Here is a 248,499-nt window from a genome sequence, read left to right as displayed (position 1 = left end):
AGAGGGGATTTTTTTTGCCATTTTTATACATTTTTTTTTGTTACTAGTAATGGCGGCGATCAGTGATTTTTTTTCGTGACTGCGACATTATGGCGGACACATGGGACACTTTTGACACATTTTTGGGAGCATTGTCATTTTCACAGCGATCAGTGCTATAAAAATGCACTGTTACTGTGAAAATGACACTGGCAGTGAAGGGGTTAAGGCTGCATTCACACCTGAGCGACAAAACGCCCGACGCCGGACGCTTCTGCCGCTAGAGGGGAGAATTCCCATTGCTGTCTATGGAGATGGTTCACATCTCATAGACGCCGAACGCCTGTCGCCTGAAAAAAAGTCCCGGACCCTTTTTTTCAGGCGACAGTGGCGTTTTCCCATTGACAGCAATGGGAAGACTTTTGAAAAAAAAAAAAATTGAAAGTTTCACACCCGCGGCAAAATACGCCGCTACCGCCGAACGCGGCTGTCGCTCAGGTGTGAATGGGGTCTAAGGCTGCATTCACACCTGAGCATTTTGTAGCCTGAAGTGCGACGCTCAAAAATGCTAGAGGGGAAATAATCCATTATTCCCTATGGAGATGGTTCACATCTCCACTCCAAAACGCCTGACGCCGAACACCTGAAGCTCAAACAAGTTCCGGACCCTGTTTTGTCGCGCGAATCGGGCGGTTTGGGCGTTTTTGAGCGTTTCTATTTCCCATAGAAAGTAATGGAAACGCTTGATTCAAGCGACTAGCGCGACAACGAGCGTTTGCTACGGGCGTTTTGTCGCTTTAATCAATAGAACATTTCACCCAGGCAGAAGATAAAAAAAATCTACCAACATAGCAACAAGTGATGAAAAGATGATCATTTATCCTATTGGCTAAAATAAAAAACGTTGAAGTACAAAAACGTCGGACGACGCTGTATGCAAACGCGCAAATAAGCATGAATACGCGCGCGACAAAAAGCCGGAAAAAAACCGCTGGAAAAAAGGACCGAACGACCTACGCTCAGGTGTGAATGCAGCCTAAGTGTTCTCTGCATAGTGTTTCTTACTGTAGGGGTGATGGGCTCTGTGTCACATGACACTGATCTCCGCTCCGAGTACACGAAGCTGAGATCAGTGTCATTGTCACTAGTCAGTTTACACAAGCATCTCCCTGCTCTTTACCTCCGTGAGACGATCGCGACCACACGGAAGGGCCACGTACAGGTACATGATTATACCTGTCCGTGGCATTCTGCCGACGTATATATACAGTGGGCGGTCCTTAAGCAGTTAAAGAGCAACTGTCCGCTCCATGCAGGTCTATGGGCAGAAGGAGGTAAAGGGACTTGTGTTTGTTTACATTCGTCTACCTATAAGTCCAGCCAGGTCCAGGAAAAAAAAAAAACAGAAAAGGATCCTTTTCCATTTTTCCAAACCTAAACATGACAGATCAGAGGTAGCCTAATGTAAACAGACTCATAGATCCATAGATCCAGACTCATAGATCCATAGATCCAGACTCAGAGATCCAGACTCATAGATCCATAGATCCAGACTCATAGATCCATAGATCCAGACTCAGAGATCCAGACTCATAGAGCCATAGATCCAGACTCAGAGATCCAGATTCCCCTGTCAACTTAGATTCCCGCCCAATGCATGCGCAGTGCGATCTCAAAAAACCGCACCCCCTAATACGCATTCATCGGATTCCCGCCCGATCGGCCCCTAGTACGTGTAGCGCCTGTGTACTTTCTGTACAGGTGCTATTTTAAATTTAAAGGGGAATGAGAGAGTTATTTAGCTCTCATCCATTTGATTTGGCTAAATTGGGCCTCTGCTTTAGCTGGGCTGTGCTGTGGGTCCATTCTGTTGTTTCCGGGGTGCAATACCACCCGGAGCGACAGGTGGCGCCAGTGGAGTGCAGGCTGGGGTGCCTTTTTCCAGCAGCCAATCAGGAGGGTTTTTCCTTTGCAGGGCATGCTGGGGGAGGGTACTTCTGGAGCAGATGCCATTGTGCGGGAGTCTTCTGGTTCTTGTTCCGGGTGTGGCACCCACCTTCAGGGTGACCACACATCCCGCCCCCCCCCGGCGAGATGGTCTACCAGGCCGGGGTGCCCGTGCCACGCGGTGTTCCTGGTTCCGGGACCATTTTGGCCCGGAACATCTGAAGCTGTGGCGGGGGCCCCAGTGATCCGACTGGGTCCCCAATTCTGAGAGGATCCCAAGCGAGATAGCTGTTCGGTGGGGAGTCCGCCTGAGGAGAGCCAAGAGAGGCTGGCGATCCAACAGGGCCTAGACAATCCATCGGGGATCGAGGTAACCAGACACTGTGAGGTTGTATGTGGGCAACCTGTCAGTCGGTACCTGAGGAAAATACTACCTGAGGGAGATTCAGGCACAAATACTACTGAAGAGGATTTTACTTCATTATCTACGTCCTAGGAAAGGGTCTGTGGCAGAGACTTGTTTTCCTCAAAGTTCCGAGTGATACTCTGGCTGCCAGGTCGGTGTGAGAGGCCTGTCCAGGTACACTATACCCACACCCGCTGGAGTGGCGACGAAAGTAAAGTGTCGTTAGAAGCAGGATTGCTTCTGTGTTGTTGGGCCTGAGCCTGCTATTTCTTCTCCTCATGCATCTCTACTATCTACCTCAAGTTTGTCGTTTACCGTGTTGGGTAAAATAAAGCATAAGAAAAGACACCTGCTGTTTGGACATTCCATCATTGCTGCTCTCATCATCTACCCCTAGACGCTCACAGAGGTAACACGCCATGCCAATCTATAACCAGCGGCTCCTTCGGGGGTGAGCGCTACATACGTATGCGTCAAAATCTCATCCAATCCCGAAAATCGGCCCCTAGTACGCATGCGTCGGATTTGGATAACAGAACCACTTCCTGGACGTCAATCTGTTAATAACCGGGCGCAAAGTGGTTAATATTGATTGGACCCTGGGCAAACATTTTCTTGGGCCCCGCCATGCAATTTCATTCTCTATCTGCTCTGAGAGAGACATACAATAAATACAGCTAGACTCAAAATCAGTTTACTGGATCAGATCAGGCAGTGACCACCAATGTAACTGAGACATTTATCCTGCGTTCGGGAATGTGTCGGGAATGCGTGCAAAATCGCTTTCCTGACACCACAGAAATGTGCTGCCCTTTAGCCATAGGCGTGCGCAAGGTGTGTGCCAGGGCACACCCTAATCTTGAGGTTGGCAACCTGTCAATCGTGATCTACCTGCTGATCTTGGGAAGGTGACAGGTAAACACTTGCTACTGTCCCCTGCCACCAGATTCAGTGTGTCACTTGCCACCCGTCCTCTACCACCAGATTCAGCGTGATACTTGCCACCTGTCCCCTACCACCAAATTCAGCGTGTCACTTGCCACCCATCCCTTGCCACCAGATTCAGTGTGTCACTTGCCACCCATCCCCTGCCACCAGATTCAGCGTGTTACTTGCCACCTGTCCCCTACCACCAGATTCAGCATATCACTTGCCACCCGTACCCAGCCACCAGATTCAGCGTGTCACTTGCCACCTGTCCCCTACCACCAGATTCAGCGTATCACTTGCCACCCGTACCCAGCCACTAGATTCAGCGTGTCACTTGCTACCTGTCCACAACCACCAGATTCAGCGTATCACTTGCCACCCGTACCCAGTCACCAGATTCAGCGTGTCACTTGCCACCTGTCCCCTACCACCAGATTCAGCATGTCACTTGCCACCCGTACACAGCCACCAGATTCAGCGTGTCACTTGCCACCCGTACCCAGCCACCAGATTCAGCGTGTCACTTGCCACCCGTACCCAGCCACCAGATTCAGCGTGTCACTTGCCACCTGTCCCCTACCACCATATTCAGCGTATCACTTGCCACCCGTACCCAGCTACCAGATTCAGTGTGTCACTTGCCACCCATACCCAGCCACCAGATTCAGCGTGTTACTTGCCACCTGTCCCCTACCACCAGATTCAGCATATCACTTGCCACCCGTACCCAGCCACCAGATTCAGCGTGTCACTTGCCACCTGTCCCCTACCACCAGATTCAGCGTATCACTTGCCACCCGTACCCAGCCACTAGATTCAGCGTGTCACTTGCTACCTGTCCACAACCACCAGATTCAGCGTATCACTTGCCACCCGTACCCAGTCACCAGATTCAGCGTGTCACTTGCCACCTGTCCCCTACCACCAGATTCAGCATGTCACTTGCCACCCGTACACAGCCACCAGATTCAGCGTGTCACTTGCCACCCGTACCCAGCCACCAGATTCAGCGTGTCACTTGCCACCCGTACCCAGCCACCAGATTCAGCGTGTCACTTGCCACCTGTCCCCTACCACCATATTCAGCGTATCACTTGCCACCCGTACCCAGCTACCAGATTCAGTGTGTCACTTGCCACCCATACCCAGCCACCAGATTCAGCGTGTTACTTGCCACCTGTCCCCTACCACCAGATTCAGCATATCACTTGCCACCCGTACCCAGCCACCAGATTCAGCGTGTCACTTGCCACCTGTCCCCTACCACCAGATTCAGCGTATCACTTGCCACCCGTACCCAGCCACTAGATTCAGCGTGTCACTTGCCACCTGTCCCCTACCACCAGATTCAGCGTATCACTTGCCACCCGTACCCAGTCACCAGATTCAGCGTGTCACTTGCCACCTGTCCCCTACCACCAGATTCAGCATGTCACTTGCCACCCGTACACAGCCACCAGATTCAGCGTGTCACTTGCCACCCGTACCCAGCCACCAGATTCAGCGTGTCACTTGCCACCCATACCCAGCCACCAGATTCAGCGTGTCACTTGCCACCTGTCCCCTACCACCATATTCAGCGTATCACTTGCCACCCGTACCCAGCCATCAGATTCAGTGTGTCACTTGCCACCCATACCCAGCCACCAGATTCAGCGTGTTACTTGCCACCTGTCCCCTACCACCAGATTCAGCATATCACTTGCCACCCGTACCCAGCCACCAGATTCAGCGTGTCACTTGCCACCCGTACCCAGCCACCAGATTCAGCGTGTCACTTGCCACCCGTACCCAGCCACCAGATTCAGCGTGTCACTTGCCACCTGTCCCCTACCACCATATTCAACGTATCACTTGCCACCCGTACCCAGCCACGAGATTCAGTGTGTCACTTGCCACCCATACCCAGCCACCAGATTCAGCGTGTCACTTGCCACCCGTACCCAGCCACCAGATTCAGCATGTTACTTGCCACCTGTCCCCTACCACCAGATTCAGCATATCACTTGCCACCCGTACCCAGCCACCAGATTCAGCGTGTCACTTGCCACCCGTACCCAGCCACCAGATTCAGCGTGTCACTTGCCACCGGACAGAGGGCTGGGTGACAGCAGGCAGATAACTGGTAGAAATTGGTTTGAAAACTTACAATGAGGACAGTGCTACAGGAAAAAACAGATACCATCTTGATCTTTGTCAGCTAACAGAACTTTTTTACTTCTATGTAAAAGTCTAAAGATAGAAGTAATAAAGCTGACAAAGCTCAAGATGGTATCTGGTTTCTCCTGTAGCACTGTCCATAGTGTAAGAAATCGAGCAGAGCAGCAGAAAACAGCATTTTTAGAGCCCTTTTTTTACCTCCATATTGCTTTGCCCAGAAGGACCGTGCGATCATCCCTGAGGCCGGCCGCTCTGCCCCCCAGTGACAGCTCGTACCCAGCCACCCCCCTTACGAGTCCCGACCAGGGACAATGAAGGAAGTGGGCCAGCTACTCGGCATCAATCAAAGCCCTGAACCGCTGAACAGCTCTGCAGCTAGGGGAGTCGAGGGAGGGATCTGTCAGTGTACTGCATGTGATATAAAAGAGGAAAAAGTGCGCTTACCAATGAAAATAATAAATGGTGAACAAGCTGCTAACTCAAAAATGTTATACTAACATAAAATCTTATACAAAAAAATGGAGTAGCGCTAAAATAATAATTGAAGGCCTTCAAATGACAAAAGGCTGTGTGAAAATACCAATCAAGATAGTGTGGTTCAAATAAATAAAAACAAATGGTCAATAGTCCAAGTGAAAAACAGATTAGGAGCATGACGCCCCAAGCAATAAGGTGAAGTCTGGCTCCAATGTGGAAAAATGCAACTTGCTGACCCTTACCACAAACGAAGGTCCCAACGGACCTAGTCAAGCTGAAATCGCTGGGTGTGTTGAAGAAGAACTTGTTTGTATAAACGGTCCCTCCCGGGGTCACCAATCCATTAATATAGCAACCAGAAAAAAAGGAAACTCATATAGTGTAAATCTGTGTTGAATCAAACACTTAAGTGTATCCCCCTGTGACTGGCAACAGACAGTGTGAACATAAAAAACCACCACCAGTACACACACTGACCCTTACCAGAGCATAGGATCCATCAGGATCAGTCAGAGCATAAGGGATATACACAGTGGGCAGCAATGGAGCGTCTCAGCCGATGGAACAGGAGATGCAGTAAATCCAATGTATAAGGGGAGGAAAGAGAACTCACATGGCGTGATATCGTATGGGTATTTATTAAAAAAATAGTATCACTTACAGTTAGGTACAGAAATGTCAGCAGAGAGAGAAAAAGCCGGCCGGCGTGTCAGAACAAATCCTCAAATCGCGGTGACGTCAGCACGTCGCCTCCCTACGTTTCGTCTACTCTAGACGTGGTCACGGGAATGAGGAGACGTTCTGCGTCACCGCATATATACGAAAAATGGGCGGGGAATCAACTAGACAGCAGTCTCTGAAGATCGCCCGTCCGCCATCTTGCTTGAGGGCAACAGTCAGGGAAAACAAATATTGTTGCACATAAAGTCCTGAGCTGTTGTGGGAACATATCTAACAACGGAAACCTTAGATATTATCTCTTCAAGGGACCGTGGAGGAAACACTAAATATGCAACGCTCAAAAAACATAACTAATGGACCAAAAAGGAATAATCTTAAAAAGTTAATATAAATCCTCTGAGACTGGTGTCTATTTGGCCAGCGCGATAGCAACATTACAATAAAGTACAATCAGGGGATGTATAAAGTCAAAGAAAATATAATAACAGTCAGAATATTACCAAAAAAAGAAAACTGATACATATCCTCTGAGACTGGTGCTTATTCAGCAACCCAAATAGCACCATCATTAATATCTATAACCAAAAGGTAATATTAATGATATTAATGTATTAAAGAGACAAATACAATAAAGGCAAGTGTGGAAAGACCATTGCCTGCCAATGATGACCCAGTTAAAAAAACTGCAAATACTAAAAATATGCAGTATTGATAAAAAAACATATATGAAACATATAAAACATATTTATGTTGTTAAAAATCATATAAAAAATGTTAAAAAAAACAAAAATATTCAGATAAAAATAACTGATAAGGTAGATATCCTGCGCCTAAGCATTATCAATAAAACAATTGACATCTACCTCTATGTTCATACCGTGAGGTTCATAACATTTTAATTGGTGAATCCACATCATCTCAGATCTTGAGATGCTCCTCACCAAATCACTCCCTCTCCAGTGTGCCTGAAATTTTTCAATTCCCAGAAAAATTGTGCCCACAGGGTCCTTATTGTGAGCCAACAAATAATGTTTGGACACAGAATGATTTGGGAAACCATTACAGATGTTCGTGAGGTGTTCATTCAAACGTATGTGGAGGGGACGTTTAGTCCTTCCCACATATTGGAGTCCGCAAGGACATTGAAGTAGATAAACCACTCCCACCGTAGAGCAGGTGATGAATGTTTCTATTGGAAACCTCTTGTTTGAATGTCTAGATCCAAAGCTGGTGGTTTTCTTAGAGATTTGGCGATTGACAGCACAAACATTACATTTGCCGCATTTAAAAAAACCCACCAGGCCAGATAAAAACATGGAAGGAATCCTGGGTGGATCCAAAACGTTGGGGGCCAACTTATCTTTCAAGGATGTTGAACCCCTGAAAATAACACGGGGTCTATCAGGTAGTATAGCACCCAAGATTTTGTCACTCTTAAGCACATGCCAGTGGCATGTTGGCAGCAATAATCAGTCACAAAAGGAGTTTTGTAACTTCCACTTTGGTCATCTCGGGATTTAATACAGAGTAAATCCTCACGATTGGTTTGGGTCACCAAATCCAAAGTGTCAATCAAGGAACTTCGGTCATAACCCTTTTCAACAAAACGTTCAGTAAGGACCTTAGCCTGATCAAGGAAAACGTTATGTTTACTGCAGTTCCTTTTCAAACGAAGGAATTGCCCCTTGGGCACAGCTCTAAGCCAAGTGACATGATGACAACTGTCACTTGGAATAAAGGCATTCCTATCAGTGCTCTTAAAATAGGTGGCAGTGGTAAAACCATCACTGTCTGCAGAAATGGTAAGATCCAAAAAGTTAATTTTGTCCCTACTGGCCTCATATTTGAGTATAATCCCCCTATTGTTGGTATTGAGGAATGTCATAAAGGTGGATAGCTCATCCTCAGACCCTGTCCAAAGGAGGAGGATGTCGTCTATGTACCGTGCCCATAACCGAATATGAGGCCTGGTACCAACACTGACGACATCCTCCTCCCATTTGGCCATAAATAAATTGGCCAAACTCGGGGCATATTTGGCCCCCATCGCCACTCCTTTATCCTGCCTGTAATATTGGCCATCATGCCAAAAAAAGTTGTGGGACGCGGCATATTGCAATAACTCCATAATGTAGGAGATTTGCGCAGTCGGAAGACCTGAGTCTCTTTCGAGAAAAAATGAGACAGCTTCCAATCCCAGATCGTGTGGGATCACAGTATACAAGGAAGTGACGTCTGCAGTCACCAGCCATAAATCTGGTGTAGGTTGAATATCAGACAACAGATTTATGACCTGTCTGGTGTCCTTTAAATAAGAAGGCATATTCTTCACCAGAGGCTGGAGAAAGAAGTCGATGTATTTGCCCACCCGGGACGTCACGGAATCGATGCCGCTGACTATAGGGCGTCCCGGGGGGCAAACAGGGTCTTTATGTATCTTCGGAAGGTAATACATTATAGGCACCCGAGGAGCCTTAGGGACCAAAAATGCTTTTTCCTTCCTATTCAAAATGTTAAGACGAAAGCCTTTATTAACAATCTTGACCAAAGCTTTCTTATACCTGTCTCCCGGATTGAGGGGGAGGCGAGTATAAGTATCGCCATCGTCAAGAATACGTCTCATTTCCAATAGGTAGTCATCTTTATTTAGGACTACAATACCACCCCCTTTGTCCGCGGGGCGGATAACGAGATTCTTATTGGCACACAGAGACTTAATACCCTCCTCTAAACTTAATTTACATCTTACTTTCTTGGTATTAAGATTGTCCAAATCCTTGAGTGTAAGGTCTCTAAATACTTTGAGAGACGCCGGAAGTTGACCCGGTGGATTATAAGTGGAGGCATTGGCCAGACCTGAATGAACATAGTTGGAAGTCATAGTGGTGGATGGGTTAAAAGGGTTTGAAGAAACATAACGCTAAAGACCCTGTTTGCCCCCCGGGACGCCCTATAGTCAGCGGCATCGATTCCGTGACGTCCCGGGTGGGCAAATACATCGACTTCTTTCTCCAGCCTCTGGTGAAGAATATGCCTTCTTATTTAAAGGACACCAGACAGGTCATAAATCTGTTGTCTGATATTCAACCTACACCAGATTTATGGCTGGTGACTGCAGACGTCACTTCCTTGTATACTGTGATCCCACACGATCTGGGATTGGAAGCTGTCTCATTTTTTCTCGAAAGAGACTCAGGTCTTCCGACTGCGCAAATCTCCTACATTATGGAGTTATTGCAATATGCCGCGTCCCACAACTTTTTTTGGCATGATGGCCAATATTACAGGCAGGATAAAGGAGTGGCGATGGGGGCCAAATATGCCCCGAGTTTGGCCAATTTATTTATGTCCAAAGGAGGAGGATGTCGTCAGTGTTGGTACCAGGCCTCATATTCGGTTATGGGCACGGTACATAGACGACATCCTCCTCCTTTGGACAGGGTCTGAGGATGAGCTATCCACCTTTATGACATTCCTCAATACCAACAATAGGGGGATTATACTCAAATATGAGGCCAGTAGGGACAAAATTAACTTTTTGGATCTTACCATTTCTGCAGACAGTGATGGTTTTACCACTGCCACCTATTTTAAGAGCACTGATAGGAATGCCTTTATTCCAAGTGACAGTTGTCATCATGTCACTTGGCTTAGAGCTGTGCCCAAGGGGCAATTCCTTCGTTTGAAAAGGAACTGCAGTAAACATAACGTTTTCCTTGATCAGGCTAAGGTCCTTACTGAACGTTTTGTTGAAAAGGGTTATGACCGAAGTTCCTTGATTGACACTTTGGATTTGGTGACCCAAACCAATCGTGAGGATTTACTCTGTATTAAATCCCGAGATGACCAAAGTGGAAGTTACAAAACTCCTTTTGTGACTGATTATTGCTGCCAACATGCCAGCGTTAAACATATCATCAGTAAACACTGGCATGTGCTTAAGAGTGACAAAATCTTGGGTGCTATACTACCTGATAGACCCCGTGTTATTTTCAGGGGTTCAACATCCTTGAAAGATAAGTTGGCCCCCAACGTTTTGGATCCACCCAGGATTCCTTCCATGTTTTTATCTGGCCTGGTGGGTTTTTTTAAATGCGGCAAATGTAATGTTTGTGCTGTCAATCGCCAAATCTCTAAGAAAACCACCAGCTTTGGATCTAGACATTCAAACAAGAGGTTTCCAATAGAAACATTCATCACCTGCTCTACGGTGGGAGTGGTTTATCTACTTCAATGTCCTTGCGGACTCCAATATGTGGGAAGGACTAAACGTCCCCTCCACATACGTTTGAATGAACACCTCACGAACATCTGTAATGGTTTCCCAAATCATTCTGTGTCCAAACATTATTTGTTGGCTCACAATAAGGACCCTGTGGGCACAATTTTTCTGGGAATTGAAAAATTTCAGGCACACTGGAGAGGGAGTGATTTGGTGAGGAGCATCTCAAGATCTGAGATGATGTGGATTCACCAATTAAAATGTTATGAACCTCACGGTATGAACATAGAGGTAGATGTCAATTGTTTTATTGATAATGCTTAGGCGCAGGATATCTACCTTATCAGTTATTTTTATCTGAATATTTTTGTTTTTTTTAACATTTTTTATATGATTTTTAACAACATAAATATGTTTTATATGTTTCATATATGTTTTTTTATCAATACTGCATATTTTTAGTATTTGCAGTTTTTTTAACTGGGTCATCATTGGCAGGCAATGGTCTTTCCACACTTGCCTTTATTGTATTTGTCTCTTTAATACATTAATATCATTAATATTACCTTTTGGTTATAGATATTAATGATGGTGCTATTTGGGTTGCTGAATAAGCACCAGTCTCAGAGGATATGTATCAGTTTTCTTTTTTTGGTAATATTCTGACTGTTATTATATTTTCTTTGACTTTATACATCCCCTGATTGTACTTTATTGTAATGTTGCTATCGCGCTGGCCAAATAGACACCAGTCTCAGAGGATTTATATTAACTTTTTAAGATTATTCCTTTTTGGTCCATTAGTTATGTTTTTTGAGCGTTGCATATTTAGTGTTTCCTCCACGGTCCCTTGAAGAGATAATATCTAAGGTTTCCGTTGTTGGATATGTTCCCACAACAGCTCAGGACTTTATGTGCAACAATATTTGTTTTCCCTGACTGTTGCCCTCAAGCAAGATGGCGGACGGGCGATCTTCAGAGACTGCTGTCTAGTTGATTCCCCGCCCATTTTTCGTATATATGCGGTGACGCAGAACGTCTCCTCATTCCCGTGACCACGTCTAGAGTAGACGAAACGTAGGGAGGCGACGTGCTGACGTCACCGCGATTTGAGGATTTGTTCTGACACGCCGGCCGGCTTTTTCTCTCTCTGCTGACATTTCTGTACATAACTGTAAGTGATACTATTTTTTTAATAAATACCCATACGATATCACGCCATGTGAGTTCTCTTTCCTCCCCTTATACATTGGATTTACTGCATCTCCTGTTCCATCGGCTGAGACGCTCCATTGCTGCCCACTGTGTATATCCCTTATGCTCTGACTGATCCTGATGGATCCTATGCTCTGGTAAGGGTCAGTGTGTGTACTGGTGGTGGTTTTTTATGTTCACACTGTCTGTTGCCAGTCACAGGGGGATACACTTAAGTGTTTGATTCAACACAGATTTACACTATATGAGTTTCCTTTTTTTCTGGTTGCTATATTAATGGATTGGTGACCCCGGGAGGGACCGTTTATACAAACAAGTTCTTCTTCAACACACCCAGCGATTTCAGCTTGACTAGGTCCGTTGGGACCTTCGTTTGTGGTAAGGGTCAGCAAGTTGCATTTTTCCACATTGGAGCCAGACTTCACCTTATTGCTTGGGGCGTCACGCTCCTAATCTGTTTTTCACTTGGACTATTGACCATTTGTTTTTATTTATTTGAACCACACTATCTTGATTGGTATTTTCACACAGCCTTTTGTCATTTGAAGGCCTTCAATTATTATTTTAGCGCTACTCCATTTTTTTGTACTGCATGTGATAGTTCCCTCCCCGCGCCCCTACGCGATCCCCGGCAGCATACATTCCCTCTCCACCTCCGGTGCACACACTCCTGCAGGTTGCGGCGCCGGCCCCTGGATAGGAGACAGGGCCCTAGGTGAACGTGGGGCCCCTGGGCTGTGCCCAGGGGTGCCCGCTCAGAAAGACGGCCCTGCACAGTGCTCTGGATGGTGCTCTGAGGAGGCCTGTAATGCACAGTGCTCTGGACGGTGTTCTGAGGAGGCCTTTAATGATCAGTGCTCTGAGGAGGCCTGTAATGCTGCACAGTGCTCTGGACGGTGTTCTGAGGAGGCCTGTATTGCACAGTGCTCTGGACGGTGTTCTGAGGAGGCCTGTAATGATCAGTGCTCTGAGGAGGCCTGTAATGCTGCACAGTGCTCTGGACGGTGGTCTCAGGAGGCCTTGCTGGTGGTCTCAGGTCTGAGGGATGGCCTGTAATCATGCATAGTGCCCTGGACGGAGGGTGGTCTAAGAAGAAACCTCAGGCCTATAATTGTAATGTACACACACACACAGTGGGCGCTCCCTGCTCTGAACGGTCGTCATTGTGAGTCGGGAGTGGGACTCTCTCCGGGACTCGGGAGGCCTGTAATGAACAGTGCTGCTCTGGATGATCGTCTGAGGCCTCGGAAACCTGTAATGCCAGCACACAGTCACTTGCTTGCTGGGAGCAGAAGCAGGCAGAGCTCAGTGGATACCAGAAGTTAGTTCACGAGGGTAAACGTCCCTGCCTCACATTTCCGTTTGTTAACGAAAACAGAATTGATTTCCGTCAAAGTTTTTCGTCAGTGGGCGAATAGACTGTGCACTTTGCAAAGGGCAGTTGCACACTGCAAGTGCAGTTGCTCCAGAGCTTATTAAATGAACAGAAGCTCTACTGACCGATCATGTGCAAGCAAAAATTATTTAAATTTTTTTTCCTTGCATGATTGGGTAATCTTTGCAAAGTGATGCTTTAACTCATTTATTAAGCTCTGGGGCAACTGTACTTTGCAAAGTGCACAGTGTAGTTGCCTTTAGTAAATCACCCCCTAAGTGTCACTCTGATTTACATATTAAAGTATAATTACGGACAAAAATGTATTCCTTTTGAATAGGGTGGGGAAGGGTTAAAACTAGGGTTGTCCCGATACCACTTTTTTGAGACCGAGTACAAGTACCGGTACTTTTTTTCAAGTACTCGCTGATACCGAGTACCGATACTTTTTTTTAATGTCATGTGACAGTGGCAGTATTTTTTTTTTATTATTACAATTTTTTTACAGTGATTTTTAGTTTTTTAGGGGGGGGGGTGGATTGTCAGTGTGTTTTTTTTATTATTTACATTTTATTTATTGCAATTTTATTTATTTTTTTATCAGCCCTGTTGGGGGTCTTTGGAGAGATATCAGGGGTCTTAACAGACCCCTGACATCTCCCCTTTAAGACAGAGAAAGGGACTACAAACACAGATTCCCCAGTCCCTTTCTCAGCAGCCTCAGCTAAGAATGGAGAGAAGCTCCTCTCCATTCATAAACTGAAGCATGAGTGATCACTGACTCGGATTTAGCGGCTCCTACCTCCACTCCTACCTCCTGCACGGACGGGGAGAGAAGACTCTTACGGATGGGGGAGAGGACTGTACGGACGGGGGAGAGGACTGCACGGACAGGGGGAGAGGACTGCAAGGACGGGGGAGAGAGAGGACTGCACGGACGGGGGGAGAAGATGGCACAGACGAGGGGAGAAGACGGCACGGACGGGGGGAGAAGACGTCACGGACGGGGGGGAGAAGACGTCACGGACGGGGGGAGAAGACTGTACGGACGGGGAAGAGGACTGCACAGATGGGGGGGGAGAGAGGACTGCACGGACGGGGGGAGAGAGGACGGCACGAACGGGGGGAGAAGACGGCACGGACGGGGGGAGAAGACGGCACGGACGGGGGGAGAAGACTGCACGGACGATAAGATAGCAGGGGTAAAAGACAACACGGGGAAAACACAACATGGGGAAAAGACAGCACGGAGCATGGGGGAAAAACAGCACGGGGGGAGAAGACTTGCAACTCCCCTGCCTGCCCAGGTATCGGGTGAGGCATCGGAGTACAAGTACTCGGGGAAATGCTCGGTATCGGTACCGATACTAGTATCGGTATCGGGACATCCCTAGTTAAAACATCTCTCAAGTACGTAAGTACGTCTGTGTCTCTTTTGGGGCAATTTCCCCTTTTTTCCCCAGCCAGTCACATGGGTGTCAGAAGACAGCAAGCAAAGGGGGAAAAAATCCAAAAAGTATCCAGAAAGTTCTGATTGGCATTCTACTTAAGTTTTTTTTTTTTTTTTTCACAGCAGCTTGCACAATAAAAAGCATTTATGTTTCATAAAGCCATTTCTTTGAATTGTTTTACTTTTTTTTGGGAGACACATAAAGTGCAATGTGTATAATCCAGCGTTCCTGGATTTGTACACAACACACCAGTACCCAACTCAGTGCAGCATTTTGGTGGGAAGATGGCATATAGAAAATAATAGTTTTATACTGTATGTGCCCTGGTGCTGGACTGCATAGATCTGGTCATATTATTATTTGTTCTGAAAGATGGATTTTTATTCAAAACAAAAATTACTGATCATTTTAAAGAAATTCTTATGTCAGTTTATTTTCAGAATTTTTATAGAAGAACAAACGACCCAAACATTGGTAACAAGACACATCTATAGGAGGGAAACAGATCAATGGAAATAATGAAATATAAAGATAATTTGTGCTTGTCAGTTAGATTGTGTGCATGGGAGGTGCTTCTTTGCCTGCGATCTCATAGAATAAGTATCATTGCCTACCTACCAACTTCCTGATTTCAAAGGTATTTTTGTGTGTAGTTTGTGAACAAATGAAAAACCTGGCTAAAGGAATCCAATTCCACTGAAGAGGTATTAAAGCACTGACCCCAGGCTGGTATTATGCCTAAAAAGATATAAAAAGAAGAGGGCGCAGCAGCCTTGTGCATAATCCCAAGATAATTTAATAATAAAAAACATGGTAAAATACTACTGTGGTAGCTTGGATTGCGAGCATAATGCATTCCAGGAGAATTCTCCTAATCAAAAGCACTCGCATATCAAAGCGGGTTTCCCCACAGAAGTCAATGGAAGCGAAAATATTTTTTTCCGCATTGACTTTAATGGCATGCAATACCACATATGGCCAGAGGTGATGGGCGCCGGAGAGCCTTTGGAAATGATCGGGGACAGCTCGGCTGACCTCGGAAACGGAGTATTTTCGAGCGGCTTTGACACCCCTGCACCTCAGGCCAAATGCGGTACTGCACACCCCATTAGCTTGAATTCTGCTTGTTTTGGGAGACATCACTCGCAAACCGAGTCAGAATTAATTTTTTAAAAGTTGCTCGTCTTTCAAAATGCTCGTTAACTGCGTTACTTGTAAACCAAGGTTCTACTGTACTTACAAACATGTGGTAAATAAAACGTTATAGAAACCACTAAAATGTGGCAATCAGTCCTAAAACAGAGGGGCCCAGATTCACAAACTAATATGCGCCTAAAAACAGGCTACAACCCGCCGACGTATCTTGCTTACGCCGGCGTAGGGTGGGAGCATGGTGCTGCTCCCATTGATTAGCCATTCAAACATGCAAATGAGGGAAATACGGCGATTCACGAACGTGCGTGTGCCCGGCGCATTGTACGCGAGATGCGCGTAAGTTGTACGTCTGGCGTAAAGTTATTCCCCATAAAGGAGGTGCAACCCAGCAACAGACATGCTCAGGTCTGCGCCAGGGAACACAAGCCGACGTATTGTGCGTTGGACGTGTCTGGCTGAGCGTACGTTATGTTCACGGCGTACGCAGTGATCCGGCGTAGCTTAGGCAGTTGTGCCGGCATGGTTATGAGCAGGTGTGGGGGGGTGCATCTTGTCACGGCGCATGCGCAGTTCGTGATACGTACCTGTCTGGCACTCGGCCCATCATTTGCATGGGGTCACGTCCACCTACGTTGGCGTATGCCTTCGAAACCCACGCCACACTGGCGCAGCGTTGGGAGCACTGGCTTGCTGAATGCAATGCCTGCCTCTCTGCGCTGCGTTGGCGTAGCGTAGTGTTTGCTCTACGGCGGCGTAATGTGCGCCTTGCTTTCTGTGAATCTGGGCCATAGTCTCCAGGAAACAGAGGGGAGGACCTCTGCTGGTTGACGTGTTTTGAAGGAGTACCTTCTTCCTAATAGCGGCTGTGTTTTTTATTATTAAATTATTGATGCACAAGGCTGGCGCGCCCTCTACTTTTTTTTTTTTTTGTGCCTACTAGGATAATCCCTATCCAGGAGGGCAGCAAGGCCAAAGACGCTACCCCTTGAGTCAGTCATTGCCCGGCCATCACACTAATGCGCAGGAGTGTTTGTTTGCCATTACTTACCTACTTAAGCTGGCAATAGACAGAATAACATTTATTTCCTGCAACCATGGGTTGACAGTCAGTGTTGACAGGGGAATCCCTCGCACTGAGCCATCGTGTTCTCCCGGCAGGGAGGTGGGGGAAGCCAGGAGAACACAGTGATTATTGCTATAAGCCAGTGATGACGAACCTTGGCACCCCAGATGTTTTAGATTTCCCATGATGTTCATGCACTCTGCAGTGTAGTTGAACATCATGGGAAATATAGTTCCCAAACATCTAGGGTGCCAAGGTTCGCCATCACTGCTATAGGCTATAACAGCCGCTTGCAATAATCGCATGTAAAATCCAGCAGGCTGGTTGTACCCAAGCTGATTGATCGATCAACTTGGGTACATTCAGCCTGCCCACACATGGTTAGAATCTCAGCCGGTTCTTGCTGAACCAGCTGAGTTTTGAACGGTCTATGGCTGTCCTTGGTGCAAGAAGCCAGTATAATGAACAGGACACTGGGTAGAAAATAATTGGTTGAGCCACCTTCTGGCACTGAATGTTAACTTCCACTACCAACAGCATGAGCTCTGAGTTCCCAGCTCTGTCTTTCTGTAATGCCCATTACTTTGTTGGAATTTACATGCATTTTAAAAGAAGGAGAACGTAGTAGTGAAAGTCCAGGTTAAGCTGGCAACTCCTTCATGGCTGTTTTTTCTTTATTCCCCTAGAACGGTGGTGGTCAACTGTCGTGAGTTAGGAGGCCTTAAGTGTGGCCGCTGTTCTAACCAAAGGGCAGCATGTAAGATTCAGTGAGTGTAATGCCACAGAAAACTACCAGACTGTACACATGCAACACGAGATGGCCAAAGACTATGGGCATTCTACAAGAGATTGGTAGAGACTGCAAACTTGTGTTATGCCGCGTACACACGATCATTTTTCGGGTTGTAAAAAAACGAAGTTTTTCAGGCTCATTAAAACGGTCTTGCCTACATACGATCGTGAAAAAAAATGCTCTAGCAAAGCGCAGTGCCGCACAACACGTACGACGGCACTATAAAGGGGAAGTTCCATGCGGATGACGCCACCCTTTGGGCTGCTTTCTAAAGACAATTTTCCTCCACTGGCCTGAGTAAGCACCAAGGTTTGGAAAGCACAGACTACTGTCTACAGGGGACCCATGACCCCACAATACCCTGTTTCCTCAAAAATAAGACCTACCCTGAAAATAAGACCTAGCGTTATTTTCCAGGAGGGCTACAATATAAGCCCTACCCTGAAAATAAGCCCTAGTTAAAAATGCTTGTAAAATCCTATAATCCACTCTATTACAGTAGTATATAATGTACAATGTGTGTTTTTCTGTAATATAATTGCGGGGGAAGAGAGCTCTGGCGGGTAACAGAAGCACAGAGCGGCTCTATAACAAAGGTATTTGGCACAATTATATTACAGAAACACACACATTGTACATTATATAATACTGTAATAGGGTGGATTATAGGATTTTACAAGCATTTTAACTCAGTTCACACTGCGGATTCCTGACAGGCAGGGAGGGAGAGGGGAAAGAAGACAGCACATTACATGGTAAGACCTACCCCCGAAAATAAGCCCTACTGTGTCTAATGTTGGCATAATTAATATAAGACCCGGGCTTATTTTCGGGGAAACACGGTAAGTGCCAAAGAGGTTGGGCACCGGGGCTCTAGTAATACAAGAAAATAGTCAGCGATTTAACACCTTCCCTCATATTAGTTCTGGGTGAACTGAGCCATCATATGATCCATTTAATTTCTTTCTTCTCTACATCTTTGTGCTGCAGTATGACAGTGAAGATTGGAAGGAACGCAGACATTGAGCGCACAGATCATGGTCAGTACAATCAGGTTTGGATAGGAATCTCCTTTACTGAAATGCATGCCTTCCCTCTTTATATCCAATATCTGTGCATTGAAGCTGTTATAAGCTCTTTATTGCTCCCTCTCTCCTGTAACAGCCCTCTAGAAAACCCTAGATAGCAGCTATGAAACTCTGTATAAAAATCTACTCTACTTATACCGGGTACACACGAACAGATTTTCCGTTGGAAAAAAATCGGATGGTTTTTCGGACAGAATTCCGTTCAAGCTTAGCTTGCATACACACGGTCACACCAAATTCTGACCGTCAAGAACGCGATGACGTACAACACTGCGACGGGCCGAGAAAAATTAAGTTCAATGCTTCCAAGCATGCGTCAAATTGTTTCTGAGCATGCGTGTTTTTTTTCCCGTTGAAATTCCATGTAGACGAATGGATTTTCCGATAGGAATTTTTTCCGGCGGAAAAATTGAGAGCATGCTCTCTATCTGAGTCTGTCGGAAATTCCGATGAAAAAAGTCCGATGGGGTATACACACGGTGGGAATATCCGATGGAAAGCTCTCATCTGACTTTTTCCATCGGAAATTACGACCGTGTGTACGTGGCATTACTTTCACTTTAGCTTCCTTCATTCCTGCCTTTCCCACTGTCTAGAATTTTTTTGGAACCCCAACCAGTATAAAATGAAAACAAATGTTCATTAAGAATTGTGCATTTGGTGCAAAAACGGGGATGCTTCACTTATATATTCCGGACAAAAGGAAAATCTAAAAATAACTACTTAACCACTTAACATCCGCCCGCCGTCAAATGACGGCGGGCGGAATGCTCTATTGTTCCGACAGGACGTCATATGACGTCCTGTCATTTAAAGCCTCTAGGGCGCGCGTCACTAGGAACACAGTGCGCGTGCCCGGCGGCCGCCGGGCACCCGCGATTGCCCAGTAACTGTGCAGGGACGTGGAGCTCTCACACAGGCGATCAAATACCACCAAAAGAAAGCTCTATTTGTGGGGGAAAAAAGGACGTCAATTTTGTTTGGGAGCCACGTCGCATGACCGTGCAATTGTCAGTTAAAGCGACGCAGTGCCGGAAGCTAAAATCTCGTCTGGGCAGGAAGGGAGTGTATGTGCACAGTAGGCAAGTGGTTAAAGGGTAATTTCACCTTTGGGAACATATTAGATGTTCCACACGTTTCTAGGGTGGAACGTGTAACACAGGGGTAGGCAACATCGACCCTCCAGCTGTTTTGAAACCAAAAGTCCCATGAGGCATTGCAAGACCCTGACAATCACAGGCATCACTCCTAGAGGCAGAGGCATGATGGGATTTGTGTTTTCAGCACAGCTGGAGGGCCAAGGTTGCCTACATATTCCAACTGCTGCAGCCTCTCCCCGACCAGCCGCCTCTAGTGATAGCAAGCCGGGGATCTTTTCCCTGTCACAATTAAAAAAAATGCAGCCGTGTGGTGCTCCGCCCACCCAGACGCATTATTCACTCACAGAGTTCTGTGAATGGGAGAACAACAAGTACTGACAGCCTTTTAGTTCTCAATGAACTACGAGGGCACTGTTGAGCACTCTAGGTAGTTCATTGTTTCTTTCTGTAACTGCCTGTCTGTACAAGGTACAAACAGACAGCTTGTAGACAGACAGTTGCTCTTTCCTCCATTTATCCCTTTGAGGAGTAGTCTTTGGCTAAGCAGTGGAGAACCAGGGACACTCTGGAGTCTGCGGTATTTTTTTTGGTGGTTTCCACCACATCCAAAAGGTGCTCTATTGGATGAGATCTGGTGACTGTGGAGGCCATTGGAGTACAGTGACCTCATTATCATGTTAATGATCCAGTGGTGAGATGATTTGAGCTTTGTGACATGGTGCATTATCCTGCTGGAAGGAGCAATCAGAAGATACTTGTAAAGGGATGGACAGTAAAGTTAGCCCAATTTTTATAATGTAAAGATGATGTTACGCCGAGTAAATAGATACCCAACATGTCATGCTTTAAAATAGCGCACACTCGTGGAATGGTGATAAAAAAACAGTACTTATAAAACTCCATAGGCGACGGTTACCAGTTTAGAGTTACAGAGAAGGTCAAGTGCTAGAATTATTGCTCTCGCTCTAATGATCACGGCAATACCTTACATGTTTACATTTGCGGTCGCAACTTACATTTAAGTTCGCTTCTGCGCATGAGCATGGAGGGATGGGGCTCTTTAAATGGCTTTTTTTTTTTACACCGTCCCTTTAATTTTTTTTATTACATTTATTGCTGTCACAAAGAATGTAAACATCCCTTGTGACAGCAATAGTCACATGTGTCAGGTATTTGTTTGGAGGGATCTGGGGTCTATAAGACCATAAATCCCTCCTTTGCCAAATTTGGCTGTTTTGATAAGTTTTTTTTTTAATCTGTGCCTTTAAAGCTCCAGTAAACTGCAAGTGACTTTGTGAAATCGTTTCCAGGCTTACTAGATCCGAGTCTGATCAAAGCCGATTTTGGCTTTGTTCAGGTCTCCAGCCAGTCGGCGGAGACCAGTACCGGGGTGATGCATGCAGCTGGTACAACAACTTGAAGCAGAATGACGTACAGGTACGTGATTTTGTGGCAAGTGGGTAAACAATCCTCAATTGGTACCAAGGGTCCCAAACTGTGCCAAGGAAATATCCCCCACACCATTACATCACCAGCCTGAACTGTTAATAGAAGGCAGGATGGATCCATGCTTTCATGTTCTTTACGCTAAATTCTGACCTGACCATCTGAATGTCGCAGCTGAAATCGAGACTCATCAGACCAGGCTACGTTTTTCCAATCTTCTATTGTGCAATTTTGGTGAGCTTGTGTGAATTGTAGCCTCAGTTTCCTGTTCTTAGCTGACAGGAGTGGTACACGGTGTGGTCCTCTGCTGCTGTAACCCATCTGCTTCAAGGTTCGATGTGTTGTGCATTCAGAGATGGTATTCTGCATACCTTGGCTGTAATGTGTGGTTATTTGATTTACTGCTCCCTTTCTATCGCCTCACACCAGTCTGACATTAACAAAGCATTTTCATGCACACTACTGCCGCTCACTAAATATTTTCTCTTTTTTGGATAATTCCCTGTAAACCCGAAAGATGGTTGTGCGTGAAAATCCCAGTAGATCAGCAGTTTTTCAAATGCTCAGACCAGACCATCTGGCACCAACAACCATGTCACCTTCAAAGTCACCCAAATGCCCTTTCTTCCCCATTCTGATGCTCGATTTGAACTTTAGCAATTTGTCTTCACCACATCTAGATACCCAAATGCATTGAGTTGCTGCCATGTGATTGGCTGATTATCAATTTGGGTTACCTAGCAATTGAACAGGTGTACCCAATAAAGTTTTTTTTTTTTTTTTAAGCTTGCTCTTTTATCATGCATACGTTTTATCTATGTTCTGTGATGGACACTTCACCATGTATTTTGATGTATATTGTGTATGAAGTCTTTTATTATGAGTTATCATTATACAGTGGAACCTCGGGCTTAAGAGTAACTTGGTTTGAGAGCGTTTTGTTTTGCGAGCAACTTTAATTCTGACTCGGTTTGCGAGTGTTGACTCGCAAGACGAGCAGAATTCAAGCTAAATAGGTCTGCAGCACCTAAATTGGCCTGAGGTACGGGGGCGCAGGAGCCAAGAAAAGCTGAACATTGGCCTGCAGTACCTCATTTGGCATGAGGTACGGGGGCGCAGGAAACAAGCCAAAGTGTCCTAAGGCCTTTTTGGCCATTTTCGGCGCTCTCTGGTGCCTCCCCCCCACCTCTGGCCGCATTCGGTATTGCATCCCATTGAAGTCAATGCGGAACAAATTATTTTCGTTTCCATTGACTTCAATGGGAAAACTCGCTTTGGATTACGTGCATACTCCTGGAACGGATTATGCTCGTAATCTGAGGTTCAACTGTATGTGACTTATTTCAAAGTCTTTGATATATATTGGTTTTGTGCACAGCCCATCGAGAAAGGGGGGAAGGATTTCTTCGTATCCAGACTGTGTAAAAATAAACATTACCTTCAAAAATTTGATTTCCAGTCTATATTTTGCACAGCTAGTACCTAGGGATTGCTAAAGAGCTGTTGAGCAAAGAGGCTGTTGTAAGCTTTTTATTGCCTTCTCTTGTGCAAGTACTGTTGGATGGGATAGCAATACGGATGATAGCACAGCTCACCTGAACTGGCTTTCTACTGGAATTAGAGCTGGATATTCCTTTCCTACGGTTTGTAGAATTATTTACAATCCTCACAATATGAGGTTACATAGATGATGCAAACAGACAAGGACTGCCCAACGCACACAGGTAGTTATGAATGAGATACATTCTAAAATAAGTAAACTAACTAAAGAGCCCAGCTCGACCTATAAATCTACGAAAAGATGCGTATTCAGGCAGGGTCACAAGTCTTTGAACTAAAACGCAGTCTCTTGTAATGTCAGATAATATATAACAGGCTTTTCACTGCTGGCAGGAATGTGTCAGATCCATTCTACATCTCCTTGTGATGCATCTACATCTCTGACTTCAGCTTCATTCTACCTGTGAAAATAGAATAAGACTCCCATAAGAACAATATGAACATGTTTGGTCAGATAGGAAACAGTTTCTATAGCGAGGTAAATATAAAATATTATATATGAATATCTGTAAATTAATATTAGTACTGCAAATGGAGCGCTATGTTCCTTTTCACGTTAGCAGGTGAAACTTCCACTAAACAGAGTTGAGATTCAATTTTTTCCTTAACCGATTGCCGACCGGCTCACGCCGATATACATCGGCAGAATGGCACGTATAGGCAGATTAACATACCTGTATGTCGCCTTTAAGACGTGGCATTGTGGGCATGTGCCCGCTGCAAGCTCCGTGGGTCCCACGGAGAGGAAGAACGGGCAAATGCTAATGTAGTGAGTGAAAAACTTATATAGTGCTGCACATGCAAACTGAATCGCCTCTGGGCGCTTGTTTAACCCGTTCTCCTTTGACCTCAAAAGACATGGGTTTTGATCTTTCTCCTAAAAGCCAAGTGGTTCTCCTCCAACCGAATGGAGGTTGGTAATGTAAACAAACATTTCCCCATTCTTCCTAGTGACAGGACACTGATCACCGCTCCCTATAATCAGGAGCGGTGATCACTGTCGTGTCACACGTAGCCCATCCCCTCCTACAGTTAGATCACATCCCTAGGACACACTTAACCCCTTCATCGCCCCCTCCTGGTTAACCCCTTCACTGCCAGTTACATTTACACAGAAATAAGTGCATATTTATAGCACTGATCTCTGTGTAAATGACAATGGTCCCAAAATAGCGCCAAAAGTGTCCGATGTGTCCGCCATAATGTCGCAGTCACGATAAAAATCGCTGATCGCCGCCATTACTAGTAAAAAAAATATATATATATATTTATAAAAATGCATAAAACTATACCCTATTTGCGCAAACCATTCAATAAACGCTTATTGCGATTTTTATTACCAAAAATATATGTTTTATATATTTTTGGGGGATATTTATTATAGCAAAAAGTAAAAAATATAGATTTTTTTTCAAAATTTACGATATTTTTGTTTATAGGGCAAAAAATAAATACCGCAGAGGTGATCAAATACCACCAAAAGAAAGCTCTATTTGTGGGAAAAAAAGAGCGTCAATTTTGTTTGGGAGCCATGTCGCACAACCGCGCAATTGTCAGTTAAAGTGACGCAGTGCCGAATCGCAAAAACTGGCCAGGTCCTTTACCTGCATAAAGGTCCGGGTCTTAAGTGGTTAAAGCGCACCAATTTTTCTATTCTTTTCTGTTTTAAATATTTTATTGAATTTTATAATTATCAACAAAATTCCATTAATAGAGCATATACTATAATAGAAATAGATATTCCATTAACAGAGCATGTACGATAGTATAGTAGAAAAAGGCATAATCAGTCGTGGAACCGACAGTCTCCAAATAGCAGAAGAGAAGACATTAGGACAACTGTTGGTTGATGCATTTCGAAGGAGTACCTTCACCCTCAGAGCCTTTATTTGTTTTTATTATTAAATTATCATGGGCTGGTGCGCCCTCTCCATTATAAGATTTTAACCATATATGGGCGTGCTGATTTGACCCAAGTCGATTCATCGATTGGCTTGGGTACAGACAGCATGTCGGGTTTTCGGCATGCAATTACTGCCAGCAGCTATAGCCGGTAACAATAATCACTGTGTTCTGCAGGATAATCACCCGTGGCTGCAGGAAAGAAAATCGCACCATCTATGGCTTGCTTTTTTATGGTGACAACCTGAACTTTAAGTTACCAAACACATTGAGCAATATGAGACAAACGTGTCAACACCTATACTTTAATTCTACTCCAGTGCAAAGCATACAGGTAAAATGCAGTGCGTCCATAAGGGGTGCATGGGTGCCGCCCCCTCTCTCCTGCCACCTCTCTATCACCAAAGATAGATTCATGCATTGCATGAATCCATCTATGGTGGCCCCTATTCAGGTACCCGGTCCCTTTTCGGGAGCCTAAATTACAGCGGCGGGGTATTTTTTGGAAGCACCTGATTAGAGCCGCAGTCTCGAATAGGCGTCCAAAAAGGTGAACAGCGGGCACCATGCTGGGCGCTCGCAGTTCACTTAGCGTTGTGTTAAGAAAGCAAATAACTATTCAGCTATCTCAGCTAATCAGGTGCTTGGGTCTGTTACATGTCACTTGATTGGCTGAAACAACAGGCCCTGCGATTGGATGCCTATCAAGCATCCAATCATAGTAAAGGGCGGGAAGAGAGGATGGGAGAAGACATTGAGGAGCGTGGAGGACACAGCCATGACCCGCTGCCCCACCGAGACAAGGTAAGTACCGGCGGGCGGGGGATGCAAACAGGCAGCGTTTGATGGGCACAGTAGCGGCAATTGACGGGCACAGTAGCGGCAATTGACGGGCACAGTAGCGGCAATTGACAGGCACAGTAGCGGCAATTTATGGGCACACTGGTGGCAATTGATAGGCACAGTGGCAGCAATTGATGGGCACAGTAGTGGCAATTGATGGGCACAGTAGCTGCGTTTGATGGGTACAGTAGCTGCGTTTGATGGCACGGTGGCAGCAATTGATGGGTACAATGGCTGCGTTTGATGGGCACAGGAGCTGCATTCGATGGCACAGTGGTTGCGTTTGATGGGCACAGTGGCTGCGTTTGATGGGTACAGTAGCTGCGTTTGATGGCACGGTGGCAGCAATTTATGGGTACAATGGCTGCGTTTGATGGACACAGGAGCTGCATTCGATGGCACAGTGGCTGCGTTTGATGGGCACAGTGGCTGCGTTTGATGGGCACAGTGGCTGCGTTTGATGGGCACAGTGGCTGCGTTTGATGGGCACAGTGGCTGCGTTTGATGGGCACAGTGGCTGCGTTTGATTTTTTTTTTCAGTTTGCGTCTGAAAAATTGAGCACCAGCCGCCACTGGTACAATGTTTTTTTTTTTCTAAGCAGAAACCTAAAAATACTTCTTTACAGTGGGGCTGTGCTTACACTCCAAAGTCAATCTGCTGGTTTATTATTGCTATCTGATGAAGCCATCCCTGGGACAGTAAGTTAGGGAAAATCTTTCTATATCTAGGCTTCACATAGCTGCATAACCCTCCCTCTATCCCAAAAAAGGGGGCTTTGGATATTGATCAATATTTACCGTTGACAGCAGCACAGAAGAGATACAGTCATGTCATTGTCTTCCCTGTACCGGCCTGATGTCGGCAAGTCTTTACATTCTGAGATAAAGTTGTGAAGTTCTGTCTCTGGAAATCCCTCTTTCTGGTAATTCTGCAAGCATGGAGTGTAAAATCACATTCTTTTATTTCTTCATGTAAAAATAAACATTGGTCATTGGTCAGGCAAAAGAGCCCAACAAAGATATTTCTGTAAACTGAAAGTGGGTTACAGAACAAAAAACAGAATTTAACAATAATGTCCTATTTACTAAATGCGGCTAAAAGCTTGATCCCTAAATACTGGAAAGGCACAAAACCACCCCTGGTAGCCAAACAGTGGAAACAGTTCCAGACCTTATTCTCTAAAGCCGCGTACACACGACCATTTTTCATGTCATGGGAGAAACAACGTTTTTCTCAACGTGATTCCTCTCAAGCCTGCCTTGCATACACGTGATCGTGATAAAAAATGCTCGAGCAAAGTGCGGTGACGTACAACACGTACAACGGCACTATAAAGGGGAAGTTCCATTTGGATGGCGCCACCCTTTGGGCTGCTTTTGCTGATTTTGTGTTAGTAAAAGTTTGGTTTCAGTCTTCGTGCTTTTCAGTCTGTTACAGCGTGACAAATGTGCGATCTCCATTACAAATGCTAGTTTCACCAGAACGAGCGCTCCCATCTCATAACTTGCTTCTGTGCATGCACGTTTTTTACCCGTCGTTGAAGCGTACACACGACCGTTTTTCACAACGTGAAAAACGACGAGAAAATTAGAGCATGTTCTAAATTTTTAATGCCCATTTTTCACGTCGAGAAAAATGCTCTGGAGCCCACACACCATCGTTTTTAATGACCAATTTAAAAAATTGCATTTTTCTCGTCATGAAAAACGGTCGTGTGTACGCAGCATTATTCTCTAATAATTAACAACCTGATCGTTAGCTATATGAAAAAAACACTTTAATGGAACAAAGACACTGTTCCTCTTAGTAGGGATAGACTTATGTCGCGTACACACGACCGTTTTTCATGTCATGGAAAAAAACAAAGTTTTTCTCGACATGATTCCTGTCAAGCCTGCCTTGCATACACACGATCTTGATAAAAAATGCTTGAGCAAAGCGCGGTGATGTACAACGGCACTATAAAGGGGAAGTTCCATTTGAATGGCGCCACCCTTTGGGCTGATTATGCAAATTTCCCTTCTCATAACTTGCTTCTGAGCATGTGCGTTCACCCCCCCCCCCCGTCGTTAAAGCCCACACACGACCATTTTTTACAACGGGAAAAAATTGGGCAGGTTCTAAATTTTTAATGGCCATTGTTCTCGTCGAGAAAAATGCTCTGGAGCCCACACAAGACCGTTTTTAATGACCAATTTAATGTAGGCCATTAGGTCTCGTTCATTTGGGCACACTTAAAGTGTAAGGCCCCTTTCACACTTGATCAAAAGTGATCAAAAAAAAATAAAATGTAAAAAAAAAGTGCACAAATAAAAAAAAATTGGGAAAATAAAAAAAAATTATTTAAAACGCCTCTGTCCCCGGTAGTTCGCGTTCAGAAGCGAACACACATGCAAGTCCCCGCCCACATATGTAAACGCCGTTCATACCACGTACATTATAGCGCAAGCAACAATTCTAGCACTAGACCTCCTCTGTAACTCTAAACTGTTAACCTAGATAAAACAATCAAAGCTTCGCCTATGGAGATTTTTAAGTACCGAAGTTTGTGCTCAATTCTAAAGCGTGACATGTTAGGTGTCTTTTTACTCGGCGTAACATCATCTTTCACATTGTACAAAAAAATTGGGCTAACTTTACGGTTTTGTTATTTTTTAATTCATGAAAAAATGATTGCGTAAATACCGTGCGAGACCGCCATTTTATTCCCTAGGGTGTCTGGTAAAAAAAAAAAAAACATATATAATGTTTGGGGGTTGTTTAGTAATTTTCAAGCAAAAAAATTATGATTTTTACATGTAGGAGAGGAGTGCCAGAATAGGCCTGGTATGGAAGTGGTTAAGGAATGAATGCTAAAAGTCAACCCACCTTAATTGTATCATAAGTGTCAGTAATCAGAGCGATGAAAAGGCTGAGAACCATATAGATGAATAGGCTGATGAAGGAGTAGAGGTAGACACGGCTGAACAGCCACACTAGATAGCTCTTCTGTTGCATGATGGAAAATGTAGTGAACATATCATCGCCATTTATAAGTGAGAACAGACACTCGGACACCATGTCCAGAGACCGGAACTAGGCAAGAAACAAGCATAACAGTCAGTACAGCTACACCTGCTCTCAGGGACCATTTATAATATGGTTCCATACTGGTACATTACCTTGGTGTGATAGGGTCCCAGAACAATCCAGCCACAGAAGCAGTAGCCCAAGTAGATCATGGCTGCACAGCAGCAAAAGCGCATCACGTTTGGAAGTGCGGCTCTGAGAGTAAGGATCAAGAGCTGCGAAAAGCAAACGCATATAAAAATAACTTTACATAACCTGGCATTCTTTCAATACAATCAACATCACTTCCACAGTTTTGCATAAAAATATACTAGTGTATGTGACGTTCTGGAGATAACAGCTTGCCACCACCCTATCCATCCTGCCATAACGCTAAAGCAGGCAGTACAGTGGCTTTATTGCTATCAATTCTGCCTTGGAGTTCTCAGATCGAATCCCAGCCAAGACACTAAAGCTGGCCATAGACGCAGGGCCGATCCTAGACAGGGTGCATTGCACCCAGGCGCCTGCAGAGGTGGGGGCGCCAAACATCTAACAGACTCTCTAACAGAAGCCCTCTCTGTGTCCATCATAGAGGCCCCCCTCCAGGTCCCAATAAAGTACTCTGCTTCTCTTCCTATATTTTGTTTATTGTTAATAGATCATGTAAGGATCCCAGATTAATGAAGACTTCGTGGGGAAGCATCTCTGTGGTTGAGTCATTGCCATAGAAACATTTCTAAGTGGGAGGAGTTGGTAAAATTACGACGCCCATGTGGGGGCGCCAGAAATATTTCTGCACCCAGGCGCCTGTGACCCTAGGATCGGCCCTGCATAGACGATTTGAATCTCAGCCGGTTCAACAAGGACCTGTCGAGATTTGAACCATGTACAGGCAGATCAACTTGGGGACAACCAGCATGTTGGATCATTCATGCGATTATTGCCAGCAGCTATAGCCACTAGCAATAATCACTGTGTGTTCTCCCGGCAGGGACAACTGTGTTACTGGGGGAATTGAGTGATTTTCTTTCCTGCAATCCGTGGTTGCAGGAAAGAAAATTGCACCATCTTGGCTGGCTTAACTGCATGAAGTTTGCATAATCTCTCTGTGCTTGCAAGGGGTTTTCTCCCACACCCCAAATACATTGTTCAAAGTTACCTGGCTTCTGTCTAAACAGGTCCTAATATGTGTGTGCATAGATGTATCATAATGACCTTTAGACTGTAATATCATTGTGGCCATATACAGATATGAATAAATAGGCCCGGATTCTTAAAGCACTTACGCCGATGTATCTTCTGATCCGGAGGATATATATAATAATAATAATTATATATATATATTTTTTTATTTATTTATTTATATATATATATATATATATATATATATATATATATATATATATATATATATATATATATATATAATTATTATTATATATGCCCCATGTGGCAAACCCCCTTTTTATTTATTTTTTAAAAAATGTTTATTTTTTTATTTTTGTTTATATATTTATTTTTTATTTATTAAAGGGCCCAGAGGTCCCCAAGGCTCTGGATGGCAACCCCCCTTTTTTGGGGGGGTCCGGAGGTTCCCAGGGGCCCGGAGGCCCACAGGGCCCCAGATGGCAACCCCCCTTTTTTTTATTTGTTTGTTATAAAAAAATACATATATATTTTTAATATATTTTTATTTTATTTTTTATTAAAGGGACATTTTTTTAATTAATTTTTTTAGAGGTCCAGAGGTCCCGGAGGACCCCAGGGCCCCGGATGGCAACCCCCCTTTTTTTATTTATTTTTTTATAAAAAAAAATATATTTTTTTTAATATATTTTTATTTTATTTTTTATTAAAGGGCCAATTTATTTTTTATGGGTCCGGAGGTCCCCAGGGGCCCGAAGATCCCCAAGGGCCCCGGATGGCTACCCCCCTTCTATTATATATTTTTTTGTAAAGAGCCCCCCCACTTCTCAATTCGATTCGCGACAGGCCCCTCCCCCCCGCTTCTCAATCTCTGGTGGCAGCACCCCCCCCCCCCCGGTTCTCTGCTCCACGTGGGCCCATGCCTGAAGCTGTGTAAGGGGCCCCATAATTACTGATGGTGGCCCTGCACGTAAGTGCACGGATGCGCCGTCGTATCTCTGCGCCTTATTCTTGAAATAAGATACGCCTGAATTCTGGCTCCATCTGACCGACGTAAGTCTCCTACGCCGTCGTATCTTGGGCGCATATTTACACTGGCCGCAAGGGACGCTTCCATTGTATTACCCGTCGAATATGTAAATGAGCGAGATACGCCGATTCACGAACGTACTTACGTCCGTCGCAGTAATCTATGCCGTTTACGTAAGGCGCACGTCCGGCGTAAAGTTATTCCACATAAAGCAGGTGTAAGTCATGTTAGGGTATGGACCAGGGAACAGCCGTCGTATTTTACGTTGTTTACATAAGTCGTACGTGAATGGGTTGAACGTAGGTTACGTTCACGTCATAGGCATTGAGCCGTCGTATGTTAGGGAGTATATGCGACGTGATTCTGAGCATGCGCGCGCATGCACGTTCGTTCGGACCTTCATTTACATGGGGTCACGCTTCATTTTAATAGATCACGCCCACTACCTTCCTACTTTGAATTAGGCGTGCTTACGCCGGCCAATTTACGTTACGCCGGCGCAACGTTCGAGGGCGAGTGCTTTGTGAATACTGTTCTTGCCTCTCTATGTTACGTCGGCGTAGCGCATATCAGATGCGCTACGCCCGCACAAATATACGCCGCTCTACCTGAATCCGGGCCATAGTATGCAAAGCACTGCGTAAATGGTAGGCACTGCAGAGTTCCCCATATACTGGTCAGAGGATGATGTCAGTGATCTCCTTTCTTTCTGAGTGCACAATTTTTCACGTACATTTTTCTCTAGAAGTACTGAGGGCAGCATGAAAAAAAATAAAATAAATGTTTCTATGGTAATATGGCACTGTGTATATATAATGCAGGTCATAGTGGTACTAGCAAAATCCACAGTTTGTGTGTGTATGTGTGTGTATATATATATATTTATTTATTTTGAAAAAAATGAAAATATCACTTCTAGATCAATTCTGTACATCGTTAGGATTTTTAGCAATCTTTATCCCAGAGATACTAAAAAAAAAAAAAATGTTGCAATAAAGAAACATGCATCCTTATCATCTCTTTAAACATCTATGGATTACAAGGATCACACCAAAGAGGAACCTGTATTGTAGTGCTCCCTCTACTGGCTAATCTACACATTTCCATATTCAATACATAAATAGAAATATAGAAAAGCATTCATGTCAAAAACACAACAGAGATTAAAAATAGCTTTCAGGTAAAACACAATAATATCTCACTAAAAACATACAATTATATTCTCTTTTAAAGAGGAGGTTAACTCATATAAAAAAATAATAATAATTTAAAATCAGCAGGTACAAATCCTGTAGCTGCTGACTTTTAATTAAAAAATAAACTTACCTGTCCAGGGATCCAGGGCTGTCCTTACTGGGGATAGTTCTTCACTAGCCTTCTGGGTTCCCAGTGCTGGCATCTTAACTGTGTACATCTGGCTAGGCTGCTCTCGGCTTCATAGCCGGCTGCCCCCATGCATGAGCCACGCTGCACTTTGTAAATGATCCCGCAGTCTTCTGGGACCTGTGATGTGTCCCAGAAGTCTGCAGGGAGGGAGGGGGAGAGGAGAACTTCTGCTTGAATAGCCTAAGTGGAAACTGATACCTGTCAAAACTAGGTACCTGCCCCCCCCCCCTCCCCAAAATTACATACCAAATGTGGCAGGGGAGGAGGACTTAAAGGGGTTGTAAAGGTACAATTTTTTTTCCTAAATAGCTTCCTTTACCTTAGTGCAGTCCTCCTTCACTTACCTCATCCTTCCATTTTGCTTTTATGTCCTTATTTCTTCTGAGAAATCCTCACTTCCTGTTCTTCTGTCTGTAACTACACACAGTAAAGCAAGGCTTTCTCCCTGGTGTGGAGTGTCATGCTCGCCCCCTCCCTTGGACTACGGGAGAGTCAGGGCGCCCACTAACACTCCTTTCTCTATCTGTAACATAGAGAGCGTCCTGACTCTCCTGTAGTCCAAGGGAGGAGGCGAGCACGACACTCCACACCAGGGAGAAAGCCTCGCATTACTGTGTGGAGTTACAGACAGAAGAACAGGAAGTGAGGATTTCTCAGAAGAAATAAGGACATTTAAAAGCAAAATGGGAGGATGAGGTAAGTGAAGGAGGACTGTACTAAGGTAAAGGAAGCTATTTAGGAAAAAAAAAATGTACCTTTACAACCTCTTTAAAAGGAGAAGTTCACCTTTTAGAAAAAAAAAAAAAGAAAAAGTGCACATATTTTTGCAGGGAAAAAAAAGTGCATTTATTATTTATTCCTTAAGGAGCCCGGAAAGCATTGCACCTGTGATCAGGGGTGCAATGCCAGACTCCTCCAGACGGGCCCTGAAACTTTATGTTGTATGTGTAAATTGTTTAACCACTTGAGACCTGCGCTATAGACGAAAGACGTCCACAGTGCGGCTCTCAGTGGGTCTCAGCTCTGCTCACTGGTCCCTTCTCAATAGCTTTGATTGACAGTAGCAGGAGCCAACAGCTCCCGCTTCTGTGTCTCAGCCAATGAGGAGGCAGAGAGCTGGAACAGCAGCAGCCCTTGTGTACGTCGCTGGATCGTATTTAGGGGTGGCTGCTGGGTAAGCTGCATACTGAAAGTTTTTCACCTTCATGCATAAAACGCATAAAGGTATAAAGCCTTCAGCCTTTAGGTCCCTTGCACACTGGGGCGTTTTTCATGTGGTACAGCGCTAAAAATAGCGCTGCTATACCGCATGAAAAATCATGCCCTGTAGTGTTCAATGTGAAAGCCCGAAGGCTTTCACATTGAAGCGGTGCGCTAGCAGGAGCGCACCAAAAGTCCTGCTAGCCGCATCTTTACCGCGGTATAGGAGTGGTGTGTTCACCGCTCCTATACCGCGCCTTCCCATTGAAATCAATGGGAAAGCGCGGTATTAACCCTTTTTCGGCCGCTAGCGGGGGTTAAAACCTCACCGCTAGCGCCCGAATATCGCGGTAAATACGACGGTATAGCCGCGCTACAAATAGCGCGGCTATACCGTCACCGCAGCTGCACGCCTCAGTGTGAAAGCAGCCTTAGAACCACTTTAAGGAGCACAATTGAGAGTTAGTAAAAATTTGCAAGCAGCTAAATCTATTTAGCCATAATTACTCCGATCTTCCTGATTTATGAGATATCTGTAGCTGCAAATAAAAGCAGAAATATCCGTACGGTAAATTTACATAAGGAAAACCAAATGAAAACAGCTACATGGGGAGTACTTACATTGTATTTCTGAAAGAACCCTAAATAACGGATAACTCCAAGCCATACTAGCATGGTAGATGTCCCCAGGAGAATGCTACACACATCATAGCTTGCCAGGCTCTGCTTGAGAAGAAAAACATGTAATTAGTGTACATTTTTCAGAAGCATTACAATTTCAAATGGTAAAAAGAAAGACACATGTTAGGACCATGATACAAAATAACAGAACAAGTTTCCCTCTGAATTACAATGCTATGTAAGGCCTCGTACACACGACAGAGATTCTCGGCAGAATTCACCGAGAAACTCGGTCAAAACCCGGATTCTGCCGAGAATCTCTGTCGTCTGTACAGTTTTGGCTCGATGGAGCCGCCGAGGAACTCGACGAGAAAATAGAGAACATGTTCTCTATTTTCTCGTTGTCCTCGTTGTTCTATAGGAGAAGGCGGCCCGCCGAGCTCCTCGGCGGCTTCATCCCAAAACTCGACGAGGCTTGGCACGTCGAGTTCCTCTGTCGTGTGTACGGGGCCTAAGGCTTTTGGACAATCCACATGTTAAAGTGATGTTAAACCTTTTTTTTTTTTTTTTTGTACATTTCAGTACACGTTCTCCATACCTACAGAAGATGCCTGGTCTTACTTCTGTCTTAGTTGGTCCCCAAACTGCTCCCCCGGCTGCCTTGTTTGTGGGTTTCTCCTTTACCTAACCAGCTGCTAACAAGATGCCTACATACACAGTCCTGGCCTAGCCCAAAGCCCTGAAAGACATACCCTGCTCTCTCCTACTCCCAGAATGACAGCTGCAGTAGCTTGCCCTCAATGCCTCAGTACTCTCCTCTATAACCCGGAAGTATGGGGAAAGCAGCAGGAACTGTGCCAGAACCAGCGATTGTGGCATGGTACTCGGCCTTTTTAGGGTTAAAACAGGTATGGAGGCAACATATAATGATTAGATTAGTAATTATCTTGAAGAGGAGATACAGATATTGAAGGAGTTGTAAAGGCAGAAGTTTTTTTTATCTTAATGCATTCTATGCATTAAGATAAAAAACCTTCTGGGACAGATCCACGAAGAAGTTACGTTGGTGTATCTATTGATACGCCGCGTAACTTCTAGGATGCTCCGGCGTATCTTTGTTTTGTATCCACAAAACAAGATACGCCTGAATGTGGGCTAGATCCGACTGACGTACGTCTTAGTACGCCGTCGGATCTTAGGTGCATATTTACGCTGGCCGCTAGGTGGCGCTTCCGTTGATTTCCGCGTAGAGTATGCAAATTGGCTAGCTACGCCGATTCTCAGAACGTACGTCCGGCCGGCGCATTTTTTTACGTCGTTTACGTAAGGCTTTTTTCGGCGTAACGTTACCTCTGGGTCTATGAGGCGTACACAATGTTAGGTATGGACGTCGGGACAGCGTAGAATTTTCCGTCGTGTACGTCGTTTGCGTAAAACGTTCGCGAATAGGGCTTTGCGTAAATTACGTTCACGTCGAAAGCATTGACTATTTGCAACGTGATTTCGAGCATGCGCACTGGCATACCCCCAGGGATGGCGCATGCGCCGTTAAAAAAAAACTTAATTTATGTGGGGTCAAGTTGAATTAACATAAAACACGCCCACATCTTTGTCATTTGAATTCCGCGCCCTTACGCCGACACATTTACGCTACGCCGCCGTAACTTTAGACGCAAGTGCTTTGTGAATACAGCACTTGCCTCTCAAAATAGCGGCGGCGTAGCGTAACTACGATACGCTACGCCTGCTTAAAATTACGCCGATCTATGTGGATCTGGCCCTCTGTGTGTAGCAGCCCCCCCCCTAATTACTTACCTGAGCCCCATCTCTCTCCAGCGATGTCCACAAATGTCTTAGCCGTCTGGGAAACTCCCACAGCTGTCAATTCAAGTCAGTCAGCCAATCAGGGGAGAAAGATGGCGGAGCCAGGTCAGGGCTCGGTGTCTGAATGGACACACAAAGCTGTGACTCGGCTTGGGTGCCCCTATAGGAAGCTGCTGACTGTGGGGGCACTCGATAGGAGGGGCCACTAGCACAGAAGAGGAACCCGAAAATAGGAGGATCCGGGCTGCTCTGTGCAAAACCAACTGCACAGAGGAGGGAAGTATAACATGTTTGTTATATATAAAAAAAAAGAGACTTTACAATAACTTTAAAGCTGGGACCAGTTAGTTAGTATACCATTGGTACAGGTATACAGGCACAGAAAAACGTGGGGAGGTGCAGCACGGTACAAGTCCAGTTGCAAGAAACAGAACTTGTGTTAAAGTTAGGTAAGCCTGGCAGGATGACACCCAACCAAGGACACTCACAGGATGTAACAGCAGTGTGTAGCAGAACAAGGCTTGGATGTGCCGATAGAGTCTGTCTTGAGGGGCGGAATGCGGCCTGGCCAGTCCATACCCAAGCAGGGAGGCTTCCAGGAAGAATGGCGTGCTCCTATCCTTTTCCTACTCGTTTAGAACCTCTCTGTCAGGAAAGGTTTCATCCGCTGGTAATATCTATCATCTATGCAGTACTGAGGTCCACCAGCAAGTGTCTCCTGGCAGTTTTGAACTGTCAGGGGAACTTCTCCCTGATGGTGTTATGTCATCCTTGGGCCGCAGTACTGGCGTCCACCAGCGGATGGATCCTGGCAGTGTGGAGCAGACAGCACCTTTTGCACTCAGGTGTGACTTGAGGCCAATTACAGGCATTCCTATAAATACCCGGCAAGTGCAAACATACCTTGCCCTGGTATCGTCCTCGTGCCCTGATCTGTACCCGCTGACTGATTATCTGAACCTGTTCCTGAAACCTGCTACCTGAGTTCCTGATCCTGTCTCCCTGTCCTGACCATCCATCCTCTCCCTGTCCTGTGTTCCTTACCCCATCTGCTGATCTCCCTTTGTATGACCTTGGCCTGGCTAACGTTTATGTTTCTGGAATATCCCTTTGTCCATCTGCCGATCTGCTGTGTATGACCCTGGCCTGGCTATTGTTTATGATTCTGGCATTTCCCATTTATTGTACATATCTGTCTGTTGTTATTTATGGGTCTCTGTCTGTTGGTTGGTTTGCTGCACTGTGTCATATTGGAGGTGGTTGTATTTATATTATTCACTTACCTAAATAAATCATTATATTTTCACTTATATGTGTTTGGTGTTTCTCTGTTGCTAGCCACACAGTTTTGGTCACACCTGGTACATGACACTCTCACTACCACTGTTCACTGTCCCTGACAGGTGGGTAACCTGTCCCTACAAAAACCACATGTGAAAAGCGCACCAAGCCCAGGAGCCAGGGTTTCAAATAGACTCTGCCTGACCCAAGGTGGCCTCTAGAGTCACATGGGACAGCAGCATCCAATTGGATAGCTTCCCCAGTGATCCAGGAAACCATAGAGAAACCATGTTCCTCTCGACTTCCCTTCAACTGCAATGCTGCTGTGGTCAAGCACCTCCAACAGTGGGGAAAACCGACTGGACCTGCCTACAAGCAGATCACACAAAAAAAGCGGAGTACAGTGATATAAAATGATGTTCGGTTTATAGATCCTATGGTATATAAAATACAGGTTTGGATTTGTGAACAGTATATATTTTGAATGAATTGTGAAGAACAGGGCAGTTTAAAGACCAGGGGGTGCACAGATAGACAGCCCCAATTGCTCAAGGGCTTGGATTGTGACGGTGAATATGTACCACCCAGAATCCTGCCCTTTATTAGGTAGATGGGATTAATAATAAGATGCACACCACCGCAACCATTAGATAAAAGACCTTGGCCCGGATTCAGATAGAATGCTCTATATATCTGCGGGCGTAACGTATCTTAGATACGTTACGCCGCTGTAACTTTGGGCGCAAGTTCCGTATGCAGAAAGAACTTGCGCCCTTAGTTACGGCGGCGTAACGTATGTGTGGCAGCGTAAGCCCGCCTAATTCAATTGGGGATGTTGTGGGCGTGTTTTATTTAAATTTAAGATGATCCCGCGCATGCGCCGTCCGTGAAATATCCCAGTGTGCATTGCTCCAAAGTACGCCGCAAGGACGTATTGGATTCGACGTGAACGTAAATGACGTCCAGCCCTATTCGCGAACGACTTACGCAAACGACGAAAATTTTTCAAAACTTGGCGCGGGAACGACGTCCATACTTAACATTAGCTACGCCTCATATAGCAGGGGTAACTATACGCCGAAAAAAGCCTAACGTAAACGACGTAAAAAAATGCGTCGGTGGGACGTACGTTTCTGAATCGGCGTAAATACCTAATTAGCATATTCCTTGCGTAACTATACGGAAGCGGCACCTAGCGGCCAGCGTAAATATGCAGCCTAAGATACGACGGTGTCAGACACTTACGCCGGTCGGATCTTAGGGAAATCTATGCGTAACTGATTCTCTGAATCAGGCGCATAGATACGACGGCCCGCACTCAGAGATACGACGGCGTATCAGGAGATACGCCGTCGTATCTCCTATCTGAATCTGGGCCCTTGATAAATGTTGGATGCCCTGGATCAACCTGAAATGTGCTTATGTCGTTACAGAAATAAAATACAATGCATGCCTGCTCCTGATGAGCGACCAACAGTCGCAAAACGCATAGAGCTACCAACTTCATGCTTCAATATGTATTTACTGCAGTATATTTTATTGTACCTTCTGTTTATACACTCGGGTCACTGCTTAAATAACCTTTTTCCCCAATCAAGTCTGTGAATTGTATATGTTTACCAATTTCTTCAATAATGTAATATAGTCATGTACGATGCATAATGTGAAAGTATTAAAATATTTAACTTATAACTTATTCCAAATACATTATTTTCCCCCAACCTATTGTTATTTTTTACCCGCACATGCCTCATTTAAAGTCCCGCTCTCTCCTTTTTTTTTATATCATTAGAGTGTTGTAGTGAGGAGCTAGACGGAAAGCTCAGACTTTCCTTGCAAATCTTCTTTTTCCTCACTGAGAGCTCTATGCTTAAGGCCCCTTACACACGTCCGCTCCACTCGTCCGCTTATTACAAGTCCGTTTACGGACTTGTAATGGTTCCCTATGGGATCGCGTCCGTTAGCGGATGGAGCATCCGCTAACGTCCGCGACCATCCGTGTCCGTCGGGATCCGGTTTTGCGGACGGAAGAAAACCCTATTTTTCTTCCGTCCGGCGGAACGCATCGGATGCAGACGAACAGACGGTCCGTCTGCATCCGATTCCCCATAGGGGAGAGCGGAGGAGAGACAGGGCGGTCTCTGCACTGTGTGCGGGGACCGCCCTATCCGCCGACAGCTCAGCGGGGATGACGGATGATCCCCGCTGAGCTTTTGCGGACACACGGAGCGGACACAAAAACGGTCCGCTCCGTGTGAAAGGACCCTAAAGCTGAACCTCACAACAGGTACCATCAGTTTATATCAGGTGAATGATGTAGAGCTGCAATAAATAATAAATGATGGCACTGGAAATTACATACGTCAATCAATTTACTGATCAGCTGGTGCAGGGAATCAGGTGCAGCGATAGAAATCTGAATATTCTTCATCGATGAATAATTTATAGAAAAAGTGGCATACAGAATCAGGTAATGAGGAATTGTAGAGGAGCCGATAAGGTGATAAGAACTACAAAGTTTACTGATTGCATCAGGTAGTACAAGGAGCTAGTATCTTTGGACCTACTCCTAGGAACATTTAACAGATCAGCTTGAAGAAGGAAACAGGTGTTGCATAAATGATTAGGGGATAACAGAATTTGGTGAACCCACGGTTTCCCCATGGGTGACGGCGCACTAAGGCCCTGTACACACGAGCGGATATCCGATGAAAACGGTCCACCGGACCGTTTCCAGCGGACATTTCTGCTCCGGATTTTGATCTGATGGGCTGTACACACCATCAGATCAAAATCCCCGTGGAAAACATACGCGGTGACGTGGCCGCGCCGTCGCCGCGACGATGACGCGGCGACGTGCGCGACCCTGGAAGGTAAATACTTCCACGCATGCGTCTAATCACTTCGACGCATGCGAGGGATGGGGATCAGTCGGACTTATCTGGTGAGTCTGTACAGACGACCGGATCAGTCCAACGGACAGGTTTCCAGCGGATAGATTTCTTAGCATGCTAAGAAATTTTTATCCGCTTGAAAAACGGTCGGCTGGACAAATGTCCGCCGAAAAATGTCCGCTAGGCCGTACACACGACCGGATTTGTCTGCTGGAACTGATCCGCGGATAAATCCCAACCGACAGATCCGGTCGTGTGTACGGGGCCTAAGACAGGCCATAGATGATGCGATTTTTTTTCTCCTGCAACCACATGTTGCAGTAAAGAAAATTGCTTGATTCCTGCATCAAAACAGTTAGGCTCCATGCACACTGGCTTAAAAATAGCTGCTTCGACAGGAGTTTTGTGTTCGTCCTGTAGAAGCTACTCAATGTTATCCTATGTGTTCATGCACATTAGGACAATTACAGGCATATTTTGAGTTTAACGTTTAGAGGCAGGAACAAAAACCCATCTGGTTTGCGTTCCGGATCGATGCTTACTGGCAGAAAAAATGTAAAACTATCCTAAACTTTGTATAAATAATGCTCTATATGAGCGTATTTTACTGCCAAGAGAACAGACGTTTTTTTTTTTCTAAGCCCAGTGTGCATGGAGCCTCAGTGTTGATGGGGAACTCTCTTTTGCGGAGCTATTGTGTTCTCCCAGCAGGGTGGGTGGGTAGGGGAAGATACACAGTGATTATTGCTAGCTGCTATAGCAAAGGCTCCTTGAGGCGATTTAGTTTGCGTTTGTAGCGCTATACAAGTTATTCATTCATTCATTCTATAGCCACTGGAAATAATTGCATGCTAGAAATCCGACATGCTGGTGGTACCCAAGTCGGTCAATGAATCAATTTGGGTACAATCAGCCTGCCCATTCTTGGATCGAATCTCAGCTAGCCCCTGCTGAAACGGCTGCAATTCGAGACATCTATGTTCGGCCTAACGGGCAGGACACCTGCTGAAATGGCACAAAGGACAGGATTCATTCTCAGGAAAGGTGGTCTGAGATGACAGACAAAAGCAGAAACAAGGCAAACAGTCAGAGCAGCTACAAAAGTCCAAATCACAGGAGTTATCCTGAACAGTGCAGACAGAAGTCAAGAAGAACCTGTTGATGAACAGGCAATGTCCAGCAGTCTATTTAAGCATTCCTGAAGGGGGCAGGTGTGCACTGCAGAGTGACCTAAGCTGCATCGCTGAGTAATGACGAGCAGTTGGTGAAAGCTCAAGGCCAATCGTTACATACGAACAAAGAAGATGAAGCCAGGTGACTGAAAACTAACAGTAATAGGAAGCAGAATCCCTGCAGGAGTGGAATAGGGTTGTAGATAAGCTAACATGTGTAATGAAAAATGTAAACATGAAAGGAGTAAGCATATGGCAATGGACCTTATGAACACCCTAGACAGCAGGTCATATGTGGTAATGTTAGCTAAGAATAATTATCAAACCAGTAAGTACCAGGAGGCATGTGCTGGAAGTTATGAAAAAGTAATAGCACAGGTGGTGCAGGGAATTGGCTACCATAATGGAAGCGCTAAACTGCTATTAGAACAAGCCATGTAGGGATCGGTAGTGATAATGCAAGTCATTAGCAAGTTATTAGCTTGCTTCATCACACTGCAATATGGCACCACCATGGTACTCGAGTGATACAGATTTGAAATATTAGCTTTTGGTTGATTGACCCTTTACTGAATTAATGGATGGCTTGTTTACGTAACTCTTTTACCCTGGGATAAATATCCAAAGTCAAATGAAACTGTGCCTTGCTGTCAGTGTGCTATTGACTACAAATGAGTTACAGACAAAAATGAGAAAATAACACTAAATTCCCAATCACAGGCATCCCTAGAATTCCCTTTCTCCCCTTCATCTTTTCCGTTCCCCTCCACCTTGTATGTTTGCAGGGTTTCATAAGTGCATCATGTACGGAGTGCAGGGTTTAGGAGTGTGCTAGGCACAGAATGCATCGCTCAAGTGTGCGCTACTCACAAATATGCAAAGTTCAGGAGTGCGCAAAGCACACAGTGCTGGATTCAGAAGTGCGCTAGGCAAAAATGGCTTCTCCCAAATTCTCCCCAACCCACTCTTAGTACAGAGCTCTCCTCCCACTACCAAATTCCCCCCCGCTTCCCTACCTAGACAGTACCAAAGAAAGGGACTGCTGCAAAAAAGCAGCTACAATTTGCATCAGGTGAGTGCAGGCTGAAATTTTTTTTAACTGAAACTTTTTACAAGGGCATAATTAATTTTAGAAAGAGTTCAATATCGAGGCCCTGATGTGTCTTGCCTACTAACCTTTGCCTGGATCTCCATCTTCAGAATGGAACCTACGATGGATAAAATATCACTCACAATAATGAGAATGTACCAGCCATTGACAAACTCCATTTGGTCAGACCAGGGCACAGCCTTTGACAATCGTTGTTGAACATACATTACATATTCCTGAAAAATGAACAAATATATGGTTTATTAACCAGGCAAGTATGGGTATTCATAAGTTGGCAGAACTCATGTACTTGAGCAAACAATTTACTAACTGATGAACTGCGAGCTTCCAAGCATACACCTAATGAGCATCCACAAAACTTTAGACCACATTTAAGCCTCCCTATGACTAAGCCCATAAGTATGAAACGCGTCTGAGAGGGGTGGTCTACTGGCAGGGATGAACATGTTGCTTTTATTGCAGAATAAAAATTGTCTGAGCCGAGTGATGTCATTTCCTTTTTCACATTTAAACCTAGTTGTCGCTGCCAAATCTGTTTCAGGTCAGTGAAGTATTTTCTTCTCTTGGTTTTACTTCTTTTACATACAACTTAAAGCATGTACTGGGCAGAGGACATTCAATGACCACAGAGAATGGTATCTGCACAATAGCGCGTGTTGTGCTAGAGACAGCCATTATTCTCTATGAATATTTCAAAGGGAGAAGTAGTAACGGGAGTTTTAAGGTGCATATTAAATTAGATTGAAAACAAATTGAAATTTATAAATTTTATTTAACCACTTGACCACCAGGCCTATTCTGGCACTTCTCTCCTTCATGTGAAAATCACAATTTTTTTGCTAGAAAATTAATCAGAACCCCCAAACATTATATATTTTTTTTTTAGCAGACATCCTAGGGAATAAAATGGCAGTCATTGCAATACTTTTTGTTACACCGTATTTGCGCAGCGGTCTTACAAGCGCACTTTTTTTGGATAAAAATCACTTTTTTGAATTAAAAAATAAGACAACAATACATTTTGCCCAATTTTTTTATATATTGTGAAAGATAATGTTACGCCGAGTAAAATGATACCCAACATGTCACGCTTAAAAATTGCGCCCGCTCGTGGCATGGCGTCAAACTTTTACCCTTAAAAATCTCGATAGGCGACGTTTAAAAAATTCTACAGGTTGCATTTTTTGAGTTGCAGAGTAGGTCTAGGGCTAGAATTATTGCTCTCACTCTAACGATCGCGGCGATACCTCACTTGTGTGGTTTGAATACCGTTTTCATATGCGGGCGCTACTCGCGTATGCGTTTGCTTCTGCGCGCGAGCTCGTCGGGATGGGGCGCTTTAAAAAAAAATTTTTTGGTTTTGTTTATTTTTATTTAGTTTTATAATTTTTTACACTGAAATAAAACAAAAAAAAAAATGTATCACTTTTATTCCTATTACAAGGAATGTAAACATCCCTTGTAATAGAAAAAAGCATGACAGGTCCTCTTAAATATGAGATCTGGGGTCAAAAAGACCTCAGATCTCATAATTAGACTTAAATGCAAAAAAAAAAAAAAAAGTCATTTTTTCAAATGACAAAAAAAAAAAATGTTTCTTTAAGAGGCTGGGCGGGACTGACGTTTTGACGTCACTTCCGCCCAGCAGAGCTATGAGGACGGGTGAAGGAGATTTCTCCTTCAGTCCCGTCCCCGCTCAGCTGCCGGACACATCCGATCGCCTCCGCCGCTACCGACGGCTCCGGTAAGCGGCGGAGGGCGCGGGAGAGCGGCGGGAGGCCACCGATAACGGCGATCTCGCGGCGAATCCGCCGCGGAGACCGCCGTTATCGTGTACACCACCGCCCCCTGAAAAGATGAATATCTCGGTTGTGGCAGCAGCTGCTGCCGTTATCGAGATATTCAACTTTAAAAACGTCTTTTTGACATGGGGCGGTGGTCAAGTGGTTAATAGACATCAATGTAAAATTTTATATAAAAACCAACACAAATAAATTCATACGGTCGTTGTACAAAGGTTTTTCAACGCTACATGTTTGCCATAATCATGGCTTCTTCAGGAGCTTTTGCAAGTCTTTATGTACAGTATCACTATAAATAAAACAAAAAAATAATTTTAACAATAAATATATATACACATCAAAAGTTCATAATATAATATATGAACCTTTGATGTGTATATATATTTATTGTTTACCTAAAATAATTTTTTTGATTTATTGTGATACTGTACATAAAGTCTTGCAAAAGCTCCTGAAGAAGCCATGATTATGGTGAAACATGTAGAGTTGAAAAACTTTTGTACAACAACTGTATGAATTTATTTGGGTTGGTTTTTATATAATATTTTAAATTTATGTCTATTAAATATATGTTGTTTTCAATCAAATTAATATGCACCTTAAAACTCCTGTTTTTACTTCACCCTTTGAAATGTTTACTACTATGGGGAGGTGGTGCATGTGAATAAGACCTCTCATCCTTGGTTAAATCTATTTATTACCTAAGAATGTTTTGCCACCCTGAGCCTTTAAGTTCACCACCAGAAAGATCTTATTCACCTGTAAGAGGCCTTGTGGGATCATAACAGTGCCCCCCTTCCCAGTGATTGTCAGCCACTTAAATCACTGCCCTGGAAATTCTATTTACTTTAGGAAATAGGACATCCTCCCTACCTCTTTACAAGTTTGTTCTTGGCACCTGAGCAGCCAGTCATTGAAAGTACTAATTAAAATTTGAAGCATACGGAATCATGCATAGCCCAATGTATATTTCTGACCATTTAGCAAGTCATAACTTACTAGATAATTTTAGTCAGTCTGTGGGCAGGAGAGCATGGGTAAGGTAAGTACATACTACAGTAACAAATGGAAAAAAGAAAATATGGACAGCCGCACTCCAAAAAACCTTGATGGTTATCTTTATTTAAAAAAAGGAAAAATGCACTACAAGTCACAGCACACTACACGGGAGTAAAACAGCTGACGCATTTCGCACTATAAATTAGTGCTTAACCACTTAAGCCCCGTACTATATTGCTGGTCAAAGACCAGAGCACTTTTTGCGATTCGGCACTGCGTCGCTTTAACTGACAATTGCGTGGTCGTGCGACATGGCTCCCAAACAAAATTGGCGTCCTTCTTTTCCCACAAATAGAGCTTTCTTTTGGTGGTATTTGATCACCTCTGCGGTTTTTAGTTTTTGCGCTATAAACAAAAATAGAGCGACAATTTTGAAAAAAAATAATATTTTTTACTTTTTATCATAATAAATATCCCCCAAAAATATATAAAAACATTTTTTTTCCTCAGTTTAGGCCAATATGTATTCGTCTACATATTTTTCGTAACAAAAAAATCGCAATAAGCGTTTATTGATTGGTTTGCGCAAAAGTTATAGCGTTTACAAAATAGGGGATAGTTTTATGGCATTTTTATTAATATTTTTTTTTTTACTAGTAATCAGCGATTTTTTTTCGGTACTGCCACATTATGGCGGACACTTTTGACACATTTTTGGGACCATTTTTATAGCGATCATTGCGATAAAAATGCATTGATTACTATAAAAATGCCACTGGCAGGGAAGGGGTTAACACTAGGGGGTGGGGAAGGGGTTAAGTATGTTCCCTGGGCATGTTCTAACTGTAGGGGGGGTGGCCTCACTAGGGGAAATGACTGATCGCTGTTCATATATTGTATGAACAGACGGTCAGGCATTTCTCCCCTAACAGGACCAGGAGCTGTGTGTTTACACACACAGCTCCCGGTTCTCGCTCTGTAACGAGCAATCACGGGTGCCCGGCGGCGATCGCGACCGCCGGGCACGCGCACAGGAGTCAGGGACGAGCGGGGGGCGCACGCGTGCCCCTATTGGCTGCTGGGCGAGGTGACGTATAGCTACGTGCTCTCGCCCAGCAGAGCAGACCTGCCGCCGTAAAACTGCGGCGGCTGGTCAGCAACCAGTTAATCATAGCCTGTGATTATAGCTATGATTAAGCACTAATTTATTTAGTGCGAAACGTGTCAGCTGTTTTACTCCCGTGTAGTGTGCTGTGACTTGTAGTGCGTTTTTTTCTTTTTTTAAATAAAGACAACAACCATCAAGGTTTTTTGGAGTGCGGCTGTCCATATTTTCTTTTTCCATTTGTTGCCTTGTGCATTGCCAGCACCCTTGATCTCCTGAGACTACACTAATCATCCTAACACAATCCACCTGGAGAGGTAACTTTCTTTCTTACATACACATAGGTAGATTCAGGTAGATAGGATTAACTTTAGGGCGGCGTAGCGTAGCCTATTAGGCTACGCCGCCGTAAATTAGCTAGGCTAGTAATGATTCTAAATCAACTTACCTGCTAATCTAATTCCCAGTGCGCATTGTGGCTAAGTACGCCGTATGGGCCTATTGATTTCGACTTGGACGTAAACGACGCAACTCCCGATTCGCGGATGACTTACGCAAACAACGTAAAAAATTCGAACCTCGCGGCGGGAACGGCGGCCATACTTTAACATTGTTATTCCACCTCATAGGTGGAATAACTTTAGGCCGCCTAAGGCCTTACGGAAACGAGGTAATTCGACTGCGGCGGGCTGGCGTACGTTCGGGAATCGGCGTACAGGCTCATTTACATAATCTACACCGGCCGCAATGGAAGCGCCACCTAGCGGCCATCCGAAAAATTGCAAGCTAAGATAGAACGGTGCAAGCCGTCCTATCTTAGCTTTGTTTAAGCGTATCTCTGTTTGAGCATACGCTTAAACATACGGCGGCGTAGATTCAGAGTTAGGTCGGCTTATCTACTGATAAGCCGGCCTAACTCTTTGTGAATCTACCTAATAGTACCTATAATCATTCCTATAAAGTGAACCTGTCACTTTGCTCAATATACACAACATACAGTTTCACCAAAATATGCTGTTTTTAAATCTCTTCTAGTATACTATTGCAAAGAAGAGATACTTACACATCTTAGCTGATCTACAAAGACTCCTCTGACTACTCTAAGCAGTGCTCTCCATTATCCCACTGCCCATAATAAATATAGCCTTGCTTATACTAAATTAAACGTTTTTAAAAATGCATAAAACATGGTTGATTCAAAGAAATTGACAGCTTTAAAACCAGCATCCTTCTGGTAAATATTCATGTTGAACAGAAAACTGTACTTTTATTAAAAGCTGTAAAGAGGGACTTACTCTTTGAAGGTGAATTCCCTTAACCACAGAACGTATGCAGAGGGTTAAGGAGGAAATACAGGTGACGATAATAATAGCATCAAATATCATCATGTAATGTGTATTCTTCTGTACTGTAAAGAATAATAAGGTCAGTGCTTATTGGGAATGAATGAGGATTCATGAAGGCATATTACAAAATAATAACATGCAAAGTGCTAAATAGGAAAATAAGTATGGAGGCTCATGCCTCGTACACACGACCAGTTGGTCGTGTGTACATTTTTCAGCGAGGAAACTGTCGAGGAACTCGACGAGCCAAAAAAGAGAGCATGTTCTCTTTTTCCTAGACGGGAATGGAGAAAATTGGTTTCTTGTGAGGAGGACCAGAGAGCTGCCGAGAGACCCCAGAAGACGTGGATCGGGGCAACTCTGTGCAAAACGAGCTGCACAGTGGAGGCAAGTATAACATGTTTGTTCTTTAAAAAAAAAAAAAAACATTTCTTTACAACCCCTTTAAGTATATGATTAATTCATAGGTTGTCAAAAATTTTAAATGCCGCCTCTCATTCTAAAAATCTATAGATGTTCTGCTTATCAAAGTCCACACAGATAAATCCCATATGAGCATTTACAGATAATAAATCATCAAAGCAATACTTACTGGATCCAGACACGTGCCAGTCTCTGCATTCCTGGATGCTAATATCGTTATCCAATGTTATTCTAATCCGTCCACTGTGTGCTTTATTATCAAACGTTATCTGGAAATAAATTGATGCAATACACAGGTCATTATACAGGAGGTATCTAAGGGTTACAGGGTTACCCCAATCTGTCTGACTATCTTCTATTCTATCCACTTTTAGGTAATCCCCAAAAACCCATCCCTTCAGAGAAGCCCATCTTGCCTCCACCTAACAATTTTACTTATATTTTCTCCATCAGCTCATCCCCCACAGCTATTACCTTTTGTATCACTTGATCCTCCCTTTTAGATTGTAAGCTCTATAGAGCAGGGCTCACCGATTCATCCTGTATTGAATTGTATTTTAACTGTACCGTTTGCCCCAACGTTGTAAAGCGCTGCGTGAACTGTTGACACTATAAATCCTGTATAATAATAATTCACTCTATCTATACTGCTGTTGCTCATACCTACTATATATTACAGCAGCATTAAACCCAAAAACTATATTTCTCCATTGTCCATAGAGGGACACAGCTCTGATGATAATAAGCAACATAGGGCCAGATTCTCGTAGTTCTGCGTATCTCTGCGGCGGCGTAACGTATCCGATTTACGTTACGCCGCCGCAACTTAGACGGGCAAGTTCTGTATTCTCAAAGCACTTGCTCCGTAAGTTGCGGCGGCGTAGCATAAATCGGTCAGCGTAAGCCCGCCTAATTCAAATTTGGATCAGGGGGGCGTGTTTTATGTAAATGTACTGTGACCCAATGTGATTGACGTTTTTCACGAACGGCGCATGCGTCGTCCGTGGAAATCTCCCAGTGTGCATTGCTCCAAATATGCCGCAAGGACGTATTGGTTTTGACGTGGACGTAAATTACGTTCAGCCCCATTCACGGACGAGATACGCAAACGACGCAAAATTTTCAAATTTCGACGCGGGAATGACGGCCATACTTAACATTGTTACGCCGCACTTATGCCACCATATAGTAGGGGCAACTATACGCCGGGAAAAGTCTAACGTAAACAGCGTAACTTTACTGCGTCGGCTGGGCGTACGTTCGGGAATTCGCATATCTAGCTAATTTGCATACTCGACGCGGAGTTCGACGGAAGCGCCACCTAACGGGCAGCGTAAAAATGCAGTTACGATCCGACGGCGTAAGAGACTTACGCCTGTCGGATCTAACAGCTATCTATGCGTAACTGATTCTAAGAATCAGGCGCATAGATACGACGGCGCAACGCAGAGATACGACGGCGTATCTGGAGATACGCCGTCGTATCTGGAGATACGCCGTCGTATGTCGGTTGTGAATCTGGGCCATAGGGTTTTACTGCCGACTACAGGAAAAATGGACACTAGGCAATAAAAACTGAAGGCCTGTGCCTTAAAGGGTATAAACCCTTCCAGCTCACCAGTTACACTAATGCTGCGTACACACGAACGGACATTCCAACAACAAAACCTTGGATTTTTTTCGGGTCGGATGTTGGCTCAAACTTGTCTTGCATACACACGGTCACACAAATGTTGTCGGGAAATTCCGAACGTCAAGAACGTGGTGACGTACAAGGAGCCGAGAAAAATGAAGTTCAATAGGCAGTGCGGCTCTTCTGCTTGATTCCGAGCATTCGTTGAATCAAGTGCGTTGGAATTGTGTACACACGATCGGAATTTCCGACAACAAGACTTGTTGTTGGAAAATTTGAGAATCAGCTCTAAAATTTTTGTTGTCGAAAATTTCGACAGCAAACGTCCAATGGAGCCTACACACAGTCGGAATATCCGACAACAAGCTCCCATCGAACATTTGTTGTCGGAAATTCCGATCGTGTGTACGCAGCATTAGGGTCCTCAACAGAATGCATGTCTTCTTCCTCTCTGCTAGATTATAATTTTTTTGCTTGAATAAGAAGCATTTCTACGATCAACCGTGCTGGTAGATTCATACCAGATACAGTATATGAAATCCTGGAAGTCTCTCCAGTCTGCAAACAGTGCAGGTAGATTAATACTGAATAGTCCTGGGAGCCTCTCCAGCCACCCTACATAGATTTGTACATTTATAAAGGAGATCCTTGGGAGTCTCTTCGGTACATTAGATGCAGAATTTTGCAGTTTCCATCCTGGTGCTTTCTCTGCGGTAGTCCTGTGATCCTGGTGATGTTGTCCCCATCCGCCCGGCGGATCGAATTGGATGACAGTCGGATGGAAACGGACTGGCGGTCCATTTCCATCCCACAGACCAAAGTCCACCAGCTCCCCTAAAGATGTGCTCTCACCTGGGGGAGGACTGACCACACTTATCCACACCTTCATTTTGCTTTTTCAACACTAGTTCACATTTGGACTTTGTTATTTGTGGACTGAGCACATCTCTCTAAATTCAGCTCTTCGTTTTCTCATCATTGTTATTAGTGATTATTGTTGTTTATTTTGCAACATAGATACTGGTTTATTTTATTTGGCAATATTGATACACTGTTATTTGTGAACTTTGAACACATCCCCACATTCATCACTATTATTATTGGCAGTAACACTCTCTAAGCCATTCATATTTTCCCTTGAGACACAATATAAGTGAAAGTAAGCCCATTCCTCACTATCAATAATAAACAAGGGGGTTAACACACTGAGAAAGAGGAACTGGAGGATACAGTGGTAGCGGCTGCTAGTACCGCTAACCCCAAATGACTATCGCCCCAAAAAAATATTGTATATGGACTTTCTCGGTACTGATGACACAGGAAAGTAACTAAGTTAACACACTGGGTGAAAGGTAGGGAGGAAATGTATCAGATTTTGTATTGCCTACGAATATTCATCACATGTATGCTAAAGAGGATTAAGATGTATATAAAATGAGCTGATTACTATCTAAGTCACACTGGATACAAAATAATTACTCATGTTAATCCTTGCATAAACAGACTGGATATTAAAGGAGAAGTATGACCAAAGATTTTTTGGCTGTACTTCTCCTGTGCATCACAGGAGTGCAGTTCATTCTGCACTCCTTTAATCCATTCTCAGCTGACAGAGGGATGAAGCCCGCTGTCGGCAGATGTCACAGAAAAATCCTAACCATATGGCCAGGATCCCCCCAGAAGCCTGCATCGACTCCAGGCTCAGCCCCTCAGCGATCCGCCGAGAGCCTGAGCCAGCCCCCCCCCCTGCCCTCTCCACAGCCCTGCACTCTAGTGAGCGCTGGAGGGCATAGTAGAGAGCCGCTGACTGAAAGTCACGGCTCTCTGCTCAGAGTGGAGGGGGAAAACTGAGCGATCAGTGGTGTTTGGTCGCTCAATTCTCACTACAGAGCCAGCGGGGAACAAATGCAGTATCAGATTGATGCTGCATTCACCTAGGTGAGTATAATTTTTTTTTTTTAAAGCCATACTTCTCATGTAAGTAATTACAATCCAGATGTTAACACTTATTGGAACAATATATATATATATATATATATATATATATATATTGTGACAGGAAGTCAGGTAAATCTGTGGGTGTTGTCACAGTCAGGACATACATTTCTGCCTTGTTAGACAATACACCAATCATTATTAGGAGTCGGCTGCCAGAAATAGCCAGGAAGGCTAACGTTGGAAGACTCCAGCTGTTCAGAGTGAGGCAATTAAAGGCCTCTATAAAGTAGCCCAGTAGGATTAACACTAATTGGCTGCTTCACTCCTAAGGCTGTGTGAACAGGAGAGCAGTGCCTGATGAGGTGAGGAGACCATTGACTTTTCTGTGTGATAAAAAGTCCAAAGACTATTGTTTGTGCTGTATGAGCAGCACTGTCTATCCAGCGGTAGGCTGTGTTAGACTTCATAGGTTCCTGTGTGGAAGGTAGACGCCCAGAGTGGCTAGAGTTTATTTTATGTTTTGATTTTGTTTATGCTGTTTGGATACTTGCAATTGTTTTCCAGCAAGATGGAAAAATAAACCAGAAACTTTGTTTTCAACCGTCTTTGACTGCCAGTCTGTATGGATTCAGTGTGTGGTGAACCCATCCAGGGGGTCACACACCCCGCTACCGAGCTAACCCCTCACAATATATATATATATTGTGACGGTATGCGAGGTGAGATACATGACAATCGCTACATTTCACCGGTCCACTGTAAGGGACCAGATAGCAATAATGATGAATTTATAAATGGAGGTAATCAGATGGTGCATCACACGTACTCACTGTCACTGTAAAGTCGTAGCAGTCAGGCAGCTCATGGTGACGGATGGTCTGCAAGTTGATAGCTTTTAGCTTAAACATGATCTCCACTGTTAAAAGTCTAGAGAAGTAAATAATTCACATGTTAAAAACTTTCTGGGAAAAAAGAAACGGGGCTAGCTCTGAGAGATCACTCACCGATAAAAGTCCAGAGTTAGGTTCCATAAGTTCCCATGAAGAACGAGATCATTTATCGGGGTCATTGGTTCCACAACAAAGCACTCTACAAGCAAGAAGGAAGGGAATGCCTATTAACATTCAAAAATAAGTCACTTAAAGCTGATCTCCTGGCAAACTGCTGAATACACTGATGAAATACACATATGGGAGCTGACTTACCTGCTAAAGAATACATATTTCTTTCTATCCTGTCTTGTGATTTACTAGGCACTACTACGCAGTACATCCAGGTGGGGGGCCTGACTTCTCACTGCTACAGTTAAGCCACAAATTTAAGTCATCTACGTGACCCCCCAACTTGTGACTGGATAGTAAAGGAGCAGCAACAGCCTAATAAGGTCATATTTCTGCTCGCTTCACTTCTCAGTATGTTTCCAGTCAGTAGATGTAAATGTATGACACCTACTAGGCCCCTAGTACTGCCTCTCCATCTCGCAGTCTGAATGCTTCTGTAGCAGGAATTACTAAAGACTGATACTAAGGCCGGCCATACGCGGTGAAAATGTCTTTCTTGCAATCACGAACTGCGGGAAGGAAATTTGCATGATTCCCCCCATCAGCACAGACAGTGCTGAGAGGGGAATCAGCAAATTGTCTGCTCCCGGCGAGGGGCATGAGAAGCCATCCCCGCCGGAAGAAGAGGGGCAGGTGAACCCATCCCCGCTGGGAGAAGACAGTGATTATTGCTACCAGCTATAGCAGCCACTTGCGATAATCGGAAGCAAAATCAGCAGGCTGGTTGTACCCAAGTTGATCGTTCGATCAGCTTGATACATTCAGCCTGCCCATTAACAGTTTGAATCTCAGGCCGCTTCCTGCTGAACCAGCCGAGCGGCCGAGATTCGAATCTTGTATGGCCGGCCTTAGTCACACTCTGTTATTTACACTAGTTGCATTAAAAACACATTTGAGGTTTCTTTTTTATATAAAAATAGTTACATAACTGCATTTAATGGTGTTTTTTTTTACAAACCTGCCTAGAGTTCAACTTACATTGACAAGAGCAGTATTTTTAAGTCAGTAATCCATATAAAATGTGTAAAATAACGGCGGTAACATGGAGTATTTCATGGTATTTCCAGCAATACTGCTCTCCTTGAACGGGGAAACTCACAATCACTTTAAAGAAAAAAAGGGAGAGCGCAAACGCCTAGTGCATTACCTTCGACACCAATGAATATTTATTACCAAAATACCAAATATGAGAAGATGTCAAACATAACTTCAGTGAAGGGGATGACCAATTTGGAGTCATCCATGACACTGGAGTTATGTATGTGTTTTACCTTCTCATGTTTGTCTTTGGCGTTTTTTCAATAAATATTCATTGGTGTCGAAGGTAATGCACTAGGCCAGTGGTCATCAACCCCGTCCTAATGGCACACTAACATGCCAGATTTTATGTATTACCTTGGGGAGATGCAGAATAAAAAAATACTGCAATCACTGAGCAGCAAATTATATCACCTGTGATGTATTTAGTTATCTTGCAAACCTGGCCTGTTAGTGGACCCTGAGGACAAGGTTGATGACCACTGTATTAGGCGTTTGTGTCCTCTTTTTTTCCTTATAGGGACTGTAGCTAACGCCTGTGGTTTCGCTAAGGCCCCATTCAGACCTTGCATAGCGGTAATGAGTGTTCCCGCTTGTGATTTTTACTGGACGATTTACACACAGAAACGTGTGTTGTGCATAGGGCTGCTGATTCACTTCAATGGGTTGCCCTATGCACATTTGTCGCCCAATAGAAGTTCCTGCTCCTGACAAGCTTAGCATGCTTTTTAATCTTGCATTTTGCCACGTGATCTTGTTGTGTGACAATCATGGCATAAACACACTGCGTTTGGTGTGATATTAAAAATAGCACACTAATGCGTGTCATGCAGTTTAATGCAATTTGGAATCACATGCAGAATCACGGAAATTTATTTCAAATCACCTTATGTGAACAGAGCCTTAGGGCCGTGGTCGACGTACATGGAGTACAGGCCTGGGCTTTATCATACTGAGGAAAGAAGGAGCAGGACGTGCTCCTGAAGGGACCAGCACTTGGAGTGGAGGGGGGAGCCAAAGTGATAACAGGGAGAGAGCTTTAGGCGGTGCTACTTTCTATACATTATAATACTATAAACTAGGGTTGTCCCGATACCACTTTTTTAAGACCGAGTACAAGTACCGATACTTCAAGTACTCGCCGATACCGATACTTTTTTTTAATCTCATGTGATAGCGGCACATGTGTCAGTAGTTTTTTTTTTTTATCTTTAACAATTTGTTTTACATTTTTTTCCCTTTCTCAGCAGCATGAGCTGTGCTGAAAATGAAAGGAGAGAAGACAGCGTCTTCTCTTCATTCATAAACTGAAACATTGTAAACACAGGTTACAATGTTTCAGTTATGTGAATAGACAGAGTCAGTGATCACCGACTCTGTCCATTCGGAGCAGTAAGGAGCCGGATTTACCCTGCTTTACCCCGCTCTCCTTCCTGACATTTCCAGGGGGTGGAGGAGGAGCACGGAGGGAGAGAGAAACACAGTGGCATACACAGGATACACAGCGGGATACACGGAGGGAGGGAGGGAGACAGACTGCAGCAAAACGGAGGGGGGCTGGAGAAGGACACGGGACAGTCAGCGGTGATCGTGTGTGGGGGAGTTACAAGCACCGATCACCGCTTATTTTAAAGCAGCTGAAAGACGCGCGGGGGGGGGTGTAGAGAGAAGCGGAGAAATTAATTTTAAATCTATACAGCGGTGATCGGTGCCTGTAACTTCCCCACGCACTGATCACCGCCGACAGTACAAGTATCGGGTGAAGCATCGAGAGCATTTGCCCGAGTATCCCGATACTAGTATCGGTATCGGGACAACCCTACTATAAACGTAGGTATTATTTTGCTGTAAAAGTGGAAATACACTTCAGACTCCAGCATAGGGAGAGTGCCTGATGCTTAATGACTACAAATTCTTACAGGTTTTAAGCTGCATATGAGAAGTTATAAAATGCCATGACAGTGGGGAAAATAAAATGGACTTTAATCACAAAAATTGCTAATAATGAATTTCAGGAAGGGTATGTGAATCCTCTCAGATAGGACCAAGTTTGCGGCTTGTGATTACCTTCCTCAATCTTGGGGTCAATATCAAAGGTTTCATTTCCGGGGAAGATGCTGCCCTGCTTATAGAAATACTGGCAGACAGTCATTCCATGTCTTCCTTCATCTCCAGTATCATAGGCATGATTGCCAACAGAGATATTTCTGAGCTCCAGGTACTAGGAAGAAAGAGTTTAGAAATAATTACAATGATAGAAGACAACATGTTATATAACATTTCTGCCTTGGGCATCTAGGCATTTGGTTAAAGGGTTAGAGCACACCTGTCATGAGCTCATAAAAATAAAATTAGCTACATAGCAGGCACCTTTGGGTTCCACGTCTTACCTTTAGAACCCAAGCCCATGTCTCCAAGCTAGTATGCAGAGTGATCGTCGCTTCACCAGTGACTCCTGCGGCATCTTATCCAGTGGGCCCTGCTGTCACTTCTGGTTGCCGTGCAGTTTGACCCTGTTGTTTGGAAAAGTCGGTAGACGCAACGCGTTATGCTGGACAGGGCGGCAACCTGGAAGTGATGTCAGGGGCCACCGAAAGTACTGTAGTAAGACACCGATTACTCGGCATACTGGCAAAGCTTCATCTGACTGTTTGCACTGTATTGAATACTTTGATGGGCATTCTGATTTTTATTCTTCTGAGTAGGATTTTAACTGAAAGGTGAATAAAGTGAGTGTGTTAACAGTACTACATTATTAGTATCTCCTTCTTTTAATGTGAGCTGCTTGAGTGACCCCTAAAGAGGAAAGGGACTCAACATCTGGAGCCCTGCAAGTGTGAAGTGCTTATATGCTGAATGTGCTATTGCCTATCAGCAATATGACAGGCATTGTGAGTGAATGAGTTTAATGGAGTGTTGGGAAGTGGTGGGCACTTAACACAAGATGAAGTGGATTGCATCAAGTGGAGGAGAAAATGTATTAATTGAGTTTACATGAAGTTTAAAGTGGTTGTAAAGGCAGGAGGTTTTTCATCTAAGGCCTCGTACACACCAGCTGATCTGTCCGATGAAAACGGTCCGCGGACCGTTTTCATCGGACATGTCCACTGCCGGATTTTGGTCTGATGGCTGTACACACCATCAGACCAAAATCCCTGTGGAAAACAAACGCGGTGACGTGTCGCGAGGTGGCCGCGACGATGACGCGACGACGTGCGCGACCCTGGAAGGTCAATGCTTCCACGCATGCGTCGAATCACTTTGACGCATGCGAGGGCTTTCGGCCGAGCGGACATGTCCGGTAAGTCGTACAGACGACCGAACATGTCCGACGAACAGGCTTCCAGCAGACATGTTTCTTAGCATGCTAAGAAACATTTGTCCGCTGGAAACCTGTCCGATCCGCCGGACATTTGTCCGGTCGGCCGTACACACGACCGAACATGTCTGCTGAAACTGGTCCGCGGACCAGTTTCAGCAGACATGTTCGGTCGTGTGTACGAGGCCTTAATGCTTTCTATGCATTAAAATAAAAAAAACTTCTGTGTGTAGCAGCCTCCCTCAGCCCTCCTAGTACTTACCTGAGCCCCCTCTTTATCCAGCAATGTGCATGAGTGCCTCGGCCGTCCGATACTCTCCCTCCTGATTGGCTGAGACACAGCAGTGGTGCCATTGGCTCCCACTACTGTTAAAGTCAGTTAGCCAATAAAGAGAGAGAGGAGATGGGGCCAAACCACAGCTCTGTATCTCAATGGACATACAGAGCTTGGATGCCCCCATAGCAAGCTGCTTGCTGTGGGGGCACTCGACTAGAGGGAGGGGCCAGGAGAGCCAAAGAGAGACCAGAGAAGAGGAGGATCTGGGCTGCTATCACAGAGCAGGTCAGTATAACATGTTTGTTATTTTCAAATAAAAAAAACAAGACTTTAGTATCACTTTAACAGGACTTTAACACTGCATCACCAGCACCTAGTGGCGATTCAGTTCGCATGTGTAGCGCTATACAAGTCATTCATTCATCCACCTGTGGAGTGCATTTCACTTATAGTTTTATAGTATATGAACATATTTGTATGTAAATTATCACTGTGCTACTATCTTGATGCTTACAGTATCACGTGTGTGGTTTGGGATATGCAATTTTGATAAGGTAGCAGCAGTGAATATATAGACACATGTTTGTTTTTTTTATATCTTTTTGCTTTTATTTCTCTTTTTTAACACCATTATTTCACAATTAAAGTTTCTCTAAAGGCAGAAGGTTTTTTATCTTAATACATTCTATGCATTAAGAAAAAAAACTTCTGTGTGCAGCAGCCCCCATAAAACTTACCTGAGCCCCATCTCGATCCAGCGATGTTGCACCAGAGACTCGGCCATCCAGGACTCTCCCTCCTGATTAGCTGAGACACACAGCAGGCGCCATTGGCTCCCGCTGCTGTCAATCAAAGTCTGAATGGACACACAAGAGCAGCGGCCTGGAGTGGCCAGGAGTGCCGGCGAGGGAACCGAGAAGAGGGGGATCAGAGATGCTCTTTGCAAAACAAACTGCACAGAGCAGGTAAGTATAACAAGATTTTTTATTTATTTTTTGTTTAAAAAAAAACAAGGCTTTAGTATGACTTCAAGTTTTGGTGATTGATGGTTTTTATCACTATAGAAGGGATGGATATGAATTATGTTGAGGCTTTAAATAAGCCAGTTTTCATTGCACATGTTGACATTGTAGCAAATTAAAAGGGCAGCATGCAAGCTCAGCCCACAAAATAGTTGCCCCTATATGGGCAACTGACACACTTTGAGGAAAATTATAGGCAAACTCTACAATTATTTTTGGACATCCCTCTATACTTACACCTCCCCTTTTGTACCATGACTTGACCAAAGCTGAATTCATTAAATACAATATTTCATAGCCTTACTCTTTTAATAGTGAAAGTGATGTGATCATAAACATCTTCCTGTTGATAGACTGCATAAGTGTCAACTCTGGCATCCTTGTAATCTTTCAGAAACAAGTGCTTGAACGCGATTGTGTTCTCCTCCTTGAAGGTAACGACCAACTGATTGCTGAGTCCAAACAGCACCAACTAAAGGAAAGACAATGAATGTCATTCGGGCTGCCAATCTGTATAATGGTCAATGTGTTCAGCAGGCATAGAGTACAATGTAATCAAAACCTAGCACAGAACGTCTAAATAGAACATGCACTTTGTTTAATGTCATCAGCCTTTCATAACAACTATAAATCACAAGAACCAAAGTTATCAAACTAGCAATTAAAGGGGTTGTAAAGGAATTTTTTTTTTTGCCCTAAATAGCTTCCTTTACCTTAGTGCAGTCCTCCTTCACTTACCTCATGCTTCCATTTTGCTTTTAAATGTCCTTATTTCTTCTGAGAAATCCTCACTTCCTGTTCTTCTGTCTGTAACTCCACACAGTAATGCAAGGCTTTGTCCCTTGCGTAGAGAAAGCCTCTTGAGGGGGGAGGGGGCGAGCAGGAGGGTCAGGACACTCTCTACTTTGCAGATAGAGAAAGGAGCTGTGTGTCAGTGGGCGTCCTGACACTCCTGCTCGCCCCCTCCCCCCACAAGAGGCTTTCTCCACACCAGGGAGAAAGCCTTGCATTACTGTGTTGAGTTACAGACAGAAGAACAGGAAGTGAGGATTTCTTAGAAGAATCAAAGACATTTAAGGCCCCTTTCAGACTGGGGCGGGATTGCCGCGGGAATCGGCCGCTAGCGGTGTGGTATTGACCCCCGCTAGCGGCCGATAAAGGGTTAATACCGCCCGCAATGCGCCTCTATAGAGGCGCACTGCGGGCGGTATTGCCGCGGTTTCCCATTGTTTTCAATGGGAAGGAGCGGTATACACGCAGCTCCTCTCACCGCTCCAAAGATGCTGCTAACAGGAGATTTTTTTGTCTCCCGCCAGCGCATTGCTTCAGTGTGAAAGCCCTCCGGCTTTCACATTGAGGTAGCTGGGCAGGAGTTTTTCAGGCGGTATAGCAGCGCTATTTTTAGCGCTGTACCGCCTGAAAAACTCCTCAATGTGAAAGGGGTCTAAAAGCAAAATGGAAGGATGAGGTAAGTGAAGGAGGACTGCACTAAGGTAAAGGAAGCTATTTAGGGGAGAAAAAGACATTTCCTTTACAACCCCTTTAAGAGTTTTTATAAAGATACAATTAAAAAAATTTCCTATTTTTTAACAGAAACAAGATGCTATTGTTAATTTCCAGGAATATTAGAATGCATGTTGCAGCTAAAAGGTGATTTTGCTTGTTATCAATAGAAGCTTGTCCTTATTCAGCAGACGTACATTACAATGTGGTCAATTCCTTGTAAGTCTAATCTAAATATAATACATACTTTGTTTAATGCCACCTAAGACCCTTTCAAAACCAATTCACGTAAAGCTGAACCAAACTCTCTCAATCAACATTAACTGTTTTTAATTGTTATGATGCTCACTTAAGTAAATACATAGTAATGTATATTATATTTACTATTTTTAAACTTTGTTTTTTTTTTACATTTCTTCAGTTGCTTCCTGGTTTCTGTCTTAAAGTGATTGTAAGGCCCCTTTCACACGGGCAGACTGTTCAGGTCCACCTGTCAGTTTTTTTGGTGGACCTGAGCGGGCGCTCCATGCAAGCCTATGGAGCATCAGATGTCAGCGATGACCATGTCTGCTGACATCCGATACGTCGCCCTCCTTCCTGGTGGATCGGATCTGGTGAGATCTGATGAAAACGGACATGCTGTCCGTTTTTGTCCGATCTCTCCATAGCAAGCAGCGGCACTGGACGAGCCCCTCCCGGATCAGTGAGCAGAGAGGGACCTGTCATCTGCCGGCTCAGCGGAGATCAACGGAGATCTCCCGCTGAGCTGACGGACTCCGCTGAGTGGATTCGCCTCATGTGAATGAGGCCTAAAGGTTCCCGTATTTTATTTTTAAAATAACAAACATGTCCTACTTACCTCCACTGTGATGTTCGTTTTGCACAGAGTGGCCCGATCCACCTGTTCTGGGGTCCCACGGTGGTTCTCGCGGCTCCTCCCCGCATTAGATAACCCCCTCTAGGAAGCTCTCTCCCGAGGGGGTTACCTTGCGGGCGCGCTCCCGTGTCATACACTCGGTGTCCATAGACTTGGCCCCGCCCCCACGTCATTGGATTTGATTGACAGCAGCGGAAGCCAATGGCTGCGCTGCTATCAATCTATCCAATGAAGAGCCGAGAACCCGTGGAGAGAGCGACGCGGGATCGCGCCCATGGAAATTCGGGGCTCAGGTAAGTAAAACAGGGGGGCTGGGGGTCCGGACAATGCAAGGTGTTTTTTCACCTTAATGCATCAAGGTGAAAAAACACGAAGGTTTACAGTCCCTTTAAGCCAAACTGATGTCACATTCCAGGAGTCTTCATGAGCATTTTTTTCCCTTTCATCTGGAGGTGGGGAGGAGGGGCTTTCTCAGCTAAGCACACCTCCTGTCTGCATGCCTGAGCTAAGGACATATAGGGGTTGATTTACTAAGGGCTAATAGACTGTGCACTTTGCAAAGTGCAGTTGCCCTCTGCAAGTGCAGTTGCACCAGAGCTTAGTAAATGAGGTACGCTTCATTTGCAAAGAGTACCCAATCACGTGCAAGGAAGATTTAAAAAAAAATGAATTTTTGCTTGCACATGATTTGATGATGAAAGTCGCCAGAGCTTCTGCTCATTTACTAAGCTCAGGAGCAACTGCAAAGTGCACAGTCTTTTTGCCCTTAGTAAATCAACCCCTATGAGTTTGCTTTACTTTGCTTTGTGAAAGAGGCCTACAAGTAACTGATTATATATGGCAAGCTTGGATTCCTAATGTTGACACACCGGATATTTGTGCAGACACTCTTCCTTTACGCCATATTTTTCCTCTGTATCCTTTACATCCCATCTCAGTGTCTGTTACTAGAATAACCCGGGCATTGAGATTTCAACTGTTAGGGTTTTATACATATATAGGTAAATTCAGGTACGTTGGTGTAACTTTGCGGCGGCGCAGCTTAAGGAATTTAAGCTACGCCGCCGTAAGTTAGCGAGGCAAGTACATGATTCACAATGTACTTGCCTGCTAAGTTACGTCGGCGTAGCCTAAATCGGCGGGCGTAAGGGCGCCTAATTCAAATGTGTTGAGGGGGGCGTGTTTTATGTCAATGGCGCTTGACCTCACGTTTTTTACGTACTTCGCGAACTGCGCATGCGCCTACATTTCCCAGTGTGCATTGCGGCTAAGTACGCCGCACGGGCCTATTGATTTCGACGTGGACGTGAACGACGTAAATCCTGATTCACGGACGACTTACGCAAACGACATAAAAAATTCGAATTTCGACGCGGTTACGGCGGCCATACTTGACATTACTATTCCAATAGGGCCTAGCTCTAACTTTACGCGGCCTATCTCTTACGTAAACGGCGTAAAAGTACTGCGTCGGCCGGGCATGCGTTCGTGAATTGGCGTATCTCCTCATTTACATATTCTACGCCGACAGCAATGGAAGCGCCATTTAGCGGCCATCCAAAATATTGCAATCTAAGATAGGACGGTGCAAGCCGTCGTATCTTAGATATGTTTAAGCGTATCTCTGTCTGAGTTAGGTCGACTTATCTACTGATAAGCCGGCCTAACTCTTACTGAATCTACCCATTTGTCTTAAAGATGAATAAAAACATTTCTAACTACCAAAAAAGGTCTCTACCTTTGGATATAGTCAATGTTGTAAATAATAAGACACCCACACAAAACACATTTCTGTCTATAGAACGTACCTGAATGGTTATCAGTGCTATTTTTAATATCTGAATACATAGCTTCCATGGCTTGCGGCCCCGGGCACGAAATTTTTCACAGGGGTTCATGAAAAAGAATTTGAGCTTTCTCCTCAGTTGGTCTTCCATTAGGAGCTCCTCAGACATGGAGCAGGTCTTGCTCATGTATGGACTCTCATGTTCTTCCACTGAAGCAGAAGCTTTCACTGTTCGTTCCGGGCTCTCCATTGCTGCAAGATGGATCATGAATTTAGAAATGCAAAAAACAATAGAACAATGTCCACATTGAAATAAGGGTGGTTATAACCAGATTTGGATTTACAAATAATGTTGTGAATTCTGGTAAACCAGGGCAGGAGGAAACAAGGGAACGCATCTAAGGCTGGATTCACACCTATGCATTTTTGGTGCTTTTTGCATTTTGCTGTACAGCCCATTTACAATGGTTTCCTATGGAACACAACGCTGTATCTTGGCCTAGGCCAGTGTTTCTCAATTCCAGTCCTCAGGCCCCCCCAACAGGTCAGGTTTTCAGGATTTCCATTATTTTGCACAGGTGATTTGATCAGTTTCACTGCCTTAGTAATCACCACAGCCTTTTCATCTGAGGGAAATCCTGAAAACATGACCTGTTGGGGGGGCCTGAGGACTGGAATTGAGAAACACTGGCCTAGGCCAACAAGGCCCAGGTGGCCTAGGGCAGCAGCACGAAAAAGAGTCCCACCGGTTTGCGCTACACTGTAGGCAAATTGGCACTAGGCAAATTGGTCTAGCGCCCCAATAAAGCGGCCGCACTGCTTTCGTTATGCGGGTGGCCGGCATTCCGCAACTGTGGTGTGGGGGGGGGGGGGTGCTTCTAATTTTGACTGTCCTATCATCCTGGACCACAGACCTTCCTCACTGTGCTCTGTTTCTGCTGCACCATTGGCATATCTTCTTAGTCCTCTCCATAAAATTATCAGAAATTTGTGCTTAAAGTGGAGTTCCACCCATAAATATAACATTACATCAGTAGTTTTAAAAAAATATCATTAGTCCTTTACGAAAAAAAATTTTTTTTAGATGCCTTCAAAGTGTTGTTGCTAGGCAGAATAGTTAATCTTCCCACTTCCTGCACCTAGGTGCTTAATGCTTCCTAACCTACACCGCACAGACTCCTGGGAATGTAGTGGGTGTAACTTTCCAGGAGTCTGTGCACTCCCCAGTCTCAAAGAATCATGTGACTTGGACAGCACAGGTGCTGAAACCTGATCTGACACTGCTTGTGCAGCACTGAGCATGTGCGAGATCTGCAAGGCTGAAATCCAGGAAGTCATACAGTCTGGCTTCATGATGCCCACACTTAAGATGGCCCCAGTCCATTTCTATTTTATAAAGTGTCTAAATGATGTAACAACCTAACAAAACAGACCTTAGTTTACAGACTAACTTTACTAGAATACATTAGGCTTGTGTATTACAGGGGTATTTATATTTAAAAAGTGAAATTGTGGCCGGAACTCCGCTTTAAAGTAGAACTATAGGCAACACTTTTTTTTTCATTTTGAAAAGAGTAAGGGAGGGATTATTTTTTACCAGCCGTGTCCCATTGAAGAGATTTCCCTTCACTTCCTGCCCCATAGCCAAACAGGAAGTGAGAGGAAATCTATGCAAATTAAGGGAATCCATTGCCTCCCCCCCCCCCCCACCCGCAGGCTCTCAGAACTAGTGTGCCAACTCAAAAATTCAAAGTATCTTTATTTATTATAAGAAAAAGGTGGTATACACTGCGCTGCCTGCGGAGAGACAGCTGCTAACACTGCTAAAAAAAGAATGAATTAGCAAATAAAATATTGGAAAATGTGTAGCGTAGGGCCGAAACAACTAATCGATTAATCGACAACTAATCGATTATGAAATTAATCGATTACAATTTTCATAATCGATTAATCGGCCAGTAACATAATGGGGTTAAAAAAACTAAAATGAGCCCTTTATAGTACAAAAAAGCAAATCGCTACTGTAAATATTACTTTCACTGTCCCACGTTAAAAAAATGAACCCCTTACAGTAGCGATTATTTGCTCTTTTTGTACTTAATTTTGTTTTTTAACCCCATTATGTTACTAAACATCTCAGGCCTGGGTCACACCTCTGTTTGTTGGTGCTTTTTGCAGAAACACACTACAGTTCATTTACATGTTTTCCAATGGGACACGTTCACATCCATGATTTTTTTTTCAGCTGCTGCGTATTTGGAAAGGGCAAGGAGTTTTAAACGCAAAACGGTGCTATTTTGTTTTTTTGGTTCAATATACTTCAATGGAGAAGCTGCAGAAAAGCATTTAATGTGTTTTTGCAGCAATTTGTGTTTTGTTATCTGCCCAACAACAAATTGGCCCAAAAAAATGTAAAAACGCGATTTCTTTTAAGGCCATTATCCGATTAATCGATTAATCGAAACAATAATCGGCCAACTAATCGATTATGAAAATAATCGTTAGTTGCAGCCCTAGTGTAGCGCTTAAATAATATGTGTCATAAAAAACATATTGGTGTGCAATATAAATGTGAATGAAAATCACAAATAAATAGAAGTGTATCACAATAGATAAATACAATAGTCAATGTGAAAATAAAGTCCATGTAGTTAGCATTCCACCAAAGGAATAATTAGATGCTCAATATAATGTGCTGAAGTCTATTTAAATAAATTCCACCACGTGAATGCTGGTAAACAATATATATAAAGTTGATTTCTTCCTTTCAGTGATAGAAATGGAGGCTTACCAGAAGGGGTGGACTTGTGGTGACATACGCCACTACAGGTCAGAACAGGCTTGTATGTGTGGTTCTACAGTAAATCAGGCACACAGGGGGTATATTGATGTCCACATCTGGTTAGCTGTTTAGATGGTAGTTCAAACCATGGGAAGACATGCAAAGGTATAAAGGTTCCTTAACAGTGTCGCTCCAATGGTATCAATAGCCAGAGAAGAAAAAGGAGAAAAGTAGCCACATAGCGTAATCCAGTTAAATAAAACCAAATATTTTATAAAATAAACAGGTACACTCACATGTAGGCTGTACAAATCACGCATGTATACATATGTGAGGCGGCAGTGGAGACTACCCGACGCGTTTCGTGTGCTAACACATCATCTGGGGTGACATACTCTGGCTCACATCATCTGGCTAACATACTGTCCACTGGCTAATGTACATTTTATTTGCCAGTCTTCTGTATGGGTCAGAATATTTTTTTTCTTGGTTTCCCAGTCTTTCAATATTCAATATTGTTCAGTCTCCCTTCTAATTCATCCGAAAGTTTTTTTATATCAGGTAGAGGGCAGGCCAGTCAAGTTCCTCCACCTCAAACTCTTTCATCTATGTATTTATGGACCTCAAGCCTCGCTCTCATGCACATCGCTGGCTCGAGATTGGTGGAAGCTGCATGCAGAAGGTTTTTTACTTTTAATGCAGAGAATGGTGTAGGTAAAAAAAAAAAACCTTCTTGCCCTTACAACCATTTTAAAGGGGTTGTAAAGGATATTTTTTTTTAAATAACAAACATGTCATACCTACCTCCACTGTGCAGTTCATTTTGCACAGAGTGGCCCCGATCCTGCTGTTCTGGGGTCCCACGTCAGCTCTCGTGGCTCCTCCCCGCAATAGCTAACCCCCTCTGGGAAGCTCTCTCCCGAGGGGTTACATTGCTCGTGTGTCATACAGTCGGCGTCCATAGCCGCTACTTGTATGACTCTGCCCCGCCCCCCGGTGGCCCCGTCATTGAATTTGATTGACAGCAGCGAGAGCCAATGGCTGCGCTGCTATCAATATATCCAATCAACACCGGGACTCCGTGGAGAAGAAGATGCTGGGGGACATGCAGAGCAGGTGAACGGGTTCAGGGCTGGGGGGCCCATGACAGCCAGGTGTTTTTTCTCCTTAATGCATAGGATGCATTAAGGTGAAAAAACACAAACCTTTACAACCCCTTTAAAGGGGTTGTAAAGGTAAATGTTTTTTCACCCTAATGCATCCTATGCATTAAGGTGAAAAAACACCCAACGGTACCGCCCCCCCGAACCCCCGTTTTACTTGCCTGACCCCCTCGTCCACGTGATCCTCATCGGTTCCCAGCCTGGCCGTTGATTGGCTAGGCTGGACGGATTGATAGCAGCGCAGCCATTGGCTGGCTCTGCTGTCAATCACAGCGAATGACGCAGCTCGCCAGGGGGCGTGGCCGAGTGATACAGTCGGCGGCTATGCCCGCCGCTGTATCACGGGAGCGCGCTCGCAAAAGCTTTCCACCATGCTCGCTCGCTCGCATGAAGGTGGAAAACTTTTGCGAGGAGGAGACGAGACAGCCACCGAGGGACCTCAGAAGACAGGGTTAGGGGACACTCTGTGCAAAACGAGCTGCACAGTGGAGGTAAGTATAACATGTTTGTTATTTAAAAAAAAAAGTTTGCCTTTAGTGTTCCTTTAAGTCAGGAATCTTAGTTTTAAAAGTGTAAAATAGACTGCAGGTTTGTGTTTAAGGCATGTTTATGAGTGGAAGAAGCATGGGAACTATGATGTAATACCTGGTCAACCTTCGCAAGAGCTCCACATAGATTCATGCCAACACAGCAAGTTTAAAGATCTTCATTACACCACCCTGACCCGTATTTCTGCCCACCTTCCAATATTTGCACAACTATGTACATAAAATTTCAGGATTGTATGCTGCTTTCTAAAATTTTCCAACAGCTACCCTGTATTTTAGGTTTACTACATAGCATGGCTGTGATCAAACCTAATAAAAAAGACTGGGCAGTCAGCTCAGTCATCAGACTGAAAATACTATAATCATGTTCTAATTAAAGGTGGGGGCAGGAACAATCAAGCCATTGTTTAAAAATGAAATGACCTAGCTATTCAACGGACAGGACAGAAATAATGAAAGGAAAAAATAAGACTTGCTTACAATTAAATGTCCCACAAAGTTAAAACATAATTAAGAATACCAGCAGACCCTGAATCCGGAGTAAACAAGGTATTATTGCTGTCGATCAGGTTTTCTCAATCAGAGGTTATTGGGGTCCCCTTAGCAGTGGCAGATTCCCCTCCTGTCTACAATGACCTTAAATGTCATTTTCTAAAGACAGGAACATTAGATGACACTTCTCCACTGACTGCCAGTGTAAAGCCTCGTACACACGACCGAGAAACTCGACGGGCGAAACACATCGTTTTCCTCGTCGAGTTCCTTGTTAGGCTGTCGAGGAACTCGACAAGGCAAGTTTCTCCATTCCCGTCGAGGAAAAAGAAGACATGCTCTCTTTTTGGCTTGACTGGATCCTCGATAGTTTCCTCATCGAAAAATGTACACACGACCGGTTTCCTCTGCAAAAAAAAAATCCCAGCAAGTTTCTTGCTGGTTTTTGCCGAGAAACTCGGTCGTGTGTACGAGGCTTAAGGGGTCACTATTATTTTTTAGTCTGTGTTTATTTAAAAGCCACTAAAATGATTACTTTTATATTAAGATTATTATTGTCTTATACAGCAGGGGACTATTGTGAATTGATCTGCTCAGGGTGACAAATACTCTGGGTATGCCACATTCTTCTTTTATTTATAATATTCTACAACTTCCTGATCACGCCAATGTACAGGGTGACCAATGGGAGTTGGACTGTTTTGGAAAAAAAACAGTACTCCGTAGATTTTCAACTTAAAATGGCCATTTTAGTTACTTATTCAGTCATGAAAAATAATGACATTTAGATGACGACCATCATCTTAAATTCAACTTTTAATCATTTGCTTGACATTGTCTATAACTCAGGCCAACAGCCGTTGATCAATCATGAGCACTTCTTGTCGAATGGCATCCTTCAATTCATTCAAATTACAGGCTTTGCGAGTGTACACTCCGTTCTTCAGGTACCTTCGTTACTGAGCTCCCGAAAATCCTAGAAACACTCAAGACCTCTCAAAATGTTAGTGTGGTGTGCGGTTGCCCCTTTTGGGGTTATCAGCCTCCTGAATGCAGCTTTCAATCCTTCACTTGAAATTGTCCATCACTCAGTGTCACGAGGGCCACATACCTGAAGCCTTGTACACACGACCGAGTTTCTCGGCAAAAACCAGCATGAAACTTGCTGTTTTTTTTTTTTTTTGCCGAGGAAACCGGTCGTGTGTACACTTTTCGACGAGGAAACTGTTGAGGATCTCGTCGAGCCAAAAAGAGAGCATGTCTTCTTTTTCCTCGACGGCAATGGAGAAATTTGGCTCACCGAGACCCTCGACAGCCTAACAAGGAACTCGACGAGCAAAACAATGTGTTTCGCCCGCCGAGTTTCTCGGTCGTGTGTACGAGGCCTGAGGTGAGACCGAAGTAGTGGGGAGGCCTCCCTTGCACCTCGGGTCCTTAAAGCCTCTGGAGATGGAGACAGACTTGGTGGACACCGAGTGGCATGGGTGCCAGGGGTGCGGAGCACCGTGCAAGCCTTAATCCGAGATCCAAGCCAAGGTCAAGTCCACTCTGGCAACGAAGTACAAAAGGGTTAATCAGAAGAAGAAGGGCCGAGATCCAAGACGGGGTTGGTTCCAATCTGGCAGCACAAAGGGAGCAAAGAAGTAGAATGGTCAAGGAACAAATCCAAGGTCAAAGGCAAGCAGCAATCAAGGGTAGTGAAATAGGTTTCCAGGTCACAACAAGTTCAGACAGATAACACACTAGCACAGTAACAAGAGGGAACTGAAGATAATCCAGCAATTTGGCAGTGTCTGGGCTGGGCTTATATAGGGAAGTTTGAGGTCACTTCCTGTGCACCTCCTGGGCATTTTCCCGCCTTTTTTCCCCATCAGGTTGAGGCCACTTCCTGTGCGCCCGCTTAGTTTAACCTTAAACTGCGTAGAGGGTTCTTTACTGTAAGAGCGTGAAGGATGTGGAATTCCCTTCCACAGACAGTGGTTAAATCGGGGAGCATTGATAGTTTCAAAAAACTATTAAGCCTCGTACACACGATCGTGAAATGAGCAAGTTTTCCAAAAAATCCAACCGTGTACGGACAAAATTTTTCGGTTTTCATCGGTCCAAAGTTCGCTCTACAAATGGACAAACTTTTCGGCAACAAAAGTCTGATGGTGCAAAGTCCGACCGTGTGTACAGAAATCCATCGGACTTTTGTCCAACGTACAAATACGCATGCCCAGAAACAATGTTAAAATCAACCAAAAATAGCAAAAGTTGACCAAAGGGTGGCGGTAAAGAGCAGAAAAGAGCAGAAAAACCATGTGATGTTGGGAAAGTTTTGGGAAGGTTTGCAGAAAAGTCCTGCTGTGTGTATGCTATGGGTGTGCCCGGCCAACTTCCTTCAGACAAAAATCCACGGAAAAGTTTGTTTGAAGTCCGACCGTGTGTACGAGGCTTTAGAAAAGCACCTGAACGATTACATAATACAGGTATATACAATGTAATAGGCCACATACACACGATCGGTTAAAACCGATGAAAGCGGACTGAAGGACCTTTTCATCGGTCCAAACCGATCATGTGTATGCCCCATCGGTCAGTTATCCTTCGGTCAAAAAATGTAGAACTTGCTTTAAAATGTAACCGATGGACGCCTAACCGATAGGTCAAAACCGATCGTTAGTACGTACGACCATCAGTTAAAAATCCACGCATGCTCAGAATCAAGTCGAGCATGCTTGGAAGCATTGAACTTCGTTTTTTTTCAGCACGTCGTTGACCACGTTCTGACACGATCGTTTTTTTAACTGATGTTGTGTACGCACGACGGACCATCAGTCAGGTTCATCGGTTAACCGATGACAATGGTCCTTCGGACCGTTCTCATCGGATGGACTGATCGTGTGTACGCGGCCTTACTGACATATAATCACAGACACAGGTTGGACTTTTTTCGGCCTCACGTACTATGTAACATCCTGAGTTACCCCGATAATACCAAAAGGGGCAACCGCACACCACACTGTAACACATGCAGAGTGGAGAGGTCTTTCTTGAGTGTTCCTAGGACTTTTTGTAGTCCAGTAATGAAGGTATCTGAAGAACGGCCTGTACACTCACAAACCCCGTAATTCGAATGAATTGAAGGATGCCATCCGACAAGAAGTGTTCACGATTGATCAACAGCTGTTAGCCCGAGTGATGGACAATTTCAAGCGAAGGATTGAAAGTGGCATTCAAGAGGATGGTCGTCATCTAAATCAGTGGTCATCAACCCTGTCCTCAGGGCCCACTAACAGGCCAGGTTTGCAAGATAACTGAAATACATCACAGGTGATATCATTTGCTGCTCAGTGATTGCAGTATTCTAGTCTGCATCTCCCCAAGGTAATACATAAAACCTGGCCTGTTAGTGGGCCCTGTAGGGCAGGGTTGATGACCACTGATCTAAATGATATTATTATTATTATGATATTATTTTTCATAACTGAACAAGTAATTCAAATGGCATGTCTTGACCTCCTGTTTTTTTCAAAACTTTCCGACTCCCATCGGTCACCCTGTATTATGAGCTGTAAATTTAATCATTTTTAGTACTTTTCCGACACCTGAAAATTATTGCATGGGTTACTCTGGGGTAAAAAAAGGTTGGGAAAGGGTCCTCTGGCTCAATGTCACTCAACTCCTGTCCTCGAATACCCCCAACATGTCATGTTTTCAGGATTTCCATCAAATGAAACTGTGGTAATTACTAAGGCAGTGAAACTGATCAAATCACCGGTGCAAAATAATAATAGAAAGCCTGAAAACATGACCTGTTGGGAGTACATGAGAAACATTGCTTACCCTCCTACCTCCAAATAGGTAAAATCCAAGGATATCCTATATAACTTATTTTAACTACTTGAGTTCTGGAAGATTTTACCCCCTTCATGAACATGGCATTTTTTGCTATACTGCACTGCATTACTTTAACTGGTGATTGCACAGTCATGCAAACTAAATGTATATCTCTTCTTTTTTTTTGCACAAATAGAGCTTTCTTTTGGTGGGATTTGATCATCACTGTTTTTTATTATTATTATTATTATTATTATATAAATGTAAAAAGGCTGACATTTAAAAAAAAAAAAAAAAAGTTTACTTTCTGCTATAAAACATATTCAATAATAAATAAAAATAGAATTTCTTCATACATTGTGGCCACAATGTATTCTGCCCACCAGTGCCACCTCATCAGTGCCCACCAGTGCAGCCTATCATTGCCCACCAGCGCATCTCACCAGTGCCCACCAGGGTATCACATGAGTGCCAACCAGGGTATCACATCAGTGCATTACATCAGTGCCAACCAGTGCATCACATCAGTGCCACCTCATCAATGCCCGCCAGTGCATCCTGTCATTGCCCACCAGTGCCTCTCACCAGTGCCTCTCACCAGTGCCAACCAGGGTATCACATCAGTGCCAACCAGGGTATCACATCAGTGCCAACCAGGGTATCACATCAGTGCCAACCAGGGTATCACATCAGTGCCAACCAGTGCATCACATCAGTCCAAGCTCATCAGTGCCCACCAGTACAGCCTACATTCACTGCCACCTCATCAATGCCCACCAGCGGAGCGCTCCATCTCCTAGCCTAGCCAAAGAAAGCTCCATTCGTCCCTGGCCCTGACGTGCTGCTGCTGCTGCCCACTTCCTTCACTGAAAAAAAAAGTCAGCAGACAGCGGCCGTGATAGCAGCGAGTGGGCGGAAGACCGACCTCTAATATATGTATATATAAAAAAAAAGCAATATTTTTTACTTTTTGCTATAATAAATATCCCCCCCTATTTTTTTCCTCAGTTTAGGCCGATACGTTATATATATTTTTTTTTATTAGTAATGGCGGCGATCTGTGATTTTTATTGTGACTGCGACATTATGGCGGACACTTTTGACGGTGTTTTGGGGCCATTGTCATTTATACAGCAATCAGTTCCATAAAAATGCACTGATTACTGTGTAAATGACACTGACAGGGAAGGAGTTAAACACTAGGGGGCGATGAAAGGGTTAAGTGTGTCCTAGGCAGTGATTCTAACTGTGTGGGGGCTGGGCTACAAGTGACACGACAGTGATCACTGCTCCCGATGACAGGAAGCAGTAGATCAGTGTCCTGTCACTTGGCAGAACAGGGAGATGCCTTGTTTACATCTCCCCGACACGTTTGTGGGCACCCGACGGACATCGAGTCCGCGGGAACCGCGGTCACACTCACGGAGCTTGCGGCGGGCGGGCACGTGAACCAGCGGTACGCCCGCAATGCTGCGATTTAAAGGGGACGTACCTCTGCACAGCTGTGCCATTCTGCTGACGTACATAGTCGTGCGGCGGTCGGCAAGCTGTTAAGCAGTTAGATCAGCTTTTATTTAATCATTTAAAACATTTATCCTAAAAGGGTGAAAAAAAAAAACTGTTGCTGAAACTGCTTGTGTAACTGCAGTGTGAGCTGGAGTTTGGATTCAATTTGTTAGTGTATTTAAATCTGATTGTACATCTAACACCACCCCCTTCCATCCCGACTGACTAGTCAGCTGTCCAAAGGTGCCTCCTGTTCGCCTTTATCCAGAGTGGGGGCACTCTAATACAGAAGGTGTGTTACTGGGCAGATCACCAGGTGAAAAAAAGAGGGGGGAAAAAAGCCCAGGAGCCTAAAAAAGAAAACAAATGCAGCCACCACATCTGATTGTTAAGCTGCAATATACAACGTATTACATTTTTCGTTTAATTCTACTTTAAACACAACACTACGCACCGACTAGGAGCCGTGTATAGCTGACTGTGCAGGCGCCGTATAGCGCCGACTCGCAGTTCGGCTTCTTTCGGAAACTTGTGACGTGCCTTATGCGCCGGGAGGAAGTTTTTCTCAAGACGTCAATCATCTGGGCGAAGTCCCACATGACACTGCGCCTCTGTATAGGAACGCCTACTCCCGCGGGAGGGAGTACCCGGAAGCCGGGTGGAAAATAGCAATAATACGGTATGTACAGCAATAAAAACAAAAACAAACAGCATACTGAAAGGCTGCATTCACACCTGAGTGTAGCTTGTTTGGGCGTTTTTTTGGGCGTTTTTACACGCGTATTCATGCGTATTTGCTCGTTTGCATACAGCGTCGTCCGACGTTTTGGTACTTCGACGTTTTTTATTTTAGCCAATAGGATAAATTATCATCTTTTCATCACTTGTTGCTATGTTGGTAGATTTTATTTATCTTCTGCCTGGGTGAAATGTTCTATTGATTAAAGCGACAAAACGCCCGTAGCAAACGCTCGTTGTCGCGCTATTCGCTTGAATCGATGGGAAATACAAACGCTCAAAAACGCCCAAACCGCCCGATTCGTGCAACAAAAAAGGGTCCGGAACTTGTTTGAGCTTCAGGCGTTCGGCGTCAGGCGTTTTGGAGTGGAGATGTGAACCATCTCCATAGGGAATAATGTATTTTTTCCCCTCTAGCGTTTTGGAGCGTCGCGCTTTAGGCGACAAAACGCTCAGGTGTGAATGCAGCTTAAGGCTGCATTCACACCTAGGCGTAGGCAATAGCGGCGTTTTCCGGCGTTTTGTCGCGCATATTCATGCTAATATGCGCGTTTGCATACAGCGTTGTCCGACGTTTTTGTACTTTGACGTTTTTTTTTTTAGCCAATAGGAAAAAATATCATCTTTTCATCACTTGTTGCTATGTTGGTAGATTTTTTTAATCTTCTGCATGGGCGACAAGTTCTATTGACGAAACGCCCGTAGCAAACGCCCGTTGTCGCGCAAGTCGCTTGAATCAAGCGTTTCCATTACTTTCTATGGGAAATGGAAACGCTCAAATACGCGCATATCGCGCGATATGCGCGACAAAAAAGTGTCCGGAACTTTTATTGACTACATGCGATGCGCGTCAGGCGCATCGGCCTTCAGATGTGAACCATGCCCATAGCCTTACATGTATTTTGGTCCCTCTGGCGTTTGTGCGCGTCGCGCTACAGGCGACAAAACGCCAAGGTGTGAATGGGCTCTAAATGTTGGAAGTATACAGAATGTAATGTTATATACTTGTTTTTAGGGTGAACCTCCGCTTTAAATAGCACTGTGCTTTAAAGGGTTTTTTTTGTTTGTTAAGGTGCTTTGGCACCATGTGACAGCAGCTCTCACGGTATTAATATTTATTTTAGGTAGCAAGGATGTTTTTCCTGTTTTCAGAATCCGGCACAGAATGTTTACTAAACGTAGACAGACGCACACATAATATCATATGTCTGTATGTATGTGTATATATATAGAGATATAGAGATATATATATATATATATATATATATATATATAGAGAGATATATAGAGAGATATAGAGATATATAGATATTTTTTTTTTTTTTTCTGTTTATAATGGCTTGAACACATGATCAGAAAATCGTAATAATACCGATTTAGAATCGATCGTGCGATAATCTGATCGTTAGTACACGGCATTCAAGAGCCGATCATGACAAATATTGAAAATAAAAGTATTCATTGGGGCAAGCACAACATTTTTTCTCATACGATACCAGATCATTTTCCGAAAATACATTACAAATACAATGCAATAGGTGACATCACTTCCGAATTTTTATTCTGTAGTATGAACATTTTAGCATCTTTAGTAAATCTCTTTGTTTTCGATCTGGAGACTAGCATGCCAAAAAAAAAACATCCGATAATCACAGTGGGGGTTATTTACTAAAGGCAAATCCACTTTGCACTACACTTGAAATTGCACTTGGAAGTGCAGTTGCTGTAGATCTGAGGGGGACATGCAAGGACAGGGTTTGACAAATTTGCTTGGAATCTAGGAGCCAGCTAAAAAAGTTAGGAGCAAGAAAACGCGCCCTGTCAAGCTCGCGCACAGAAGCGAACGCATACGTGAGTGGCGCCCGCATATGTAAACGGTATTCAAACCACACATGTGAGGTATCGCCGCGATCGTTAGAGCGAGAGCAATAATTCTAGCCCTAGACCTCCTCTGTAACTCAAAACATGCAAACTGTAGATTTTTTTAAACGTCGCCTATGGAGATTTTAAAGGGTTTCATTCCACGAGCGGACGCAATTTTGAAGCGTGACATGTTGGGTATCAATTTACTCGGCGTAACATTATCTTTTACAATATAAAAAAAAAAATTGGGATAGCTTTATTGTTGCCTTATTTTTTAATAAAAAAAAAGTGTATTTTTTCCCCAAAAAAGTGCGCTTGTAAGACCGCTGCGCAAATACGGCGTGACAGAAAGTATTGCAACGATCGTCATTTTATTCTCTAGGGTGTTAGGATAAAAAATATATATAATGTTTGGGGGCTCTAATTAGAGGGAAGAAGATGTCAGTGAAAAATTACACATTAGAACTGCTGTTTTACTTGTAATGCCAACGGCCACCACCAGATGGTGCCAGGTCACAGAAGGAAGCTTGGGACTTCACAAGGCAATTACTGGCCGTCGCAGGCCCGCCGCGATCGCGCGGCGGGGGAGCACGGAGACACAGGATCCTGTGCCTCCTTGCGCCCCCACCTCCCCCGCCATGCGATTGCGGCGGGCCTGCGACGGCCGGTAATTGAGGCCGCGGCTTCAATTACCGGCGGGCACCAGGTCACAATTTCTTGTCGCAATTGCGACCTGGGGCCCGGATTTTGTCGAGCCCTGTGCAACGAAAATAAAAAACAGCATTTTAGCTTGCACGTGATTGGATAATAAAATCAGCAGAGCTTCCCCTCATTTCAGATCTACCCCTCAGGTTTACAGCAACTGCACTTCCAAGTGCACTTGTAGCGCAAAGAGGATTTGCCTTTAGTAAATAACCCCCATTGCGTGTACCAGGCTGAAGCTTCTTTAAATAGTCAATTGAAAAGCCAAGATGACGTTAGCGTCGTTTTAGCAGCGCTTTTAAACTCGGCTAGTGGCTGAATAAAGGGTTAAAAGCACCCGTGTTGCGGAGCTGCCGAAGCACTTTGCAGGCGCTTCAGCAGCACTGCCCATTCATTTCAAAGGGAAGGTGCATATTATAAGCGCTGTATAGATCGCTCCCAAACCGCCCCAAAGATGCAGCCTGCAGGACTTTTCAGAACGTCCCGCAAGTGCACCGCCCCAGTGTGAAAGCACTTGGACTTTCACACTGGGGGGTTGTTTTTTTTAAGTGCTTTACAGGCGCTATTTTTAGCACTAAAACACCTTCAGTGTGAAAGGGGTCCAAGTAGTAAAAACTAAATGTAACACTCTTCTACAAAGGGTTTATAAGGGGTTAAGTAAATGTAAATATAAAATCAATAGATAAAAGAGAAAAAGGTATCCAAAACTCAAGCAAACAATGTAATGAATTGAGAGCTGGAGATGTAGGTAAGAACTGTGCATACAATATATAGATCACAGCGAATACAGCATGAAGAGAGGACACTGGTAGAGAATAGATTGAGGAGTATATAATGTATAGACACTGCAAAGTCTCACTATATACTGTACCTTGGTGATGGGTATACATTGGCAGGATACACATATACCATTATATATATACACACACTTATAGAAGGTCCTCTGCAGTCCGGTGTCCTGTGTCCCCGGGGGCTCAGGTACACAGTAGGATGATGGGTGTTGTACTCACCGACCGGCACTTCTCCCCAGATGCTCCTCTCCTCAGTTACCCCAGACGGAGATCATCGCACTCGGATTGGTTGTCCCAGGAGCTCATGAATTATTATTTCTACATCCTGGGCTCTGCGGGGGACTGGGAGGGCCCCTCTAATGTCCTACACTCCTAGACAAAGACAAAGGATCGTGTTAGGTCAAATGACAGTCCGATCTCACGCCCTCCCTCCCCCCCACCCCTCATACATTATACCAGACACCTTAGTAGTCTCTCCTCTTGGTAGCAGTCTCTTTTTCTGAGTGGCAGTTATCTATCTCTCCCCCCCTCCTCCGTCTTTCTCTGACAAACTTTATTCCAGTGTCAGTTTCTCCTGTCACTGGCAGTCTATATCTGTCACTGGCAGTCTATATCTGTCACTGGCAGTCTATATCTGTCACTGGCAGTCTATATCTGTCACTGGCAGTCTATATCTGTCACTGGCAGTCTATATCTGTCACTGGCAGTCTATATCTGTCACTGGCAGTCTATATCTGTCACTGGCAGTCTATATCTGTCACTGGCAGTCTATATCTGTCACTGGAAATCTCTTTGTTCTTGTTATGAACTGTCATCCACGTCTTCTACATCCTCACCATCCTCACCTACTTGTCTGTGTGTCATCCGGGATCTCCATCTCTCACTGTCACTCTCTGTCCCTCCCCCCCGGTGCCCCTCCCCCTCAGCCTATTACAGATTGATGTCAGACCCCGCCCCTCTCTGTACATCCACCTGTTCTCTCCCTGACCCTCCTCCCAATTATCCTCCCACATGATCAGTGCCTGGCCCGTCTCCAACACCCCCCCCCTCTTCTCTACCCGACACAATGTCAGTCCGTAGCACTGCCTGCTTCTATAGATCTCCCCATGTATTATACCCCCCATGTGTTATACCCCCCCATGTGCTATACCCCCCCATGTGCTATACCCCCCATGTGCTATACCCCCCCATGTGCTATACCCCCCCATGTGCTATACCCCCCCATGTGTTATACCCTCCCATGTGTTATACCCTACCATGTGTTATACCCCCCATGTGCTATACCCCCCATGTGTTATACCACCCCCATGTGTTATACCCCCCCACGTGCTATACCCCCCGATGTGCTATACCCCCCCATGTGCTATACCCCCCATGTGCTATACCCCCCCATGTGCTATACCCCCCCATGTGCTATACCCCCCCATGTGTTATACCCTCCCATGTGTTATACCCTACCATGTGTTATACCCCCCATGTGCTATACCCCCCATGTGTTATACCACCCCCATGTGTTATACCCCCCCACGTGCTATACCCCCCGATGTGCTATACCCCCCCATGTGTTATACCCCCCCCATGTGTTATACCCCCCCATGTGTTATACCCCCCCATGTGTTATACCCCCCCATGTGTTATACCCCCCATGTGTTATACCACCCCCATATGTTATATCCCCCATGTGTTATACCCCCCCATGTGTTATACCCTCCATGTATTATACCCCCCACGTATTATACCCCTCCATGTGTTATACCCCCCCATGTGTTATACCCTCCATGTATTATACCCCCCCACTTATTATACCCTCCATGTATTATACCCCTCCATGTATTATACCCCTCCATGTATTATACCTTCCATGTATTATACCCCCCACGTGTTATACCCCCCACGTGTTATACCCCCCACGTGTTATACCCTCCATGCATTATACCCTCCATGTATTATACCCCTCCATGTGTTATACCCTCCATGTATTATACCCCCCATGTGTTATACCCCCCCATGTATTATACCCCCCACTTATTATACCCTCCATGCATTATACCCTCCATGTATTATACCCTCCATGTATTATACCCCTCCGTGTATTATACCCCTCCGTGTATTATACCCCCCCCCATGTGTTATACCCCCCACGTGTTATACCCTCCATGTATTATACCCCCCACTTATTATACCCCCCCCATGTATTATACCCCCCCATGTATTATACCCCCCATGTATTATACCCCCCCATGTATTATACCCTCCATGTATTATACCCTCCATGTATTATACCCCCCCCATGTATTATACCCCCCCATGTATTATACCCTCCATGTATTATACCCTCCATGTATTATACCCTCCATGTATTATACCCCCCCCCATGTATTATACCCTCCATGTATTATACCCCCCCATGTATTATACCCTCCATGTATTATACCCTCCATGTATTATACCCTCCATGTATTATACCCCCCACTTATTATACCCTTCATGTATTATACCCTTCATGTGTTATACCCCCAACTTATTATACCCCCCTCAGCCTATAGCACTGCCTGCTTCTATAGATCCCTCCATGTGTCATACCACCCCCCCCCCACACTTATTATACCCCTCCATGTATTATACCCTTCATGTATTATACCCCTCCATGCATTATACCCCTCCATGCATTATACCCTGTGGCAAACCTAGCCACTTCTGGAACGCTGGACGTTACATATCAAAGGGTTGTCTGTATTATATGCTATGTATTCTGCTGGGTCTTATGTGGGCATAGTAATACGTATGCTGGCAGCCGTAAGCCACTAGCATTCAAGTACTTTGTTTTATGTTGCCCATCGGTGTTCGGTAGTTTTAAACCGAACTCGATGGTTAAGGGTATTTCGATTATGTCACAACACATAACCCCAGACCCCAGCTATCAACCGACTGTTCCCTCGTGCAGCAATGCCTGATGGGAGAAATATCCAAAATGTTAAGTTCCCCATGTGGTCCTCACTGTATTACCCCTGCTAAATCTGTTTGGCTGTTTGGAAACCCCCTGCATGGGGAATTATATAAATATGGAAGCCTGTGAATAAAGTCAGTTGACTCCCAGAGCTGTGTTTCGTCCGGTTACTGGGGGGGGGGGGGGGGGATTTGGGACATTGCCTTACTTTTCAGCGCTGACTGTGGATTTACCCTGGTTACCAGCGGAGATCGTGGATTTTAATATTGTACTCCGCTACATACCCCCCCATGTATTATACCCTCTATGTATTATACCCCTCCATGTATTATACCCCTCCATGTATTATACCCTGTGGCAAACCTAGCCACTTCTGGAACGCTGGACGTTACATGTCAAAGGGTTGTCTGTATTATATGCTATGTATTCTGCTGGGTCTTATGTGGGCATAGTAATACGTATGCTGGCAGCCGTAAGCCACTAGCATTCAAGTACTTTGTTTTATGTTGCCCATCGGTGTTCGGTAGTTTTAAACCGAACTCGATGGTTAAGGGTATTTCGGGCACCGTTCGGTAGTTTTAGCTGGGATCTGAGCGGTATTCTCACAACACATAACCCCAGACCCCAGCTATCAACCGACTGTTCCCTCGTGCAGCAATGCCTGATGGGAGAATTATACAAAATGTGAAGTTCCCCATGTGGTCCTCACTGTATTACCCCTGCTAAATCTGTTTGGCTGTTTGGAAACCCCCTGCATGGGGAATTATATAAATATGGAAGCCTGTGAATAAAGTCAGTTGACTCCCAGAGCTGTGTTTCGTCCGGTTACTGGGGGGGGGGGGGGGGGGTCTGGGGGATTGCCTTACTTTTCAGCTCTGACTGTGGAGTTACCCTGGTTACCAGCGGAGATCGTGGATTTTAATATTGTACTCCGCTACATACCCCCCCATGTATTATACCCCTCCATGTATTATACCCCTCCATGTATTATACCCCTCCATGTATTATACCCCTCCATGTATTATACCCCTCCATGTACTATACCCCTCCATGCATTATATCCCTCCATGCATTAAACCCTCCATGTATTATACCCTTCATGTACTATACCCTCCATGTATTATATCCCTCCATGTATTATACCCTCATGTATTATACCCCCCATGTATTATACCCTCCATGTATTATACCCTCCATGCATTATACCCCTCCATGTATTATACCCTCCATGCATTATACCCCTCCATGTATTATACCCTTCATGCATTATACCCCTCCATGTATTATACCCCTCCATGCATTATACCCCTCCATGTATTATACCCCTCCATGCATTATACCCCTCCATGTATTATACCCTTCATGCATTATACCCTCCATGTATTATACCCCCATGCATTATACCCTCCATGTGTTATACCCTCCATGTATTATACCCTCCATGTATTATACCCTTCATGCATTATACCCTCCATGTATTATACCCCCATGCATTATACCCCCCTCAGTCTATAGCACTGCCTGCTTCTATAGATCCCTCCATGTGTCAACCCCCCCCCCCCCACACTTATTATACCCCTCCATGTATTATACCCCTTCATGTATTATACCCTCCATGTGTTATACCCCTCCATGTATTATACCCCTTCATGTATTATACCCCTCCATGTATTATACCCCTCCATGTATTATACCCCTTCATGTATTATACCCTCCATGTATTATACCCCTTCATGTATTATACCCCTCCATACATTATACTCCTCCATGTATTATACCCCCATGTATTATACCCCCCATGTATTATACCCCTCTATGTACACCGCTCATTATTCCCCCCCATTATTGTATTATATGTAATATATTGTATTACATGTATTATACCCCCCATGTATTATATGTATTATACCCCTCCATGTATTATATGTATTATACCCCTCCATGCATTATACCCCTCCATGTATTATATGTATTATACCCCTCCATGCATTATACCCCTCCATGTATTATACCTTCCATGTATTATATGTATTATACCCCCAATGTATTATACCCCCCATGTATTATATGTATTATACCCCCCATGTATTATACCCTCCATGCATTATACCCCTCCATGCATTATACCCTCCATGCATTATACCCCTCCATGTATTATACCCTCCATGTATTATACCCTCCATGTATTATACCCTCCATGCATTATACCCCTCCATGTATTATACCCCCATGTATTATACCCCCCATGTATTATACCCTCCATGTATTATACCCTCCATGCATTATACCCCTCCATGTATTATACCCCCCATGTATTATACCCTCCATGCATTATACCCCTCCATGTATTATACCCTTCATGCATTATACCCTCCATGTATTATACCCCCATGCATTATACCCCCATGCATTATACCCTCCATGTGTTATACCCTCCATGTATTATACCCTTCATGCATTATACCCTCCATGCATTATACCCCCATGCATTATACCCTCCATGTGTTATACCCTCCATGTGTTATACCCCCATGTATTATACCCCCCTCAGTCTATAGCACTGCCTGCTTCTATAGATCCCTCCATGTGTCATACCCCCCCCCCACACTTATTATACCCCTCCATGTATTATACCCCTTCATGTATTATACCCTCCATGTATTATACCCCTTCATGTATTATACCCTCCATGTATTATACCCCTCCATGTATTATACCCCTTCATGTATTATACCCTCCATGTGTTATACCCCTCCATGTATTATACCCCTCCATGTATTATACCCCTCCATGTATTATACCCCTTCATGTATTATACCCTCCATGTATTATACCCCTTCATGTATTATACCCCTCCATACATTATACTCCTCCATGTATTATACCCCCATGTATTATACCTTCCATGTATTATACCCCTCTATGTACACCGCTCATTATTCCCCCCCATTATTGTATTATATGTAATATATTGTATTACATGTATTATACCCCCCATGTATTATATGTATTATACCCCTCCATGTATTATATGTATTATACCCCCCATGTATTATATCCCTCCATGTATTATATGTATTATACCCCCCATGTATTATATGTATTATACCCCTCCATGTATTATACCTTCCATGTATTATATGTATTATACCCCCAATGTATTATACCCCCCATGTATTATATGTATTATACCCCCCATGTATTATACCCCTCCATGTATTATATGTATTATACCCCCCATGTATTATACCTTCCATGTATTATATGTATTATACCCCCCATGTATTATACCCCCCACGTATTATACCCTCCATGTACCCCTGCTCCAGTGAGGCTCCTCTCTCTGTCTTCTGCTCTCTCAGGTTGGCGCATCTCTGTCAGATTCTCCGTCACGTGACCGTCTGCTAGCTCTGCTGCATCCATGGAGACGCATGAGGGCGGAGCTGCTCCTCACGTGGCTTCTTCTGCGGCCAATCAGGGTCTGTCACCGCCCATTTTTCTGTGCCACCGGAGGAAGTTGTTTATTGGCTGCCGGGCTGTCAGGTGCTCCATGCACAGCCTTAGCAACCAGCGGCTGCTAGGGACGCTGTGCGAGGAGAGCGGTACGGATCCGGTGTACACTAATCCCCATCAGAGAGAGGTAAGTGCGCGCGCTCAGCACAGGAGGGTCACTGCCCGGGGATACAGTGCGGCCACGTGTACCATTAAAGCAATGTGTTCTTATAGTTATCCGGTATGATTTACATCTGGAGTCTGGGGGGTGAGAGAAGGGCCAGGCAGGTCTCTGAGAAAATGGCAGCTGGAGCCCACCATTGCAGACATTTAAAGCGGGGGTTCACCCCCAAAACATTTTTTTAACATGACATTCAGCCGAGTTGTCAGAATGACAATCTTTTTTTAATTTTTTTATTTAAGTGCCGTACATACCGTATTTTCACCGCCGCTTCCGGGTATGTAATCTGCGGGACTGGGCGTTCCTAATTGATTGGCATCCTTCCCGACTGGCGCATACAGCACGTCACGAGTTGCCAAAAGAAGCCGGACTGCGAAGCGGCTCTATACGGCGCCTGCGCACCGTCGTTCGGCCTCTTTCGGCAACTGGTGACGCGCAGTATGCGCTGGTCGGAAGGATGTCAATCAATTGGGAACGCCCAGTCCCGCAGATTATACCCGGAAGCGGCGGTGAAAATACGGTATGTACGGCAGTGAAAAAAAAAAACTGCCGATTGTCATTCTGACAACTCGGCTGAATGTCATGTTAAATTTTTTTTGGGTGAACCCCCGCTTTAAAGTGGAAGTCCATGCTAAAATTAAAATCCCTGCATCTATAGACACCAGCATTCTAAAGCGATCCAACCTGATCCCACGCTGAGCTGTCAGCGACAGCTTCGCTGTGGAGGCGGGTGCAGAGGACACGTCCGACAACCGAAGCCCCAAAGTAAGTCCATGGGTGACGTCACTTCCCATTCATTTGACAGTCGTTGTCGGTCGTGTCCTCTACAGAGCTTGCGCCGCTGGAGATCGGGTCAGATCGCCTGCAGAAAAGGTATGTATACACATTTTTAGAGGTTAGTGTTAAAATGCTGGTGGCTATAGATGCAGGGATTTTAATTTTAGCATGGACTTCCACTTTAAGGACCGTTTTCAAATGGGAATGGCAAATACAGTGCCTTGAAAAAGTATTCATACCCCTTGAAATTTTCCACATTTTGTCATTTTACAACCAAAAGCGTAAATGTATTTTATTGGGATTTTATGTGATAGACCAACACAAAGTGGCACATAATTGTGAAGTGTTAGGAAAATGATAAATGAGTTTCAACATTTTTTACAAATAAATATGTGAAAAGAGTGGTGTGCATTTGTATTCAGCCCCCCGGAGTCAATACTTTGTAGAACCTCCTTTCACTGCAATTACAGCTGCAAGTCTTTTTGGGGATGTCTCTACCAGCTTTGCACATCTAGAGAGGGACATTTATGCCCATTCTTCTTTGCAAAATAACTCAAGCTCTGTCAGATTGGATCGTCTGTGAACAGCAATTTTCAAGTCTTGCCAATTAGATTTAGGTCTGGACTGTGACTGGGCCATTCTAATACATGAATATGCTTTGATCTAAACCAGGGGTCTCCAAACTTTTCAAACAAAGGGCCAGTTTATTGTCCTTTAGACTTTAGGAGGGCCGGATTGTGGCCAGTAAGGGCAGAAAATGTCACGGGCCCAGCATTGGTGACAATAAATATGGCCTCATGGTTGGTGGTCAATAGGAGGAGGAGTAGTGCCCCTATTAGTAGGAGGAATAGTATCCCATCATTGGTATCGGTGGAAGATATAGTGCCCTAATGTTGATGTCAGTGGGAGGAATAGTGCCCCAAGGGTAGCAAAGGGCCACATCTGGCCCTCGGGCCACAGTTTGGAGACCCCTGATCTAAACCATTCCATTGTAGCTCTGGCTGTATGTTTGGGTCGTTGTCCTGCTGGAAGGTGAACCTCCTCCCCAGTCTCAAGTCTTTTGCAGACTAACAAGTCTTCTTCTTAGATTGTCCTGTATTTGGCTCCATCCATCTTCCCATCAACTCTGACCAGCTTCCCTGTCCCTGCTGAAGAAAAGCATCCACACAACATGATGCTGCCACCACCATGTTTCACAGTGGGGATGGTGTGTTCAGGGTGATGTGCAGTGTTAGTTTTCCGCCACACATAGCATTTTGCTTTTAGGCCAAAAGGTTCAATTTTAGTCTCCTCTGACCAGAGCACCTTCTTCTACTGCTGTGTCCCCCACATGGCTTCTCACAAACTGCAAACTGGACTTCTTATGGTTTTCATTCAACAATGTCTTTCTTCTTTCCACTCTTCCAAAACTTCCCTGCTCTATCCAAAACCAATAAAAAGGTTTTGGCTGGAGTTGGGCTTTTACCACTTGCCGACCACTGCACGCCGATATATGTCGGAAGAATGGCAGCGGTGGGCAAGTGGACGTACCTGTAAGTCCCCTCTAGGAATCCGCACTCTCCGTGACCGTGCCCGCGGCCCCCGCAAACTCGATGTTCGCCGGTGTCTCGCGATTGTGTCACGGAGCTGCAGAACAGGGGGATGCCTGTGTAAACAAGACATTTCCCTGTTCTGCCTTGTGACAGTCATCGGGAGCAGCGATCCGTGTCGTGTCACATGTAGCCCAGCCCCCACACAGTTAGAATCACTCCCTAGGAAACACTTAACCTCTTCCTAGCCCCCTAGTGGTTAACCCCTTCCCTGCCAGTGTAATTTACACAGTAATCGGTGCATTTTTATAGCACTGACAATGGTCCCAAAATAGCGTCAAAAGTATCCGATGTGTCCGCCATAATGTCGCAGTCACCCGCCATAACTAGTAAAAAAAAAATTATAATAAAAATGCCATAAAACTACCCCCTATTTTGTAGACGCCACAACTTTTGCGCAAACCAATCAATATATGCTTCTCGCCATTTTTCTTTTTTAACAAAAATTAGTAGAAGAATACATATCGGCCTAAACTGAGGAAAACATTATTTATATATATATATATATATATATATATATATATATATATATATATATATATATATATATATATTTTTTTTTTTTTTTGGGTTCAGTTATTAAAGCAAAAAGTATATATTGCTTTTTTTTTCCAAATTGTCACTTTCTTTGTTTATAGCGCAAAAAAAAAAAAAATACCACCAAAAGAAAGCTCTATTTGTGGGAAAAAAAGAATGTCGATTTTGTTTGGGTGCAACGTCGCACGATTGCGCAATTGTCAGTCAAAGCGACGAAGTGCCGAATCGCAAAAAGTGGCCTGGTCATTGGGCAGCCAAATGGTCCGGGGCTGAAGTGGTTAAAGTCTCAGTGCAGTGTTCCAAAATAAATGTATTTCTAATAAATTATGCCATTAGAATAGATAATAGGTTCACTTTAAGTGGAATAGTCAGATGAATATTCCGACCGTGTGTATGCCCAATCTGACTTTTTCTGTCCGAAATTCCGACGGACTTAGATAGAGAACATGTTCTCTATTTTTCCGCCGGAAAAAAATCCTATTTGAAAATCCGTTTCTCTATATGGAATTCCGACGCACTAAAAACCACGCATTCTCAGAATCACGTTGACGCATGCTCGGAAGCATTGAACTTCAGACAGACAGCTTGAGCGGAATTCCGTCTAAAAAAACGGTTGTGTGTATAGGGCATAACCGAGCTAAAAGGTTGTATCCATGGTGTCCTAAGAGCGGCTGTAATCCTCGGATTAGGGCAAGCGATAATCAAAATTGTGATAATCAAAATCATTTTTTTTATGAGTTTTCTCTTGTGCATTACCAAAGCTGGGATGTAACTTGTTCAGTCATTCAGTGAGCACAATGCAGAGACCGCTGCCAATAAATAGGTTAATTATAAGCATCAAGATCTGCAGCGTGACTTTGAACGGATCATGTGCTCTGCAGAAAACATTGTGCAATAGTACTGAATGGAGAGGGATTTCCATGACTAACTACAAACTGCTTTGATGTGTATGAACCCGAGTCATCAGAAACCACTCAACCACAGGGACTTATTATTGTCAGAATAGATGGGATTGTGTGTTCTTCACTGTTCATTATAAATTCATACTGCAGTAGGATGTCTCAAAAAAAAAAAAAATGTGTATGTGTGTATATATATTTTTTCCATCGGAAATTCCGACCGTGTGTACAGGGCATTAGTAGTTTTAGGGTCTATTTAGATTGGTGCTTTATGGTGGCGTGCTGTAATGTGCGGCCGGGACCGGCCAAAATTTGATCAATGTATGGGCAAGGGGCAGGCTGGTTGTACAGAATTCAAACCACCTGTTGGGTTCTTCCTGAACAATCAATGTCGCCATCAGGGGGGTACAGGCAGTACACCTGTAAGGGGCCCGGATGGCAACCCTCTTTTTTTTTTTTTAGGGATCCGGAGATCACCAGGTCCCCGGATTTTAATATATATATTTTATTTTATTAAAGGGACAATTTTTTTTTAGGGGTCCGGAGGTCCCCAGGGGCCCGGAGATCCCCAGGTCCCTGGATGACAACCCCCCTTTTTTTTATAAATTTTTTTTTTTTTTTTTATATATATTTTTTTATTTATTTTATATTTTATTTTTATATTTATTATTTATTATTATTATTATTATTATTATTATTAAAGGGCCCAGAGGTCGCAGGTCCCCGGATGGCAACCCCCCTTTTTTTTATAAAAATGTTTATATTATTTTATTTCTTTTATTTATATATATATATATATATAATTTTTTTTTTTATTTAAGGGCTCAGAGATCCCCAGGGCCCCATGTTGCAAACCCCTTTTTTTATATTTTTTTTATAAATGTTTATTTTTTTATTTTTGTTTTGTATATATATTTTTTTTTATTAAAGGGCCTTTTCTTTTTTCTTTTTTTTTTTTAAATGTTTATTTCTTTTTGTGTGTGTGTGTGTGTGTGTGTGTGTGTGTGTGTATGTATATGTGTGTGTGTATATATATATATATATATATATATTTTTTTTTTTTATTATTAAAGGGCCCAGAGGTTTATTTTATTTTTTATTAAAGGGCCCAGAGGTCCCGGGTGGCAACCCCCCTTTTTTTGTAATTTATTTTTATATGTATATGTATATATACCTACATATACCTCCGTTCTGCTGCTGCCCCCCTCCGCTCTGCTGCTGTCCCCCTCCGTTCTGCTGCTGTCCCCCTCTGTTCTGCTGCTGTCCCCCTCTGTTCTGCTGCTGTCCCCCTCTGTTCTGCTGCTGTCCCCCTCTGTTCTGCTGCTGTCCCCCTCTGTTCTGCTGCTGTCCCCCTCTGTTCTGCTGCTGTCCCCCTCTGTTCTGCTGCTGTCCCCCTCTGTTCTGCTGCTGTCCCCCTCTGTTCTGCTGCTGTCCCCCTCTGTTCTGCTGCTGTCCCCCTCCGCTCTTCTGCTGTCTCACTCCGCTCTCCTGCTGTCCCACTCCGCTCTCCTGCTGTCCCACTCCGCTCTCCTGCTGTCCCCCTCCAGTTTTCCTCTGTGTCCCCCTCCATGTCATCCTCCTTCCTTTTCTGTATGAACAGTCGGTGATCACTCACATAACTGAAACACTGTAACCTCCTGTGATTAGATGTCTCAGTTTATGAATGGAGAGGATCTGCTGTCTCCTCTCCATTCATTTTCAGTGCAGTTGAGGTTGCAGAGAAAGGGACTGGGGAATCTCTATCCTCCTGTCTCTTTCTCTGTCTCAAGTGGAAGATATCAGAGGTCTGTTAAGACCCCTGATATCTCACAAAAGGCCCCCAACAGGGCTGATTTTTAAAAAAAATTATTGCAATAAATAATAAAAAAAAATAATTGTAAAAAATAATAAAAATTCTAATAAAAAACACACAGAAACCATTCACCCCCATTACCGCATAAGAAAATAAATAAAGCATTGTAAAAAAAAAAAAACCCCATTCAATTGTAAATAATATTAAAAAGAAATTGTAAAAAAAAAACACTGTCACGTGACATTAAAAAAAAAGTATCGGTAATCGGTATCGGTGAGTACTTGGGGGAAAAAAAGCAAAAGTGGTATCGGGACAACCCTAGCCCCCTAAGACCTGAAAATAATTTTAGGGGTTCCTCGGGGGTAAAAGATCCTTGTACACAGTCATGGCCTATGTTTTATTAAAAGATGATGAGATTCCCCTGCTTGGGTCCATGGCTCCAGCATGTTTCACCCCGAAGAGGGAATAATAATAGTGTCACCCAAAGCCGCGTGGGAAAGTTGGAGGCACTTTGAGCCGTGTCAGTCGGCTATTATATTCATTTTAGAGTTGAAGTCTTCTTTCCTGTGCCAATATTAGCATGTCAATAAATAGATTCGCTGTAGTTCTAGCAGAAATTTTCCATCTCCTAATGGCCGATGTAATCTCATGACTCACCTCTAAGTCACAGTCCCGTGAGTGTTTAGCCTCATCATTTCTGTGATCACCAGATGATCTACTTCTCCTTAGAGACAAATACTTTGCAAGTAACATCTTATTAAGAAGAAATCCAGGCAACAAGCAAAACCAGTGACATGCTAATGCTATTGAAGGTATATTACCCCTATGCTAAATCAGAACATCTCTTCAGTTACCTTTAACCACTTAAGACCCGGACCATTACTTTTGACACATTTTTTGGACCATTGGCATTTTTATAGCGATCAGTGCTATAAAAATGCATTGATTACTAAAAAAAATGCCACTGGCAGGGAAGGGGTTAACACTAGGGGGCGAGGAAGGGGTTATTTATGTTCCCTAGGTGCGCAAATACGTTGTGACATAAAATATTGCAACAACTACCATTTTATTCTCTAGGGTCTCTTCCAAAAAAAAAAAAATATATATATATATATAATCATGTTTGGGTGTTCCAAGTAATTTTCTAGCAGAAAATAATGATTTTTTAATTGTAAGCAACAAATGTCAGAAAAGGTTTGGCCTTTAAATGGTTAAAATTCCTTCATCTACACAGAGCTAGATTCAGCATTCTTTTACGTCGGCGTATCTATAGATACGCCGTGTAAATGGAAAAATGCGCCGTTGTATCTATGCGTGCTATTCTGGGAGCTAGATACGCCTGAATTTCAGCTTCCTCCGACCGACGTTAGTGTTAGTACGCCGTCGTATCTAGGGTGCATATTTACGCTGGCCGCTAGGGGCGCTTCCGTAGATTTACGCGTAGAATATGTTAATGACCTAGATACGCCGATTCACGAACGTACTTGCGCCTGTTACGCCGTTTACGTCCGGCGTAACGTTACCCCTGCTATATGAGGTGCAGCCAATGTTAAAGTATGGACGTCGTGAACAGCCGTCGAATTTTACGTTGTTTACATAAGTGGTACGTGAATGGGGCTGTGCGTCGGTTACGTTCACGTCGAAAGCATTGAGCCGACGTATCTTAGGGAGTATATGCGACGTGACTCTGAGCATGCGCGGATCGTTGGTGAAAAAATTTACATGGGGTCAAGGCTACTTTGAATACAACACGCCCACTACCTTCCCCATTTGAATTAGGCGGGCTTACGCCTGCCTATTTACCCTACGCCGGCGCAACGTACGGCGCCAGATCTTACAGAATACCGTTCTGAGCTCACTGATTTACGCCGGCGTAGCGCATATGAGATGCGCTACGCCGGCCAAAAGGTACGCCGAGCTACGTGAATCTAGCTCACAGATCTTTCCTTTGATAAAAGAACAAAGAGATACTTTGTTTCCACTTATTCCCTGTTATTAAAACTTGTCAGGCTGCCTGGATTTTGTTTTTCCAGCTGTGAGAACTCTCTGCACTTGTTAGAAAGATCCTGACATGCTGTTTTGAAGATCGGGAAGGGAAAAAGATCGGAATTTCGATTTTTCGCGATTAATCGTGCAGCTCTAGCGCTTCTCCTTAATAGTATACCAGTATTAGAACTCCGCATGCTACAGTGCCTTGAAAAAGTATTCATACCCTTTGAAATTTTCCACATTTTGTCATGTTGCAACCAAAATCGTAAATGTATTTTATTGGGATTTTATGTGATAGACCAACACAAAGTGGCACATAATTGTGAAGTGGAAGGAAAATGATAAATGGTTTTCAAAGTTTTTTACAAAGACATGGCCGTCCACCTAAACTGACCGGCCGGGCAAGGAGAGCATTCATCAGAGAAGCAACTAAGAGGCCCAAACAAAACACTATGGGGGTTATTTACGAAAGGCAAATCCATTTTGCACTACAAGTGCAAAGTGCACTTGAAATTGCACCGAAAGTGCACTTGGAAGTTCAGTCGATGTAAATCTGAGGGGTAGATCTGAAATGAGGGGAAGCTCTGCTGATTTTATTATCCAATCTTGTGCAAGCTAAAAAGCTGTTTGTTTATTTTCCTTGCATGTCCCCCTCGGATCTACAGCGACTGCACTTTCAGTGCAATTTCAAGTGCCCTTTGCACTTGTAGTGCACAATGGCTTTGCCTTTCGTAAATAACCCCCAATGTGTGTCAGAAAACTAACACTGCACATCACCCTGAACACACCACTCTACAATGGAATGGTTTGGATCAAAGCATATTCATGTGTTAGAATGGCCCAGTCACAGTCCAGACCTAAATCCAATTGAGAATCTGTGGCAAGACTTGAAAATTGCTGTTCACAGACGCTCTCCATCCAATATGACAGAGATTGAGATATTTTGCAAAGAAGAAGACTGGGCAAAAATGTCCCTCTCTAGATGTGTAAAGCTGGTAGAGACATCCCCAAAAAGACTTGCAGCTGTAATTGCAGTGAAAGGAGGTTCTACAAAGTATTGACTCCGGGGGGCGCCATACAAATGTACCCCCCACTTTTCACATATCAATTTGTAAAAAGAAAAATTGAAAACCATTTATCATTTTCCTTCCACTTCACAATTATGTGTCATACGTAATACTATCCAAAAAGTGAGTGAAGCACTGTGAAGATCTTCCAGATGCACTGTATAATCGCTGTACAGTGTCCCTTAACTGCTTGCCGACCAGCGCACAACGATATACATCGACAGCATGGCATGGACAGGCAGAAGGACGTATATATACGTCCCCTTTAACCACTTAAGGACCCCTTTGCGCCGATATACTTCGGCAGAATGGCACGGCTGGGCACATCCACGTACCTGTACGTGGCCCTTTAAGCCCAGCCGTGGGGTCGCGCGCGCCGCCGGCGCATGCACGCGATCCCGTCCCATAAAGTCGCAGTCACGATAAAGATCATCGCCGCAGATCGCCACCATTGCTAGTAAAAAAATAATAATACAAATGCCATAAAATTATCCCCTATTTTGTAGGCGCTATAACTTTTGCGTAAACCAGGGATCGACAAATCCCGGGCGCCAGGTCGCCATGGCGACTAGAAAAAGTGTCCTGGCGGTCTTACAAGCGCACTTTTTTGGGAAAAAATTACACTTTTTTTAATTAAAAAATAAGACAACAGTAAAGTTATCCCCATTTTTTTTAATATTATGAAAGATAATGTTACGCCGAGTAAATTGATACCCAACATGTCACACTTCAAAATTGCGTCCGCTCATGGAATGCCGACAAACTTTTACCCTTTAAAAAACCCATAGGCGACGTTTAAAAAAATCTACAGGTTGCATGTTTTGAGTTACAGAGGAGGACTAGGGCTAGAATTATTGCTCTCGCTCTACCAATCGCGGCGATACCTCACATGTGTGGTTTGAACACCGTTTACATATGCGGGCGCTGCTCACGTATGTGTTCGCTTCTGCGCGCAAGCTCGTCGGGACGGGGCGCGTTTTCTGGCTCCTAACTTTTTTAGCTGGCTCCTAGATTCCAAGCAAATTTGTCAACCCCTGGCGTAAACCAATCAATAAATGCGTATTGCATTTTTTTATACCAAAAATAGGTAGAAGAATACGTATCGGCCTAAACTGAGGGAAAAAAATTGTTTTATATATATTTTGTGGGGATATTTATTATAGCAAAAAGTAAAAAAATTTTTTTTTTTCAAAATTTTCGCTCTATTTTTGTTTATAGCGCAAAAAATAAAAACCGCAGAGGTGATCAAATACCACCAAAAGAAAGCTCTATTTGTGGGGAAAAAAGGACGTCAATTTTGTTTGGGAGCCACGCCGCACGAGCGCGCAATTGTCAGTTAAAGCGACGCAGTGCCGAATCAGAGGACTGGTCTTTGGCCAGCAAAATGGTCCGGGGCTTAAGTGGTTAAATTATCATTCGGTTATGTACTGTGGGGGTTGATATAAACAATTTGTATCATTTTAGATCTATTCAAAGTATAATTGGCAAATTGAAAGGAGATTGTACATTTCATTTGCCTGGAGTTCCCTTCTTTGGGAATAGAGCTATTCATACTACACTTGTGCATGCTGAAGTTTAGCTGACTCCTCTGTAGGGTGCAGTGATAGGTCCTCCAAGGTCACTCTATTACTTATTACAAAAAACACACTTTTTAAAAAAAAGTTTATAATAGATTTGAATGAGGCTCTTAGTTTACATCTCACTTTTTTCTTGTAGCAGAATTTGCATGTCTACATGCGCTACCCATAGTGTCCACATGGTGGTGGTATAAAACAGGTAAAGCGCCTATGTTTAGCGATGTTTCCGAATTCTTTGGTCCTTCAGATTCATTGATGTAATGTGACTTTCCAAACAAGAACCTAGTTTGATTTGGAAGGAGAAAATAGCCACAATCAAAGACAAAGGGGCTTATTTAACCACTTCCTTACCAGGCACTTAAACCCCCCTCCTGCCCAGACCAATTTTCAGCTTTTAGCGCTGACGCAATTTGAATGACAATTGCTCGGTCATACAACACTGTACCCAAATGATATTTTTATCATTTTTTCCCCACAAATAGAGCTTTCTTTTGGTGGTATGTGATCACCTCTGTGGTTTTTATTTTGTGTGATATAAACAAAGAAAACACAATATTTTTTTTACTTTTTGCTATAATAATATCCCATTTAAAAAAAAAAAAAACTTTTTTTCCTCTCAGTTTAGGACGATACGTATTCTTCTACATATTTTTGGTAAATAACAATCGCAATCAGCGTATATTGATTGGTTTGCGCAAAAGTTATAGCGCCTACAAAATAGGGGATAGATTTATGACTTTTTATTTTATTTTATGTTTTTACTAGTAATGGTGGTGATCTGCGATTTTTGTCAGGCCTGCGATATTGCGGCGGACACAAATATGCACTGATTACTGTATAAATGTGACTGGCAGGGAAGGGGTTAACACTAGGGGGCGTGGAAGGGGTTAAATGTGTTCCCTAGGGAGTGATTCTTACTGTGTGGGGAGGGGACTGACTGGGGGAGGTTACCGATCTGTGTTCCTATGTACAAGGGACACATCATCGGTCTCCTCTCCTCTGACAGGATTTGGATCTGTGTGTTTACACACAGAGCTTCACGTCCTGCCTCTGTAACTGCCGATCGCGAGAACCTGGAAGACATTGCGGCCGCCAGGCACGTGCAACGGCACCACGTGACACGACGGGCACAGCTTTTCCCCGCCGCGCCCCGCCAAGGGCGTGCGGGGGGAGTGTAAGCAGGCAGTTGAGAGCCGCGCTGTAGACGTCTTTCATTGCTCTCAAGTGGTTAATGTCAACGTGCATACAGTATTGGTGTACAGAGAACCACAGGAACAAATATTAAAAAAGTGGGGTTATTTTTAAGCTTTTGTTGACCTTGACCTTATTAGTGAGGTCCACCAATTGGCGTTTATATAGACACATTTTTTTAATATGCACTATTGGTGTATTCCAGGCATGTCCAAAGTCCAGCCCGCGGGCCGATTGCGGCCCTTGTTCCGGTTTAACCACTTCCCGACCTCCTCATGTACATTTATGTCGGCAGAATGGCACGGACAGGCACATCAACGTACCTGTACGTGCCTGCCTAGACGTGGGTGGGGGGTCCGATCGGGACCCCCCCCCGGTACATGCGGAGGTCGGGTCCGCTCGGGGAGCGATCCAGGACGACGGCGCGGCTATTTGTTTATAGCCGCTCCGTCGCGATCGCTACCCGGAGCTGAAGAACGGGGAGAGCCGTGTGTAAACACGGCTTCCCCGTGCTTCACTGTGGCGGCGCATCGATCGAGTGATCCCTTTTATAGGGGAGACTCGATCGATGATGTCAGTCTTACAGCCACACCCCCCTACACTAGTAAACACATACACAGTGATCCCTAAATGTTACAGCGCCCCCTGTGTTTAACTCCCAAACTGCAACTGTCATTTTCACAGTAAACAATGCAATATAAATGCATTTTTTGCTGTGAAAATGACAATGGTCCCAAAAATGTGTCAAAATTGTCCGAAGTGTCCGCCATAATGTCGCAGTCACGAAAAAAATCGCTGATCGCCACCATTACTAGTAAAAAAAATAAAAAAAATAAAAATGCAAAAAAACTATCCCCTATTTTGTAAACGCTATAAATTTTGCGCAAACCAACCGATAAACGATTATTGCGATTTTTTTTTTACCAAAAATAGGTAGAAGAATACGTATCGGCCTAAACTGAGGAAATTTTTTTTTTATATATATATATGTTTTTGGGGGATATTTATTGCAGCAAAAAGTAAAAAATATTGCATTTTTTTCAAAATTGTCGCTCTATTTTTGTTTATAGCACAAAAAATAAAAACCGCAGAGGTGATCAAATACCACCAAAAGAAAGCTCTATTTGTGGGGAAAAAAGGACGCCAATTTTGTTTGGGAGCCACGTCGCACGACCGCGCAATTGTCAGTTAAAGCGGCGAGGTCCCGAACTGTAAAAACCCCTTGGGTCTTTAGCCAGCATATTGGTGCGGGGCTTAAGTGGTTAATGTGGCCCCCTTGGTAATTTGGGTATATACCTATATCTCTCTAAATATACACAAATAACACACCCAAAGCTCATCTCTTCACCAAACACAGCCACAAAGGCGAGATAATTCTTGTTGGGCAGTGTATTGGTGCTCGGACAAACACACTTAGACTGAATTTTAATGGTTCAAAGAATGTCAGGCAAAATGGTCGGCCCTCACGCATGTTCACTTCATCAAATATGGCCCTCTTTGAAAAAAAGTTTGGACACCCCTGGTGTATTCATTATTCACAATGACACCTTACTTGTTATGAAATGTACTGTATATTTGTTCTGGGTTGTTACATATGTTTAAAGGAGCACTGCACTGATGGTTTTAGGTGGATTTCACTTGTAGCTACCTTTTAGCCTAAATCAGGGGTGTCCAAACTTTTTTCAAAGAGGGCCAGATTTGATGACGTGAACATGCTTGAGGGCCGACCATTTTGCCTGACATTCTTTAATCCATTACAATTCGGTCTAAGTGTGTTCGTCCGAGCAACTAATACACTGCCCAACAAGAAGAGATGGTGAAGAGATGAGCTTGGACGTGTTTTTTGGATATACCATATTTATTGGCGTATAATACGCACCTTCACTTTAAAAAAGGAAGTTTCAGGATTTTATTTTTTAATTTTAAATAAAGAACTGTAAAAGCAAAATTTAGGTCAGTGTCCATCAATGCAGCCTAATGAGTGCCCATCTGCAGCCTCACCATTGCCATGAATGCAGCACCCTCCGTAATGCCATGAATGCAGCACCCTCCGTAATGCCATGAATGCAGCACCCTCCGTAATGCCATGAATGCAGCACCCTCCGTATTGCCATGAATGCAGCACCCTCCGTAATGCCATGAATGCAGCACCCTCCGTATTGCCATGAATGCAGCACCCTCCGTATTGCCATGAATGCAGCACCCTCCGTATTGCCATGAATGCAGCACCCTCCGTATTGCCATGAATGCAGCACCCTCCATATTGCCATGAATGCAGCACCCTCCGTAATGCCATGAATGCAGCACCCTCCGTAATGCCATGAATGCAGCACCCTCCGTATTGCCATGAATGCAGCACCCTCCGTATTGCCATGAATGCAGCACCCTCCATATTGCCATGAATGCAGCACCCTCCGTAATGCCATGAATGCAGCACCCTCCGTAATGCCATGAATGCAGCACCCTCCGTATTGCCATGAATGCAGCACCCTCCGTATTGCCATGAATGCAGCACCCTCCGTATTGCCATGAATGCAGCACCCTCCGTATTGCCATGAATGCAGCACCCTCCGTATTGCCATGAATGCAGCACCCTCCGTATTGCCATGAATGCAGCACCCTCCGTATTGCCATGAATGCAGCACCCACCGTATTGCCATGAATGCAGCACCCACCGTATTGCCATGAATGCAGCACCCACCGTATTTCCATGAATGCAGCACCCGCCGTATTGCCATGAATGCAGCACCCTCTACATTGCCATGAATGCAGCACCCTCTATTTTGCCATTAATGTAACACCCACTAAATTGCCATGAATACAGCACCCATTATATTGCCTTGAATGCAGAGTGACTCACCATTATCGTCAGTGCAGCCTGCAGAGGAGACAGGGAGGGGGGCGGGACGAGCGCCAACAGACAAACAGGAGAAACTCCTGTTTTCTCGACGTGCCTCTTTAATTGAAAGTCCCGCCTGCTGTGATGGACAGAACAGTTGTCCAATGGCAGTGCAGGAGACAGGACTTCCTTTTACACAGGACGCCGTGTAAACAGGAAATACTCTCCTGTATGCACGGCACTCGTCCTGTCCCCTTCAAGGCAGCCAGTATACTATCTATTGTGGCCCCTGGCGCTTGGAGATTCGTTGGGGGGTCACAAAAGATTTATATATATATATATATATATATATATATATATATATATATATATATATATATATATTATATATATGTCAAGATCACCAGGCGTGCCGTCCGAAACCGCAACGCGGCTGCGATTGGCTCGCAGGCTGGACTTTGGCCATGCCTGGCGTAAATGGTCACTAACAGAAGGTAGTTTCTAAACAGCAAAGTAGTCTAAAGACTAGAGCTGCACGATTAATCGTCAAGAATCGTTATCACAATCTTTTTCCCGTTGCGATTCTTGACACAGGGTTTCACAATCTTTGACATGAAAATAATTTTCTCTATGCACTTTGGTATGCAAAGAATTTCCTGTCTGCTCTCAGCCAAAAGTCAAAGTCTGGGCAATCTGCCAAGTCTGGGCAATATGCCAAGTTTTGAAAACATTCTTTATCAGTGAAAAGTTAAGTCTAAACATTGTATCACATTGACTTGTACATCAAAGGAATAAACTTCTGTATGTAAATTAGGAAAGTTTAACCACTTAAACACACAGGGCCAGATCCACGTAGATCGGCGTAATTTTAAGCAGACGGAGCGTATCGTAGTTACGCTACGCCGCCGCTACTTTGAGAGGCAAGTGCTGTATTCACAAAGCACTTGCGTCTAAAGTTAGGGCGGCGTAGCGTAAATATGTCAGTGTAGGGGCGCGGAATTCAAATGACAAAGATGTGGGCGTGTTTTATGTTAATTCAACTTGACCCCATGTAAATGACTTTTTTTTTTAACGGCGCATGAGCCGTCCGTGGGGGTATCTTAGTGCGCATTCTCGAAATCAAATAGTCAATGCTTTCGACATGAACGTAATTTACGCAAAGCCCTATTCGCGAACGTTTTACGCAAACGACGTACACAACGGAAAATTCGACGCTGGCCCGACGTCCATACTTAACATTGCGTACACCTCATAGACCCAGGGGTAACGTTACGCCGGAAAAAGCCTTACGTAAACTACGTAAAAAATTCGCCAGCCAGACGTACGTTCTGAGAATCGGCGTATCTAGCTAATTTGCATACTCTACGTGGAAATCAACGGAAGCGCCACCTAGCGGCCAGCGTAAATATGCACCTAAGATCCGACGGCGTACTAAGACGTACGTCAGTCGGATATAGCCCCCATTCAGTCGTATCTTCTTTTGTGGATACAAAACAAAGATACGACGGGGCATCCTAGAAGTTACGCGGCGTATCAATAGATACGCCGACGTAACTTCTTTGTGGATCTGGCGCCAAACCTTTTTCTGACAGCTATTTTCAAGTTAAAATCATTTTTTTTTTTGCTAGAAAATTACTTAGAACCCCCAAACATTATATAATTTTTTAGTAGAGACCCTAGAGAATAAAATGGCGGTTGCTGCAATATTTTATGTTGCACTGTATTTGCGCAGCAGTCTTTTTAAATGCAATTTTTTTGAAAAAAAATAGTCAGTAAAGTTAGCCCATTTTTTTTTTTTTTGTATAAATCTAAAAGATTGTAAGACTCTTCCTGGGTATTTCACACTGGTATTTGTGAGCGTTCTCACCACTCTCTCACAGTCCTGTAGTAATGCTATTAATTGGTTTCTTCTACTTTCTTTCAGCAATGTCCACCCAAGGTTCATCTAGATCTCCATCCCGCGCCTCCCGTGGATCCGCACGAAGACCTAAGAGTAAAGAGAAGAAGCCAGGGAGTGCAGGCAGGAAGCGCAAAGGCTCCGGTACTTTTTATTCCAAGATTCTTTAGAGCTCAATGTGACGTAGTTAGTTTGGTTAAAAAAAGCACAAAAGTCCATCTAGTTCAACCAATAAAAGGGGGGGGGGGGTGAATATTTTTTACAATCCTATGTACACAATACTATACCCATAGTTGATCCAGAAGAAGGCAAAACAAAAAAAACAGCAAAGCATGATTCAATTTGCTACAGCAGGGGTAAAATTCCTTCCAGATCCTTGAGAGGCAATCGGATATTCCCTGGATCAACTTTACCTATAAATGTCAGCATTTAGTTATATTGGGCCAGATTCACGTAGAATCGCGGCGGCGTAACGTATCCTAGATACGTTACACCGCCGCAATTTTTCATCGCAAGTGCCTGATTCACCAAGCACTTGCGATGAAAACTACGCCCGCGGCCTCCGGCGCAAGGCGGGCCAATTTAAATGGGCGTGTGCCATTTAAATTAGGCGCGCTCCCGTGCCGGACCTACTGCGCATGCTCCGTTTCTTAACTCCCGCCATGCTTTGCGCGCCGTGACGTAATTTTTTTGAACGGCGACACGCGTAGCGTCCTCCCGTATTCCCGGACGGCTTACGCAAACGACGTTAAATTTTGAATTTCGACACGGGAACGACGGCCATACTTTAGACAGCAATACGCTTGCTGACTAAAGTTAGGGCACCAAAAAAAGACTAACTTTGCGACGGGAAACTAGACTTGCGGCAACGTAGCGATCCGCCGTAACTCCTAATTTGCATACCCGACGCTGGTTTACGACGCAAACTCCCCCCAGCGGCGGCCGCGGTATTGCATCCTAAGATCCGACAGTGTAAAACAATTACACCTGTCGGATCTAAGGCCCCATACACACGATAGAATCCATCCGCTGAAAAATCCCAGCGAATGGGTTTCAGCGGATAGATCCTATGGTGTGTACAATCCAGCGGATCTGTTTCCGCGGATATATCTCCCCTGGGATGGATTCCAGCAGATCAAATATTCGCTGACATGCTGAACAAATCTATCTGCTGGAATCCATCCCAACGAATGGATCCGCTCGTCTGTACAGACTCACCGGATCCATCCGTCCGAAGGGATCCCCCACATGCGTCGTAATGATTCGACGCATGCGTGGAATTCATTATATGACAGCGTCGCGCACGTCGCCGCGTCATAATCGCGGCGACGGCGCAACACGTCATCGCCAGAGGATTTCGGCGCGGATTTCAATGCGATGGTGAGTACACTCCATCGCAGAGAAATTCGCTGAAATCCTCGAGAGGATTTATCCGCGGAAACAGTCCGCTGGACCGTATTCGCGGATAAATCCTCTCGTGTGTATGGGGCCTTAGGGATATCTATGCGTAACTGATTCTATGAATCAGTCGTATAGATAGAAACAGAGATATGACGGCGTATCAGGAGAAACGCCGTCGTATCTCATTTGTGAATCTGGCCCATTATGTACATTTAGGTAAGTATCCAGTAGACATGTGCAATTCATTTAGTTTCTATTTTTTTTAACGCAAATTCGTTAATTCCGAATTTTCTTATTAACAAATTTTTTTAATTTTCGGACTTCCGAACATTTAGAATTTTCGTATTTCCGAATTTTCGTATTTCCGAATTTTTCAATTTTCGGACTTCCGAAATTTCGAATTTCCAAATTTTTTAATTTCCGAATTTTTGCATTTACGAATTTCGGAAATTCGGATTTTCGGAAATACTAAATTTTTTCGAATTTTTCATTTTTTATTTTCGAATTTTTCAATTTTCGAAATTTCGAATTTTTTATTTTTCGAATATTAATTTTCGAATTTTCAAATGTTTTATTTTTCGAATATTCAAATTTTTTATTTTCGAAATTTTCAAATTTTCAAATTTCAAAATTTTCATTTTCGAATTTTTAACTTTCGAATTTCAAAATTTTAAATTTTCGAATTTTTCATTTTCGAATTTTCGAAATTTGGAATATTCGATTTTTTTATTTTTTGAATTTACGAATTTTTCATTTTCCAAATTTTGTATTTTCGAATTTTTCATTTTCGAATTTTTCAATTTTCGAATTTCTTAAATTCCGAATTTCGAGAATTGAAATTAATTGAAAGTCCCTCCTGTGATGGACAGAACAGTTGTCCAATGGCAGTGCAGGAGACAGGACTTCCTTTTACACAGGACGCCGTGTAAACAGGAAATACTCTCCTGTATGCACGGCACTCGTCCCGTCCCCTCCAAGGCAGCCAGTATACTATCTATTCGTTGGGGGTCACAAAATCCAGTAGACATTCATTTAGTTTCTAGTTTTTTTAACGGAAATTCGTTAATTCCGAATTTTCTTATTAACAAATTTTTTTGATTTCCGAATTTTCGGACTTCCGAACATTTTGAATGTCCACCCAAGGTTCATCTAGATCTCCATCCCGCGCCTCCCGTGGATCCGCACGAAGACCTAAGAGTAAAGAGAAGAAGCCAGGGAGTGCAGGCAGGAAGCGCAAAGGCTCCGGTACTTCTTATTTCAAGATTATTTAGAGCTCAATGTGACATAGTTAGTTTGGTTAAAAAAAGCACAAAAGTCCATCTAGTTCAACCAATAAAAGGGGGGGGGGTGAATATTTTTTACAATCCTATGTACACAATACTATACCCATATTTGATCCAGAAGAAGGCAAAAAACAGCAAAGCATGATTCAATTTGCTACAGCAGGGGTAAAATTCCTTCCAGATCCTTGAGAGGCAATCGGATATTCCCTGGATCAACTTTACCTATAAATGTCAGCATTTAGTTATATTATGTACATTTGGGTAAGTATCCAGTAGACATGTGCAATTCATTTTAGTTTCTAGTTTTTTTAACGAAAATTCGGAAATTCGTTAATTCCGAATTTTCTTATTAACAATTTTTTTTTTTTTCGGACTTCCGAACATTTTGAATTTTAGTTTTTCCGAATTTTCGTATTTCTGAATTTTTCAATTTTCGGACTTGCGAAATTTCGAATTTCAGAATTTTTTTATTTCAGAATTTTTGTATTTACGAATTTCGGAAATTCGGATTTTCGGAAATACAAAATTTTTTCGAATTTTTAATTTTTTATTTTCAAATTTTTACATTTTTGAAATTTCGAATTTTTTATTTTTTATTTTTCGAATCTTCGAGTTTTCCAATTTTGAGTTTATATTTTCGAATATTCAAATTTTTTATTTTTCGAATTTTAATTTTCGAATTTTCAAATGTTTTATTTTTCGAATATTCAAATTTTTTATTTTCGAAATTTTTGAATTTTCAAATTTCAAAATTTTCATTTTCGAATTTTCGAAATTTGGAAAATTTTTTTTTTTTTTTTTTTTTGAATTTACAAATTTTTAATTATCCGAATTGTATTTTCGAATTTTTCAATTTTTGAATTTCTTAAATTCCGAATTTCAAAAATTCAGGTTTTTATCATTTTCAAATTTTTACATTTTTTAAAATTTATTTTTTTTAATTTTCGAATTGTAGAAATTCTGAAATCCCGAATTTTCTAAATGAAATATTTTTCGTATTTCCGAATTTTTTCATTTCCAAATTTTCCGAAATTTCGGAGATTCCGATTCATGGGAATTTGTATTTCGAAATTTTCAAAATTCCGAATTTTAAAATTTCCTGAATTTCCAAAAAAAGCAAAAAAAAAAGAATAAAACGGGAAAAAAATTTTTTTTCGATTTTCCCCAATTTCCAAAAAAATAAAAAACGAAAATAACAGTGCACATGTCTAGTATCCAGGCGTTTCTCAAAGCAATCTACTGACCTTGACAGAACCACCTCTGCAGGGAGTCTATTCCACATTTTTACAACTCCGACAAGAAAAGTCTGATGTCAGCTTTTGGACGGAAATTCCGACCGTGTGTATGCTCCATTGGACTTTTGCTGTTCGAATTTCCGCCAACAAAAGATTGAGAGCTGGTTCTCTATTTTTTTCCGACGGAAACAATTCCTATCGGAAAATCTGCTCGCCTGTATGCGGTTCCGATGCACAAAAAAAACATGCACGCTCAGAATCAAGCAGAAGAGCCGAACTGCCTATTGAACTGCATTGATCTCGGCTCGTCGTACGTCGCCGCGTTCCTGACGGTCGGAATTTCACACAAGATTTTTGATATTGGCGTGAAGGGGTCCTTAAGTGGTTAAATCGTTCAGAAGAGGTTGTAAAAACGTCCCGTGTACATGAAGCCTAAAGGCCAGTTCACACCATAGAAATGCAATCCGGATGCGTTCCAGGTGCTTGTTTTTGATGCGTTCCAGTGTGTTTTTGGTACGTTTTAAATGCAGTTCAATGCTTTTTTTTTCACCCCTTTTTTTTATTAACCTTAGATAAGGACAAGTGCGTTCCAGTGCGTTTTTGATGCGTTTTACAGCGGTCCAGTGCAGGTAAAATGCAACATGTTCTACTTTTTTTTCTGGAACGCACTGGAACTGCAAGCACTGGTGTGAACTATGCCATTGAAAACCATATAACCTACTTTCCATGCGTTTTTAATGCAGAAAAATAAACACATTGGACTGCATGTGGTGTAAACTGGCCCTACAAGTAGCACCTGCCATACTTTTTTAACATTCTTGCGTATTAAATTTAATAGGCTGTTAAAACCGTGACGTGCGGGAATATGCAACAAAATATTTTTTACTTTTTGCTAAAATAAATATACCATTTTTAAAAAAAAAAATTAAAAAAATTCTCAGTTTAGGCCGATACGTATTCTTCTACTTATTTTTTGGTAAAAAATCGCAATAAGCGTATAGTGACTGGTTTGCGCAAAAGTTATAGCGCCTACAAAATAGGAGACATAATTATGATTTTTTTTCTATTATTTTTTTTTTTACTAGGAATGGCGGCCATCTGCGATTTTTATTGGGACTGCGACATTATAGCGGACACTTTTGACACATTTTTGGGACCATTCACATTTATACAGTGAACAGTGCTATAAATATGCACTGATAACTGTATAAATGTGGCAGGGAAGGGGCTAACACTAGGGGGCGAGGAAGGGGGGGAGGGGACTGACTGGGGAGGTGACCGATCTGTGTCCCTATGTACAAGGTACATGCGGCAGGTCGGATACCCGCGGGGAGCGATCCGGGACGACGGCGCGGCTATTCGTTTATAGCCGCTCCGTCGCGATGGCTCCCCGGAGCTGAAGAACGGGGAGAGCCGTATGTAAACACGGCTTCCCCGTGCTTCACTATGGCGCTGCATCGATCGAGTCATCCCTTTTATAGGGAGACTTGATCAATGACGTCAGACCTACAGCCACACCCCCCTACAGTTGTAAACACACACAAAGTGAAACATAACTCCTTCAGCGCCCCCTGTGGTTAACTCCCAAACTGCAACTGTCATTTTCACAATAAACAATGCAATTTAAATGCATTTTTTGCTGTGAAAATGACAATGGTCCCAAAAATGTGTCAAAATTGTCTGAAGTGTCCGCCATAATGTCGCAGTCATGAAAAAATCGCTGATCGCCGCCATTAGTAGTAAAAAAAAAAAAAATTAATAAAAATGCAATAAAACTATCCCCTATTTTGTAAATGCTATAAATTTTGCGCAAACCAACCGATAAACGCTTATTGTGATTTTTTTTTACCAAAAATAGGTAGAAGAATACGTATCGCCCTAAACTGAGGAAAAAAAAATGTTATATATGTTTTGGGGGATATTTATTATAGCAAAAAGTAAAAAATATTGAATTTTTTTCAAAATTGTCGCTATATTTTTGTTTATAGCGCAAAAAATAAAAACCGCAGAGGTGATCAAATACCACCAAAAGAAAGCTCTATTTGTGGGGAAAAAAGGACGCCAATTTTGTTTGGGAGCCAAGTCGCACGACCGCGCAATTGTCTGTTAAAGCGATGCAGTGCCGAATCGCAAAACCTGGCCTGGGCATTTAGCTGCCTAAAGGTCCGGGGCTTAAGTGGTTAATCATAGCCCCGGTGAAAGAAACACATCAGCGAGAGGTGCTGGGTGGAATGTTCTCATTCCTGCTAGAACAATAAAATAGGTGTTAAGGTTTTTGCAAGTAGTGGTGTGCATCTTCATTGTGTTCTGCTTTTGATGATTGCCAAAATCTAGACCTGTATAACTAGAATTGTCAGAGTTCTTTCTTGTAAGTCCACCAGTGTCTGTGTGTCTCCGAGTAATTTTATTTTATGCTTGCAGCTAAAAAGCGTGAAGATTCTGCAGCATCTGTCAGATCGGGTAAGTGACAGTTCTGAACTTTGTAAGACAACATCACACTACTGCCATTTCCACACCTGACATGTGCAGGTTCACACGTGTCTTAGGGCGTCCGTTCCGTTCGTCCGTTTTTTGGACGTCCGTTAACGGACCGCAATGCTTCCCTATGGGCTAGCGTCCGTTAGCGGATGAGCATCCGCTAACGTCCGTTAGCATCCGTCTGCGTTCAGTTCCGTTTTTTTGGACGGAAGAAAACCCTATTTTTCTTCCGTCTAAAAAACGGAACGGACGAAAAACGGACGTTAACGGATGATCCGTTTATCATCCGTTCCGCTAACATCCGTTTTTCTATGTAAAAAGCCCCCAAAAAAAAAAAAAACGGATGAAAAAAATGGATGGAAAAACTGATGCAAAAACGGATGGAAAAACTGATGCAAAAACTGATGAAAAACTGATGCAAAAACGGATCTGATGAAAAAAAAAACTGATCTGAAAAACTGAACGGACGTGTGAAAGAGCCCTAAGGCTGGGTTCACACTACGGTTTTCCCGTCCGTCAGCCGCATACGATTTCAGTATTGAAAACGTACGGGCCCGGACGGGAAAACGTAGAGATAGAGAATGCATTGCAAATCGTATGCACTCGGATGCATCCGGGTGCGTACGATTTGCTGGCAAAACGTTTTTTAAACGTACGCAAAACCGTGTTCAACCACGGTTTTGCGGTCGTTTTTAAAACAGTATGGCAACCGCATACGTTTTCCTTTAACATTAATGTTAATGGAAAACGCAGATATGTGCGGTGCCATACGTTCCCGTCCGTTTCAGCCGCATACGTTTTTTCATATAAATCGTATGCGGCTGACGGACGGGAAAACCGTAGTGTGAACCCAGCCTAATATGTGTTTTTATTCATTCCTATGGAAGGTGCATTCGAATATAAAATCCACTAATGCAGCATTCAGGATTTTTTAACCACTTAAAGCGGGGTTCCAACCACAATTAGCATTTTTTAAATGTATGTCCTTTAATCATGTGTTTTTATAATATAAATCCGGTCACTTACTATTTTACAATCCGCCGCCGCTCCGCATAGTTATTCAAAAAAGATAGTTTATAAAACTATGTCCACACCGTTGTCATTTTGCTTGTGGGCATTGTGAAGCCCACAAGCACTTGGGGCCAGATTCACAAAAGAGATACGCCGTCGTATCTCTGTGATCCGCCCGTCCTAACTATGTGGCTGATTCATAGAATCAGTTACGCATAGATAGCCCTAAGATCCGACAGGTGTAATTGAATTACACCGTCGGATTTAAAGGCTGCAATTCTAGGCCGGCCACTAGGTGGCGAGGCCATTGCGGTCGGCGTAGAATATGCAAATGACTAGTTGCAGCGATTCACGAACGTCCGCGTTACCCGTCGCTCTAACTTTACATTGTTTCCGTCGAGATACGCCACGTAAAATTAGGGCTGAGCCCTAGGTGTTCTAAGCAATGTTAAGTATGGCTGTCGTTCCCGCGTCGAAATTTTAAAAATCACGTCGTTTGCATAAGTCGTCCGTGAATGGCGCTGGACGCCATTTGCGTTAACGTCTAAACAAATGACGTCCGTGCGACGTCATTTAGTGCAATGCACGTCGGGTAATTTTCCCGACGGAGCATGCGCAGTACGTTCGGCGCGGGAACGCGCCTAATTTAAATGGTGCCCGCCCCATTTGAATTAGGCGGGCTTGCGCCGAGCGGATTTACGTTACACCGCCGCAAGTTTACAGGTAAGATCTTTGTGAATCAGGCACTTACGCTGTAAACCTGAGGTGGTGTAACGTAAATCAGATACGTTACGCTGCCGCGGAGCAACGTAAATGTACCTGAATCTGGCCCTTACTTCCTGGGGAGTGATAATTGGACAGCGCACTGCATCCTGGGAAATGATGACACACATTTCCCAGGAGCATTAGAGGGAGATGATGTCAGAATCCTAGGTGATTCCAAAGGCAGATTTTGTCGGAGGCATTTCCAGATGAGTAAAACATTTTTTTTTTCTTTTTTAGGTCTAATGAGTACAATAATTAAAAAAAAAGATTTTTTTTTGTCACAATGTAGAGTATATACGATTTCCTATCATCTGTGCCCAGTCTTGCCACACAGAGTTAATCCAGCTCTGAGCAATCCTCTTTTATTGTTCAGTGAAATACAACAGACTTCCAGATAAAAACCAAAGTCCTTGCTTCTAAAATAAATGCACAATTCACATCCCCTCCCCTGTGTTTTGATTAAATGTTTTCAAAATATGGGGTGAGTGACAGTTCAGTGCCATGAGAAAATGCAACGGCCATCGGAATATACATAGAGATGGAGGGAAGAGGGGAGGGGGATGTGAATTGAGCACTTTTTACAGAAGCTGTGTATGTCTGCAAGCTAGTGCACGAGATATGTAAATAACCTGTCACTCAAGCAAGGACTTTGGTTTTTATCTGGAAGTCTGTTTTATTTCCCTGAACAGTAAAAAGAGGATTGCTCAGAGCTGGATTAACTCTGTGTGGCAAGACTGGGCACAGATGATAGGAAATCTTATTCTCTACATTGTGACATAAAAATAAAAAAAATATATTTTTTGGGTTTACATCCACTAAGGCCTATTTTTCAAACTTGGGGCCAGATTCTCGTAGATCGCCGCATCTCTGTGGCGGCGTAACGTATCTCATTTACGTTACGCCGCTGCAAGTTTTACGGGCAAGTGCTTGATTCACAAAGCACTTGCCTGTAAAGTTGCGGCGGCGTAGCGTAAATCCCCCGACGCAAGCCCGCCTAATTCAAATGATCCGGTTAGGGGGCGTGAATCATTTAAATTAGGCGCGTTCCCGCGCCGAACGTACTGCGCATGCGCCGTCCCTAAAATTTCCCGACGTGTATTGCGCTAAATGACGTCGCAAGGACGTCATTGGTTTCGACGTGAACGTAAATGGCGTCCAGCCCTATTCACGGACGAATTACGCAAAAGACGTAAAATTTTCAAATTGCGACGCGGGAACGACGGCCATACTTTGGATGTTGTGTGCGCTCATCTCTTCCGATCATGCAGCTCTGTCTTCTAAAAATGGACCATTTTATCAAAGAACCATCCAGAATAGATTTTTCGTAGACTGCATGATGGGAAGGGATGAGCGCACACAACACATCATCTCTGCTCACTGCAGTGCTCACTGCCATTGTGTTATTCTGAGACTTGGCAGGGCTAGCTGGACTATAGACAGAACAAAGACAATTATCCTTGAGAGGAAAATCTGTAAAAGTCATTGGGGAAGTCGGTTTTCAGGAGTTTGTCAGATTTCATCAGAACGGAATTCAATTGTTTAGGTCAGGGTTCTGTTTATGGACGGGTATCATCGCTCTGTGATGGGCGTTTGTCCCGCGCCGCAACATCCTTTAGCTTCAGAAGTACCTCTGTACCTTTCTAATAATAAACAGCTTGGCTTTGTTGTATCTAATGTGAAAAAAAAAAAAAAAAAAGAACAATACAAGAATAAGGCCTCTTTCACACGGGGCGGATCAGTAATGATCCGCCCCGTGCACCTCCGCTTGCTCAGTGGGGATCGCTCCATTGATCCCCGCTGAGCCGGCGGATGACAGGGCGGTCCCCGCACACTGTGCAGGGACCGCCCTGTCTTTTCTCCGCTTCCCCCTATGGGGGGATCGGATGAACACGGACCGTATGTCCGTGTTCACCCGATCCGCCAGACGGATGGAAAAGTAGGTTTTTCCTCCGTCACACTTTGGCGGGTCGGATGTCAGCGGGCATGTCACCGATGACATCTGCGGCTCTATAGAGGAGCAGGGAGTGCCCGCTCAGGTCCGCCAAAAAAACTGGCAGGCGGACCTGAACGGGCCGCCAGTGTGAAAGAGCCCTAAGAGTAGAAAAAAAAAGAAACGGTTATCTTTAACCCCTTGCCGCCCGCCTTATGCAAAAAGACGTCAGCAAAGTGGTTTCAATATCCTGAGTGGACGTCATATGACATCCTTAGGATATTGAGCCGGGGGCGCGCATCGCGGTGATCGTTGTTGCAGGGTATCAGTCTGACACCCCGCAACACCGATCTAGGTAAAGAGTCTCTGACGGAGACTCTTCACCACGTGATCAGCCGTGTCCAATCATGGCTGATCACGATGTAAACAGGAAGAGCCAGTAATCGGCTTTCCTCACTCGCGTCTGTCAGACGCGAGTAGAGGAGAGCTGATCGGCCGCTCCTCTGACAGGGGGGGTTTGTGCTGATCGATTATCAGCACAGCCCCCCCGAGGATGCCCACACTGGACCATCAGGGATGCCACTAGACCACCAGGGATGCAAAACACAGGTATGCCACCCTAGACCACCAGGGATGACAATGGCAGAAATAATGGATGCCAATCAGTGCCCGCAATGGATGCCAATCAGTGCCCACAATGGGCATCACTGATTGGCAGGCACTAATTGGCATCCATTAGTACAACACATACGTTAGTGCCACCTATCATTGCCCATCTATGCCCATGCGTGCCACCTATCAGTGCCCATCCATGCCGCCTATCAGTGCCCATCCGTACCGCCTATCAGTGCCCATCCGCGCGGCCTATCAGTGCCCACCCGCGCCGCCTATCCGTGCCCATCCACGCCGCCTATCCGTGCCCATCCGTGCTGCCTATCCATGCCCATCCGTGCCGCCTATCCGTGCCAATCCATGATGTCTATCAGTGGCCATCCGTGCCGCATATTAGTGCCCATCATCAGTGCCTATCAATGCCACCACATCAGTGCCACCTCATCTGTGCCCATCAGTGCTGCCTTATCAGTGCCTGTCAGTGCAGTACCATCAGTGCCCATCAGTGAAGGAGAAAACATACTTATTTACAATGTTTTATAACAGAAACAAAAAAAAAACTATTTTTTTTCAAAATTTTCGGTAATTTTTTTATTTTTTGCAGAAAATAAAAATCCCAGAGGTGATCAAATACCACCAAAAGAAAGCTCTATTTTTTTTTTTTTATTAGGTCTAATGAGCACAATAATGAAAAGAAAATTTTGGGATGGAAACTCCACTTTAAGTGTATTCCCTAATTGTGTTTTCTCACTGGGGGGGGGGGGACAGGCTCACTGCATGGACACTGTGATCCGTGCTCCTGATTGGCACAAATACTAGATCACAGTGTCCATGCCTGACAGCACAGGGGTCTGCTTGTTTAACTCAGCAGACTGCCGTTTTGTCTTTGTGCAGCCGCATTCGTCCGCTGATTGGCCACAGTGGGAGCTGATTGGCTCTCCCTGTGGCCAATCGGCATACGATCGCGGCTCAGGCGGGCTGCGCACCCCCCAATGGCTATTGACGAATCACATACAGGTACATGATTGCCAGGTTAGAGAGTTTGCCAGGGAAGCGCCCACACATCATCAGCATGTGAAGTCGCCCCCCTGAGCCAAGTCCGGAATTACCAGCTACTTCACCGCACTGGTGAGCGGCATGGTTCACCCTACTGCCGTCTGTCAGCTAGCCGCTTCCTGGCGTAACTCTGCAGATACCAGTCGCTTCCCTGGCAAACTCTGCTGTTACTGGCCGCTTCCTTGACAAACTCTGCTGAACGGAGGGGTGATGTCTATTATACATACTGACTCCCCACATACTGCAGTGAGGGCATACACAGGCCCAGATTTCCCACAAGGCCACTGAGGCCAGGCCTTGGGGCGGCAGGGCGCCAAGGGGCGGCAGTGGCATGGATTCATACAGTTAAGGGGGTTCGTTATGGGGGAATCCGCTCGCGAAAACACTTGTAAAATGTGTGCTCCCATCCGTCGTCCCCTCCCCCCACCCCACATACCTCTCTCTGCTCTGTCTTCGGGACTCCATCCTCCCCCCGGTCACCGAGTCTGTCTCCTGTCCCTGCTGCCGATGTACACAGTGAGCGGGGAGAGCTGTGCTTATCCCATCTCAACTGTGACAGGAGTTCTAGCACAGTGCTAGGATTCCTGTTTTGGAGGTGACAGGGTCAATAAAGAGAACCTGTCACCTCCAATTGCTATCACACAGGGAATTGTTTTCTCCTGTATGATAGCAAAAAAGTTAAAGGATCACTAAAGGAATTTTTTTTTTAGCTAAATAGCTTCCTTTACCTTACTGCAGTACTGGTTTCATGTCCTTATTGTTCGTTTTTGCTTTGAAGTTGCTGTAATTCTGCTGTGATCTCCACACTTCCTGGTTGTCTGTTTCCTTATAACCATCATACTGGGAGATTTTCACGATGGTCTAAGCTGTCATTACTGTGTGTCTAAAACTCCTCAGAACCAATCAGATTCATTTTAAAAACAAAACACTGCCCTGGATTTGTTTGTTTTTGTTCTGTGGGTCTCTTTACTTCACATAAACATGAAACCAGTTTAAAACCGAAAGTGAAACTAGAGGCACATTATATGATTGAATCTAATCTATTTTTAATCATTTTTAAAAGGAATCAGTTAACTTTTATGTCTCTATACCCTGTAAACAGTCATTTCAGCAAAAACATTTTTTTTCCTTTAGTGACCCTTTAAGTGAAAAAAAATTGATAAAAATAATAAGAAATAATAATTAAATTAATAAAATTAAAAAGTAATTAAAAAGTAAAGAATAAGAAAATTTTACAACAAAAAAATAAGCGACAAGCTACAAATAAATAAAAATAAAAAAAAAGTGATAAAAAAAGGTAAAAAAATATTTGAGCTAACCGTGCCGCCCCTGCCATCCGGTTGCTATTCTCCGTTGATTTGGGGGGGGGGGTGGGGGATGTAGTTTGGTTGGCGGGGAGGGGGTGCATTGCGGAACCTGGACTTGGGGCGGGAGACCAAATCCAGCCCTGGGCATACAGTACATTATTTTACAGCATTGTTTTTACTAATAAAAAGCTGCACTTAGATGGTGGTGCCCTCTCTTTTCTGTCTGTTGTATGTGCACTAGAGTTTTTCAAGACCCGGTTAAGAGGAGCTGCAACCATCATCCAGTGGCTGAACTGTTTACATCCACTTTTAATAGGACTTTACACCCTCCCCCCCCCATGGTTTTTACTTCATCTCTTCTTATTTATCTACACTCATAGTGGTTTAATAGTGTGCTTTACTGTAAATCCATTAAAGACACCAGTGTGTAAATGCATGAACCATTTATAGTATTTTATTACATAGCCATACATTTGTGCCCACTCACCCCACTGTCACCCCGCAGTGTTACACATCAGACAGAATTCCCATGTAGGAAATGACACAGATTTCATTGTGCTGTGTACTAGATGAACCTTCTCACTCTTCCACATTGCCTGGAGCGACTGCGATCAAAAGAGATGCATTGTATCACACGTCACGTGTAGGGGAGACAAGATGACTTCTTTTATCCCTGACCCCATCCCGGCTTCTGATACTGATGATGGCTTGTTTTGTATACATGAGGGCCAGATATAAGAACAAGTAGATCGCTTTACAAAGCGCCGCTTCCAGCAAAGAGTTGGAAAACTTTATTAAACGTATCTAAGTATATCCGATGCACGGTGCTTGAAAGGATCACTTTGCAGCAATAAATGCTGAGGACTTAAAGTGTACCTGTCACAAATCTGGTATAGGATGAGGAAGAATGCAACATCAGATATTAATAACGTATATTAGGAAAACTAATGCAGCCACCACATCTAAGAATTAATAAGCTGCAGTATGATCAATTATATATAATAATTTTGCTTTTGGGTTTAATACTGTTTTTAAATGACTCCCAGCATCTGTCAAGGACTCACCCCCTGTGACTGCGTCATCAAGTGGCCATTATTGCAGGAGTATGCGGCAGAGAACTGGATCATATAATGAGGTGGCACTATTCTATATGTAATCATTTAAAGTGGTTGTAAACCCGTTACAACCACTTTTACCTGCAGGTAAGCCTAGATCAGTGATGGTGAACCTTGGCACCCCAGATGTTTTGGAACTACATTTCCCATGATGCTCATGCACTCTGCGGTGTAGTGGAGCATCATGGGAAATATAGTTCCAAAACATCTGGGGTGCCGAGGTTATCCATCACTGGCCTAGATTAAGGCTTATGCCGCGCATGGGCGTACGCTCCATAGGGCAAGGGGGGTCTTTTGCCCCCCCCTGGAATCGCCAGGGAGAGCCAGGAGCAAGGCCGAACTGGCCCGGGGGGCGATTTAAGCGGTGATTTCAGCGCTCCCCTCCCCTCTAGTTGTCCCTTATTAAGAGTGCCTGTCCCTCTTCTGGAATCAAATCCATTTGTCCCTCATTCCAAAAGGTTCCTCTTTTAGACCTGCAATAAATATACTGTCAATATAGTGTAGTGTTTCAGTCAAGGGAAAGGGGTGCAGTGTAATGTGTAATGTAAAGGGGTCAAGTGATGCAGGGTTCTGTGTAATGTAAAGGGGTCCAGTGGTGCAGGGTGCTGTGTAATGTAAAGGGGGCCAGTGATGCAGGGTGCTGTGTAATGTAAAGGGGGCCAGAGATGCAGGGTGCTGTGTAATGTAAAAGGGTCCAGTGATGCAGGGTGCTGCGTAATGTAAAGGGGTCCAGAGCTGTGAGGTGCTGTGTAATGTGAAGGGGTCCAGGGCTGTGAGGTGCTGTGTAATGTAAAGGGGTCCAGGGCTGTGGGGTGCTGTGTAATGTAAAGGGGTCCAGAGGTGCAGTTGTGGAGAGGGGTACACAGTAGTGACAAAAAGATATTGAAAGATGCAGGGGACACAGTGGGGTGTTTTTACATTTTAATGTGGGGGGGCGCTTTTAACCCCCGCTAGCAGTCGAAGAAAGGGTAAAATGCAACTGTGTATCGCCGCTGCCGAAGCGCCCCCCTCTGAAAAAATTTCAGCGGACGCCCATGATGCCGCGTACACACGATCGGTCAAACCGATGGGAACGGTCTGATGGACCATTTTCATCGGACCAAACCGTGTGTAGGCCCCATCGGTTATTTATCCATAGGTTAAAAAAAAGCCAACTTGTTTTAAATTTAACTGATGGATTCCTAACCGATAGAAACAAAACAATCGTTAGTAGGCACGACCATCGGTTAAAAATCCACGCATGCTCAGAATCAAATCGACGCATGCTTGGAAGCATTGAACTTCGTTTTTTTCAGCACGTCGTTGTGTTTTACGTCACCGCGTTCTGACATGATCGTTTTTTTAACCGATGGTGTGTAGGCGCGACGGACCATCAGTCAGCTTCATGGGTTAACCTCGGACAACGGTCCATCAGACCGTTCTCATCGGATGGACCGATCGTGTTTACTCGGCATTACCTTTAGGTGCTCGAAATATCTCCCAAACCTCCACGGTTTGGGAGATATTTACAAATGAGACGGGCGCCGATGTCTACGGCGCATGCGCCGTAGACAATGGCGCAGGTGCACTTTAGAAACGGCGAGCGTGCCATTTCTAAAGGAGATTGTGCTGTGGCTGGCGGCTCCCGCGCGCATGTGGAGTGACGTCGTTGCGGCTCCAGCCAATTACAACGCCAGAGCTTCGATACCCGGAAGGAAGATGGATGCTTCGTGGAAGAGGGGACAGCGGTGACATCGCAGGCTTCGGTTTCAGGTAAGTGACACATAATGGGCTACTATGCGATGCCCATTATGATTTACCTTTGCAGGGAAACAAAGAGGAAATAAAACCCATCAGGGAAAAGGTGTATGCTGCAGAAAACTGGATCATGTAATGAGATAGGATTATTCTCTGCAGACTGTCACATGACCGGACCAATATACCAGCCCCGGACGGGGCTTCTCAATCACAGAGCATTAAAGTGGATGTAAACCCAAACTTTATTTTTAATTTTTTATGTCACAATGTAGAGTATAAGATTTCCTATCATCTGTGCTCAGTCTTGCCACACAGTTAATCCAGCTCTGAGCAATCCTCTTTTATTGTTCAGTGAAAATGAACAGACTTGCAGATAAAAACCTGTCTAAATAAAAAGTCCTTTCCTCTCTCCTTGCTTTAAGTGACAGGTTATTTACCGTATTTATCGGGGTATAGCGCGCTCCCGCGTATAGCGTGCACCCCTAAAGTTGCCCCGAATCCTGTGGAATTTTTTTTTTGTACTTACAGTTTTGGTGTCTTGCGCGGCGTCCATCGGCGGCCTCGCCGGGTCCGGCGTTCGTCTGCGGCTTCGGGTGTCCTTTTCGTCGGGTCCGGCGTCCTTCTGCGGTGTCCTCGCGTCCTCCCCGCTCGTTTCCCGCGCCGAGTTTGAATACTGCGTCGACATATACAGAGCGCAGTACACTCGTGTATTGTCGGCAATGCTTGCCTACTCTCGCGCTGACATCCTGTACGTCCAGGATGTCAGCGCGGGAGGAGCCGAGACTGCCCGACAATACACAAGTGTACTGCGCTCGGTATATGTCGGCGCAATATTCAAACTCGGCGCGGGAAAGCGGGTATCGGCGTATACCGCGCACCCACGATTTTGCGAAAATCAGGGCAAAAAAGTGCGCGGTATACGCCGATAAATACGGTACATATCTAGCTTGGACATGTTTATCATATGTTATGTTTATCATAATATGAGGTGATCCACAGGTCATTGTATATTACCAGGATGTGTTATGTGGGGGAGGGGTGGATTTCTCACTTTTTATACTGTAGATCACCTCATATTGTGATAAACATAACATATTATTTGATAAACATGTCCAAGCTAGATATGTAAATAACCTGTCACTCAAAGCAAGGAGGGAGGAAAGGACTTTTTATTTAGACAGGTTTTTATCTGGAAGTCTGTTAATTTTCACTGAACAATAAGGCCCCGTACACACGAGGAGACATGTCCGATGAAAACGGTCCGTGGACCGTTTTCATCGGACATATCTCCTGGGAGCTTTTGGTCTGATGTGTGTACACACCATCAGACCAAAATCCCCGCGGACAGAGAACGCGGTGACGTAGAAGACACAGACGTTCTCAAACACGGAAGTGCAATGCTTCCACGCATGCGTCGAATCAATTTGACGCATGCGCGGGATTTCGGGACGCTGGTTACACGTCATAACCAGCAAACATGTCCGATTAGGTGTACTAACCATCGGACATGTCCGACGGACATGTTTCCAGCGGACAAGTTTCTTAGCTTGCTAAGAAACTTTTGTCCGCTGGAAACCTGTCCGCTAGGCCGTACACACGGTCGGACATGTCCGCGGAAACTGGTCGTGTACGCGGCCAAAAAGAGGATTGCTCAGAGCTGGATTAACTCTGTGTGGCAAGACTGGGCACAGATGATAGGAAATCTTATACTCTACATTGTGACATCATTTTTTTGGGGGGGGGGTTTACATCCACTTTAAGCTCACCCTTTGGTTTAATGGGCCAAGGCTTTCCAGATGGAGATCAGCTGTACACTTGAATAAACCTCCTAGAACCTGACAAAGTCCTGTATGGATTATAATCTTCTGCCAGGCTTTGATCCAGTGCCGGTATCAGGGCAGAAGGCGATCGGTCACCGGTCACAGAGCGGCGGCAGAGCTTTGATATCAAATAAATAAGTTGATTGTTTGCACAACGCTGCACTTTGTATTGCATGGCTGAATAAACACACAAGTCCGACACGTGAAATCTTGTAGGATATAAAAGCCCAAAGCAAATGGACTCCTTGTTTTTCCTTTCCATCGGTCACTGACCTCCAGAATAAGATTTGCTGGGGTCGGTACATCCTTCATCTTATTTTCAGCCCGCATTTCCTTCCTCCAATATACTATGTTTACCGGCGATAACCACATTCCGGAGCTGGAAGGCCAGCCTATAATCACATGCCTGTCACCGTTCCTGAATGTTTTTTTTCTATTTATTCACAAAATCTGAAGTGGTTTACCATAAAAGACACAAAAGGATTGCTTGGATTAGAAAGGCTTATTCTAAATAGTCAGACCAAAAAAAAAAAAAGTGATATTTTAGAGATGGGTGGAGGATGGTGGAGAAAATAGCTCACCAGCTTTAGTTTAGAGTCTCCAAATTATCCAGTTTTTAACTCTTGTCATCTTTGTCGTGAAGTCTCAGGCCTCGTACACACGATAGGTTAACCACTTAAGCCCCGTACATTTAGACAGCTAAATGCCCAGGCCAGGTTTTGCAATTCGGCACTGCGTCACTTTAACAGACAATTGCGCAGTCGTGCGACGTGGCTCCCAAACAAAATTGGCATCCTTTTTTCCTCCCCACACATAGAGCTTTCTTTTGGTGGTATTTGATCACCTCTGCGGTTTTTATTTTTTGCGCTATAAACAAAAATAGAGCGACAATTTTTAAAAAAATGCAATATTTTTTACTTTTTGCTATAATAAATATTCCCCAAAAACATATATACCTTTTTGTTCCCTCAGTTTAGGCCGATACGTATTCTTCTACCTATTTTTGGTAAAAAAAATCGCAATAAGCGTTTATCGATTGGTTTGCGCAAAATTTATAGCGTTTACAAAATAGGGGATAGTTTTATTGCATTTTTATTTATTTTTTTACTACTAATGGCAGCGATCAGCGATTTTTTTCGTGACTGCGACATTATGGCGGACACTTCGGACAATTTTGACACATTTTTGGGACCATTGACATTTTCACAGCAAAACATGCATTTAAATTGCATTGTTTATTGTGAAAATGACAGTTGCAGTTTGGGAGTTAACCAGAGGGGGCGCTGTAGGAGTTAGGGTTCACCTAGTGTGTGTTTACAACTGTAGGGGGGTGTGGCTGTAGGACTGACGTCATCGATCGAGTCTCCCTATAAAAGGGATCACTCGATCGATGCGCCGCCACAGTGAAGCACGGGGAAACCATGTTTACATACGGCTCTCCCCGTTCTTCAGCTCCGGGGAGCGATCGCGAGGGGGCGGCTATAAACGAATAGCCGCGCCGTCATCCCGAATCTCTCCCCGCGGGAATCCGACCGCCGCATGTAGCGGGGGGGGGGGTCCCGATCAGACCCCTGACCCACGTCTAGGCAGGGACGTACAGGTACGCCAATGTGCCTGTACGTGCCATTCTGCCAACGTATATCTACATGCGGCGGTCTGGAAGTGGTTAAACAGAGGTCAACGGTCTGATGGACCATAGGTTATTTAACCATCGGTAAAAAAAAAGCCAACTTGCTTTAAATTTAACCGATAAATTCCTAACCGATGGGAAAAAAACGGTCGTTAGTAGGCACAACCATCGGTTAAAAAGCATTGAACTTCGTTTTTTTCAGCACGTCGTTGTGTTTTACGTCACCGCGTTCTGACACAATCGTTTTTTTAACCAATGGTGTGTGGGCGCGACGGACCATCAGTCAGCTCCATCGGTTAACCGATGAAAACGGTCCATCGGTCCATTCTCATCGGATGGACTGATCGTGTGTACGCGGCTTCACTGTTTGCATTTAACCACTTCAGTACAGGGCATTTTCACCCCCTTCCTGCCCAGGCCAATTTTTAGTTTTCAGCGCTGTCGCACTTTGAATGACAATTGCGCAGTCATGCAACACTGTACCCAAATTAAATTATTTGAATTACGTTTTTTTTTCACGAATAGAGCTTTCTTTTGGTGGTATTTGATCACCTCTGCGGTTTTTATTCTTTGCGCTATAAACAAAAGAAGAGGGACAAGTTTGAAAAAAACACAATATTTTTGACTTTTTGCTGTAATTAATATCCCAATTTATAAAATATATAAAAATCTTTCCTCAATTCAGGCCGATACGTATTCGTCTACATATTTTTGGTAAAAAAAATCGCAATAAGCGTTTATTGATTGGTTTACGCAAAAGTTGTAGCGTCTACAAAATAGGGGATAGATTTATGGTATTTTTTTTTTTACTAGTAATGGAGGCGATCTGCGATTTTTATCGTGACTGTGACATTGCGGGAGACATATCGGACACTTTTGACACCATAATTTGGGACCATTCATATTTATACAGCGATCAGTGCTGTGAAAATGCACTGATTACTGTGTAAATGTTACTGGCAGGGAAGGGGTTAACACTAGGGGGCGATCAAGGGGTTAAATGTGTTACCTAGGGAGTGATTCTAACTGTGGGGGGAGGGGTCTCACAAGGGGAGGAGTCCGATCGGTATTCCTCTGTACTGGCAACACAGCTTCGGTCTCCTCTCCCCTGACAGGACGTGGATCTGTGTGTTTACAAACACACAGATCCACGTCCCTGCGCTGTTACCAGCAATCGCGGATGCCCGGTGTAGTGTTACAGTCTGCTCCCTATCGCAGAATGCTGCGGAAGTCACGTGGCGGCCAACTGCACATGCGCAATGCGTTCCAACGGCAAATGAGATGCGTTCCAGGGGATTTACGACACTACCCTTCAGTGAATCCATCACAATTTGTGACGGAAGTGACGAGGAACCATACACAGGGCGGGAGAGAAAGAGACATACAGATGTAATGAGAACCATACACGGAGCGGGGGGAGAGATAAAGAGACATGCAGATACAGTATGGTTTTCATTACATCTGTATGTCTCTTTCTCTCCCCCCCCCCCCCCCCCCCGCTCTGTGTATGGTTCCTCATCACTTCAGTGACAAATTGTGATGGATTCACTGAAGGGTAGTGTCGTAAATCCCCTGGAACGCATCTCATTTGCCGTTGGAGCGCATTGCGCATGCGCAGTTGGCCGCCACGTGACTTCCGCAGCATTCTGCGATAGGGAGCAGAATATGACACTGCATCGGCAGAGGTCGCGGCCGCCGGGCGCGTGAACAGGCTCCGAGTGACGCGGCACGTGCACGCCCCCTAGACGGGCGGGAAGCTGAGGACGTCATATGACGCCCACCCAGAATGGGAGATCCCTTCTGCGGACGTCATATGTCTATAGGCAGGGAACGAAGTGGTTAAAGTTGTATCTGTCGCTGCGTCTCCCCGCAGGGGAGGGGGCAAGCACGCTGACTAACTCCCAGACAGATCGGCTCGGATGATGGGGGCAAGCTTGCTGAGGAGGAACAGGAAGTGAGAAATTCAGACAAAGAAAAAAACATTTAGAAGGGAAATGGAAGGAAAAGGTAAGTGAACTAACAATGCACTAGCTTAAAGGAACCTATTTAGAAAAAAAAAAAATAACCTTTACAATCCCTTTAAAGTCCGATCTTTGAGATATCTTATACTCCATTTTTTCTTCTATATCAAATTCTTGCGAAGACAGTCAGTCACCAGCTCTCTGCTGTCCCCCTCCAGCACTCACTGGAGTGCCAGGCAAGAGAGGGGGTGGGAGCAGGGCCGCCATCAGGGGGGTACAGGCAGTACACCTGTAAGGGGCCCGAAGGGCCCCAGACGGCAACCCCCCCCCCTTTTTTTATTTATTTTTTATAAAAAAAAATGTATTCTTATATATATATATATATATATATATATATACACAGTGCCCCCAGATGTGTATTAAAGGGCTCAAAGGTCTCCATGGCCCCATGTGGCAACCCCCCCCCCTTTTTTTTTTTTATAAATGTTTTGTTTTGTTTTTTTGTTTATATTTGTTTATTTTTTATTAAGAGGTCCCCAGGGCCCCGAATGGCAAGCTCCCATTTTTTTATGTATTTTTTTTATAAATGTTTATTTTTTTTTATATATATATTTTTTATTATTAGTAAAGGGCCCAGAGGTTTCTTTTTTCTTTTTATTATTTTTTTATATATACTAGCTGAATACCCGGCGTTGCCCGGTCTTCCTATCTTCCTATCTTTAACCCTTCCTATCCTAAGGGTTAAACCACCTATCCTATGTTTGTTGCTGACATATAAGTAACATGTGTGCCAAGTTTCATGTTAATATCTTAAGCCGTTTGGACGTGATGCTGGAACATACATACATACATACATACATACATACACACACACGTTGAGTTTTATATATATATTTTTTTTTTTTTTCTTCTTTTTTTTGTAAAGGCCCCCCCCCCCCCTGCTCCGCCGCTTCTGAATTTCAGGCGGCAGCACCCCCCCCCCCCCCTTCGGTTCTCTGCTCCAGGGGGCCCTTGCCTGAAGCTGTGTAAGGGGCCCCAAAATTCCTGATGGTGGCCCTGGGTGGGAGCAACTGACTAAATCTCTTAGGTGCCTGCTGAGCAGCAGAGCCAACTACTGATCAGACATCTGGGTGGATCCCGACATTATTGTCAGGATCCTTCCAGAGTCTGGAGTGGCTCTGTGATGCACCGCTGTCAGCTGATTCTGGGTCACAGAAGTGTAAAAGTAAATGTGCTCCTGAGACCCAGAAGTTAGAAGAATGACCAAACACGCTTTGACCAGACTTCTCGTCTAAGTACTTTGTAGGCTGTTAATTGATAAATAAAAGCTATTAATTTATTTTATATTTGAAAGTATCCTCACCTTACATAAATGTTCACATCCTTTGCACAGTAGTGTAGAGGGGGTACATTTAGGCAGCACTCCAATATGCAGGAGCCATGGCTCAGACCTTGTAATAGACAATACTGATAATTAAGTGACCCATCACCAAAAGGTCACATCATTTGTGTTGAATATCTCTTTGGTATGACTCTTAGAGCCAGATTCACAGATGAAATACGCCGGCGTATCTACTGATACGCCGGCGTATTTTCAAATTTCCTGCGTCGTATCTTTAGTTTGAATCCTCAAACCAAGATACGACGGCATTTGGGTAAGATCCGACAGGCGTACGGCTTCGTACGCCTTCGGATCTTAGGATGCAATACTTCGGCGCCCGCTGGGTGGAGTTTGCGCCGTTTTCCGCGTCGGGTATGCTAATTAGCTGTTTACGGCGATCCACAAAGGTACGCGCGGTCGTCGCATTCTCTTACGACGTCGCTAGTTGGCTTTTCCCGGCGTAAAGTTACGGATGCTATTTCAATGGCTTATATTTAGACTAGCCATGTTAAAGTATGGCCGTCGTTCCCGCGTCGAATTTAAATTTTTTTTTTGGCGTCCGTGAATAGGAAAGGACGTAACTCACGTCGCCGTTCAAAAAATTACGTTGGTGCGACGTCATTTCGCGCAAGGCACGGCGGGAAATTTCAAAACGGAGCATGCGCAGTACGTTCGGCGCGGGAACGCGCCTAATTTAAATGATACACGCCCCATTTGAATTAGGCGGGCTTGCGCCGGACGGATTTACGTTACACCGCCACAAGTTTACAGGCAAGTGCTTTGTGAATCAAGCACTTGCCCGTAAAACTTGCGGCGGTGTAACGTAAATGTGATACGTTACGCCGCCGCGGATTTACGCGATTCTACCTGAATCTGGCCCTTAATTTTTAAGTCTTAAAAATGTCAGGTTGACTTTACGGCATATTTGTAAACTGCGATTCAGATTATAGGAATTTTGAAACAGAACAGCAGGGAAGCAAGTAATTAGGTATGAGGTTCATGTCCCCAATGGGATTCCATTGTGTTTCTTTCACAATAAGTGACAAATATTTATTTCTTGCACAATAAATGGCAAATATTTTAAAAGCATTGGCATGTTATGTGTCATAGCGTGACCAACTTGATATCCTGTTTTATCTTTCATTCCGCAGGTCACCCGGATTATGTCATTCCTCTAGTATTAACCTCTAAAACGCAGGAAATCTTCCAATGTCGTGTGGATGAGGACGTCACACAAGAAAACCCATGCAAACTACTAAAGAAAGAAGAAATTCTTAGTGATCTGAAGACCAGGGCTGCCGTTTCGGACTTCAGCCCAATTAAATCCGTTATAACAGTACGTGATGTGTGTTGTTAACCCCTTCAGCCCCGGAGGATTTGGCTGCCAAATAAACCGGGCCACTTTTTGCAAATCGACACTGCGTCACTTTAACTGACAATTGCGCGGTCGTGCGATGTGGCTCTCAAACAAAGTTGACGTCCTTTTTTTCCCACAAATAGAGCTTTCTTTTGGTGGTATTTGATCACCTCTGTGCTTTTTATTTTTTGCGCTATAAACAAAAATAGAGCGACAATTTTGAAAAAAAGCAATATTTTTTTACTTTTTACTTTTTGCTATAATAAATATCCCCAAAAAATATATAAAAAAAAATGCAAATAAAAACAGTTGACACGTTTCAGCCTATAAGGCCTTAACCTTATAACCTTATCATTAGGGTTATGACTAAGGCCTTATAGGCTGAAACGTGTCAACTGTTTTTTTTTTGCGTTTGTTCACTGTGGCTTGTCAATAAAAACAAAGATTTTTTTTAAACAGCAACGACCGGAGTGCGGATAATTTTTTCCACATGTATTTAAACCATGGGCCGGATTCAGAAAGGACTTACGACGACGTATCTCCAGATACGCCGTCGTAAGTCCAAATGTGCGCCGTCGTATCTATACGCGTATTCTGGAAATCAGAAATCAGCCCGTCGCAGTAAGCTACGCCATTTACGTAAGGTGTACGTCGGGCGTAAAGTTACCCCTGCTATATGAGGCGCAAGTAATGCAAAGGTATGGACGTCGGAAACGTCGGAACAGCCGTCGTATTTTACGTAATTTACGTAAGTCGTACGTGAATGGGGCTGGGCGTAGGTTACGTTCACGTCGCATGAATGGACCCGGCGTATCTTAGGGAGTAAATTCGATGCGATTCTGAGCATGCGCAGTTCGTTTGGCGCTTCATTTACATGGGGTCACAAAACATTTCAATACAACACGCCCACTACCAGCCTACTTTGAATTAGGCGGGCTTACGCCGGCCCATTTACGCTACACCGCCGTAACTTAGGGAGCAAGTGCTTTGTGAATACTGTACTTGCCTCTCTATGTTACGTCGGCATAGCGCATATGAGATGCGCTACGCCCGCACAGAGATACGCCGATCTCTCTGAATCTGGCCCCATGTATTTAGCTGCCTGTCAGGAGTTTTTAGATTTAAGGTCGAATCATATTTATTAGTTATGTTCGATCTATGACCCCGAGTGGAAATGCACTAGTTAGAGACTAAATCTGGCTACACACTATACAATTTTCTTTAGATTTTTTTTCCCTTTAGATTTACCAAAACCATATATGAGGTCAAACCTAAACACTCAATTTGATTGTAATCAAAAATTGTATAATGTGTATAATGTGTATCCACCTTTAGGGATGTCAGTATAATCCAAATTGATATACAGTATTTTTATTGATTTTTGGTCATTATTTTCATTTGTTTCTTCTGTTGTAGGAGTATCCAGGAGAAGAGTTGTTGCTCGTCCTTGACACAGAGTTTAGATATGGACAGAATTTTTATCTGGTCATAACAGAAGAAGCTAAGGAATCCATTCTGCATGTAATACATTGAGATTTCTTCTTTCTTCCATGTTCTTTCATTTGTTTTCAAGAAATATATTATAAAAGAAAAATTTAAAAAACATATCAAAAACTTCAGAACAATATTTCCATTTTGATCACAAAAGGGTCTCCATAGGTTACCACTATTATTGTGTGTTTTGACTGTTTTCTAGAATCATACGGATTATAAAATAGAAAAGGAAGGAGAATGGAAAGAATATATTTTTTTTGTAGAGAGAGCAAATTATATTACAGATGGCTTTGTACTGTAACTTTAAATCATTCAATGTTAGAAGTCACAAAGAATGTCTATGAATATTAGACATGTGCAATTCGTTTAGTTCTGAATTTGTTTTTTAACGAATTTTGACAAATTGATTTAATTCCGAAATTTCCAATTTCTGAATTTACGAATTTCTGAAATTTACGAATTTCAGAAATTTGGAAATTCAAAATTAGGAAATTCAAAATTTTGAAAATTAGAAAATCGGAGATTGGAAAATCAGAAATTCGAAAATTCCGAAACCTGAAAATTCCGAAATTAGAAAATCTCAACATGCAAAAATTCGGAAATTCGAAATTCAAAAATTTCAAAATCGTAAATTAGAAAATTCAGAAATTAGAAAATCTGAACATTTGGATTTTTGAATTTCCAAATTTTTGAAATTCCGAATTCCCGAATTTTCGAGAAATGCAAAAAAAGAATGTAACGAAAACGTACACATTTTTCGGCAGTGCACATATCTAATGAATATATATCAGCGTAAAGTAAAGGGTATATTTCCAATGCATGTGTTTTTTAATTATAGTAACTAAACCATTCGTAAATGTTTGGTAAAAGTTACATTCCGTACTTTATAATAATGCTCTTAAGTGTTAGTAATTGAAAGCCCAACTCCACCAAGGAAGGAGCACTTTCCACGAACAAGCAATGGCAAGAGGAATGCATAGGCTGACAGGTTCCCTCCCCACTCTCTGCATTCCTCTTGCCATTGTTTGTCCATAGAAAGTGCTCAGAGCCAAGTAAAGCTGCCGTAATAAATCAACCATTTGCTTTCTATAGGTTGTTGGTTCGGTCTCAGCAGGAGCAGATGGGGGGTGGTGGGCAAAACGGAACTCATAACTAGATTTAGACAGAACCTGTCAATATGGGGCAAAGTTCTATATGTATTTTGTCCAATCGGAGACAAAACAGTTAGAAAAAATTTAATAGATCTTCTTTTTAAGACACAAACCAAGTTAAAAATGTATTTTTTTTTTTTATAAAATGGGGGGGGGGGGGGGGGACAGAAGAACCTCTGTTTCTTTTTTTTCTTTCTCAAAAATCTTAGCAAGGAAACTGTGTTTAAAACTGGACAGGTGGTTCTAACCCATCCCCACTTTAGCCCTGGTTCACACTGGGCTGCCGGAATTCAGCTGAACTCGCACAATGTCACTCCGGCACGTTGGTCCTGATTTTTGGTAGCGATTTCACAGACATCAGTGCGTGTTTCTACACAGAAGTCAATGGAAATTACATACCAAAATCGCAAAAAATAGTACAGAAACTACTTTTTGAAATCAGTGCGGCACACCGATTAGGATGGTGCCATTGCCAGGACTTGCCGCCGATTTGACATGCGATTTGATGTCAAGTCGCATCTGAAAATGCACCAATGTGAACCAGGGCTAACCCAATGTTAACAAATTAAAGACTCTTCCTAGATCGACAATACTGCTGTCCAAAGTTGTCTTAGGCTGCGTACACACGGTCGGTCAAAACCGATGGAAACGGACTGGAGGTCCGTTTCATCGGTCCAAACCGACCGTGTGTGGGCCCCATCGGTCCGTTATCCTTCGGTCCAAAAATTTAGAACTTGCTTTAAAATTCAACCGATGGACGTCGAACCGATAGGTCAAAACCGATGGTTAGTACGCAAAAGCATCGGTTAAAAACATGCGCATGCACAGAATCAAGTCGACGCATGCTTGGAAGCATTGATCTTCATTTTTCTCTGCACGTCGTTGTGTTTTACGTCACCCGCGTTGGACTCGATCGTTTTTTTAACTGATGGTGTGTAGGCACATCAGACCATCAGTCAGCTTCATCGGTTAACCGATGAGAACGGTCCGAAGGACCGTTCTCATCGGATGGACTGATCATGTGTACAGGTCTTAAGTCACTCCTCCATCCAAAGTAGAGGCACCCAAAGACAGGAAGTGTATTATGGGCTGGATCACCAGGTGAAAATAAATAATAAAAAAGAAAATGAATACAGCTACCACATTTAGGGATTGGCAAGCTGCAATATATATTATATATACTATATGAAATTTTTGCTTCTGGGTTTAATACCAGTTTAAGTGAATTGATGGGTAATTGCATATTACTTCTCAATATCTAATGTGATATTGCTGTTACTAAAATATATGTTGTGATTATAGCCTCATACACACAATCAGATTTTCCAACGGGAATTGTGTGTTGACAGCCTTTTGGCGGAAAATCCGATCGTTTGTACGCTCCATCAGATAAGATAATTGTTGTCAGATTTTCCGCAGACAAATGTTGGACGTGCTTTAAAATTTTCCGCGGACAACGGTCTGTTGTTGGATTTTCTGAGCGTGTGTACACTAGTTGGACAAAAGTACAAAGTACAAACGCGCATGCTCGAAAGCAATGCTCACCAAACATAACATTAGGAGAAGGTGCCCAGAGTAGTACGTAACTACATTTATGTTTGTTGGCCGACAATTGTGTGCCGTTTGTAGGCAAGACAAATTCCTGGAAAGTCAGAGGCTTTGTCTGTGGAAAATCCGATCGTGTGTACGAGGCTTGAGCCTTACAGAGAATATGAAAACCAATCCTATATGCCGCAAAATAACTCAACAAACCAACAGTGATGGGAATTTTTTTCTTTTTTCTTGTAGCCGCCCGAGTCTGTAGTTGATGAAGAAGCAAAGGAAGAAGAAGAAGATTACACCTATCACCCTCCTATTTCCAAACCATGGGTTTCTCTTGGTAGTGAAAAGGAAATTGAAGAGGAAATGGTCAGAGAATCTAGAGCAAAGGTGACAGTAACCGCGGGGTACTTGGTTAAAGGGCAAGTCCTCTTATAAGTGATATTTAAAGGGCAGTTTAACCCAAAAGGGGAAGTTCTTTAAGCACTCTCCCCCCCCCCCGCCACATTTGGCATGTTATTTTTTTGGGGGGGGGGTACCTAGTTTTGACAGGTACTCACTCTCAGTTCCACTTGGATCACCTAGATCAGTGATGGCGAACCTTGGCACCCCAGATGTTTTCGAACTACATTTCCCATGATGCTCATGCACTCTGCAGTGTAGCGGAGCATCATGGGAAATGTAGTTTCAAAACATCTGGGGTGCCAAGGTTCTCCATCACTGACCTAGATGAAAGTTCTCTTCTTCCCCTTCCTCCCTGCCTGCAGTCTTCTGTGACATGCGCAGTGCACACCCAGGGGTGAAGCCACAAGCTGTCACAGCTGGGTGCCCACAGTTGAAATGGCAGTGTCAGGGAGAGGCGAGGGAGAGAAGCGACAGCTTGGGTGAGCACATCACTGGATCCTGGGACAGGTGAGTGTGTGTTTATCAAAAGGCAGCAGCTACAGTTTTTGTGGCTGCTGACTTTTAATGAACACAAGCGACTGGAGCTCCTCTTTAAGTACTCGTTGGAACCTAATGTGTTGAATTGAATACCAGTAACTAGGCAGCCAAGTGCCTAAAAAAATGTTTAGACGACTTCCTGTTCTGGCTTTGATCCGACAGGCGTACGGCTTCGTACGCCTTCAGAACGTAGGTGCAATACTTCGGCGCCCGCTGGGTGGAGTTTGCGTCGTTTTCCGCGTCGGGTATGCAAATTAGCGATTTACGATGATCCACGAACGTACGCGCGGCCGTCGCATTTTCTAACGTCGTCTGTAGTCGGCTTTTTCCGGCGTATAGTTAAAGCTGTTTTTTTTCGGCCTATAGATAGACTTGCCATGTTAAGTATGGCCGTCGTTCCCGCGTCGAAATTTGACATTTTTTTATTTTTTATGCGTAAATCGTCCGTGAATAGGGATGGACGTAACTCACGTCTAAGTTCATAAAAAGACGTCGTTGCGACATCATTTCGCGCAAAGCACGGCGGGAAATTTCTGGACGACGCATGCGCAGTTCAATCGGCGCGGGGACGCGCTTCATTTAAATGAATCATGCCCCCTACTCGCCTATTTGAATTCCGCCGCCAGAAATACACTACGCCGCCGTAACTTAAGGCGCGAACAAGCTGAGGATTCGAATATACGCCAGGTAAGGTACGGCGGCGTAGTGTATCTCTGATACGCTGCGCCGAGCGCAATGTATGTCGATCTGGCCCCTTGTCTATAGGTTTAGGCCAGCAAAATGTTTAGCTAAGGTAACATGAAGGTTAGTATGGTTTTATTTCGCTCCTCTGCACTCAATGTATTCTGTGTTTTTAGTTGACTTGGGGTCCTGTTTTCTGCAGATTAAATTCATGATTTCACGAGTACGTCGTGAATTCGGAGCGCAGGTCACTTTCAGTGATTGCAATGCATCAGATGTGAAAGATGGGTATATGGAATGCACATCTTATCAAGACAAGCGTTTCAACATTATACCAAAGGAGCGAGATACAGGAATACAGGTCGTCCCACTTCTGCAGGAGGAGAGCACCCAGACCCAGTGGTAAGACCAGAATACAGGATTTAAGGCGGCTTGAACATGGATTGAACATGGATTGAAATGGATTGAAATTCAGCTGGTTCAGCGGGGACTGGATGAATTTCGGTCTATATATGTGCACTTTGGGGCAGATCCTCAAAGAAATTACGACGGCGTATCACTTGATACGCCGCGTTATTTCAATTTTCGCGCGTCATATCTTTGTTTTGGTATCCACAAAACAAGATACAACGGCATCTGTGTTAGATCCGACAGGCGTACGCCGTCGGATCTTAGATGCAATTTTCCGGCGGCCGCTAGGTGGCGTTTCCGTTGTATTCCGCGTCGAGTATGCAATTAGCTATTTCCGACGATCCACGAACGTACGAGCGGCCGTCGCATTTTTTTACATCGTTTCCTTTCGGCTTTTTCCGGCGTATAGTTAAAGATGCTATATGGTGGTGTACTCAATGTTAAGTATGGCCGTCGTTCCCGCGTATAATTTTGAAAATTTTACGTTGTTTGCGTAAGTCGTCCGTGAATGGGGCTGGATGCCATTTACGTTCACGTCAAAACCAATGACGTCCTTGCGACATCATTTAGCGCAATGCACGGCGGGAAATTTTAGGGACGGCGCATGCGCAGTTCGTTCGGCGCGGGGACGCGCTTCATTTAAATGAAACACGCCCCCTACCCGCCGCATTTGAATTCCGCGCCCTTACGCCGCGAGAGATACACTACGCCGCTGTAACTTACGCCGCAAATTCGTTGAGGATTCAAACTAAGCCAAAGTAAGTTACAGCGGCGTAGCGTATCTGACATCTGCGCCGGGCGCAGCGTAGGTACGTGGATCTACCCCTTTGGTTGTACAGAAGTCTATCTACCGACCTTTTGATTTTTTTCCCTGCTTGATCAGTGCTGCGGGCTATAGCCAGCAGTGCTGATCAGTGGACATATGCACACTGAAATATTTTGTTTTTCGGAATTTCGTTCGAAAAATACATTTATTTAGTTACTCCTGAAATTAGTTTTTTATTTATTTTGTTTCGTTAAACTATGCATTCGTCCAAAAATCCAAATTCAGGTTGAATCTGTCAATTGAAGGCTTATGGTGTCTGTCGAATGTTCTAAGAAGATTCAACGAAGCAGCTAAACTGTATGACGCTGCAATCGTACATTTCTGGTCGAATGTTCCGCCTACAAGCTATAGAAGAATTCTAATGTTGTATGACACTAGTGATAATTATATTATTACTAGTCAACCAACATTAGAATTCTTCTATAGCCTATGAGCTGAGCATTTGACCGGAAATGTACAATCGCAGCGTCGTACAGTTTAGCTGCTTGTCGAATCTTCTTAGAACTTTCGACAGACACCATAAGCCTTCAATTGACAGATTCAATGGTTGTTTGTTTTTCGCTGCTTCGTCGAATGTTCGACGTTCATGTCGAATGGTCTACCCCAACGCTGTCTCTATAATGTTGGATCTTTCCTCTCTATGTAGAATAATCTTGGACTAATAGAGTTAAGGTTATTCGACCGCAGGTTCGATAGACACAGATTGCTATTGTCAGCGTCATGTCGAATCTCCTATCTGTATCGAACTGTTGTAGCAACGAAAATAAAAATAAAGCATTTTTTTATGTCGGATATTTCGGATTTAGCATTCTGTGCGTTCGTTTTAGTTTGTTAAAATGATAACGAAAATCCCCGAAATTTGGACAAAAATGCATTCGGACGAAAATGCACATGTCTACTGATCAGTGTATTCTGCTGGTGGGGAAGTTTCCCTGTTGGAATACAAAGGTTAAGTGGGGAAGAATCCCATGTGTATAGGGGAATTGGGTCTTTTTTTTTTCTTCCAACCTGCAAAAAAAAAAATGCTCATCTGTGGGCTGCTTTAGTGTTTCAGTCTTAAAGATTTGCTTTGGTGGGGAAGAAGGGAAAAGGTGAGGGATAGACATGTGCACTGCCGAAAAGTTTGTTAGTTTCTGTATTATTATTTGTTTTTTGTTTTTTGTTTTTCGGGTCATTCGTGATGATCGAAACTTGTAAATTCAAAAATTCGTAAATCCGAAAATTCGTAAATCTGAAAATTCAGAAATCCGAAAATAAGAAAGGAAAATTTGAAAATAAGAAAGAAAATCCAAAATAACTAGCTAACTAATAATAACTAACTATTAAACTATAGGTATTGAAATTTGCCTGTTAGACAACGTAACGAATACTAATTTAACTGCTTGTCTACCGACCGCCGTCATATGACGGCGGGACGAAGAGTCTCTCGTTCTGGGCGGACGTCATATGACGTTGCGCCTTCCTGAGCCACTAGAGGGCACGCACGCGCCCGCCACGTCACTGTGAACCCAGTGCGTCCTGTCAGGGAGAGGAGAACGATGGTGTGTCCTTTGTACATAGGGACACCGATCGGTCACCTCCCCCACTCAGTCTCCTCCCCCCACAGTAAAAATCACTCCCAGGGAACACATTAACCCCTTCCTCGCCCCCTAGTGTTAACCCCTTCCCTGCCAGTCACATGTATACAGCAATAAATGCATTTTTATAGCACGGATCACTGTATAAATGTGAATGGTCCCAAAAGTGTCCGATGTGTCCGCCGCAATATCGCAGTCACGATAAAAATCGCCGCCATTACTAGTAAAAAATAAATGAATAATAAAAATGCTATAAATCTATCCCCTATTTTGTAGATGCTATAACTTGTGCGCAAACCAATCAATATACGCTTATTGCGTTTTTTGTTTTTTTTTAACCGAAAATATGTAGAAGAATACATATCGGCCTAAACTGAGGGAAAAAAATAGTTTTTGCTATAATAAATATAAATTTTTTTTTATTTTAAAAGTACAAAATATTGTGTTTTTTTTTTGTTTTTTTTTCAAACTTGTCCCTCTTCTTTTGTTTATAGCGAAACAAATAAAAACCACAGAGGTGATCAAATACCACCAAAAGAAAGCTCTATTTGTGGGGAAAAAATGATAAACATTTAATTTGGGTACAGTGTTGCATGACCGCGCAATTGTCATTCAAAGTGTGACAGCGCTGAAAAATGGCTTGGGCAGGAAGGGGGTGAAAGTGCCCTGTAGGCAAGTGGTTAAGGGTTAGAGATAAGGGTCTGGACGTCTTTTTTCCGGCGTGGGGGGTTCCCCTTAAAATCCATACTAGATCGAAGGGCTTGGTATGCTCTTGGAGGGGGAACCCATGCCGTTTTTTTTTTGTTTTTTTTTTTAAACATTTTCCGTGGAGTTCCCCCTAAAGATTCATACCAGTACCGGTGCCGCTGGTATTGACTGGGATCAAAGTCGGATCCCTGTTTATTGAAGTCTGACGCATGTCGGACGTCAAGTCGCAGGGCAAAGTCTGATCCAAAGTGATACGACTGTCGTGTCATGCCGGTGTGAACCCAGCCTAAGGCCCCTTTCACACTGAGGAGTTTTTCAGGCATTACAGCGCTAAAAATAGCGCTGCTATACCACCTGAAAAACTCATGCTCAGCCCGAGAGCTTTGAGACTGAGGCGATGCGCTGGCAGAAGAGAAAAAAATCTCCTACAAGCAGAATCTTTGGAGCGGTGAGAGGAGCGGTGTGTTGGATACCGCTCCTTTACCGATCCTTCCCATTTCAAACAATGTGATACCGCGGTAATACTGAATTAGCAGAGAGCTGATCTATTCACAGCACATGCTCTGCAAGTTTCTTTCTTCTTCTGCCTATGTAGAATGGGGGGGGTGTCTTTTCTTCCAATCAGCTGTCACACAGTGTATGCCAAGACTCCCCTCCCACTGCAGAAAGAGGAAGTAAAAATTCTAATGCTGCGTACACGCGACTGTTTTTCATGTCATGGAAAAAACTACGCTTTTCTCTACGTGATTCCTCTCAAGCCTGCCTTGCATACACACGATCATGATAAAAAATGCTCGAGCAAAGCGCGGTGACGTACAACGCATACGACGACACTATAAAGGGGAAGTTCCATTCGAATGGCGCCAGCCTTTGGGCTGATTATGCTAATTTCCCTTCACATAACTTGCTTCTGAGCATGCATGTTTTTTTCCCCGTCGTTAAAACGGACACACGACCGTTTTTCACGACGAGAAAAAATAGAGCAGGTTCTACATTTTTAATGGCCATTTTTCTCATTGAGGAGAAATGCTGTGGAGCCTACACACGACCGTTTTTCACGACCAATTTAAAAAAATTGCATTTTTTTCTCGTTATGAACAACGGTCGTGTGTACACTTACTAAAGAATAAAGCAAGCTGAAGGCAGCAGATATACATGTAGGCCGGGATTCAGAAAGGACTTACGACGACGTATCTCCAGATACGCCATCGTAAGTCCAAATGTGCGCCGTCGTATCTATGCGCCGTCGTATCTATGCGCCGTATTCAGGAAAGCAGATACGCCTGAATTTTGGCAAGATACGACCGACGTAAGTCTCCTACGCTGTCGTATCTTGGGTGCATACTTACGCTGGCCGCTAGGGGTGCTTCCGTAGATTTACGCGTCGAATATGTAAATGAGCTAGATGCGCCGATTCACGAACGTACTTGCGCCCGTCACATTAAGCTACGCCACTTACGTAAGGCGTACGTCCGGCGTAACTTTACCCCTCATAAGACAGGGGTAAGTCATGTTAAGGTATGGGCGCAGGAACAGCGTCGTATTTTACGTCGTTTGCGTAAGTCGTACGTGAATGGGGCTGGGCGTAGGTTACGTTCACGTCGAAAGCATTGAGTCGACGTATCTTAGGGAGTATTTGCGACGTGATTCTGAGCATGCGCCGTTCGATCGGCCATTCATTTACATGGGGTCAAGCTTCATTATAATACAACACGCCCACTGCCTTGCTACTTTGAATTACGCGGGCTTACGCCAGCCCATATGGGAGCATGTGCTTTGTGAATACTGTACTTGCCTCTCAATGTTACGACGGCGTAGCGCATATGAGATGCGTTACGCCTATCTAAAGATACGCCAATCTCTCTGAATCCCGGCCGTACAACTTATGTAGGGAGATTTCTTTCATCTCTGTGTATCATCTGAGGCTGTTCACTTCACTGGGTATATGTGAGGGTTTACATATACACTATTCATTATGATTGTACAATCTTATTTAGACCTACCATCAACAATACAGTGCAAGCGCCTAACCTGATTTAATGCAAATAAAATGGATGGCTTAGGTTTGTCCTCATATTACATAGTTTTGGTAATTCAAAAGGAGATTGTACAGAGATTGTACAATCAGATTGTATAGTGTATAGCCAGCATTGGTTTCATAAGTAACCTCTTCTGACCATTTGCTGTCTCTCTCCTATGTCTCTGTAAGGACTTACCCACAGAATGCCTGCACTCAGTACGAGCCACGAGAGTTTTCAGAAGAAGAAAAACAGGAGTTGCTGACGTCTAAAGATCTAAAGGATTTTATCAATTCCGTGTCCATAAGGTTAGTGTGTCAATAAACAGTCAGAAATCTGAATTTTATTTTTTCTATACATTTCTTCTAAATACATTTTTTATAGTTTTTAAATGTATTTTTTTTTCTATGTGACGATTTTGATGTAAAATGAATTGAGCAAACCGAGTGCAACTGCTATTATTTGGGGATAATATGGTGTAAAGAAGACTGTTTTAACCACTTAAGGACCCCTTCACGCCGATATACGTCGGCAGAATGGCACGGCTGGGCACATCCACGTACCTATACGCGGCCCTTTAAGCCCAGCCGTGGGGTGGCGCGTGCACGCGACCTGGTCCGAAGCTGCGGGACCCGCAGACCCGATCGCCGCTGGAGTCCCGCGATCGGTCCCCGGAGCTGAAGAACGGGGGGAGCTGTGTGTAAACACGGCTTCCCCGTTCTTCACTGTGGCGGCTTTTATAGGGATACACAATCGATGACGTCACACCTACAGCCACACCCCCCTACAGTTAGAAACACATATTAGGTCATACATAACCCCTTCAGCGCCCCCTTGTGGTTAACTCCCACACTGCAACTGTCATTTCCACAATAAACAATGCATTTTAAATGCATTTTTTGCTGTGAAAATGACAATGGTCCCAAAAATGTGTCAAAATTGTCCGAAGTGTCCGCCATAATGTCGCAGTCACGAAAAAAATCGCCGCCATTAGTAGTAAAAAAAAAAAAATATATTAATAAAAATGCAATAAAACTATGCCCTATTTTGTAAACGCTATAAATTTTGCGCAAACCAACCGATAAACGCTTATTGCGATTTTTTTTTACCAAAAATAGGTAGAAGAATACGTATAAACTGAGGAAAAAAAATGTTTTTTTCATATATTTTTGGGGGATATTTATTACAGCAAAAAGTAAAAAATATTGAATTTTTTTCAAAATTGTCGCTCTATTTTTGTTTATAGCGCAAAAAATAAAAACCGCAGAGGTGATCAAATACCACCAAAAGAAAGCTCTATTTGTGGGGAAAAAAGGACGCCAATTTTGTTTGGGAGCCACGTCGTGGACCGCGCAATTGTCTGTTAAAGCGACGCAGTGCCGAATCGCAAAACCTGGCCGGGTCCTTTAGCTGCCTGAAGGTCCGGGTCTTAAGTGGTTAAATACATTTTTTATAGTTTTTAAATGTTTTTTTTTTTCTATGTGATGATTTTGATGTAAAATGAATTGAGCAGACCGAGTGCAACTGCTATTATTAGAAGATAATATGGTGTGAAAATGTATGCCACCTTATTTTTTTATTCTGTGTTGCATTACAGTACTGCTGATCCCCTGCAGCATCTTTTCTGCCATTTCCTGCCTACATGCACTCCAGTGATGGCTGCATGACATTCCTCAGGGTTTTCTGATGGTGACAACAGTGGACCATGCCAGTGTGCATGGTGAAACGGCTGCAGTACTTGTAATCTTACTGTGATTGGAGGAGAGGCAGGTCCTATACCACTGGAAGTTTATTTTTTCTTCCCGCAAAGTAAAGTCATAATGTGCTAGTATGCATTGCATACTAGCACATTGTGTGAAACTTATCTTAAAACTAAGCTGTTCCAGCACCGCAATGTCAGCACTGCAGCCGCTTCCATTTTCACCCATCTTGCTTCCGGGTTCGCGGGCTCCGACTCTGTGATTGGCTGGAGCAGCCGTTCACAACACAGGGCTCGGAAGGAACGGCACCCGTGGCCGTACCTTCAGATGTCACTGGCTGCATGTAATGTAAACCTCTAAACAGCGCACGTTTGGGAGATATTTCCACTACCTATAGGTAAGCCTTATTATAGGCCTACCTACAGGTAAATGTCAGTTTTCTTCCTCTTTAATGTACTTTTTATAGGAAATGTTTCTAATAATTTAGCTGTTGTATTAAGAAATTGAACCCCTCTTTTAAATAGGCTGGAATTGGCGCTACAGCAAAACGAAATTCTCAACGCCTTTGTAGATGACTGGAAAGCCTTGTCTGAACAGGAGAGTATGTTCGGTACAAGATCCGACTCTCACCTCAAGGAGTATCAGTCTTTTACAGATCACCAATTTGGCAACGACAAAACCATCAGCTGCATCGACTGGCACCCCACACTTCATGGTAATGAATGAAACCACTGCCAGGGGGCAGATCTAACGATTGTATGCATGTTGAAGCAATAAGGGATATTTATCAAAGCAGTTTTATGTTACTTAACCGCTTGCCGACCGCCGCACGCACTTTTACGTCGACAGAATGGCACGGCTGGGCAAATGGGCGTATACATACGTCCCCTTTAATTTGACGGCCGTGTGGTCGCTCTCGCGACCCTGTCGCGAGCTCCGTGGCCGTGCTAACATGTTTGCATGCATATTACATGTTTAATTTAGAAAAAAATAGGTTTAACCTTAAACTGCGTAGAGGGTTCTTTACTGCAAGAGCGTTAAGAATGTGGAATTCCCTTCCACAGGCGGTGGTCTCAACGGGGAGCATCAATAGTTTAAAAAAACTAAGCACCTGAACGACCACAACATACAGGGATATACAATTTAATACTAACATAAAATCACACACATAGGTTGGACTTGATGGATTTGTGTCTTTTTTCAATCTCACCTACTATGTAACTATGTAATAATACACAACTGCTTTAATAAATATTAATCACTGAGTTAGAGTTGTGTGTTTTATCTGCCAGGCTTGGTGGCGGTTTCGCTAACTGAAGGACTTTCTCTGGAGGATCGAATGAACTTATCTTCCAAACTTATCCTGAAGCCGTCCCTGATTCTTATTTGGAGCCTGAGTGACCCCATCCATCCCCAGGTAAGACGGGAAAGTCAGTTATTTTTTCAGATACAGCCATGGCTGTTCAGCACAGAACACCGATGATGTGTAAAGTCCAGTACTTTATGGGAGCCAATCAGATTTCAGACACCAGTCAAAAATAAATCCAGATTTTTTTTATTTTTTATTTTTTTATTGTGCATAGAGCTCCTATTCCTCCACTATGGTTTATTATACACAGATCTTTACCAAAGTCATATTGCCTCAGATAAACAGATTTGTTGGTATCCAGCTTTTGAGCTGCCCACGCATGCTACCAGGCTACGGCATCGAAGGTGACGAGCGCATGCTCGTCGTACGAGATGACGTCATCGCGTCTTGCCTTCCAAAAGAACAGCTGTTCTTTTGAAAGGACTGTGGGCCAAATCCACAGCCCCGCAGCGCAACGTAACTTAAGTGATTTAAGTTACACTGCCGCAAATTTCCTAAGTTAGGTATCGATCCACAACACACTTACCTGGAAATTAGCGGCGGTGTAACTCAAATCCGTCCGGCGCAAGGCGTGCCGAATCTAATGGGGCGAGTCACATTTAAATTAGGCGCGCTCCCGCGCCGGACGTACTGCGCATGCTCCGTCGGGTAACTTACCCGACGTGCATTGCGCTAACTGACGTCGCTCCGACGTCATTTGCTTAGACGGTAACGTAAATGGCGTCCAGCGCCATTCACGGACGTCTTACGCAAACGACATAGAGTTTGAATTTTCGACGCGGGAACGACGGCCATACTTAATAGGGCTTAGTCAAATAGGACTCAGCCCTATTTTAACACGGCGTAACTCGACGTAAACGACGTAGCATTAGAGCGACGGGCCCGTCGGAGCGTTCGTGGATCGCCGTAAGTGTTCATTTGCATATTCTACGCCGGCCGCAATGGCCTCGCCACCTAGCGGCCGGCCTAGAATTGCATCCTTAAGATCCGACAGTGTAATTCAATTACACATGTCGGATCTTCTGTCTATCTCTTGGAAACTGATTCTGTGGATCAGTTCCAAAGATAGAAACAGGGATACGACGGCGTATCAGTAGATACGCCGTCGTATCTCTTTTGAGGATATGGCCCTGTGTGTACACTCGGGCGGCAAGAGATTCTTGCCAAGAATTTCGTCAGGAAAAAAACGTTTCTGGCCCGTGTGTGCAAGGCTCGAATCTATAAAGAAAACTAGGATTGGGACTTTAAATGAGGCATATGAAAAACATACGCCTCCATCCCTGTTGGTTAAAAGAGAGGGCTCGAATCTAATATACCGAAAACTGATTGGTTGCTATGGGTTTGTAAGCTTGTAAGTTATGGGTTTGTAAGCTCTCATCTCCTAAACATCTGGTATTGAATATTAATAATAATAAAAAAAAAAAAATTTCTAATGTCATTTTAATAGAGCTGGTAATTCCAGCACTTTTTATTTAATATCCTGACAAATGTGTAAAAGTTTGTAACCTAATAGTGTCTTCTGGTCTGTCCTTTTAGCTAATGCTGGAATGTCCAGATGACATATATTGTTTCCGCTTTTGTCCGAGTGACCCCGGTATCATCGCTGGAGGGTGCATTAATGGCCAGGTACTGTGTGCAGATCCTATTACTATATTGTTCTCCTGGAACAAATTTCATACTGGTCTGTGTGTTAGACATGTGCATTCGTTTTTGTTAGAATGCATTTTCGTCCGAAAACCGGGTTTTTTCGTAATCGTTTTAACAAACGATAACGAAAGTGCAAGAAACGAAAACCGAAAGATCCGACATAAAAAATGCTTTATTTTAGTTTTCGTTGCGGTAAAAATTCGATATAGAGAGATACGACATTATAGGGAAACGATTCGACATCATAGAGAAAAGATTTGACATTATAGAGAAAAAATTCGACACTATGGAAATAATAGATTCGACATTACAGAGAATAGATTTCGATTTATGAGAAAATAGATTCGACATTATTACTAGTCATACAACATTAGAATTCTTGTAGGCGGAATATTCGAACGAAAATGTACGATTCGACGTAAAGATTCGACGTTCCGTCGAATATTTTTTGACCATTAGACAGAAACAAACAAAGATTCGACGTTCCGGCGAATATTCTTTTGACCATTCGACAGAAACCAAGTATTATTGGATTTTCGGACGAAAGCTATTCCCCAACGAAAAACAAAATAAATCAAAACGATTTTCAGGAGTAACTAAATAAATGTATTTTCCAAACGAAAATGAAAAAACGAAACGAAATATTCCAGTCTGCACATGTCTACTGTGTGTTGGTAAACTGGCACTGGACCAAGCATACTCCCACCACCCATGGGTGGATTTATTTTGTGTAGATCAAATGGAAAGCAATTTGTTCACTCTGGTATCTATGGTGATGTTCTGAAACTTGGTGTCCATTCACATAGCGAACGCCAACACATTATATTCTAAAAGCAAACAGCAAAATCCATTAAAGGAAGCCTGCACAGCTGTGACCAAGGCAGTTTGCCGAAACGCGTTAGCCCCTTGTTCTGCTTTGGAGTCTGTTTAGTGGATGGAGATATGCTCTACAGCCGGCCGTCCTGTCCACAGATAATCTGGTCATTGTCTAAGGTGGGGGTCTCCAAACTATGGCCCACAGGCCACATTCAGCCTACGTCACGATTTTATCTGGCCCCCAGTAGGATCAGTGGCCCAGATTCAAAGAGCAATTGCGCCTGCGTAACCATAGTTACTCAGCGCAATTGCTTACTGGCCCTGGCGTAACGACTTCTCCTGATTCAGAGAGCTCGTTGCGCTCTTATGCCCTCATATCTTAGGCTGCATTCTTACGCAGGCCGCTAGGTGGCGTTCCCGTTGTGGTCAGCGTATAGTATGCAAATTGCATACTAACGCCGATTCACTACCCTACGCGAGCCCTGCGTACGCAGTTTACGTCGTTTGCGTACGTCGGTTTTTTTGCGTAAGGCTGCCCCTTCTATAGCAGGGGCAGCCAATGCTAAAGTATACCCGTCGTTCCCGCGTTGCGAAATTTGAAATTTACGTTGTTTGCGTAAGTGAATCGTGAATGGCGCTGGACGCCATTCACGTTCACTTTGAAGCAAATGACGTCCTTGCGACGTCATTTACCGCAATGCACGTCGGGAAAGTTTCCCGACGGAGCATGCGCACTACGCTCGGCGTGGGAACGCGCCTAATTTAAATGATTCCCGCCCCCTACGGGATCATTTAAATTGCGCGCGCTTACGCCGTGCATTTTGCCGGAGCGCCCACGGAATTTACGGAGCTACTGCTCCGTGAATCGAGGGTAGCGCAGAAGATTTGCGGGGGCGCAGGGCAAAAACGGTGCCCTGCACCTACGTAAAAACTGCGCAAATGTTACTGAATCTACCCCAGTGACATATACTCAATGTGCACAGATAGAGGACTAAGGTCCTCAAAGGCTGTTTAAGGTCTGTGCTTCAACCTCTTCCAAACTGCATCCAGACCCTGTAAGGGGGAATTTTGATAGGGACCCTGATGTAAGGGGGACTATGATGGGGGACCCTGACCTAGGGGGAGTACTCGAATGGGGACCCTGATGTAATGGAGACCTTGATGTGAAAGGGAATGTAATGGGGACTTTGATGTAAGGGGATGACTCTGATGGGGATATTTATAAAATATACAATGGCTCATACAGTGGCCCTCAACCCTTGGTCTGGACCAGTGATGGCGAACCTTGGCACCCCAGATGTTTTAGAACGACATTTCCCATGATGCTCATCTACACTGCAGAGTGCGTGAGCATCATGGGAAATGTAGTTCCAATATATCTGGGGTGCCAAGGTTTGCCATCACTGGTCTAGAGTCTATGGGCTAATTCAAAACGTATTTCATGTTATTTTGCATAGAGAACCCTGGGTGGTGCTTCTAAATCTCCCTGTGAATAACGTAACCAAGCCATAAAGCAACCAACAGAAATAAAAGCTTTTCATTCTTCTAGGAAACAAACTATAACAAATGCCAGGAGGAAACATTCTGTCCCCTTTTTTTTAACCACTTGCCGCCCGCCAATGACAAATTGACGTCGGCAAAGTGGTTGTAGAATCCTGACTGGACGTCATATGACGTCCTCAGGATTCTGAGCCGCTGCGCGCCCCCCGGGGGCGTGCATGGCGGCGATCGTTGTTGCGGGGTGTCAGTCTGACACCCCACAACACCGATCTCGGTAAAGAGTCTCTCACGGAGACTCTTTACCACGTGATCAGCCGTGTCCAACCACGGCTGATCACGATGTAAACAGGAAGAGCCGTTGATGGCTCTTCCTCACTCGCGTCTGACAGATCGGCGGCTCTCCTGACAGGGGGGGTTCGCGCTGATTGTTTATCAGCGCAGCCCCCCCTCGGATCGCCACTTGGACCACCAGGGAAGCCCACCAGGGAAGGGCAAAACAAAAAAAATGGGGCAGAAAAAAGTCTAAAAAAAAAGTCTGAAAAAAAAAAGATGCCAATCAGTGCCCACAAATGGGCACTGACTGGCAACATAAGTAAATCAGTGCCGCCCCACAGTGTCCATCAGTGCCCATCAGTGCCACCCCACAGTGCCCATCTGTGCCACCCATAAGTGCCACCCCACAGTGCCCATCTGTGCCACCCATAAATGCCGCCCATGAGTGCCCAGTGCCGCCCATCAGTGCCGCCCATGAGTGCCCATCAGTGCCGCCCCTGAGTCCCTATCAGTGCCGCCCATGAGTGCCCATCAGTGCCCCCCATGAGTGCCCATCAGTGCCGCCCATGAGTGCCCATCAGTGCCGCCTATGTGTGCCCATCAGTGCCGCCTATGAGTGCCCATCAGTGCCGCATACCAGCGCCACCAATCAGTGCCACCTCATCTGTGCCCGTCAGTACTACCTCGTCGATGTCCATCAGTGCTATCTCATCTGTGCCCATCAGTGCCACCATATCAGTGCCCGTAATTGAAAGAGAAAACTTACTTATTTACAAAAAAAATTACAGAAAAAAATAAAAACGTAATTTTTTTTCAAAATTTTCGGTCTTTTTTTAGTTGTTGCGCAAAAAAAAAAAATCGCAGAGGTAATCAAATACCACCAAAAGAAAGCTCTATTTGTGGGGAAAAAAGGACGCCAATTTTGTTTGGGTACAGTGTAGCACGACCGCGCAATTGCCATTCAAATGCGACAGTGCTGAAAGCTGAAAATTGGCTTGGGCGGGAAGGTGCGTAAGTGCCCGGTATGGAAGTGGTTAAAATTGAAAACTAGACTAAATGGCTTCACTGAGGAAAACATGAAGCACGATTCCTCCAAACTTGGGTTGATTGATTACGCCTTTCCAACTACGGATTCAGGCCACTGTGCTTCTTTAGTAACAGCTTCTGGATTTTTTTCATGAGAAGAAAATGTTTCCCTTTTATCCCATACATCTTCTCACCCTTTCCACTTACCGGTAATTAACTTTTTTTTCTTCCCGTTTTTTAAATTTTCAACTTTCATTTTAACACTTTGGATTAACGCTTAGCTTAAAATAGAACTCTGAGAAAAATAACAATATAAAATGAAAAGCCCACAAAGAGATAAAATAGAAAAAATTAGTTTTTGCTGCATATTCAGATTCAGTCCAGAGAATTCCTCCACAGTATTTTTGCTCGGTCAGTAGATGTCCTCTGATGACCTGATGGTCTGATGACCAAAATCATAAAACCAACTTCCTCTGAGCCCAGGTCACCCTGTGACAGGAGAAACAACACAGTGATGAGCTCTCTGTCACGCTACTTTCTCCTCCTATCAGCATGCCTCTTGTCATCGCATGAACTGATAGGCTTCTTGTACTTATTCTTTCTCTCACACTCCAGGGCCCGGATTCACGTACATCCGCGTATCTATGCGCGGGCGTAACGTATCCGATTTAGGTTACGCCTCCGCAACTTAGACGGGCAAGTGCTGTATTCTCAAAGCACTTGCTCCTTAAGTTGCGGCGGCGTAGCGTAAATCGGCCGGCGTAAGCCCGTCTAATTCAAATGTGGGACAGGGGGGCGTGTTTTATGTTAATGTTCTGTGACCCGACGTGATTGACTTTTTTCACGAAAGGCGCATGCGCCGTCCGTGGAAATCTCCCAGTGTGCATTGCTCCTAATACGCCGCAAGGACGTATTGGTTTTGACGTGAACGTAAATGACGTCCAGCCCCATTCACGGACGAGTTACGCAAACGACGTAAAATTTTCAAATTTCGTTGTGGGAACGACGGCCATACTTAACATTGGTACGCCACACTTACGCCACCATATAGCAGGGGTAAATATACGCCGGGAAAAGCAACGTAAACGGCGTAAATGTACTGCGTCGGCCGGGCGTACGTTCGTGAGTTCGCGTATTTCTAGCTGATTTACATATTTCGACGCGTAGATCAGCGTACACGTCCCTAGCGGTCAGCGTAAATATGCAGTTACGATCCGACGGCGTAAGAGACTTACGCCTGTCGGATCTAAGGCCCCATACACACGATAGAATCCATCCGCTGAAAAATCCCAGCAAATGGGTTTCAGCGGATAGATCCTATGGTGTGTACACTCCAGCGGATCTGTTTCCGCGGATATTTCTCCCCTGGGATGGATTCCAGCAGATCGAATATTTGCTGACATGCCAAACAAATCTATCTGCTGGAATCCATCCCAACGGATGGATCCGCTGGTCTGTATAGACTCACCGGATCCATCCGTCCGAAGGGATCCCCCGTATGCGTCGTAATGATTCGACGCATGCGTGGAATTCCTTATATGACAGCGTGGCGCACGTCGCCGCGTCATAATTGCGGCGACGGCGCGACACATCATCGCCAGAGGATTTCGGCGCAGATTTCAATGCGATGGTGAGTACACTCCATCGCATAGAAATCCGCTGAAATCCTCGAGAGGATTTATCCGCGGAAACGGTCCGCTGGACCGTATTCGCGGATAAATCCTCTCGTGTGTATGGGGCCTAAGGGAAATCTATGCGTAACTGATTCTAAGAATCAGGCGCATAGATACGATGGCGCGACTCAGAGATACGACGGCGTATCTGGAGATACGCCGTCGTATCTCTTTTGAGAATCTGGCCCCAGATCTGCTTTATAGGCACTGCAGGCGGATACCAAGTCAAATTCAGGTGCTTTGTTTGCATCTAAAAAATAATTTTAACGATGCACTAATGAATACAGAGCTGCAGTACTTTGTCTTTTTTTTTTTTTTTTTTTTATCTGCCTAAAATGTATCTTTATTCTGCAAACCGTGCTTTCATTTACATTTTAGCAACACCCTAGAGGTGATCAGGACTTTCCTCGCTCCTGGTTCTGTTGTAGCCCCTTTTTATCTCCTTTATTGTAATTTGCTTTGCGGGCATCTCATGCAAACTACCTTCTGTCTAATCACATTGCTTTCCCATAACATACAGATGTCTGTTCACTTTATAAGACACGTCGATGTCTCTTCCTATGCTAACCAGTATTCAGGATTAACGTTCCTCCTAGAAAGGTCCACATTGTAAATCTGTCTGTTCTTTATCAAAAATATTTGGGGTTATTTACGAAAGGCAAATCCACTTTGCACTACAAGTGCAAAGTGCACTGGAAATTGCACTGAAAGAGCACTTGGAAGTGCAGTCGCTGTAGATCAGAGGGGGACATGCAAGTAAAAAAAACAGCATTTAAGCTTGCATGCGATTGGATGATAAAATCAGCAGAGCTTCCCCTCATTTCAGATTTACAGTGAATGCACGTCCAAGTACACTTTCAGTGCAATTTCAAGTGCACGTTGTACTTGTAGTTTGCACTTGTAGCTCAAAGTGGATTTTGCCTTTCGTAAATAACCCCTGTTGTGTCCTTGCACATATAAAAATTTAAACCAATAAACTGCCATTCCTAAAAATGCTAATTCCCTGGATGTCTTTAATACCGGAGTCCCTGGTCTAAAACAAGTGGGCAAGTAAGTGACTTAGAAAGAATAGAAGCCAATAGATTACCCCAACTGATCAGCAATGATCCAAGTTTCTCCAATGAATGCATTGCATTCAGTGGCGTATCTAGGGTATGGCACAGGGCTCAAGTCCTGCGGGAACGCGTGGGAACGGAGTTCCTGCACTTTTTTCACAGCAGGAACTCAGTTCCCTTTGCAGGACTAGAGCAGCTGAGAGCAGTCGAGCCGCCCGAGCCAATCCTTCACTAATCGGCAATGCCCAGCTCGTGTCACTGTCAGAACTTGCTTCTTTCTAAATCCCGCGATAACTCGCGGCAGACCTCCGCAATGTCTCCTGGGAACAATGACAAAAGCTCCCAGGAGACATTGCGGCATTGAGGAAGTGACGGAATACCCGCACACTACCCTAGGAATCCATATACAGGAAGTGGACAGTAACATAAAGGATTACTAAGGTACAGTGGATCGGAAAAAAAAAACATGCGGTTTAGTAATTATGCATATGAGCGTATCTTTTTTTTTTTTTTTTGGTGGGGGAGTGGATCTTGCATGGGAGTTCCCACACTTTTTTCCCCAGGACTTGACCCCTGGTATGGCAGCCATGGAAAGTGCCATGGGCGCCATATGAAGGGGGCGCTGTTGAGTGGCTGGGCAGCAAGGCACTTACCAGGGTCTGAGGGTCTCTTCTTCCCTCCTCCCGAGCATAGGCAGGATCTCCTTTGCTAATGGACAATGGCAGCGCTATCCCTGCTGCGTTCAGCCACAGCCCTCCCCTGTTCTCCCAGGCTCTCCCATTCCATCTGGTCGGATTGGCAGCGCACAAAGAAGAAGGAGGAACATCAGTTTCTCCCTCTCCTCGGTGAAAACTGAGGCCTTAAGTGATGAAGATGTCATCACTTCCAGTATTGGTTCTGCATTTACCTGGCCTTGGAGGGCAGAGGAGGGATCGGGGGTCTAATAAACCCCAGATTTCAACATAGAGGATATGTCACTACCCAAGGTATCACAAGGGATGATAAATATCACTAGTTTTGTTAGCTGTTTTTTTTGTTAAGGTTATCTGAAAGACGGGTTTCAAATGTTTCGACAGGGGCGCAGTTTCAGTGCTTGCCATAGGCGCTATTTTCACTAGATACGCCTCTGATTGCATTGTATGGCAAAGTTTGTATTTCTTCTGTCTTTTTTTTTCTCAGGTTGTGTTATGGGATATCTCTGCTTATAATGAGCGTCTAACGGCTAAAACTGGAGTAACTAAGAGCACCAGCACAAAGGTATGTCTTGTATTATGTTTTAAAATTCTTACTACCAGCCAACTTAGCCTTTACATAGCAGTCTTAGGCTGGCCATACATTATACAATTTTCTTGTACAATTTTCCTTTAGATTTACAAAACCATATAATATGAGGTCAAACCTAAGGCCTAGAACACACGAGAGGATCGATCCGTTTCCGCGGATAAACCCTCTGGCGGATTTTGATCTCATGGTTGTACTAACCATGAGATCAAAATCCCCGCGGAATTCCCTCCGCGGTGACGTGTCGCGCCGTCGCCGCGATGATGACGCGGCGACGTGCGCGACGCTGTAATATAAGGACTTCCACGCATGCGTCGAATCATTACGACGCATGCGAGGGATGGATTCGGACGGATTGATCCGGTGAGTCTGTACAGACCATCGGATCAATCCGCTGGACTGGATTCCAGCGGATCGATTTCTTAGCATGCTAAGAAATTTTGATCCGCTGGAAATCCATCACCCGGAAAAATATCCGCGGATAAATATCCGCTGGGTTGTACACACCAGGGGATCTATCCGCTGAAACCGGTCCGCGGATAAATTTCAGCGGATCGATCCTCTCGTGTGTACGGGGCCTTAACCCTTTTAATTTGTATGCAATCAGGCAGGTCCTTTCACTACACATTCAAAGGCAAATCTAAAGTAAATTGCACAAGAAAATTGTTCAAACAACGGGGAGACTTCCCTGCCGTCAGAATACACTGATCAGCACTGCTGGCTATAGCCAGCGGCGCTGATTGAGAGATTGTTTTCAATCAGGCTTGTTATACATAAGTCGATCAATAGATGGACTTGTGTAAAACCAGCATGCCCATTCATGAATCAAAATTTGGCTGGTCCCTGCTGAATCTGATGTAATTTCGATCCATTCTCATTTTTAGCCTGTGACCATCCATTTCCCTCTTCTGCAGGGTTTCACCAGGACCAGGAGCTGATACTGTATATGTTGCTTACAGCAATACCTGCTGGTGAAATCTGGTATTGCAGACTAACCTTAGCGATCTGTCATTGCCTCTCATACTGAGTGGTTTTTATATCTTAGAAGGATCCCATTAGGTTTTAATGATTTTGATTATGAATATGGATATGCAAGGGAGATTGGCAGGCAGTCAAGCAGGACAGTCAATGTTTTCTGTGTACATGGATCTAACCCAAAATTTAGGGGAAAATGTGTCGGGCCAGAAACACGGCAGATCCTATTTTAGCTAGCTTTGACAGTTAACAAAATGAATGCAATCTTTTCCCTAGTTTGTGTTCAAACAGAGCATAGAGTGACAGCCTTGGACACTAAAGCCTTGGATTGCGAGCATAATGTGTTCCGGAAGCATGCTTGTAATCCAAAGCACTTGTATATCAAAGCAAATTTCTCCATAAGAAATAATGGAAACTCAAATGGTTCATTCAACAACCATTTATTTATAGGTCCTTCAGTTTATGGTCCTTATAAAAAGATTATAGCAATGTGATAAGTTGTGTAACTATAAAATGTCTGTGACGGTATTGGTATGATATCCCCGTCAAAGTCTTCCCTTCTCCCCATAAAGAAAATCACCCCAATATTCCACGAGGAGGGATATTCCTGGAGTCACCCAATAAGCCACACATGGGTCACGCTTACTGCTGGAACAAGACAGACTTTAATGGTTTCTTCTCAGCTTTATATACAGTACCAGGCATTAAAGCAACAATGAGATCTCCACCCCCCTAATCACGCACTAAGGCTAATTACTACAACATTCTAGACAGGTCGGCACCGGCCTATAATTATCATGTCTAATCACTGCACATTCCTTAATTAATGGCATCAAACAAACCACCTTCACACACTGAGTTTCCTAGGCAGACATTTAGTCTCCGCATGGCGCTTGACACCTATTCACACCTCTGAGCCTCAATAGGTTTTAGACAGTGTTATCACACAATTAAAGGCCTTTCAAAAGCTAGCCTTATTTAACATTTTAACAGAGAGATGAGTCACACATGAAATCACCTTCTAACACAGCATTAACCAAGCAGGGAGAATTACACTGAAGCATCCTTCACAATGTCCATCCACATATGGAAGCCTCCGCAAGGGGCTTAGAAGCAAAATCCAGCAGAGCTACAGAGTATAAAAGAGAAGAGAGGCGCCTCTAAGTGTAGCAATATGTTGCTAAATGTTGTGTCTTCATTAAATGTAACCAAATTGCTACACTTAGAGGTGCCTCTCTTCTCTTTTATACTCAGTTTTTACATGACGCTACTTGTATATCAAGACATTGCTTGTATATCAAGTTAAGATTTATAAAAAAAATAGCTTGTCTTGCAAAACGCTCTCAAACCAAGGTTTTACTGTGTGTGTATGTGTGTATATACTGTGTGTGTGTGTGTGTGTATATATATATATATAATTTGTAATCCAGAATGTGCCAACATGTCCTCATTCTCTCTACAGACAACACTGGAACCCAAGCAATCCAATGAGCCACATTTTGTGAGATACTGTGCGGTATCCTCTATAGAACACGGGCACAAGGCTGTGATAACGGACATACACTGGCTCCCAGATTTCTTTGAGGTAAATGCTTGGATAGGTAACAGCTCCATATTGGTTCCAGGATTTTAGATTTCTTGTTAAAGAGGAGCTACAGTCTCCTATCCAAAATTGTAATAAAAGCATTCTTGTGACTTGCAGCATCTAATTAGGATATTCTCATACCCATCCACCTAATATGTACCTGTAAAATCTGTCTTTATTTATATCTTCTGGGTGTTCTGTCAGTGGCCATTGCAGGTATGGGCATCTGAAGCCTGCTCCTTTGCATTTCCGGGATTCTGGTGCAGCTGGCTACCCAGTACCAGTAATAACACTGCTTGGCAAGTATGGTTGATAACAGAATGCCCAAAGACTTCTGGGATCGATTACACTGATATCCCAGGAGTCCACTGGATAGCCTAATGACGTACCGTGTATACTCGAGTATAAGCCGAGTGCTCAAGCTTCTGCCTACGCATTTCATCCTAGCCCATGAGGACATCCTTTTGAACGAAACATGTAGGGTAGAGCTTGATTCTCACTCTGAATATAATAAACTATGTTGCATATTTAGGAATGATAATTACCCTTTTATATTGGTTTACTTTGTTTAGGGCACAGTGTAAGTATATCTAGATACCGCTACTTATAGAATTACCTTCTCCTACAGTTCAGTCATGTTCTGGGACATCCGAGTTTTTCAGCACATTATTTTGTGCTGAAAATGCCCCCCTCCCGGCTTATACTCGAGTCACCTTTTTCCGCCTGAGCTCCTGGACTTTGGGGACCCGGTACCGGCCGGCCATAAGTTTGTTGTACGGGGGACCTACGGCCGGGGAGCACCGATTTTTGCCGGGCACCCCTTCCACAGACTCCCATGTTAAATGGTAATTTCTCTGGTGACTTTGGGGACCCGGTACCGGACAGTCGTAGGTCCCCTGGACCCGGAACTTGGCACACATGTAGCCCCATTTCTCCTCTACAAGTGTGCAAAGTTTGTTGTCTGGGGGACCTATGGCTGGGGAGCACAGATTTTTCAATGCCGGGCACCCCTTCCATAGACACCCATGTTAAACGTCATTCTAGTCATGGGCACAGTGAGGCATGGGCACAGTGAGGCATGGGCACAGTGAGCATGGACACAGTGAGGCATGCACTTGAACACAGTGAGACACAGTGAGGCATGCAGGACACCCTAGGGCGGGGATATGCAATTAGTGGACCTCCAGCTGTTGCAGAACTACAAATCCCATGAGGCATAGCAAGACTCTGACAGCCATGAGCATGATACCCAGAGGCAGAGGCATGATGGGACTTGTAGTTTTGCAACAGCTGGAGGTCCGCTAATTGCATATCCCTGCCCTAGGGCCTAGGCTTATACTCGAGTCAATAATTTTTCCCATTTTTTTGTGGTAAAATTAGGTGCCTTGGCTTATATTCGGGTCGGCTTATACTCGAGTATATATGGTAATAGCCTAGTAGGCTGGCACCGGAAGTACCGCAAAAAAAGGTACCTTCAAATAATAATAAAAAAAGATTATAATATCCATTTATTCATGTACTAAAGGTAGGCATTGTAGCAAAGTGAAATTTCTTCAGTGTTGTCACATAAAAAGATATAATAAAATATTTACAAAAATGTGAGGAGTGTACTCACTTTTGTGTGATACTGTGTGTGTATATATTTTTATATATATATATATATATATATATATATATATATATATATATATATACACAGTGTATATATATATATATATATATATATATATATATATATATATATATATATATATATATATATATATATATATTTTATATATATATATGTGTGTATGTATGTATGTGTGTGTGTGTGTGTGTGTGTGTGTGTGTGTGTGTGTGTGTGTTTTACATGTATATAGCATAAAAGTGCAGGGAGGTTCAACGCTGGGGTTTTCAGTCATCGGGGTAAAGGTCTGCCTTTCTCATGTAAAGTGATATTATTATAGGTAATTGTGTTCTCTTCTTTTATAGCTCACCCGGACAGGAAATCCATATGAAAATAAAAGTGGATGCTGTGTACAGCTTGTCACCTCTTCTCCAGACTGGTAAGGGAAATAATAAAGAAATTCACAGATGGCTCATAGGGATAAAGTTTGGACAGTGGAGATTGTGTTGAAAGGGATGCACATCATCATCGTCATCATCTTCACTTCTAAAATTTCAGAAGCCTCAGTTGTAGTGCGTTCTCACAATGAAAGAAGAGCATTATTTGTAACTGACCACATGACATAGTCTCTGTGTTGCCCAAAAATTGGAAACCTTTCTTTAAAAAAAACCCCTTGCCTCCTAACAGACAGGTAGGAGAATTAGATTTTCTGCAGATTTTTGTCTTCAAAGTTACCAAAACCTTATAATATGAGGTCAAGCCTTAAAGGGGTGTTCCGCCTAAAAAGAAAATATTAAAAGTCAGCAGCTACAAATACTGCAGCTGCTGACTTTTAATAATCAAACACTTACCTGTCTCAGGGTCCAGCGATGCGGGGGAATGAAGCCTCGCTCATCTCCCCTTCCTCTCCGCGGCGCCAGAATTGTCACTGTGAGCACCCGGCTGTGACTTCACAGCCAGGCACACACTGCGCATGCGCGAGCCACGCTGCGCACCGTGATTGGCGGAGCAATCATCTGGGACAAATGACGTGTCCCAGATGATTGCAGAGAGGGAGGGGGGGAGAGGTGACTTGCTTCCGGTCACCGAGGCGACCTAGGGAGGAAGCGGGAGCTGGAACCCTCTAAAAATAGGGTTTCCGCTCCCCCCCCCCCAAAAAATTACATGCCAAATGTGGCATGTCAGGGGGTCACCGGTCTTTAAAGTGGAAGTTACATTTTTGGGTGGAACTCCACTTTAAGAGTTTCAATTTGTATGCAATCAGGCAGGCCCTGGCACTACATGGTTTTGGTAAATCGGAAGACAAAAATCTGCAGAACATCTAATAGTGTGTATGGGGCTTTATGATGCTTTTGTGCAAGGCATTTTTACATAAATATCTTTCTGTTACCTTTTAAATCCAATTTTTAAGGTTTTGTAACATGATAAAGTATGGAAGGATTAGAACCCCTGTAAACCTTTTATTGCTGTCTGTGTTTCTGCTGGGGAGAATCACCCTCTCTGTTTGTCCGGGTGACCATTGTGACTGGGATGGAGTGAGGGAAAAATCGAATGTTTCTTAGTTGTCACTGGAACAGAAATAGAAGGGACATCTTCCAATGGTTATTTACGAAAGACAAATCCACCCTGTATGGAAATGAGCAGTAGCTATATGGAAATGAGCAGTAGCTGCGTGGGAATGAGCAGTAGCTGCGTGGAAATGAGCAGTAGCTGCGTGGGAATGAACAGTAGCTGCGTGGAAATGAGCAGTAGCTGCGTGGAAATGAGCGGTAGCTATGTAGGAATGAGCAGTAGCTGCGTGGGAATGAGCAATAGCTGCGTGGAAATGAGCAGTAGCTATGTGGGAATGAACAGTAGCTGCATGGGAATGAGCAGTAGCTGCATGGGAATGAGCGGTAGCTGCGTGGGAATGAGCGGTAGCTGCGTGGGAATGAGCGGTAGCTATGTGGGAATGAGCGGTAGCTGCGTGGGAATGAGCGGTAGCTGCGTGGGAATGAGCAGTAGCTGCGTGGGAATGAGCAGTAGCTGCGTGGGAATGAGCGGTAGCTGCGTGGGAATGAGCGGTAGCTGCGTGGGAATGAGCGGTAGCTGCGTGGAAATGAGCGGTCGCTGCGTGGAAATGAGCGGTAGCTGCGTGGAAATGAGCGGTAGCTATGTGGGAATGAGCGGTAGCTATGTGGGAATGAGCAGTAGCTGCGTGGGAATGAGCAGTAGCTGCGTGGGAATGAGCAGTAGCTGCGTGGGAATGAGCAGTAGCTGCGTGGGAATGAGCAGTAGCTGCGTGGGAATGAGCAGTAGCTGTAGAAGAATTAGTACTGGCTGTTTGAGAATAAGGCTCCATTCACACCTAGGCAGACAAATTCGCGGTACAAATAGCGGCGTTTTGTACCGCGATTTGCGGCGACAAAATGCTGGTATTGTCCGCCTAGATGTGCCCCAGATTGACCCTCTCTATGGAGATGCTTCCCATCTCCTAGCCGAACGCCGAAAGCCGCCTGAAAAAAAGGTCCGGGACCTTTTTTCAGGCGGCAGGCGTCCGGCGTTCAGCGTGGAGATGTAAACCATCTCCATAGAGGGACATGTGTTTTCGTCCCTCTGGCGGCAGCGGCGTAGCACTACAGGCGTGAAAACGCCTAGATGTGAATGGGGGCTTAGTATTAACTGAGCTAGCTTTCTGACACGTGCATTCCTGTGCAATTCAGATGCAGTGATAATTTAGCCCATTCATTTGAAACATGCGCTTATTTATAAAATTCACTCCAACTGCATTTGCGACCTGCATTTGGGGTGTCATTCATTTAATATCGACACCCACTGCAGATTGCAACTGTAGTGCATTTTGAATGCGGTGCAGGAAATGCGCACAGAATGCTGGTTTTCTGCACCGTGTTCTGGTGTGAACTGATCCTCTAAGAACATACTCCTTTCCTTTTATGTCTCAGGAAATGAAGGGAAATCTCCCCAGTGGTACACAAATCACAAATACAAAACTTGCAAACAAATAATAAACTAAAGGGAGCAAATCGTGATTGGCACCATGGAAAAAAAGTAGTAACTCACCGAAAGGTTGGACCCCAAATTGACAGAGGTCAGTATGCGTGTCCTCAGTCTACATGCCAAAACTCCTGGTATTATAAACTTCTAGAAAATGGTCCTCCCTATGACAGCATTTTCAAGAGTTTTCCCAGAACATAAAAGAGAAGAAACTCCAATGGGCAAAATCATTCACAACTTTTATTGCAGCAACATAAAAAACATTAAAAGCTGGCACACCTTGGTTAGTCCAAGCCAACAGCATGTGGCATCAGTGCTCAAGCTTCTGCCTACGCATTTCATCCTAGCCCATGAGGACATCCTATTGAACGAAACATGTAGGGTGGAGCTTGATTCTCACTCTGAATATAATAAACTATGTTGACTATTTAGGAATGATAATTACCCTTTTATATTGGTTTACTTTGTTTAGGGCACAGTGTAAGTATATCTAGATACCGCTACTTATAGAATTACCTTCTCCTACAGTTCAGTCATGTTCTGGGACATCCGATCACACAAGCCGCAGGCGCAGACCATGACCGAGAAAAAAACAGACATGAAGCAGCTGGAGCTTCCACTCGGTGTCCCGGATACTTTCAAACACATTGATCTGATCTGGAAGCCACTCGTTAAGGTACTGCCAACGTGTAGGATCCATATTTATATTTCAGTTGTCCCAGTTATCAGTTGGTATGACTACAGCTCTGAATCCGAAGAGCTTCTCCAGAAAAGGGTAAAAACATGGGTGCTCAGCCTGTGGCCCTCCAGCTGTTGTGGAACTACAAGTCCCATGAGGCATTGCATGGCTGACAGTTACAAGTATGATTCCCAAAGCCAGAGGCATGATGGGATTTGTAGTTCCGCAAATAACCAAATAGGGTTGCCACATCATCCCTTTAAAACCGAACACATATTAATTGTGGCTGATTAGTGAATGTGGTAATTAACCGCTTAACGACCGCCGCATGTACATATACGTCGGCAGAATGGCACGGACAGGCAAAACGACGTGCCCGCACGTCGCTACCTAGACGTGGGTCGGGGGTCCGATCGGGACCCCCCCCCCCCCCCCGGTACATGCGGCGGTCGGAAATCGTCGGGGAGCGATCCGGGACGAGGGCGCCCCCTCGCGATCGGTCCCCGGAGCTGTAGAACGGGGAGAGCCGTATGTAAACACAGCTTCCCCGTGCTTCACTGTGGCGGCTGCATCGATCGAGTCATCCCTTTTATAGGGAGACACAATCGATGACGTCAGACCTAGAGCCACACCCCCCTACAGTTGTAAACACACACTAGGTGAAACATAACTCCTTCAGCGCCCCCTGTGGTTAACTCCCAAACTGCAACTGTCATTTTCACAATAAACAATGCAATTTAAATGCATTTTTTGCTGTGAAAATTACAATGGTCCCAAAAATGTGTCAAAATTGTCCGAAGTGTCCGCCATAATGTCGCAGTCACGAAAAAAATCGCTGATCGCCGCCATTAGTAGTAAAAAAAAAAAAAATTAATAAAAATGCAATAAAACTATCCCCTATTTTGTAAACGCTATAAATTTTGCACAAACCAACCGATAAACGCTTATTGCGATTTTTTTTTTACCAAAAATATGTAGAAGAATACGTATCGGCCTAAACTGAGGGAAAAAAAATGTTGTTTTGTATATTTTTGGGGGATATTTATTATAGAAAAAAGTAAAAAATATTGATTTTTTTTCAAAATTGTCGCTCTATTTTTGTTTATAGCACAAAAAATAAAAACCGCAGAGGTGATCAAATACCACCAAAAGAAAGCTCTATTTGTGGGAAAAAAGGACGCTAATTTAATTTCGGTACAACATTGCATGACGCAATTACCAGTTAAAGCAGCGCAGTGCCAAATTGTAAAAACACCTCTGGGCATTTAGCTGCATATTGGTCCGGGGCTTAAGTGGTTAAACTCACTTGGTGCCTTATTTGCAATAAACTAGCCTGAGAACCTGTGTCATTCATATGTGTTCTTGTTTAAAGGGATGAGGTGGCAACCCTATACCCAAATCCAGCCAAATACTTTGTTGCTATGAATAGAGAAAGATAATTGTCTAACCACTTCAATACAGGGCATTTTCACCCCCCTTCCTGCCCAGGCCAATTTTCATTTTTCAGAGCTGTAACAATTTGAATGACAATTGCACGGTTATGCAACGCTGTACCCATATGAAATTTTTAGAATTTTTTCCCCACAAATAGAGCTTTCTTTTGGTGGTATTTGATCACCTCTGTGGTTTTTATTTTTTGCTCTATAAACAAAAGAAAAGCGACAAGTTTGAAAAAAACAAAATATTTTTTACTTTTTGCTATAATAAATATTCAAATAAAAAAAACATTTTTTTTATTCAGTTTAGGCCAATGTGTATTCTTCTAAATATTTTTGGTAAAAAAAGCGCAAAAAGCGTATAGTAATTGGTTTGCGCAAAAGTTAAAGCGCCTACAAAATAGGGGATAGATTTATGGCATTTTCATTATTATTATTTTAATATTTTTTTTTTTACTAGTAATGTCAGCGATCTGCGATTTTTTTTTAATTTTATTGTGACTGTGACATTGTGGCGCACATATCGGACACTTTTGACACTATAAAATGCACGGATTACTGTATAAATGTCACTGGCAGGGAATGGGTTAACACTAGGGGGCGATCAAGAGGTTAAATGTGTTACCTAGGGAGTGATTCTAACTGTGGGGGGAGGGAACTGACTGGGGAAGGTGGCCGATCGGTGTTTCTATATACAAGGAACACACGATTTGTCTCCTCTCCCCTGACAGGACATGGATCTGTGTGTTTACATACACAGATCCACGTCCCTGCTCTGTGACAGGCAATTGCGGGTGCCTGGCAGACATCGCAGGCTAGCTAAGAGGGGGGGCCGCCATATAAGTGGCGGTGCAAGCTATCACATGGCAGCTCTTCCCATTTCTAGAGCCTACTCCTAGATTATGTCAGCAGAGTAACTGAGTAATCAAAAGTGCCTAGTCCCTTCTGGACCACCCCACAAACATTTATTGCAGCAGGGCAGCCCTTTAGTGCGAAATCACGTACCTGTACGCGAGTTTGATTCCAGGGTCTGGGGCGCACACATGCGCCGCCGGCAACCCGCTCCCTCTGTGATTGGACACAGCGGAAGCCAATCAGTGAGTCTGGTGGACCCGATGTTTGCGGTGTTCTGTCAAAAGAGCCAACTCTTCAAAATCTCCAATTACGTCACTTCCCGGTGCGGCCGAGTCACAATCAGCTGGTGTAACGTCCACACTGTGCATGCGCAGATCATCGGAGGTCAAGGAAAATTATAGAACAATGCCATGTTGGCACACCTAACACATTTCTGATTCCCCGTCCTATTGTTAAACTTGGACCACCTGATCTTCCTCTATAGTTCTATGAAAGGATCTTTGCCGACAAGCCTCTATGCTATAAAAAAATTCCAGTGAGCTGCCGCTGTTTACCCGACTTTACCAATAGGACGGTGTGACGGAATTAGAATATCCCCGTCAAGCATTACCTTCTTCCCATAAAAGCAAATCACCCCAATATTCCACGAGGAGGAATATTCCTCGAATCGCCCAATAAGCCACACATGAGCCCAAGCTTACTGCTGGAACAAGAGACTTTAATGGTACAACACCTAGCTTATATGTAGTTACAAAACTGTTACAATGACACAATCTCCGCCCCCCCTCACACAGTGGGGGCTCCCATACAGATTATAGGCAGACACTTCGGAGCCGACTCTGAAGACACATTTCTTTAGATAATGACATCAGTGAAGTTAATTACTAATTGTAACAGAATACGTTATCTAGACAGCTTGGCCCCGCATATAGAAGAGGTAATTACCACAATGAAGCAATCAGAATAATTAACATGAGCCCCTTCTAATCACAGTAAACACAGGGCTTCTTCACACAACACACTAGATCAATTGCCTTTTAACATACACAGCATTACTAGCAGGGAGAATTAACTGAAGCATATCCTTCACAGACAGGGAATCAGAAACATCGCTATTTGGTACACCTAAAACATTTCAAATTCCCTGTCCATTTTGGTAAACTCTGGACCAGCTAATCTTCCTCTATAGTTCTAAAAAGGATCTTTGCCGACAGGCCGCCATGCTATAATAAAATTCCAGTGAGCTGCCGCTGTTTATCCGACTTTACCAAGAGGTCGGGGAATCAGAAACACCGCCATGTTGGTACACCAAAACATTTCCAATTTCCCGTCCTAAGAAAGCACAAAAGAGAATCATATGATAAGCGACTGCAGTTCTACCCCAAAGCTTTCTAAAAAGCTAAATCTGACTGCATTAGATTTTCATAAAATAACTATAAAGTTAACAGATTGATTGGATTTTTTACGTGAAGTTTTTCTTTACACATACAAATCACAGTTTCAATAAATACTTTTCTTCTTCCTCTGTTTTTTTTTTTTAATCTGCTATATAATTAACTTTAAAGTGCAGCATCAAGTAAGCTGTTGCTTACATTTTCTGACAGATTATACTGTGTACTGAATGGGTGCGATAGACGTAGCCAGCAAGATATGGAGAGCATTCCGTACATTCAGCAAAAATACAAACATTAGTCTTTAGTTTGGAAGGGGTGAGCCGCTTCTTCTCAGAATCTGCAGAACAAAGTTTATCAGATGGTCAGCCATCCAGCTTGAGTTGATTGTCCTGATCGCTATTTCACCGACTGCACTACATCTAAAATATAACACCCAAAAAGAATGTAACTTATCACCGTTTTCTTCAGTCTGGGATCTCTGCCATCAAACAATGTCAAATATCTCCTTAAGTTATTAAGCGGTATTTAATGTAGAGGGTGTGGAGATCATTAAGAAGGGACAATGCTGGCACCATTCCTCAATTTCCATGCAAGCAATGCAGACGTTTGGGGAAGTGGTGGAGTATTTCTAATTAGTTCACACTAACCGATCCCAAAAGCCCATTTTACACTTAAGTATTGCAGTAATTCATGAAAATTCCGATCGTCTGTGTGGAACACTATCAGAGAAAAATCCACGCATGCTCAGAATCAAGTCGACGCATGCTCGGAAGCATTGAACTTTATTTTTTTTCAGCTCGTTGTAGTGTTGTACGCCACCGCGTCATGTCCAATACAGAACCATAAGAACCAAGGGCCAGATTCATAAAGAATTGCCCTGGCGCAGCGTATCAGAGATACGCTACGCCGCTGTATCTTACCTGGCGGAATTTCGAACCCAGGAAGATTTCGCGCCGTAAGTTACGGCGGCGTAGTGTATTTCTCGGCGCGTATTTCAAATTGGGCGGGTAGGGGGCGTGATTCATTTAAATGAAGCGCGTCCCCGCGCCGATTGAAATGCGCATGCTCCGTTTTGAAATTTCCCGCCGTGCTTTGCGCGAAATTTTTTGAACTTCGACGTGCGTTACGTCCTTTACTATTCACGGACGACTTATGCAAAAAAATAAAAATAAATTTGACACGGGAACGACGGCCATACTTTAACATGGCAAGTCTATCTATACGCCACAAAACAGCAGCTTTAACTATACGCAGAGAAAAGCCGACTAGCGACGAAGTAAGAGAATGCGACGGCCGCGCGTATCTTCGTGGATCGCCGGAAAAAGCTAATTAGCATACCCGACGCGGAAAACGACGCAAACTCCACCCAGCGGGCACCGAAGTATTGCACCTACGATCCGAAGGCGTACGAAGCCGTACGCCAGAAGCCGTCGTATCTTGGTTGGAGGATTCAAACTAAAGATACGACACGGCAAATTTGAAAGTACGCCGGTGTATCAGTAGATACGCCGGCGTACTTCTTCTGTGAATCTGGCCCCAAAAGTTCACAGAGTCCACAGAGTATATAATTCAGAATCCCATCTTTTCCTAGACCTGTGCCATATTTCTCAGTGACAAGACTGGTCACGGCACCAATGTAGTGATCTCAATGTATAGTGGAGTCCGATTAGATAATTTGATATTTAGAAGTTGGTATGATGATTATAAATTTGTTGTTCAGCAGCAACACACCAGGCTCTCCAGAGAATGCATTTTATTTAACTTCCAATAACGAACAAAGTCCAAAGTCCACAGACGATACAAAATCCAACAGAGCATATAATTCAAATCTCTTCCTAGACCTGTGCCTTCATATCAGAGAATACATAGAGAATATATTCTGAGTGACAAGACTCCCCTCCAGGATTATATTCCCTATCCACTGAATAGCTGAGCAATTTGATTGGCCGTCTTTCATCTACATCCTGTCTTTCAGAGTGACAGGTAATGACCCCAGCCGGAGACTGCTTCAATCATCACCTATTCCTAATTTTGCATCCTTGCATACTAATATGCTCCCTCTAATATGTAATTAGATTACATGTGGCCTGAGTAATGGTTTGATTGGTTTGATGTGTAAAATAGATTCATCCTGTCTTTGTCTATTGACAATCGACAAGCGTCTTTTGATGTGTAACATGTAATTACAGGTTTGATGTGTAAAATAGATTCATCCTGGACTGAAATCTGGCCTGGTCAATTTTGGACTTATAATATAATAATACAATATATATATATATATATATATATATATATATATATATATATAACATCCCACATAAATTGGCCAACATTATACAACAGGCATTAGGCCTGTCCGCGGACCAGTTTCCGCGGACATGTCCGACCATGTGTACGGCCTAGCGGACAGGTTTCCAGCAGACAAAAGTTTCTTAGCAAGTCCGCTGGAAACATGTCTGTCGGACATGTCCAATGGTTAGTACACCTAATCGGACATGTCCGCTGGTTATGACGTGTAACCAGCGTCCCGAAATCCCGAATTGATTCGACGCATGCGTAGAAGCATTGCACTTCCGTGTTTGAGAACATTGGTGTCTTCTAAGTCACCGCGTTCTCTGTCCGCGGGGATTTTGGTCTGATGGTGTGTAAACACATCAGACCAAAAGCTCTCAGGAGACATGTCCGATGAAAACGGTCCGCGGACCGTTTTCATCGGACATGTCTCCTCGTGCGTACGGGGCCTCACTCTATAATGTACAGCAAAACCTTGGTTTGAGAGCGTTTTCCTATTAAAAATGTACCACACTAGGCATGAGAGCGCAGCGTGGTCAGTTTTATAGCAATGCTGGGAACTCAGAACTGACACGCCCCCCCTCCTCCCATGCACAGTCATTTACTCTGAAGACCAGTGCACTGCTGCTTCTCCTCCCATAGCTCTCTAAGCTCCTTTATGCGGCTGAGAACAGAATATATGTGATTACTTATGAAAAAGGGGAAATAAAGTTATTTATAATGTTTTTTTTATATCTATACACAAATGTTTTACCTTTTTTCCATTTCTATTTTAAACGAAATGGGTTGTTTTACAAGGTGAGGGTTCACATATACTTTAAAGCGCTCGGAGCTATGCGAAGGTTGTAGAGAGGAGCCAGATGGAAGCAGACGTCTGTCATCCAACATTTCTCTTTTAGAGCGGACTTAGGATAAGGATAAACAGCGCCGTATAAATATCGGAAGTCTCTGTTTATACAGTCTGAGCACTGTGACTCATTCAATTATAACTGCAAATCCTCTATAAATACAAATACATTATGCTTCTGGTGTTATGATGGAATGTACAGTAAGGTAATCTGGTGTCATGATGGAATGTACAGTAAGGTAAGCAGGGATAAAACAGATCACTAGGGAAAGATATGAGTGGGAGGAGGCCAGCTTTCCTCTGGACGGGAGGAATGTCAGTGCTCTTATATTCCTGTTTCCTGTGCATCTTTACAGACCCTGAACCATACCATCTGCACATACGTACGGTATGCCAGAACCATTGAATAGAGTCCTCCTGTCACATATGCCCAGGGACAGCCATTTCCAGGAGATGTGCACAATTATTGAGTGTATACAAAGAGCTAGTGATTTATATATCTGTATCTTTCTAGACATCAATTCCTAAGATCGAATCGGGAGGAGAATTCAGCCCTCTAAAGGTCAGCCTGAGAGATGAGCATCACCACTTGAGGACATCAGGTAACATATGACAAGTTCACAGGTGCCTTCTTTTTTTTTGTCAAACTATATACCGTATATATTCGAGTATAAGCCGACCCGAGTATAAGCCGAGGACTTAATTTTACCACAAAAAAATGGGAAAACGTATTGACTCGAGTATAAGCCTAGGGTGAGAATGCAGCAGCTACTGTAAGAGGAAAAGAGGGTCAACAATGCCCATTTGGACGCCTCACTGTGCCCATTTGCAACCTCACTGTGCCCATTGCAGTCTCACTGTGCCATACCTCACTGTGCCCATTGCAGTCTCACTGTGCCCGAGTACCTGAATTCTTGACAGGCGTCCATTTTTTAAAAGTCGCGGCTTCCTCCTGGCGTTCCGTTCCATGATAGGCTGAACACAGTGTCAAATGCCTATCACGGAGGTCCTCTCATCCTCGGACTCAGTTTCCCAGCAGACACTTTGTTCAGTGTTCCGCCAATCATGGACATTCTTTCATCCTTGGACAAGAGGACGTCCGTGATTGGCGGAACACTGAACATATTGTCTGCTGGGAAACTGTCCGAGTATAAGAGGACCTCCGTGATAGGCGGAACACAGTGTCAAATGCCTATCACGGAACGGAACGCCAGGAGGAATCCGCGACTTTTAAAAAAATGGACGCCTGTCAAGAATTCAGGTACCGACTTAAGTATATACAGAGGGGGGTATTTTCAGCCCTAAAAAAAGACTGAAAAACTTGGCTTATACTCGAGTATATATGGTACATAAAACCATGGGCAATTGCAGATGGAGTATGCCAACTTAAAGTTTATTTATTTTCCCCCAAAAAAACAGACATAAAAAAACAAGGGGTACAGATACTCACAGAAAGACAGAAATTCAATATCAATGAAGCAAACATTGCAGGTACAAAGTATAGACAGTAAATGTAACAGTCAATTAGCCTAGTGCTCGTAACGGGTGTAGCAAGTTCCGAAAAAACAATGTTATACAGAGAGTGGGGGACGGGTGAACCTCTTATCCGATATTAAACCCGTATCCCACATATTAGAGCATGGTATAAATAAGACTCGGGAAGGGCAGGTGGCATGAGGTGGGGGAGAGCCTCAGGGTTCTACTTAAGGGTCAGATGAGGGTTCTAGTCAAGGGTCAGATGTTTCGCCTCCGCCCAAGCTGCCCAAATTTTATCAAATTTCTTTGGACAGTTCCTACCTAAGTATGTGAATTTATAAAGTGGAAGGGCTGTATTCATTAAGGATTGCCAGGCCTGTCTAGTGGGCGGTTGAACATGATTCCATTGTAAGAGCACTGCCTTCCTAGTGTAAAACGATGTGTAGAAAACAAATAGTTTTTTCCTCTGGGGGGCCTCTAGGGAATCACAAATACCCAGGAGGAGAAGGGATGGGGCTATACGGGACATTCACTTTCCCTATAGAGTTAATATCGGCCAGAACAGCCTTCCAAAATTCCACCACACCGGGACAGGACCAAACCATATGAAAGAAATCGGCATTGTCCGAGTCACATCTAGGGCAACTTGCCGTTCGGTCAGGGTAGATTCTCGCCAAGCGTGCCGGAGAATAGTAGGCACGGTGTAACAATTTCAGCTGGATGAATCTGTCCCGTGCCAAGATTGTCAGGGGTAGTTATTGTTGGATACCCTTTTCCCAGTCATCTTCTGCTAACTCCGGGATGTCCCGCTGCCAGAGCAAGAGATGGAGTATACTACATCAGAATCCCATCACGTACAACTGCGTGCCCAACTTTTATCCTAACTTCAGTTTAAGGCCTACAAAAAATACATTTATCATACAGCATCTCCTCCCCCCCCCCTTTACCACTCATGGATCCACTTACCCCTCCAGCGTCCACCCACCGAAACCACATCTTTCTAAATTTCTTGGTAGAGCCCTACACCTTATATGTCATACGATACAAAAGAATTTATTATCTTCATCCACATCCCTAACGTCAGTTTTTGGAATATTTCCACCTCCTTATGATGAGATTCCGTACCCCGAAATAGAGAATCCTAAGGGATAATTTGGTATAGATTGGCATCCAATTCGTCTTGTTCAAAAATAGCCAAGAGGCAACGCAAGTGGAAGCATATATTAGGAAAATCAAATTTGTCAGCTATAAAGTCGGTCACCATAGACCATAGAGGCCTGATCTTGGTACATTCCCATACCATATGGAGAAAAGTTCCTTTCAGCCCCCAGGCATTTGTGACAAGTCGTAGAGTCTTTCTTGCACATACAGAACAGTCTATCCGGCGTATAGTACATCTGATGGAGGTACCGAAGCTGAATTATCCTATCCGTTGAAAATATGACCATAGTAAGATGAGTATCAAGGACCTCCTGCCACAGCTCATCCGACAACTCCGGTGTAAAGGCTATCCATCTAGATCTCGCCAGACCTATCAACCCATGATCCCCAGGTCCCACCACCTGGTAATACCCAGAAATCCTCTTAGCTGGATCAGGGTTCAATAGGATAGTTTCCAAAGAGATATTTTTAAACCTTGACCTCCCCATCCGAAAAACTGCGCTACCACCGCATGATGCATTTGAGCATATCTGAAGCGCCAGGTCCTGGGTATCCCAAACTGGTCCCTCAGTTGATCAAAAGTGCGTATCTTGCCTTACTGATATATATGATGTAGGTACTTTATCCCAAATTGGGCACACACATAGCCATCCTCCAATTTGTGGAACTCTGTCAGAGACTTTTCTTTATCGTTACATCACGGGACACAGAGCGGCATTCATTACTATATGGGTTATATGGAGTACCTTCAGGTGTAGACACTGGCAATCTTCAAACAGGAAATGCCCCTCCCTATATAACCCCCTCCCATAGGAGGAGTACCTCAGTTTTTACGCCAGTGTCTTAGGTGTTAGTCATGGTTTAGCTTGCCTCCGCATCCTTGGGATTAGGTGAGCTACCGGTTCTGTCCAAGAAAGCCTGCGCGCTAAAGTGGTCAGTAACCGGACCCCAAACCCTTGGGGTATAGCCCATAATGCTTTCTTTTTAAGAGAGCTGGACCCTGGGCCCAGAACTTAGAAAACCTTTGGGGCGCCTAATGTTTTCTGTTTGCCAGGGTGCTGTATGGGCCCAGGACAGTGGATCCTTCATGGAAGAAGAAGGTTCCCAGGGCCTGAAGGTCTAGACATCCCCACGGAGATGGGGGAAGATTGGACCTCTTGCTTGGCAAAGTCCTGCGGCATGGAGCAGGTAAGTAAGGGGAAAAAACCTGCGGGGCTTGGCTCTTAGCAAGTTTTTTCTGGGAGGTCACAGGGGACATGCCTAAGGTTATGCATTGCATCTGGCAAACCAGTCACATATCATGAAGATAGGATGGCTCTATATGTTATATTTCCCCATAAAAAGTGACCTCCCTGGTAGTGTTGCAAAAGCTGTGAGTGGGGCCTTTTATGTACAAGTGTATGTGTGTGTCAGAGAGCTATGCTTACCTGCAAGCCTCCAGGCAATGCTCTATCCAGTCCTCTCCCTCATGCCTGCAAGGCAGGCAAAACGCTGACCTCCTCGTGTGTTCCAGGCCTGCGGCTGCAGGAACAGAGAGGCCCTTCCTCCCAACCCCCCCCCCCCCGTCGGCGGGCGCGCGCGCGGTGCGCGTGCACGTGTTATAGACGCATTTGGCGCCGTTTTAGCTGGGGGGGAAGGGCGGGTCAGTGGTTTAAAGGAAGGGGCGGCCCTTCCTTAGATGCCACAGCTCATTCATTTCTCTGGCTTAAGGGAGGAAGGACTGGAGTGAAGCACGGGGCGCTGAGGACACACAGTGGCCAGAAAGAATACTACAGTCTTCAGAAGATTGTGGTTTAGCCTAGGAATAGGCTGGTTTTCTTTTCCATCTCATAGTCTTTTCTGTGGCAATACTACTCAGGGGGATAGAATGTTTTTTCTTGCCTAGATTGAAAAAAAAAAAAAAAAGAAAAAAAAGGAAGAAAAGTTTTTCTTTGAAAAAAAAAAAAAAAAAAGTGTCATCTAGGGTAGAGGAAACATTTTTTATTCCCCAAACAGGTGTTTGGGCATTTAACTATTATAAGTCCCAGGTACCAATAAGTAGCAGGTGTACCTCGGTATTGTACCATGGCATCAAGAGCAGAGGGTACAAAAGGTGGGGATTCCCCCGCAGAATCTGAGGTCTCGGATAGAGCTATGCCGCTGCTTCCCCACAGGGAGCCTTTGGGCCATCGGGGTCTGGGGCTAGAGCTGACGCGAGTCAACCCAACCCTAAGGTGGTCACGGAGGAGGTGTTACTCGCCTCTTTAAATGAGATGCGGAGAAGCATGGGAGAAATGATAGCCACAGCCATGCGGGGTAGTAAGCGGAATAGATCTCCGTCACCCGTGCGCGGACCCTCGGAAGAGGAGGTCCTTTCCTCTGGGGAATTGGACCTCTTGGACAGAGACCAAGTAGGTTCAGGGATCGAAGATCCGGATACAGAGGAGTCTGGGGCAGTCTCCCTGAGGGAGAGCTGGTGGATTCAGGGCTTGACGGACTTGGTCCATAAGGCATTCAACCTGCCTGTACCAGATCTCCAGGTATCCACGGTTTCAGCTTTGGGCTCACTGAGGGCGCCTCAAAGCAGTGCTGTGTTTCCGATCCATCCTCTATTGGAGGAAGTCTTGTTCCAAGAGTGGAACAAACCAGACAAGGTTTTCTTTCCACCTAAGAAATTTTCTGTCTTATATCCTATGGAAGAAAAGTTTTCCAAGAGATGGGCTTCTCCTGCAGTAGACGCAGCCATCTCATGTGTTAACAAATCGTTAACATGTCCTGTAGAAAACGTACAGGTTTTCAAAGATCCAGTTGATAGACGCTTGGAAGCCCTACTTAAGAACTCCTTCACTTCTGCAGGGGCAGTAGTACAGCCAGCCGTGGCTGCGATTGGAGTCGCTCAAGCTTTATCGGATCAATTTAAGCAAATGCTTGAACTTATTCCTGCCGAGCAGGCAGAAGAATTTTCGGATGTCCCTAAGGCCATATGTTTTACGGTAGACGCAATCAAGGATTCTATCCAACAAGCGTCACGTTTATCATTATCCCTTATCCATATGAGAAGACTCTTATGGTTAAAAAGCTGGGAGGCTGAGCCCCCATGCAAGAAGCTCCTGGCAGGGTTTCCCTTCCATGGAGGACGGCTCTTCGGAGAGGACTTAGATAAATACATTCAGACCATTTCAAGCGGCAAGAGTACTCTCTTGCCAACTAAGAAGAGGGTTCAGGGACCTGCGTTTAAACGACAGTCCTCCCCTGGGCAGGGGCCCTCTAATGCCAAGCAGTATCGACGGCCTCCTGCAAGAACAAACTTCGGCTTAAACAGCAGATCACGAGGACAGGCTGTTAGGGGCAAGAGGCAGTGGTTTCGCAAGCCAGCAAAACCAGCCCCCAAGTCTACCTCATGAAGGGGCGCCCCCACCCACGAAGGTGGGGGGAAGGCTGCGACTCTTTTCGGAGATTTGGGAAGCCAGCATTCCCGACGAGTGGGTACGGTCTTCCGTGGCCACAGGCTACAAGCTAGAATTCCTAAGGTTTCCTCCTCCTCATTTCCAGGAGTCGAGGATTCCAAACGATCTGGAGAAAGGAGCCGCATTAAGGTCGGCTCTAGATCATCTACTTTCCCAGGAAGTAATAGTAGAGGTACCAGTCCTGGAACAGGGGCTGGGTTTCTACTCCAACCTATTCATCATCCTAAAGCCCAATGGAGATGTCAGGCCAATTTTGGACCTAAAGATGGTAAATGCATACTTAAAAGTCCGCTCATTTCGGATGGAATCCGTGCGGTCAGCAGCTGCCACACTCCAAAAAGACGACTTCATGGCGTCCATAGACATAAAGGATGCCTACCTTCATGTTCCAATTTATCAGCCACATCAAAGATATCTACGCTTTATGGTGGCTTCGCGTCATTTCCAATTCGTGGCGCTTCCCTTCGGGTTGGCTACGGCCCCCCGAGTGTTCACGAAGGTTCTAGCTCCAATCCTAGCCAAGCTAAGGATCCAAGGGGTCACGATCCTAGCATACCTGGACGACCTCCTAGTCATAGACCACTCATCTCCCGGCTTGGAACGAGCAGTGGCCCTCACGGTCCAATACCTCGAGAGGTTCGGCTGGGTCCTAAATCAAGAAAAGTCAACATTCCAGCCCACAAGGCAGTTGGAATATCTCGGCATGAGATTAGACACGGAACAACAAGGGGTGTTCCTACCTCTGAGGAAGGTCAAAGCCATCAAGGAATTAATCCTACTGGTTCTAAGCAAGAAAGAACCGACTATTCGCCTATGTATGAGATTACTAGGCAAGATGGTGGCTACTTTCGAGGCGGTGCCATACGCCCAGGGCCACACTCGCATCCTGCAGGCAGCCATCCTGTCAGCATGGAGCAGAAGGCCACAGGCCTTGGATATCCCGTTGCCTCTCTCATCAAGAGTCCGGCAAAGTCTGTGTTGGTGGTTAGACCCTCAGAATCTACTGAAGGGAAAATCTTTCAGCCCAGTGGCTTGGAAGATAGTGACCACAGACGCCAGCCTGACGGGCTGGGGAGCGATTGTGGATGGTTCCACTCGCCAAGGTATTTGGGCAAAGCCAGAGAAGCTTTTACCCATCAACATCTTGGAGCTCAGAGCTGTTCGACTAGCCCTCAGGGCTTGGACGTCGAAATTGCAGGGGCTCCCGGTGAGAATTCAATCAGACAATGCCACGGCAGTGGCATACATAAATCACCAAGGGGGGACCAGGAGTCAGGCCGCTCAGAGAGAAGTGAGCTTGATTCTCTTATGGGCAGAGGCTCATGTACCCTGCATATCGGCAGTATTCATTCCCGGAGTGGACAACTTTCAGGCGGACTTCTTAAGCCGCCAGACTCTATGGCCGGGGGAATGGTCTCTGCATCCACAAGTCTTTCAAGCACTCTGCCAAAGATGGGGAGTGCCGGACGTGGATATCATGGCATCGAGACTCAACAAGAAGCTAGACAGGTTCATGTCCCGCTCAAGGGATCCGATGGCCTGCGGAACCGATGCTCTGGTTTGCCCTTGGCATCAGTTCAAGCTTCTTTATGCGTTTCCCCCGCTCCAGTTACTACCCCGCCTGCTGCGCAGGATCCGGGTGGAGCACATACCAGTTATCCTGGTAGCTCCAGCATGGCCCAGAAGGGCTTGGTACTCACTAATCCTAAGGATGGTAGTGGGAAACCCTTGGACTCTGCCTCTAAGGCCAGACCTGCTATCGCAAGGTCCGATCCTCCACCCTGCCTTACGGCATCTAAATTTGACGGCCTGGAAGCTGAATCCTTGATTCTCAGGGGTAGAGGTCTGTCTCAGAAAGTAATCTCTACCCTAATCAGAGCCAGGAAACCGGTCTCTAGGGTGATTTATCACAGGGTCTGGAAGGCCTATATAGGCTGGTGCGAGTCCAAGCTATGGCTTCCTCGCAAGTTCACCATAGATAGAGTTTTAAGTTTTCTCCAGCTAGGAGTGGATAAAGGATTGGCATTAAGCACAATCAAAGGACAGATTTCTGCCCTGTCAGTGTGGTTTCAGCGGCCGCTGGCCACCCACTCGCTGGTTAAGACCTTCCTTCAAGGGGTCTTACGTATTAAACCTCCAGTTAAATCCCCGCTTTGTCCGTGGGATTTAAATCTTGTTCTGTCGAGTTTACAGAAACAACCGTTTGAGCCGTTGGCTGAAGTTCCTTTGGTTCTACTGACAAGGAAGTTGGTGTTTTTGGTTGCCATAGTTTCCGCAAGAAGAGTTTCGGAACTGGCAGCCTTATCCTGTAAGGAACCATATCTTATATTTCATACGGACAAGGTCGTTCTCCGCCCTCATCCTTCCTTCTTACCGAAGGTCATATCCAGTTTTCATTTGAACCAGGATTTGGTATTACCATCCTTCTTCCCTAAACCTACTTCCAGAAAGGAAGGGTTGCTGCATACCTTGGATATTGTCAGGGCCATGAAGGCCTATCTTAAAGCTACAGAGAAGATCCGGAAAACAGATGTGCTGTTTATTCTACCGGATGGGCCCAAGAAGGGGCAGGCAGCTGCAAAGTCCACCATTTCTAGGTGGATTAAGCAATTGATCACTCAGGCCTACGGCTTGAAAGGGTTGCCTCCTCCAGTATCATTAAGGGCTCATTCTACTAGAGCCATGGGCGCCTCCTGGGCAGCGCACCACCAGATCTCTATGGCTCAAGTTTGCAAGGCGGCAACCTGGTCTTCTGTCCACACATTTACAAAATTCTACAAGTTGGACGTAAGAAGGAATACTGATACTGCCTTCGGGCAGGCAGTGCTGCAGGCTGCAGTTTGAGACCCTCGGATTCCGGGGGCTCCTCTTTTTTTGAGTTAAATTTAAAATTTAAGATTATTTTTCTCAAATAAGTTGGATTTATTATGATTTGAGTATATCTCTAAATTAAATCCTTTTGTCTTGGAGATGTTCTCCCTCCCCTCATTGTAAGCATTGCTTTGGGACATCCCATATAGTAATGAATGCCGCTCTGTGTCCCGTGATGTAACGATAAAGAAAAAGAGATTTTTAATACAGCTTACCTGTAAAATCTTTTTCTTGGAGTACATCACGGGACACAGAGCTCCCACCCCTCTTTTGAGGACCATTTTGGGAGGCATACTGCTTGCTACAAAACTGAGGTACTCCTCCTATGGGAGGGGGTTATATAGGGAGGGGCATTTCCTGTTTGAAGATTGCCAGTGTCTACACCTGAAGGTACTCCATATAACCCATATAGTAATGAATGCCGCTCTGTGTCCCGTGATGTACTCCAAGAAAAAGATTTTACAGGTAAGCTGTATTAAAAATCTCTTTATTGCACCATAGCGGACTATTAGGGGAGAGCTTTAAAGGTGCATCTCCTCACAGTTGCCTTCTTAAAATGTTAATCTCAAATGTCTCCTTATAGAAATGCTGGTTTGATTGCCATGCTGACCCAATGGCTTTGATATTTTGAGACCCTTACCTGGGCAATCGTTCAGTTAGAGTTCTGACTGCGCAATCCCCTCCCACCTTCTGCATATTGCTGTTGGCTGCCAAATGTGAAGGACAGCCTCACTAACCATGAGAGCATTGGGGGCCCCCCTTACAACAGGGTCTCCATGAGATTTCCTTTTACATCAGGGTCTCAATCCAAGTACCCCCTTACATCAGGGTCCCCATTAGATTCCATCAGGGTCCCCATCAGAGTCCCCCCCCCCCCTACATCAGGGCCCTGTAACGAAACATCCCACACCCTGCTTGAGTGCTTTCGTCATATACCACTTCCTCCCAGTCTGAATATAGATATTAGATAGTCCAACCGCTCACAACCACAAAACAAGACAATACCCGTTTGGTTGCTGAACATGGACTGTTTATTGAAAACACAGGTAATACTCTGGACAATCCCCCCCCCCCTTGCATTCGGGGCAGGTTAGACTGTCCAATCAGCAGTGAGAGCTGTTGGAGGAAATTGTCTCCACCAATCTCACAGCTAATCTACATACACATCCCATAGTATCCAAGGCAGACAGACACAATAGAACATGGGTCTTCAAACTATGGCCCTCCAGTTGTTCAGGAACTATAATTCCCATCATGCCTAGTCATGTCTGTGAATGTCAGTTTTACAATGCCTCATGGTATGTGTAGTTCCGCAACAGCTGGAGGGCCGTAGTTTGAGGATCCCTGCAATAGAACATTGGAATACAGCCACACCCCAAACGATCCAGCAAAGAGTACACAACAAAATGAGACAATATACAATATGTGTGTGCGTGTGTGTGTGTATATATATATATATATATATATACACACACACACAACATTCCAGTGTGGTTGTACAGTGAGTCCAATTAGTACAGATCAGACTGGATTTATCGGTCACCCTGTGCCCCTATTAGACACAGGGTAACTTGGACATAAGAGGTGCATGGGGAGCTGAAACAAGGTTTTCCCAACCACCCCAAGGGATTCTGGGTTCCACAGGACCCCCCCCCCCCCCCGCCCAAAGTGACTCCATCACAGGCCCCCATTAGATTCACTTATACATCAGGGTCCCCATCAGAGTCCCCCCTTACATCAGGGTCCCCATTATTTCCCTTTTTACGTCAGGGGCCCCCCTTACATCAGGGTCCCCATTAGTTCCCCTTTTACATCAGGATCCCTAACGGATCCCACCATTTTATTAGGTTCCCCATCAAAGTCTCTCCTTACATCATGGTCCCCATCAGAGCCCCCTCATGCAGGGTCTGTGTGTGGGTAGGAGAGGGTTTAAGGATAGATTATAGGCAGCCTCTGCTGACCTTAATCCTCATTCTGTGCACATTAAGGAAATGGCACTGACCTTATCTGGGGCCAGAAAAAATCTTGTAGTGGGCTGGATGTGGGCCATAGTTTGGAGGCTCCTGCATTAGGGTAGTGAGGTTGCAAGACTTTGGAGACAGAGCTTAACCATGCAAGCTCTGGTTCAATGGAGGTGCCAGCTATACATTCCTGAGGCCCATTAAATGTATTGGACAAATCCACAGGTCCGTTGTAGGGATTGAGAGGGGGGCGAATAATTATACCATTAAAACATAGGCTTATAAATGGAAACCATTCATGGCATCTCTACAGAGATCACATTTATGGAGAGACATGCCTCGGTACAGGCAGCCTTTCACAGCCAAGCTCCATTATTCTAGAGCCGCTGCCAAGGCTTCCTCTGGCACACATCATCCCTTCCTGAATCTATTTCCGTCATGCTGCCATTAGGTCTTCTGTCCTCAAGATATCAGAATACAGGAACTCACAGCTTCTGTCCATGCCTATAATCAACCCGCTTTCATGACCTATTGCTGGCTGTCTTCACAGGAAACACTATAAAGCTGGATAATGTGTCCACAACGTAATACAGACAAATACGTGACCTGTAATGTCCCTCAGCCACAGCACTGATGCAATTCTCTGTTAAATAGGAAATCATTAAAAGTGGATAAGTTATACAGTAAACATTCTTGAATCTTTGATACTCGAGGAACACGCCATTCATAGAATTCAGAAATGGGGAAACTGTGACTTTTATTGGAAAACTACTAGTCTCGGCATGACCTGCCCTTGGTAGTTGCTATAGTTGTATATCATGCCGGGGTGACACTCATTCGTTCAATAATAGACTCGAGTTCTACAGCTGATTAAAGGCAAATAATGCATGGACCTATTTAGAAGTAGGTCTGGCCAAAGGTGATAATATTAACTATAGGTAGATCATGATGGGATGAGTTGGCCCCTGTCTTATAGGCTCCAAGATCTCCCTGCAGTGGCGGCTGGTGCTCAAATTTGGGGGGGCGCAAACAAACAAACAAAAAAAAAACATCAATTGCAGCCTCACTGCCCTATCAAACGTGCCATGCCATTAAACGCAGCCACTGTGCCCAATTGTCACCACTGTGCCCATCAATTGTCACCACTGTGCCCATCAATTGTCACCACTGTGCCCAGCAATTGTTATCACTGTGCCCAGCAATTGTCACCACTGTGCCCAGCAATTGTCACCACTGTGCCCATCAATTGTCACCACTGTGCCCAGCAATTGCCGCCAGATTGCTTCCCAGTCCCCCAGCACTTGCCTTTCTCGGGTCAGCCACGCTCCCTCGAGTCCCGCCATCGATGTCGCTTCAGCCAATCAGGCTACCGGTAACCAGACCCGGTGAACCTGATTGGCTGAGACAAGTGTCAGTGTTAACTAGGGAACGCACATCCCCTGGTTAACTATTTAGAAGCCGATTAAAGCCAACAGTCTGTAATCTGAATGCCTATCAGAGCCGCTGGCTCTGATAGGCACTTCCAAACACCAACAAACTGCTGTTATTCAGATGGCAGGCGCTCGCCAGGGGGCTGGCCATATGAATAGTGGGCGGCAGCAGTGACAATACATAGAGATTCATGCATTGCATGAATCCGTATGTATTGTACACCTGACGGCGCAGGGGAGAGAGGGGGCGGCGCTCCTGTGCCCACTATGGACGCACCGCCGCTGATTCCCAACTCTTTTTATGTCTACCTGAGAGTTTTGGGTGTTTGCAGACACTTCTGTGTGTTCCTCTTGTTATATATTCCATAAGATAAAATCCATTTAAAAAAAAAGTTAAAATAAAAAAGAGAGAAGGGAGCCACCATGAAGGCCACAACAGGTGTGCAGTTTTTTATACTACACCCCGCATATGGCCAATATGTACCCCCAACTCGATCCGTCCTGTCCTAGATGTAAGAGTGACGTGGGGACGTTTTGGCACATGGTCTGGTCCTGTCCCAAGCTCCGGTTATACTGGGAGGAGGTGGCTAAGACTTTAAGTGAATTGAGTGATGTTCAGATACCACTGGATAGCCTCTGGTGCTCTTGCTGAGTTACCTGGAGGAGGTCGAGGGAGACAGATATGTTAAGCTGTGTATAACTTTTTCCAGTTCTTTGCCAGACGTGAGATACTTCCAAAATGGAAATCTGTTGATCCACCCATGGTTGACTCCTGGCGAAAATCGGTTCATTCAGTACTACCTCTATACAGACACACCTATGAGAGCAGGCAATGTCCAGGCAAATTTGACAAGGTGTGGTCTGCATGGAGAGATGCCTGTGGTTAAAGATTAAGTAAAGCCTGCAAATAAAAAGCATAATGGGCTAGTATGCATTGAACACGGGCGGGAATCTCGTCAGGAAAAAAACGTTAGTTTTCCTGACGAGATTCCTGGCAAGCTTTCTTGCTCGCCGAGTGTACACACACACCATTCAAAAGAACCGCCGTTCTTTTGAATGGCAAGAACGCAGTGACGTCTTCGACTAGGACGAGCATGTGCTCGTCACATTTGATGCCGTCGCCGCCATCTTGCTACACCCTACACTATGCCTTGTAAGCTACCGCACATGCGTCAAAGTCTCATCGAACATGCGCGGGCTTACAGGGGCCAGGTAAGCATACACACTCTCGGGTTTCTCGGTAAAACACTGCAGAGAATCCCGACGAGAAAAATGGAGAGTAGGTTCTTTATTTTTCTCATCGAGATTCCCGGCAGTTTTCACGATGAGAAATTATACACACGCACGGTTTTCTCAACAAAAAAACTCTCCCAGCAGCTTTCTTGCCGAGAAAACCGTGCGGGTGTACGAGGCCTTAGTTTCGTTTCTTCCCCACGGCACACGTTTAGGAGATATTTCTACTACCTATAGGTAAGCCTTATTCTAGGCTTACCTATAGGTAGAAGTCCAAAAAGTGGGTTTACAACCACTTTAATAGGGGAGGATGGGTTGTCCTCCTTTGAGTGTCAGCTCTTCCCCTTCCAATTGTTGGGTAAAATCACTCATTCTACTTGTCCCATAACACAGATCTTTCTCTCTCCCCCCCCCCCCCCTCCTCCCCCCGATACTTACTTTCTACCTTTCAATGACTGCTGGTTTGCTTTGGGGTAAGGGTACCTGAATTAGTTGATATATATGGGTTTGTGTTCTCCTTCGGAAATGGGTTGTGAGATAAATCACAGGATACTACACATTGCTTGTGTGGAGTAATTGTATATGATCATTTTGTATTTGTTTAATAAAAACCATTCTGTTACAAAGGATGGTTGCCATTGTCCAACTCGGACAATGGCAACCATCCTTTTTAACAGAATTTTTTTTATTAAACAAATCAGAATTACAGTATATTCAGCAAAAGGTAGTCATGAAAATACAATACAAAATGATCATATAAAATGATTATTATTATTATTTTAATTTTTTTTAGAGCCCTAGATTAACACAGTAAAACCTTGGTTTGAGAGCGTTTTGCAAGACAAGCAAAATGTTTTAATAAATTTTGCCTTGATATACAAGTGATGTCTTGCTATAAGAGTAGCGTCATGTCACAACTGAGTATAAAAAAGAAGAGAGGAGCCTCCAAGTGTAGCAATATGGATACATTTAACCACTTCAGACCCGCGCTATTGACAAAAGACGTCAACAGCGCGGGTCTCAAGTGCCAAGTGGACGTCTTTGGACGTCTTTTTAAAAGCATTACCCGCGCGCGCCACTGGGTGGCGCGCAGCGGGTAAACACTGTTTCCCGGCGCATCGCTGAAGAGCCGATGCGTGTACCTGGTGGCCGCGATGTCCGCCGGGTACACGCGATCGGCGGTGACACAGCAGGTGACAGCAGGGACGTGGAGCTCTGTGTGTAAACACAGAGCTCCACGTGCTGTCAGAGGAGAGGAGACCGATCTGTGTCCCTTGTACATAGGGACACAGCATCGGTCACCTCCCCAGTCACCCCCCTCCCCTCACACAGTTAGAACACACCCAGGTTACACATTTAACCCCTTCCTCACCCCCTAGTGTTAACCCCTTCCCTGCCAGTCACATTTATACAGTAATTAGTGCATTTTTATAGCACTGATCGCTGTACAAATGTGAATGGTCCCAAATTTGTGTCGAAAGTGTCCGATACGTCCGCCGCAATATCGCAGTCCCAATAAAAATCGCAGATCGCTGCCATTACTAGTAAAAAAAAAAAGAATAAAACAAAATCATAATTCTGTTCCCCATTTTGTAGGCGCTATAACTTTTGCGCAAACCTGTCGCTTATTGCGATTTTTTTTTTTTTTTTTTACAAAAATACGTAGAAAAATACGTATCGGCCCTAAATGGGATATTTATTATAGCAACAAGTAAAATATATATATATTTTTTAAATTGTCGCTCTTTTTTTGTTTATAGCGCAAAAAATAAAAACCGCAGAGGTGATCAAATGCCACCAAAATAAAGCTCTATTTGTGGGGAAAAAAGGATGTAAATTTTGTTTGGGAGCCACGTCGCACGACCGCGCAAATGTCAGTTAAAGCGACGCAGTGCCGGAAGCTGAAATTTCGCCTGGGCACAAAGGGGGTTTATGTGCCCAGTAAGCAAGTGGTTAATAAATTTTGCCTTCATATACAAGCGATGTCTTGCTATAAGAGTAGCGTCATGTCACAACTGAGTATAAATAAGAAGAGAGGAGCCTCTAAGTGTAGCAATATAGTTACATTTAATGAAGGTACAACATTTAGCAACTTATTGCTACACTTAGAGGCGCCTCTCTTCTCTTTTATTCTCTGTAAAAAAATGCTTTGATATACAAGTGCTTTGGATTACAAGCATGTTTCTGGAATGAATTATGCTTGCAAACCAAGGTTTTACTGTACCTAATATGGCTTCTAAGATTAGGCCAATGGAAACCTCCAGCTCTGTATGGAAGTCTTGGCTGTAATTCGTCTTGACAGGTTTTCTTTAAACCAGCCCAATACTTTATTTCTTTGAGCGGTGGAAAGTAGAAATACTCCAGATGGAAACAAAGTGAAGTCATTCCTTGTTTGCACTGATACAGGGATTTGTGGCTACCTCATTCCACCGCCTGGCCGTCTGCATGGCTATTCACATTCCTCACACATCTGCAATATAACTTTTATATTCGTCTTCCTCTCCACAATGTGTAGACAAGCTGCAGATCCAGGTCAAGGAGGAGAAGTCTGAGGGAGGAATTAATTACAGCAGTTTAAGAGCGACTTCAGCCAAAAACACCAAGGTTCTGGAAGATCTCAACACCAATTATTTTGCTGCAACCGAAGTAAGTTCTCTCGAAGGTTCGCACAGTAGCTTGCGCTCAATCCCAGCCAAGTACACAAAGAAATAAACATCCTAACTAGAAAAGGAACAATGTACTCTTTGCCAGTCCACCAGTATCTGTATCGATTATAGTCCTACAAATAAAAATTTACCAGGTGCCTTTTCTGCCTGCTCTGACGTTAAAGCACACTTTAAATCAGCTAAAAAAAATCCAGCATCAAAACAAAAGGTGTGCTAAAAGTAGCCACAGCTTGAGTAGAAAACCCTGTCCCCTCCCAGATAGCAAGCAATTGTCCTGCAAGTCCGCATTGCATGACTCCAGATCAACTTTCTTTGCAAACATTCTGCACGTCTGCTGCAAGTTCTGGTTCAGTTATGTTGTGCAATAGTCATCCCACCACAGGGGGCACTGTGGCTGTATTTACATGCTGTAGACTTGCAGAGCTCTTGCTGTAGACTCACCACGGCGACTTTGCTCTTGCTAGAGACTTGCCACACAAATTTGCTACGAATTGGAAAAGTGTCAACTAGAATTTGTGCTTCAAGTGCTCTGCAAATGTACAGCTTGCCAGTGAAAATGTGCAGCACGTTAACAGACTTATAATTCAACACTGCCACAAATTTGTGTCAAGTTATTCTTGCTATCTGGGTTGTTCTCTGTTTGAAAACAGTGGTCTCTCTGGAGAGATACAATATGCCTCTTGCTATGTCAGAACTAGTCAGAACCCAATCCACAGCTTTGTCTCATCAGGGAACTTGTACCTCTGTAGAGAGATCTCTGCTTCCACTCAGAGAGCACAAGTCTTTCTCTACAGCAGGGGAGTCAAACTCAAATTTTATCGCGGGCCGCTTTAGCATTATGGTTGTCCTCAAAGGGCCAGTTGTATCTGAAAGACTAGATGTCAGAGCACACAAATCCTTCTTACATCAGATGTCAAGGGTCCCCAAACCTCCCTTACATCACAGTGCATCTCACTTACCTGCTACCTGGAAGAACCTGGGGTAGAAGCTGGGAAGCAGAAAGTGCAGTTCTGGAGGAGGACCAGAGGAGGATGAGTCTGCTGAATGCTGAGAACAAGGGAGGCGGAGACAAGGGGTGCTGTGACTGCACAAAGAGGCTCAAGATCTGTAGGCAGGAGTTCTGTCCTCCTTTCTTCTGCCAACTGCTGAAATGGGGCAGAGAGGACCCTCTCTGCAGCTGCGCAGGATCTGGCAGAGCAATTCTTTCCTCCTCTTTGCTACTGATTGCTGAGACAAGGTGGTGGCGGAGATGAAGGGGGATGCCGCAGCTGCAGGAGGGGTGTGAGGGCCACATGATATGCCCTGGAGGACCGGATTCGGTACCGTATTTATCGGCGTATACCGCGCTCTTTTTTGCCCTGAAAATCAGGGCAAAATCGTGGGTGCGCGATATACGCCAATACCCGCTTCCCGCGCTGTGTTTGAACCACTGCGCTGGCATATACTGAGCGCAGTATAGTCGGGCAGGCTCGGCTCTCGCGGTCACGTCCTGTGCGTCCTGTACGTCCTTTACGCAAGAGTAGCCGAGCCTGCCCGACTATACTGCGCTCGGTATATGCCAGCGCAGTGGTTCAAACACGGCACGGGAAGCGGGGATCGAGTGGGGAGGACACCACGATGGCTGCAGAAGGACGCCGGACCGGACGAGGCCGCCGATGGACGACGGGCAGGACGCAATGTATTTTCCAGGATTTTCCTTCAAGTTCGGGGGTGCGCGCTATACGCCGGGGCGCGTTATAGCAGGATAAATACGGTATCTAGCTGATTTCAACTGAAAATACAGCATTGCTAGTTACCTGCTTATTATTCTGATCCTCTAGCTTCAATACTTTCTGATTAACTGATCCAGAACAAGCTTGCAGATCAGGAAAATTAAAGTCAGAAGTCTTTATCTATCTACTTGTCAGTGACCCAAAGTATTGCATTCGGTGGGTCCCCATAAAATCCAGGAAGCTAGCATTCTCCGAAAGAGGTCAACAATGTTTGGTTCCAAGTTTCTCTACCTTTTCTCTGTCTAGGCCGGCGTAATCATTTCTTTGCTTTAATCCAGCTTATCAGTGTATGCCCTATATCTGCAGACAAGGTGAGCAAACAGAAGGAATTGCCTCCACATACTTGTATGATCTTATGTTTCACACCTGGGAGCCATAAATGATGATTTATCTGTGTTGGAATGGACTTTTGCAATCATTGGAGATTACAATCTGGCAGAAACAGGAAGCCTCTGCGTGGGTTCAGTTTAAGAGCAGAGGGCACATCTACAGACCAAGACTGGCAACAAGAACGGCATCTCGGGTCCCTTTTTAGATATGCAATTTTCATTTCTCAATTGGCTGTCTGCAAATGTATATTGGGGGGATGAACTTGGTAACCTATGGGCTCAGGGGTGGACTGACAACTCATGGGGCCCCCGGGCAATAGAAGATTATGGGGCCCCCGGGCTTACAGATGGCCACCACGCCAGGAGGCATTGCATAGGCAGGGCAGCTAAAATCTCAAGATTTTCACATCAAAAGCATGTCAGTTTTGGACATATCAGGGACAGATGTAAAAAAAACACAGATTTTTACATACTGTCCCTGGTTTTATTGAGCCTGGCAACCCTGATGGGGCCCCCTAGTGGCATGGGGCCCTCAGACAGTGCCAGAGAGTCCCAATGGTCAGTCTGCCCCTGTATGGGCTGCTTCTAGTAGCTTGTGATCTCCAGTGATTATACAAGGTTTGGCATTTAAAAAACACATTTTTATACTTGCCCCGATCCTCCTCTTCTTGGGCCTCCTGCTGGTGCTTCTGGCTCCTCCTCCTTGACCAGTGGCCCCCGATAGCAAGCCGCTTGCTATGGGGGCACTGGTGCATGTTCACTCTGAAACCCTGCTCCAAACACAGAGCTGTGACTCGGCCCGCTCTCTCCTCATTGGCTGTGATTGACAGCAGTGGGAGCCAATGGCTCCTGGTGCTGCCTCGGCCAATGCGGAGAGGGAGTCCCGGAACAGCCGAGGGTCTCATGCACATCGGTGCTGGATTGGAATCGGGCTTAGCGAAGTATTGGGGGGGGGGGCATGGCGGGATGCTGCACACAGAAGTTTTTTTTACCTACATGCATAAGATGCATGAAGGTAAAAAACCTTCAGCCATCACAACCACTATAAGTTGGCATGTGAATTCTCACTGTTGGCAGTAGATGTAACTCATATCACTGGTCATAGTATGGGATTTCACAAACAAAAGGAATGAATATTGATATTTCCTTTAGCCAATCCAGTGGGAGGTTTATGCCACTGGTGCATGCTGGGGGATGATATAAATATTTAAAACCATATGCTCGCTCTCTTCCCATGGGCTGAGGCCTGGGGAGGTGCTGCTGAATGGAGCTTTGCTGTTAGTTTCAATAGTCTGTTGAAAGCACCTAACGTGTGCTGATGTGGTCCTGAAGCTGTCCTGCATGGTCTGAAGAGACCCAGGGGAGGCCCATTGCTGAAGAGAGCCAGGAAGAAGGCTGTTTTTTTTAGAAGGCCCTGGTGACACATTTGGAGGACGCACTGAAATCTGAGAATGTGCTTACAGTGTTGCCGGGTCAGCATCGGGCTATTGGGGCGGGACAGGGGCATTAAGCACAGGATCACTTCTCCATAAGATTGAATGGAGAGTGTACTGCGCATGCGTGGGTCCAGCTGAGAAGATTTTGGCAAGGGGCTTCATGGGCAATATCTTGCCTCATCTGGGACAAGCAAGTACAAGTTGCAGGATGCAGTGCAATATAAGTGTAATTGCATTAAAGGTGCAGTTATAGTTCAAGTTAAACAGTCTTAGCTTACAATATGTGCTTCCTGACAACACACTGTTCATTCTTTTAAAATCTAACTATAATATTGTAGTCATATTATGTCCATCAGTGTGCACACAGCCTCCCTGTAGACAGGATTCCCCAAAATAATGTCATCAGCCAATGTCTATGTTCCATACATTACTTTTTAATGTCAGGTGAGCCCTAGAGACATAATGGTGATCTTCTTGTGTTGCAGGATGGTGAATTGGTGTACACAGACTGGAAGATGGTGAAAGATGGAGAAACGGGAAAGTTTATCAGTAAGAGTGATCCCTATGTTATCACACATCAGACAAAAGTGACTTATTATCAAAAGTGTCAAAAGAATTAATTGTTTCTGCAGCAACCAATCACATTCCTGATGCTATATGGCAGCTTAAATTAGAGAATATGATTGGATGTTATTGGATTAAAGAAAAAGCTATATTTTCAAACACTAAGGCCTCGTACACACGACCGAACATGTCCGCTGAAACTGGTCCGCGGACATGTTCGGTCGTGTGTAGGGCCGACCGGACAATTTTCCGGCCTAGCGGACAGGTTTCCAGCGGACAAAAGTTTCTTAGCATGCTAAGAAACTTGTCCGCTGGAAGCCTGTCCGTCGGACATGTCCAATGGTCAGTACGACTCATCGGACATGTCCGCTGGCCCGAGAACCCGCGCATGGCGTCGAAGTGATTCGACGCATGCGTGGAAGCATTGAACTTCCGGGTTTGCGTACGTGGCGGCGTCAACGTCACCGCGCTGTCTGTCCGCAGGGATTTTGGTTTAATGGTGTGTACAACCATCAGACTAAAATCTCCGAGTGGACATGTCCGATGAAAATGGTCCGCGGACCGTTTTCATCGGACATGTTCGCTCGTCTGTACAAGGCCTAATGCCGCGTACACACGACCGTTTTTCATGTCATGGAAAAAACAACGTTTTTCTCTACGTGATTCCTCTCAAGCCTGCCTTGCATACACACGATGGTGATAAAAAATGCTCGAGCAAAGCGCGGTGACGTACAACACGTACGACGGCACTATAAAGGGGAAGTTCCATTCAGATGGCGCCACCCTTTGGGCTGATTATGAAAATTTTCGTTCTCATAACTTGCTTCTGAGCATGCACGTTTTTTTCCCCGTCGTTAAAGCGTACACACAACCGTTTTTCACGTCGAGAAAAACGACGATGTGAAAAACGATGAGAAAAAATAGAGCAGGTTCTAAATTTTTAATGCCCATTTTTCTCGTCATGAAAAACGGTTGTGTGTATGCGGCATAAAGCTGTGAATATTTTCGTTCATTAAATATTCTAATCATTAGTAGGGTTAACGCAATGGTCACAGAACATTCGAAGGAGTAGTTTTAAAAAATTGATTGGCCATTCATTCTAAAAATCTGTTAAATGTACTGCTGAAAAAAGTGTGTACAAATGTTCAAAAGTTTGAAAATCGACTAGTGTATGGCCAGCTTTAGAATCATTTACCTTTTTAATATATTTATAAATGATATATAGGGTTTGGGATTAAAAGTGCCATTTTAGTCTTTGCAGATGACACCAAACTATACCACACTATGGCCCAGATTCTCAAAGGACTTACGACGGCGCAGTGCCATGTACGCCGTCGTAAGTCCTAATCTCGGCCGTCGTATCTATGCGACTGATTCTTAGAATCAATTCTGCATAGATATCCATTCGATCCGACAGGCGTAAGTCTCTTACACCGTCGGATCGTAACTGCACTTTTCTCCCCCCCCCCCGCTAAGTGGCGCTTCCGTCGATTTCCGCGTTGAGTATGCAAATTAGCTAGATACGCGAATTCCTTAACGTACGCGCGGCCGACGCAGTAAAGTTACGACGTTTACGTTAGGCTTTTCCCGGCGTAAAGTTGCCCCTGCTATATGAGGCGCAGCCAATGTTAAGTATGGCCGTCGTTCCCGCGTCGAAAATTTAAAAAGTTACGTCGTTTGCGTAAGTCGTCCGTGAATGGGGCTGGACGTCATTTACGTTCAGGTAAATGACGCCCCCTACCCGCCGAATTTGAATTCCGCCGGGTGTTTTACGCTACGCCGCCGCAACTTTACAGGCAAGTGCTTTGTGAATAAAGCACTTGCCTGAAAAACTTGCGGCGGCGTAACGTAAACGACATACGTTACGTCGCCGCAGAGATAAGCACGATGTACCAGAATCTGGCCCTATGGCTTTTGCAATCGCCATCCACAAATATGGCTGAATATCCACACTCATACTCCCTCCCTTTTAAGGTTTGCTCTCGCCTCAAGATGTGTGACCTCACAATACAATTAAGTTTGGTCAAACAGCGCGTTTGTGCCCCTCCTGGGCTTACTAGCAGAACGTAGATCTCCCAGCTCGTTATTCCTTCCATAGATTGCATTCCTTTAATCCAGAATCTAGGTCTCCCAGCTCGTTATTCCTTCCATAGATTGCATCCCCTTATGCCGCGTACACACGATCGGTCAAACCGATGAGAACGGTCTGATGGACCGTTTTCATCGGACCAAACCGATTGTGTGTGGGCCCCATAGGTTATTTATCCTTAGGTTAAAAAAAAAAGCCAACTTGTTTTAAATTTACCGATGGATTCCTAACCGATAGAAAAAAACGATCGTTAATAGGCACGATCATCGGTTAAAAATCCACGCATGCTCAGAATCAAGTCGACGCATGCTTGGAAGCATTGAACTTCGTTTTTTTCAGCACTTCGTTGTGTTTTACGTCACCGCGTTCTGACACGATCGTTTTTTTAACCGATGGTGTGTAGGCACGACTGACCATTAGTCAGCTTCATCGGTTAACCGATGAAAACGGTCCATCGGTCCGTTCTCATCGGATGGACCGATCGTGTGTACGCGGCATTAGAGCCCATTCACACAGGGACAACACAACTTTCAGCACGACTTTGGGAGGCAACTTGGACTTGAGTATAAATCATCAGGCAACTTACAAGGCAACTTAAAGTTGCCTCCAGGACAGGAGGCTTTCCAGTGGACAACAATCAGCTCTGTGGGAGGGAGGGGGAAGGGAGGGGTTTGCCTGAGAAATGTATGTTCTCTTCCTGTATTGTTGCTTCTGTTAAGACAGTGATCCGACTATTGAGGCGACTTCCATTGAAATCAATGGGTACAAGTTGCCTACAAGTCGCCTAGAAGTCGGATTGAAGTAGTACAGGAACCTTTTTTGAAGTCGGAGCGACTGCAGTAGTGTGCATTAAGACGGCTCCATTCACTTCCATTGATTTTCTCATGCAGCGCGACTTAAGGCGACTAGGGGCGACTTGAAGTCAGATCCAAAGTCGTCCCTGTGTGAATGGGCTCTTAATCCAGTGTCATCAGGGTGCATATTGATTGGAAAAAGATTCCAATAGTGCTTATACCTTTAAAAACGCAAACTTTATTAAAAAATATGCAGATTGCATATGCACACTCTCCTGGTGTTTCCAGTGCATAAGGCTTTGACAGGCAATGTTATTGTCTGATGTTTCCCCCAGCCTCACAAGCCGATATCTCCCCACTGGCTGCTAACTCCTCTTTAGGTACAGAAGCCATCACCGTCCTTGCCCCTCCCCGACGCATGTTGACACCGGGTCACGTGTCTTCCTCAGGGGGATTCCAGACCAGGAGAGCATTCATATGGACTTGGGCTCATCTTTGCAGCTATAACAGCCTTATTCTTTATTTGGAGTTGGAGTGTCTTCCTCAAACTATTGCAATAAATATGTCTTTCTATAGCTTTGACATGACGCAAACCGAAAGACAAACTCTTGGACGACATGGACACCACCCACCATCCTTGGACAAACCATCACTCCAAGCACTAAAGTCAAAAGCCTCGGAGTCATCTTTGACTCAGACATGACTATGGACGCACAAATAGGATCAGTAGTGAGCGGATCTCACTACCTTCTCCGCTTGCTGCGTAGACTCACCCCCTTCATCCCGGAAGAGGACACAGCAGTAGTAGTTGGAACAATCATCAATTCCCGACTCGACTACGCAAATTCTCTCTACCTAGGACTACCCAAATACCAGATTTCTCATCTACAAGTCATCCAGAACACAGCGGCCAGACTGATAATGGGGAAAAAAACCTGGGAATCAATCACCCCGGCCCTGAGGACTCTCCATTGGCTAGCCATAAAGGATCGGGTTACATTCAAGACCCTCTGCCTCACCCATAAATGCCTCAATACTTAAGTGAGAAAATAAAACTCTACACCCCTAATCAGGCCCTCCGATCAACTAACCAAAACCTCCTCAACATCCCCAAGTCCCGCTACAAATCTAAAGGAGAACGAAGATTCGCAGTCCAAGGACCACGGCTATGGAATGCTCTACCCACGAACATCCGCATGGAAGAAAACCATCGGGCCTTCAAGAAAAAACGTAAAGACCCATCTCTTCTGAAGGATCTGGACGACATTGGATACAAAGCGCCTCAAGGCGATTTAGTTCGCATTTGTAGCGCTATACAAGTTACTCACTCATGACAGTACCCTTCACTGGAAACACCTGATGTTAATAAATTGCAGGGTGTCCACATACTGTACTTTTATCCATATAGTATATAAATGTGGTTTACTAAAAACTCACATCTACAAATGTTTTCTAGACAACATTTAGTAGACCACATCTTTGCCTTCATGTAAATGAAATGTAGAATGTTTTCTAAACAAGTTTTTCTCGGTTTACTCGGCATCACCAGGCTCTAAACCTACGCAGACCCGCGCCGCACATGATGGCCTTGTTCACACTGTGCAGAGATCTCCATTCTTCAAGGACGTTGTTCTCTCTGTTGGAGGTTGGAACTTTTCCATATGGAAAGAAGGTGTCACTGTAAGTAGTACATTATCTTTCTATTGGTGCAGTGGTTTTCAGCCCCATTGACCCCCCCCAAAAACTGACGGGTGTTTTAACCACTTTCCTACTCTGATTATGAAGACTAAAGACCTTGTTGTATGTGTTTTGTATATGGGGTCCATTTTTCTACCTAAGATTTAATGGAGTGTGTGTAAAAAATACAATTGTTGAATTGTTTTTATGATCAGAGTGTCTTGTTGCTTTTTAGGGTGGGCCGATTCTCCAGTCATGTTGCTCTGGGAAGAGGTACACTGCGGCCCATTGGTCTCTCTCCAGAAGTGGTGTCTTCTTCATTGGAAAGGAAGATGGAAATGTGGAGATATGGGACCTGTTAGAGAAGACACATGAGCCTTCCCAGACGCAGAACATCTCAACAGCGTCCATCACCTACATCAAACCATGGATTGTCTCTGGTAAGGGGATTGCCAATGACCACCACTATGGTTTTCAGAGGGGACAGAACTAGGGATAGCTAAGTCAAGTTATTATGATCTCAGATCTCAGGATATTTTTTTTTCCTAATGCTTTCATGATATTAGCAGGGTCTCCATTATCACCTCGAAAGCACATAGTGCAGAGCCTGAGACCTCTGTGCTTATTTTAACCACTTAAGCCCCGGACTATTTTGTTGCTAAATGCCCAGGCCAGGTTTTGCGATTCGGCACTGCGTCGCTTTAACAGACAATTGCGCGGTCGTGCGACGTGGCTCCCAAACAAAATTGGCGTCCTTTTTTCCCCACAAATAGAAATTTCTTTTGGTGGTATTTGATCACCTCTGCGGTTTTTATTTTTTGCGCTATAAACAAAAATAGAGCGACAATTTTGAAAAAAAATCAATATTTTTGCTATAATAAATATCCCCCAAAAACATATATAAAAAAAAAATTTCCTCAGTTTAGGCCAATACGTATTCTTCTACCTATTTTTGGTAAAAAAAATCGCAATAAGCGTTTATCGATTGGTTTGCGCAAAATTTATAGCGTTTACAAAATAGGGCATAGTTTTATTGCATTTTTATAAAAAATTATTTTCTACTACTAATGGCGGCGATCAGCGATTTTTTTCGTGACTGCGACATTATGGCGGACACTTCGGACAATTTTTACACATTTTTGGGACCATTGTCATTTTCACAGCAAAAAATGCATTAAAATTGCATTGTTTATTGTGAAAATGACAGTTGCAGTTTGGGAGTTAACCACAGGGGGCGCTGTAGGAGTTAGGGTTCACCTAGTGTGTGTTTACAACTGTAGGGGGGTGTGGCTGTAGAACTGACGTCATCGATCGAGTCTCCCTATAAAAGGGTTCACTCGATCGATGCAGCGCCATAGTGAAGCTCGGGGAAGCCGTGTTTACATACGGCTCTCCCCGTTCTTCAGCTCCAGGGAGCGATCGCGAGGGGGCGGCTATAAACGAATAGCCGCTCCGTCGTCCTGGATCGCTCCCCGCGGGTTACCAACCGCTGCATGTACCGGGGGGGGGGTCCCGATTGGACCCCTGACCCGCGGAAAGGCGGGGACGTACATGTACGCCCATATGCCTGTACGTGCCATTCTGTGGACGTACATATACATGCGTCGGTCGACAACCGGTTAAAGAAAATCCATTTACAGCAAAGCAACAGGTATCCACCCCCAAGCAGCACATACTTACCTTATTTTTTTCTTGCTCCTCCACTGCTCCATTCAGCGCCAGGAGCCAAATGAACTGTCTGGTACTTTCAGGTATGGAGAGCATGTGACTCCTTCTATTGGACAGAGCTGGGCCAATCAGCGCCCTTAGGTGATTAATGCATAGCCCTGTGTAAGCTACAACTCCAGCAATTCTTACTGTACACCAGTGCTTCTCAATTATTTTCTGTCATGCCCCCCCCTAGGAAGAAGAAAACATTTCGCGCCCCCCGCGCAACTGTAAATAGTATCATTTGTCTATAAAATTGTTATAAGTACACCTCTGCATAACACTGTATCCACATATCCCCCCACACAGTATTGCCCTTCTTCACATATCCCCCCACACACAGTATTGCCCTTCTTCACATATCCCCCCACACACAGTATTGCCCTTCTTCACATATCCCCCCACACACAGTATTGCCCTTCTTCACATATCCCCCCCACACAGTATTGCCCTTCTTCACATATCCCCCCACACACAGTATTGCCCTTCTTCACATATCCCTCCACACACAGTATTGCCCTTCTTCACATATCCCCCCCACACAGTATTGCCCCATCACATATCCCCCCCACACAGTATTGCCCCATCACATATCCCCCCACACAGTATTGCCCCCTTTACATGACCCCCATCACATATCCTGCACACAGTTTCCCCCATCACATAACCCCCCTTTTTCCCCCACAGCACAGCCCCCACTCCTCGTCCTTAACATTTCCATATATTTTTCCTCCCTTCCTCCCTCTCCACTTCTACCTTTAACTTTTCAGCGCGGAGAGCAGGAGGCGGGACATTCGTCAAGTGAAGCCGCAGCAGCACTGGGCGGGGCGGGGAGACTTTTGGGCGAACTAGTGATTGGCTGCTAGGACCGCCTCCTAGCAGCCAATCACCTGCCGTCCAACATGACAGGCTGCTACCTCTCTGGTCCCGTCCCCCAGTTCAAAAATGTCCCGCCTCCCGCCGTCCGCTCCTCTAACTAGCGGAGGAGGCTGGGGACAGAAGCGGATACTAAATGATGCGATCGCCGCGGTCTGGAACGAGCCCCCCTTTATGGAGCCTCGGGCCCCCCCTGGGGGGCGCGCCCCACTATTTGAGAAGCACTGCTGTACACAGAGCAATTTTACTCTTTTTTTTTTCTTCTTTTTTTTCCACAAATAGAGCTTTCTTTTGGTGGTATTTGATCACCTCTGCGGTTTTTAGTTTTTGCGCTATAAACAGAAATAGAGCGACAATTTTGAAAAAAATGAATATGTTTTACTTTTTGCTATAATAAATATCCCCCCAAAAATATATAAAAACATTTTTTTCCTCAGTTTAGGCCGATACGTATTCTTCTACATATTTTTCGTAAAAAAAATCGCAATAAGCGTTTATTGATTGGTTTGCGCAAAAGTTATAGCGTTTACAAAATAGGGGGTATTTTTATGGCATTTTTATTAATATTTTTTTTACTAGTAATGGCGGCGATCAGCGGGTTTTTTTTTGGTACTGCGACATTATGGCGGACACTTCGGACACTTTTGACACATTTTTGGGACCATTGGCATTTTTATAGCGATCAGTGCTATAAAAATGCATTGGATTATTATAAAAATGCCACTGGCAGGGAAGGGGTTAACACTAGGGGGCAGGGAAGGGGTTAAGTATGTTCCCTGGGTGTGTTCTAACTGTAGAGGGGGGGTGGACTTACTAGGGGAAATGACTGATCTTCTGTTCAAACATTGTATGAACAGAAGATCAGCATTTCTCTCCCTGACAGGACCGGGAGCTGTGTGTTTACACACACAGCTCCCGGTCCTCGCTCTGTAACGAGCGATCACGTATGCCCGGCGGGGATTGCGCCCACCGGGCACACGTGCGGGAGTCGGGGACGAGCGGCCGCTTTGAGAGCTGACGTTATACTACGTGCTCTCGCGCAGGGGAGCCAACCTGCCGCCGTAGAACGTCGGCGGCTGGTCGGCAAGTAGTTAAGTGACACTATAAAATTGTACTTCGCTCCACCCGGCTGCTACATAAAAGGTTACTGTATATACTCGAGTATAAGTCGAGTTTTTCAGCACATTTTTTTGTGCTGAAATTGCCCCCCTCGGCTTATACTCGAGTCACCTTTTTTGCGCCTGATCTCCTGGAATTTGGAGACCCGGTCCCGGGCGGCCGTATGTCCCCTGGATCCTGGAACTTGGCACACATGTAGCCCCACTCTTCCTCTATAAGTGTGCAAAGTTTGTTGTCCGGAGGAACTTAGGCCGGGGAGCACCGATTTTTCAAAGCTGGGCTCCCCTTCCATAGACTCCCATGTTAAACGTCAATCTAGTCATGGGCACAGTGAGGCATGGGCACAGTGAGGCATGCAGATGAAAACCCTAGGCTTATACTCGAGTCAATATGTTTTCCCAGTTTTTTGTAGTAAAATTAGGTGCCTTGGCTTATATTCGGGTCGTCTTATATACGGTAAGTAGATAATTGAAGGGGAGGAGCTGGGCCAGCCCAGACAGTAATTAAACACTCCCAGAAGAAAAGAGGGCTATAATGTGCAAGGAGGTAGAGGACTGTGCTAATAGTAGTGAAATGTGCTAGCAAGTTCAAAATAAATAGTGCAAATAAATAAAAGATAATTTATGGGGTAGAAAGGAAAAACACCCCAACGATGCAATTAAAATACTTTTTAAATTTTTTTTTTGGTGACGGGTCTCTTTTTAAAATAAGAAAGAAAGGAGATGTTAAGTATTCTTTAGAATGTTCTGACAGGTCCAAAAAAATAAGTTTATAAAAACAATCTAAAAAATATTAAAAAAAAAGGTGACCCCCACCTTCAAAAAACGGAAACATAACAGAAAAAAAGAAGTAACGATGTGTGGATTATATGACAATCATAACACACATGCAGTATGTATATATATACATGACCCTGAATGAACGCTGTCTGGGGCCGCACACCCATCCCTGCACACCTGTCACACTTGGATATGCAGAGTCCATACAGCTGCTGTGTCTATTGATGAACATAAGCTGTCTGCACACTGCTCCTGAAACACAAACAAATGACTCTTCAGGTTCTACAGGCCGGTGCGCCCGTATGAATTAGCCCTTAGGTGTATTGTACTTTCAAACACTTTTGATATCAACAGTTTAACCCCTTCCATACGGGGCATTTTCACCCCCTTCCTGCCCAGACCAATTTTTCGTTTTCAGCGCTGTCGCACTTTGAATGACAATTGCGCGGTCGTGCGACGTGGCTCCCAAAGAAAATTGACGCCCTTTTTTTTCCACAAATAGAGCTTTATTTTGGTGGTATTTGATCACCTCTGCGTTTTTTTATTTTTTGCACTATAAACAAAAGAAGAGCGACAATTTTGAAAAAAACTAAATGGGCCAGATTCTCAGACGAGATACGACGGCGTAAGTTGCGGAGGCGTAACGTAAATCAGATACGTTACGCCCGCACAAAGATACGCGATCGGACGTGAATCTGGCCCAATATCTTTTACTTTTTGATTTAATAAATATCATAATTTAAAAAAAAATAAAAAAATTTCCTCAGTTTAGGCCGATACATATTCTTCTACATATTTTTGGTAAAAAAAAATCGCAATAAGCGTATTTGATCGGTTTGCGCAAAAGTTCTGGCATCTACAAAATAGGGAATAGAATTATGCAATTTTTTTTTTACTAGTAATGGCGGCGATCTGCGATTTTTATTGTGACCGTGACATTGTGGCGGACATTTTGGACACTTTTGACACATTTTTGGGACCATTTACATTTACACAGCGATTAGTGCTATAAAACTGCACTGATTACTGTGTAAATGTGACTGGCAGGGAAGGGGTTAACACTAGGGGGCGCTGAAGGGGTTAATATGTTCCCTAAAGTGTGTTCTAACTGTAGGGGGGGAGGGGACTCACAAGGGGAGGAGACCGATGTGTGTTCCTTTTGTACTGGGAACACACATCGGTCTCCTCACCACTGACAGGACATGGATCTGTGTTTACACACACAGATTGCAGGCAATCGCGGGTGCCCAGCGGACATCACGGCCGCCGGGCATGCGCACTGAGGCCCGAGCCATGCGGCGGGGGCGCGCCCCCTAGCCGCCCGGGAAGGCAAGGACGTCATATGACGTCCACCCGGTGGGAGGGAGGGTTCCCGCCGACGACATTTTACAATGACTCGGTAGGGAAAGTGTTAAAAAAAAAGTTATGCCTATAGTTAATTATAGAATAGAACAGAACAATCAAGGGAAAATCTTTCAATGGGAACATCAGTTCTATTGACAACCAGGGATTCCCTCACTTTGGAGGGATTTCCTCTTACTTCCTGTTTGACTACGGGACAGGGAGTGAAGGGAAATCTCCCCCAAAGGGACACGGATAGTAAAAAATAAGCCGAAAAGGATATCACGTTGAGATGTGTGATTTCACCTGTAGGAGCTGCCGTCCCGCTGTACATATACGTGGGGCAAGTGGTTCAAATATCCTCCCAACTGAGTAGATACAAAACAAGGAGGCCCCCCGTGGCAGAATTTACAAATACATAAACATATAAAAGGCAAATGCCAATCTTTATTACAAAGAGTCATAAGAAGACCGACAGGTCCAATAAAACAATGTCATGATTCCATACAAGGTGATAATGACATAGAGATGAAACATAATACCATAGGCCTCTTGCACGCAGACGTTCCTATCGGGTCTGGCTGTCAGTTTTTCAGGTGGACCCCAGTCTGTCATTGCATTGCCTTGTCTTATCTATTGTCACCAGAAACCTGGCCATCTAGTGACAGAAGAGAGAAGTGCAGCAATTCCAGAATTAGGGTGGAATCAATTGATCTCCTATCAATTGGCCAGGGCAACTATACTGTACCTGGCAGGTAAATTTACAAGCAACCCTGCCTAAAGATCAGGGTGCTACAATACAAAACATGTAAAAAAAAATGGAGCAGACTTGATTTTTTTTTTTTCTGTTAAAGTTAGAAGATAAAATGCTGAATGCCTTAAATATGTCATTTTCATCTTACTGGTATTATTATTATTATTATTGCAGCTAAGCAGCATTTCCTGGCCCTGGCAGACGACAGCGGGACCCTGCATGTTCTAGAAATCCCCTGGACCCTCCACCACCCCTCTGCTAATGAGGTTTGTGCAGGGACAGCTTCTTGTTTGGTGAAGAAGTTGAAATACTTCCACGTTTTTGTTTTTACTGCCGCTGAGATGTTTTATTTGATCTGGCTTTAGACAGGCTTGCACAATATTTGCTTTTCGGCATTCCTTTATTGCTCCCAAGATATGCTTTTCTTACTTTAGTGGCAAAGCAGATGGATTCTTATGGGGAGACCTGTACTAATGTTTTAATGTTTGGGACAAATTGGTTGATGTTTCCATGGCAACGAGACACGGGACCCTTTAACACGGGACATGCACCGACACAAAACTTGGCACCTTCCAGATAACATCAGACGTTTCTTTGATAAAGAGTAATAACTGAAGAAACCGCTGAAAAACTTGGCTTGATGCAATACTTTCAGTGTAATTACCCCTATTTAATTAACCACCCAACCCCTCCCCCACAAGTCCTTAATTACCCTGCATATAGACCGTGTGGCCTCCTTGGTGTCAGAATTATTACTATGGGTCTCCTCAGGTTCACCGCGATCCCCAGTCATTCCATAGCAAACACTTCAACACTTTGGTAAAAAGAAATAGCAATAAGCGTATATTGATTGGTTTGCGCAGAAGTTATAGCATCTACAAACTATGGGAAAGAATTATTATGGTATTTTTATTATTATTTATTTTTTATTTATTTTTTACTAGTAATGGCGGCGATCTGCGGTTTTTAGTGGTATTGCGGTGGACAGATGGGACACATTTTTGGGACCATTGGGATCAGTGCTATAAAAATGCACTGATTACTGTGTAAATGTCACTGGTAGGGAAGAAGTTAACACTAGGGGGGCGATCAAGGGGTTAAATGTGTTCCCTCGTGACTGTTTCACTGTGGGGGGATGGGACTGACTGGGGGAGGCGACATATCGCTGTTCCTGATTACTAGGAACAAACGATCTGTCTCTTCTCCCCTGACAGAACAAGAATATGTGTGTTTACACACACAAATCCCCATTCTGGCTCTCGTGTCCACGATCGCGGGTGGCCAGCGGCGGTCACACCCATCGGGTCCCCCGTCGTGCAGAATGCACGCATGTCTCTGGCGGCTCTTAAACAAAAGAACAGTGACAATTTTGAAAAAAACACAATATCTTTTACTTTTTGCTATAATAAATATCTCAATTTTTTTTTCTCCAAAAAAAAGAATTTTTTCCTCAGTTTAGGCCGATACGTATTCTTCTACATATTTTTGTTAAAAAAAAAACGCAATAAGCGTATATTGAATGGTTTACGCAAAAGTTATAGGATGTACAAAATAGGTGATAGATTTATGGCATTTTTATTTTATTTTTTTTACTAGTAATGGCGGCGATCAACATTTTGGGACCACTGACATTTATATAGCGATCAGTGCTCTAACAATGCACTGATTAGTGTGTAAATGTCACTGGCAGGGAAGGGGTTAACAGTAGGGGGTTAAATGTGTTCCCTCGTGAGCGTTTCTTACTGTGGGTGGGACTGACTGGGGGAGGAGACATATCGCTGTTCCTACTTACTAGGAACAAACGATCTGTCTCCTCTTCCCTGACAGAACAGGGATTTGTGTGTTTACACACACAAATCCTAGTTCTGGCTCTCATGCATCGGGTCCCCCGCCGTGAAGCGAGCGCGTGCGCCTCCGACGGCTCTTAAAGGGGACAATGTTCCCATATGTTGTTTTGTGGTAACGTGCCACTTTACCGATGTATATTGGTCTGAGCCGGTCGGCAAGTGGTTAAAGTGTTACTAAACCCTGGAGCCTACACTCACTATATCTGGTCTCCCATAGTACACAGAACATGGAAATGCAATTATTATAGTAACTATAACTGCTAAACACCCTTTCTCATCAGCAGTATACACAGTATCTCACAAAAGTCAGTACACCCCTCACAATTTTGTAAATAATTTATTCTATCTTTTCATGTGACAACACTGAAGAAATGACACTTTGCTCCAATGTTGTGTAGTGAGTGTACAGCTTGTATAACAGTGTAAATTTGCTGTCCCCTCAAAATAACTCAACACACAGCCATTAATGTCTAAACCGCTGGCAACAAAAGTGAGTACACCCCTAAGTGAAAATTTCCAACTTGGGCCCAATTAGCCATTTTTCCTCCCCGATGTCATGTGACTCGTTAGTGTTACAAGGTCTCAGGTGTGAATGGGGAGCAGGTGTGTTAAATTTGGTGTTATCGCTCTCACTCTCTCATGCTGGTCACTGGAAGTTCAACATGGCGCCTCATGGCAAAGAACTCTCTGAGGATCTGAAAAAAAGAATTGTTACTCTACATAAAGATGGTCTAGGCCAGTGATGGGGAACCTTGGCACCCCAGATGTTTTGAAACTACATTTCCCATGATGCTCATCTACACTGCAGCGTGCCTGAGCATCACAGGAAATGTAGTTCCAAAACATCTGGGGTGCCAAGGTTTGCCATCACTGGCCTGGGCTATAAGAAGATTGGCAAGACCCTGTAACTGAGCTGCAGCACGGTGGCCAAGACCATACAGCAGTTTACCAGGACAGGTCCCACTCAGAACAGGCCTCGCTGTGGTCCTGCATCCTGATAGGTCAGCCAGTGCAGTATGAAAACTCCTCCTACAAGCTTTACCTAGACACTGGTAGTAGTTACAAGACTGCTATATACTGCTGATGAGAAAGGTATTTAGCAGTTTATATTTAGTAAAATAATTGCATTTCCATGCTCTGTGTACTGTGGGAGACCAGATATAGTGAAGGCAGACTTCTGGGTTTAGTAACACTTTAATTACATTTGAGGTGTACTGGATACTCATGCCATTTGTAATATTGGGCTCCTAGAAGATGGGAAGACAGAGCACAATAAATGTGCAGCACGTGCAGAAATGAAGGAAGAGTATGATTAATCCAAGGGAGGGATATAAATGACAAGTTTTATAGACTGTGGTTGTGGTTTATATGTTCATAAAAAGATGCCTGTCTCTGTGGCCTGGAAATGGCGAACGCGGAGTCAAGAAAAAGGCTTTGTGGAATGACATCAGTGTCAAGGTATGTACAGCTGAAATGCATACGTCTATGCTGGACTGTGAAGGATATTTTGGAATTTATATATGTGGAATTCTATAGGACCTAATATACACTATATTACCAAAAGTATTGGGACGCCTGCCTTTACATACAATACACATGAACTTTAATGTTAACCCAGTCTTAGGGCCAGATTCACAGAGCAGATACGACGGCGTATCTCCTGATACGCCGTCGTATCTGTTGTTCTATCTATGCGACTGGTTCATAGAATCAGTTACGCATAGATAGCCATAAGATCCGACAGGTGTAATTGTTTTACACTGTCGGATCTTAAGATGCAATACCGCGGCCGCCGCTGGGGGGAGTTTGCGTCGTAAACCAGCGTTGGGTATGCAAATTAGGAGTTACGGCGATCCACGACGGTTTTTCGCATTCGCTACGTCGCCGCTAGTCTAGTTTCCCGTCGCAAAGTTAGTCGTTTTTTTTGGTGCCTTAACTTTACACAGCAATCGTATTGCTGTATAAAGTATGGGCGTCGTTCCCGCGTCGAAATTTAAAAAATAACGCCGTCCGGGAATACGGAATTACGCTACGCACGTCGCCGTTCGAAAAACTGACGTCACTTCGCGCAAAGCACGGCGGGAGTTCGAAAACGGAGCATGCGTGGTAGGTCCGGCGCGGGAGCGCGCCTAATTTAAATGGCACACGCCCATTTGAATTGGCCCGCCTTGCGCCGGCGTAGGTTTTCATCGCAAGTGCTTGGTGAATCAGGCACTTGCGATGAAAAATTGTGGCGGTGTAACGTATCTACGATACGTTACGCCGCCGCTCATCGACGTGAATCTGGCCCTTAGTCTGTAGGGTTGAATATTGAGTTAGCGGCGTCAATGGGTAAAAAGGGGAGTATTCTGGAGATGTTTTAATAAAAATATATAGTTTTCTCAGGAAACCCACATGGATACAAAAACATACACACTCCATGCAGATAGTATCCCTGGCGAAAAATAAAACCTGTAATAATACTGCAGGGCAAACGTGCAATAAGTGCCACATTTATAGTAATGAAATCTCACTGTTGGTAAGATACATAAAACCGACCGATCAGAATACCTCTGGATGTAGAAGGTGGTACAAGTCCAAATCTTTCCTTACAGAACACTGGCATCCAGCATTACTTTGAGAGGGAAGTGAAACATCTGGAATATTACGAACAGCGAAAAGCCTTCCGATCCTCAGAGAGGAGATCATTGGAGAAGAATGAGCTGAGCAAAGAAAATGTAAGTGAGCATTTTCCAAAAATATTGTAATCTTCTCCGTCTTCTAATCACCAAACTCCACATTCAGGGATAACCTTTGTCATACATTCGATCCAGGATATTAGGGCCGTCTGGTGAGATTTATTTTTTGTCAGGTTTGGCCAGATACTGGAAATTGTATCAAATACTTGCTGTAGTTTTCCTTTCCTGGTGACTATTCATGGCAAGATACTTATGGATCGGCACTTGGAAATCAGAATATTTTTTTTAAATACTTACCATAATTTTCCTTTCCAGATGCCTATTCATGGGTATGCTGCCATGTAGGCACCAGGAAACATACTGTATCTTAGAGCTGCACGATTAAACGTCAAGAATCCGCATCGCGATCTTTTTCCCCGTTGCGATCTTGACAAAGTATTTCCCGATCTTTTGTATTTAGAGCATTCTCTCTGCTCTCAGCCATCAAAAGAAAGGAAGAAAAATTCTGGGCAGTCTGCCATTATCACAACTAGGGGTGCAACGGATCACAGTTGATCCGTGATCCGAACGGGTCACCCCCTTCGGATCGGAACACACTGTGATCCGCAGATTGCCGCGGCTCCGGAGCTAGGCCGAAGCTGCGGCCTTTCCTAATGTTATGTCCGCGGCTCTGGATCTAGGCCGAAGCCGCGGTCTTTCCTAACGTTATGGCCGCGGCTTCGGCCTACCTCCGGAGCCACGGCCATAACGCTAGGAAAGGCCGCGGCTTCGGCCTAGCTCCGGAGCCGCAGGAATAACATTAGGAAAGGCAGCGGCTTCGGCCTAGCTCCGGAGCCGCGGCCATCTTGGTTTACACCCACAGAGGAGGAGCCCGCACTCATGGGGAAGAAGCACATGCTGGGAGTGTCGGTACTGCCCGAGGGGGGGTCTCTTGTCCCGAGAGGAGGGGGGGTCTCTTGCCCCTAGAGGAGGGGGGGTCTCTTGCCCCTAGAGGAGGGGGGGTCTCTTGCCCCTAGAGGAGGGGGGGGTCTCTTGCCCCGAGAGGAGGGGGGGTCTCTTGCCTGGGAGGGTCTCTTGCCCCGAGAGGAGGGGGGGTCTCTTGCCCCGAGAGGAGGGGGGGTCTCTTGTACTGAGAGGAGGGGGGTGTTTGCACCGAGGGGGTACTATAGTTGGTGGGGGGGAGATGTGTATATTACAGTGGGGGGGGGGGGGGGAGATGTGTATATTACAGTGGGGGAGAATTTTTTTATTTTTTATTTGCCGATCCGAAAAATGATCCGATCCGTGACTCCTGATCGGAGGAACGGTCCGAACCGTGAGTTTTTTGATCCGTTGTACCCCTAATCACAACATTCTTTATCAGTGGAACCTTAAGTCTAAACATTGTAAAAATTTGTCTTTTAAGCCCCTTTCACACAGTCGGATCGTTCAGGTCCCCTGGTCAGTCAGTCTCATTTCGCTGTTTGTTGAGATCCTTTTACCACTCTCTGCTCGTGTGACCCGCCGCTCTAGTAGTGGTCACACTCCCCCTTGACTTCTTGGTATATTGTAGGGTTATGATCTAGGGATTGAGCTGTTGGGCTCTATTTGATATTTATAGGTGTCTACCGCTAGCCTGTCTGAATGTTGTTACTCTGTGGGTGTTTGTCCCTTTATGGACTTTTTATATGATACTTTTTTATATTATACTTTTTATATAAAAGGATAGATATTTTTGTTTTGGCTGCATTGTTGTAAAGATCTAAAGACTAAGGGCCAGATTCTCGTAGACTGGCGTATCTTTGCGGCGGCGTAACGTATCTGATTTACGTTACGCCGCCGCAACTTACACGGGCAAGTGCTGTATTCTCAAAGCACTTGCTCTGTGAGTTGCGGCGGCGTAGCGTAAATCGGCCGGCGTAAGCCCGCCTAATTCAAATGTGGAAGGGGGGGCGTGTTTTATGTTAATCTACTGTGACCCGACGTGATTGACATTTTTCACGAACGGCGCATGCGCCGTCCGTGGAAATCTCCCAATGTGCATTGCGCCTAATACGCCGCAAGGAGGTATTGGTTTTGACGTGGACATAAATGACGTCCAGCCCCATTCACGGATGAGTTACGCAAACGACGTAACTTTTTAAAATTTCGACGCCGGAATGACGGCCATACTTAACATTGGCTGTGCCTCATATAGCAGGGGCAACTATACGCCGGGAAAAGCCTAACGTAAACGTCGTAACTTTACTGCGTCGGCCCGCGTACGTTCGGGAATTTGCATATCTAGCTAATTTGCATACTCGACGCGGATTTCGACGGAAGCGCCACCTAGCGGGCCAAAAAAAAATTGCACTTAAGATCCGACGGCGTAAGAGACTTACGCCTGTCGGATCTAATGGATATCTATGCGTAACTGATTCTAAGAATCAGTCGCATAGATACGACGGCTCAACGCAAAGATATGACAGCGTTTTTGGAGATACGCCGTCGTATCTCGGTTGAGAATCTGGGCCTAAGTGGTTCCTGGGAACACATGCCTTTCCTATAAGCTTACAGCAGGTACTTTGATGATCTTACATGAGGAAGAATACTTGAGGAGGGCACCACCAATAGACATTATCAATAGAAATCCAAAATGCAGGCAGGATCCTGGGCAATGTTACGGAACTGGTATGTAGTCAGTTTCTGAAAAGCATTGCCAGGCTGCCCCCCCCCCCCGCGTCTATGTATAAAACCTTCCATAGAAATATGAGAGGTCAGCCGAGGAAAGTGTAAGCCAATGAGTCCTGGAGGAACGCGGAGTAAAACTTTAGAGAAGCATTGAGTTGTTTTACTTGGAGTTGCAGTTGAACAATAGCCAGTTCCAGGCTCTCTCTTTTTTTTTTTATATATATCAAAAGCCTGGACCGGTTGCCCATTTTATGTCAGTAAAATGCCCTGGGAAGAATGCGGCTTTTCTGTTTCTTTTTTTGGACAGAATGAACAATTCTTAGCCATCTTGTACAAAGTCCTAACACCTAAAGATTAAACTTTAATGATTCCGTGTTGATAACATTGATAAACGATGTTCCACATATAAACAATTATCCAAATCCTGCTTTATGCAATCTGTTCAGATTGTCATTTCAATGTATGCTTCCATTTGTTCTATACATCAATCGTCATTAATGTGTTTACTGGTATCTGAATAACTCAACTTGTTTTTGATTTGAAGGAAACTGCTCTACCAATCAAGACAAAGGAACAGCTGGAGGAGGAGCTAGGCAAAGAATATGCTGCCTATTTGGCCTCTGAGAACACCATCCTCATAGGACTTGGTGTTAGGAAAGAAACCGAAGAAAAAGCAGTGAAAAGCTGATGTTATAAAAAAAACTGTAAAATGATTATGATTGGATGTTACTTGTTGTATGGAAAATAACAGACTGTTTGCAGTAGATGGTGTTTTCTACAGGGTGAGAGGTGCATTACATTTTTATTTTATTTTTTTAATGGGTTGGTAAATGGAACAAAAAAAATGTAAGAAGTATTTTCACTTTACAAAAGCTGTGGACAGAGTTAAAAAAAATAAAAAAATAAATGATTGAGTTTTAAACATAATGCAAAATCAGCTTCCTGTAAAAGGAAAACGGTCAGATAAGGGAAATGCTGACATGTTTTTATTGGCACAGGCTTCATAGCTTGTCACCCTGATCCTTGCTTCACGACCTCCTAAATCACCTTTATACAAGCGTTTAATCACTCTGACATCACCTTTAGCACATAGCGTTCTCACGATATAAATAATTATATACTATATAACTCATGGTGGTTGATTTACTAAAATTGGAGAGTTCAAAATCTGCATATAAAATCAATCAGCTTCCAGGTTTTAGCCCCCAGTCAATTTGACACGCCAAATCTGAACCTATTGCCGGTGATCTGCCAAGCTGGTTCCGGCTATCGTGAAAGTTCCTGCGCAGGCGCAATCCGATCTGCCGAGATGGTTCCGGCTAACGGAAAAGTTCCTTCAAGGACTGCGCAGGCGCCAACTTGGTGACGGATATCTCCGAACCTCGGCCGGCATCCAGGGCGACGTGAATTTCGAGGAAAGTGGCCAGTCGGCCTCACATGCTCGCTACGCTCTTTTTTTTTTTTTTTTTTAACATCCTCCAATCTATGGGGATGTTAAAGAATGAGCCTGGATGCCGGGCGAGGTTCGGAGATTTCTGTCGGCAAGTTTGCGCCTGCGCAGTCCTTGAAGGAACTTCCCCGTTAGAGGAACATTAAAGCGGGAGTTCACCCATTTCTTAAATTTTTTTTTTTTTCCCCTTAGATTCCTGCTCGTTCGGTCTAGGGGAATCGGCTAGTTGTTTTAAAATACGAGCAGTACTTACCGTTTTCGAGATGCATCTTCTCCGTCGCTTCCGGGTATGGGTCTTCGGGAGCGGGCGTTCCTTCTTGATTGACAGTCTTCCGAGAGGCTTCCGACGGTCGCATCCATCGCGTCACTCGTAGCCGAAAGAAGCCGAACGTCGGTGCGGCTCTATACTGCGCCTGCGCACCGACGTTCGGCTTCTTTCGGAAAATCGTGACGCGATGGATGCGACCGTCGGAAGCCTCTCGGAAGACTGTCAATCAAGAAGGAATGCCCATTCCCGCAGCCCATACCCGGAAGCGACGGAAGAAGATGCATCTCGTAAACGGGTAAGTACAGCTCATATTTTAAAACAAATAGCCGATTCCCCTAGACAAAACGAGCAGGAATCTAAGGCTAAAAAGTGCCCTCTAAGGGTGAACGACCGCTTTAAGGACAAATCACCGGCAACGGCACAGCTCGACTCTGTGTGACGCTGACTTTGCGGCGCCACACTGATTCCCAAAAATAGTTCCTGCATTACTTTTGGCGACTTAGGGGGGAAATGTCTATAGACATCTGTGCATGAACCCGCACAGATGTTTTTCAAATCTCACCTAAACTTGCACTGAGCGGAGATCACAAGATTTTAAACCCGCCCTCAGTCTGATCGAGGGATTATTATCAAAGCTTAATTGAACAAATTGAAGTTAGAGGCCGATTGGCTACCATGCACAGCTGCACCAGATTTTGAACTCTCCAGTTTTAGTAAATCAACCCCAAGGTCTGTGGACATCTGTCCATCCCTCCAAAGATTGGGACCGAAAAATTCTAAATTTGAAATACACGCAGAGCAACCTCACACTCAAACTATATACCGTATTTTCCGGCGTATAAGACGACCTTTTGTGCTTAAAAACTTGCCTCAAGACTCGGGGGTCGTCTTATACGTCGGTACCAGACCTTGGGCATCCATTATTCAAAAGCCGCGCCTCCTCCTCGTGCTGTTCCGTGATAGGCGGAACACTCGCTTTCCCAGCAGAGCCTCTGTTCGGTGTTCCGCCTATCATGGATGTCTTCTCATCCTCGGCTTCGGACGAGAGGACACCCGTGATAGGCGGAACACCAAACAGAGGCTCTGCTGGGAAAAGTATAGGAAATGCTTTCTAGTACCTTTTGGTGGTACAATGAACATTGGAAAAATGTTTTGTGGGAGGCACAGTGCACCACAATGCACACAACATCTGCACATGTGTCCTGCTTATGTGCAGTATGGTCCAACCATACACGTCTCAAATGAGCCACGTGTGGCCCTGTCATCACCACCTGGCTTCACAAAAGTTGATTGATGTCCATTCAGCAACTTCAGTTTTTCAGCTTGTCTAACAGAGACTGCAACTTATCATATTGGTATTCAGACATTGGATGGTGCTGTGGCTGGCAGAATACAATAGCCGGTAGTGCAGATTTCTCCAGTCCTGCTGGTTTGTTTGGATGGGCTAGCCATTGGGTTCTTTTACAATCGAGGGGCTGCCTCTGTTTCATCACAGTTAGGTCCTGAAAATTTAAATAGAAGAGACTTTGATGGACTTGAGTATGGGCAAACGATTCATGGAGCATTTACTTCCTGGAATAGATCTGGAGTTAGCACAAGCATGCAGGCAGGAGGGTATTTTTAGCGGAGAAAACCCCTCCTGAAGATAGGAAAGTAGATCATATTTACTAATGCTAGCTGCATGAGGATTAAAAATAATCAACGGTGATTGAGGGAATGAAGTTTCACTTTATTTGCTTCACAGAATTATAGAATACTCAGACTAATGCCGGCTCAGTGGATTTTTCCAAAGCAGAAACACGTTCTGGATGAGATTGGAACTGTACTAACTGACATAATGAAGAAGTATAGCTAAAGCTTTTTTTGGCTTTTTTTAGTCCTGTGGATCACAGGAGTGCAGTTCGTTCTGCACTTCTGTAACCCATTTTCAGCAGACAGCGGGCTAAAGCCTGCTGTCAACTGACATCACTCAGCTGGTCCAGGCTCTGAAAAGATCCTTACACCATATGGTTAGGATCCACCCAGATGTCTGGACTGGCACCTGTCTCTTAGGGATACACCAAGAGCCTGAGCCAGCCCTTCCACAGCCCAGCACTCCAGTGAGCACTGGAGGGAAGAGCAGGGAACCGCTCACTCACAGTCACGGCTCTCTGCTCAGAGCGGAGGGGGGGAGAACTGAGCGATTAATGGTGTTTGATCGCTCAGAACCCACTACAGAGCTGGCAGGGAATGGATGCAACATCAGATAGATGCTGCATTCACCTAAGTGAGTACAATTGTTTTGTTTTTTAAATCCCAAACTTTTCTTTTAAAATACACAAAACACAATATAAACACACACAAAAAAAGAGAACAAATCAAATATTTTATATATTAACAGTTTACCAGATTGTGTTGTAACAGTTGTGGAATACAAGAAAAAAAAAACAAAAAAACATAATATATATTTTATATTTATATATAAATTACATGATGTAGAAAATACAAATTTTGAAGCATTTAATAACAGCAGAACTTTTTACATGTCAATAAGCAAGACTGAGTTCACATTGGGTTGTGTAAACAATTTTACAATAAAAAAGAAGGGGTGGGGGAGTATGTAACATGTGAGTAAAATAAGAATAATACAGACAGGCGTGTGTATGTTACAGGTGCAAAAAATACTTCCATTTTATAAAACAGCACTTGGCTGCCTTAAAAAAATAACCATATTGCATTGAGTATAAAAATAGAACTTGGTGCTGTATTGTAAAAATATCTGTACCTCATCACCGCACGTTACGAGGATCTGAGAGACTAGATCTCCTACCTCTGTCAAACATTTCCCAGAACCCTCTGCTGCCGTCTAGTACAGCAAAGGTGGTGGCAGCTGGCGGGCTTGGGCTACGCTGTAGGATACACACGAGCCAGCGCCAACCACTTTCCCAGAAGCTCACAGTAACCAGCACTGTCTATGTGTGAAGCACCAAGAATCCGGCACCGCAGGAAGAAGGGAGGTCTTATAAATACAAGTGGGGAATTGTACTGATTAGCAGGGTCCAGACTTTCCTAAAGGGTTAACCCATCCAAACTTCACATCTCAAGTACATCTAAACACAAGAACATAATATATTGCAGCTTACTGATCCTTAGATGTGGTGGCTGCATTATTTTTCTTTTTTTCCCAAACTAAGAACATTTTCTGCAATTACAGAAACATTTTACTTGTTGATTCAGATTACATTTCCTCGGTTCTGAACTAATATTTTCAACAATGTTATCAGTTTCCAAGCAATCTTCTGTGAACTACATACAAAATCACTCCTCTCTATGTAATGAATGCAGGAAAGGGGGAGGAGAGGATTGTAATCCAAATCAGGAGAGCAGCCCAGGGTGGCAACCATGCCCCTCCATAGACCCAGCATGGCAAGGGAGCATTGCCACTCTAGGACAGGAAGTGCGATACTAGCAGCATCACAAAGGGACAATAAAAAAGGAAAAAAGCCTGAGAAAAGAAAAACGAATGCAGCCACCGTATTGAAGGACAGGTATGCTGCAACATATTACATTTTTCGTCTTTGGTTTAGATACACTTTCAGTTTTGGGTAGATGCCAGAGAGTAAAAGTGTTTGCCCTTACAACTTTTTTGGAATTAATTGAAATCCCTGTCAGGTTTGCATTAGTACCCAGGTCTCTGATAGAGACTCTCTCCCTAACTTGCTGTCCCGATGACAATTGTTTTACCAGATAGGAAGTGTGAGGTGAACCTACAACAGAGACATTGAGGTTGGTTTACTAAAGGCAAACAGGCTGTGCACTTAGCAAATACAGTTGCACCTCTGCAAGTGCAATTGCTCCAGAGCTTAGTAAATGAGGTGAAACGTCACTTTGCAAAGAATACCCAATCACATGCAAAGAAAAAAAATATATATATATCATTTTTTGCTTGCACATGATTGGATGATGGAAAATCGGCAGAGCTTCCTCTCATTTACTAAGCTCTGGAGCAACTGCACTTGCATAAGTTCACAGGCGATTAAGTTTGCATGTGTCGCGCTATATAAGTTTCTCATTCATTCATTTTGCCTTTAGTAAATCAACCCCATAGACTGCAATAAAAGCTTAAAGGATAAGTTCACCTTTTAGGAAAACAATTTTTTTTGCAGGCTCCTTCAGACCTGTCAGTATATCTGTGTACCCGTACATCCTGTATGGGCAGGCAGATACACAGACAGGAAGAAATTAATGAACTGCCATGGTAATTCATTGAAAACTACAAGCAATCAACTGCAAAGGGTGTCGGGGGGCTGTAGTTCATTTACACTGTGCAAAGGAATGATGGGTGGAGCCCTGCATAAGGTGGGTGGAGCCCCGCATGGCCATGCCGATTTTAAAAAGCGACAGCTTGAATAGGAAACTTCTTCCTGTACTGCTGCCACAGGGAAGGGGGTAGTGGGCAGCAGGGGGTAGATGCAACATGTTCCCAAAGATGAACTTATCCTATAATGGGGTTCTAGCATTCCCCCATTAAAAAAAAAAAAAAAGGGGTAATCGATTTCTGTCGGTGTCACTGTTGGAGAGTCGCCATCACCTCCTTAGTGGTAAATCATGACAAAGACCGGAAGTGAGGGGCAATCTGTCCAACAAGGCCTGGGATAGCAGGTAAAACCTGACAGGGGTTCTAGCGAAGAAAGAAAAAAGGAAAAAAAAATTGTGAGCATACACTTCAGGTCACTTGCAGAATCTTATGTCTGTGAGGGTATCTGAGCCCAACTCACCAACTCATGCAGAAAGAGCGCCTAGGCCCCCATTCACATCGAGTGATTTGGGATTGCGAATTGAATCAGCGCGATTCTGCCCGTGTTTCCAGAGCGCACTAAAATTTCAGCAGCAAAAACACGTGTGAAAAAACAAGCCTGGTTCAGGACACGCAAACCCCCCCTCCCCCATCAAAAAAACATGAACGTGTGTTCCTGCTACAAGATAAATGAACGGGGCCTATGATGATTTCTACAGCAGACAGTATAAATCATTTACAGGTCAAACATAGAAAACAGGAGCCAAAAAGGCCATAAAGCAAACCTATAAACCACGAGGAAAACGTGATCTCTTACATGTTGAGATCTTCATTCATCCAGGCGCCCCATGTGTAGGAGGCCATAATGCTCTACAAGTCCTTCCACCTATATAAAATTCTTCTTGCATTCCTCTAGCTCAGGTTTTCAATCCCAGAATGACACATTTATGGATATACGTCTTAAATACTGACCGCAGAATTTCCTATATTAAATTGATGCATTTTTTTTTTTATGGAGATTAACCCAGCTGCATGAATGGGGCCATTTATATGCTGCATTCAAATCTGTAAACAATTATACCCTCTACAGATCAGAGAGCATCTTACGTCTGTGTATACCAGGCCTAAGAGGTGGAAGTTTGTTCATGGTATACAATTCCCACAACAGAAGGAAGGGCAAGACTCCATGTTCCATGTTTCTTTTTGGGGGGGGGGGCAAGATCTCACTCCCGATACGTCAGAAAGATACAAGAGGCCAGAAGGTGCATCAGGCCACCGACATCCACTCATATCAAGTTTAGGTGGATTAACCCTTTAAATAGACCCTTTGTCTACACACAGTGGAGCTCAGATAAAATACAAAATATGGCTTGTAAATGACTAGGAAGATGTCACAGTGCTAAAGACACAGAGCACAAAGTGGCGCCCTCCCCTCTGAATTCACAGCCCCCCCCCCCCCGTCTAACTATCCATCAACAAAATAATCACTTCAACTATGAGCGGGGGACAATTCTGTCTTCATTTGAAATACAAGGACCTGCCAGACACTCCAAGGATTCACTGCAAAGTCCAACGTGTCAGCTAAATTGGATTGCACCTTTAAAAATATTTACAATATACATTTTTTTTTTTTTTTTTAAACAAACGATATTTTAAAGACTTCTATGTACACAAATTATATACACACACAAACACTCATTAAATAGCCACTTGAATTATGTTGTCGATGAATTACCTAGAGTGATTCTCTCTCTTTGTGTGTGTATATATGTGTGTATGTGTATATATATATATATATATATATATATATATATATATATACACACACACACACACACACATAATTGTGTATATATATATATATATATATATATATATATATATATATATATATATATATATATATATATATACATACACACACACTCTCCTATATATATATCACCATCATAGGTACCTTAAAAGATGGCAGATTTGGCCGTTACAATGACAAGGGTTATATGTACAATTATATTGCATATCCTTGTGTTGTATATAACATTAGCATAGATTAGCTCAGCATCTGCAGAGTTGGGGGATCGGGGTGCTGGATCTCGGTATACATAAAACAGGAGTAACCTTGGACTGCCATATTATAGGTAAGAGCCAGAAAAGTGCATCCTCAGGGAACGCAAAGAGCCATTCAAGTCACTGGGATATCCTTAAAGTGTAAATTCACCTTCACAAAAAAGAATGAAAAAGGTAAACATCCTCCATACACCCGCCCCGCTGTACTTACTGCCCATGATGCGGAGCTGTCAGTGCTCCAGCGGCGGGCCCCATGGTCTGGGAATTTTGAAATCCCTGCTCTTCTTTCCAGGACAGACCAGAGCAGTTCACTGTGTAGGCACTGACCAATCAGAAATCGATCTGGTCTGTCCCGGAACCACTGCACAGAGATGAGGGAGGGGCGTAGGGGATTTGAAATCCCTGGGACTGCTGGTCCGGCTGCATGGGCACTGACAGCTCAGCACAGCTGAAGGTAAGTACATCAGTAACCAGGCGGGGGCGGGGTGTACTTCACCTTTTCTATTATATAGTGAACACTTTAAAGCTGAACTCGCAGGCAGATATTAAGATATTTAAGGCACTAATTATTGCGGCTCTGTAATTAATACATCATGAAATGTAAGCAGTGCCAGAATAAGGATTGGTACAAGCCACTTGCAAATCCCTGTATAGCAGAGCTCAGACGAGGAAAGGTAAAAACAGCACAAGGAAGCAATCAGTTGTGCTGCGGGATCAAGGAACATGCCAACAGTAGGAGAGAGCAGAGAGGAGACAGAGAGCAACTCATCAGTCTACTGCATTTTTCACAGTACAGTTACAGGCTGGGAGAGGGAGAACCTGTGTTGTCTGCAGCAGGGTTTAAAAATGAGGTCTTCTGCTCTGTAGGACAGGGCTGTGCTGTGCGGCAGAGGTGCGCAAATTTCACAACTGGATGGACAGAAATACAAATTTTACATGTAAATCCCGAATGCATGAAGTTCGGCTTTCAGAGAATCAGCAAGCCATGAATGAATCTCGGTGACATCACTGGTTCCACACATGCAACGCGCTGCGCAGACAAATCAACAAAAACCTCTGCCTTCATGTTGTGAAATGACAGGGAGGTCCTTGAAGGATCAGTCCACTCACGATGGATCTGTTTGTAGACAAAGCTTACATGTTGATTTATCTGCTCTCAGAGCGCTGATGTCAAGTCCCCAGGTTTGCCCCAAATCCACATCCATAGAGATGGGTTCTTATTCTCACTATGACTGCCCATAGATGAAGAGATTCTCTCTCCTTCCACCACAGGTAGAAGAGAAGAAATTCACTGAATGTGTTAATGGGAAGATGCCTCCCGCATCGCTATTGTGTTCTGCCAGCAGGGGGAGTCTCGTGAAGCCTTCCCTGGCCAACAAAACACAATGGGGTAAATTCATAAAGAAGTTACGCTGGCGTATCTATTTATACGCCGCGTAACTTCTAGGATGCTCCGGCGTATCTTTTTTCTGTATTCAGAAAACAAGATACGCCGGAATTTGGCTAAGATCCGACTGGCGCAAGTCTCTTACGACGTCGTATCTTAGTTGCATATTTACGCTGGCCGCTAGGTGGCACTTCCGTCGATTTACGTGAGGAATATGCAAACTGGGTAGATACGCCGATTCAGAAACGCACGTCCGCCCGGTGCGTTTTTTAACGTCGTTTACGTTAGGCTTTTTCCGGCGTATGGATACTCCTCATATAGCAGGAGTAACCTATGTTAAGTATGGACGTCAGGACAGCGTCAAATTTTGCGTCGTTCAGGTAAGTTGTTCGCGAATAGGGCTTTGCGTAAATTACGTTCACGTCGAAAGCATAGACTATTTGCGACGTGATTAGGAGCATGCGCATGCGCCGTTCGTTAGAGACGTCATTTACGTGGAGTCATGTTTTATTTACATAAAACACGCCCACCTCTTCAGAATTTAAATTCGGCGCGCTTATGCCGGCAGATTTACGCTACGCCGCCGTAACTTAGGGCGCAGGTTCTTTGTGAATCCAGCCCCAGCCTCACTAAGTTACGGCGGCGTAGCGTATCTGAGATACGCCACGCCCGCACAAACTTACGGCGGGCTATCTGAATCCAGCCCAATGATTACTGCTAGCAGTTATAACCGCCGGTAGTAATTGCATGCCAAACATCCAACATGCTGGTTGTATCAAAGTCAATCGATGGATAAGACTTGGGTACAATCGGCCTGCCCATACATGGATTTCCATTCATGTATGGCCAGCATAAGGAATGAGATTCTTCTCTGCTGCAGCAACAGGAGGGAGACTACATGAGGGAAAAGGGGAGCAGCAGGGAAATCTCAACACAGACACCCACGGGGGGGGGGGGGGGGGGGTGGTATAAAAAGGAGTGTTATAACTAGTCTGCATCCGCTTTAAAAGAAAATCACAAATTTGTTTGGGTGGACTGACTTCTAAAGACCCCTCCACATATCAGAGCTGCTGTGTGATTTATCTATAGAATGAAGTGTGATGATAGTAATACAGCTGTGAGAATACACTTTGCAGCAGCTACAAGGATTTCGGCTTCTTTCCTCTGGCACTTTGAAGCTAGCTACAGAGCTCCTTGTGTAATGGACTACAATGTTTCTATGCAGCCCCAGGCTGCTGGTGTGTCGTGATCATCATCGGCTTCATTGGTTACCATGTGTAAGGACTGAAGCCAACGATTCTATTGCTAGCTCCAAATGCTGCAAAAAACTCAAATCGCTCAGCGACTGCCAGGAGCACAGACCTTCCATTGCATACACATACCGCAGCTGGAATTGTAGCCCCGTCACATTCTGTCAAATGTTCTCTAAAGAACGATCCAAAACATAGATCACCCTTCAGAGATCACTAGTTTGTGCAGGCCTTTAGAGCAACTCTAACTATACTACACTTGTCACCATAAAAGCCTACCTATAGTGTAAATATCCACTTTTCCTTCTGCCCCCCAAATATCTCATGAATACCCAGAAATCTTCTGAAGTCTCCTGGGAAATCATCACTTCTAGGAATATCATTTTCCTGAGTCCCCTACAGCTCTTGCTGACCTTTAAGGCAGTGTTTCTCAACTCCAGTCCTCGAGGCGCCCCAGCAGGTCATGTTTTCAGGATTTCCCTTAGATGAAAAACGGCTGTGGTAACTGCTAAGGCTGGGTTCACACTACTACACTACTTTCATCCTACTTGGCTCTGCTACATTGGTCCTACATTGATCCTACTTTCATGAACAGGATACTACTTTGGTCCGACTTCAATGATATTCAATGGGCCTGAAGTAGGATCAATGTAGGACCAAAAGTAGTACAGGGAGAATTTTCAAAGTCGGACCGACTTGTGTAGGACGCTACAAGACGCTCTCATAGGGAAACATTGAACACAGAGCAAAGTAGGATGAAAGTAGTGTAGTAGTGTGAACCCAGCCTAAGGCAGTGAAACTGATCAAATCACCTGTGCAAAATAATGGAAAGCCTGAAAACATGACCTGTTGGGGCGCCTTGAGGCCTGTAGTTGAGAAACACTGCTCTAAGGTCATTACAAGACAAGAGGTTAGCAGATGGAAGGTGTGGGAGACCCCGGAGAACATCTGATGCAGGTAAACAGACATGCAGCTGTCAGGACTGTCCATACCAACCCATCCTCTGCAGCCTGAATGAAGCCCTCTCTGCTCTCTGTCAGAGGAAGGGACACACGCCGTGCTGCTCTGACAGACAGGCTGAGACTGTAAGCAGTGCTGACCCCCTAAACACTGACACATGTTCTGATGGTCTGCCCTGTACACGTCACAGATATGATGCAGAGTGTTTTTCCTAACCAATCAGACACAGATATAATAATTCTAATCGCTGCACTGAGGCCGACCGTACAAAGTGTGAATTTCTGGCTGCAGGAAAGAAATTTGAACGATTCCCCCATCAACACACACAGCACTGAAGGGAGTATCCCTCCTGCTGAGCAATTGTCTTCTCCTGGTGGGGCGCAAGTGATTATCGCTAGAGGCTATAGCAGTCACTAGCGATAATCGCAAGAGAATCTGAGCAGGCTGGTTGTACCCAAGTTGATCGATCAATGAACTTGGTACATTTAGCCTGCTTATTAAGAGTTAAAATCTCAGCCAGTTCCTGCTGAACCGGCTGAGATTCAAACCGCGTATGACCGGCTTTATTCTATCACTGATGCCCCCAACAGGGATATTCTTAAACAAATCTGTACTTTGGTTTAATCACCCAAACCACACCAAAACGTCTTTACCTCTCCCTCCCTCGCTGCTCAGCTGGTGGGAGCGAAGAAAATGTCCCGTACTTCCAGGTTTCAAGAAACGTGCGACTCACTTGCATGTGAAAGTGCCGGGCCAATCACCATCCCCGTCACATAGAAACAGCTGTCCCTCTCCAATTTCAATGTAAGCCACTTGTAGCCTGCACAGCATGACTGAAAACTTATGGCAACCAAACAGAGGTAAAAGGGGGGCAAAAGAAGTTAAAGGATAAGTTCACCTTTAGGAGCATGTTACCCCCATATTTAGGGTGCAACATGTAACATGTTCCTAGCCACCGTCCTCCCGCAGCCAGCGCTCCCCGCTCTGAGGGCTGAGGATATTCTCCCCACATATCGCTGTCACAATTGTAAAACAGTGGGGCCGTTAGACAGTCCACCCAACACTGAAGTTCTGGTTATAGATGGATGCTGAACCACCAACTCTGACCAGATCTCTTCACTGGACTTAATGGAACTGACCTGGTTTAAAAAGCACAGGCTCCAGGACTCTCACCCTCACGCCTTAAGCTTGCCATAGGCATAGATGGTTGTGTTTGTTTTTATTCAGCTAGCGGTCCTCCACACAAAACTAGGTGGATGGAGGGAATCCTCTACCACCGGGACATTGTATTCTGACAGTGGGACTACACTGATCAGTGGCTGCAGATGCTGATCAAAAAAAGTTTTCCTGACTCTCTGATAAGACTTCTGTCGAATGGGAATGGCCACACACAGATCAAAGTCTGTCCGGTCCCTGCTGAACCAGACGAGTTTCAATGTATCCATGGCCAGCTTTAGTGAGTCACTGGGGAAAGACAACATGTAGGTCAGTTTACTCTTCATATAGGGTGCTGCCCTGTTCACGTTCAGCGACTCACATCCAAAAAAGGATAAGGAATACAGACCTCTGCACCTCTTAAGGCAAGTTAGCAACAGAAGCAAGCGCATTGCCCTCCTATGTTCCCTTTAATAGAAATCCCATTGGAAAGAGTGGGATCGACTCACCATGGAAGCTACAGGTAGGCAAATGGTTGGAACTTCAGGGTTGAGATCATAATATTCTTTACTAGAAAGCCATTTGGATATCTTCACACCTCTACATTTTGGGTATTTTCTTAAAAAACAAATAACCCTGCTTGCTGCATCTTTGGTAAAGCTTCCACCAGAAAGCAACTTCATGGTGATGAATAGTAACAGGCAAAACATGTCTAAAACATAGAACAAAAACACCCAAAAAAATAAAAATAAAATGCAGGGGTGTGAATATAGCCTTAATGTAAAATCAGCATTCATCTAGAACCGAGATCCGTTACACTTTACAGGATGTTCCATAGGCACTCTATAAGGGAAAACATGTATAAAAATAGCATAGTAGTTATCATTGCATAAAAGGCCTTTCGTATCTATTCTGTGTGAATAAGAAAGAAAAGCCGCCCTCTCAGACTGGAGATCTCGTGCACACAGACAGTATCACAGCTTGTGGCCTTTAGTTTTGTGTATATGTGTGACTATTCCTACATTAAGTAAACTTGTAGTGTTTAAAGCATACCCAAAATGATGAAAAGGAACTTAAAGAAGAACCCTGGTAACCAAAATGAATACCGATAAAAATGATACAAATTAAACGCAGCTTCATTATCAATACTATATCACTAAAGCCAAACTCAGGGCACACAGAAACTTGCCAGCATTAAAATCTGTTATATATTTAGTTCCCCAAAAAGCCCCCCTCCCCCTTCATTGTCAGCTTCCCAACTTTCTTCTACATTAAAGCGGAGTTCCGCCCAAAAATTGAACTTTCGCTCTTTGGAAACCTCCCCCCCTCCGGTGTCACAGGGGGGAGGGGGTACAGATACCTGTCTAAGACAGGTATTTGCACCCACTTCCGGGCATAGACCGCCATGGGAGTCACACCACTTCCGGATTCCCTCACCAAGGATGGCAGAAATGCAGAGGGAACTCTACTCCTTCCCACTAGGGGTGGCTGGTGGTACATTTTTTGGAGGAGGGGGGATAAACAGTGCACCCACTGAATCCCTGTACAGAACTTTAGACTGGGGGGGGGGGGGGGGGGTAGCACGCGGTGTCCGTTTTTCTGCAGTGCCCATGGGCCAAACAGGGAACTTGCTAAAAAAAGGATGGGAGCAGAGTGACAGAGAGAGGAGCTCATCCCGTCTGCTGCTTCTACTTTTACTGTCCATGCAGAGGCTGGGGTGGGGATGAGACCTGAAAATGTTATCAAACTGCAGCAAAGTTAATTATGTCTCCTGCCCCGCCAAACAGGGCTGAGTTGTGTCTGGAGTTCAGCTTTCTTGTTAATGGACCACATAACGTAAGCGCAATCTCTGACCCAATCATGTATTAGTAGCGATCAGTCAGCATGATGTGATGGAGGGGGATAGACATTGCTGGCTGTCAGTTCTTGGACTACCTGCCGCTGCTATACAAGACAAGACAAGACATGGATCAGAAAGAGGAAATCTAGCTGTATTCAGTGATTTTTTTTTCTTTTCAAATAGCTCCCAATATTAAAACTACATCTTAGGTCAGAGTTCTTCCTTATGTCCCATAAAGTACATTTTTTTACAATGATACATTGATTTCCTAATATAAGGTATACATAACAGGCACTTGAACTTTTCTTCGTTTTTTTTTTTCATTCATTATGGAAGCATCATAAAAGTTTATTGACGCGGCAGAACATAAACAGTGAAACCAGTACTGCCGCAAACAGGTCCCATTAGATTTGCACTTAGTGTTAGAAAGGTTTAATATGAGAGAGAAGTCAGTATTTTCCATCCCACTGGCAGACCAGCAGCCACGGTAGCGTGCGTCAGACCCGACAGCGGAGGGACATTTAAATAACCCAACAAACCTGCGATGCAGTCATCACTGAGCCGGCAGCCAATATTTTCCTCTAAGAGGATACGTACCATAGAATTGTTTATTTCCTGGAAATCCTGCCATGCACATGACAGGAAGCATGGAGACAGACTTATTTCTTAGATGCCATTGCAGCAGAATGCTGTACAGGCATAGACCCTCATGGGGTTAAAGGAGGACCATTCTTCTAATGAGAAGAGATAATAGCAGAACAGAGAGCAGAGAGGATTAGAAGGTGACATTCAGCCGATTCTTGCTCAGCTCTCTCTCCAGGTTTCCTATGAGGGTGTCTATGCTCTCCTGCAGATCCTGGAGGTTAACGTCCTGTTCCTCAAACATGCCTCCTTCACCGACTCCTACCACAGAGTCCACCGATGCTTCTTTGGCTGTGGTGTGCTCACTTGATTCTTGTGTCCGGACGCAGGTGTCCGGGAGTGGGGGGCTTTCCGATGGGATGTCTGCATAATCAGCTTCCTCTCTGGGGGCCAAAAACAAGTTTCCTTGGCAGCTGCTCCAGTCTCCGGCATAGCGATTGCTGGAGGGGCTGTCCAGGCGGGCTGCCCTTGGCCTCAGGACTCTGGAGCCGTCCGAGGTGTTTAAATTAAGCATCTGTGGCCGTGACTTCTTCCTTCGCAAGCACGGCTGGGACTCTGCTTGTATGTCGTTTGGTGTGGGATGTTTGGGAGATTCGCTCTTTACTGTAAAATAATGTAATTTATACGTTTAAAACCAATTAAAAACAATACACCATACATGCTGACTGAGAAGCTTACATTTAACTGATTTTTCAGTTCTGGGTAGAGTCTGATGAACTGAATCACCCTCCAGTTTCAAAGATCATTTGGATTGTCCATTTGAAAGGCTCAATGGGTTGGGTGGAGGGTTGCATTTCAAAAGCCAATAACAAGAGGGACAAGTCAGTGCTGGGTTGCAAAAGGGATATAAAAGGCCTCGATTCAGCTCACCACTGTCCACCCAGAACCGAAATATCAGTTCATTCTTTTCAAGCAAAAGCACAATCATGCTAAAAGAATTACGTTTTTTATCACTATGTTTGTAAAAAAGCAAATGTTCTGAATAGTTATTACTTAGCAACAAAGTGCACCTGCTCTGCATCCATAACCACAATAAAGGAAAGTAAAGAAGAATGTTGTACTTCACTTTCACAATGATGACATTTTAGTAAACCCTAAACGGTTAGTTCGCCTTTGCCAAAAAACATCCTATATAGGAAGGTAGATAAAAAATAAAAAAAACGGTGCAGCTCTGACTAAAGTTAGATAATGCCCTTGCAATAAAGTTTTTGCCCTGTTTGCAAAATAATATTTAAAAAAAGGTGGGGGCTAAGTAGGAAGGGGCGGGGCAGAGCTCTAGAACATCAGTCAAATGTCATGGGATGTTCCATTTCTGCTCCATTAGGAGTGGTGAAGTGACACAGAACTGTACTGGGTCTGAATGGATTATCACGACTATTAGAAATCTAAAAAGGACATCTTATTCCCCTTTATGTTCCCGTGGGTGCTCTCAGGAGGGTACAATGGCGCACATCTGGTGGACCTGCCCCAGGGTATGCAGATTGAGGGTTAGAGTTTATGCGTTGCTCCGCAATCTTTTCAACATCAATCTAAAAAGGGACCCTTTTGAGGCCCTTTTATGGAAACCAATCATTGAGCTTCTTCGCCCTGAACGCCAGCTAGCGGCGCATATTTTTACTGCAACTAAATTGACCATAGCAAGGGCCTGGAAGACCCCGACCCTCAGCTTTGTAGCAGTTAAAAATTGCTTTAATGATATTATGGTAAATGAGAAACTTACTGCTGTTTTATTGGACACTCATGATAAGTTCCTCTGGGTTTGGCAACCCTGGGTGGCCCACAACCACCCTACATGATTTGATCCAGCGTTACTTTCCCCTTTGATGAGCTTCTAGCGTTACTTTCCCCTTTGATGAGCTTCTGTTCCCCACACCCGTGGAACCCCCCCCCCCCCCTTCCATATGCCCCTTCTTTCCTATTTCTTTCTCTTCTATCTGGTTCTTTCTCCTCACCATCTCTTTTTTTCCTCTTTCTGCTACCCTGACCCACAGGCTTGGGCCTGGGCACATGATGTGCCACGGTTTATGTTGCAAATTGGTGAATATCACCCTCCTTTCTTTTTTGTAACATTGTATGTTGCATCGACAGCTCGCCTTAAGTTTTACATATAATCCGGTGAGACAGCTGGTGTGACACCTAGACCAGCATACTGTGACTTTACCAGGCCACACAAGGTATGCACTTCCTTTTGCTGGTCAACCACACCCTCCCTCGGACTTCTTAGGATAGGCTCAAACTTCAGGTCAACGAATTATACTTTCTGATGTCTGCAGTTTTTTACTTGTTATTTTATGATGTGTCCACCACTGTGATTCTACTATCCTGTTGATGTGCGTTTTCAATACATTTTTTTGTACAAGAAATCTAAAAGGATATCAGCTGGCCCTAAAGTGGTTCTTAAGGCATTCTCTGCATTAAAGTAAAAAAACACTTACATAAGCCGATTTGATCCAGCGCTGTGCTCCACAGCAGCTGATTTTCGCTCTCTCTATCCTCACAAAACAGAGGCAGCCATGGGAACCATTGGCCCCTGCTGCTGTCACTCTCAGCCAGTGAGCAGAGAGCAGGGCCAAGCTGTGCTCTGTGTCAATGGACACACATAGCGCGGCTCGGGATTGAACTTGCATAAGTGACCGCATAGCAAGTGGCTTGCTATGGATACACTCAGCAGAGGGGTGGAGCCAAGAGTTTCGGCTGGAGATCTGAGAAGAGGAGGATCGGGGCTGCTCTGTGCAAGACCATTACACAGAGCAGGCAAGTATGACATGTTTGCTATTTAATAAAAAAAAAATATAGGTTTACAATGACTTAAGTGAACCTGAACTCACAAAGTAAATATATATTTTTTTATAGGAGACATTTAAAAATGACATTTACTTGCAGTACACTTAAAAATGTATCCATTGTCTGCAATTCCTCCTGAAAAATAGCACTTACTGGTATAAGCAGTGTTTATAGCCTCATAGCTGTATATCTGCAGTGTGAGATCTAAGGCACTGCCATCTCTGGAGATTTGGAGTCAAAATTGATGATGTCACAATTGTGCCGATCACTGTTGGAGGCAAAGCTCTGCCTCCATCAGGGTGGCTGCCTCCACACAGACACCATGTAAAACAAGACAGGGTAAGTCTGTAATGAGGGACAATCCCTCCACAGAGATCATAGGCATTAGTGGGGACCAATTCTTTGCCTTTGGCCTGCCTACATGTCTACTGGTACCTTGAACTTGCAACCACCTACACTATCCAAGAATGATGTGCTGTATGAACAACACTAGGCTTTTTGCTGGAACGAAGCATTAGAAGGTTAGAAAACAAACAGAAAAAAAATTGAGTCCATTGTTACAGGCAGCAAGGCAACTCTTCTCAACGGAGTGCCTGGTGAGACATTTTGAATGGGTTGTAAAGGTAAAAAAAAAAATCCCTAAATAGCTTCCTTTACCTTAGTGCAGTCCTCCTTCACTTACCTCATCCTTCTAATTTGCTTTTAAATGTCCTTATTTCTTCTGAGAAATCCTCACTTCCTGTTCTTCTGTCTGTAACTACACACAGTATTGCAAGGCTTTCTCCCTGGTGTGGAGAAAGCCTCTTGAGGGGAGAAAGCCTTGCATTACTGTGTGGAGTTACAGACAGAAGAACAGGAAGTGAGGATTTCTCAGAAGAAATAAGGACATTTAAAAGCAAAATGGAAGGATGAGGTAAGTGAAGGACGACTGCACTAAGGTAAAGGAAGCCATTTAGGGAAAATAGCTTTACCTTTACAACCCCCTTTAAATGCCATTTCACATCCTCATTGAGAGAAGCATCTGCTACAGTTAGGTAGACACTGCGCAGAGCCAAATATGTAAAAAAGACATGCTCCGCCTCCAACGCCATGCTCACTGCACACGGAAACGCCACTTTACTCACATTACAGAGCAGTTACCTGCGTCACGGCTGCAAAATACCTCCGTTGTGTCATCTGCCTATGGCAAACAGTACAGTGTTTTATCTCCTCACACCTTTGTGATCATATTTTTTTTTTTTTCAAATAACAATTTTTTATTTTCATAGAAGGTCAATACAAAACGTAGCAGCAGTTCAAGTGCATTAGAAAAGAGGGTGTACAAAATTCCAGCTTGTGATCATATTTTAAAATAAGACATCGCTATACTTAGAAGCACTTAGAATTTTCTGCACAAGACTAGAAGAACAGATCTGTGGTTCAGAGGGAACCCCATTAAAAGCAGGATTACATCGTTTTAAAAGGATGGTAATTAGATCTAATGACTTTAAACAAGGATCTGGCGACTAGTCAGATTAATACATAACCCAGATAGCTTCCAAAAAAGAGTAAATTATATTAGCAAAAGGCATAAAAAAAACTATTTGTGTGAGGCCAAAACAGCATACCTGGCCACAACTGCAGTAAGTAATGAAGGACTTCAATGTGTTTCTTGAAATCCAAGGCACTGGCAAGCTCTTCGGAGTCGATGAACACCCGGTTATTGTGATTGGACGTTTCCTGTCTCTGACTCAGGAGGACCGGTCCAAAGCAGACAGCCAGGTTCTGGCAGGTCATCTTGTTCACTTCGTGATAAGAGGCAACCAGCTTCAAGTGATCCAGCAGCATCTTCAAGGTTGCCTGAAAGACAAATATAAAAAGATGAGAGCAGTCCCATGTACTCTTCAGGAAATCAATTGCACACAAAAGAAGAAAGCAATAAGGCCCCTTTCACACAGGCACCTCCATGGAACGGATTCCGCTTGCTCTGTTGATCCCTGCTGAGCAGGCAGATGACAGGTCCTGTCTTCTCTGCTGAGCGGACACAGTCCCTATGGAAAAATCGGATGGAAACGGACCGCTTGTCTGTTTTTATTTGATCCGCCAGACAGGTGGAAAATAGGACTACCATCCGTCTGGATTTTGTGGGCAGGATCAGATCGGAGAGCTGCGGATGTCCGCGGACATGAGTCGACTGACTTTCGCCGCTCCATAGGGGAGACTGGATTCCGAAAGTGACTTAAATGACAACAAAAAGGCAAGACTGCTAAACTTTTTAAATTGGAACGTTAATTGAAACAAAATGAGAACAGTGTTTTTAAATGCAGAACAGACGCATTAGGGTTGATTTGCTAAAACTGTAAAGTTCTGGAGAGCAGCTGTGCATAGAAACCAATCAGCTTCCAAGTTTTTTGTCAAAGCTTAAAAGCTGTAGTAAACTGCGGCTGTTAAAACAAAAAAACAAAACATGTAAGCAATTGTATAATGTGCTAGTATGCATCGCATACTAGCACACTAAAATTTCTAACTTGAAACAAAGCCTTCCAGCGGTTCACTGTCACCGTTGAGAGGGCCAACATCTTCCCCGGTCTTTCTGCCAGGATCGCGCACTCAGTCTATGCGATTGGCCGGAGCCACGATGACGCCACTCCTTCGCAACTCAGAACTCCAGCACTTACAACCACATGCTCCCCCAATGGCATCTTCACCTGTTCCTCTTCCTGGTTCTGAAGCTATGGCCTTCTTGATTGGCCAGGCAATGATGACATAACTACTGTGCATGCGTGGGAATTCATTCATGTGGGCAAATTCTGAAATTGTACCCTGAAGTGTGCATGCAAAGCCAAGTGTACATTTTTAAGAGGATTGCAAACAGGCAGTTAAAGGGGTTTTCCACTTATTTTTTTAAGTTTATTAAAAGTCAGCAGCTACAAAAAGTGTAGCTGCTGGCTTTTAATAAACTGACACTTACCTGCTCCACGGCTCCAGCGACGCTCCGGACCGGGGCTCCGCTCCTCGCCCCCCCTCGCCGGCCGGCGTCTTCATTCTTAGTGTGGGCACCCGGCAGTGACAGCTTTCGGCTTCACGGCCGGGGACCCACTGCGCATGCGCGATTGGACAGACGCTCGCCTACAGGGAGGGGCTGTGAAAAAGCGATTAAGCTAATCGCCTTTCCAGCCCCTCGGCGGAAGGAGGAAGTGGGACAGGAAATCCCCTTCTCCTGAAGCCCCCACTCCCCCCCCCCAAAAAAATGACATGCCAAATATGGCATGTAAGGGGGGCGAGGAGTGGGTTAAGAGGAAGTTCCATTTTTAGGTGGAACTCCTCTTTAAGTATTCCTCATTACAGAAGAGATATGGTATGCTGCCTCTGACTACTAATTCCAGGGGATTTTGACGTTTGAGGTCACTGCTGTGCTGCTCACCGTTCTCCTTGCTGGAAGTTCTGACATGGGGAAGCCAAAGCCCTGCACTTCTACAAATATGACTGCTTCTAAACAGAGACACAGTGCAAAAAAAAGCATGGCAAGTCAGTAAAGGAGAAAAGATCAGCTGCAGAGAGACCCACAAGCAATACTGGTGACAAATCCTTTGCCATCTGCCTGCTTTTTTTTTTGGGCACAACTTTGAGTTCAGTTCCTCTTTAATCTCGGTGTTGGAAACATTTTATGTTCTGTGCTGGATGTAGTGTTGGAGAATGTTTGTATACCATTCAGTAGTAGTGATAGCAGTACTCACTCTCTCCACATCAGGCAGCCAGTTCAGGAGCTCCACTGTGTGTTCGGAGTCCCGCAGGTCGTTCTCACAGCCGTTCCCAGACATCTTTAGCGGTTTCTCTGCCATGGCATGTAGAACGGCTTCGTACAGCTGCTTGGTTATCAGTGGAGAAGGGAGCTCTCTCAGGTAATCCTTTAATACACCTAAAAAATAACAAGGAGGAAGAAACTCATGAATATTTATAACAGAGTAACTTGGTGCATAGATTTACTATAGAACATTATAGATGTACACAGTACAACAAATCGGTAAATTATCAAAAATGCATTCAAAATGGACAACCCAGTTGAATGCCAGTGGCAGATTCACTTAGCAGCATTTATACCACATAAACCTGAGCTGTGTTTAAAAAGAGAATCAGAGGCTCAAAAGAGCCAAAAAATAAACAATTTCCCTTCATAAGACATAATTATCCACTCCGTAAATTAGACAGGCTCTGGCTGAGGTCATGTCAGGCCGTTCAAAGTACAAATCCTGCAAGCCAAAATTACAGTCTGCTGTCGGGCAGTATTTCACTAGAACAGTCTGATTTCTGACAGAGGAATCAACAAACCCAAAAGTTTACCCAAGGCGGAAAGATAACAGTAGAATATCACTTCTAGTAACAAGTAGCGCAAAACTCACCCCACCCCAAACTGATATTAGAGTGGGCACTGGTGGTTTGAATCACCCAGAATCCTATATCTCTTAAAGACTCAAGTACTAAACTTACCTTGCAGTAGTTTGTGTCTCACCTCCTCATACAAGGCTACAATATTGTCATCATTCTCTTGCTGAGAAATCACAATATCTGCATTCTACAATACAGCTGCGACCAAAAGTTTTAAGAATGACATAAATATTAACCACTTTCTTACTGGGTACTTACACCCCTTTCCTGCCCGGGCCAATGTCCAGCTTTCAGCACTGTTGCACTTTGAATGAGAATTGCACGGTCATGCAACACTGTACCCAAAGGACATTTTTATTATTTTTTCCACACAAATTAAGCTCCCTTCTGATGGTATTTAACCACTTCCATACCGGGCACTTACGCACCAAGCCAATTTTCAGCTTTCAGCACTGTCGCACTTTGAATGACAATTGCGCGGTCGTGCTACACTGTACCCAAACAATTTTTTTATCATTTTGTTCCCACAAGTAGAGCTTTCTTTTGGTGGTATGTGATCATCTCTGCGCTTTTTATTTTTTACGCTATAAACAAAAGAAGAGCGACAATTTAAAAAAAATATATATATATTTTTTTACTTTTTTATTTAATAAATATCACAATTTTTTTTTAAAAAAAACATTTTTTTCCTCAGTTTAGACCGATACGTATTCTTCTACATATTTTTGGTAAAAAAAAAAAAAAAAAAATCGCAATAATCATATATTGATTGGTTTGCGCAAAAGTTATAGCGTCTACAAAATAGGTGATAGATTTATGGCATTTTTACCGACAATCGCGGGCACCCACGCCGGGTCACGAGCGTCGCCGCGGGCGCGCACGCGCCCTAGATCGCCGGGAACACAGGACGTCATATGACGTCCTCTCGGATCGAGGAGGGGTTCCTGCCGCCGTCATTTTACAATGACGCGGTATGGATGTGGTTAATCACCACTGGGTTTTTTTTTTTTTTTTTATTTGCTAAATTTTGCAAACGGGTAATTTTTTCCCTTCACTGATGTGCGCTGATGAGGCTACACTAAATGGGCACTGATAGGCAGCACAGAGGTGGCACTGATAGGAGGATCTGGTCTGCTCTGTGCAAAACCATTGCACAGATCAGGCAAGTAGAACATGTTTATTTAAAAATAAATAAATAAAAAAGGCTTTAATATCGCTTTAAATCTGTAAATGGTCATAAGGAAAATATATAAAAAAAAAAAAAAAAACACTGTTTAAAATCAACATTGTGGCCAATACACCCCACCCTGGACCTTGGCCCGCCCTCAGCCTGTGCCCGGACAATGAAGGGGCAGCAGTAGCACATTGATTGGTGGGGACATCTCTTTACCCTCCTTTTCTGTATTGCACAATTTCTATAAGCAATGGAGCACAGACAGGCAAGATCGCTGATCATCACTCCCCTTTGTACTTCTACTTTGAAGATTTGGATAAAATGTCATCAAGATAAAAAAAAAAAAAAAAAAACACGACTTCTGCTAGTTCTCTATACAAATAAAAAGTACCTACTGCTAGACCAATGTTTAACCCCTTCCCAGCCAGTGTCATTAGTACAGTGACCGTGTATATTTTTAGCACTGATCACTGTATTTGTGTCACTGGTTCCCAAAAAGTGTCAAAGTATCAGTGTCCGATTTTCCGCCATAATATCACACTCCTGCTATAAGTTGCTGATCGCCGATATTACTAGTATGTTTGTAGACGCTATAATGTTCCTCTAAACCAATCAATCAATGCTGATTGATCGCAGAATATATATTTATCTAAATTTATGAAGAAATTTGTTTTTTTTCCTCCAAAAAAAGTTTTATGTTTTATAGCAGAAAGTAAAACATTTCGTTTTTCCCTAAAGACAGGTATTTGCACCCACTTCCGGCCACAGTCTATGGGCAGACTGCGGGCATGACGTCACCTCCCGTCCCCCTCCCCCCGTTGTGCTCTGGGAACACTCGGCTTCCAGAGCACAGCGATAGCCAATCAGCAAGCGCAGGGCAACTCGCGCATGCGCCGTAGGGAACCGGGCAGTGAAGCCGGAGCGCTTCACTTCCTGGTTCCCTCACCGATGATGGCGGGGGGGGCAGCAGAATGACGAGCGATCGCTCGTCCTCTGCTGCAGACGGCGCTGGACTCCAGGACAGGCAAGTGTGCCAATATTAAAAGTCAGCAGCTGCAGTATTCGTAGCTGCTGATTTTTTTTTTTTTTTCAGCGGACATCCTCTTTAAAGTAATGCAGCGTCGTATATCGCAAAAAGTGGCCTGGTCATGAAGGGGGGGGGGTAAATCTCCCAGAGTGGTTAATATGAGTTCAATTTTTATAACATATTAGGATTATATACATTACGCTGATCACTTAAATATGTGCACCGAGAAAGAAAGTCTATAGTGCCTAATAAAATCTCATGTGCAGCTCATTGAGAAAACATGAAGAAATTTGAGACATTGATCTTAGGGTAAAGTCCATTGGTCAGTTTTGTTTTGAAAGTAGAATTCCTCGACAGACCGCAATGTGTTCCCACTGTCACGCAAATGGCTCGCAACTCCCTGGAGTATTTTACACAAGTATGCGACGGTGAAGAATTCTTCCACATGTCATGTTGTGACACGAGCAAAGAACTCAAGACAACACTGAGACCATGCTTGACCTCCCCATACAGTCTGCGGCGCTGGTATTATCCCCGCGATTGTCTTCCGCACTGAAAATACATCAGCAGGGAACCTCGGCTCCCTTGTCTCATGTGATGACGGATCGCTCTGCATCAGACTGCTCAGGCACAGCGAACCTCTCCAAATAAGGAATCAGATTTTCAGACTCTACTGCAACTTTACCGTGGGAGAAGGAGGAGGGGGGGGGGAAATGTTGGATGAAAGAACCTGGATTGATTTAAAGGCATGTTTCAAAATTTCTTGGGCTCTATGCTGGAAGATTTACTAGGCAAAAATATGTGCAAATTCCAAACTCTGGAACATAGTTTAAAAAAAAAAAAAAAAAGCAGCAAATGCAAATCACAAATATAAAGATATTTTATGCAATAATAATTTTAAGAATTGAAATATGTTTTCTACATTGAAATATGCCTAATGGGTTACATTTTAAACTGAACTCCAGTCTTCCCTTCAGTCTTGCAGTTGTACTGGCTCCTCTCCTATATTGGAGTTGCTCTGATTTCACTGCACACTTTGAGCTACAAGCAACAGCTCCTCCACCTTTTCTAGATCAGCCTCCTGGGTTACATTATAATAAACTCAACTGCATGTAGATATAAAAAAAAAAAAAAAAAACTCATGTATTTATTAAAAAAGTGATTAAATGTGTTTCTGTAATGCCGTGTACAGACGGTCGTTTTTTTTGATTTAAAAAAAAAACGATTTTTTTTGTGAAGTAAAAAAACGAAGTTTTTTTAAACTTCATTTTCAAGAACGACGTTGCCTACAACACCATTGTTTTTTCAAAATGCTCTAGCAAAGCGTGGTTACGTTCAGCACTCTTTTCCATTGAAGCTCGCTTCATAACTTGCTTCCGAGCATGCGCGGGTTTAAAAACGTCGTTTTAGCTACACACAGTGATTTTTTGTGACACAAAAAACGACATTTGAAAAAACGACACAAAAAATTGAAGCATGCTCGAATTTTTTTTTTTGTCGTTTTTCAGAAGACAAAAAGAAAAAAAAATGGCGAGGAGGTGGTGTCCTCCTCGTCGGGTCCGGCGTCCTTCTGCGGTGTCCTCCCCGCTCGATCCTCGCTTCCTGCCCTGAGTTTGAACCACTGCGCCGGCATATACCGAGCGCAGTACACTCAGGTATAGTCGGGCAGGCTTGGCTCCTCTCGCGGTCACGTCCTGACCGAGAGGAGCCAAGCCTGACCGACTATACCCGAGTGTACTGCGCTCGGTATATGCCAGCGCAGTGGTTCAAACTTAGCGCAGGAAGCGGAAATTGAGCAGGGAGGACACCGCAGAAGGACGCCGGACCCGACGAGGAGGACACCACCGAAGCCGCAGACGGACCCGACGAGGCCGCCGCACAAGACACCAAAACTGTAAGTACTAAAATGTTTTTTTTTACAGGAATGCGGGTCCACGTTAGGGGTGCGCGCTATACACCCCTTTAAGATTTCAGTTTGTATTTAGTTGAATTGCACAGATTTAAAATCGGTCATAACAAAAGGTGGAAACAATTCAGAAGTGATTTATCTGGGTCTGAATTTACCAGGGGTGTGTAGACTTTTTATATCCACGGTGTATAAATAAATATATATATAAAAACATTTATATTTTATTATCACACACACACCCACACCCTGGGGTACTCCCAGACACACACACACACACACACACACACACACATATATATATAACATCAGTTAATTGGTAAACATTTATAGACAGCAGTAGGCACTTGTAAAGCTTTATAGCTCTAACAGGACCATTTATAGGTCTTGGTGGACACTCTGTAAATCTTAATAGGCTGATGCAGTGACTGGGCTTTTGAACATTTACACACACTGACTACCCTGTCCAAAACAGTTGTAAAGATCTAATTATTGCCTGTACCATAACTAGCTACAAGGAGATTCAAGTATCACACGTATCCAGAAGAAAATGGTCTGTGCTGTCCTCAGGATCCAGACATTCCACACATTTTCAGCATGCAAAATTGTTACAGACATGAAATTATCAGCTCCTCCTAAATCTATACATTTTGTGTAAACTGCCCTTCAACCAAGCAGTTCAGATCAGCCATAACTTTATGACCACCTACCTAATATGGAGTATGTCCCCTGTCTGCCACCAAAACGGCCCCAACCCCTCAAGGCATAGACGCCACTACTGTAGACCTCTGAAGGTATGCTGTGGTATCTGGCAACAAGCCGTCAGTAGCAGATCCTTTAAGTCGTGGAAGTTGCAAGTGGATTGGGATCTGGTGATTATGGAGGCCAAGTCAACAACTTGAACTCATGGTTGTGTTCCTCAAGCCATTCTCGAACCATTTTTGCAGTGTGGCAGGGTGCGATATCCTGCTGAAAGAGGCCACTGCCATCAGGGAATACCATTTCCATGAAGGGGTGTACTTCCACATAAATGGCAGGACAAAAGGTTTCCCAGCAGAACATTGCCCAAAGCATCACACTGCCTCCGCTGGCTTGCCTTCTTATACTGCATCCTGGTGCCATCTCTTCCCCAGGTTAGAGACACACAGGTACCCAGCCATCCACATGATGTAAAAGAAAACGTGATTCATTCAGGGGCGGACTGACTATTGAGGCACCCGGGCACTGCCCGAAGGCCCCATGCCACTAGGGGGCCCCATCAGGGTTGCCAGGCTCAGTAAAACCAGGGACAGTATGTAAAAACCTGTGTTTTTTACATCTGTAATTGATATGTCCGAAACCGACATGCTTTTGATGTGAAAATCCCGAGATTTTAGCTGCCCCGCCTCTGCACTGCCTCCTGGCATGGTGGCCATCTGTAAGCCCGGGGGCCCCATAATCTTCTATTGCCCGGGGGCCCCATGAGTTGTCAGTCCGCCCCTGGATTCATTAGATCAGGCCAACTTCAACTGCTCTGTGGTCCGGGTTCTGATGTTCACATGTCCATTGTAGGCACTTTTGGCTGTGTACACGGGTCAATGTGGGCACCCTGACCGATCTGCAGCCAAGGGGCCACATATACTAAAACAGGGGATCATGCTACATGATTTTTGTCAGCACGATCATTTGTAGACTTCACCAGGGGCTCATGTGACAGGGTGAAAACATAGGAGTACAGCTTAGAGACTGTTGTCACCTCAAAATACAAAGTGCCTGTACAAAGGTCCTTCCTTACAAAATCACCAGGCATTATATAAATAAGTCTGCAGATAGAAGGAAAAAAATAAAAATAAAACGGAAAAGATTTTAAACAACTTTTGAGATTCAGGAAATACTTTAAAGCTTATATGAGATTTGGGTGATTAGGTGTTCAATCTACTTTAGTGGCGCATTTGAAGATTACAGGACAGTTGAAAAGTTCAAGGCAGACACCCATACACGAGATCTATTGACAGGGTCCAGATGATCAATTGACTATCACCTGAGGTGTATCCCACAACTGCAAGTCCTCCGACACCCTCATGACTGTAGACAACACTCAGCAGCTGCATTGTCACTCCAAGCCTTGCACATCTCAGTTATATTGCTAGAAGAAAAGCCTGTGTGTGTGTGTGCGTGTGTTGGGGCCGACAGCTGCCAAGAAATAAAATTACAAACAGGAAGTCAATCTATCAAAGGCCTCTATTTCGTTAGCTGGAGGTACGATTGCCAAGCTAGAACGGCTAATCCCCAAAAGCATGACAGAAATACCATCTGTGTTTGCTCTAAAACAAAGGAAAGCTTGTTACTGAAAGTCAATGTGGTCTCTGGAGCAAATTGTGAGCCATCACCACAAAAGAGAGCCTTCGCAGGAAGAATTCTCCTTCTCAGAAGGCAACTTTCAATACAGGCAGGAGAACAAATGCACAACCCAAGCCTGAAAAAGTTGGCTTAATTGTGGCTCCTGGAGGGGAGCGTTTTTTTATGCCTTGTGTTCCAATGCAGTGACACCACCGACACGCGTACAATAAGGAACACAGGGACCCCGACAGGAGAAGGCAAACATGCTGAGAAATGCAATAGAACAGCAGATAGGGAGTGTCTTGTGTTCTTTACTTTGAGAATGATCGTGGAAGAAGTCTGGCCAACTAAAGGATGGGAACCTTGTGAAGAATAAGCCAACAAAAATGAATGGAGAAGCAAGCTAAGAAATCATTTGATGTAAAGGAATGCTACGGTCAAACTTTAACTACTTCAGCCCCGGACCATTTGGCTGCCAAATGACCGGGCCACTTTTTGTGATTCAGCACTGCGTCGCTTTAAAGCAGGAGTTCGCCCGAAAAAAATGTTTTAACATTAGATCGATGCTCATTTTGTCAAGGGGAATCGGGTAGTTTTTTTAAAATCGAAGCAGTACTTACCGTTTTAGAGAGCGATCTTCTCCGCCGCTTCCGGGTGTCTTCGGGACTGGGCGTTCCGATTTGATTGACAGTCTTCCGACGGTCGCATACATCGCGTTACGAGTAGCCGAAAGAAGCCGAACGTCAGTGCGGCTCTATACGGCGCCTGCGCACCGACGTTTGGCTACTTTCGGAAAATCGTGATGCGATGTATGCGACCGTCGGAAGCCTGTCAATCAAATAGGAATGCCCAGTCCCGCAGACCATACCCGGAAGCGGCGGAGAAGATCGCTCTCTAAAACGGTAAGTACTGCTTTGATTTTAAAAAAAACTAACCGATTCCCCTTGATAAAATGAGCATCAATCTAATGTTAAAAATTTACTTTTCGGGTGAACCTCCACTTTAACCGACAATGTGCAAAGTGGCTTCCAAACAAAATTGGCATAATTTTTTTCCCACAAATAGAGCTTTCTTTTGGTGGAATTTGATCACCTCTGTGGTTTTTATTTTTTGCGCTATAAACAAAAATAGAGCGACAATTTAAAAAAAATTTTTTTTATAGCGCCTACAAAATAGGTAGTAGTTTTATGGCACTTATATATATATATATATATATATATATATTTTTTTTTTTTACTTATGGTGGCGATCTACGATTTTTTTCCGTGACTGCAATATTATGGCGGGCACATCGGACACTTTTGACGCAATTTTGGGACCATTCACATTTATACTGTATAAATGTGACTGGCAGTGAGAGGGAGCAGACAATCAGTGATGTGTCACTAAGCAGAACAGGGAGATGCCTAGTTAACAAAAGGTATCCCCCCGTTCTGCCTTTCCGTGACCCGATCGCGGGACTGCCCGTGGGGGCATGGTCATGGAGACCGCGGCATACGCATGCCCGCTAGAAGCAGGATTCAAAGCAACGTGTATATATACACACGTTGCTTTGCCTGCCTGTGCCATTCTGCCGACGTAAATCTGTGTGAGGCAGTCGGCAAGCGGTTAATGAATGCCTATCATGAACGTAAAAAGAAAAAGAAAAAAATAATAATATTATTATTAAATGACTCTAGGTCTACAACCATCTTGTGTTTTTTTTTTTTTATAAAGAAAAGGCAGCTAGATTCTGCAATTACTTACCCATCTCCTGATGTAGAGTGTCTTGGAATTCTGCAAGATGACACCCTCGCTTCTACTTTTTCATGAATCTGTGAAGCAGAGGCACCAACAGGGTGCTCAGGCAAAGCCAGCCAATCAGCGATTCTGCCCTATAAAGAGCTGCAATGAAGGAGAATTGAGGGTGGCTGGATTACAGGAAACTATGATCCAGGTAGCAGGGAGAATTACCCAATTCTGTGTGAATGGGGGGTATCCTTTGGCTGATCCAAAAGGGAAAAAAAAGAAGGAATCCGTATATGGCCTACCCTAATGCCGCATACAGACGGACGTTTTTTGTGATGAAAAAAAAATGACGTTTGAAGTGATGAAAAAAAACGACATTTTTGAAACTTCATTTTCAAAAACGATGTAGCATACACACCATCGTTTTGAAAAATGATGAACAAAGTGACGGCACTCTAAAGGGGAAGTTCTATTCGCCTTGAGGCTGCTTTTAGCTGGTTACTTGTTAGTAAAAGACGATTCGCGCTTTTTTGTCTGTTACAGCGTGATGAATGTGCTCACTCCATTATGAATGGTAGTTTTACCTCCCGTCTCAAAACTTGCTTCTGGGCATGTGCGGGTTTAAAAACGTCGTTTTGCCCACACACTATCATTTTCATTGACACAAAAAATGACATTTTGAAAAACGACACAAAAAATTCGAGCATGTTCGAATTTTTTTTTGGTCGTTTTTCTGAAGACATAAAACGACATTTTCCCCACACACTATCATTTTAAATGACGTTTTCAAAAACGTCATTTTTTTTCATCACAAAAAACGATCGTCTGTATGCGGCATTAGGCTAGGTGCACACCTATGCTTTTACAGGCATTTGAGCTTGAAGAAGCTTGTGCTTTTTTCTGCATGGTTTTATTGAGATTCTTCAAGCTCCTTTGAGCATAAGCATTTTTTTTTCCCACAAACCCTTTTAGATAGTATTTTCTTTACTACTGTATAAATAAAAAAAGCTGGTACAAACGTTTTTTTGCACATTTTGAGCTCCTCCCAAAAACATGAGTTTGGTGGGGGTTGGGGGGGTTTCTCTGCCTGTAGGAACATATGTGAAAACGCCAGAAAAAGCCATAGTGTGCATGGACATGGAGGGGAGTTTCCAGGCAGAAAAAATAAGGGCTCAAAAGCCTGTAGGAGATGCTTATTTGAGCTGCAGTGTGCATAAGCCCTTAGAGGCTGCTTTCACACCGAGACGCTTTGCAAGCGATAGAACGCTAAAATAGCACCAGCAAAGCGCCTTGAAAGTGCCTCTCCTCTCACTCCAATGTGAAAGCCTGGAGGGCTTTGCGGGCGGTTTTAACCCTTTTTCGGACACTACAGGGGTTAAAAGTGCACCGCTAGCGGATGAAAACTTAAAAAAAAAAAAAAAAAAAGGACGGTAAGCGATTTACCATCGACATCTCAGTGTGAAAGCAGCCTTAGGCCCCGTACGCACGGTCGGACCAAACCGATGAAAACGGACTGAAGTTCAGTTTCATCGGTCCAAACCGCCCGTGTGTACACCCCATCGGTCTGTTGTCCTTCGATCCAAAAAAGAGAACTTGCTTTAAAATCGAACCGATGGGCGGCTGACCGATAGGTCAATACCGATGGTTAGTACGCAGAAGCATCGGTTCAAAACCCGCGCATGCGCAGAATCAAGTCGACGCATGCTTGGAAGCATTGAACTTCGTTTTTTTTCAGCACGTTGTGTGTTTTACGTCACCGCGTTCTGACACAATCGGTTTTGAAAACGATGGTGTGTACGCACATCAGGCCACTTCAGCGGTGAACGAATGAAAACAGTCCGTCGGACCATTCTCATCGGATGGACCGACCGTGTGTACGCGGCCTTAGAGTCTACCTGTATTGATGCTTTTACAAATAACCACTGTACAGTGTTTAACCCAAAAGTGATCCTCCAGTTACAAGTGTGCGAGTTCCATCATCCTCCAACTTCTTATACTCCCATGGAGACTTCAGCAGCATAAATCACCTCACCATAATCTTACATTTCATGGATAGGTGCATTTGACCTGCAGTTGACCTTTCTAAACTACATTTGACTTCTTCATACAGGTTTTGTAATACCATAGACTTTTAATGGAATGGAAACCCGAATATAAGCTCTTCAATACAAGCCCCCTACATCTACCAATTAGTTAAAGGGGGTGGGAAGGTTCTCTTGCCTATATTTTAGACACTGCAAGTTTTCAGGGCTAGCATTTAACGCTTTGACTTGTAGTCCCCCCACAGCTGCTGACCCCCAGGTGATGCTACTTGTGGCCTCATGTTGTTCGTACCGAGTACAGAGTACAACAGTGCCAAATAAAGTGGTAATTACTTTCCTAGATGAACAATACAGAGTGTCATTCTTCCTCTTCTCAATTCCTCCTCCAGTGACTTTTACCGTGCTAATCCCTCCACAAAGGAATATTGTAGGAATTGGGAGATGCCCTTTGCCCTCAGCTAATCCTCCAGCAAGCTAGCTGCTAAATTAGCTCTGTTCCAGGTCCCGGTTATTTTTTCTAGCGTTAAGCTGCCTCGGACCCTCGCTGCCAGGCTGCCGCATTCTCCTCCACGCAGAACAGATTTAGACAGCAAGCAAAAAGCGCCATCCACTTCATTAATTCCTCATTTTTCAGAGCCAGTGAACTGTTAAGTGTATGACATGCTTTACTTGGAATCAAATTCACATGGACGAGGGGCAGACATGATGCAACGGGACAACTATGAGCCCCATAACCAGAAGAGGACCTGTTTATTTATTCTCACACACCAAGAATTACACTTGTAGAACTGATATACATCAACAATTCACAGCTTACATATAAAAAATCACTCAATGTTTAACGATTGTCAAAAAATAAATAAATAAATAAAGTCAAAATGTGAAAAAATCCCTATAAAAACCCTCCCATCTCTGCTAGATCACACTGCATTTTTCAGTCTTCAAAAATATTCTTCACCCATCCAAAACACATTGGGGCAGATTCTCGTAGAATGGCGTAACTTAGGGCGGGCGTAACGTATCTCATTTACGTTACGCCGCCGCAAGTTTTTCAGGCAAGTGCTTTATTCACAAAGAACTTGCCTGTAAAGTTGCGGCGGCGTAGCGTAAATCACCCGGCACAAGCCCGCCTAATTCAAATTAGTCGGGTAGGGGGCGTGTAGCATTTAAATTAAGCGTGTGCGCCGTCCGTAAAAAATCCCAGGGTGCATTGCTCCAAATGACGTCGCAAGGACGTCATTGGTTTCGACGTGAACGTAAATGGCGTCCAGCCCCATTCACGGACGACTTACGCAAACTACGTAAATTTATACATTTTCGACGCAGGAACGACGGCCATACTTAACATTGGTTGCGCCTCATATACCCAGGGGCAACTTTACGCCGGGAAAAGCCTAACGTAAACGTCGTAACTTTACTGCGTCGGCCGCGCGTACATTCGGGAATTCGCGTATCTAGCTAATTTGCATACTTGACGGGGAAAACGACAAAGGCGACACCTAGCGGACAAAAAAAAAATTGCATTTAAGATCCGACGGCGTAAGAGCTTTACGCCTGTCGGATCTAATGGATATAATGGATCTAATGGATCTAATGGATCTCTAATGGATATCTATGCGTACAGACAGATATCTCACCGCTCAGGTGAGCCCCGTGAGCAATCAAGGGTTGTTGAACCACCAAGGTGCTGGCAATGCTAATGATAGCAAATAAATGGACGAGAACTGGACAGCCGCACAAAATCACTTCTGCACAAACAGTCACTGCAAACCAACAAGATACAGTATGGCCGACGCGTTTCGCACTTACAGTCAGTGCTTAGCCATAGATACGACGGCCCAGATTAGGACTTACGACGGCGTACATGGCGTTGCGCCGTCGTAAGCCCTTTGAGAATCTGGGCCAGAATTTTCATTTAGCCTTGTTCAAACGAGCCGGCTGAGCACCTTTAACAAAAATCAAGCAGAAAGTGTTTTTAATCTGCTACAGTACCAATGTCAGGACGTTAGCACTGCTCTCTAAAGTATTGAGCACCAACATAAACATAATCTTAGAAGTTTCTCCTGCCGAATGAATTTTATACCAGCTGACATTCGGCCAGTATGCACAGCAGCCTGTCCCGCTTCTATCTAATGGGCATGCTGGAAAACCAGCAGCCGATCGGCAGCCATTCAGCGCTTGCAGCCAATGGCTGCGAGTGGTGACCGATGTATTTTCGCAAGCAGGGGGAGGTTCCCCTGACAGAACACAATATAGCTCCGGGGGAGATTGCTGTACTGGCAGTTAGTGCATCAAGCTCCTCACAAGCTCCTACAGTGTGTACCAGGCCTTAGGGCTCTTTCACACGGGCGGCCCGTTCAGGTCCGCCTGCCAGTTTTTTAGGCCTGACCTGAACAGGCGCTCCGTGCTCCTCTATGGAGCCGCGGATGTCATCCGACCCGCCAAAGTGTGACGGAGGAAAAACCTACTTTTCCATCTGTCTGGCAGATCGGATCGGGTGAACACGGACAGACGTGTGCGGGGACCGCCCTGTCATCCGCCGTCTCAGCGGGGATCAACGGAGCGATCCCCACTGAGCAAGCGGAGGTTCACAGGGCGCCCCATGTGACAGGTTAGAAACAGGTTAGTAAAAATAGTGGAGGTTGTGAATAACGTGTAAAATAATAATCAATTTGTATGTAGCGCTGCTTTTTTAGGTTGATTTCTTAATATAATCAAACAATTCTGCAGGATGTTGGCTGACATTATTACCTGTTATCACGTTGATGTCTGGGTACTCGTTCTCGCAAATCTCCACAGCTCTACTATCCCTCTCAAATGCCTCTCTCAGTTCTTTCTTCACAGCTGCTGATCCACAGAGCCGGTACAATCCTACCACCTAGTATGCAAGACCAAAAACAAGGAAGATGAACATATATTATGTTATATATATATATATCATGTCACATGCTAACCAACATAGGATTACAATACCATAAACTCACAAAAACAACGATGATTCATATTTACGTCTAGAGGTCGACCGATATATCGGCCGATATTTGGCCGTTTTTATGAAATTGGCAGCGGCCGATTTTTTTTTTTTAAATCAGCCGATTCGCGGCTGTAACAATGAATGGCCCGCATGGCCGCCTGCCCTGCAGTACTGACCAGTGCTCCCGCAGCATGCATTCCTGAATCCTCCACCCGCACGGCCACTATAGAAGGGAAGGAGAGATTTCACTGGCATCGCATCGTAGTGCCCCGCCCCCTCCCTCCCTCGGCGTGCTTTATTAGCGAAAGGAACAATTGGCCCATTACAAGCATCTGCCGCCTGACTTGGTAACTCCCCCCAGCAGGGGATCGTGGCCAGCACTAGCTCTGTCCTCCTTTCTTGCTGAGGCGGAGCCTGCTGGCTGCTTGTATTACACTCTTGTTCAATGATTGGCTGGTCATCTCATCAGCATGCACCTAGCCTATCAGGTGCATGCAGATAGATACCAGCATGTATGGAGGGCAAGTTGCCAAAATTGTGTGCTACTGTACTGTGCCCCCCTGCAGACTTTATTTAATGTCTTTTTAAAGTGAAACCTGGCTGAGGCTGGCATTGAGAAAATGGATGAGGATGACTCTGGGTGTATATCAGAGTTACATTGTGGAGATCCTCTTCACAATGTAACTCTCATCCTCATTAATTTTTACAATGCATTGCAAATCAATCATCTTCATTACCACAACCCAGCACCACCCACGCCTAGCACCACCCATCCCCCTCCACGACGCAGCACCACCCATCCCTCTCCGCGACGCAGCACCACCCATCCCTCTCCGCGACGCAGCACCACCCATCCCTCTCCGCGACGCAGCACCACCCATCCCTCTCCGCGACGCAGCACCACCCATCCCTCTCCACGACGCAGCACCACCCGCGCCTAGCACCACTCATCCCTCTCCACAACGCAGCACCACCCATGCCTATCAAAAAAAAAAAAAAAATCGGCCGCAAAAATCGTCATATATCGCCCATCGGCCGCCCTGATTTCTAAAATATCGGCATCGGCCATAGAAAAACCCATATCGGTCGACCTCTATTTACGTCCCTCAGTTATCTCTAAATACCGCACTGTGCAGATCTAAAAAGTGATTGCCATGGGGTGGAAAAAACACATGGAGAGTTCAGGAGCTAGTCAGTCCAATCTAGGAGAAGAAGTGAAAACAGCTAATCAGAGACTCAACCGATCCAATGACTTTTTGATTTTAGTCCTAAAACTCACAACAAAGCACCTGCACAAAGTTCTCCAGGAAACAGACATTGCCAGCGGTGTTGACCTCCGGTGTCTCCTCCAGCTCTCACTGATTCCTCCTGCAGACCTTCAGAACATTACTAGAGACAGTAATGATGTGGAGATCAGCAGCAGGAACCCGGAAAAGGGCATTCAGCAGCATGGGCTGCGGGAAAGGAAAGTACATACTAGAGGTCGACCGATAAGGGTTTTTCTCTGGCTGATGCCGATATTTAGAAATCTGGGCGGCCAATGGCCGATATATGATGCCGATTTTTTTTTTTTGTGGCACCAATTGGCACTGGAAGATGGCACTAGCAGAAGGCACTTATTGGCACTGGCAGGTTGCACTAGATGGCACTGAAAGATGGTACTAGCAGATGGCACTGATTGGCAGGTGGCACTAATTGACACTGACAGGTGGCACTGATTGGCAGATGGCACTAACAGGTGACACTGGTTGGCACTGACTGGCAGGTGGCACTAATTGGCACTGGCAGGTGGCACTGTGTGGCAATAGTTAGCACTGGTTGGCATTGGCAGGTGGTACTGATGGCTTTAGTTGGCACTGGTAAGTGGCACTGTTATTGTCACTGGCTGGTGGCATTGGCAGATGGCACTGGATGGAAGGTAGCACTAATTGGCACTGGATGGTGGCACTGGTATTGCCACTGGCAGATGGCACTAATTGGCACCGGCAGGTGGCACAAAAAAAAAATGGTGTCACCCCCCTCAATACAGACCCCCTCTCCCTCCAGTATAGACACCCCCCCCCCCCCCCCGCTACAGACACCAGAGAGCGGTGTGTGTCCCACGAGCGTGGGCCCCTCCTCCTCTGTGGGCGTAAACAGAGAGGAGGGCCGCCACGCTGGGTGTACCAAGATGGCCGCGGCTCCGGAGCTAGGCCGTAGCCGCGGTCTTTCCTGATGCTGTGACCACGACGGCAATCCGCGGATCCCCGCCGCGGTCACAACATCAGGAAAGGCCGATGCCGATTTCTCCAAAACGGCCAAATATCGGCCGACATATCGGTTGACCTCTAGTACATACACTCAACTTCATTCCTTTGGAAACCTCAGTAAACCTGGGTTGCTTTAAGCATCTACAATTGGTTTTATCATTTTTTCCCCCAGGGGGGAAAGCACGAACCTACAATGTAAAGCTAACTCTCAGCCAATCAGAGAAGCTTTGTATTTATTGCTACATCGCTTTCTCTGAATGGACGAGCGCCGATCAGATCGACTATACTGTGCTCTGGGTATGAGATAGGAAGGTCTTGGCTTGAACCAGGAACACAGTGCGGTATGCTATATGTGGCCTCAGCTACATACAGTTTATACAGCACATCCAACAGCCTCACACATTAGTGAGGGACGATGTAAAGTTTATCAAAAGCTGGAGTTCAGCTTTAAAAGACAATTGGCCAGGATAGAAATATGGGAGTCAGCCACCAATGGAGGTGCATGCTCCACATCTGTTACCCTGGAGCTAGTCATGTGCGTTTAGATCTCTCTCATTCAGCCCCAAACGTTGAGCTGTGTTTGGCCAGCTTAAGTAAGTTCCTAACCCAGAGTAAACACGTGCACACTAAAGTTGGTGATGCATAGTTAGATTTTTCAAACCCTTCAAATGGAATTTCTAAAAAATAAAAATAAATCACTTCTCGGAAAACATTCTTTCTTGCCAACGAGTCAACTAATTTTGCTCGAAAGCCCTAAAAACTTCTTCCAGATCTGCCATTTGAATGGAATCCCAGATGCAAAAACAGGTTCTGTTACAATATGTAGAATTTTTCACAAATGAAAACCACATTCACATTTGAGGTTCATTTGTTCAAGAAAAATGTCCCATCTTGTACCTTCGCATGTTCTCGTCACTACGGTCGAAAATGAACATTCATCCCACTAACCATTAGGAAATTGAACGAATGCTCTGAAAAAGGAAAATTTTTGAACAGAATTATACTAGTGTATGGCCAGCTTATCTTTCACAACACATCATATCCATGTGCTTGTTCCATGCCTGCAGCTCAACATGCAGTAATAAAAGCGATTGTAAAGTCTATTATTTTTTCTTTAAAAATAACAAACATGTTATACTTACCTGCTCTGTGGTTTTGCACAAACCTCCTCTTCTTGGGTCCCTCTTCAGTGCACCTGGCCCCTCCCTCCTGTTAAGTGGCCCCCACAGCAAGCAGCTTGCTATGGTGGCACCCGAGCCGAGTCACAGCTCCCTGTGTCCATTCAAGAAACAGAGCCGCGGTCTAGCTCCACCCCCTTTATTTCCCGATTGGCTGGCTGATTTTGATTGACAGCAGTGGGAGCCAATGGCAGCCGAGACACTCATACAACATAGCTGGATAGAGATGGGCTCAGGTAAGTATTAGGGGGGGCTGCTGCACACAGAAGGATTTTTATCCCAATGCATAGAATGGATTAAGATAAAAACTTCTGCTTTTACAATCACTTTAACCACTTAACCCCCGGACCATATTGCTGGTCAAAGAGCAGGCCACTTTTTGCGATTCGGCACTGCGTCGCTTTAACTGACAATTGCGCGGTCGTGCGACGTGGCCCCCAAAAAAAATTGGCGTCCTTTTTTTCCCCACAAACAGAGCTTTCTTTTGTTGGCATTTGATCACCTCTGCAGTTTTTAGTTTTTGCGCTATAAACAAAAATAGAGCGTCAATTTTGAAAAAAAAATATATTTTTAACTTTTTGCTATAATAAAAATCCCCCAAAAATATATAAAAAACAATTTTTTTCCTCAGTTTAGGCCGATATGTATTCTTCTACTAATTTTTCGTAAAAAAAAAAAAAAATCGCAATGAGCATTTATTGATTGGTTTACGCAAAAGTTATAGCGTTTACAAAATAGGGGTTATTTTTATGGCATTTTTTTTTTACTAGTAATGGCGGCGATCAGCGTTTTTTTTCGGTACTGCGACATTATGGCGGACACTTGACCCATTTTTGGGACCATTGGCAGTGAAGGGGTTAACACTAGGGGCGGGGAAGGGGTTAAGTATGTCCCTGGGTGTGTTCTTACTATAGGGGGGTGGCCTCACGAGGGGAAACACTGATCTTCTGTTCATACATTGTATGAACAGAGGATTAGCATTTCCCCCCCATGACAGGACAGGGAGCTGTGTGTTTACACACACAGCTCCCGGTCCCCGTTCTGTAACGAGTGACCGCGTGTGCCCGGCGGCGATCGCCGGCACAGGAGTCGGGGGCGAGTGGGGGACGCACGCGCCCCTTGTGACCTGCGAGAGAGCCGACGTAGAGCTACGGGCTCTCGCGCAGGAGAGCCAACCAAATGTAAGGATTCATTCTTTTATATATATTTTTTTTTTAAAGGTTTTTATTTGCCATATACACATACATAGGGGATAACAGAATATGCAAGGTACAAGGGCATTTGAAAACATTCCTAAAGTGTAGGAGAGAAAAAAAAACATGGTCCTTGACCTCCATATACAACAATACTTCAAAAACAACCCTAACACGGGTTCTCATAGCAGTGTACATAGCATTTTCCTTATTTATTGCAATTACAAAATCTCGCACTCCAGTCCAGGATATACCCTATAATACGTTAACCCATATCATGTAGAACAGACATAGAGCACCATAGGAACCAGGAAAAGAAAAACAAGTTCTAATAATCGCAAAAAGTACTCTGGTCTTTGACCAGCAATATGGTCCGGGGGTTAAGTGGTTAAACAGCACCTGTCATTTCAGATCTTGTTAGCGGGCATCCACTCACCTGCTGCCGCCACGTCCTTCGACTTGTTGCGTCACTGCCGCACCACCAGCCGTCCCATTAAAGTGAATGGGACTTCCTCGAGGGCACTGCCCGAAGGGGTCTCATATCAGACATTTACCAAATCCTCAATGAATACCCCGCACAAACCAAAGGTAAACATACATATATGCTCCGATGGGAGAGGGAGCTGGGGGAGGTGCTCTCGGAGGACGAGTGGAGGGCAGTCTGGAGGGAGGCGGCCAAGATTTCGATCTGCACCCTTTATAAGGAAAATATGTATAAAGTGCTGTTCTTCTGGTACCTGACCCCGGACGTCCTCCACAGGATTTACCCCTCCACTTCTGACCGATGCTGGCGCTGCAGCCAAGCCAAGGGCACACTGTTCCACATCTACTGGACGTGCCCCCTGATTGTCCCATTCTGGACTCAAACGCAAGAGCTTCTATCTCGCCTCCTGGAGGCGCCCATACCCCTCTCCCCGAAGCTGTTCTTGCTGGGCCTATCCCAACCTCGCATAGCTAAGCCCTACAAGAAACTGCTGAGACACATAACCACAGCTGCGAGGTGCTTGATAGCGCTTCATTGGAAGAAACCAATCCCCCCATCACAAGAAGCCCTCTATGCTAGGGTCAAAGATGTAGAACTCATGGAAAAAATGACGGCTAGGATCCAGGATAGGTTGGATGCCCATGATCTGGTCTGGGAGAGGTGGCACGTGGTGGAGGACCCGCCGTGAGTCAACAATAGGCCGCCAAGGTACACTGCTCACCCTGACAATCTTGCCTGCCCCCCCCCCCCCTATCTCCCCTGTCCCATCCCCTCTCCCTTTTCCTTCTCGCCTCCCCCCCCCCGCCCTGTCCCCCCCTCCTCACCCCATTCCCTCCTTACATCCACCCCCCCTCTTTCCCTTTCTCTTCTCTTTCTTTACTCCTTCTTTTAGATCTCCAATTGTGTTACATGTCACTGATAGCAGAAATAGATATGGAGCCACTGTGTAAGCCCAGCTAGCTGGAATTTTGTACCTCCTTTCATCTTTTGCACTTGAACTGCTGCTATATTCTGTACTGACATTTTATGAAAATAAACAAAAATTATTATTTGAAAAAAAAAAAAGTGAATGGGACCATCGGCGAGTCAACAGCCGGTTCTCACAGGGGCGACTCAGCCACCTGACAAGTCGCGCTCCGCTCTATTCAATAGAACCGTTCTAAAAGGAGCGACGCAAGTCGCTCCGACTTAGAAAAAGGTTCTTGTACGACTTTGGGGGCGACTCGGGGCAACTTGCATGGACTTCAATACAGACGTTATTTTGCAAGTCGCCTCTCAAGTCGTCTTGCCGAGTCGCCCCCAAAGTCGCGCCGCCCCTGTGTGAACCGGCTCTTAGTGTTCCTTTAAAAAGGGTATTTAGCTTTTTATTTTAATTTTTTTTTGTAAAAAAAAAGTCATTAGGGGGGAAGGAGGGTGGTTAAGGGGCATTTCTATATCAGAAGGGCTTTAAACAAATAAAACCGTAAAAAAAAAAAAAAAAAAAAAAAAAAGAAGAAGAGGTTTTCCACCAACCCGGCAAGGCACACATTAGCCTTCTACAACGTTGACCTCACATTTTCCTAACAGCCAATATCCCCAGAAAACACATCACCAGGCGACACACAGACACAATTTTGTAGAAAAGGACACAAAGAACAGACTTTGAATCCAAACCAAAACCCCCCCACCCAGTAACCAGGTAACGCCCCCCCCCCCTCCATACACACACACACACAAGACGAGCATCTGCCACCAGCATGTGCAAACATTTGTGTACAAGGACAGACCTCCGTTTACTGGAACACCTGGCAGGTGTTAAATCACAAGACATCAATTTTCAGTTGAGTAAACACGGGGGGGGGGGCGGACTGTGCGCCGCTCACTGTTATGATGTAGAGACAAATCCAGGTACACAGGTCATTATGGAAAACACAGGCCTACGCTGCAGAACAAGAGCCCCATTATAAGGACACAATGTAGAGACATATGCTTCTATGATTACACCATTCACATAGAATGAAAATATTATCTTTGTGACATAAGATGACAGATGTTGTTTGATTAACGCCCTGTACTCGGTTATATAAAACCTCATCCTGAAAAATGTAAGCGTCTGTTGGGGGTTATCAACCCAATATTTGTCTGTCTTTGTACAAGCAGACGTCCACCAACAATCATGGACTGCCCCCAACATTGGATCGTGTAGAAGACTCACAGAGGTTCCAACCAAGACAAGGGCAGCAACAAAAACCTGACAGAGGTCCTATTCGTCCACTACTCTATCCATTAGTGAATTCCACTCCAGCATAACTATACTAAAAGAGCAAGTAAACCCTCAGGGACAACTTACACCTACAGGTAAGCCTACATTAACCACTTAAAGCGGAGGTTCACCATAATTTTTTATTTTTTTAATGTACTATCCCATCCAGCAGACTTGCGTCAGCTATAGTATGTTTTTTTTCCTTTTTTCCTGCATTTACAGTTTAATCATCTAGTTTTGTTTCAGACTCCGGCGGGGAAATAGGCGTTCCTATGAAGAGGGGAACATGATTGACTTCCGGCTATGGCGCGTCACGCTTTCCAAAAATAGCCAAAATAGGACTCGGATATATACGGCGCCTGCGCAGTCAGCTCCTAGTCTGTGCGCAGGCGCCGTATAGCGCCGTGAAGAGCCGAGTCCTACTCCAGCCATTTTCGGAACGGGTGACGCGCCATAGCCGGACGTCAATCATGTTCCCCTCTTCATAGGAACGCCTACTCCCCGCGGGAGTCTGAAACGAAACTGAAGGATTAAAACGGTAAATACAGCGAAAAAAAGAAAAACACATACTATAGCTGACGCAAGTATGCTGTATGGGATGGTTCATAGATGTTTTTTAGGGTGAACCTCCGCTTTAAGGACCCGCTCATGTACATATCCATCTTTAACCACTTAACACCCGGCGGTCGGAATCCCCTATTGTTCTGACAGGACGTAATATGACGTCCTGTCATTTAAAGCCGATAGGGGGCGCGCGCATCCCAGACATCTGCTTTCCCCCTTCTCAGGGTATCCTTAGGAGGATTGCGGGGTGTAGCAAGATGGGGGCGACAGAACGTCACTTCCGTGACCAATTCTGACGGGTCGCCAAACACAGGCATTTAGCAGTTATTCTTTTCGTCCAGGTCACTTTTTCATCAATCGCTCTTCCTGTTCCAACACACTGCCACTGAGGACTCCAGCAATGTGATCAGAAGCACAAGCGGGCAGAGTATGTCCATCAAATGACTTCTGTGATGCTTGAAGAATGGAGTCTGAGAACTGTTATATGTATGTCAGTGCTCTGCTGCCTGTAATCAGGAGTATATAGTGTATATTGTAAAGGTTTATTCTTTTTAATGATTTGCTTTGTCAGGCTTCATTAACCACTTCCCGCCCGGCCTATGGCCGATTTACGTCCGGGAAGTGGTTATGAAATCCTGACAGGACGTTCTAGAACGTCCTGCAGGATTTCATGCCGCGCGCGCCCGTGGGGGCGCGCATCGCGGCGATCGGTGATGCGGGGTGTCAGTCTGACACCCTGCATCTCCGATCTCGGTAAAGAGCCTCCGGCGGAGACTCTTTACCACGTGATCAGCCGTGTCCAACCACGGCTGATCACGATGTAAACAGGAAGAGCCGTCGATGGCTCTTCCTCACTCGCGTCTGACAGACGCGAGTAGAGGATAGCCGATCGGCGGCTCTCCTGACAGGGGGGGTTAGCGCTGATTGTTTATCAGCGCAGCCCCCCCTCGGATCGCCACACTGGACCACCAGGGATGCCCACCCTGGAGCACCAGGGTGGGCAAAAAAAAAAAAAATGGCAAAAAAAAAAAAAGTCTAAAAAAAAAAGTCTAAAATAAAAATAAAAAAAAAGCATAAAGAAAAAAGATGCCAGTCAGTGCCCACAAATGGGCACTGACTGGCAACCTAGCAAAAATAAGTGCTGCCACCCCAGTGTCCATCAGCGCCACCCCAGTGTCCATCAGCGCCACCCCAGTGTCCATCAGTGCCACCCCACAGTGCCCATCCATGCCCAGTGCCCATCTGTGCCACCCATAAGTATCCATCAGTGCCGCCCATCTGTGCCGCTTATGAGTGCCCAGTGCCGCCTATGTGTGCCCATCAGTGCCGCCTATGTGTGCCCATCAGTGCCGCCTATGTGCCCATCAGTGCCGCCTATGTGTGCCCATCAGTGCCGCCTATGTGTGCCCATCAGTGCCGCCTATGTGTGCCCATCAGTGCCGCCTATGTGTGCCCATCAGTGTCGCATACCAGCGCCGCCAATCAGTGCCACCTCATCTGTGCCCGTCAGTACTACCTCATCGATGTCCATCAGTGCCATCTCATCGGTGCCCATTAGTGCCGCCATATCAGTGCCCTTAATTGAAAGAGAAAACTTATTTACAAAAAAATTAACAGAAAAAAATAAAAACGTAATTTTTTTTCCAAATTTTCAGCCTTTTTTTAGTTGTTGCGCAAAAAAAAAAAATCGCAGCGGTGATCGAATACCACCAAAAGAAAGCTCTATTTGTGGGGAAAAAAGGACGCCAATTTTGTTTGGGTACAGTGTAGCATGACCGCGCAATTGCCATTCAAAGTGCGACAGTGCTGAAAGCTGAAAATTGGCTTGGGCGGGAAGCTGCGTAAGTACCTGGTATGGAAGTGGTTAAACCTTGATTACATATCCCTGTTAGATAGTCAAACTTTAGATTTTATGCACAAGCACTTCAATGCCGGGCACTTTTACCCCCTTCCTGCACAGGCATATTTTCATCTCTGTCACACTTTGAATGACAATTGCGCGGTCATGCAACACTGTACCCATTGGACTACAGGAGAGTCAGGACACTCTCTACGTTGCAGATAGAGAAAAGAGCTGTGTGTTAGTGGGTGTCCTGACACTCCGGTGGTCCAAGGGAGGGGGCAAGCACGACACTCCACACCAGGGAGAAAGCCTTGCATTACTGTGTTTAGTTACAGACAGAAGAACAGGAAGTGAGGATTTCTCAGAAGAAATAAGGACATTTAGAAGCAAAATGGAAGGGTGAGGTAAGTGAAGGAGGACTGCACTAAGGTAAAGGAAGCTATTTAGGAGAGAAAAAAAAAAAAGTACCTTTACAACCCCTTTAAGGCTTTAGAGCCACTTTAAACACAACATTCGGCATAGATGTGATCCAAGTACCTAAAGAACAGGTGCTCCTGACGTGATAGGTTACCAAATCGATTCTCCAATTCTTGCTGCATGTTAGAACATCATTGGCAACATTAAAAATTAGTAAACAGTGTTACAAGAGACAAGAACAGCTCTTCCATTAGAAAGTAAGCCAAGTAAAATAAAACTCCCTTTACCTGACAACCTCTTTTTTCAATCTCCATAATACACTTCTCCATGAGAAGCGGGACCATCGATCCTGTGTTCTCCATTTCGACAACATATCGAGCATCTACCCCGAACAACACAGGGTCACGGTCCACACCAAGGCGGTCTGAAGAGTTCTGCCAATGCTCCATGAGAGTCAGTTTCACGTAGATCAAACCACGGGGTTCCAACTTAACTGCCAGCTGGTGGGTTTTGGTGACCCTAAAAAGTGCCGGCAGGACCACAGTGCCATGACAACAGACTCTGTTCCTCTTTGGGGTTGGGTCCCAACTAAACACAACCAGTTTTAAGTGCTGGGCATTTTCAAGTTCAATATTGAAGGTGTGAGCCATGTCTAGGAATGACGTCCTACAAGTTAGAAGAGCCGTTCTGGCTTTGTTGACAGAGTCGACTTGGATAGCACAAAACACATCCTTAGAGTCTATCTTAGGAGGCTTTAAATCCTCTGCACCATAAAAGTGAAGGCTCATCAGCCCTGAAACGTACTGGAAGCACTTGGGTTGATCAGAAAAGCTATAGTGCCTGAAGGCATCGATGTCGAAGTCCGACTTTGCATTATTACAAGGAAGTGACTCTTTTCCCTTTGTAGACCTGTTCTCTCCACCATGTTTGCCCGATTTGGTTATAAGCTCGGGGGAGTCTCCATCACTGAGATAGCCCCCTTTGCTGGAAGATTTGGAAGTGCCTGAACTTTTTTTCTTGTAGCTCTGTTGGGAAGACACGCTGCTATCAAGGTGGTATCGGCTGATGACGTTCCTACTGGCGGCAGAGGCTGCCGTCCCAGCAGACGACAAAGATGGTGTGCGTCTTACATCCCGACAGTTTCCTTTGGAAGTGGAAAACAACTGGTCAGCGTTACTGTGGCTCGATGTCCCTTTAATACTCAACTTTCTGCTGAGTTCCGGTAGCTTTTTCATCTTCATAGACAGTTTACGAACAGTCCGTGGGGATTTAATTTTATCTGGGAGGGACCAGTTAATGCTTCCTCCTTTCTTTGATGGGTTGGGGCTACAAGGTGGAGAGAAATCAGCTGGGGTAGGTGAATTGACCTTTTGACTACTGGGGACACTTGGACCTTGAAGAAAACAGAAAGAAATTAGCTCTTCCACACGATCACCTCACACGTCAACATATCACGATATCAGTAGTGGCATTTCATAAATAACTTTTCCAAAGCAAAAAACAAAACATATATTCTTCTCTTACAAAGCCGATGATGGTACAGTGTTCAACACACTTTTGTTAATAAGGCCTCATTCACAGGACGATCCGTTCGGGTCCACTGGTCAGTTTTGACGGCGGACCTGAACGGCCGCTCCATGCATCCCTATGGAGCGTCTCCGCTGACATCCGACTCGCTAAAAAACAGACGTATGGGGGCCACGTCCCCATCTGTCCACGCTGATCGGATAAGATCTGATGAAAACGGACATGCTGTCCGCATCAGATCGCTCCATAGGAGACAGCGGTGCCTGACAAGCCCCTCCCCG

The 248,499-nt window shown here is 44.4% G+C and overlaps 3 protein-coding genes across 7 annotated transcripts in view; 1 reads left to right on the top strand and 2 right to left on the bottom strand.

Annotated features, from left to right (window-relative positions):
* Positions 1 to 22,935: 22,935 nt before the first annotated feature.
* Positions 22,936 to 83,418, bottom strand: MCOLN3 (mucolipin TRP cation channel 3). Of its 4 annotated transcripts, none has more exons than XM_040360566.1 (15): positions 83,312 to 83,418; positions 77,266 to 77,418; positions 62,662 to 62,891; positions 58,778 to 58,945; positions 55,923 to 56,076; positions 52,761 to 52,845; positions 52,587 to 52,683; positions 48,355 to 48,454; positions 47,712 to 47,824; positions 42,576 to 42,725; positions 34,229 to 34,333; positions 28,956 to 29,078; positions 28,663 to 28,869; positions 26,592 to 26,722; positions 22,936 to 23,449 (listed from the first exon to the last, which is right to left on the bottom strand). In XM_040360566.1, the coding sequence occupies exons 3-15, from the start codon at positions 62,887 to 62,889 to the stop codon at positions 23,446 to 23,448; spliced, it is 1,665 nt and encodes a 554-aa protein (XP_040216500.1). In that variant the 5' UTR covers positions 62,890 to 62,891; positions 77,266 to 77,418; positions 83,312 to 83,418; the 3' UTR covers positions 22,936 to 23,445. The 4 variants fall into 4 exon arrangements, with proteins under 4 accessions (XP_040216500.1, XP_040216503.1, XP_040216501.1 ...); XM_040360569.1 differs by having other exon boundaries at positions 34,229 to 34,330; positions 83,312 to 83,417; XM_040360567.1 differs by having other exon boundaries at positions 83,301 to 83,403.
* A 91-nt stretch (positions 83,419 to 83,509) lies between these two features.
* Positions 83,510 to 201,834, top strand: DNAI3 (dynein axonemal intermediate chain 3). 2 transcript variants are annotated; one of them, XM_040360564.1, is made up of 24 exons: positions 83,510 to 83,633; positions 99,848 to 99,964; positions 102,365 to 102,466; positions 106,161 to 106,199; positions 123,694 to 123,878; positions 125,316 to 125,420; positions 128,333 to 128,473; positions 129,909 to 130,108; positions 135,438 to 135,554; positions 137,471 to 137,661; positions 138,239 to 138,363; positions 139,852 to 139,941; positions 147,485 to 147,562; positions 150,024 to 150,146; positions 152,121 to 152,194; positions 155,278 to 155,425; positions 162,767 to 162,854; positions 178,346 to 178,476; positions 182,519 to 182,582; positions 187,030 to 187,160; positions 187,393 to 187,597; positions 193,908 to 193,999; positions 198,175 to 198,297; positions 201,452 to 201,834. In XM_040360564.1, exons 2-24 carry the CDS (start codon positions 99,850 to 99,852, stop codon positions 201,593 to 201,595), a joined length of 2,811 nt encoding a protein of 936 aa, XP_040216498.1. In that variant the 5' UTR covers positions 83,510 to 83,633; positions 99,848 to 99,849; the 3' UTR covers positions 201,596 to 201,834. The 2 variants fall into 2 exon arrangements, with proteins under 2 accessions (XP_040216498.1, XP_040216499.1); XM_040360565.1 differs by lacking the exon at positions 102,365 to 102,466.
* Positions 201,835 to 215,870: 14,036 nt separating this feature from the next.
* The window catches only part of SYDE2 (synapse defective Rho GTPase homolog 2), an 83,720-nt gene continuing 51,091 nt past the window's right edge, over positions 215,871 to 248,499 (bottom strand). The window contains exons 4-8 of the mRNA XM_040360563.1: positions 246,979 to 248,084; positions 236,299 to 236,425; positions 222,703 to 222,884; positions 220,594 to 220,825; positions 215,871 to 216,805 (exon numbers count right to left, since the gene is read on the bottom strand). Coding sequence (XP_040216497.1) covers positions 216,336 to 216,805; positions 220,594 to 220,825; positions 222,703 to 222,884; positions 236,299 to 236,425; positions 246,979 to 248,084 — 2,117 coding nt within the window. The 3' untranslated portion in view covers positions 215,871 to 216,335. The remainder of the gene's footprint in view (positions 216,806 to 220,593; positions 220,826 to 222,702; positions 222,885 to 236,298; positions 236,426 to 246,978; positions 248,085 to 248,499) is intronic.

The sequence above is a fragment of the Rana temporaria genome, chromosome 7 (genome assembly GCF_905171775.1).
Source record: "Rana temporaria chromosome 7, aRanTem1.1, whole genome shotgun sequence".
NCBI classification, from domain to species: domain Eukaryota; kingdom Metazoa; phylum Chordata; class Amphibia; order Anura; family Ranidae; genus Rana; species Rana temporaria.
The sequence above is the reverse complement of the archived record's forward strand: the minus strand, read 5'-3'. Positions and strand labels throughout refer to the sequence as shown.

Coding starts and splice junctions, on each gene's coding strand:
- MCOLN3 (XM_040360566.1), bottom strand. CDS start 62,889: ATGGAGAGCCCGGAACGAACAGTGAAAGCTTCTGCTTCAGTGGAAGAA. Junction 28,870..28,955: donor TGGGACCCTATCACACCAAG/GTAATGTACCAG, acceptor TTTCTTGCCTAG/TTCCGGTCTCTGGACATGGT. Junction 26,723..28,662: donor ACACTTATGATACAATTAAG/GTGGGTTGACTT, acceptor CCATGCTTGCAG/AATTACCAGAAAGAGGGATT.
- DNAI3 (XM_040360564.1), top strand. CDS start 99,850: ATGTCCACCCAAGGTTCATCTAGATCTCCATCCCGCGCCTCCCGTGGA. Junction 178,477..182,518: donor ATTATTTTGCTGCAACCGAA/GTAAGTTCTCTC, acceptor CTTGTGTTGCAG/GATGGTGAATTGGTGTACAC. Junction 194,000..198,174: donor ACCACCCCTCTGCTAATGAG/GTTTGTGCAGGG, acceptor CTTTCCTTACAG/AACACTGGCATCCAGCATTA.